The sequence below is a fragment of the Giraffa tippelskirchi genome, chromosome 1 (assembly GCF_054371585.1).
Source record: "Giraffa tippelskirchi isolate mGirTip1 chromosome 1, T2T-mGirTip1v1.2.pri, whole genome shotgun sequence".
In the NCBI taxonomy this organism is placed as follows: Eukaryota; Metazoa; Chordata; class Mammalia; order Artiodactyla; family Giraffidae; genus Giraffa; species Giraffa tippelskirchi.
The window spans coordinates 111,346,835-111,635,192 of NC_137275.1; the positions used below are offsets into that span (position 1 = coordinate 111,346,835).

The window sequence follows — 288,358 nt, forward strand, 5'->3', positions numbered from 1 at the left end:
GGACAGCCCTCAGCGGCAGAGAACGTGACCTTGGCCCCTGGCGGCCGCCGGAGTGGGCAGAGCACAGCCCAAGTTTCCCTCGCGTCCGTGTGCACGGGTGTCCCTCCCACAGCGGCAGGGCTGCTGGCCATGCCCTGCGTGCACATTCTCGGAGGGAACAGGACCCAGAGCATCAGGGTTCACGAGGCTGCCCTGCCCTGGGCCTCTCTGTCCGGAGGCCAGTGTTTAACACGGAAATGCAGCGGCATCTGGGGGTCGGGCGCCAATGAGGGGCCACCCTCCCTTACAGGTGCTGCTCTGGGTGGTCCTCTGGTGGGTCCGGCCCGGGAGCCCAGCCCTGCTCGAGCCGCTCTGAGGGCAGGAGGCTGTCTGCTCTGTCCTGTTCACTTTCAGCTAGAAAGCTTGACTGGGTTTTAAGATTTTTTACCAGCAGCTTTTGGCTATGTGTCAGAACAAAGTCAGCCCGAGTTCTCGCCTTGATCTGCCTGGTCCTTCATGTGTCTCTGAATTCTCAAAGCAGCTGAAGCCCAGAATGGGGTGTGGGGGTGTCTGGAGGGGCAGGGGCTCGGGCACCAACCGCCATCCCAGAACTGACTCGTCTGTGTGTTTGTTTCCAGTTTACCCGCACTACTTTTACAGATGATGATACCGTGTCCAGAATACAACAAAGACTACATTTTGAACTCAATGCAATCTTTAATCTGTTAATACTTGTTATATAGACCCTAAGATATTTTATTACAGAGTTTTTAATTAGTGAAAAATTCATGAATACCATAGAGAAAATATTAGGCCCTACCCAGCATCAGGCCCTAGTCCAGCATCAGGCCTTCCCTCACCATCAGACCATCCTGCAGCGCCAGCACCCCCCCCATCATCAGACCCTAGCCTAGCATCAGTCCCGCCCACAGCATCAGACCCTCCCCCGGCATCAGACCCTTGCCCCAGTAGCAGGCCCCCACCTGTCAGATGCTCCTGAGCACACTCAGGCAGCCCCAGAGCAGCACGAACAATAGCTCTTGCAGGCGGTGCATCTTTAGGAATGACCTGTGGGGCAGCAGCAGCTGGGGTCTGTTGCAGGCCCAGGAGAGGCAAAGAAGAGGCACTTGTGCCAGAAGCAGTGGTGGGTGTGGGCACGCTCCCCAGCTCTGCTTCCTCCCTGTGGGGGCTTTGCTCTCCTGCCTTCACACGTGGTCACGCGAGGGCCCCAGGGCTGTGTCCTTCCAGATTCACGGTCTCCTTGGTATCTCAAGCCCAAGTCCTGAGTCGCGTCCCAGTCTGGCGTGGCAGAGGGCTGGGAACACACAAGCACAAGGGCTAAAAGGATCGCAAGGGGACAGCCGGGCCCCAGTGGGTGGCAGGGCAGGGGCTGAGGGTGGCTGCCCACAGAGGGCCCCACAGCAGCCCTGGAAGGAGAGCAGCGATGCCTTAGCTCACTCGGGGACGTTGCCCAGCCTCAGCACTCAAGAGATGTTACCGCCAGCAGCTGTGGGGACGCAGGAAGCCTGGTGAGGGACACCACCCCACTTGTGCCGTGTGGGTGGGCACTGCTGACCATGGCCTGTTTTCATTCCAGTTCCAACTGTCCCTCCAAGGGCTGACGGGCTCCTCTTCCGAATGGCACAGATATTATCTTTATGTGGGTGAACGCATCCCTGTTGGTTTCTGTCGGCACTGTGGTCGGTCATCGTGTGTTTTTCTCTTTACAACCTGTGCTTGCTGCTCTGCCAGTTTAACTTAGGAGCAGCCCTTATTTTCTGCATTTCCTAGTTGTCAGCGCTCACTGGAGCCTTCCAGGTGGCGCTAGTGGTAAAAATCCTGCCTGCCAATGCAAGAGATAACGAGAGACGTGGGTTAGATCCCTGGGTCAAGAAGATGCCCTGGAGGAGGGCATGGCAACCCACTCCAGTATTCTTGCCTCGAGAATCCCATGGACAGAGGAGCTAGTGGGCTACAGTTCCTGGGGTCGCAAAGAGTCGGACACAACTGAAGCACTTTCGCACACACTCAGGTTTTAATTCAGTCGCTCACTCGTGTCCGACTCTTTGCCACTCCGTGGACTGCAGCACTCCAGGCTTTCCTGTCCTTCACGATGTCCTGGAGTTTGCTCAAAGTCATGTCCATCGAATCAGTGATGCCACAGAACCATCTTATTCCTGTTGCATCCACCAGAGAGGTGGCTGGAGCTCGGCAAAGTGCACGGTCCCACTGTGTGGGTGTGAACCTGCCTTCACCACTCCCTAACCGTGTGAGCATCACTGTGTCCTCCTCTGTAAATCGGGAGGTGGCAGCACCTGCTTGGGAAGGGGCACACACAGCATCTGGTATATAATCAATGCACCATCCATCTCAGCGGTGTATTTATTAATAATAGGGATAGCTTTTAATAACCTGCTCCTTTTTCTCTCTTGTCACTTAACTGTGCTAGAGACCACATCTCTTTTACTTACCCCTGTAAATCCCACACCCAGCACAAACAAGACACTCAACCAATTTCTGGCTGAAGAGGCAGGAACATACTCTGTCTTCAAGGAGATGAAGCAGAGCGCGATGGGGGGCTGATGATAACACTGCGTGATGAGGAGACCCCAGGAGGCCCTGCGTGGCTGTGGGGTGGGGTGGGGGGCATGGGCAGAACCCCTGATGAGCTCCTGGGGATGGGGGAGGTGGCAGGAAGGAGGGGGAGGGCTGTTCCTTGTAGGGTGTCTACAGATGGTACCTCAGCCCTCACTGATGAGCACTTGGGCAGTTTCCAAACACTTGTCACTGTTCTGGAGAAAACAATCATTGCCCAGCTCCTACTCAATCAGTTTTGTAGAGTATGTTTCTAGCATTGGAGTGTAAACATCTGCTTTATTCATTCCATGCTCCATTCATCCACCCATCTAGCCAGCCATCTGTTCATCCATCCATCCACTCACGAATTCCATCCACCCATCCAGCCAGCATTCTGTTCATCCATCCATCCACCCATCCACTCATTAACTCATCCAATCATCTTGGACCCGCCGAGAAGACAGACGTCTCCTCCGCTCTTGCTCCCAGGAGGACACCCAGCGTGAGTGACAGGAGCCTCGTGGGGACGACGGGGGAGACACAGAAGGGACACGCCTGCAGGCCCTCCTCCCTCTGAACGGTGAATCACCCACCTGGTCCTGACGCCTCCTTGCCGGGGAGTCCAGGCTGGCCCTTTCCCTTCTTCCCAAACAGGCGGCTGATGGAGGACTTGATGCCCTTCTTTGGGGCTTTGTGCAGAGAGGCCTGGCTGCTGGTGCTGCTGCTGGGGTTGCTCCCAGGGCCGTCCTGAGAGCCTGTTGACCTTCGGGGAGAGAAAACGGCCTTGAACCGGCGCCCTCGTGCAAACACACACCCGTCCACAAGACCTACTTACTGATAGAACCGGCCACCCAGCACCAACCGCGCCTCAACCTCACAGCAGACAGTGGAGTCTCCTTCACCAACCACACTCCACACGAGCAATGCCAGCTCCCGGCCACAGACAACCACCCTGGGAAGCTAAGATTCGCTGACTCAAGCTCTCCCCCGAGGAGGGCTTCACTCCAGACCAGCTGGTGCAGAGGGCGCTCCGACCCTCCCTCAGGGTCGCCGATCGGCAGGTGACGACGCTCCCAGAGAAGGCGAGCTCCCTCGCTCTGGGCAGTTCCCTCCGCCTCCCGCAGGGTGACCGTCCCCGGCCGCGGCAGGAGAGTGACTGTCACCGTGCAGGGCTGCTGGTCAGGTGACCACACGTGCCCTCCATCGAGTGCTGCCTGCCTCAGGACGGGAGGTCAGCAGGTGGTGGTCTGAATGAGGACAGTGTCAGTCACAGGAGGGGACAGACAGCCTCCTGAGAGGAGACCCTTGAGGAAAACGGAGGAACCCTCAAGAGCAAATCCGAGAGGCATGGGGCCGTCACCGTCAGGAACGCGCCCGGGGCTGGGCAGACCTCTAGCAAGAGCAGGAAGAAACCTCCCACGGGAGTCAATCCGTAGAGACGGACGTTTTCTAAAATCACTGAGGTCCCTGAGCTCTTCTCCCCCAGCACCTGAAGTTCACCACTAAGCATAGGCACCTAATCCAGTGGGATTCCTTTAAAATCATCCTTCCAACTCTTTCAAGACAAGAGGCGCAGGGCTCCTGAAACTGACAACGAGGCGCCCAGGCCCCTTACCTGCGGGCGTCCCTGATGTCCTCGTGGCTGGCTGCGTGCCGCGCCCCCGTGTGCAGCCGGTCCAGCCGAAGGGACTGCGGCGAGGGGGGGGTCGAGGTTTCACATCTGATGGTCGTTTTGTCATCTAGTACCTCTTCTGGTAAAGCTGGCAGCTGAGGGAGTGAGGTAAGCGTAAAACTGAGTGACAACAGACTTTGTCGAAAAAGGCAATCCACAGGCTTTACATTATAACCAGAAACTTATTTGAAAATCTATTAGCTATGCTTTCTGCCAAGTCCAAAAAAAGCCTTGTTCTAGCTTAATGCCATCTTAAAGGACTGTCTTGTTCAAGAGAAGCGGGGCGGTGGGGCAGCGAGAGCCCCCGACTGAGTGCAGAGACCCAGGACGGGAGCCTCCCTGCAGCCGGGCTCCGCCGTCCCTGGAATCCAGCGACCAGATGGCCCCACCGGGCAGGACGGCAGAGTGATGCCGGCACCGTGATCCCTGCATGGCATGAACTGCCCTGACGAGGACTGTGCTCATCGCCAGATGCTGCTCAGAAGCACCACTAGCAAGAATAAGAAAGCTCTCAGCAAACCCATCCAGACCTTTCTATTTGAAGGAGAAAAGGAAACAGATTGTACCACCACCCAAGATCAGTTTTAGTGATGACGCAGGTTACCGGAACCTATGACAACAAATGAAACAAAGAAAAGGTACCTAACCCCTCCATGCGAACACCATGTGTCTGGCTTGTATTTCTCAGTAACATATAGACTGAGGGCTCACACTGAAGTGCTTACACGCAGCTTGAGTGTAATTTGCTCACTGTGGTTTACATAAAGCACCCCTAAGTCTTCATACCCCACGTCCAAGGTAAGAGAAACCCAAGTAAGACGGTAGGTGTTGTGAGAGGCCATCAGAGGGCAGACACACTGAAACCATAATCACAGAAAACTAGCCAATCTGATTACACGGACCACAGCCTTGTCTAACTCAATGAAACTAGGCCATGCCGTGTGGGGCCACCCAAGATGGACAGGTGATGGTGGAGAGGTCTGACAGAATGTGGTCCATTGGAGAAGGGAATGGCAAACCACTTCCGTATTCTTGCCTTGAGAACCCCATGAACAGTATGAAAAGGCAAAAAGATAGGACACTGAAAGATGAACTCCCAAGGTCGGTAGCTGCCCAATATTGTACTGCGGATCAGTGGCGAAATAACTCCAGAAAGAATGAAGGGATGGAGCCAAAGCAAAAACAATACCCAGTTGTGGATGTGACTGGTGATAGAAGCAAGGTCCCATGCTACACAAAGCAATATTTCATAGGAACCTGGAATGTTAGGTCCACGAATCAAGGCAAATTGGGAGTGGTCAAACAGGAGATGGCAAGAGTGAACGTCGACATTCTAGGAATCAGCGAACTAAGATGGACTGGAATGGGTGAATTTAACTCCAATGATGACTATTATAGATAGATCACTATTATCACTATTATAATAGATGACTATTATATCTACTACTGTGGGCAGGAATCCCTTAGAAGAAATGGAGTAGCCATCATGGTCAACAAAAGAGCCCGAAATGCAGTCCTTGGATGCAATCTCAAAAATGACAGAATGATCTCTGTTCGTTTCCAAGGCAAACCATTCAATATCACGGTAATCCAAGCCTAGGCCCCAACCAGTAACGCTGAAGCAGCTGAAGTTGAACACTTCTATGAAGACCTACAAGACCTTTTAGAACTAACACCCAAAAAAGATGTCCTTTTCATTATAGGGGACTGGAATGCAAAAGTAGCAAGTCAGGAAACACCTGGAATAAGAGGCAAATTTGGCCTTGGAGTACAGAATGAAACAGGGCAAAGGCTAATAGAGTTTTGCCAAGAGAACGCACTGGGCATAGCAAACACCCTCTTCCAACAACACAAGAGAAGACTCTACACGTGGACATCACCAGATGGTCAACATCGAAATCAGACTGATTATATTCTTTGCAGCCAAAGATGGAGAAGCTCTATACAGTCAGCAAAAACAAGACCGGGAGCTGACTTTGGCTCAGATCGTGAGCTCCTTATTGCCAAATTCAGACTTCAATTGAAGAAAGTAGGCAAAACCACTAGACCATTCAGGTATGACCTAAATCAAATCCCTTATGATTATACAGTGGAAGGGAGAAATAGATTTAAGGGACTAGACCTCATAGAGTGCCAGATGGAGGTTCACGACACTGTACAGGAGACAGGGATTAAGACCATCCCCGTGGAAAAGAAATGCAAAAAAGCAAAATGGTTGTCTGAGGAGGCCTTAACAAATAGCTGTGAAAAGAAGGGAAGAGAAAAGCAAAGGAGAAAAGTAAAGATATTCCCATCTCAATGCAGAGTTCCAAAGAATAGCAAGGAGAGATAAGAAAGCCTTCCTCAGCGATCAATGCAAAGAAATAGAGGAAAACAACAGAATGGGAAAGACTAGAGATCTCTTCAAGAAAATTAGAGATACCAAGGAAACACTGCATGCAAAGATGGGCTCGATAAAGGACAGAAATGGTATGGACTTCACAGAAGCAGAAGATATTAAGAAGAGGTGGCAAGAATACACAGAAGAACTATACAAAAAAGATCTTCACGACCCAGATAATCACGATGATGTGATCACTCACCTAGAGCCAGACATCCTGGAATGTGAAGTCAAGTGGGCCTTAGAAAGCATCGGTACAAAGCTAGTGGAGGTGATGGAATTCCAGTTGAGCTATTTCAAATCCTCAAAGATGATGCTGTGAAAGTGCTGCACTTAACATGCCAGCAAATTTGGAAAACTCAGCAGTGGCCACAGGACTGAAAAGGTCAGTTTTCATTCCAATCCCAAAGAAAGGCAATGCCAAAGAATGCTCGAACTACCGCACAATTGCACTCATCTCACATGCTAGTAAAGTAATGCTCAAAATTCTCCAAGCCAGGCTTTAGCAATAAGTGAACCGTGAACTTCCAGATGTTTAAACTGGTTTTAGAAAAGGCAGAGGAACCACAGATCAAATTGCCAACGTCCACTGGATCATCGAAAGAGCAATAGAGTTCCAGAAAAACATCTCTTTCTGCTTTATTGACTATGCCAAAGCCTTTGACTGTGTGGATCACTATGAACTGTGGAAAACTCTGAAAGAGATGGGGATACCAGACTCCGTGACCTGCCTCTTGAGAAACCTGTATGCAGGTCCGGAAGCAACAATTAGAACTGGACATGCATCAACAGACTGGTTCCAAATAGGAAAAGGAGTACGTCAAGGCTGTATACTGTCACCTTGCTTATTTAACTTACATGCAGAGTACATCATGCGAAACGCTGGGCTGGAGGAAGCACAAGCTAGAATCAAGATTGCCGGGAGAAATATCAATAACCTCAGATATGCAGATGACACCACCCTTACGGCAGAAAGTGAAGAGGATCTAAAAAGCCTCTTGATGAAAGTGAAAGAGGAGAGTGAAAAAGTTGGCTTCAAGCTCAACATTCCAAAAACTAAGATCAGGGCATCTGGTCCCATCACTTCATGGCAGAAAGATGGGGAAACAGTGGAAACACTGTCAGACTTTACTTTTGGGGGCTCTAAAATCACTGCAGATGGTGATTGCAGTCATGAAATTAAAAGACGCTTACTCCTTGGAAGGAAAGTTATGACCAACCTAGATAGCATATTTAAATGCAGAGACATTACTTTGCCAACAAAGGTCCATCTATGGTTTCCCCAGTAGTCATGTATGCATGTTAAGAGTTGGACGGTGAAGAAAGCTGAGTGCCAAAGAATTGATGCTTTTGAGCTGTGGTGTTGGAGAAGACTCTTGAGAGTCCCTTGGACTGCAAGAAGATCCAACCAGTCTATCCTAAAGGCGATCAGTCCTGGGTGTTCATTGGAAGGACTGATGTTGACGCTGAAACTCCAATACTTTTGCCACCTCATGGGAAGAGTTGACTCATTGGAAAAGACCCTAATGCTGGGAAGGATTGAGGGCAGGAGGAGAAGGGGACGACAGAGGATGAGATGGCTGGATGGCATCATCGACTCGATGGACATGGGTTTGGGTGGACTCCAGGAGCTGGTCATGGACAGGGAGGCCTGGCGTGCTGCGATTCATGGGGTTGCAAAGATTCGGACACGACTGAGCGACCGAACTCAACTGAAGTCTTCACTAAGAGATACTCTTCTATCAACCTAGAGGGCTGGGTTGGGGAGGGAGATGGGAGGGAGGTTCAAAAGGGAGGGGATATATGTGTACCTATGGCTGATTTTCCCTGAGATTTGACAGAAAAGAACAAAATTCTGTAAAGAAATTATCCTTCAATTAAAAAATAAGCTAATTAAAAAAAAAAAGATGATCTCTCCTGGACTCCCAGCTTTTCCGCTGGTCCTGGGTCTGAGGACAGGAACAGTGGTGGCAACAGTGTGGGGAACAGATAAACCCCTTCAGGGTCCAGACAGGTCTCACTTATACATGTGGGCATGTGGTTCAGCCAGGGGAGGTTTTAGGAAGCATGCATGGAAAGTATTTTTATAGACAATGAGTGCGTTGTTTTAACCAACTAACCTGTGGCTTTGTAATGGGATTCTGTAAAGAATACTGATCCACTGCAGCTCCACAGGAGCTTGGTGACAACAAAGTGACTTGGTGCAAAATACAGCTGAACTCGTTTAACAGCAGCTGGATAAACTGTGCACTCTCCCCTGATCTCTAACAACAACCCTCAGACAACAGAAGGCTACAAAAGCTAGAAATTATCCACATGGAACGGAACAGGGATCAATCTCAAATTCAATTAAAAGAAGCATTTATAAAAATCAGAAAACAACAAAGAACAGAGCAGGGAAGTGACACACCTGGGTTGACTAGGACTGAATGCAGACAAACACCTGCCTCAAAGTCAGGGACCACGGCCAGGCCCTTCCCCCGGGCCTTGTCCTAAGAAAGGCCTCTGGGTCCCCAGCCTGGCACCCTCCGCCAGGATGGGAGCCCGCCCCACGGGTGCCCACGTGACTCGGATGGGCAGTACCGTGTCCTCAATTAACAGGAGGGCAAAGCAGGCCACAAAGCGGGCAAGCGGCACACCCAGGTCACCAACCTCAGGGTGACGGAGCTAATCTGCTGTGCCCGGCAGAAGGGTTCCTGGGCACTGAGCTGCCTGAACTGGAGCGCGGCTGCCCAAGTCCTGTGGGAAGGCCCCAGGAGTGCTCCATCAGCGGGCTGGGAGCAGGAGAGGGACAAGGAAGGCCAGCCCTCGGGCCACTGGACTGCAACAACAGGGGCTCATCCAAGTGACCCGAGGGGAGAGGCAGCTCCCTCCCTCCTGAGGCTCCCTCCATCAGGGATGCTGTGATGGACAGGAGGGCCTCTGGAGGAAAGCGGGATGGACGGCACCACGGTTAAGTGTCCAGGCTCTGATCAGACCAGTCTGCACCGCACCGCTGGGTATGCGAGCCTGGGCACGGTGCCCGGCCTCTCTAAGCCTCAGTGTCCATATCTGCTGAATGGGGATAACAGCAGCCTGGACCTCACCTGGGTGTCTGCGGGATTAGATGACGGGCTCAGAAAGCACTGGACACGGTGCCTGGCACACAGAGTCTCCTGCACACTGCTACCCACCGTCATTAAATTGGCTTCCCCCAAATCTAATGTCTATGGCTCTGATTCAGTCATTTCTTTTAAGAAAACACTACGTGGAAATTCCATGGTGGTCCAGAGGTGAGGACTTGGCACTTTTACTTTCACCCCGGTCTGATCTCTGGTTGGGGAACTAACATCCCATTAGCTGTGCAGCATGGCCAAAAAAATAAGTAAAGAAAATTTTAAAAGTAATAAGTAATACTATGTCTATTATAAATAAGCATGAGATGATTAGAAGGCAAACAAGTGGGAGAAAGGCAAACTGTTACAATTGTCCCAACAAATGACCTATTTCCAACAGAACCATCAGTTCAGTTCAGTTCAGTACAGTTCAGTCGCTCAGTCGTGTCTGACTCTTTGCGACCCCATGAATTGCAGCACGCCAGGCCTCCCTGTCCATCACCAACTCCCGGAGTCCACCCAAACCCATGTCCATCGAGTCAGTGATGCCATCCAGCCATCTCATCCTCTGTTGTCCCCTTCTCCTCCTGCCCCCAATCCTACCCAGCATTAGGGTCTTTTCCAATGAGTCAACTCTTCGCGTGAGGTGGCCAAAGTATTGGAGTTTCAGCTTCAAAATCAGTCCTTCCAATGAACACCCAGGATTGATCTCCTTTAGGATGGATTGATTGCATCATCAGCATATTTTAAGTGGTGGGTGAGTTTCATTACTTCCATTAAAATGTCAATTATCCACCAGTACGTAACCACATAGTGTTCATTCACTAACACGATAAGGACTCTAATACTTCACAGAGAAACAAAGGCGTGCTAAATTACTAAATAGTTTACCTTTCGACGATGCTTCCTTAACTCACTAGACTGATAGATGCATGCAAAGAAATGAAGAGAAACCAGATTTATTGCGACTTTGAAGCTAAAAATTCAAGAATCAGTACAGGCAAAGACAGTAAAGCAAAAATGACGGCAAACATGTAAGTGAGATGTAGATTTAGAGAACATGTAACTGGAAACAGAACAGTTTGTTTGACCACATTAGTTAAATAAGCTAGTCAAGATTTACTAGAGAAACACTATACATTATTCCTCAGGAAGATACAATTCTATTACAACATCATGATTTGTTAAAGCACAGCACTGTGTACAACAAAGGGCCTTAACAGTTGTCTGTTCTCAGCCAAACCTCTCTATAAGTTAGTTTCTCTTAATAAAAAAAAACATGTTATACTTTAAAATAGTAATTTAACTGACGAGGAAGTTGCCGTAATACCTATTGTAACACTGAACAAATCTAACCACCTGTTGGACATTAATGTAAAATCGTTACCTAGAATTTGATTCCAAACTTCTGAAAATAAATTCATTAAAGCAGGTACCCTATGAAAATATGTAAGAATGAAAGCTAGCCTAACAGCAGGTGGAGTCTTCACATTTTATGAACCATAGAAGATACTTTGTAAAAGAGTCTAGTAGAGACATTAAGCATGCAAAAGCTGATGAGATTTACAGTCTCAAATACAAGCACCAACACAGAAAGGATGTTGTGTCAAAAGTCCATTAATTCTACACATAAGAGGATCATTTCTTTAGGTAAGCATAATCTCAGTTATGAATTACACAGGTTCTGTAGTGTATCATCCATCTACATTATGCTTGTAACTGCACAGTGATACAATAATTCAAACTTAGTGCTATGGGGAAAAAACACCATTTAATGAGACATGAAGACAAAGCAGAAACCCGACTAAGGGGACACACGCTGTGGACCCCAGACTGCTATGACCAGAGCAAGTGGGAGGACGGGGGAGGGGAGATGGATGGGTAAACTACAGCCTCGGGGGGGTGCGGTTGTGGGAAGCTGGGGTCTGGATTGATGACAACGAAGCAGACAACAGGATGAGACAGGAAATCAAAACCAATGATGAAAGCAGACACACCGTCAGAGAACTCCAACAACAAGAAAAAACATACAGAACTGTTCTTTTACAAATACTCGGAAAGAAATCAAGCATGAAACCACAGAGAAATCGTCAAAGAATACACACTATCAACTAATTGGCCAGTGATGCAAATTATAAAACCAATGTGTCAAAAGACCACAAGATAGACTAGTTATCACTTCACATGCTGCTAAAATGATTCACAGTTAATTTAATTATATGCTGACTAACAATGCAGCTAACATGAAATGGGTGGTAACAAAAAAAGTGATAATACAAGTGCAGTTACAAAGCAGAGTGTTGTAGACATGATTTCACAGGGTAAACAGCAATGCGCTCAGGAAACCTAAGCTAAACATGGAAGAAAGCAGGAACATGCGCTTCAGAGCTGCACACTCTGTCACCAAAAGCCCTAGGTCGTCATCCCATTTTTAGACGCAGAAGAGTGAGGAAGCCCAACTTCTTCCCTGGGGCCCTGGGGCCCTGGGGCACCAGGCTTTTAACCTGGTTTCACACCCAGAGCTGGCCTGAGCGTGCAGCCAGGTCCAGCAGCAAGCAGACCAGTTTAGATTCTTGGTTTTGTTCCCACCGCATGCCCTGCAGCCTGCAGCCTGCAGCCAGGTATCCCTAGTGAAAAATGTGCTGCGCGGGTCTCACACGCCAGGAGAGCTGCCTATGGTTACTTTCACAAGGCTGTCTGCTCCGTGAGAACAGAAACTTCCCTGCACCTGCTGTGTCCAGCACAGGCCGGGCCCAGCGTTACAGAGGCAGGCTCTGGCTGAGTTCATGATGACGTGCTAAGCCAGTGGTCCAAATATCAAGACTAATTTGTTGCTGTGCGAGTATGGAATGATTAAAGACTAGGCAGTTTTTAAAAATCTTAGCAAATGTACCTGAGTTTCTTCTGGGTAAAAAGAGAAAAAACAAAAAACAAACCAACAAAAAAGAAAGCCAGTGTGCTGGGGGAGGGACGTGGCAGGGAGGAGGCAGACACATACCGGAGTCTTGATGTCCCGCTTGTCTACTTTCCGCGCCGAGCTGTGCCGCCTCCTTCGGGGCTTGGAGCGCCCACTGCTGGGCGGGCAGGAGCCGGCAAGCGAGGAGGCGGGACACAGGTTGAGGGAGCTCGAGGATTTACAACGACGAAGGTTGCCTAAGCTCCCCCTGCCCACCCTGCTCTCAGTCTCCTGGGCCCGCTGCTCCGTGTTCTCCTTCTCTTCTTCGATCAACCTAAAATAGAATAAAACCCGTCACCTGCCTTTGTCAGCAGAGGAACGTGTCTGGACAACAAATTTGGGCTTGCATTCTGTGTCACGATTAGCATATTCCAGGAACAGTTGCTCAATTAACATCTCAGCAAAAAGGTTCAACTTTCCCTCTTTTCAATATTCTCAAACTTAGAATAACTTATCCTTGAGTCTTACAAAGTGGCCACTGATCATTCTCGTTTGATTTGACTGATTTACTCTAACATTCTGACGGGGCCTGGGTGGCGCCTCTCTCCCTGTGAGGAGATAACCTGAAGTTGACAACCTTTACCTTCCCTGCTCTCCGGGCAGAGATGCACGGCAGTGCCTCAAGTCTATTCCACTGGGAATCAGGAACTCTGTACAATCAAAACAGTGAGCCATGAACAAGCTGGAGTTTCTAAACACAAGTCTCTAGACCAGATGAAGTGCTGAATTGATTTTTTTATTTTTTAGGTTGTCTATGTACAAATGCATCACTTGATGAAGTTCTCCACCAGCTTTGTGTGAGTTTCTGGACTCATGTCAATGTGCTGCATTAACCTAGAATTCACAGTTACTGCTCTTCTCCCCTAATGTCTCGCGGATGATTTTATATAGCAGTTTCAATACTCGATTATGCATATAACATGATTTTCAAAATAAAATACAAGATTCTCGCAGGTCGTCACCTCTCCAGTTTCACTTCTCCTTACACATCCTGAAAGTTTTTCACTGTTGATAACAAGTTGATGGAAAGAATTTACCATTTACCTCAAGTCAACATGTTACCTAAGGAAAAATCACTTTTACCTGACAACATGCTGTAAAAATAAACATATTAATATGTAACCGTTCCATATTTCCTGGGGGAGGGGGAAAGACAATCTTTCTGAGCTGTCTGTGCTCAAACACGGCCCACAAAGCAGTCTGTCTCAGCGTCAAACGTGCAGGCGGCACCACCTGCGTTTGCTGGTTGTGCCCTTCACCCCTGCCTTTCCCCCGGGCCCCCCGCACTCGGCTGACAGGAACGGGCACCTCGGCCTGGGCTGACGTGACAAGAACAATCTGAGCAGCAGCTCTGCCAGGTCCTGTGCAGGGTCACCGGCCTGCGGCCACTCTGAACGTGGACAAGGGACAGGAGGCAGAGCTGTGCGGGTGTGGCACCAGGCTGGCCTCGGGGCCCCCAGCCACCTGGCTGCACCCAGACCCAAGGCCCCTGCTCGCCATGAGGCGGGCCTTTGGATTCTATCCCGTTTGTAAACTGTTATAACAGCCCAGACGGTGTCTACAGAAAACATCTCACAGACACTGATGAGTTGAGAAGAACTCAAACACATGTCCTTGGACCACTGTCGTACAACAAGCCAATCTTCACACTGGATTAAGTTCAAAAGGAAAATGCAGATCTGAGTGGGAATTTGCCACCCCAAAACCCCAGCTTTTCTGTTTCAGGCGGCTTTTCACCAGAATGTGGGAGGCTCCGAGGGACACACGAGGGCGAACCTTCAGTGCTGGAGGGTGCACGGGCCGCAGGGGACACTGTCACGGCACCTCACCCACCTTGGGGCTCAGAGCTGGTGGGGGGACACCCCACAGCGCCCCCCCACAGCCCTGGCTGACTGAGCTCTATAATCAAGGGCAATCTCGGAACGGAAAATTCTTGAAGCAGACTTGAAGTCAGTTTTCTTACTATGGAACACTCAGCCTTCTCTAAGGAGAAGACAGCTCCTCAGAGAAGCCGAGTTTCTGGGGAGCTGGGCTCGGGCTCACCCACCGGATCTCTTCGTTGATGGTGTCCAGCTGCTCCTGAAGCATCACAGTCAGAGTCTCGGCATCGCCCTGCCCGCTGGGCGACAGCAGAGCGGCCGAGCTGAAGAGGGTGGCCCTGTCGCCCCCGCCGTCAGACAAGTCTGCGTCACTCTCGAACGCCTGGGCCACGTTGGCCGGCACGCTGGCTTGCTGCGCGCGCTCCCAGTCCTTTTCCTTCAGGGTCTGCACCTGGGCACGAGAGGACCACGTCTCGTCAGCGACATTCAGGGCAGCTCAAGTCTATCAGGAACTGAACACAAGTTTACATGGAAGCCCCAACTGTGGATAAACGGGCCATGCTTATGAGACACTGCCATCTCTTAAGCGAGCAGTACTGAAGAAACAGGCAGGAGGAGAATCCACTTCCTAGATGGCCTGGTGACATTCAGGTCTTAGCGTGGATGGAAGGCAATCCTATGAGGTTATTCGCAAGGGTGGGCTGATGGAGTCAGAGACAAACTCCGAAAATTAAAACAATACATCTGTGCCTCCATCAGCCAGGCTGAAGGAAAATAAGAAAAAGAAATCCTTCAGCTCCGCAGCCTCTGGGTCCACCTCAGCGGTCACCACTTGTACTAGTTCACCGAGGAGCGCCATCCTCGCAGGTCCCCAGCCCTCCGTTTTCCAGGCTGGTCTGAACACGCACAGACAGGCGCAAGCAGGGCCAGCAGGGCTGGGAGGGCCAGCCGCCCGCGGGCTGTTCTGGGGGACGGCCCCTCACACCGCAAGGCGGCTCTGTCATCACAGACGTGCGGGAGAGGGCCTGCTGGCCTCCGAGCCGCCCTCCAACTCTCACACCTCACACCCTTCTCTCTGGCACATCTCCCCCCGGCCCACTCTCACCCAGGTCCTGCCTTCTTTCCCAGACATGACCTCAAAGCAGCCAAGGGGCAGCCTCGAGGTGCTGGCTTGCTGGCTCCCTGTCCCCCGCGGCCAGCGCCCTCGCCCCTGTCTTCGTCACGACCCCTCCCCAGGGCTGGGCCACCCCCTGCACTGGCTCCAGGACCACCTGCCATCATTCCTGCTCCTCTCCAGCGAACCAGCTGCATATGGCTTCACCCCCATCAGCTCAGCCAGCACGTCCTCTCCCTTCTCTCACCTTAAAATCGCACAAAGGGAACCAGCAGATTCCTCCTCCAGGGCTCCCTGCAGCGCCCACTGCGGGTCTCTGAGAGCTCCCTGGGAGAGGCCTCTACTGTCCCCCTCCCCGCCCAGTCTCCAGCTCTTTGCAAGCAGGCGGTGTGCCCCGCTCGCAGGGCAGCTCCCGGGGAGCTCTGAGGAACCCATGTTACCAAGCCCCCTCCTCTCCTTGCCCTCCCCCCACCCCAAGCATGTCTCTCCCTGGGCACCAGGCCCCGCCCTCCCTGGGGTCAGTCCCTTGCGCCCCTTCTCAACCTTGGAATGCGGGGCACCCCACAGCTCTACCCTTGCACCCCCTATCTCTCCACGGGCACCTGCCTGGTGACTTTACCTTGTCTGTGCCTTTAAACACCATCTGTATGCCCACGACCCAAGTCCACCTTGAGCTGAGTGAGGCCTCTCCTGGATGCAGGCCGGAACACTCAGCCGCTGACCTCACAGGTCCCCTGGACACCCCATGGGCTCATCCACCTCAACAGGGCTGAGGCCCGTCTCTTAGCTCCCTGCCCTGGCAGCCCTCCTCAGCTCAGGAAACAGGCTCTGGCCTCGAGCTGCTCAGGCCTGAGCCCGGGGTCCTCCCTGATGCGGCCCTCTCTCTCCCTTATCTCCACTTGTTGACAGGACCCTTGATCTATCTCCGAGCGGCTACTTCTCTTCCTGCCTCCGGGTCTCTGTTCAAGGTCACCCTCCTGGAGTCACCTCGCTGGCCACCCTGTTCACACACGATCGTCCCCCCTCCTCAGACAACTCGGGCACTCTGGTCTCCTTTCCCTGCTCATTGCTGTCCGACAGCTGCGTGGGTTTAAAAATGGGTCCACAAATTCTTCCATCCTCTTCCCGTCAAGAGGCAGAGGGGGCAACTCCTGCTCAGCCCCTGAGCGAGGCAGGACTTCGCAGCTCACTCTCGCAAACAGAACTGAAGGTGTGCGGCTTCCGAGACCGGGGCGCAAAAGGCCCCGGGCTACATCCCGCGCTCTCGCTCTCAGAGGGTGTTCTGAGGAAAGCCAGGCCATGAAGAGGTCCACACAGCAGGGACCTGGGCCTCTCCCTACCAGCCAGGTGAGTCTGAAAGCCTGCCATCCAGCCCTGGGGGGCCTTCCCATGTCTGTGCCCTCAGGAGGCCCTGAACCAGGCCCACCTGCAACAATGCACAGAAACGGTGCTCTGTGACCTGCTCACTGGGACGTCACTAAGCTTTGCAGTGATTCCTTACGTCGCAGTGGATCAAGAATGCACACGGGTTTTAATTCACTGCTGGAGTCCTTCTTCTGACGATGTCTGGCCCCAACTAGCTGCTCACTGAATATGGAAGCTCAAACACAGACATGTATGAAAAAATTCATGCCATGAATGAGGCAAAAAGATAAAGGCACTTAAACTTCCAATGAGAATTCTTCTCACTATAAGATGATGGATATGTGTATCCAGTTACTCGTAGGACGATTTCAAAACTGTGCTAATTAGTACCATGCTGGGCCTCGCAGTAGGCCACAAGTTATCAGAATTGGTTCTTTTAAGGAAAAAAAAGCATGTCTTCAAAGTAAACTCTTAGCCAGAAAAAGGAAAATGGGAAGACATAAAGCGATCTATCAACGCTTTGTTCCAAACCCATCTCAGGACCGCAGTGTGAGGGTGCAGGTGCCTCACAAGGTGCCCACCAGGGACGGGCAGGGGGCGGGGGGGTCCTTGCCTTGGACGGCTCGTCACGCAGCGCGGCCAACTGGCCTTTCTGGGGGCACCGCAGCACCGCCCCGCTGCCGGAGGAGTCTGCCGGCCCATCCGCCACAGGGAACCTGAAGTCCAGGGCGCTGTCCAAGTGGGGTTGGCTGAAACACACGGGAGACAAGAGCGCTGTTAGAAGGAACGAGAGCTCACTCTGTCAGTCAAGCCAGAGCCTGTCAATTTGGAAAATCGGCAATTTCAGAGAAAAGGGCCCCCGGGAGGGCGCTGCCCTCCTGGCTCCAACAGGAACAGGCCGCCTGCTGCCCCGCAACCACTCAGGGCTCAGCCCACCATCTGCAAAACTCCCATATGGGGGGAAGGCAGTGCTGACGCGAGGGTGTGGAGCTGACTAGGACGGGATCAGCTGTCTGGGGCTGGGGCGTCCGTGGTCCCCTCGGAGCCCACCCTCAGGTCCTAGGGCGGGGCCTGCACCTTCTCTGCTTTCTCCTTGGCACCCGCACCTCCCCTCCGGCCCGCGCCTGCTCTGACCTCCCTCTCCCGCGTCATGTCCGTGGATCACAATCACCCGTCTACCTGGAACATTTTCTGCACCGCTCTCAGCGCTTCTAAAGGTGCCTCAGACAACCAGCAGCAGAAAGCCCTGAGACCCACAGCTCCGAGCTGAGCCGCACTGGTGTCTCCCATCAAAAGCAGAGATGAGCATGTCACCACACTCTGGGCGGAACAAGGCCCAGCACAGATGCTCAGGCCCTGAGCACTAAGACTTGGGCCTGCTGGTGCCAGGAGCTCACTCAGGAGGGGCCTGCTGAGAGGCGGTGCGGCCCCGCCTTGACTGTGAGCCGCCTGCACTGCAGGACCGCCCGGGGTCTGCTCAGTCTTGTCTCTGGGAAGAGGGTGGCGCCTTCACCTGCAGGAGTCCCTAAACCCGGGAGACAGAGCCCTCCTCCGAGGACAGGACACCCCAGACGTCTGCAGAGAGGCCAGGCCAACCACTGGCTCAGCCTGCTCGGGTTCACACGCTGCTCTGGTCGACAGTTTTGCAAGGAAAACTGTGCTGTGCTGAGATGGAAATCTGGACTCTCCCCGAGCCACACCTGTCTTCCCTCCCGGCTCCCCTCCTCCTGAGGGAACCACTCCTTTCTCTCCTCGACTTCTACCCAAGGGCCCGGGGCCAGACCACACTTGGGAATTGGGTGGGAGGTACGACACAGTCCCACCGTGGACTGCGGACACTCGAGGGTCCTCTGAAGGCCACAAAGGTCTCTGGGTGTGTCGCCCCCCCAACCATCACCTACCAGTCCCCTCGTGGAGTGCAGCCTCCATCTCTCCCTCTTCACCCAAGGCTCTTTCCTCCGGGAGAAGGTCTCAGAGACAAGGTGACCATTTCCACTGGGAGGTCCTGCCAAATACGCCGAGCCTGCCCTGACTGTGAGCCAGCTTTTCTGTCCCCACTCCCTCCCTCCTGAGCCAGCATAGTGCCCCCTACCCAGTCCACACTGCCCGCAAGCCCTGTTCCAAGGCCTCCCTGTGCTGCCAAGTCCCTGCATGAGCCCTTGAGAGCTGCCTCCTGGACACACCCCTCCCTTGCACCAGCCTTTCTGGCTCTGCCTTCGTTCAAATGATATCCCCTTACTCTAGAAGAAGGCTGGGCAGGGGCCCTGGACCGCGAGCATCCCCTAAGCACACAAACACAGAAATATGCGTGTGGGCTCCAAACTGTCTCCTAAATCGGGATTCAAGCAGCAGTCGGTTTCCTACATATGAATGAATGTCACCAGTTAAAGCACTTTAATAACCTTTGCTAAAGTTTCTCTCTTACTTGTGACCATTTTCCATGCAGAAGCCAAAGAAACATTTAAATAATAAGAATTACTGCCGCTACAACAACGAGGAAGAAAAAATCAGGATGGCTCAGTAATCTGGTCGCCTCATTCACAAGCCAGGTGATTCCTCCCACCGCAGCCAACGGCAAGTCATGTCTCAGTCTCCGTTCACGTAGAAAAGACTACAGGTCATTAACCTTCTGCGACTTTAAGGAAACATCAGTGTCACAGTCTGTCAGGTCCCTCAAATGAATACACCCATATATCAACTGGGCCGCCCCCCCACTTCCAAACCTCCGCCTGTGGTTTTGAGTTTTGTCAATACTGTGACCACCACTCTCCCTGGTACCAAGTTCGACCCTGAGGAACGATGCTTGTCCCTTCCCTCTCGCTGGCCATGAAGCTACAGGCTCCTTGAGGTGCGACCATGAGCGACACCCAGTCATACTGTCCACACTCCAGACAGGCCCTTGTCACACTCAACAGTGCTGTGGGGAGCTGTCCGGGGGAGGGCCCTACCCGTGGTGGAGAGGAGCCCCTCCCAGGATCATCTGGTCCACTTCGGCTCTCAGGGTTTCCAGGTTTTTAATCAGCTGGTCCTAGGAGAGAGCAAATGACACAGCCTGCACCGCTTGCTTTCCGGATGTAAAATGACTTGCACCAAAATGTGCATAACAGGTTACATTAGTTGTTATCTACTCTGAACATTTTAATTCTGAGGAAATGTACTCTAAGCGTCCCAGAGCAAATATAAATAAACACTCAGAACAACAGTAACCCTTATAAACCATAATGAATAAGAAGTTACATCTCAGGTGTAGAAAAGCTTCTGGAGGTATCATGGCAAGCCATGAACAACGATGAAGTCTGTAGAGAGAAGCTGGACTTGGGGCGGGGGCTCGGGTCGGGGGAACAGGACTCACTCTATTGCCCTCGCTCCTCTCACTGCTTTCAAGTGTTTCCATGGAGCTCACATTCATTCCTCTACACCCCACTTCACTTCCTCATGGGGTAAAACAAGTCAAACGGGCCAAGTTTCCGAGTCACTCGACTCTTTGTGACCCCATGGACTGCAACACCCTAGGCTTCCCTGTCCTTCACTATCTCCCAGAAGTTGCTCAACCTCACGTCCAAACTTACATCCATCGAGTCAGTGATGCCATCCAACCATCTCGTCCTCTATCGCACCTACTCCTTCTGCCTTCGATCTTTCCCAGCATCAGGGTCTTTTCCAATGAGTCAGTTCTTTACATCAGGTGGCCAAAGTATTGAAGCTTCAGCTTCAGCATCAGTCCTTCCAATGAATATTCAGGACTGATTTTCTTTAGGATTGATTGGTTTGATCTCAATGAAGTCCAGGGGACTCTCAAGGGTCTTCTCCAACACCTCAGTTCAAAAGCATCGATTCTTTGATGCTCAGTCTCCTCTACGGTCCAACTCTCACATCCATACATGACTACTGCAAAAACCATAGCTTTAACTAGGTGTTGCATTGATGGCAAAGTAATGTCTCTGCTTTTTAATATGCTCTCTAGGTTGGTCATAGCTTTGCTTCCAATGATAATTCATATTCAATTCAGTTCACTTGCTCAGTCGTGTCTGACTGTGCGACCCCACGGACTGCAGCATGTCAGGCTTCCCTGTCCATCACCAACCCCCAGAACTTGCTCAAGCTCATGTCCATTGAGTGGGTGATGCCATCCAACCATCTCATTCTCTGTCATCCACTCTCTTCCTGCCTTCAATCTTTCCCAGCATCAGGGTCTTTTCCAATATGAAAATTCATATGAAAAAACGAAATAATTACCTCAAGCAATTTTTAAATGTAATAACAAAGTTGGCAAGTCTGTGTTTTATAAAATGAGCATCAATTTCATGGTTTAGAAAGCTGTTTTAGGACCTACTGTATAAAAAAAAATGGAGAGAAGACACAAGAATGATATATTTGAGACTGGCCCTGTGTTAGAAATTGCTGAGGCTGATGGATGGGTCATGGGTATTTATTATCCTACTGCATCCATGTTTGTGCATGTTTGAAATTTTCCATCGTAAAATCTTAAAAAACAGGGTCTTTTCTGTTAAATATTGTCTGTTAAAACAGAGGCTTCTCCAGCAACACAATTCGAAAGCATCAGTTCTTCAGTGTTCAGCCTTCTTCGTGGTGCAACTGTCACATTCATACGTGACTACTGGAAAAACGACAGCTTTGACTCTATGGACCTTTGTCGGCAAAGTGATGTCTCTGCTTTTTAATATGCTGTCTAGGTTTGTCATCACTTTCCAGGGAGCAAGCATTTTTTTGAATCTCATGACTGCAGTCACCGTCTGCAGTGATGTTTTGTGCCCAAGGAAATAAAACCTGTCACAGCTTCCACAATAAGGCATCGGCATTCAAATATTTTTAAAGCAAAACAAAAGTTGACTTTGAATTGGCTTAGTCATAAACAGCATCCTGATCTCAACAGCCTCTGAGCAGCAGTTCTGAAAGTAAGGAAGTACACTCCTGATCGGGAGACACTGAGCTCTCTGCCTAAGCGGGGAGGGAGCCTCACCACGGGTCTCCTGATGGGAGTCAGAACCACTGCCCCCCGGGAGCCCGCGTATGAGGCTCTGCAGTCCAGGCCCAAGAACAAAGGTATGGTGGGGACAGTACTGACCCCTGAGGCTGGACCTGGGATTCCCCTCCATTTTCTGGATGGTCTGTATGGCCGTACGGCCAACCCTTCCAGGAAACCTCTCTCAGGACTCGCTGATGAGAGCCTCCACCATCGCCCTTTCCTGACGCGCCTCCTGCCTAGGAGCAGCCATCCTACACACACACCCTGTCTGGACCAGCAGTTTGGCACATGGCACTCCAGTGCCACGTCTGAGGCAAGCAGCTCCACACCTGGGCACCATGTCTTCAGTTTCATGGGCCCCAGGCTGGCACCCTCAGGTTTGTTTGAGGGGCAGTCGGGAGGTCCACCTGTATCCCGAACTGGCTGGTCAGAGCAACTAGCACCCTCCTTGAACGTGGGGATGCCCTGGCCCCTGCCCACCGCCTACGGGCGACCACCTCTGGCCCTGCTCCCGAGGAGGTGGGTGCCCGGATCAGCATGTGGGGCCACACACGCACCCACTCGACGGCAGAGACGGGAGCAGTGGAGAATGGCAGCACCAGCCCCCGCCCAAGCTGCGTCTCCGGCCCACACGCAGCCTCCCCGGCCCAGACCCAGCCTCCCCGTCAGCACACGCACCGGCTGCAGCTCCTTGTCCTTCTCCTCCAGTTGGGCCTCCAACTGGCGCAGCCTCTCCTCGATGTTGCCGTGTCTCTCTTCCGCCTGCTGGCCAAGAACAGCGTCAGTAACGCTCGCAACGACTCTGTCCTGACGGCACGCGGGCTGTGACCGCAGGGGCAGCAAGCGGGCCATGCTCTGGGCGGACCACTGGCCCCGGGTCCGCGGGGGGCACGCCCGCATGCCGGCTCACACAGCCTGCACAGCTTCGCGTGTGACACGTGGGTGACGGAGGGTGCTGGTGACCGGCTCATGAGAGGAGACGTGCACCCCCCGCCCCGGGCCCCACAACCTTGGCCGCTTCGCCCTGTCCTCGGACTGCCTGTGGCGAGCCAGCACAGGCAGCAGGCAGCGGCAAGCACAGGACACAGGAGGGCCTGCGTTCTACCTTCCTAAGCTGGAAGTTAAGTTCCAACAGTTTAGCCTCCTTATGGGAGAGCTTCTGGAAGACAAAAGGTCAGACTACGAGGCCGACCGGGGACAGACAGCAGAGATGCCAAGGCAGAGAAGAAACCAACCTTGAGAGGAAGATTACAGGCAGAAGGGCGCTCCCCTTGCGGCTGTTAGTGACGCTGCTCTGGGGGGTCTGCCAGCACCTCCCACCGCCAGCCTCCCGCGACCGGCCCTCAGCCGCTCACTGAGCTCCGGGCAATGCTCCCGCAGCCGCGCCAGCACAGGCCCGGCCAGCTTCTCCGTGCCCAGCCAGTGCCCACTGGCAGCGTGGGGCCACGCCTTTCCTGCCAGAAGGACAGTGTGCCTGGCTGGCTGGCTGTGGGGGCGATGCCCCAAGCGGCGTCACGTCTCCGGGACGCGGCCTCTCACCCGCCGGCTTCTGGGGACGGCGAGCTGGGAGTGGGGCCCTGGCTCTGCACGTGCCCCGCTGTGACGTCTTCAACAAATGTATGAATAAAGACTTAAAGCTGTGTTCACTGCAGAGCTATTTAAGCCATCTCTTCAACGAGAATGGGATTTTTCTAGGTCTCTATCCTGCTAGGATTTGAGTTGCTGACTGAACTCTTGAGCAGCAGTGACTCGGAGCTGAAGTGTCCCGGGGACACATAGAACACAGGACAAAACTGGAGGGAAATGAACGTAGGGATGACACAGAAGCGGGGACTATCTGACACTCAGGGAGCACTCCCATCTCAGATGGGCAGCATGACCCCTGCGTCTGCGCTCGTTTGTGGACTGAGCAGCATGGGCAGGGGCACGGAGGGACAGCACGGAACAGGAGGGAGTAAGCCTCACCAAACCACAGGAAGTACAAACTTTAATCAGACTGGAGCTCTAACCCTGCCTTTTGTCACAGTGACCCCAGTTCCCAACAGGCTGCCGTGAAGTTCCCTGCTGCTCTCTGCTCTTTCAGTAAAAACGCTAACAAGACAACAGATTCACGTTCAAGTAAAACCAAAGACTCAGGCGTGGAATTCCACAAAATGGCTACACCGAATCCCAAATAATTCAAACCTGTAAGCTGCAGTCACCTCCAATTTTTAAAAAATGGATTTCCTTCCAGTACCGCTTTTTTACCATGATGTACATCCACACTTTTGAATGCAGTATTTTAGGGGCATAAGACCTTTACACTGGGACTTGATTTCCAACGTGGGAGTTACATGAAAAGGTCTTTACCTTCCTTCCTCAGGAATTCACTACTATAAAAGCCAGACACAGTTCAGTAAAAGCCATTACCCGTCGATGCATAGAATCCTCATTTGCGATTTCATTTTCAAGTTTATCACTGAGGTCGTGCACAGAGGTGGCTTCACGCTGTGCGGTGAGGTAGCATTTCTCAAGGGTAGTGATTCTCTCCTCCATGTCCGCCTTCTGGGCCATGGCCTACACCGGGCATTGCAGAGTAGAAAAGGTAAGTCATTATCACGCAACACTCCGACACACTTAACAGTAAAACAGTTGGACTAAATCCTAAGTTTCAAATCACACATAAAGTTAGCGTCCTCAAAATTAAACTCCTAGACAGGGCCCTTTTCTCAGACTTGAGCAGAAACGTGCCTACTTCAAATGTCACATTTGCCACGACTGGCACCCATCTGTCTTAACTTCTGTCTGGTAACTCGGTTTACCAAGCTTCTTTTCTACATAATAAACCCAAACAGCAAACAAAAAGTATACTAAACTACCCTGTTACTGCAAGAATTCCAGGAGGAAAGGTATCTGGCATGAAGTCAGGACCTCAGGAGTCAGGAGTGTGGTGGGCTACAGTCCACAGGGTCACAAGGACTCGGACATGACTGAGCACGTACGCAGGCAACGCTTTTTAACCATATAAAACTCTGACTTCGTACAGAAAAAATGTATTTACAAAAATTCAAGAAGCTCAAAAGTCAACTAGTTACATAAATACGTGCATCATCCACCTAATAAGGCAGCAAGTGTACAAATCCAGGACGGCCAGGTGGCTGGTACCTTCTCGCCCAGGGCCTCGTGGTGCTCGAAGAGTGACTTCAGTGCCCTGAGCACCTCCACCTCGCTGGTCATGCCGGCTGGGGACGTGCGGAGGGACGGCATGTATCGGGAAACCAGGTACTCCAGGTGCTCCAGCAGCAGCTGCAGGTTGGGGCCAAAGGAGCACCGTCAACCTCATTCTTGAATTCAGGGCCGATAACTCCTCTCAGCCGCACGCTAAAGCCGAAACCACGCTAAGGCAAGTCGGAATCCCGCCAGTTCAGTCTAAAGTTAGAGTGGACTTCCCCAGTGGCCCAGTAGTTAAGACTCCACAGTTCGGCAGGGGACATAGGTTTTAATCCCTGGTCGGGGAACTAAGATCCCACACAAAGTGGAGCATGGACAAAAATGTAAGTTAAGAGAACTCCCCCCTCAAATGTACTAAAATTACATTAGCTCTCATCATAAATTTGAAGCAAGGTATGAGAACCCCGAACTGATCCACCTTGGTCTGCTCAGTGGGAAGATGTGAAAAATGACTTGAAAACCAGACCGAGTTTAAAGACAGCAACATGGAGCCCAGTGGTGGCCCCCGCAGGGCAAATGTCAACACGTGACAATCCCCCTACTGACCCTGGTGTTGTTCCTTTCGGCTTTCAGCTCAGCGATTTCTTCTTCTCGTTCAAGAAGCTGCTCCCTGCATACATCTAGTTCTTTAGTAAGTTCTATAAACTCCTAGAAGACAGTGAAATGAGTAAGTAACTAAATGCAAACACAAATTAAAAAGAGAGCGAGCTGCTGAAGACTGACCCTGTCAAGTCTCTCCAGGCTCCACGCAAAGGATCTCCTTGCCCCTCCAGAGAAGAGGGGGTCCCCTGACCCAAAGATCACACAGACCACCACAACTCAGACTGGCCTGCAGCCTCCACCTCGACCTGGCAGGCACGCGGCAGGGGAAAACCCGGAATCCAAGCCTGCCTTCTCAAGACCCAGGGGCGTCTGAGAAACTTTCCTAAACACAAATCCTAACAACAAAGTGGATAAAGAGATTCTTAAATGACACCCAGACAAGTGACCTAGAACCACTGGGGAGAGTGAAGAACAAAGGTAAGGTCTACAAGGCCACCAGGCTGTGGAGTGTTCCTCTGGGAAAGCTATGGCACCCCAAGGCCATCTGTTAGCCTGACTCCACTGAAGTCACCCAGTTAAACTGGTTAAAATGTTAAATTCACGTTATATGTATTTTACCACAATTTGTGTGCACACGGGGCCGTCCACCTGGTGAACTTGCTCAAAGTAAACCACACGGAGTCTTTCATTCTTCTGTTTTTCTTTGCAGAAATACAAAAATCCTGGGCTATGTATCCCCTACTACATACTAAGCATTCAGCACCCAGAACAGTGCCCAACTCTTGAAAGAGGCATATAGTAGACGTGTGAAGCTATAAGGGTGTATGTTATACACGTAAACCAGTAGGTACCAGTCATTAAAATACTGGACACACTGGTGTGTGCTTTGTAAGATGGAGACGTTAAGGGGCTTAGCATTTCTGCTTCAAGGACTGACTCTCTAGCTCGATCCACAGGCCCCAGAGACTCCTCCAGCCAGTATATCCCTTCTTTGGAAGAGGGGAGATGTTAAGGGGCTTAGCCTTTCTGCTTCAAAGACTGACTCTATAGCTCAGTCCACGTGCCCCAGTGACTTCTCCAGCCAGTGTTTCCCTTCTTGTGGGGCCCCCGCCCATCCTCCACGCAGCACCTGCACAACCTCTTACAAGGTCTACCTGCTGGGGGCCATCCTGCTCACTAAGGCCAAACGCCCTGGCCGGCAGGGCCCACAACTGTGCTAACAAAATGAAACACAAAGCCAACGCTTTGCCGGCTGAGGGTCAATGTGACGGGCCCAGCCCCCGGCTGCTCTCACCTCAGGCCACTCTGCTTCCAGGACTTGGGCCGAGGCCAAGTTCTTCCTCCTCTTGGCCTTTGCCTTGGGGTTGCAGCACTGGAAAAGCCCCCAAAGGCGGGTCTTTCTGCGACCCATCCTCGCGGATGGGGGCAGCCCCCCACTAGGGGGCAACTGCTGATTCACAATCAGATGCCTCAGCACCCGAGCTATCACCACCGATCTCACAAAACGACCACCACTATTCACACTACGACCACCCCACTCTCACACACACAGCTCTCACACTATGACCACTGCTCCCACACTATGTCCACCAGCACCGGTGTCTCAAGAAGAAATGGCACGAAGGCTCTGCCTCCAGCACGTCTCCCTGGAGCCCGGAACCTGGAACCCACTGAGTCACAAGGGGCTCCATGGTAACAGGGGGGCTGGCCTCAGGCCCACCAGCAAGGGCGCAGAGAAGGGGGAGGGGCTGCCAAAAAAACGGCAGGTGAGTGTGGGGTGCGGGAGAAGGAAGGCTGTGCACACAGCTCAGCCCCACCGTTAAACATGACCCTGCAAGGTACTGGTTCACAGTCGAACCGAACAGTAGAAACTGCTTCAGAAACCACCACCACGAGGAATGAGCACGTCTTCTGAGTGGGCTTCTGCGCCCTCCACCCCTCAAACAAGCCTCCAGTGAGGCTAGTGAAAGGGCACCCCTGAACTTAAGGGTGTCCCCGGAACCCACCTGGCTGAGGAGGACTCTCCACGCTAGCTGCCCCTCACTCTCACCCTGAGCTCGGTCCTCCCTGACTGACTCCCTCACTCGAGCTCTGCAAGGGCTTGACCAACCTCGCTCCAGGCACTTAAAATGAACCCACAGTGGGTACAGGGGTTCATTCAACCTGCTGTGAACTCGCCCTCTTCACTTCGACCCTGCGCTGCCAGATGACCCTGCCCCGTGGGGGCTGCACGGTGGAGGTTCAGGGGTGCCCCTGCCTTGAGCCGCGACAGCCAGCGGCCCCAGACCCCGCCAGGTGCTGCCCCTCCCTCTGCGCCCGAGTCCCTCACCCCCTCTACTGGCCCCACTGCCACCCTCATGGCTCCCCACTCGCCAGGGCACAGGCCACACTACTCGGGGCTCAGCCCAGACCTCTGCTGTCACTGGAGGACCTCGGTCCCTGGGGTACTTGGGGTCCTGTATCCACCCATCTCAGAAATCACAGACTCTGGGAGAGACAGAGTACAGTTTGGGGTCCCGCCCGCAGTTCACCAGGAACACATTCTCTTTTTTCGGCTTTATCTACTGGAGTTCTCTGAGATGTCTTTTTAAAACCTCAACTGTTGCTTTCAAAAAGACTGTAAAATCACTGTGCTCAACTTGAAGAATAAAATCTTCATTTTCAACCTTAAAGTGAAACTGGAAGGAAGACTAAAAGCAGTCGTTTTTTCAAACAGAAAAAGAAAACCCGCATGTGACCGTGTCACAGAACACAGGTCATGCAACCCCTCCCTCTTCAGCCTTCTCCTCCACCAGCAGCAGCCCGTCATCACAAGGCCTGCCCTGGGCCGGCAGGGGCAGGGGAAGGGGGCAGACCGGCTCCTCTGTCCCCAGGCCGCGTGGGTCATGTGCTCCACCTTCTTCCCAAGTTCAGTGGCACTGCAACAGCCCGGGCAAGCTGGGGATTCTGATCAGAAACACACCCGTGGGTACTAAGCAAGGACCCCTGGTTCTTGTTTTCCCCACTATCAAACAAAGATGATCAGTATAATCAGTGTGACTCACATGTGGCTTCAGACGATAGAAGACTCTTAGGGCTTCCCCACTTCCAGTCACAGGCGCAGCAGCTTGTAGGTCAGCCTGCTAAGAGCTAGAAAAGCCAAATACAGTTTAAAAGAGGTCCTTAGGCAGCCACAATCCAAGGTTTCAAACAAAAGGGAAGCCCAGTGAGGGATTCCACCTTTTGGCTACTGTGAATAATGCTGCTAATAAACATGGGTGTACAAGTAACTGTTTGTATCCCTGTTTTTTAAAAGCTGTGAACTCATTTTGAAGATTTTGACATTAAACTAAGTTTGAGAATACACATATCTTTTGCATTAGCTTAAGGACTAAAAACTTATTTTAGCTGAAAGTCACCCAAAGGAGAACCTAAAGAGCAATGGTACCATTTGCTTTAAAGAACTACAAAAGACATAAAAGTATCCATTGCAAATTTATTATGCATTAGGAAGCTTAACTTAAAAACCAACAGCATAGTAAAGAAAGATACGTTATCTTCGTTCATAGCAGAACAGGTTTCAAAATATATTTTCTTCTAAATGTATTCAGTCAGTACACAATCCTTTATAAAAGTTGTATACGTATTTTTTCTGTCAATACTTTCATTATATTTATAAATACAAGATTTACATAGCACCCCATCAAAAAAAATGAAAACTGCTTATGATATAGCTACATATATTTCATACCTATAAAACTTTTAAAGGAGTGCTATGTTAAAGACGGGCCCTAGTTAATGCTCCACTTACTCGTGCAGCAAAACACACATAAATCTGTCAAGTTTTCTTTGTCCATAAAACATCTTGAAAAACTAGCAAGACACTTGTGAAACTGAGCTTCTTATACCCAAATTTTAGAAAGGGATTTGCTGTGCATATTCCTATGAGATTCAAAAGGCAGATAACAGATGAAAACAAAGACTGAAAACAAATGCCTACATAAACAGTTAAGGTAGGGATGTGATGAATGAGAAACACGGAAAAGCAGGACACAGGATATGTGGGTGGGAGTGAATAGTAATAAAACATTACACGAGTCTAAACTTGGATATAAACTCCACTGGTATCCAGTTACTTTCACCTTCACTTAGGAATGTTTACATTGTTGAAAACCTTCTTCTAAGCACCCTCCAATTTCTATGTTGCCATCAGAATGCTTGATGTATGTTTTTCTTTTGTAAAATCACCATGGATTTTACCATCCATGGTAATCACGAAGACATCAGGTCTAGGAATCTGAACTGCTAGTTCTTCATGATTTAGATTTATTAAAATTTTTTCCTTCATCTGGTAAAGGTATTAAATAATACTAATCAGTACTGTTACTATTCAGAGGTGTATATGCTGAATTTCATTCTAGCCAAGAATAGGAAGCAGAGAAGGAAAGGAGAGTAAGACTAGATTTTTGCTGACCTTAGAACAAAGGCAACAGATCCCTGATACTGAGTGACTCCTGAAGCAGCCACTCATAGACCGCTATGGGATAAGTGCACAAAGTTCAGAGAAACAGGAGAGGAGAAAATACGGGATTTTTTATCCTAAATTTTGTCAGAGATGGCAGTTGTATTACAATCTTGCACCTTTTGAAAAGGACATGATGATTCCTACACTGACATTATTAAAGGAAAGCCATCATTTCTACCACAGATGACTTCTTCTATTTGAGTTTCTGAATGTGGATCCCAGATAACTTTGAGAGTTGCATATTATTTGCAGAAAAGTATAATATTTCAAATCTTAATTAGTTCTAATGTATAACGAAAGGAAAAGGAAAAGAACGGTGGAAAAGGAACAGGAGGAGGAAGGGGAGGAAGACAGAGGGATGGAGGCGGTTACTTCTCAAACTCAGCCCTGAAGGATGCCACTAGCATCTCCCCTCCAGCACCATGAAGTCTCCATGTGGTGTGGCTCCCCCATGGCTCTCAGAGACGGCAGCCACAGAATCCTTTCTGCAGAATTTATAGCTCAGTGCACTGATTCCCCGGCCCTTCGAGGGAAGAAAGCTCCCAGATGCTGCTGTCCTGCAGCAGTGGCTCAATGTCCTCATCACTGCCACGTTCTGGAGTGTTGGCCACGCTGCCACTGATACTGTTGCTGTGTTTTTGAATTCCACTGCCTTTACTGTACTCAGGGATGAATACAGCAACCAGGAAAGACATAAGAACTATACACGCCCCAAACAAAAATGGTGGGCCTGGGATGACAGCTCCCTGGTGGGTGTGGAAACAAATGAAGATGAAGAATTTGGTTAGCCTTTCAAACTAAAATTAGTACTAGATAAACCAAAAAATAACAATAAAAAAATAAAAACCACACCACAGAAAAGTGAGTTATTTTCTCATTAGCAAATGTTCATTAACTCTCACGGCAAATCCTAACAAAGCCTGGTGTCTGGAATATCATGGAGGGCAGCTAATCACTGCTTTGTGCACCACTTTCCGACAGCTTAACCAAACATGTCAGCACAGCTGGTCTCTCTAATCTTGCCCTGTGACCTGAGATCATGCAGTCTGTACACGTAAGAACATTAACTCCAGTTTTGTACAGAAATCTATATTAAACATAGATTGGAAGGAGGGAAGTAACAGCAAATAAAAGGTAGAAAAAGCACTTTAGCTCAATTTGTAGCTGGAAGTTTAGGTCATTTATCTTTTATTTGGCCTGAGTTTCACCAGAGGACAGCATTCTAACCAGAGAAATTATGTAGGTGAAAACAGAATCTGAACAAAGGCAAGAAAAATATTTTACGTAAGACATTATCACTGAAATGATCCCTCCCTAGTCCCAAGAAGCAATGAACACAACACTTACTACTCTCAAATATTTAGTAATATTATAAAAATAAGAACACTTTCCAAATTTAATGTCATAAGTTTTTGCTCTAATCAGATACAATTGTTAAAAACTAGGCTTATTACCAAATTACCTGTAGGGCAGCATTGTTAGAAATCAATTCTGGTTCCAACTCAGTCAGTTCCACATGGAACATGTAGAATATGAAGCCATACAAGGCTGGCCCCAGTCCATTACAGAGTCCTCTTATTCCAGTTATGATACCCTGGACAACTCCTAAGCCAGAACAAAGAGAAGGGAGCCAGTCTTCTCAGAAAAAGCGTCTCAAGATTGGAGACTTCAGAGCCCTTTCTTTCAAACTATAAAATACTGATTAAGCTGGACTGAGTACCCATCATACTGATATCCATTCACTGTACAAATGTTTCCTTGTCCTTTTCTATGCCCTTATAATGCTGTCCTCACTACCTGTCCTAAGATCTCTAAGGATATGAAATGACACCGATGTTTCTAAAATCCCTTTGAGGCTGAATTCCCCCTGAACAACAGATCTTCCTATAAACAGGGAACGATAAAACGAACAATTTAATATTCTCAATTTACAGGCAATTTCTACTTTTTTGCAGATTGAGATTTTCCTCTTCTACTTATTTAATGGTGCTTTTACAATAAAAATCTGTCCTTTGCCTCTTGTACCTCTGCCCAAGGGTCAGTCCACAGGGGTCCTGAATCTGTGTGCTTCCAGCACCTTCTGACAGATTCTATTCCTCACAGTCATCACTGTACTCCAAGTACACCTGTACTGAAAAATCCCAGAAGTGTCAATTTCTAGGGATCTCTGGTGTCTCATGTGGAAGGTAAAAAATTAGCTTGAATGTATGTTTCTGTAAGTCAAAAATAGTCAAATACCATTCAACCTAATATACTGTGTTCTAATAAGTTTATATGCTGACATTTAGAAACATCTGTATTAATACATGTAAGCATAAAAAAAGCCAAAGCAAATTCATGCCCTGAGAGGCAAGATAAGAGTCTCTTAGAGCCAAGGCAATGCCCATCCTTCACAGATAGCTCATGCCTTTACTTGAACCACAACATCTCCCAAGGATGCAGTCAACTAAATGACCATAACCAGGGTAACACACAGATTTGAGGTCTTCAAATGATACTGTTATATTTAAAATAGATAACCAGCATGGATCTGTTGTAAAAAAAAAAAAAAAATTAAAAAAGTAGATATGAATAAAATGGCTAATTTCCAATGTGAAAAAATAAGTGCAACCAATGAACTATATTTTCCAATCTAGTTTTTTTTTTTATTGAAACTTTTTAAAGATTTCTAAGGCAAAATTTTTTTTCTTCTAAAACTCACTATTTTCTAACTATAGTCAGGTAAACCATTAAGTGATGGAGAAGGAAAATAATTAATTTCAGCAGTAAGAAGTACCTGATACGGAATCCAGAGGCACAAGAAGGATGAAGAGTCTAGACACTTACAGTGCTACTCTACACAGTCATCTTACTTTTGCCTCTCACTCTGCATCCAATTATCAAGAACTACACAGATTGATCTGCTCTTTATCTGCTCAAAGAATCATCTTCTAAACTGAGTAAATAATGGACTTTGAGTGATTCCACATTGAAGAAACTTCAGTGATTACAGTGATTAAATAAAGAACTCACTGTTTTTCTAGCTAGTCTATCATTATTTAACAGATATTTGTTAAAATATGAGTATAGTCTAGTAAATTATGATGGTAACATAAAAGGAGAGTCAAAACTGAAGAGAGAAATTAGATAGCTGTATTTCTAAGTATTCTGACTTGCTGTGTCCAGATTTCAAAAATATGAGTATAAAATCAAAGCAGGAAGGAAAAGAGAATTTTCCTATTTGTCAAAGTAAAGAAGTATGATTGTTCAGCAGGGACCACACAGCTGTAACCTGTTTCTATGCTGATATGGAAAGAGGGTCAGAGATGCTCATGCTTCTGGCAGGTACATCTCCACTGAGGGAAAGAAACAGTGAGGGGGACAGTGACCTCACCTTGCTGATCTGACTCTGCATTCTGAGAGACGAGAGTACTGACTGCTGGGAACGTAATGCTGGACATGGCGGCCACAATCCCTGCTGCCCACATCATCCTGCAATGACAGGTCAGGCTGTGGTCAGGGGGCAGGCTAGCCCCAATGAGAGCGCTATTCAGAGTACAAGCGGCAAAAGCACAAAATGCTGTCTGTGTCTTGCACTAAGTTGTATTTATTTTTTTCTCTTTGAAAAATTTTTTTTTTTAAAAAACCTAGAAAGTTACACAGCACACTGTTAATACTAATACTGATCACTTCATGAGCTGGGAAAGTTTCGTTTCTTTATCTTACCTGTCAAAATATGTTTTTCTTCCTGGTTTCTCTACTGCCACCTTCAAATGCAAGCTCAATGAAATTCAAAAGGATTTCTTGTTTCTATAAATCCACATTTTTTCTCACCAATTTTCCACTTTTTTCTTTATACTTTTCAAAGGCTCACCTCCAAACTGCCCTTAGGCTGCTCAGTTTTCTACCCTCAATAAAGTGTTGTGTGCAACCAACAGAAAAAAATGGAGACCTGAAGTTCAGGATGACATCTTGCAGATTTCCAAGTCTGCTTCCTTTAGACCTTTGTCTCAATGAAAGGAACCTATGTTCCTTTGAACTTATGTGTGTGTTAGTATTAAGCGTGAGTGTGAGCAAAGTCCAGTGCCAATTGAGCTAAAAACCTGTTTGGCCAGACTGTCTTGGGGATGACAAGAATAACCTTACTTTTAAAAGGAAAAACACTTTAGGTTGATAGAATTAGCTGTTGAACCAAAGTTCATAGGACTGAAATTAAGGTTTCCAAGAGCAAGAAGAATCTACCACTGACCACCTAAAGCATTTCAAGTTCTAACCTGTGTCCTTCATTTCTGGTTGTAAAATAAGGACCAAGTGAAACATTTTAAATGAAGATATGAACTGTAGTATTTGGTAATAGGCACATGAGGGAACCTGCCTCACAACAAAATAGCATTCACTTTTTTTTATCTTTTCTTATTCCACAGGGCTTAATTTGACTCGCTTTCTTATTAACAGGAATCTAATTGTTAGAAGTAATAACTGTCTCTGGGTACAGAAGCTTTTGGAGCAGATCTTAGTGTTTATCTAAGATTATATTATATTATAAAGATTATGTCACTGTCCAATGTCACTCAGCTAATTATAGCAGTAAATCCTGCCATAATCAGACATATTTCCTTGTTTTCTTGTTTTGTTTTTGACTATATGTGCTGTCACCAAAAACTGACAAATGTGTTTAACAATTAGGCATGAAACTTTTTTTGGAGGGTTGGAGAAAGAGATACTTATATTTAGTTAAGTAGCATCTTACTGAAAGCTTGCTGAGGTGAAGGCAATCTGTCTGAATAATGCGGGATTATCTAGCTATACCCTTCCTCAAACTAAGTCTAAAGAGTTTTTGAAATTTTGAATACACTTTGCTAGTAAAATAAGTCCTGCTTCTTTTGCATGAACACTCAACGAATTCAAGCTCCTCTAAAAGATAAATCTGTCATGAGACTCTATCAGAGAGACTTACCATGCTTGAGATCCAAAACCGTACCAGGCTAACTGGAACATCTGGAAGCCCAAACCAAGGAGAACAGTGTTCTTATTCCCTAATGATCTCATCAAGCTAGTAAGAAAGACCGTCTGCAAAGCAAAGGGGACAATCATTAGACATCATATAAGCACAGATATTTGATGCAAGCTCTGTGGAAAAGCCCATTGGTGGTGGCCAAGAACCTCCAATTGCAGCCCACTTGACCTGAGACCTTGGGAACCACACAGTACTGATGCAGCTCTAAAAGGAGTGAAGCTTCGAGGGCTTCCCAAACTGACTTGGGCTCAGGGCCTTCAGCCTCCTCCCAAAAAATCTGTTTATGTGTTGCTTGTTGTTGTTCAGTTACTAACTCTTCGACCCCATGGACTGCAGCACGTCAGGCTGCACTCTCCTCCACTATATCCTGGAGTTTGCTCAAACTCATGTCCATTGAGTCAGTGATGCCACTGAACCATCTCATCCTCTGTTGCCCCATTCTCCTCCTGCCTTCAATGTTTTCCAGCATCCAGGTCTTTTACAATGAGTTGGCTCTTTGTTATCAGGTGGCCAGAGCATTAGAGTTTCAGCTGCACTCCTTCCAGTGAATATTCAGGGTTGATTTCCTTTAGGATTGACTGCTTTGACCTCCTTGTAGTCCAATTTGTGGGAGTTAACAGTTTCACAAAGTTGGATTGATTTAAATATGATTTTAACAAATATAAAATGTGTTAGTCACTCAGTCATGTCCGAGTCTTTGCAACCCCATGGACTATACAGCCCGCCAGCCTCCTCTATCCATGGAATTCCCTAGGCAAGGACACCGGAGTGGGTTGCTATTCCCTTCTCCAGGGAACCTTCCTAACCCAGGAATTGAACTCAGGTCTCCCACACTGCAGGCAGATTCTTTACCGTCTGAGCCACCACTCTGCTAAAAAAGTTAGGTGAGACAGACTGAAAGGGGATAAGATAAAAGATGAATCTTGGGCTAACTAACCAGAGTTAATATTAAAAAACAACAACAACAACAAAAAACATAAGCAACTTGAAAGGTTAACATAATTTACACTGACTGATACAGTTAAAAAGTAAAAGGCGTTTACCTGAATGTACTCCTATGAGGTATATCAGTTCTAGTATTTTGGGAAAACAATTTTGTGGCATTCTCATTTCTCTTCCGGACAGAGTTATCACAGAAGAGTGTTCCACGTGGCCTACCATGCTTTAAAACAACATATGGCCCCTTCATGGATCCCAGCCTTGTCGTAAAGGGGCTGGCATAACTCTATGAAGCTATGAGCCATGCCCTGCAGGGCCATCCAACATGGACGGGTCATAGTGAAGAGTTCTGACAGAACGTGATCCACTGGAGGAGGGAATGGCAAACCCCTTCAGTGTTCTTGCCTGGATAACCTCACGAGCAGTATGAAAAGGCAAAAAGATATGACACCAGAAGATGAGCCCCCCAAGTCGGAAGGAATGTAATATGCTACTGGGGAAGATCAGAGGGCAAGTATGAACAGCTGCAGAAAGGATTAAGTGGGTTGGACAAAACAGGAATGACACTTAGCTGTGTGTGTATCTGGTGATCAAAGAAAGTCTGATGCTGTAAAGAACAATACTGCATAGGAACCTGGAATGTTATGTTTATCAGTCAAGTTGGACGTGGTCAAGCACAAGATGGAAGAGTGAAAATCGACATTTTAATTATCAGTAAACTAAAATGGACAGGAATGGGTGAATTTAACTCAGATGACCATTATATCTACTACTGTGGGCAAGAATCCCTTAGAAGAAATGGAGTAGCCCTCATAGTCAACAAACGAGTCCAAGACGCAGTACTTGTGTGCAATCATAAAAACAATAAAATGATCTCAGTTCATTTTCAAGGCAAACCATTCCAACATCACAGTAACCCAAGTCTATGCCCCAACCACTAATGCTGAAGAAGCTGGAGTCAAACAGTTCTCTGAAGACTTACAAGACCTTCTAGAAGTAACACCAAAAAGATATGTCCTTTTCATTATAGGGGACTGGAATGCAAAAGTAGGAAGTCAAGAGATATCTGGAGTAACAGGCAAGTTTGGCCTTGGAGTACAAAACGAAGCAGGTCAAAGGCTAACAGACTTTAGCCAAAAGAACGCACTGGTCATAACAAACACCCTCTTCCAACAATATAAGGGATGACTCCACACATGGATTTTACCATGTCAATACCGAAATCAGATTGATTATATTCTTTGCAGCCAACGACGGAGAAGCTTTATACACTCAGCAAAAACAAGACCTAGAGCTGACTGTGGCTCAGATCATCATCTCCTTATTGTAAAATTCAGGCTTAAACTGAAGAAAGTAGGGAAAACCACTGAGCAATTCAGGTAAGATCTAAATCAAACCCCTTATGATTATACAATGAAGATGATGAATAGATTCAACAGATCGGAGAGAGTGACTACAGAACTATGGATGGAGATTTGCAACATTGTATAGGAGTCAATGACCAAAACCATCTCAAAAGAAAAAGAAATGCAAGAAGGCAAAGTGGTTGTCTGAGAAGGCTTTACAAACAGCTGAGGAAAGGAGAGAAGCGAAAGGCAAGGGAGAAAGGGAGAAAGATAGAGATATACCCAACTGAATGCAGAAAATAGCAAGGAGAGATAAGAAGTCTTTGTCTCAGTACATCAGCAAATTTGGAAAACTGAGCAGTGGCCACAGGACTAGAAAAGGTCAGTTTTCATTTCAATCCCAAAGAAGAGCAATGTCAAATAATGTTCTAACTACCATACAATTGCACTCATTTCACATGCTTGCAAGGTTATGCTTAAAATTCTTCAAGCGAGGCTTCAGCAGTCCATGTATCAAGAACTTCCAGATGTTCAAGCTGGGATCAGAAAAGGTAGAGGAATAAGAGATCAAATGGCCAATACCCGGTGAATCATAGAGAAAGCAAGGGACTTCCAGAAAAACATCTACTTCTGCTTCACTGACTATTCTAAAGCCTTTGATTGTGTGGAAAACAGCAAACTGTGGAAAATTCTTGAAGAGATGGGAATACCAGATCACCTTACCTGTCTTCCAAGAAACCTGTATGCAAGTCGAGAAGCAAAGTAAGAATCGGACGTGGAACAACTGACTGGTTCCAAATTGGGAAACGAGTACGTGAAGGCTGTATATTGTCACCTTGCTCATTTAATTTATATGCCAAGTATGTCATGAGAAATGCTGAGCTGGATGAATCACAAGCTGGAATCAAGACTTCTAGGAGAAATATCAACAACCTCAGATATGCAGATGATACCGCTCTAATGCTAGGAAACCAAAGAGGGACTAAAGAGCCTCTTGATAAGAGTGAAAAAGTTGGCCTGAAACTCAACATTAAAAAAACTAAGATCAAGCCATCCAGTCCCATCACTTCACAGCAAATAAAAGGGGAAAAAGTGGAAACAGTGAGAGATTTTATTTTCTTGGGCTCCAAAATCACTGCAGTGACTGTAGCCATGAAATTAAAACACACTTGCTCCTTGGAAGGAAAGCTATGACAACCCTAGACAGCATATTAAAAAGCAGAGACATCACTTTGCTGTCAAAGGTCCGTATAGTCAATGCTATGGTTTTTCTGTAGTCATATACGGATGTAAGTTGTGTCATAAAGAAGGCTGGGCACTGAAGAATTGATGCTTTAGAAATGTGGTGCTGGAGAAAACTCTTCAGAGTCCCTTGGACTGCAAGGAGATCAAACCAGCCAATTCTAAAGGAAATCAACCCTGAATACTCACTGGAAGGACTGATGCTGAGGATGAAGCTCCAATAGTTTGGGCACTTGATGGGAAGAGCCAACTCACTGGAAAAGATCCAGATGCTGGGAAGATTGAAGGCAAAAGGAAAAGGGGGCTGCAGAGGATGAGATGGTTAGATAGCATCACTGACTCAATGGACATGAATTTGATCAAACTCTGAGAAATAGTGGAGGACAGAGGAGCTGGCATGCTGCAGTCTATGGGGTCATAAAAAGTTGGACATGACTTAGCAACTGAACAACATAGCTATTTCAGGGAAACAGCCTCTCTGCAGTCCCATACAACATAGTGAATGTACCTAAGCGCATATCAATGAATTAACTTGAAGCACATATGCCCTGCTTTTGGTGGTCCTGTATTTAAAAAAGATGGGGAAACGTTTAATTGTTGTTGTTCAGTTGCCTAGTCATGTCAAACTCTTTGCAACCTCATGGACTGCAGCACACCAGCCTCCCTGTCCCTCACCATCTCCTAAAATTTGCCCAAGTTCATGTCCATTGCATCGGTGATGCCATCCAGCCATCTCATCCTCTAACACCCTCTTTTACTTCTGCCCTCAATCTTTCCCAGCATGAGGGGCTTTTTCCAGTGAGTCTGCTGTGCACATCAGATAACCAAATACTGGAGTTTTGAGCTTCAGCACCAGTCCTTCTGAAGAGGATTCAGGGATGATTTCCCTTAAGATTGACTGGTTTGATTTCCTTGCTGTCCAAGGGACTCTCAGGAGTCTTTTCCAGCACCACAGTTTGAAAGCATCAGTTATTTGCTGCTCTGTCTTCTTTATGGTCTAGCTCTCACAACTGTACGTGATCACTGGGAAGACCATAGCCTTGACTATACGGACCTTTTCCAGCAGGGTGATGTCTCTGCTTTTCAACACACTGTCTAGGTTTGTCACCACTTTCTTTCCAAGAAGCAAACGTCTTCTGATTTCAAGGCTGCAGTCACCATCTGCAGTGATTTTAGAGCCCAGGAAGAGGAAATCTCTACCTACTTCCACCTTTTCCCCCTCTAATTGCCATGAAGTAATTACATATAATCCTAATGTACTGACTTACCACATTTCTTCAGTTTTGTGGATAGCAAAAATTGTAATATTTACAAATTTTCACTTCTACTATTTTTCAGTATTAAAATAATATTGAAACATTCTTCTGGTTAATTTCAGAATAGTAGAGAAAGACTATGGTTGGTGGTTGTAAAAACAAATTTTTATGTGCCAAACCTATGTATTAGGGGTAACCACACATATTCTAAAAAGCACTAAAAATTTATATTAAATTCCAGAAGGAACAAGATGGTGGAGGAGTAGGTGGATGTGGCATACATCTCTCTCCATGGATACATCAGGAATATACCTTCAGACACAGAAGTACTTGCAGTACACAAGCTGAAAGCAGACAGGAGTACTTGACCAATGGAAAAGAATATATAGAACCACACAAAACTCAGTAGGATGAAGGAACTAGGGGGAAAAACAGGAGTGTCAGTAGGACCGGATCTGTCCTCGGCACGTTGGGAACTGAAGCAGGGGTCCGATCCCCACATCAGGGCAATTGGCTGGGTCAGAGGAGGCTGAGAGTGAGGCAGCTCATCTGTGGCAGCCTAAATGGAATGAGAATCTGACTGTCCTTGCTGCAGCCACATATACCCTGGACAGGGACACAGGTCCCCTGGAAGGCGCAGCAACTGGGAGTTGGAGTTTAGGGATCGTGGAACAACCCCAGGGCAAGGGCTGCTGTTGACGGCAGAGACACAGGCTGAGGGGCCGTGAGGGAGGAGTGTGTGGTGGTAAATGCCTGTGGAGGAGAGCCAGGCAGCCATGGATGCAAGGTGATACTGGTGAGTTACGCCTAGAGGGTGGAGCCATCACCACAGCCCTCTCTCCCCACACGTCAGCACTGGCACAGAACAATAGAGAGGCTGGCCCATCAAGTGCCTGATGCACTGAACTACAGAGTAGGACCCCACCCAGTGTGCTCCTTTCAGTGACTGATGCACCAAACTATAGAGTAGGACCCCACCCAGGGGGCCCCTTGATGTGCTTGATGTGTAGAACAACAGAGAAGGACCCTAGGCAAGAGAGCCCTCTAAATGCATGAATGGATGGAGCTACAGAGAAAGAATATCTAAAGAGGCCTTCGATCACCAGCTACCAGAGGCTCGAAAAAAGACTGTGATAGGGCCATAACTCCTGTGGCTGAGGCAGTCCATGTCCTTGCACATTTGGCGCTGCCAAGGTCCGCGGGACCTAAGCAGATGAGCCACCTTCACGCTCAACCCTTAACAGGCAGAGCTGCCACAGGAAAAAAAAAGTCTTGCATCTATGAACAGGGGATTGCTTTGGTTGTATCCAACTCTTTTTGACCCTGTGGACTGTGGCCTGCCAGGCTTCTCTGTCAGGGGGGTTCTCCAAGTGAGAATACTGGAGTGTATTGGCCTATACTGGTTGTCATACCCTTCTAGAGCACTATATTCCTGCTGCCCTACACACCAGCTCCCCAAGTACTTGGGAATGTCAGAACCCCTAAGACCCAAGCAGCTGTAACACCTCCACACCTGGCCCTCACAGGGGCAAACCCAAGTCCTCCAGGGCAGCTTCAGGAGCAAACCCCAGTGGAAGACCCACATGCAGCGGTGGAAATAAAACCACAATTGAAACCCAGGGGGAAGTGTGGCTAAGGCAGAAGACCTAAAACCTTCCCACCAGCTGCATAAGCTGCAGACTAAATCCACATGATCAACTAGGCAGATTCTGTGCCTATGGAATATAAAAAAGGTCACTGAGAGCTCCCACAAAAGAAAACGCACTAGTTCTGACAGCTGTGAACATTTGAGCAAGAACACACAGAAGTAGGACCAAATGAGAGTCTGAGCTGCCCCACAGCAGGTTCAGAGACCAGAGCAATGTTGAGGGCATCTTGGAGAGGTGAGGTGAACTGTGACTCCCAGTGAGGGAGAGGACGCTGACAGCAGATATTCAATGAAGACATTTATTATTCCTATACTTTGATTAGCTCTGTAGTTTCTTTTGGATTCCCCCACCCCCTTTTTTTTCCTCCCTCTATTGTAGTTGTGAATTTTATTAGCACTATGAAATCTAATTAAGCTTTTGAAATTTTCCAATCACACTTAATCACACTTTTTTATTGCTGTTATAAACCTCTGGGTCTACATTGGCCTTTTGCAGTTTTGTGGTGTTTTCTTTTTCTTCTTTTTTTCTGCTTTTTGTAATTAAAAAAAAATTTTTAAACCTATTATCTTTTCTACATTTATTCCTTTGTTTGCCTTTCCTACTGTTCTTTTCCCCTTGAACTTAATCTTTAATATATATATAAATCTTTTTTATCTACCTCTGTTTAAATTTGCATTTCTGTTCTTTACCTCACCATATTTGTTAGTTTTGTTCTCATTTCTTTATTCCCCAGGTGGTACCTTGCTTTAGTTTTGTTGTCCAGTTTGTGCTTTAGTTAGTTTTGTTCTTAACTGGTAGATATCATTTTTGGTTTCCTTTGTTCATCAGGTCAATCTATTATACTTTATTTCTACTAGCATGTTTTTGATTTTGCTTATGCGTGTATATGTATATGTGTATATTCCATTATGTTAATTAATCTTTCCTTGATTTTGTAACTGGCATTTGTGTGGGGTTCATCTTTGGTTTATCATTTTTGGTATTTGTTCTAATACCATTTAGCACCATAAAAAAAACACCTATGGAATCTCTGTTCCTGGCCAGAGATCAAGCCCTGCACCTTTGAAGTGGGAGCACTGACTCCAAGACCCTAGACTACCAGAGAACTCCTAACCCTAGGGAGCATCAAATAGTGAGAACTCCCAGAAAGGAAACCACTTGAATACAAGGACCAGCATCACCCAACCACCAGTAGCATTCTGTGCAGGACGCCTGATCCAAACAACAAACAATACAAACCCAATCATCAGCAGACAGGATTACCACCTCACTCAGCCTTGCCCATCAGAAAAAAAAAAAAAAAAAAACAGTGCAAATTTCACCCTATACTAAGCTTAAACAAACCACTGGACGAACCTTAGGATGGCAGAAACCAAACCAAAGAAAGAATTCAACCTTGAAGCCTGGGCAAAGGAGACCTCAAACACAGTAAGTTAAAAAAAACAAAATGAAAAGGCAGAGAAATACTGCACAAATGAAGGAACCAACTAGAAACACAGAAGTCCAAATAAATGAAGAGGAAATAGGCAATCTACCTGAAAAAGAATTCAGAATAATGCTAGTAAAGATGATCAAAACCCTTGAAAACAGAATGGAGAAAATGCAAGAATCAATTAACAAAGACCCAGAAGAATTAAAGAATAAACATACAAACTACACAATTACTGAAATTAAAAACACTTTAGAAGGAATCAATAGCAGAACGTCTGAAGAAGAAGGATGGATCAGTGAGCTGTAAGAGAAAATGGTGGAAATAACTTCTGAAGAGCAGAATAAAGTAAAAAGAATGAAAAGAACTGAGGATAGTCGCAGGAATTTCTGGGACAATATCAAATGCACCAATATTCAAATTATAGGAGTCCTAGAAGAAGAGAAAAATAAATAAATGGGATGAGAAAATTTTTGAAGAGACTACAGTGGAAAATTTCCCCTACATGGAAAAGGAAATAGTCAATCCAATTCAAGAGGTGCAAAGAGTTCTATACAGGATAAACAAAGGAGAAACACACATAGACACATACTAATCAAACTAAAAATGATTAAACACAAGGAAAGAATATTAAAAGCAGCAAGGGAGAAGCAACAAGTAACAAAGAAGTAAAACCCCGTATGTTTTAACAGCTGATCTTTCAGCAGAAACTCTGCAGGCCAGAAGAGAATGGCAGGATATATTTAAAGTACTAAGAAGGAAAAATCTACAACCAAGATCACTCTATCTGGCAAGGATATCATTCAAAATTGATGGAGAAATCAAAAACTTTTCAGACAAGTAAAAGTTAAGAGAATTCAGTACCACCAAACCGGTTTTACAACATGTATTCAACATATACTTACATAGTCAGGAAATGTAAGAGAAGAAAAGGATCCACAAAAACAAACCCCAAACAATTAAGAAAATGCCAATAGGAACATATATATTAACAATTACTTTAAAAGTCAATGGATTAAATACTCCAACCAAAAGACACGGACTGGCTGAATGGATATAAAAACAAGACCCAAATATATGCTGTCTACAAGAAACCCACTTCAGACCTAAAGACATATATAGACTGAAAGTGAGAGGATGGAAAAATATATTCCATGCAAATGTAAAAAAAAGAAAGCTGGAGTAGCAATCCTTGTATAAGACAAAGCAGTCCTTAAAGAATATTACAAGAGATAAGAAAAAACACTACAGATAGATTAAGGGATCAATCTAAGAGGAAGACATAACAATTGTAAATATCTATGCACCCAACATAGGAATACCTCAATACATAAGACAAACACAAACAGACAAAAAAGGAGAAACTGACAGTAACACAATAAAGTAGGAGACTTTAACACTCCACTTACACCAATGGACAGATCATCAAAACAGAAAATTAATAAGGAAACACAAGTCTTAAATGATACATTAGACGAGATGGACCTCATTGATATCTTCGGGACCTTCCATCCAAATGCAGAAGAATACACCTTCTTCTCAAGTGCACACAAAACATTCTCCAGGATAGACCACATCTTGGGTCACAAATCAAACCTCAGTATATTTAAGAAAACTGAAAGCATATCAAGTTGTCTTCTCTGACCACAATGCTATGAGACTAGATTTCAATTACATGAAAAATACTGTAAAAAACACAAACACATGGAGATTAAACAATACATTTCTAAATAAGCAACAGGTTACTAAAGAAATCAAAAGGGAAATCAAAACATTCATAGAAACAAACGACAATGAAAACATGACAACTCTAAACCATGGGATGCAGCAAAAGCAGTTCTAAGAGCAAAGTTTATAGCCATACAATCCTACCTCAAGAAACAAAAACATCGTATAGACAACCTAACGTTACACCTAATACAACCGAACATGAACAAACAAACAAAAAAATCACCCAAAAATAGCAGAAGGAAAGAAATAATAAAGATCAGAGCAGAAGTAAATGAAAAAGAAATGAAAGAAACAACAGTAATGATTAATAAAACTTAAAGCTGGTTCTTTGAGAAGATAAACAAAGTTGACAAACCTTTAGCCAGACTCATCGAGAACAGAAGAGAGAAGAATCAAATCAACAAAATTAGAAGTGAAAAAGGAGAGGTTACAACAGACAATGCAGAAATACAAAGGACTGTAAGAGACTATTATGAACAAATATATGGCAATAAAATGGATAACCTGGAAGAAATGGACAGATTCTTTGAAAAGTTCAATCTTCCAAGAATGAACCAGAAAGAAATTATGAACAACCCAATTACAAGCACTGAAATCAAAACTGTGATCAAAAATCTCCCAAAAAACAGAAGCCCAGGACCAGATGGCCTCACAGGTGAATTCCAGCAAATGTTAGAGAAGAGCTAATGCCTATCCTTCTAAAACTCTTTCAAAAAATTCCAGAAGAAGGAACACTTCCAAACTCATTCTTCGAGGCCACCATCACCCTGATACCAAAACCAGACAAAGACAACACACACAAAAAAAAACTACAGACCAATATCACTGATGAACATAGATGCAAAACTCCTGAAAAAAACTCTACCAAAGAGAATTCAAGAACACGTTAAAAAGCTCATGCACCATGATCAAGTTGGGTTTATTCCAGGGATGCAAGGATTCTTCAATATATGCAAATCAATCAATGTGATACACCATATTAACAAATTGAAAGATAAAAACCATATGATCATCTCAATAGATGTAGAAAAAGTCTTTGACAAAATTCAGCACTCATTTACGATTAAAACTCTTCTAAAAATGAGTACAGAAGGAACCTATCTCTACAATGAATGATTCTCAATGGTGAAAAACTGAAAGCATTCCCCGTAATATCAGGAACAAGAAAAGTGTGTCCACTCTCACCACTATTATTCATATTTTTTAAGCCTTAGGTACAGCAATCAGAGAAGAAAAAGGAATCAAAGAAATCCAGGTTGGAAAAGAAGAAGTAAAGCTCCCACTATTTGCAGATGACATCATAGTATACATAGGAAACCCTAAAGACACTATCAGAAAATTACTATAGCTAAATAGTGCATTTAGCAAAGTTGCAGGAAACAAAATCAATACAATAAAATCGCTTGTATTTGTATATACTAACAATGAAAAATCAGCAAGAGAAATAAAGGGATCATTCCCATTCACCATTGTAACAAAATGAATAAAATATCTAGGAATAAACCTACCTAAGGAGACAAAAGAACTGTACACAGAAAAATATAAGACACTGATGAAAGAAATCAAAGATGACATAAACAGATGGAGAGATATTCTATGTTCCTGGATAAGCCAAATCAATATTGTAAAAATGACTATACTACCAAATGCAATCTACAGATTCAATGTAATCTCTATCCAATTACCAATGGTATTTTTCACAGAACTAGAACAAAAAATTTCACAATTCATATGGAAACACAAAAGACCCTGAATAGCTAAAGCAGTCTTGAGAAAGAAAAATGGAGCTGGAGGAATCCACATTCCTGACTTCAGATTATACTACAAAGCCACAGTCATCAAGACAGTAGGGTACTGGCACCAAAACAGAAAGATAGACCAATGGAACAAGATAGAAAGCCCAGAAATAATTCCATGCACCTGTGGGTACTTTATTTTTGACAAAGGAGGCAAGAATATACAATGAGGCAAAGACAGCCTCTTCAATAAGTGGTGCTGGAAAAACTGGACAGCTACATGTAAAAGAATGAAATTAGAATCCTAATGGCATCTGGTCCCATCACTTCATGGCAAATAGATGGGGAAACAGTGGAAACAGTGGCTGACTTTATTTTTTTGGGCTCCAAAATCACTGCAGATGGTGATTGCAGCCATGAAAGACTCTTGGAAGGAAAGTTATGACCAACCTAGACATCATCTTAAAAAGCAGAGACATTACTTTGTCAACAAAGGTCTATCTAGTCAAGGCTATGGTTTTTCCAGTAGCCATGTATGGATGTGAGAGTTGGACTATAAAGAAAGCTGAGCGCAGAAGAATTGATGCTTTTGAACTGTGGTGTTGGAGAAGAGTCTTGAGAGTCCCTTGGACTGCAAGGAGATCCAACCAGTCCATCCTAAAGGAGATCAGGCCTGGGTGTTCATTGGAAGGACTGATGTTGAAACTGAAATTCCAATACTTTGGCTACCTGATACGAAGAGAGGACTCATTTGAAAAGACCCTGATGCTGGGAAAGATTGAGGCCAGGAGGAGAAGGGGACGACAGAGGATGAGATGGTTGGATGGCATCACCAACTCAATGGACATGGGCTTGGGTAGACTCCAGGAGTTGGTGATGGACAGGGAGGCCTGGCGTGCTGCGGTTCATGGGGTCGCAAAGAGTCGGACACGACTGAGCGACTGAACTGAACTAACACCATACACAAAGATAAAATCTAAATGGATTAAACACCTAAATGTAACACCAGAAACTATAAAACTCTTAGAGGAAAACATAGGCAGAACACTTGAGAACATAATCAAAGCAAGATCCTCTATGGCCCACCTCCTAGAGTAATGGAAATAAAAACAAAAGTCAACAAGTGGGACCTGACTATCTTAAAAGCTTTTGTACAGGAAAGGAAACTATATGAAAGGTGAAAAGACAAACTTCAGAATGTGAGAAAATAATAGCAAGTGAAACAACTGACAAAGGATTAATTTCCAAAATATACAAGCAGCTCATACAACTAAATACCAGAAAAACAAACAACCCAATCAAAACGTGGGGAAAATACCTAAACAGACATTTCTCCAAAGACAAACACCAATCATCAACAAACACATTAAAAGATTCTCAGTATCTATCACTCATTGTTAGAGAAATGCAAATCAAAACTACAATGAGATATCACCTCACACAGGTCAGAATGGCCATCATCAAAAAGTCTAACAATAAATGCTGGAGAGGGTGTGGAGAAAAGGGAACCCTCTTGCACTGCTGATGTTAATGTAAAGAGACATATCCACAATGGAAGACGGTAGGAGTAAAAAACTAGGAATAAAACCACCATATGACTCAGCAATCCCACTCTTGGGCATATACCTTGAGGAAACCAAAACTGAAAAAAAAAACCCATGTACTCCAATGTTCACTGCAGCACTATTTACAACAGCTAGAACATGGAAACAACCTAGACGTTCATCAACAAAGGAATGGATAAAGAAGTTATGATGCATATACATAATGAAATATTATCCAGCCATAAAAAAGCAATGTATTTGAGTCAGTTCTAATGAGATGGATGAACCTAGAGCCTATTATACAGAGTGAGGTAAGTCAGAATGAGAAAGATAAATATTGTACACTAACGCACATATATAGAATATATAAAGATGGTACCAAAGAATTTATTTAGAGGGCAGAGAAGAAGAAACAGACATAGAGAATAGACTTATGGACATAGGGAGAGGGCTGTAGAGGGTGAGATGTAGGGAGACAGTAACATGGAAACTTACATTACCATATGTAACATAGATAGCCAATGGGAATTTGCTGTATGCCTCAGGGAAATCAAACAGGGTCTCTGCATCAACTAGAGGGGTGGGATGGGGAGGGAGATGGGAGTGAGGTTTAAGAGGGAAGGAACATATGTATACCTGTGGCTGATTCATGTTGATGTTTGACAGAATACAATAAAATTCTGTAAAGCAATTATCCTTTAATTAAAAATTAATTTTTAAATATTTACATTAAATTCCTAAGTCACAACCGCCAGATTTTATTAAAAAGAGAAAAATTCTATGATCTGTATCCACATGTGGGTATGACATTGTTCATAGCTATATAACATGCTACCATGGCAGGGAAGGAGCAGTACTGATATAGGGGTGCAAGAGATCTTCATGAATATTTCCTTGCAGCTTCCTGTGAATCTGTAGTTATTTCAGATTAAAAATGTTAAAAAAAAAAAAAACCAAAAAAGTGGGGTGGATGGGTAAAATAATACTCACCTGAGCCACAACAGACAGAATTCCTACCATAGCTATGAAAGCTGCAATTTTAACAGATCCAAATCCTATGACCTGTGAAAATGAACACATTTTGCAATATAGACATTATATAAATAATAAGAAATGTTATGTTCCATTAAAGCTATAGAATAAAATCGTTGATGAAAGTTCATGAAACCTTGACATTGGAAATTTAGGCAGTGCTGAAAGTTAAACCTATTTAACCAATTAATATAGCTAAATCTGTCATAAGGAATCACTGTAAGCAGGCACAACTGAATATAACTAAGATTAACTACTAGCATAATATTTTCTATTACAGGTCTCCCTACTGTTTTCATATGCTTTCCCCCCTACAATCCACCAAGAGCTATGTAACATTATCCACTACTAGGAAAAAAAATGAAGAAAAGAAAAATTTGCTTTTTGATGCTGTCAACATAGAATATGTTCACTTGGAAAGTTAAGTGGCTCTCAACTTTGGCTGCACAATAAAATCACGTGGGCAACAGAGAAAGGGAGAGGGGAGAAAAGAGATGCTGGAACTCACTTGATATCAATTAAATCAGATTCTCTGGGCCCAGACACAGGTATGTTTTAAAAAGCTCCCATGGTTATTCCAATGAGCAGCCAAAGTTAGCTAGCAATGATTTCTAAGCCTCTTAATTTTAACAGCACCTATGAAATGCCTGAAACTTTTAAGTTTTAAACATCAAGTTTTTAAAGTTAGTTTGCCATCTATTGAAACTTTATAAAATCCAGAAAAAAACTTTAAAAATGATTGTAAATAATCTTCACACTTCATAAATGATTACCTTGCTTCAAATCACACAATTAGCTAATGAAAGAGAGCTAGAACTTCTGGTTCCCAAACCAGTGTTGCTGACATTAACACTATTCTTTTCCTCTCCAATCGAATGCAATTTAAAAAATTGGAATCTATGGTGGTGGTGGTTTAGTTGCTAAGTCATGTTGACTTTGGCAACCCCATGGACTGTAGCCCACCAGGCTCCTCTGTCCATGGGACTTCCCAGGCAAGAATACCGGAGTGGGTTGCCATTTCCTTCTCTAGGGGATCTTCCCAACTCAGGATAGAACCCACATCTCCTACACTGCAGACAGAGTCCTTACTGTTGAGCCACCAGAGAAGCCCATATATATATTTTTTAATTGAAGTACAGTTGATTTACAATGTTGTGCTAACTTGTGCTATATAGCAAAGTGACTCAGTTATACATACTATACATTCGTTCTTATATTCTTTTCCCAGGACACTGAATATACAGTGTGCTATATACACTGTGCTATACAGTAGGACTTTGTTATCCATTCATTCTATATGTAATAGTTTGTATCTAACCCCAAAAACCTAGCCCATCCCCCCTCACTCCCCCAATAAATATATTTCTAAAGCAGCTTTATTGAGGTAGAATTAAAAATACCATACAATCCACTCATTACAAGTGCACAATTCAATTCAATGGTTTTAGTATTGATACGGGTTTCCCTGGTGGCTCATATGGTAAAGAATCTGCCTGCAATGTGGGAGACCTGGGTTGGATCCCTGGGTTGGGAAGAACCCCTGGAGGAGTGCACGGCAACCCACTCCAGTATTCTTACCTGCAGAATCCCCATGGACAGAGGAGCTTGGTGGGCTACAGTCCACGGGGTACCAAAGAGTCGGACATAACTAAGCAACTAAGCACAGTACAGTATTGATACAGAGTTGGGCAATTATTACCATGATCAATTTTAGAAGATCTCATCACTCTTCAAAGAAACATGGTACCCCATTAGGAGTCCCATTCCCACAACCTACCCCACCACCTAGTCAGTCATCTACCTCCTGTCTCTCTGTATTTATTTATTCAGAGCATTTCATACAAATGGAATCATACTATACATGGTTCTGGCTTCTTTCACTCAGCATGTTTTCAAAGTTCACCCATGTTGTAGCATGTATCAGTGCTTCATTGCTTTTTGCTTAAAAAAATATCTGTACATTGCATTGTACAGATGTATTATGTTTGTTGATCCATTTCATCAGTTTATAGGCAGATAGGCTGTTTCTACTTTGCTTCTACTTTTTGGCTATATGAATAATAATTTGTGTTAAGAGTTTTTGTACAGATATGTGTTTTCAATTCTCTTGGCTATATACCTAGAAATAGTTTTGCTGGGAACCCTATGTTGGACACTTTGAGGAACCACCAGGCTCTTTTCCACAGTAGCTACCCCATTTTATATTCCCACCAGCATGTATGAGGGTTGCCATTTCTCCATATCCTAGGATGTTATTGTTGTTGTTTTATTACAGCTTTCCCAGAGGGTGTGTTTGATTTCCTTGATGGGTAATGATGTTAGCCATCTTCTCATGTGCTTATTGGCCATTTGTATATTTTCCTTGAAAAAATATGTATTCAAAATCTTTTGCCTACTTTTTTAGTTGAGTTATATGTCTTTTTATTGTTGAATAAAGTTTTAAATATATACTGGATATAAGTTCCTTATCAAATAGATGATTCATAAGTAAACACAATTTAAACTAAAAATATATGTGTGTGTTAATTATATGTGAGCTCTAAAAAGTGAGCATAAATACAGAATAACAGAATTATTCTGATTTGTTGTAACTGTTGTTGTTGATGGTGATATCTATAGGAAAAGTGGATAGAAAAGAAAATATTCCCTGTTGTTAACTATACAAGTAAAGAAAGGAGACTTTTTTTACTTTCTTCCTCTGGCTTTCCCATTTTTCCTACATTATTTTCCACATTAAATGTACATTTAATGATGCATATGTAATTTTCTACATTTAACACCTGGGCTTCCCAAGGGGCGCTAGTAGTAAAGAATCCACCGGCTAGTATGGGAGATGCAAGAGACATGGGTTTGACCCTTGGGTCAGGAAGATTCCCTGGAGTTAGGAAAAACCCCACTCCAGTATTCTTGCCTGGAAAATTCCACGGGCAGAGAGCCTGGCAGGTTACAGTCCATGGGGCCACAAAGAGTTGGACACAACTGACTGACTGAGCATGTGTGCACACACACACGTTAAACACAATATCTCACTACTTTTCCCTCTAAATCTCCAGCATCCTCCAACCATAAATGAGTAAAACAAAAAAAGAACTGCTTGAAAAAATGGCTTTACTTAAATGTGCTACCATATAAAATATTATAGTCTCACACTCTCAGGAAAACTATATGTGGCAAACTTAACAAATTTTATTTGAAATATCTCTAAAAAGAGAGGAATTTACATTGGGGGAGGCTTGATCTGACAAAGTGGAGTAAACCATTAGGAGAAAGACTTCCAGTGAAATCAGTGAAAGACCAAGGCAGGATTGCAATGAAAGGCAGTTCAGATCTCAGCAATCCCAGAGACCTGAAACAGCAGTAGCAAAAGCAAACTTTTTTTTACTGCCTTAAGTCAATTGCCTTTTGGGGGGAAATGTGAAGCATAAACTTTTAAAGGGAGAAAAATCAGAAGACAGAAAAGATTACTTTGGTCATTATTTGTGACCTACCTTGAAGTCTACAGTGGTGCTTTTTTCTTTTTGTTTTTAGTGGGGAATGTGCGTGTCAGGGGCAGGAGGGGGTGGTTTGCAACATGTGGGATTTTACTTCCCCAACCAGGGACCGAACCTACATCATCTGCATTGGAAGCATGGAATGTTAACCACTGGACTGCCAGCAAAGTCCCTATAGTGGCCTAATGTAGATGGCTAAGCAAACTGGATGTGATCAGACCCAGGGGTTAACAGTACTTCTGAAATAAATTTTACCTCTCTGCAATTTAATGAGTATTATTAAAGATTTAATAAATTCTGTTTCTCCTAATTCTTTGTGTAATTCTCATAATTCTCAAGGAAATTTTTCCCACAGTAAATATTTTATTTTAAAAAATTATTGCACTAGAGGTCTTCTGACTACTAATTATATGTCAGCACCTACATTTACAACTAGAAGTAAGTTAACGCATTTTTCCCTCTTACAGCGCTGTGTGCTTAGCCGCTCAGTCATGTCCGACTCTTTGCACTCCATGGACTGTAGCCCACCAGGCTCCTCTGTCCATGGGGATTCTCTAGGCACGAAATACTGGAGTGGGTTTCCATGCTCTCCTCAGGGGATCTTCCCAACCCAGGACCTGAACGGAGGTCTTCTGCATAGCAGGCAGATTCTTACCAGCTGAGGTACCTGGGATTTTTCCATAAAACACTTCAAAACAGATTCCAATCTCTGATTTTCTGGCATTCCTTACTCACCTGCCTGAGATAGAGAAAAAAAACTTGAATACTGTCCAGCTTCAGGAAGGTATGAAAGAAAAACAGTGATGCAAATTAGTAAAATGGTAGAATCTTTTCCAACTTTCTTCAATGACTAGAAATAAGCAGAAACAGCAACATGAAAAGCAAATAGATACTGATGTCACTGATATTCTGGGATATCAGCTTCACTGTTTTTTGATTTCTTAAGGTGGTAACAAAAGACGAATGGATTAAAAAAGGAAGTGAGCCTTAACATTAAATCTATTACCACCTCTCTAAGGACGTTACAAGTCCTAATTTCAGAGGTGCATATTTCAAATATTACAGTCTTTTCTCTTTTTTAAAAAAACACTTTTGCTCATCTTTGTTAACAATACTGGTTCACATGCTGAAACAGACCCTGAACATACTATGAACAGACTGAAAAATAAAAAAACAAAAACACACTGCTCCAGAACCTTTTAAGAAAATCTCATCTCTTTTCACTCATAATACAACTCCTCTAAAGCCACAAACATTACAGGGTTTTCACTGCACATAAATTTATTATTTAAAATGTTAATAATAAATTTGCCCACACAATTGGCAGAAAAATAAATGTGCTCCAGGCATGGGGTCAGTGACAAGATTCTCTGACTAGTAACAACTTTTTCAATATTATACTTTTGTCCAAAATCCTTACACCCTTTTCTGCACAGGATGTTAGAGCCCTACTAAACGTGCATCTCTTGTCTCTTATGGTAACTACATACTTAAGACATTTCTTACCTCTTATGGTAACTACATACTTCAGTTCAGTCACTCAGTCATGCCCGACTCTCAAGAATTATCAATTTTATATATTCTTTGGTGTACAGTTCAGCTCTGTCCCTTATTTGCAATGAAATTTTTTCTATTTTTACTAGAGAAAAAAATAAACCAGCAACTGCTAGGATGCTTGAATCTGCAGAAATGCACTTTTATTTGCATGGTTTAGAAAGATATTCAGGAAAGTAAGTGTTTTCATGTTTTTATTTACCGCAAAAGGGTCTGCTTGTTTCCAAGAAATCTGGGCTCCCCAGGAAAGAGGTCTCATTTTCTCTGGCAAAGATTCCGGAACAGCCAATAAGATGAAGCAGATGTCTAGAAGAGCTACCACTGTGGCTACTAGCACAACAAGGCTGTCTCCATAACTTGCAGAAAGGTATGCACCAATGGCTGGGCTGCTGACCAGGCTGGCTGCAAACGTGGCTGAGACCTATGGAGAAAGGACACTCTCACCCAGGGTTGCATCCAGAGCAGGTGCACACTCACATTCCTGTTTCTAACCAGGGGCCCACAGGTGCATATCTAAAACCATCCTTCTCTAACTTTAAAAAGACAAAAGGATTGTATTGCCCACAACTTTTAAGAATGAAAAGTAATTTTCTTTTAAGAATTTGCTCACAAGTTATTAACTAATTTGAATAACTTTCTAATTCTTGTAGCTTTCTAAGAGTTACTCTAGAAAGCTACAGGAATAAAAAAAATACGATTTATTTAGAAATAAAAACTGTAAAACCTTCCCCACAAATAATCCATACATACTTTAATCTTCTGTAATTAGGGAACAGGGATATAGAGAGAAAGGAACAAAACAAGTTTTTGCAGGGTTGATAACAAAATCTACAAATTACTCAGAAACTAGGCTTGATTTCATCTTCCAAAACTGTGCAGGGTTTCACCATTTCATTAGCACTAACTGGAGGTGGAAATCCCTGGCAGTCTTAGAAAAAGGTATATAACAACAACAAAAATCCAAAAACATTTGTTGAGGGAGACCTCAAATGCTTTTTCATTAGAGGAATCCCTGGGCTAGGAGTTTCTGTCATGCTGTCACCCACAACGTCCTAATACCAAAGACCACTGAGTTAACTGATCACACTTACAACTTGAATCTGTGTGAAGCTTCTTCACATTGCTTCCCTATAAGCGTGTAGAAGGCTCTCTTTATTTTGAAATGTAGTCTGAATGTTCAGAAACTTAAGTGGACAGCCTCCAAATTATAACCAGACTGAGTGTGAAAAGCACATTTATAAGCCGGTCATGTAAACTTCCAATGGATTTTAATAGGAACTACAGAAATCATTCACTATGACTAAAATTATAACTCCTGGGTAACCAATGATATTCTTCCTTCACCCATAATCCCAAAGTGACTGTAAAAATACAATGTATTGGAAATTAGTATTATACCAAAATTATAAAAGCCTAAAGTTAAAAAATTTCTGGGGGAAAAAAAGGAAGTACATAGAATTCCAATTTGAGGAATAGGAATTCCCTGGATCAATAATTATTGAGTATTTATATGTGCTAGAAAAATAGGAAAACAGAGGTCCTGCCCTTAATTACATAGCATTCCAAGTGTAAAGAACTAAAGATCACGGAGCATACAAATATCTCATTATTTGTCAAAAAGACATTTTTAATTCTGTCATCATAATTCTATTCTGTATCTGTAAGGTAGCTTGCAAGCTTTTTTTCCTTTTCTTTTTTCAGGTTTGTCATCTCAACATCTAACACATAGAGTTAAACGTAAAGGTTAGTCATTGGCCAAACCCTGAGTCCTATGACCCAGTCTGGGCAGCCTTATGGCCTGGAGGGCATACTTCAGCAGGGCGCTCCTCTAACTAACTTCTCTCAACATACCTATGAACAGTCATTATTATAACTGGCATTTTACAGATGAAGAACTGAGCTAGAAATAGGGAAACTAAGTCATGATCACTTTGGTTCCATAACTCTCTCTGAAATCCTTCCTTAAATACTACTGCTTAGCACAACAGCTTTGTGAGGGATTTTTCTGATGAAGCCAAAAGAACAAAAATCGATTAAAACTGAAGAGGAATGAGTGTTTCCTGCAATGTTGAGAAAAGCTTCCCAAGTGTGATAAATGAGGCTCCTGCACCCCTCAACTCCGCTGAACAACCTCACAAGCCCACCTTGAACATCCTGCCTTCTTTGAAGCATTCCTATCTGTTTCTCCCTCTGTCCTCCTCCACAGCACTCAGGAGATGCCCCTGTTTCAGGACATGACATGAGAAACATTCAGGGGAGGAGGAAAGAAGGAAAGAAGAAGAAAGTAGTAGCTAGAGGGCAAGTGGCTTGGAGAAGTTTCTAAACTTCTGACGTCTAAACTCAATAAACCAAAAATGACTGTAGTGTTTTGTGGAACAACAGTTACCTGGCATATATGTCCATCACTGATCCATACAATTATTCACTCAGTCAACACCGAATGACTGCTACTGTCTTCCAGGAAGTGGAATTAACAGAAAGAATAAGACTCAGGAGAGAAGTAACCTGAGTGTTTGGCATTCAGTCCCTCTCCAATCATTCAACAATCCAGCCAGGTTATCTTTCTTCTTCCATCTTCTTACTATAACATTTCAAACATAGGAGAGTTGCAAGAAGAACAAAATGTACACTAAAGGGGAGCAAAATAAGCTACCCCAAAATGTGCCACTTTGGCATGTGGACTGTTTCAAGCAGAAGGCAATCATGACCGAGGAGACTCAGGCAAAGCTTTTTACCTTTCCCATAAGAGCCTACTGCAGTCCATAGGGTCTAAGAGTCAGACATGACTGAGTAACTGAACTTAACTGACAACACCTAAAAGAACTTAGATAGGAGGCCTATACCAAGAAATACTGGTAACTACTAAAGATAACTTTTTACATTAGATACTAAAGATAAGTTTTTATATTATAAAGATAATACTCTGATAAAGATACTAAATACTAAAGATAATTTTTTATATTAGAAAGACTTACCTACATGTAATTTGATTTGCTCTCCTCATCTTCCTGTGAATTATCTTCCTTCCCTTTGAAGTCCCAGACCCCTACAGTCTTTCTCCTCAGCTCAGGATGGTATATAAGCCTCAACCGCTGACGGTCCTCGAGTCTCTCACATCTTTGTGAGACTCCCACACATATGAAATTAAATTTGTTTTTCTCTTATTAATCTGTCTTTGGTTTTAGTTGCTAAGTCGTGTCTGACTCTTGCAACCCCATGGACTGTAGCCCACCAGGATCCTCAGGATTCCCCAGGTAATAATACTGGAGTGGGTTGCCATTTTCTTCTCTAGGTTCTCCCTAACTTTTTGTCAATTTAATTATTTTGCTCACTCTTCCCTTGTGGCTCAGCTGGTAAAGAATTTGCCTGCAATGCGGGAGAACTGGGTTTGATCCCTGGGTTGGGAAGATCCCCTGGAGAAGGGAAAGGTTACCCCACTCCAGTATTCTGGCCTGGAGAAGTCAATGGACTGTATAGTCCAAGGGGTCGCAAAGAGTTAGACACAACTGAGCGACTTTCACTCCGTTAACTCAAAGAACCTAAAAGGGAAGAAGGGAAAACTTTCCCTGTTCATACCTGCATACCCTAAGAGGTTCACACATTGAACACATGCCCATAAATGCTCACCTGTCATTTTTCCCCCTTGAACCACTTAAGTATTTCTCAGAGGTGTGACACTCTGACCTAAATGGCTGCCATCATTTATAGGTCTTTCTTCTCCTACATAATCACAATGCCAATATCTTGGCATTAGAAAATTAGAAGCGACTTTCTAATTTCAATTATCCCAAAAAGGTCTCCTATAACTTTTGTTATTAACTCAACAATTACTTCCTGAATGAATGTAGTCCTTTTTCTGTAGTACTACATTCCAAAGAAGCGTCTGAGTCATACAACCTGCAATACAGTGACAATGAATTAACATAACTGAGGTTCTATCACCTCTCCAATTCTAATTAGGTGCACAGAGATCTATGATTGTAGCAACTGTTTACTGTTTATGGTTCCTCAAGAGATCAGCTAACAAGAAACAAATCAAACCAAATTTTAAAAAACTTTGCAAGTGACAACTCACATATCCTGCCGATCTTCCAACACTAAAACCAAAGGATAAATCAGTAGCATCCCTATCTTGATATTTTTAGTTTCTCACAAGTCTCCTTTTTTATTTCAACTGTTTTGGATTTTCTTTACATAATTAACACTATTTTAATAAAAGCTCACTTTCTAATAAATTTTTAGTAGAATGTTTATTATTTCTCTGGTTAAAAAACATAATCTAGTATCTTACCCATCCATAAGCAGTACTTCGCTCATGTTCCTGAGTGACATCAGCTACATAGGCAAATATCACAGAGAACGTGACTGAGAAGACTCCAGATATGGAAATCATTGCAAAATACCACCTATAAAAAGATTATTTTAAGCATTCATGAGAGAAGTAGTGTATATACACTTTTATAATCAAAACCAAAGATACCATGTAAAAGGTTATAAACCAAAAAATAAATTGTAAAAATACATGTATATTTAAAGATATAAAGGACAACTAATAAAATTATAATCAAGATGGAGGGGAGCAGAAACATACCAATATTGTCATTGCTCAAGGGGTGTCAGTACATGCAGTTTAAAATGGAAAAGTAGGAGTATGCAGTAAAGTTAGTTTTAATGGTAGCCAGAACAGAAATGAATACTTTCTAAATTTCTGAGTTTTAGCTGAGAAAAATACATATACACAAAAGCAGGAAGCATTTTAAAAATTAATACAAGACAAAAAATTTATACCATATAAATAGATGCCTAACAAAAATCTAGTTAAAATATTAGCCAACAGAATCTCATAGAACAAAAAGTCGTGTTTTAATTCTAGGATATAATGATGTTTCAATATTAGAAATCTATTAATATAATTAATCATGGTAATAGATTTAAGGAGAAAATTCAAATCATCTCCACTGATACTGCTGCTGCGTCGCTTCAGTCGTGTCCGACTCTGTGCGACCCCATAGACGGAAGCCCACCAGGCTCCGCTATCCCTGGGATTCTCCAGGCAAGAACACTGGAGTGGGTTGCCATTTCCTTCTCCAATGCATAAAAGTGAAAGTGAAGTCGCTCAGTCGTGTCTGACTCTTCGCGACCCCACGGACTGCAGCCTACCAGGCTCTTCTGTCCATGGGATTTTCCAGGCAAGAGTACTGGAGTGGGGTGCCATTGCCACTGATACTAATGGCATCAAAACTCGATATTCCCTTGATTTTAAAAAAGAAAATCTCTAAACAATATAGGAACAAGTATTTTTCAACCCAAAAGCTAGTTTGATACTCAAGGATGAAACATAAAATTTCCTTCATATACATGAGGAAGATAGGTCCATAATCATCACTTTTATTTAACAATAATAAAAGAGTTTTATTTTATGTGTTAGTCAATACAAGCAACAGAAGCAGCAGCATGAAAACTGGAAAAGAGGTAAAATCATTTTAAGATTCTAAAGAAAAAAATTGTAAGCTATTGAGAGGACATTGAAAAAACAAAAAACCTAATGCATCAGAAAAGCATGACTTGTTTTTGAACAGAAAGATTCAATACCAAAAAGTATTTTATAAAAATTTATATGGTAGGGACCAAAATGATTCATTATAGGTACCCAACACATTTAGAACATGACAAATGCTGACATAAAATTCCTATCAGATAACCAAATAAGAGTATTCACATTGAGTATCCCCCAAATCTATCAATTGCATTTAAACCCTAAATGACTGAAATGCAAAAGACCCTTCCATTCTAAACTGTGTTATTGACATAGGAATAGCATCTCAGCAACAGGAATTCTGGCCAAAAACTAAGTCACAGCTCAGGTACAAATTTCAACACATTTTTATTAACTAAATGACCTTGGTTATTACATGCTAATTATTCTCTCCCTATTTATCATGAAAAAATAAGATCAAATTAAAATTCACATTAGGATTTAGAATAGGCTACTGGTCATAATATGGTACACACTAAAGTGACTCCTGCCTCCTTTTAAAAAATTGATTTATTTTTGTCTGCACTGGGTCTTTGTTGCTGGATGCAGGCTTTCACTAGTTGTGGTGAGTGGGGGTTACTCTCTAGTTTTGGTGGGTGGGCTTCTCATTGCAGTGGCTTGTTGCGGGGCACCAGCTCTAGGGCATGCAGGCTTCAATAGTTGTGGCACACAGGCCTACTTGCCCAGTGGCATGTGGAATCTTCCTGGCCCAGGGATCGAACTCGTGTCCCGTGCATTGGCAGACAGAATTCCAACTGGACCATCAGGAAAGTTGGATTCTTGACTTTTGATGTGAACTATGTTCATGTCAGTGCCCTAGAACAGGGGTCCTCAACCCCCAGGCAGCAGACTGTGGCCTGCTAGGAACTGGGCCACCCAGTGAGAGGTGAGCAAGAGAAGCTTCACCGGCTGTTCCCCATGGCTCCTCACTGCTTGCATTAAACCGGAAACACACACCCAACCCTCACTGTCTGGGAGAAAACTGTCTTCCGTGAAACTGGTCCCTGGTGCCAAAAAGCTTGGGGATCGCTGCATGAGCTGATAAAAACAACACATCTGCAAAGTCAAATGAGCCACAACTGAGTGAGCACAGAGACTGTCTGCCCCCTGTCAGGACCCAATCATGTAACTTACCTCATGACAAAAACAACTGCCCTTAGAGACATCTTTTATTTCTATTTCTTCACCTAAGTAACTATCTTAGACTTCATTTCATGGCCTCATTTATAAAATGGGCACAATGGCAACTGCCTACTAGTTTTCAGTATTAGCAAAGAGTTCAAATGAAAATACAGGTACAAGTGCTCTGCAAAGGCTGAAAAGTGCACTGCAGATGTATTCTCCATATGTGACCCAAAACAGACAAGTCATGATAGAGGGCCTAGTCACTCACCATGGACTGATTCTCATCAGTGGAACTGGGAAGCAGGTGAAGAAGACAGTGCCAAGAAGAAAGGGCTTCCTTCCCCACACATCAGACAGTGCGCCTATGAGTGGGGCACTCAAAAAAAAGAGAAGACCCTGGAGAAGAACAGAAGCAAGGGTCAAATTTATAATGTGATCCCCCAATTACTTATAATTTTCATTTTCTAAATGAATTTCTAAATGCTCTAATTCATTTTAGTGGCTCTGAAACAGAATAATTTGTAACATTAAATATAATCTGTTTTTTAAAAAAAAATTTAACAAAATTTGTAAGCATGCTATTTGAGAAGGAAGAAAAGGATAAAAGCTTGTTTTCTGGGTGAAACTGGAAAAGTGAGGTGATATGAAATATATATACTCACAGTTGGCCCTTAATGTGAACACACACCAAAGGTATGGGAAGAAGCCAGAAACTTAACTCATTTTATAAATACATACAGCATATCTATTACCTGCAAAGCTCTGAATTAAGTGGTGAAACGAAAACACTCAGATGAATACATACCTTCTGCTCTCAAAGGGCTTGTAAGCTAATAGGGATAAACAGGATGAATGTGCAGATACTAAATGTCCCTGAAAGAAGTAGATTCTATTTGTCTGATGAATTTAGGATAGAGATAATGAAAAGTTGCACAAGAGTTGAGGCTAAAGGGAAGCAAAACACCACCACACATAAGCAAAGGAAGTAAAAAAACTCACATTTGTCAATTCCTCACAATTTGCCAATCACCCTGCTGGCTGATCACTTCCATGTGAATTTCTTTTTTGATGTCAGGGCCCTTTGAGGTGCCCACAGGCCTGCCTCTCAGACTCTGTTGGTGCCACTGCCTTCCCTTTAGACACTCTGCCTATATGCATGGCCACCACAACCTACAATATGAATAGCTGTCCAATCTTTGAGTTCTGTGTCTACAGTCAAATGGACTTTCCTACTTGGACATTTAACATGAACACTGTTCCCTATAAACTTGACCAAACACCCACACTTCCCATCTTGGCTAAGAAGCTGTCCAAAGCTTCCCCATCATTCCTTCACTCCTTAAGGTGATTTTTCAGACCATTCTCTTATAATGACTTCTCTCGGTCTATCCCCTGCTGTGATGCATTTTAGCATTTCTTGCATGGATTTAAATAAAATAATCTAACTGTTTCCCTGCCTCTGGTTCTACTTCCTTTCAATCTGTCCTCCACATAACCCCAAGAGAAACCTTGATGAGCTGCAGACTTCAGTTCTTTGATCCCTTGTTTAAAACCTCAACTGTGCAGAATTGAAATTCTTCAAGTGTCTGAACTCTGCTTTTAAATACTAAAATTAAAAACGAGTGGTGGAAAACCAAGATAGATGAGATAAGAGCAGGGAGATGTTGATAAATAATGAAACTAAGTGATGAGTACATGGGTGTTTCTTATCTTATTCTCTCCTTTTGTGTATCTGAATTTTCATAATACATTAAAAAAATTCTTCAGCACAGCATACAGATAGAACCCTCCAACATCCACTACCTAGCACACATCCTATGCTTTGGCTATATGCAATACTTCTTGGTCTTCTGAACATACTACATTCCTTTGTGCAAATGGGCATTTGCAAGGCCCTTGCTGTGCTTGTAGGCATTTTCCACACTTGGACCTGGTAAACTACTAGTCATTCTCAACTCTGGGCCAGGAGTACCTCTTCCTCTATTTTCTTAGCTACTCAAATAGAATTAATCACACTGGTTTTTGAGGGGTGCAAAACAAATAACTCCTGTCCCCACCCTGGCACATATCTCTTCTATTGTAACTATAATCCTCTATTACAATTACTTGTTATTTGTCTATCTTCTTTATTAGATTAGACATTGAGATTAAGGTCAGAGGAATGGTTTCCTTTCATCTCTGTACCCTCGGTACCTACCACACAGTCTGGTAATAAAGGCTTGCAAAGAGGACTGGTAAGCTGAATAGAACTTTTATGAGGAAATCAACTCATATTTCTAAGGCTGAGAAGAGAAAGAACAGGATTCTAACCCCCTATCAGCCACTAGTAAACCCAGAGACAATGGGTCAAGAGATGGGTAAACTGAAGCAGTCAAAGCTATGGTTTTTCCAGTAGTCATGTATGGATGTGAGAGGTGGGCTATAAAGGCTGAGCACTGAAGAACTGATGCTTTTCAACTGTGGTGTTGGAGAAGGCTCTTGAGAGTCCCTTGGACTGCAAGGAGATCAAACCAATCAATCCTAAAGGAAATCAATCCTGAACATTCAATGGAGGAACCGATGCTGAAGCTGAAGCTCCAATACTTTGGCCACCTGACAGGAAAAGCTGACTCATTAGGAAAGACCCTGATGCTGGGAAAGATTGAAGGCGGGAGGAGAAGGGGACGACAGAGGACTAGACGATTGGATGACATCACTGATTCACATGAGTTTGAGCAAGCTCGGGGAGATGGTGATGGACAGGGAAGCCTGGAGTGCTGCAGTCCATGGGACTGCAAAGAGTTGGGCAAGACTGAGCGACTGAACAACAAGGCATCAAACCCTGCAATTTATAAGACACATTGGATTTCCAGCATTTGGTCTGTTTTTGCATCAAAAGAGTTAAATGATCTCTTTAACTAAGAGCTAAACAACTGTAGAAGCAGGGCTGAAATTCACGACTTGCAACATCAGTTTTATAAATTTAGAAAAGAAAATCATTCATGTTGCTTTAAAATTTTCTAAAAATATTAAATACCTGAGTTCTCGGGTAGTATAGAACTGGTCAAGAAAAACATGAAAATAAATTTAAGAGGACAAAAGAATAGAAATAAGAATCACCACAAAAACAGTAACAAAATCTAAACACAAAGAACCCTGGAAAATTTTTTGGACAGTTCTGATTTGAGATTTCATACAGTAAGATATGGAATGCATGTCATTAAAGCAAAGGACATGAGAAGGCCAAGAATTAGAAGTTTTATTTAAAATAATGCAGTTTTTACAAAAAAAAGATACTGTTATCTAGATTCTGGATTTCAACTGTAATTTAATCTATTCATTAAATAATTATTATTTTAAAATAATGCTGAGTGACAATTGTTGTTCAGTGCTCAGTCGTGTCCGACTCTTTCTGACCCCATGGACTGCAGCCCACCAGGCTCCCCTGTTTTACACCATCTCCTAGAGTTTGCTCAAACTCATGTCCATTGAAAAGATGATGCCATCCAACTAGCTCATCCTGTCACCCCCTTCTGTCACCCCTTCTCCTCCTGACCTCAATCATTCAATCATTAAATCATTAAAAGAGTAAATAATTATTTTTTAAAAATAATTCTCAGTGACAATAGATACTGAAAATATCCTCTGGGAGAACCTACATTTATTACGATGCTTAAATATAATCTAATAAAATACTTGCCTCTTTGGAAAACTTGTCTTTCTCAAAAATCAAAGACTTTCTTCTGTTTCAGAATTACTTCTTCACCACTCAATCCAGTCCTAGATCCTATCATGCCACATTATTAGAATAGTAGATCGAGAAGGATATCTGTACCTTGATTAGGCAAGTATTGCAGCAGTCCTAAAGAGGAAGAGCACGATTTGCAAATGAGAAAATATTTAAAGATTAAAACCAGACTGGGACTTCCCTGGGGGTCAAGTGGTTAAGACACCACACTCCAAACGCAGGGGGCACAGATCTGATCCCTCGTCTGGAAACTAAGATACCACATGCCACAAAGCATGGGCAAAAAAAAAAAAAAAACCCACCAGAGTGACATCAAAATCTTAGCCTTTAGCATAAATATAGTTGGCTCTCATTATCTCATTATCTACACTGGTTATGTTCTGTAAGTTTCCCAGGAACACCGAATTAAGAGAATCTGGAACTGCTGTTGTAGAGGAAACACAAGGTTGTATTCCTACCATTCTCTGGTCACATATTTTAATTAACTGATCTATATATAACCTTGGTTTATGTATATTTACCTTTAAAGATGACTTATTTAATATGTAGATTGCTGATTTATTAACACTGAAGTCTCAGCCATCAGCACTATGACTCATGTCTGAATGAGGCTTATCTAACACAGTCTTTTCTCCGTAATGTATATCAACACCCCCCTACACTTAGAAACACCTAACAACACTTTGGCACTACACTTGAGGCCATTTTAAACAGAAAAATTGTCAACAAAAGGAACAAAAATGCAAGATACATAGCACTAAATGGACTGCAAAATGGACATGCTTATAGTATGAGACCCGAAACAAAAAAAAATGTCCTTTGTTCAATCTCAGCTGGAAACATGCAGTTGGGCAACTCAGATTCCCTCCTTATGCCATACATGAATGAATATGAAAGCACTGTATTGACTTAGAGGTTGCAAACAAATTTAGTGAGTAGGCAGATTTTGCAAATATGAAATCTGGAAGTAACAAGGGCTGAATGTACTAAGCCATGCTATCAGGGTCCAGTGACTACTGGATAAAACATGGTGTGCAGAAGTCCAGTGTGGACCAAGAATTAGTATGCCAGTTTTTGCAAATTAGCTTCCCAGTCCAGTAGATTTTTAAGGTGGCATAATTAACTGGTCAGTAATCCTAACATGGCCTTCAGTTCACTTCAATTGCTCAGTTGTGGCCGACTCTTTGTGACCCTCTGGACTGCAGCATGTCAGGCTTCTGTGTCTATCACCAACTCCCAGCGCTTGCTCAAACTCACGTCCACCGAGTCGGTGAGGCCATCCAACCATCTCATCCTCTGTCATCCCCTTCTCCTGATCGTTGCCTTCAATCTTTCGGGGCCTTTTCCAATGAGTCAGTTCTTTGCATCAGGTGGCCAAAGTATTGGAGCTTCAGCTTCAGCATCAGTCCTTCCAATGAATATTCAGGACTGATTTCCTTTAGGATTGACTGGTTTGAGCTCCTTGCAGTCCAAAGGACTCTCAAGAGTCTTCTTCTACACCACAGTTCAAAAGCATCAGCTCTTCAGCCCTCAGTATTCTTTATAGTCCAACTCTCACATCCATATATGACTACTGGAAAAACTGTAGCTTTGACTAGATGGACCTTTGTTGGCAAAGTGATGTCTCTGCTTTTCAATATGCTGTCTAGGTTAGTCATAGCTTTTCTTCCAAGGACCAAGAGTCTTTTAATTTCATGGCTGCATCCACCATCTGCAGTGATTCTGGAGCCCAAGAAAAGAGTCTCTCACTGTTTCCACTGTTTCCCCATCTATTTGCCATGAATTGATGGGACCAGATGCCATGATCTTAGTTTTTTGAATGTTGAGCTTAAGCCAGCTTTTTCGCTCTTCTCTTTCATTTTCATCAAAAGGGTCTTTAGTTCCTCTTCTCTTTCTGTCATAATGGTAGACACGGCCTTACAGGCTCTAATTTGACAAAATAGCAAATTAAAGCTTATTGTTGAATTAAATGCAATTATCTAATAAACTTTTTAAAGCATACAAAGAATGGCAATTACAACTCACTTGAAGCAAAAATACATGAATTTTATACTTTATACAGCTATTATAAAAGCACCAAGCATAAGCTTTCCTTAACATAAGCATCTGACAAATATTTGACTAAATAAATGTGTCAATATCATTAAAAAGTCTTAAAACAAAAAATTCTTTTTGTTTTGTTTTCCTTCAAATATTTTAATTAACTCTGCAACTCAGTATGAGAGAAAAATGGTACCCATGAAAAATAGGATATAGTCTTTTAACTGCTTCTGAAAACTTTCATTTTTCCATGAAAAAGTTCACATCTGATGACATCCTTTATAAGCCACAACGACGTACAACATATAGACATGGATTACCCCCAAATTATATACATTCACTTTGAGTTTTCATACAATATTTTACTAATAATGACTTTCATCTCTTTTCATTTTTTAAAAGGAGATCAAAGAGAAATTTTCACACTGATGGAATTGTTTTCATTTATGTAACTGACAAATGCAAATTTTTTCACATAAAAAATAGTCCTAAAACAAGAATCACCTTTCAAACCCAGGACACATTATACCCTACACAGTACACGGCTTTTCTTCCCAGGGTGCACAACAATCACTTTTATAGGACAAATGACAAATATGACACACTCAAGTCCAGGAAAGGTGATTTGAAAAGCATGAGGAAGGTCTAAGAACAGCTAGTAATCCTGAAACTTCAGGGAGAGACCAATATGGGCAAGAGGGCTGAAATGCTTTCTTTTGATTGAGGGAGCAAAGGAGATGGGTATAGGGAAGATTCACTGAAACAAAATTTGAATTAAAATATAAAGAAACAGACTGTTTTCACTTAATCTTAGAAGTAGTAGGGCCATTACTTCAAATTGATTCCAAGAAAAAATAACAGCACTTCTACATGTCAATCTGTTCTATGCCTTTCACACAAATGTCTTACCCTATGAGAAGGGTACTGCTAGGGTAAGTAACTAGCCTAAGGCTCAGGGCTCATAAGCAGTAGAACCAGGATTCATCTCAGGCTGAGGTGGCTCTAAGACCTGAGACTAACCCAGCCCATAATTCAAATCAATTATCACACTATTTTTCTTACTAGCATTTTAGTGTCTCTGTCCTGAAGCACACAAAGGACTAGACTTTACCTACTTGTGAATTCTCTTAAGCATGTTTCAATAAATGTATAAATTACCAGTGTGTTATAAAACAATATTTAATATTTATGAAGTCATCTCTCTCAAGTAGGTTGCTTTACAATTTTGTTTACAGATAATTAAAAGGATAGGTTTTATCCAACTTCCTGTCCAAATTAAGGAAGCAAGATTATTGTGTATGTGTGTGTATGAAAAACACTTCTGTACTTAGTAATACTGAAGAGTAGCTAAAAGGGGACTTTAAAGGTATCTTGTTTTTTATTTTTTAATTCTTAGAGACATCAGTCAACAATTTCTCTGTGTGTTTGTGCTATGCACTGGTTGATGATTTAATTCATTAAATAGCAGGATGAGACAGTTCAGCAGTAATTTCTAGGATCAGATAAACTCTTGACATGTTAAATGTCCCTGTATGAGTGTTCAGGCAAAGGATCTACACAACCATCTCCTTGATCAGACTTAACCATCCAGTCTAGACTGAGAAGAAGCACTGCATGTGAATCCCTGTGGGCAAGCCCTGGGATGGATTGCTGGGTCTTTTACTTTCCCCCTCTTTCAGCCTCTTGCTGTGATGTCAAAGCTAGACAAGAATAAAGCAGCATGCTTTAGAGGCACTTTCTTCATACTGATTGACCCAGCTATAAACCAATCCTGGACATCCAGCCCACTTAGTTTTAGTTAGTTTGGGACACTGATGAAGATATCTAGTTTCTTAATAAGTATAAAATAAGCTAAAGAAGAAAGCTTCAAGAAGTTTCAAGGTGGACACTGGGCAATCAGACCAACTCTCTTCATGAAGAATATTATTATTCACTCCATCTGTTAAATCCAGCAGTAATAACTTGACTTCATCTACTAAGTCAAACCACAGCATCTTAGCCTGGTTATACTTCCAATGAAGTGTAGCCAAAACTACTTCAGTGGTTAGTTTTATGTGTCAGTTTGGCTAGGCTATAGTACCCAGTTATTTAGTCAAACACTAGCGTGGGTGTTGCCATGAAGCTAATTTGTAGATGTGGTCTAACATCTACAATTACCTGGCTTTAAAGGGTATTTTTGCTGTTTAGTTGCTAAGTCATGTCCAACTCTTTGCGACTTCATGGACTAAAACCCGCCAGGTTCCTCTGTCCATGGGACTTCCCAGGTAAGAATACTGGAATGGGCTGCCATTTCCTTCTCCAGGGGCTCTTCCCAACCCAGGGATTGAAGCCATGTCTCCTGCATTGGCAAGCAAATTTTTCACCAACGAGCCAGCCACCAGGGAAGCCAAAGTAAAGGGTAGTAGTATCCTCACTAATATGGGAGTCTCATTTAAGTCAGTTGAAGGCCTTAATAGGGAAATCTGAGGTTTCCAGAGGAAAGAGTTCTGCCTCAGGATTGTAGCATCAACTCTGGCCAAATTTCCAGCTTGTCCTACATATTTCAGACTTGCTAGCCCCACAATCATGTGAGCCAATTCCTTAAAGTAAGCCTCTTTATATATATTCTATTGGTCTTATTTCTCTGGAGAACTCTAACATAACTTATTGCTAGTCACATAACAATGTCTGCCATATATTTTAATTTCATAAAAATAAAAATTGCTAGTGAAAAAATTTGAGTAGGACTTTGAAAACCTGAGAAGTATGATTAAGTATAAGTTTTTCCCTTTTTAACTGTTAAGATGAACAGGTACTAAATTAATAATCATTAAAATGAGAGGATTAACACAAAATAAATTTCATTATTGAAAAATTAAGAATTGAACAATCTTTATTAGAAAAATAAAGAACTTGAAGGCACTTCATAAAAGTAGCCAGCAAATAATGTAAAAATATCTAACCTCATTTGTAATCAAAGAAATACAAATAAAATTACAGTGAGACATCATGCTCAAGCTATCAAATTGGGAAAGAGCTGAAAAGTAATACTTGTACTAGAGCATGGTGAAACAGATATACATATTGCTGATCGGAGTGTGAAATGGCACAATTGCTCTAGGAGATAATGTGGTACTATATATTCAAGATTGTTTAAAATGCTCACACTTTTCTACTCACATTATAGTTTTACAACTCTACTTCTAAGGAAACAATAAAAATATATAAAGACTTATTTTAAAAATTTACTCAGAATTATCTTCAATAGTTTTCAATTAGAAATCACTTATATAGGGAAATGGATAAATAAATTATGGAATATTCATACAATGGAGTAGCATATAACCATTGCAAACAATACACATAGTTTTTACTTTGCATAGTAGTATAGAACTGAAAGAAATGACTGCAAGTGAAACTATGTAGTTATTTTAATCAATGGGAAAAACTGATTCATTCTTTGCCTTTCAGAAATTTTTGTCAGAACACTGAAAATTCTTTCACTATCACTTATAAATGTCTAGTGAAATGAAGGGATGACCTGGAGGAATGGGATGAGGAGGGAGGTGGGAGGGGGGTTCTGGAAGGGGAAAACATGTACACCCATGGTGGACCCATGTCAATGTACGGCAAAACAAACACAATATTGTAAAGTTAAAAAATAGATAAACTAATTTAAAAATAAAAAAAAGGAAAAACTAGTATTTATTTAGTACATTGTGATTTAAAGCATTAATAATTAAAATGTTCTTTGTAAAAAAAAAACATTAAGAGTCATTAAGACTAGCGGTTGTCTTCTTTGAAAGTCTTATAATATATGATGCACATATCTTCTATGAACTGGAAAACTGTCATATGCCTTTCTAGGTTTGGATAAGATTCCAACATATCACTGGATCAAAGAGGCAACACAACATACGTTTTGCTATACATGCATGAACTAACAGATGCACAGTGAAAGGTCACCAACACTTTGAAATGTCACAATGGGTTATGATGTGCCTCTGTTATTTATATAGTGTTTTGTGGACTGAGGAGTTAGCAGCTGTTTATATTTTATGCAACTACTCACAGTTAATACACATGGTAATGGAAATCTGAATTGTGTGTTGGGAGACTTGCTATTTAACTGAACTCTGGTAACTGAAATTTGTGTGTACTACAACATGCAAAGAGAGGGCTGCTTGTACTTCATGTAGTTTTAATGTCATGGGGAAATTAGTAAGGTATAATTAGTAAATGCTGATATAAGAAAAAAAAGAAACATAGTTACAGTCTCTAAGTAAGCTGGATCTTGACTTTATCAAAAGGACTAGAAAAAAGACTGGAAGAACTTTTAATTCAACAATATTTGTTGTTGTTTAGTCGCTAAGCTGTACCCAACTCTTTGGTGATCCCATGGACTGTGGCCCGCCATGCTCCTCTGCCCACGGGATTCTCCAGGCAAGAATACTGGAGTGTGTTGCCATTTCCTTCTTCAGGGGATCTTACAGACCCAGGGATCAAACCCACATCTCCTGCACTGGCAGGTGGACTCTTTACCATCTGAGCCACCAGGGAAGCTGAGTGCTAAGAACTATGCTGGGGACAGCAGCGAGGAAAGTGGACAAAAATCCACGCCTTTAAGAAACTTTCAGTCTAAAACAGGAGGAGTGAGGAGAACACAATAACAAGATAAAGATAAAGCAAAATATACAGCATGTCAAAGGAGAGAGAATGCTTTGGAGAAAAAGCAGAGAAAGAGGATTAACAGTGATGAATGAGAACTGGACACATTACTCAAGATGGGAGTCAGTGAAGCCTTCACTGAAAAAATAATATCCAGGTGAGGAGCTGAGGGTTAGGAAGTAAAGCCTATCAAAACCTGGGAAAAGCAAGCAGAAAAAAACAGTACCTGCAGAGCGCTCAGGCAGAAATAGGCTGAGGAAGTTGTGGCTGCAGCAAGGTCAGTAGGAAGTGGAACAGAGTAGAAGGATGCTGTCAAGAGAAAATGGGGTTTTGGGTTGGGTTGTTAAGAAGAGTGCCACAGGGACTTCCCATAGGTCCAGTGGTTACGAATCTGTGCCTCTAATACAGGGGACAAAGGCTCAATCCTTGGTCAGGAAACTAACACTCCACATGCTGCTTGGCACAGCGTGTGTGTGTGTGCGTGTGTGTATGTGTGTAAACATATACATATACACACATACATACACACACACACACACACACACACACACACATATAAAAGAGAGGAAGAATGCCACAAACTGGTTTATATTTTATCACGATCTCTACAAAATGGCTTCCCTGGTAGCTCAGTTGGTAAAGAATACACCTGCAATGCAGGAGACCTGGGTTTGATCCCTGGGTCAGGAAGATCCTCTGGAGGAGGGCATGGCTACCCAATCCAGTATTCATGCCTGGAGAATCCCACGGACAGAGGAGACTGGTGGGCTACAGTCCATCAGGTTGCAAAGAGTCAGTCACGACTGAGCCACTAATCACAGTACACACAGCACTGAAAGGGGGACAAGTACAGTTTTGATGATGGTTCTGTTTTGAAGTAGAATCACAGAATTTGCTAATGGATTGGGTTTGGGATATGTATGGAAGAGAAAGAAGACTAATTCCAGGAATTTTGGCATAAGCAAGAATGCCATGACAAGTAATTAATATGAGGAAGACTTGTGAGTTGGTCAGGCTGGAGGGGAAGACCAGGAACTTAGTTTTGGAGCTGTTAACTTTCAAATACTTATTATGCAAGGAAGTAGAGATGTCAATTAGGCAACTGAATATACCAAGTCTAAAGTTCCAGCCCAAGGTCTAGGAAGATACTTATTTGAGAGTTTCAAGTCTTAAGTCTGATGACATCATTAAGGGAGTAAGTACAGAAAGAAAAAAGAAAACTGTCCCTGGCTTGAGCCACTTATCTGACAGAAGTCTAGGAGATGAGGAACATAAATTACTTGTCAGAAACAGGGTTAAGAAAGAAGTTAATTTGAAAACACAATTTTTAGAAACTCAAATTACTGCATGACCCAGAAATTCTACTCCTAGCAATGTACCTATGATAAAGTGAAAACAATGTCCATATCAAAACTTGTATACAAATGTTCACAGCAGCATTGTTCACAATAATATAATTAAGAAACCAGAAACAACCCCAAACGTCCATCAACTGATAAATGGATAAACTGTGGTTTGGATACAGAGTGAAATATTGTTTGGCCGTAAAAAGAATAAAGTACTAATAAGTACTACAAGTGAACTTTGAAAACATCGTAAGAAAAGAAGTCAGTCATAAAAGACCATACTGTATATTCCATTTATGTGAAATGTCCAGAACAGACAAACCCACAGAGACAGAGAGTAGATTTGTGCTTGCTAAACACTAATGAGGTTAGGGAGGAATGAGGAGTACAGGATTTCTTTTTGGAGCAACGAAAATGTGATAAAATTGACTGTGTTGATGGCTGCACAACCCTGAGTATAATTAAAAAACATACATACACTTTAAAGGGATTACTTGCATGGTAGGTGAATTATATCTCAATAAAGCTGCTGCAATAACCAAAACCACAAACAAACAACCCCCCCCAACTGGAAAATTCACAAAACAGAACTGGTTACTCGTGTATACTTTATTGATGCTCACCCCAAATCGAAAACTTCTCTTCCATGCATTATGATAGTAAACTTACAAAGTGAAAGTTAACTGTAGAAAATCTACAAAGATGAACAAAATATATAAGGAAGAAAATTAAAAATCATCCATAAATCCACATCCTTTCAAACTTCAGGTTATTCCTTTTTAATCATCCCCCCCCCCCCGCTTACTTACATTTATTTTGGTCACAATAAAACTGAAACCATACTATATTACATTATATGGCTATACTACACATATCTATTCTAATTTTAAGGAATTTAAAAAGTTTCTACATGTTTACTATTACAAACAGTCCTTTAGCCGAATCTCTAAGTAACTCAATTTGAGAAGAACAAATTTCTAGAAATGCAATCATTTGTTAAAATATGTGGGTATTTTTTTAACTCTTAAAATACTGCCTTCCAGAAAAGCTATACCAATTTATCCTCTCATCAAAAGTGCAAGGGGACACAATTTACCACAAATTGAACTAGTTCTTGTCAGTTTAAAATTTTTTACCAATGTGCATGAAAACATATTATCTTATTTAATTTGGGACTCATTTCTTAATAGTGATAAATTTATTTTCACATTGACATCTTTTGTAAACTGCCAGCTTACATCCTTCTTTGCTCTTCTGGGATACTAGTCATTTTCCTACAGTTTTACTTTGAGAATGCTTTTATGTATTCCTCCTTCTATAAAAAATAACATTTTGTCATTTGTATTTTAAGTTTGATGATGGTGGCTTTGACTTACCAAAATTAAAACATTGATGTAAATGACTCAATCTTTTCATTTATGAATAATCCTTATTCTAAAAAACAAAGTCTTTCCCCAAACTGGTGAGAAAAATGGTCATCAAGCTTTCCTTCTAACAGATTCTGTTCTTTATTTTTCTTTGCAATATTTACTAAGTATTTAACACATGAATGTAGAATGCTAATAGTTTTACATATACTAGCTCATTGATCTTTCTCATTGCTTTCCAATGAAGGGATGATTAAATTATATGACTAAGGTAACTGTTAATAAGATGCAGAACAGAAATTTAAAGCTAAAGGAATATAAAGCCATATTGTTCCACTGTGCTCATATCCATATCAAGACATTTTAATAGAGCTATGCTTGGCTACAGGGTTCTCTCATTATATCCTCATCTGAGAAACAACAGCCAGTTACTAAAACATGTAACTCCTTAAGTTCAATAAATTGAAGTTCAATAGTTGCTGAAGTTAAATAAGTCCTGGTCCACACCCTTGAATCAACTTAAATACTTTTTGTTCTATGTTTTTTTACAATAATATTGTGGGTGTATCTAAGTGAAAGTATGATAAACATGTCACTTGGCTTTTGGACACAGACCAAGTTGGTTTTATTCTGTAGAACCAGACTAAAATAGATTTTATTAGCTCCACATGATAAAAGAAAAAGATCTACAGAGTAACTTTCAAAGAATCCACTATAATGATAAACTTATGTAGTATTTGTAATCAATGCCCTCTCATTAAGTTTTTCTTTTGATCATGTAGACAAAACTGTTCACAATCTAGTGCTTAAATAAAAACACACCAGATTCTTGATAATATTCCTCTTCTCAATGAGTATTAAAAATGTCTTATTTTACTTTATTCAAACTGTCCTGTTTTACTTATGTTATTATTGTAAGCATTCTCAAATTCTTTTTGAAAATAGGCAAAGAATAAGTAGTATTCATTACAATTAATGTTGTTCAAAGCTATGCATTCAGCAAATTCCTCTGACTGAATTTAGCAAAGTACTATGGTATAATTTTAAGTGTGCTGTTCAACACAACGTAAAATTATGTAGACTGATATTACCTAAGTTGAAAAGAACAAATTAGATGCTGCACACATATACTTTACTACAAATTGGGACTGGAACACAGCATTATATTTTAACCCCTTATTTATAAGCTTTTCTGACAAATATCGCATTAACATTTAAACAATGAATTAAGGCTAATTATGTCAAGTGGTTGAGAGCTCAGAAAGTTGTGTCTGGAACACCAGCCCTGCAATAAGACTTTACATCCAAGTAAATCTTGATGACTCCTTCAATCTCAAAGTCTATCTCAAAAAAAGACATTAATACTTGACCGATTTTTAAGACTGATTTTATTCTGTGAATAGAGGAATTAAAAGTTCACATAATTATACCCTTCATATTCTGCTCTGTACATGTTAATAAAAATAAAGTAGTGGCTTATGGATTTGGGTTGTGTTTTATTTTGACTTTGATAATTCAACTAAAAATTTGATTTACAAAATTTACAAATGGTAATAGTTTTCCAGAGTCCTATTTAAACTTCCAAAGTTAAGCTATCAAGGATTCCTGGCTTTGGTTTGTTGTGAACCAAACAAAAATTGTTCTTACCTTTACACCCTGAATGAGACCATTCATGAGGAATGTGTGTTGAGGAAATGTTTCATGTAGAACCTACAAAAAGCAAACAAACGTCAAGAAAAATTCTAAAGTAAATGAAAGGGAAAGATTTCTGCCTTTTGTTAATGGCAGACTAGGTAACTAAACACCAGAATGAAAATGTTAAGGAATAATGAAATATGGAAAATGTCTTAAAAGTATGACAAGGTAACAAGATAGTGAGGCAGAAATCTTAATAAAGAACCTAAAAAGGCATGCCCAGGATTCAGTTGCTTTTGCTACAAAAGCACAAACAATTTAAAGGATATACTGCAAAGAGTTACTTAAACTCAGTTATGAACCTGCAGCCCAGCTTCATGTTACGTACCTAGTCCAGGAAACCTCAAACCTTAAATTTGGATTATACTGATCCAGACTGGTAGCCTCTCCAGATGTTTAGAAGAAAAAAATCTCAAGTTATTTCTGAAAAGGCCATCACCCAGGCTTCACATCAACCATACATATACTTTCTCAAATATAATGACAAGGACATAATCAAAGGTAATCAGATACAAAAGTAAATAAGACACCATGAACAAGAAAACAGCAAACAATACATAACAAACACTCAAAGACCTCATGTTTTGGCATTATTTAACAGACTTTAAAATTAGCATGCTTACTGTGTTACAAGACATATAAAGTAAGCTTGAAACTTTGTAGCAGATTAAAAGAACAAAAAGAAAGTCTAGAACAGAAAAAATTAAATTAAAAACTCAATGGGTTATGTTTAACAAGATCAAACACAGTTTAAGAGAGAATAACTGAACCAAAAGGTAGGTCAAGAGAAGTTATCCAGAATGCAGCAGAGACAAATAGACAGGATATAAGAGAGAAAGTAAGAGACACAGAGGATCCAATAAGAAAGTCTAACAATTTAAACTAGTCCAGTGATAACAGTGAGGCAGAGACAATATTTTAGAAGCCAATGACTGAGAATATACTTGAATCAATGACAGACATCAGTGAAGAGATTAAAGCGACCTATCAAATTTTAAGCAGTATAAAAAGAAATCCATATTTGCAATCAGATTAAAATTATAGAGAACCTTAAAAAAATTCTTTAAAATAGAAATAACAGATTGCTTTCAAAGGAACAACAGTTAAGACTGACATTTTTGAACTGAGACAAGGAGTATGCTATTCTATCATCAGTATAGTAAGAAAAATAAAACAAATGCCAACCTAAAATTGTATACCCAGTTAAAATGTCCTTTGACACAAAGGCAAGTATCCACATTTTTTGATTTGGCAAAAACAAGTTTACTAACTTATACGACTGAGTTTACTAACTTATAGACTCCACTTATAAAAAAAATACTTCCAGGAGAAGGAAAATTATAGAGGTATAATTAAGGTTCAAGATGCAAAATAAAATAAAGATCACGGAAAATGGTATATGAATGAACAGGGATGCTACAAAACAAAAATAATGGGTCTTATAGTTTTTATTTTCAATTATACAGAAGTAAAATATTTAATTGGATTTTACATAGAGCAGTGTGTACATGACCATGTAAAATGGACAGCCTACAAAGACCTCAGTTGTATAGCATGCGGAACTCTGCTCAATGTTATATGCTTGCCTGCACGGTTAGAGAGGTTTGAGGGAGAATGGATCCACGTATATGTATGGCTGAATCTTTGCACTATTCACCTGCAACTACCACAACATTGTTAATCAGTTGGCTATATGCCAATATAAAATAAAAAGTTTGAAGTTTGAAGTAAAAAAAAAAAAAAAAACTTAGAGAATGAAATGACAACCCACTCCAGTATTCTTGCCTGCTAAATCCCATGGCAGAGCCCTGGTGGGCTATATAGTCCAAGGGGTCAAAGAGGCAAACAACTCTTTGTGACTAAACAACAAAAACAAAATAATTAATAATATTCATTTACCCCATTTATGCTAATATGCAGCACATCGTAAAGGAATGTTTAAGGAAATCAACCCTGAATATTCATTGGAAGGACTGACGCTGAAGCTGAAGCTCCAATACTTTGGCCACCTGATGCAAAAAGCCGACTCACTGGAAAAGACACTGATGCTGGGAAAGATGGAAGGCAAAAGGAGAAGAGGGAGGCAGAGAATGAGATGGCTGGATAGCATTACTAATTCAATGGAAATGAACTTGGGCAAACAATGGGAGACAGTGAGAGACAGGGAGGCCTGGCATGCTGAAGTCCATGGGGTTGCAAAGAGTTGGACATGACTTAACAACTGAACAATAACATGTTAATATTATACAAAATTAAAGATATTGATTAATAGTAGACTTTGATAAGTTTGCATGTAATGCTATAGAAACCACAAAAATAACAGGAATAGAATACTTCTAATGTAATAGAAGAAAAATCAGTCTAACTATTCAATGCAAATGAAGGCAAAAAGGAACAAAATGACAACTTAGAACTGCAGTACATAGAAAAAAATAATGAGCTAATTGAATTCACATAGACTTAATACACCAGGTAAAAGGCAAAAAAAGTGTAGCCTAAAACCAAATTTTAGACAGAATCTGAATCACAGGATTTGGAACCAAAGGATCACTTCACACATACTGGGTTGGCCAGAAAATTCCTTCAGTTTTTAAGTAAAAATAAAAGACACATTTTTCATTTTGCCAAGAACTTTATTGAATAATGTATTCACCATTTTGTTCCACTTATCTTCTGCCATTTTCCAGGCAACTTCGTAATTCAATCTTACCAAAACTTTTTATCGTTTTGAGCAAAGAACTGTCCCAGGTGACTTCTACAGTCTTTCAGGGAATTCAATTTTTTTTCCATTAAGAGAAGTTTGTATAGACTGAAATAAGTCAAAATCTAAAAGTGCAATGTCTAGTGAATACAGTGGATGAATCAGAACTTCCGAGCCAAGCTCTAACAATTTTTGCCTGGTCATCAAAGAAACGTGCATTATCCTGATGGAAGATTATGCATTTTCTGTTTTCTAATTTTGGATGCTTTTCATTGTGTGCTTTCAGTTGGTCTCAATGGGCGCAGTACTTGTTGGAATTAATTGTCTGGTTTTCCATATAGAGCCCATAATAAAGGACTTCCTACCGATCCCGCCATATACATAACATCACCTTCTTTGGTTGGAGACCAGCCTTCAGTATGGTTGGTGGTGGTTCATTTCATTTGCCCAGCAATCTTTTCCATTTCACATTATTGTACAATATTCACTTTTCATTGTCCATCACAGTTTTAAAAACTGGTACATTTTTGTTACATATAAGTAAAGAATCCTGTGTGAAAATGCAGTCAAGAAAGGGTTTTTTTTTTTTGCTTAACTTATGTGGAACCCAAACATCAAAATGACTGGCATAACCAAGCTGGTACAAATGATTTTCAATGCCTGGTTTGGATATATTTGAGTATGTTGGCTCTCTCCCACGTGGTATAACATTGACTTTGGAGTACCATCCAGCAAGAAATCTCCAGTATGAAACTTGGCAAGCCACTTTTGATACATTCAACAGTCACAGCACCTTTTCCATATACTGCTCAAGTCTTTTTTCTGCATTTCAGTTGTGTTTTTACCTTTCTTGAAATAGTAAAGCATAAAATGTCAAAAAAATGTTGCTTTTTTTCTTTCACCTTCAGTATTAAAATGGCTACAAAAAAGTTCACTAATTTTGATGCTTTTTTAAAAACTCATGCTGCTATGACAACCATCACAATACAACTTAACAAAACTTTCTAATGAAGTTAAAAGCAACTAAATGCAACTAGATAAAAATGGATAAACTGAACTTTTGCATAAACTATGATCCCATAATGTTTAACCAGAAAAAGAAAATCAAGCATATGAACATCGAGACATGTACAAGAATGTTTACAGCAGCATTGTATAAACAATGGAAAAACTAGAAACAAATATTCATAAATTGCACTGCTGCTGCTAAGTCGCTTCAGTCGTGTCCGACTCTGTGCGACCCCATAGACGGCAGCCCACCAGGCTCCCCCGTCCCTGGGATTCTTCAAGCAAGAACACTGGAGTGGGTTGCCATTTCCTTCTCTAGTGCATGAAAGAAAAAAGTGAAAGGGAAGTCGCTCAGTCGTGTCTGACTCTCAGCGACCCCATGGACTGCAGCCTACCAGGCTCCTCCGTCCATGAGATTCTCCATGCAAGAGTACTGGAGTGGGCTGCCATTGCCTTCTCCCCATAAATTGCACTAACAGTGCACAACAGAAAAAAGGAAGCCCCAGAAGACAACATGCATGTTATACATTATGCCCCTTCTTAGAAGTTCAAAAATGACCAGAATCAAATAACATGGACACATCCGTGTGTTTATATATATAATAATGTGACCTAACTCTAGAAAATAATCAAGCAAATAACAAAAAAATTCAGAATTGTAGTTATCTTTGTGGATGGATAGTAGGGAAAGAGATAGGCAAGGAGGACATAGAAATAAATTGTTATTGGGTCATGCAAGGGTTCATCGGTATTCAACACATCCTTAAAAACTATGTTGCAGCAATAAACTTTAAAAACAAAGTAAGAAGGATAAAACAAATGGGGGAATGAATGTTTAATTAAATGTTTCATTCCATGAGTGAAACAAATCTATGTATCATGAAGACAGTTATGACTAATCTATTTCTATGCACCTGAAATCCTATGAATTACAAAAACGGGGGAAGGATAGAGTGACTAGTCTCTAACTTTAGACAGTTTATCTCCACAGGTTTTTCAAAAAATGAAATTAAGATGTATCCATAGAAATGATTTCAAATTATCCCTTAATAACATAATTTTCATAGGTTACAAAAGATTTGCCATCGCAGCTAGTGGCATTTGAACTCTACTCACTGTACTGAAAAACAAACAAACAAAAAATAGAAAAGATGAAGGACAACAAATAACTCAAGTGCAAAATCAGTTTTCAGAAAAATCTTTCCTAATAACAAGTTTCATAGGGTACAGAGATACAGAAACTTCAAAGGGAATACTAATCAATATTAGAACTATTTAATGATTTGTCATATGCATCATAGAAATATGGTAAAATAGCAAAACAGTCAGTATATTTTAAAAAAATGTTTCTCTGATCCCCCGTGTGTCAAAAAACATTTTCTGACAAGAAAAATGCTTCTCTTATCCAGTCTTTTAGCCCCACTTTTTCGCTATTATACACTGTCAGACCAAGGTTGAGAACTTAACAGGTATTTTTCAAACTCCCCTTGTCTATGGGTTTCCTCAGAGTTTTTGCTAGTGGAAAAAAATAGGGTTGGGGGAGCGCTGGTGAGCACTACACCAGTAACTCCAGGACTGCCTTCATTCTGTCAAAGGGACAGTAATTCTGTTCACCTCTGCTGCCCTCAGCTTCATCCTCACCTTGCAGACCTCTGGTCTCCCCTAAAATAGTTCTATATTCAAGATGATCCAAATATGCATTCACTTATGCAGGTAATGTATTCTAGGATTAAGAAATTAACTCTTTAATTTGGCAAGACCATATCCATGTCAATCTTAAAGGAAATCAACCCTAAATATTCATTGGAAGGACTGATGGTGAAGCTTAAACTCCAATAATTTGGCCACCTGATACAAAGAGCTGACTCATTGAGAAAGACTGATGCTGGCAAAGACTGAGGGCAAGAGGAGAAGGGGGCGAAAGAAGATGAGATGGTTGGATGGTATCACCAACTCAATGGACATGAGTTTGCACAAAATTGAAGGACAGGGAAGCCTAGTGTGCTGCAGTCCATGGTGTCCCAAAGAGCTGGACACAATGAGAAACCGAACAACAACAACATATCCATGTATGAATGATAGAACATGGATTTACTGAACTGCACATTAAAATATATAGCTCTAAAGCAATTAGATACGACTGAGCAGCAGGCATGGCAGGGCAATGGAATTTCTGGCAGTATAAGAAACTGTTTCTGGGTAATAAAGCAATGATGCAGGCAGTTCCTCTAAAATTTTTCAATATGTGCTTTTTAAAACTTTTCTACTTTTTCCTATTAAAAAAAGATACTGAAATAGTAAAGTTTTATTAAAGAAATAAGCAAAACAAAACAAGTCAATAATTTCTTTTCTAGTAAGCTAAGGACTAAACCTTTGTAAAATAAAGCAGCTATAAAGAAAACAGCAAACTTTTCCAAACTTTCCAAATTCAAACATTTTTTTTCGGTATATAAATAATTATACTGCAAAAGACAGTAGCTGTTATCACAACAAACCTAATGCTAGGACTTTTCTGGTGGTCCAGGGGTTCAGAATCCACCTGCCAATGCAGGGGACCTGGGTTTGATGCCTGATCCCGGGAGATTCCACATGCTGTCAGGAAACTAAGCCTGTTAGCCACAGCTACTGACGCCTGCACGCTCTGGAGCCTGTGCTCTGCAACAGGAGATGCCACTGCAATGAAAAGCTGGGAAACTAAGCCTGCATGCTGCAGCTACTGAGCCCACATGCCACAGCTACTGACGCCTGCATGCTCTGGAGCCCACGCTCTGCAACAGGAGATGTCACTGCAATGAGAAGCTGGGAAACTAAGCCTGTGTGCCACAGGTACTGATGCCTGCATGCTCTGGAGCCCGCGCTCTGCAACAGGAGATGCCACAGCAATGAGAAGCTGGGAAACTGAGCCTGTGTGGTGCAACTACTGACGCCTGCATGCTCTGGAGCGCGTGCTCTGCAACAGGAGATGCCACTGCAATGAGAAGCTGGAAAACTGAGCCTGTGTGCCACAGCTATTGACGCCTGCATACTCTGGAGCCCGCGCTCTGCAACAGGAGATGCCACCGTAATGAGAAGCTAGCACACTGCAACTAGAAAAAACCTGCACTGCAACAAAGACTCAGCACAGCCAAAAATAATAAAAATAATTTTAATTAGTTAATTATTTAAAAGTATACTGACATTCAGGTCAAGATGGTGGAGTAGAAACACCAGCACGCAACTCCTCCTGTGAGAGCACCAAAATTGCAACTAACTAGCTGTTGAAAAACCATCGACATGAGGACACTTCAGTTCAGTTCAGTCGCTCAGTCGTGTCCGATTCTTTGCGACCCCATGAATCGAAGCACGCCGGGCCTCCCTGATCATCACCAACTCCTGGAGTATACCCAAACCCATGTCCATCGAGTCGGAGATGCCATCCAGCCATCTCAGCCTCTGTTGTCCCCTTCTCCTCCTGCCCCCAATCCTTCCCAGCATCAGGGTCTTTTCCAATGAGTCAACCCTTCGCATGAGGTGGCCAAAGTACTGGAGTTTCAGCTTCAACATCAGTCCTTCGAATGAACACTCAGGACTGATCTCCTTTAGGATGGACTGGTTGGATCTTCTTGCAGTCCAAGGGACTCTCGAGAGTCTTCTCCAACACCACAGTTCAAAAGCATCAATTCTTTGGCGCTCAGCTTTCTTCACCATCCAACTCTCACATCCATACATGACTACTGGAAAAACCACAGCCTTGACTAGATGGACCTTTGTTGGCAAAGTAATGTCTCTGCTTTTAAATATGCTATCTAGGTTGGTCATAACCTTCCTTCCAAGGAGTAAGAGTCTTTTAATTTCATGGCTGCAGTCACCATCTGTAGTGATTTTGAAGCCCCAAAACATAAAGTCTGACACTGTTTGCACTGTTTCCCCATCTATTTCCCATGAGGTGACAGGACCAGATGCCATGATCTTAGTTTTCTGAATGTTGAGCTTTAAGCCAACTTTTTCACTCTCCTCTTTCACTTTCATCAAGAGGCTCTTTATTTCTTCGCGTTCTGCCATAAGGGTGATGTCATCTGCATATCTGAGGCTTTATTGATATTTCTCCTGGCAATCTTGATTCCAGCTTGTGTTTCTTCCAGCCCAGCGTTTCTCATGATGTACTATGCATATGAGTTAAATAAGCAAGGTGACAATATACAGCCTTGACATACTCCATTTCCTATTTGGAACCAGTCTGTTGTTCCATGTCCAGTACTAACTGTTGCTTCCTGACCTGCATACAGGCTTCTCAAGAGACAGGTCAGATAGTCTGGTATTCCCATCTCTTGAAGACTTTTCCACAGTTTATTGTGATCCACACTGTCAAAGGCTTTGGCATACTCAATAAAGCAGAAATAGATGTTCTTCTGGAACTCTCTTGCTTTTTCAATGATCCAGCGGATGTTGGCAATTTGATCTCTGGTTCTTCTGCCTTTTCTAAAACCAGCTTGAACATCTGGAAGTTCATGGTTCACGTATTGTTAAAGCCTGGCTTGGAGAATTTTGAGCATTACTTTACTAGTGTCTGAGATGAGTGCAATTGTGCGGTAGTTTGAGCATTCTTTGGCATTGCCTTTCTTAGGGACTGGAATGAAAACTGACCTTTTCCAGTCCTGTGGCCACTGCTGAGTTTTCCAGATTTGCTGGCATACTGAGTGCTGTAGGATATGAAATAGCTCAACTGGAATTCCATCACCTCCACTAGCTTTGTTTGTAGTGATGCTTTCTAAGCCCACTTGACTTCACATTCCAGGATGTCTGGCTCTAGGTGAGTGATCACACCATCGTGATTATCTGGGTCGTGAAGATCTTTTTTGTACAGTTCTTCTGTGTATTCTTGTCACCTCTTCTTAATATCTTCTGCTTCTGTTAGGTCCATACCATTTCTGTCCCTTATCGAGCCCATCTTTGCATGAAATGTTCCCTTGGTATCTCTAATTTTCTTGAAGAGATCTCTAGTCTTTCCCATTCTGTTGTTTTCTTCTATTTCTTTGCATTGATTGCTGAGGAAGGCTTTCTTATCTCTCCTTGCTATTCATTGGAACTCTGCATTCAGATGGGAGTATCTTTCCTTTTCTCCTTTGCTTTTCCGCTTCTCTTCTTTTCCCAGCTATTTGTAAGGCCTTCTCAGACAGCCATTTTGCTTTTTTGCATATCTTTTCCATGGGGATGATCTTGATCCCTGTCTCCTGTACAATGTCACGAACCTCTGTCCATAGTTCATCCGGCACTCTGTCTATGAGATCTAGTCCCTTAAAGCTATTTGTCACTTCCACTGTATAATCATAAGGGATTTGATTTAGGTCATACCTGAATGGTCTGGTGGCTCTCCCTACTTTCTTTAATTTAATCTGAATTTGGCAATAAGGAGTTCATGATCTGAGCCACAGTCAGCTCCCGGTCTTGTTTTTGCTGACTGTATAGAGCTTCTCCATCTTTGGCTGCAAAGAATATAATCAATCTGATCTCGGTGGTGGCCGTCTGGTGATGTCCATGTGTAGAGTCTTCTCTTGTGTTGCTGCAAGAGGGTGTTTGCTATGACCAGTGCCTTCTCTTGGCAAAACTCTATTAGAGTTTGCCCTGCTTCATTCTGTACTCCAAGGCCAAATTTGCCTGTTACGCCAGGTGTTTCCTGACTTCCTACTTTTGCATTCCAGTCCCCTATAATGAAAAGGACATCTTTTTTGGGTGTTAGATCTAAAATATCTTGTAGGTCTTCATAGAACCGTTGAAGTTCAGCTTCTTCAGTGTTACTGGTCGGGGAATAGACTTGGATTACCGCGATACTGAATGGTTTGCCTTGGAAACGAACAGAGATCATTCTGTCATTTTTGAGATTGCATCCAAGGACTGCATTTCAGACTCTTTTGTTGACCATGATGGCTACTCCATTTCTTCTAAGGGATTCTTGCCCACAGTAGTAGATATAATGGTCATCTGAGTTAAATTCACCCACTCCAGTCCATTTTAGTTTGCTGATTCCTAGAATGTCAACGTTCACTCTTGCCATCTCCTGGAACCCATCAAAAAAAGATACTCCTGGAGGACACTGGAACCCACCAAAAAAAGATACCTCATGTCTAAAGACAAAGAAAAAGCCACAATGAGATGCCAGGAGGGGCTAAGTCATGATAAAATCAAATCCTCTACCTGTCAGGTGGGTGACCCACAAGCTGGTGACAGTAATACCAAGCAAGTTTTCCCACTGTTGTGAAGGTTCAGACCTCCACATCAGGCTTCCCAACCTGGGATCTGGCAAAGGAACTGGGAATCCCCAGGGATTCTGACTTTGAAGAACAGCAGGGATTTGATTAGAGGGCTTCCACAGGACTGGGGGAAACAGACTCTACTCCTAGAGGGCACAAACAAAACCTTGTGTGCACCAAGACCTAGGGAAAAGGAGTAGTGACCCCACTGGAGGCTGAACCAGACCTACCTGCTAGTGCTGGAGGGCCTCCTGTGGAGGCATAGGTCAGCAGTGGCTCACCGTGGGAATGGGGGCACTGGCAGCAGCAGTCCTGGAAGTGGACTCTTGGTATAAGTCCTCCTGGAGGTTGCCACTAACCTTACCAGAGAGGTGGCTAGCCTCAGGCTAAAAAACAAACAGGGAAGGAGCACAACTCCACCACCCATCAGCAGACAACTGAATTAAAGTGTTACTGAGCATGGCCCACCATAGCAAGACCCAGTTTTCCCCTACCCATCAGAAGTTTATACAAGCCTCTTAGCCAACTCCATCAGAGGGCAGACAGAGGAAGCAAGAATAACCACTATTCCACAGTTGCTAGAAGAAAAACCACATTACAGGAAGTTAATCAGCATGAAAAAGCAGAAAGTTATGTCCCAGATTAAGGGACAAGATAAAACACCAGAAAAACAACTAAATGAAGATAGGCAAGGAGGCCTGGCATGCTGCAGTCCATAGGGTCACAAAGAGTCAGACACAACTGAGCAGCTGAAGTGAACTGAATTGAATATTCCAGAGAAAGAATTCAGAATAATGATAGTGAAGATGATCCAGGATCTTGGGAAAACAATGGAGAAGATGTAGGAAGTCATTGCCAAAGACCTGGAAGAAATGAAGAACAAAAGAACAGAGATGAACAATAAACTAGAAGGAACCAATAGCCAAATAACTGAGGCAGGAAAATGGAGGACAGAATGGTCAAAATCACTGCCACAGAACAGACTACAGAAAAAAGAATGAAGAGACCTCTAGACAACAATAAACGCACCAACATTCACATTATAGGTGTCCCAAAAGGAGAAAAGAGAGAAAGGACCCAAGAAAATATTTGAAGAAATACTAGCTGAAAACTTTCTTAACATGGGAAAGGAAATTGTCAAGTCTAGGCAGCACACAGAGTCTAAGGCAGGATAAACCCAAGGAGGAAAACACTGAGATACACAGCAATCAGTATGACAAAAATTAAAAACAAAGATAAAATATTAAAAGCAACAAGGGTAAAATGACAAATAACACACAAGGGAACTTGCACAAGGTTATAAGCTAGTTTCTCATAGAAACTGTGCAAGCTAGAAGGGAATGGCACGATATATTTAAAGTGATGAAAGAACCTACAACCAAGAATACTCTACCCAGCAAGACTCTTATTCAGATTTGATGAAGAAATCAAAAGCTTTCCAGACAAGCAAAAGAATTTAGCACCACCATACCAGCTTTACAATCAATGCTAAAGGAACTTTTCTCTAGGTAGGAAACAGAAGGAAAAGACCAGCACAAAATAAACCCCAAACAATTAAGAAAATGGTAATAGGATCATGTTGTTGTTCAGTCGCCCAGTCATGTCCAACTCTTTGTAACCCCATGAACTGCAGCACACCAGGTCTCCATGGCCCTCACCATCTCCCAGAGTTTCCCCAAGTTCATGTCCATGCCTCATTGATACCATCCAGCCATCTCATCCTCTGATGCCTTCTTCTCCTTCTGTCCTCAATCTTTTCCAGTATCAAGGACTTATTTTAAATGAGTCAGCTCTTCACATCAGGTAACCAAAATACTGAAGCTTTAGCTTCAGCATCAATCCTTCCAATGAGTATTCAGGGTTGATTTCCTTTAAGACTGACTGGTTTGATCTCTTTGTTGTCCAAAGGACTCTCAGAAGTCTTCTCCAGCACCACAGCTCGAAGGCATCAGTTCTTTGACGCTCTCCCTTCTTTAAGGTCCAATTCTGACAACTCTACATGACCCCTGGGAAGACCAGAGCCTTGATCATATGCACCTTTGTAGGCAGAGTGATGTCTCAGCTTTTCAACACACTGCGTAGGTTTGTCATAGGATCAGACATATCAATAATTACCTTAAATGATAAGGGATTGAATGCACCAACCGAAAGACACAGACTGGCTGGGCAGATGAAAACATGTGCATGTATGAACCTCTATTAACACATCACTCTACTTAACTCCAAATTGTATGTTATTATTTAGTATTTTTAGGTTAATCATGTTTCCATTATGGCTTGCAATTGTAATTATCTTCTATTTTTGTCTGGCTACTGATACTAAAAACTTGATAAACATCTTCTACTATTGTGATTTTTGCTTAATACCATAATTGTATCATGACTGGTCAACAGAAAATAATAGAATTCTTTATCACTAAAACTATCACTTATTAGAAAAACCTGCAATCATTTTTTAAAATCCAGATGCATATCAGAATTATCTTGGAATTTTTTGAAAACTACAAATGCACATATGTTGCTTTTTCTCCTGCAAAGTTTCAGATGTGTTTCTAATGAGCAGACAAGCTTAAGAACAATTGGACTATATTACAATCTTTCACTTTTATCTAGCATGTTTCATTTTTTTCTATTTCACGCTCAGTGCTCCCATTTCATTTAGTTTATGCTTTCCAATTTCTCCATCTATCTTTTTTTGATGTTCTTTCTCAAGCCGTTACCAATCACAGTAGAAAAGCTTTTGTGTACACACACACACATACATATATATTAGTATGTATAATAAAATACATATATGTTTTAGAAAACTTACAAATTTTTGCCCAGTTAAAAAATTTGATATTTTGAGTACACTTGTGTGACTTAGTATGAATAGAATGCTAGACTTCTAATTAATATTCATTCAAAATTTTGATATTGTTTATATATTTTGGCATCTAGTATTACTGTTAAAAGTTTAATTTATTGTTGTGTGTGTGTGTGTGTGTTAGTTGCTCAGTCATATACAACTGTTTGTGACCCCATGGATTGTAGCCTGCCAGGTTTCTCTGTGCAGTAATTAAAAAAATAATTTTGAATGAGGCTTGAAGCTTCTAATCCAATTCTGAGAATATAAAGAAATATTATGTTGTTTAAAAAAAAAAACCAGGGGATTAACATGTGATATAGTATTAACGAAAGTACAGATTTTGTTCAAATCTTAGAAAATTTTATGTTTGTGTCCCTTATTTGTTTTCATACCTTATTCAAGACCCCACATTGTGTTTAATTGCAGTGAACAGTTCCAGCTGCATGCAACAAATTCTGGTAAATTCTCTTTTTATTTTTATTCTATCACAAATATTTTCTAGTTTTCATTGTCATGGCATCTTAGATATACCCTTCACTTAAAAGTAGACATTTAATTTCCAAATACATGGGATATTTTTAAGTATCTATTATATTAATTTCTCATTTAAATGCTTTCTTCTCTGCAATCACCCTCTATGTTTTTTCAGTCTTCTAATTTTATTGAGGTGTTCAATGGCTAAGTCAAAGATCTCTCCTAGTAAATGTCACACTAGACTTGAAAATATGTGGTTTATTTTAAAATATCTTTTGATATTGACCACTAACATAACTTCACAGTAACAAGAAAACAGTCTGTATGATTTCAATACCTTTAGACCATGAAATTTCTGCACCTGGTCTTATGTCTCTGGATATGTTCCAGTATCTCCTAATTTATAGCCTATGGGAACTTGAATACAATTTGGATCCTACCGTTATGTGAAAACTGTATAAATCTCAATTATGTCAAACTGGTTCATAATGGTTTTCAGGCCTATTATATTCTCCACTTCTCTGTGCAGTGGAGTGCTCACTCACTCAGTCGTGCCTGAATCTATGCTGCCCCGTGGACTGTAGCACACCAGGCTCCTCTGTCCATGGGATTCTCTGGGCAACATTACTGGAGTGGGTTGCCATGCCCTCCTCCAAGGGATCTTCCCAACTCAGGTATCAAACACAAGTCTCTCACATCTCCTGCATTGGCAGGAGGGTTCTTTACCACTAGTACAACCTGGGAAGCCTCTGTACATTCATTCTATTAATTTCTGAGGGTTTGATATCAAAACTCCAATGAAAAATCTTAATTCATCTACTTAAAACAAAAAATTGTAATATATAGTGGAATTATATGTAACTTTTTCCAGTATTTTCCAAGTCTCCTGTAAATGTGTTATCATATTTTATAACTTAAAAATAAAAATTAAAAAAACTAACAAAGTATATTAAATATCTCAGATAAGATCCAAGTTTTAATTTTAAATATCTTTCTATGCTAAAAATTTCAAGAAGGATACTGCCTTTATTCTTGAGAAGGAATACAATAAACAAAAAATATAATGGCATTTGCTTATCTCTTAAAAAAAATATAAAAGAAAACTTTAGAAACTTAGAACTGAATTGACACCCAGAACAATGAAGCTAATAAATATCTGTATGGATCTATGTATATTACATATGTATATATTATACACACACACATTACATTCAAACGTACACATATCTGTTTTCTACTTCCACATCAAGTATCACTGATAGAACAGAAAAAAATATGAATCTAATTTAGAGCATTTTCTGAAACACTTCTGGATGATACAGAGCAGATGGGAAAAGGCTTTATGAAGAGTTGAAATAAGAGTCACATGTTAAGGTGAAAAAGATCTTTTAGGTAAATTTTTTCAGGATTCAGGGGGACCAAAAAACAAAACTGGAGAAGGATGCCATTCATAATTCAATAGGTTAATAAAAGGTTACAAAATAAGTCCCTGGTATCTTGCTCTCACAGCTGCTGACATCTCCATCTGTCCCCAAGATAACAATCATTTAAGTATAGTTCTCTGAAGTGGGACATGTAAATGGGATACGTGCAGAACTGAATGGGGGTGGGATACAAAATTTATAGTCTTCCAGGTCACTTCTGGCTTCCAAGAGTGGCATATAACCCTATCATCACTTCAGAAACTACTTCAGTACTATAGAGGAAATCCCAGAACATCCACACTCTCAGAGCTCCTACAAGCAGTGCTTGCATGCAGCACCACAGAACAGAGATTTCCACCTGAGTTGGAGAAAAATACTCTGGCTACCAGAGGTGTCTAGACCATGGGTGGCAAACTGACAAACTAACATGCTTTTTCACTCATAACTTATTTTCCAAGCGAGCTGGGTGTCAATATGTAAATCACAGGAAATTTAACCAAACTATATATAAATTTTCTGGCATTTCATAGGAACGCATAAGGTTTCAAAACATGGGGACTGAATCGCAATGTCACCAATTGTCTAAGTAGATAGCGGCTGCAGTAGAAAGAGCATGTATTCCAACAATAATACAAACCTATTCTTACCCCACTTCTCACATTTACAACATTTGGGTAGCCCCAGAAGACATTTCTTTTCACAATCGCTGAACTACCCTCTCATTTGTAAATATAAAATACATAAAATTCATCAAAAGAATTTGAAGAAAACCACTGGAAGACACAAAAAAAGAATACAGGAAATAAAAGATAATCTACCTCATTGTCAAATAACCAAATCATAGTAGGAAACAAAAGGAAGCTTTAAAATAAGTTTACGTGTCCTCCAAAAGATTCAAGGGGATGCCACACGCATTCAATCTGTTGCAGAAGGACCAGCACCAAACAAAGCAAAGCATCAAACAAGTAAGGAAAGTCTGCATTGAAGAATTGATTATAAGGAGAGAACAAGATGGCAGAGGAGTACGTGGACGTGGAGTACATCTCTCTCCACGGATACATCAGGAATACACGTTCAGATGCAGAACTGCATGCAGAATACCAGCTGAGAGCGGACAGGAGTACCTGACCAGTGGAAAAGAATATACAGAACCACGCAAAACTCAATAGGATCATGACACTAGGGGGAAAAACAGGAGTGTTACGAGGACTCGGCAGCTGAGGGAACTGAAGTAAGAGTCCAGTCCCCACATTGGGGCAATTGTCTGAGTCAGAGGAAAAACATTTAAGGCTGAGAGTGAAACAGCTGATCTGTGGCAGCCTAAAAGGAATGAGAATCAGACAGTCCTTGCCACAGACATACATACCTTGGACAGGGATGCAGGTGCCCTAGAAGGCGCAGTGGCTGGGAGTTGGAGTTTAGGGATTGTGGCGCAATCCCAGGGTGAGGGCTGTTGTTGACCGTGCAGAGATGGATTGAGGGGATGTGAGGGAGGAGACTGTGGTGGGAAATGCCTGCAGACGAAAGCTAGGCAGCCAAGGGAGAAAGGCAATACTGCTGAGTCACGAGTAGGGAGTGGAGCCATCACCATAGCCTCTCTCTAATAGAGAGGCTGGACAATCAAACACCTTACGCACTGAACTACAAAGTAGGACCCTACCCAGGATGCTCCTTTAAGTGACTGATGGTCTGAACTACAGAGTAGGACCTCACCCAGGGCACCCCTTTAAGTGCTTGACGAACTCATCTACAGGGTAGGACCCCAGTCAGGGGGGCCCCTCTATGTGCCTGATGTGCCAAACAACAGAGAAGGACTCCAGGCAAGGGAGACCTCTAAGTGCTTGAACGGGCAGAGTTATGGAGATACATTATGCGGAATGCTGGGCTGGATGATGATGCAGAAGCTGGAATCAAGATTGCTGGGTGAAATACCAATAATCTCAGATATGCAGATGACACAACCCTTATGAAGAAAGCTAAGAGGAACTAAAGAGCCTCTTGATGAAAGTGAAAGACGACAGTGAAAAAGTTGGCCTAAGACTCAACATTCAGAAAACTAAGATCATGGCATCAAGTCCCATCTCTTCATGACAAATAGATAGGGAAACAATGGAAACAGTGAGAGACTTTCTTTTTTTGGGCTCCAAAATCACTGCAGATGGTGACTGCAGCAATGAAATTAAAAGACCCTTGCTCCTTGGAAGAAAAGCTACGCCAGCTAAACAGCATATTAAAAAGCAGAGACATTACTTTGTCAACAAAGGCCTGTCTAGTCAATGCTATGGTTTTTCCTGTATTCATATATGGATGTCAGAGTTGGAAGGACTGATGTTGAAGCTGAAACTCCAATATTTCGCCCACCTGATGCGAATAGCTGACTCATTTGAAAAGACCCTCATGTGGGGAAAGATTTAAGGCAGGAGGAGAAGGGGACGACAGAGGATGAGATGGTTGGATGGCATCACCGACTCGATGGACATGGCTTTGGGTAAACTCCGGGAGTTGGTGATGGACAGGGAGGCCTGGCATGCTGCGGTTCATGGGGTTGCAAAGAGTCGGACACGACTAAGCAACTAAACTGAACTGAACGCAATCACATTCAAAATTTCCAGCAAGTCATTTTGTGAATACTGAAGAGTTGATTACACAATTTATATGGATACAGAAAAGGCCTATAATAGCCAAGGCAATCTTTTTTAAAAAATAAATTCTTTATTATTATTTTTTACACATACATTTATCTATTCTCCCCCAGTCTCCCCACTGTTCCCAGCTATAGCCAAGGCAGTCCTGAGGAAGAAGAACCAAGTCACCTAAGTTATAGAAGATATCAAGAAATGCTAAAGAAATCAACATAGCATACTACTGACACAGGATATATACAAAAATAAAATATAAAACCCAGAAAATAAATCCGTGTGAATATAACTGTCTGATTTATGATAAAGTTGACACATGGAGTGCGGAAAGATTTTTTTTAATAAACGATGCTGGTTCAACCATACATTAATATGAACCAAAATGAATCGACCCTTATAAAATATGAAACTGGTTCATGAAAAAATCACAGACTGAGAATTGGTATGAAAGATCTGTGTGTGAAAAACAAACAAATAAATCTTGGGGGAAGAAGAAAGTTTCTTTTTTAAAATTTTTACTGGAGTATAGTTCCTTTACAATCTTGTGTTAGTTTCTACTGTACAAAAAAGTCAATTAGCTACACATGTGCCCCCTCTTTTTTGGATTTCCTCTCCATTTAGGTCACCACAGAGCATTGAGTAGAGTTCCCTGTGCTATACAGTAGGTTCTCATTAGTGGAAGAAAGTTTCCTAAACAAGATTTTAAAAAAGCAACTAAACATACGAAGAAAAAAAAAATCAGTAAACTGAACTGTGTAAAGATTATGAACTTCTGTTCATCTGAAGACACTATTAAGAGAATGAAAAAGTAATTCAAGGAGGGAAAAAAGACGTTATCAATAAATATGTGAGTGTTCAAAAATAAACAAACATTTTGCTGTTACTGTTGTTCAGTCCCTAAGTGTGTCTGACTCTGCGACCCCAAGAACTGCAGCATGCCAGGCTTCTCTGTCCTTCACTATATCATGCTGCTGCTGCTGCTAAGCTGCTTCAGTCATGTCTGACTCCGTGTGTCCCCATAGATGGCAGCCCACCAGGTTCCTCTTTCCCTGGGATTTTCCAGGCAAGAACACTGGAGTGGATTGCCATTTCCTTCCCCACTATATCATGGAGGTTGCTCAAACTGATGTCCACTGAGTTGCTGATGCTATCTAACTATCTCATCCTCTGAATGTCTAAGGTTGTTGATACTCCTCCCAGCAATCTTGATTAAAGCTTGTGTTCCATCCACTCTGGCATTTCCCATGATGTACTCTGTGTGCATATAAGTTAAATAAGCAGAATGACATTATACAGCCTTGTTCATTTCCCGATTTTGAACCAGTCAGTTGTTCTATGTCCGATTCTATCTGTTGCCTCTTGACCCACATTTAGGTTTCTCAGGAGACAGGCAAGGTCACCTGGTACTCCCACCTCTTTAAGAATTTTCCATAGTTCTTTCCCATTCTATTATTTTCTTCTATTTCTTTGCACTGTTTGTTCACTTAAGAAGGCCTTCTTTTCTCTCGTTGCTATTCTCTAGAACTCTGCATTCAGCTGGGTGTTATCCTCCCTTTCTTGTTTTTTGCTTCTCTTCTTTCTTCGGGTATCCAGTAAGCCTCCTCAGACAACAATTTTGCCTTCTTGTATTTCTTTTTCTTTGGGATGGTTTTGGTCATGGCCTCCTATACAACATTACAAATCTCCATCTACAGTTCTTCAGCACTCTGTTATCAGATCTAATCCCTTGAATCTATTCATCACCTCTACTGTATAATCATAAGGGATCTGATTTAGGTCATACTTAAATGGCAAGAGTAAACATCAACATTTTAGGAATCAGTGAACTAAAATGGACTAGAATGGGTGAATTTAATTCAGATGATCATTATATCTACTACTGTGGGCAAGAATCCCTTAGAAGAAAAAGAGCAGCCCTCATAGTCAACAAAAGATCTGAAAAGATCTGCACCAGTTCCTGGGTGCAATCTCAAAAACGACAGAATGATCTCTGTCCGATCCCAAGGAAAACCATTCAATATCACAGTACTCCAATCTATGCCCCAACCAGTAATGCCGAAGAAGTTGAAGTTGAATGCTTCATGATGATCTACAAGACCTTCTAGAACTAACACTAAAAAAAGATGTCCTCTCATCACAGGGGACTGGAAAGCAAAAGTTGGAAATCAAGAGACACCTGGATAAACAGGCAAGTTTGGCTTTGGAGTACAAAATGAAGCAGGGCAAAGGCTAACAAGAGTTTTGCCAAGAGAATGCACTAGTCATAGCTAACACCCTCTTCCAACAACACAAGAGATGACCATATATATGGACATCACCAGATGGTCAATACCAAAATCAGATTATCTTCTTTGTAGCTGAAGATGTAGAAGCTCTATACAGTCAGCAAAAACAAGACCAGGAGTTGACTGTGGCTCAGATCATGAACTCCTTATTGCCAAATTCAGACTTAAATTGAAGACCATAGGGAAAACCACTAGACCATTCAGGTATGACCTAAATCAAATCCCTTATGATTATACAGTGGAAGTGACAAACAGGTTAAAGGGATTAGATCTGGTAGACAAAGTGCCTGAAGAACTACAGACGGAGGTTTGTGACATTACACAGGAGGCAGTGATCAAGACCATCCCCAAGAAAAAGAAATGCAAAAAGGCAAAATGGTTGTCTGAGGAGGCCTTACAAATAGCCGAGAAAAGAAGAGAAGTGAAAGGCAAAGCAGAAAAGGAAAGACAAACTCATCTTTACGCAGAGTTCCAAAAACAGCAAAGAGAGATAAGAAAGCCTTCCAAAGTGATAGAAAATGCAAAGAAAGAGAGAAAAACAATAGAATGAGAAAGACTGGAGATTTCTTCAAGAAAATCAGAGATACCAAGGGAACACTTCATGCAAGAATGGGCACAATAATTGACATAAACAGCAAGGAATGAACAAAGCTATGGTTTTTCTAGTTGTCATGTATGGATGTGAGAGTTGAACCATAAAGAAAGCTGAGCACCAAAGAATTGATGCTTTTGAACTGTGGTGCTGGAGAAGACTCTTGAGAGTCCCTCGGACTGCAAGGAGATCCAACCAGTCCATCCTAAAGGAGATCAGTCCTGGGTGTTCATTGGAAGGACTGATGTTGAAGCTGAAACTCCAATACTTTGGCCACCTCATGCGAAGAGCTGACTCACTGGAAAAGACCCTGATGCTGGGAAGGATTGGGGGCAGGAGGAGAAGGGGACAACAGAGGATGAGATGGTTGGATGGCATCACTGACTCGATGGACATGGGTTTGGGTGGACTCTGGGAGTTGGTGATGGACGGGGAGGTCTGGTGTGCTGCAGTTGGTGGGGTCGCAAAGAGTCGGACACAACTGAGCGATTGAACTGAACTCAAAACAAGAAAAGAATAGACAACACAATTATTTAAAATGGATGAAATACTGAGCTGACACTTCACAAAGATAGTCACAAGACAAATATATATAAAGGACGTTAACTTCATTGATCATTAGGAAGATGGAAAATAGGGCCACACTGTACACATCAGAATCATTAACAATGAAATACCAATTGTGGGTGAAGATGTAGAGCCTGGTTTACTGGAGGGTAAATTGATTCAACAACTCTGGAAACTTTGTGCAGTATATAGCAAACTGAACAAAACTCTGCAGTTTATTCCTAGGTAGAAAGAAGTTTAACGTATACACATTCACCAACAGACATATACAGGAAATACCATAAAACCAATATGTGTAATAGGCAAACAGAGGGAACCCAAATGTCCATCAACAATAGAATTTGGATTTCTGTGGTTTGCCAAAAGGAGTCACAGGACTCAGAAACTGTTACACGCACAGTTACAATTTAACAAAATTGCTCAGAACTGAAAAATCACTGTTGTTGCCTGAAGTTGAATAGCTTAATAAGTAAGTGCTTCTCAGTTTGTTGTGTGCCTCTGGTTGAATTCCAGAGTAATGAAATGGTTGTTTGTGATTGTTTTGTCCAGCTTTATGAGGACAGAATTTGTTGACCTTCTGTTCTGTCATACCAAAGTGAAAATTCTGATGGTAAAATTCTGAAAAAAGTGAAAATTCTGGTGGCGCAGGTGGGATGAACTTCACCTCCAAGTCCCTTGACACTTGTGACAATTCAAGTATGATGAGAGTCCCAAATGGAAAAAATAGAAAGGGCAGCAAAAATATTTGAAACAATAATGGCCAAAACTTCGCAAATTTGATTAAAATATATATATATATATATACACACACACACACATATATGGGAGTGGGTTGCCAGTTCCTTCACCAGGGGATCTTTCCTATCCAGGGAATGAACCCATATTTCCTACATCCACCTGTACTGGCAGGTGGGTTCTTTACCACTAGCACCAGCTCAGTTCACTTCAGTCACTCAGTCATGTCTGACTCTTTGCGACGCCATGGAACGTAGCACACCAGGCTTGTCCATCATCAACTCCCGGAGCTTGCTCAAACTCATGTCCACCAAACTGGTGATGACATCCAACCATCTCATCCTCTGTCATCCCCTTCTCCTCCTGCCCCCTGTCTATCCCAGCATCAGGGTCTTTTCCAGTGAGTCAGTTCTTCGTATCAGGTGGCCAAAGTATTGAAGCTTCAGCTTCAGCATCAGTTCTTCCAGTGAATACTCAGGACTGATTTCCTTAGGACTGACTGGCTTGATCTCCTTGTAGTCCAAGGGACTCTCAAGAGTTTTCTCCAACACCATAGTTGAAAAGTATCAATGGACTGCTGCATCAAAATTGCTGAATCAGTGGTTTCAAAAGTACCACCTGGGAAGCCATATAAATCTACAGACTTCAGAAGCTAAACAAGTGAGAGGGTAATAGGCAGGAAGGCCAGGGGTCTCCAAACAGAGGAAATAGGCTGCAAGTGTCAGACATTTTCATCTCTCTCTTAAGCGGCAGGAGGAAACAAATTAGATATCTTTTTTCCCTTCTCTATACAAATTAAAAAGGAGGTTTCTCTCAAAATACTGTATTGCCACAATGGGTTCAGTTCAGTTCAGTCGCTCAGTCACGTCCGACTCTTTGCGACCCCATGAACCGCAGCACGCCAGGCCTCTCTGTCCATCACCAACTGCCGGACTCTACTCAAACCCACGTCCATCGACTCCGTGATGCCATACAACCATCTCATCCTCTGTTGTCCCCTTCTCCTCCTGCCCCCAATCCTACCCAGCATTAGAGTCTTTTCCAATGAGTCAACTCTTCGCATTGGGTGGCCAAAGTATTGGAGTTTCAGCTTCAACATCAGTCCTTCCAATGAACACCCAGGATTAATCTCCTTTAGGATGGATTGATTGGATCTCCTTGCAGTCCAAGGGACTCTCAAGAGTCTTCTCCAACACCACAGTTCAAAAGCATCAATTCTGCAGTGCTCAGCTTTCTTCACCATCCAACTCTCACAGCCATACATGACCACTGGAAAAACCATAGCCTTGACTAGACGGACCTTTCTTGGCAAAGTAATGTCTCTGCTTTTAAATATGCTCTCTTGGTTGGCCATAACCTTCCTTCCAAGGAGTAAGCGTCTTTTAATTTCATGGCTGCAATCACCATCAGCAGTGATTTTGGAGCCCAAAAAAATAAAGTCTGACACTGTTTCCACTGTTTCCCCATCTATTTCCCATGAAGTGATGGGACCAGATGCCATGATCTTAGTTTTCTGAACGTTGAGCTTTAAGCCAACTTTTTCACTCTCCTCTTTCACTTTCATCAAGAGGCTCTTTAGTTCTTCTTCACTTTCTGCCATAAGAGTCGTGTCATCTGCGTATCTGAGGTTATTGATATTTCTCCTGGCAATCTTGATTCCACCTTGTGTTTCTTCCAGCCCAGCATTTCTCATGATGTACTCTGCATATAAGTTAAATAAGCAGGGTGACAATATACAGCCTTGACGTCCTCCTTTTCCTATTTGGAACCAGTCTATTGTTCCATGTCCAGTTCTAACTGTTGCTTCCTGACCTGAATACAGGTTTCTCAAGAGACAGGTCAGATGTTCTGGTATTCCCATCTCTTTCAGAGTTTTCCACAGTTTATTGTGATCCACACAGTCAAAGGCTTTGGCATAGTCAATAAAGCAGAAATAGATGTTTTTCTGGAACTCTCTTGCTTTTTCGATGATCCAGCGGATGTTGGCAATTTCATCTCTGGTTCCTCTGCCTTTTCTAAAACCATCTTGAACATCTGGAAGTTCACAGTTCACGTATCGCTGAAGCCTGGCTTGGAGAATTTCGAGCATTACTTTACTAGCATGTGAGATGAGTGCAATTGTGCAGTAGTTTGAGCAGTCTTTGGCATTGCCTTTCTTTGGGATTGGAACAAAAACTGACCTTTTCCAGTCCTGTGGCCACTGCTGAGTTTTCCAAATTTGCTGGCATATCGAGTGCAGCACTTTCACAGCATCATCTTTGAGGATTTGAAATAGCTCAACTGGAATTCCATCACCTGCACTAGCTTTGTTGGTAGTGATGCTTTCTAAGGCCCACTTGACTTCACATTCCAGGATGTCTGGCTCTAGGTGAGTGGTCACACCATTGTGATTATCTGGGTCATAATGAGTTAACTATTCTCAAACCTTGAGTTAACCAATGCATTTTTCTTATGGAAATGTTTGTCTTAAGCTATGTTAATGTACTATGTATTTACCTCAAACTCTTGTCTTTAAGTCAGTTCTGCCTAATGGCTCAGAAGGGACTTGACAAATCAGTGTGTTATACTCAGACATTGTTCCCCTAATCTATGTAAACAAAACTATTTGTATGGTAATCTGCCTTTCCATAAGATTCAAGTCAATCATTTTATGGCCCTGGATGACTCCTCTGGTGCCAAGATTATCCCAAAATGCATCTTATGGATGAGGGGCCTGGTGCCATTCTGAGTTTTAAGACATTGCTTTCTTTCATTAACAGACTGCTGGTGACTATAGAACATCCAGCTGAAGACTAGCAGGGGGGTACTCTTTCTGACCCCTTCTGATGTCTATGTCAGAAGCTTCGTCTATCTCCTTTATACTTTCATAAAACTTTATTACACAAAAGCTCTGAGCGATCAAGCCTCGTCTCTGGCCCTGGATTGAATTCTTCTCTGGAGGCCAAGAATCCCGGCGTCTTTTCACGGTCCAGCAACAACCTTTCACAAGCCCCAAGTAAATAAACCAAAAAGAGAATTCCCTGGCAGTCCACTGCTTAGGGCTCTGCACTTTCATTACCATAGCCCAGGTTCAACCCCTCATCAGGGAACTAAGATCCTCCAAGCTGCAAGACATGGCTAAAAAACAAATAAAGAAACAAACAAAACACAGATCCACACCTAGACACATTACAGCAGAAACTGTTGAAGACAAAGAGAAAACCTCTAAAGCAGCACGAAAAGGAAAATGAATTACTACTTATAGTAGGGACCAACAAACTTATTGTGTAAAGGAACATAAATATAAGATAAATATTTTAGGTAAGATGGTCTGTGTTACAACTAGTCAGCTCTGCCACTGTAGAACAAAAGCTTTCACCTTCAGTGGGCACTGCTGTGGTCCAAGAAAATTTTACATTTGAATTTCATACAGTTTTCATGTGTGACCAAAAACATACTTTTTAGAAATGCAAAAAAAAGTTTTTAGTACACAGACCACATTTTATTAACAGGTAGTGGGCCAGATTAAGCCTGTGGACCATAGTTTACAGACCCCCTGCCTGACATCAAGTGAACTACAATACTTACTAACAACTCTCTTCCCATCAGATGTAATGGATGCCAGAAAGCAATATAATAATATATAAAAAGTGCTGAAAAATTATTAAAAAATCTAGAATGCACACTAAATATTTTATATACCAAATTCTAAGACAAAGAGACCCACCAACCGTTACCCTGCATTGATATTTTCATGTCAACTCTTCTTAAAATTAATTAACTTGGTAAGTTGGCAATCAGCATTTTTTAAAGCATTCACAAGTTTACAGATATAAAAGCATGCTACAGATTACAACATACAACACACAATAATAAGACAGAAATAAATGGCAAACAAAGATCATTGCATCTGATTAGCTAAGACATGGTAACTGTCAGCTATGCAAAAGAAGGTAAAGATTTAATATAATGTCATCATATTAATATACCGGGCTCCCCTGGTGGCTTTGTGGTAAAGAATCCACCTGTCAATGCAGGAGACGCAAGAGATGCAGGTTCGATCCCTGGGTCAGAAAGATCCCCTGCAGTAGGAAATGGCAACCCACTCCAGTATTCTTGCTTAGAAAATTCTGTTAGGGGAAGCACACTGACTGAAACCGCTCACCCTGGCCAGGCACCATAGTAACCATTTGCATGAGTTGTTTTAAGACAGGGGGTCCTGGTAAGGAACTCAGAACTAAGAAGCTACCACCAACCACCAAAGAGTTCAGGAAAGGTCAAAAGGTGACACCACATAGTCAACCACCTCCCAGAATCCTTCTCGCTGGCATCCATCTTGGCTGAGCAATGTGTGCACCACCAGGAAGGACTCTGAGTCAGAATGATTGGCCAAAGACAACCCGGAAACTAATCCCATCACCATATAACCCGAGACTGCGAGCCATATGGCAGAGCAGTCCTCCTGGGTTCCCTTACCCAACTGCTCTCCACCCAGGCACCCCTTCCCAATGAAAATCTTTCTCTGTCAGCATATGTGTCTCCTCAGACAATTCATTTCCAAGTGTTAGACAAGAGACCACTTCTGGGCCCTGGAAGGGGTCCCCCATCCTTCAACAATTCCATGGACAGAGGAGCCGGGTGGGCTACAGTCCACGGGGTTGTAAAGTGTCGGACACGACGGAGGGACTAAGCACACAAATATACATCATGTGTTACAGGTACTTTTAGTGAATGGTACTTATTTTAATAATTATATGACACACAAAAGGGTAGTGAGAGGGTAACAGGTAGGAAGGCTAGGGGACCCCAAGTGGAGGAAATAGACTGCAAGTGGAGGATTTTGTTTTGTTTTGTTTTGTTTCTTTCTCTATACAGAATAAAAAGTTTTCTTTCAACTATGTATTTTGTTGTAAATCTGCCTTTCTTTAAGATTCATGTCAATTGTTTTATGGCTGGGGATGCTCACTCTGTGCAAATGCTATCTCAAAATGCATGTTGTGGGAGACGGGCCTGATACAACTCTCTCAGTTTTGAGGTGATTCTTTAACAGATATATAACTCTTTGCTAAAAACTAGCACACTTTCTGCCCTCTTCTGATGCCTATGTCAGAAGCTTCCTCTATCCCTTTATACTTTAATAAAACTTTATGACACAAAAGCTTCAAGTGATCAAGCCTCATCTCTGATTCTGGATGGAGATCCTCTCCTCCAAAGGTCACGATTTGCAGTGTAGCTCACAGCTTGCAGCTGCAACCTTCCAGTAGGTTCTGGGTACTATGGTCAAAAACACCATTAGGAAATTGTCAAAATCATATAAAATGAGCCTGGAACACCTTATGAGTCCAGAAAGCAAACAGTGCCAATTTGCTTATAGTCAGAACTTCACTTCCTTTTCAAGTGCAGAGCAAATTATGCCTCAAAGTGCCTGTGTACTCTGCCAAAAATGCCTGACAAACAGCTCTATCTATCCATCCACCGCACTTCTCAAGAGAAAACACTGGTTATGCAAAGGAAGCAGAAGGGCTGGACTGTGGAGCTGATGAGATAGGCTACATGTCTGTTATATCAACATACATGTTGAGAGTAAGTAAGAAGGTATAGGAAAACTGAATGTGGCAGCGAAGTGTTTGAAGAGCATTCTTTGGATTAGCAGATCACCATACAGAGAAAACGGGGTGGTAGGAAGAAACATTGAGTCCTTGAATTTTTAGCAGGATTCCTGAAATGTGAGTTTACAAAAGGAAACACATTTTGATGAGAGGGTAGAATATCAAACAGGAATGTAAGGCAAGAGAGAAGTCATTTTTATGTATGAGCTAATAGTACTACTGGAAGGTTAAGGCCATTGTGTAAGGCCAACCTTGTGGTTTTGCTTCAGTATATTAGGGGTGGAGAGCTTTCTGATGGTGCCTAATTAACAAACTAAAGCTGTAATCTAGGACATGGCCACATGAGAGAGGCAACAAACCTCACAAAGAAAATAATAAGTAAGTTCTTGGGAATTCCTTGGTGATCCAGTGGTTCAGGATCTGCTTTCCAGTGCATGGGACGCAGATTCAATCCCTGTCGAGGAATTAAAATCCCACATGTCATGGGACAACTAAGCCCACGCACACACGTCACAACTACAGAGTCCATGTGCTCTGCAGCCCCCATGCCGCAATTAGAGATAAGGCCACACACCACAATGAAGAGCCTGTGCGCCACAACTAAGACCAGACGTAGCCAAAACAAAACAAAAAAAAATTTTTTTTTAAAGACGTAAATTGTTCTACACTACTTAAAACAGTCCTAATGAATGCTAGGATGAAGTCAGGCTGTACAAAATATGATTATGTATATACCGCTCTGTATCTCCAAACTCTGATCTCAGGACTTTTTCTTGCCCTGGAAACAGAACAGAGTGCTTGCTATCTACTAGCTACAGCAGAAGTTGGAGCAGGGGGAAGGAATACACGTGAACCATCATCCTTAAATTATACCAAGGTGGATGACAGAATCAAGATTCCAAGAACTGGAAACTGGATATTAGTAAACTCCATCATAAAGGAAGAGAATAACAAACTCCAGCTGTCATGAAACAAACCCTATATTTGCCCCTTCCTTTCTGAACAACCTAGTATTATCACTTCTCTGTCCAACCAGAAAAGGCAGAAAGTGGAGGGTGTATACCTGAGAAAATCTTTCTTTTCAAAAAAAGGACTAAACCAGTTCTCCCACATCAAAAAGAAAGAAAGAAACAAAGTTACCAAACTATGGTGTCAAGTCTAGAGGAGACAGGAAAGTAAAAGACCTTTAACTTAATTTAGCAAGACCAAAAGCTTATTACAAAGAGCCATGAAAACATGGGCTTCCTTTGCAGCTCAGCTGGCAAAGAATCCACCCACAATGTTTGATCCCTGGGTCGGGAAGATCCCCTGGAGACGAGAAAGGCTACCCACTCCAGTATTCTGGCCTGGAGAATTCCATGAATTGTATAGCCCATGGGGTTCCAAAGAATCGGACACAACTGAGCGACTTTCACTTTCACTAACTGAGCAATACTTTGTCTATGACACTGTCGAGTGACACTAGCAAAGCTGTACTCCTCACATAACTAATCATTTTAACCAGACCTTTGCAGGCAGTAAAACTGCTGAGAATCTGCAAGGAGGCAGTAGAAGAGCATTTTAGTTGTCTTCTAAAATTGCATACCAGGGTCTCACAAGGGCATAGAAACCCTAAGAAAAGTATCTGTTTTGGGCAGTAAGAAAGAAGATAGACTAGGTCACTGGGGCACATTAGCTAATCAGTTAAATTCGAAAGGGATCTGATAATCTGGCAACAGCTGCATTAGGGTGCAGGGGCGGGGGCTATGTGAGAAGGGCAGGGGCTGCATGACACCAGCTGTGTGAGGGCACAGGGGTGGCAGAGAGGAGTTACCCCAAGTCCAAGGAGCACTGGGAGTAGCTACCACACGTCCATGGTCAGGGGCAGCAGCCAAGAGGAGCTACCCCACCTCCAAGCTCAGGGGCGGTGGCAGAGAGGAGCTAACCCAAGTCCAAGGTCAGGGTGGCCCAGAGGAGCTATCCCACATCCAAGGAGCAGCTGGGAGGAGCTACCCCACGTCCAAGGTCAGGGGTGGCGGCTGAGAGGAGCTACCCCATGTCCAAGGTCAGGGGCAGCGGCAGAGAGGAGCTACCCTAGTCCAAGGTAAGGAGCAGCAGCTGCACTTTGCTGGACCAGGCTTGAAGAGATACCCCACATTCAAGGTAAAAGAAACCCAAGTAAGAGTGTAGGCGCTGAGAGATGGCATCAGAGGGCAGAAGACTGAAACCACAATCACAAACTAGCCAATCTGATCACATGGACCACAGCTTGTCTAACTCAGTGAAACTAAGCCATGCCGTGTGGGGCCACACAAGATGGAGGGGTCATGGTGGAGAGGTCTGACAGAATGTGGTCCACTGGAGAAGGGCATGGCAAACCACTTCAGTATTCTGGCCTTGAGAACCCCATGAACAGTATGAAAAGGCAAAAAGATAGGAACACTGAAAGATGAACTCCCCAGGTCCACAGATGCCCAATATGCTACTGAAGATCAGGGGAGAAATAACTCCAGAAAGAATGAAGGGAGGGAGCCAAAGTAAAAACAATACCCAGTTGTGGATATGACTGGTGATAGAAGTAAGGTCCGACGCTGTAAAGAGCAATATTGCATAGGAACCTGGAATGTTAGGTCCATGAATCAAGGCAAATTGGAAGTGGTCAAACAGGAGATGGCAAGAATGAACGTCAGCATTCTAGGAATCAGTGAACTAAGAGGGACTAGAATGGGTGAATTAAACTCAGATGACCATCATATTCATGGCTTATATGGAGTAGCCATCATAGTCAACAAAACAGTCCAAAATGCAGTACTTGGATGAAATCTCAAAAACAAAAGAATGATCTCTGTTCGTGTCCAAGGCAAACCATTCAATATCATGGTTATCCAAGTCTATGCCCCAACCACTAACGCTGAAGAAGCTGAAATTGAACGGTTCTATGAAGACCTACAAGACCTTCTAGAACTAGCACCAAAAAAAGATGTTCTTTATATGATAGTGGACTGATATGTTCAACCTGGTTTTAGAAAAGGCAGAGGAACCAGAGATGAAATTGCCAACATCCGCTGGATCATCGAAAAAGCAAGAGAGTTTCAGAAAAACATCTATTTCTGTTTTATTGACTATGCCAAAGCCTTTGCCTGTGTGGATCACAATAAACTGTAGAAAATTCTGAAAGAGAAGGGAATACCAGACCACCTGACTTGCTTCTTGAGAAACCTATAGGAAGGTCAGGAAGCAACAGTTAGAACTGGACATGGACCAACAGAATGGTTCCAAATAGGAAAAGGAGGATGTCAAGGCTGTATATTGTCACCCTGCTTATTTAACTTATATGCAGAGTACATCATGAGAAACGCTGGGCTGGAGGAAGCACAAGCTGGAATCAAGATTGCCAGGAGAAATATCAATAACCTCAGATATGCAGATGACACCACCCTTATGGCAGAAAGTGAAGAAGAACTGAAGAGCCTCTTGATGAAAGTCAAAGAGAAGAGTGAAAAAGTTGGCTTAAAGCTCAACATTCAGAAAACTAAGACCATGGCATCCAGTCCCATCACTTCTTGGCAAATAGATGAGGAAACAGTGGAAACAGTGGCTGAATTTATTTTTGGGGGCTCCAAAATCACCCCAGATGGTGACTGCAGCCATGAAATTAAAAGATGCTTACTCCCTGGAAGGAAAGTTATGACCAACCTAGACAGCATATGAAAAAGCAGAGACATTCCTTTGTCAACAAAAGTCCGTCTAGTCAAGGCTATGGTTTTTCCAGTAGTCATGTATGGATGTGAAAGTTGGAATATAAAGAAAGCTGAGCACGAAAGAATTGATGCTTTTGAACTGTGGTGTTGGAGAAGACTCTTTAGAGTCCCTTGGACTGCAAGGAGATCCACCCAGTCCATCCTAAAGGAAATCAGTCCTGGGTATTCATTGGAAGGATTGATGTTGAAGCTGAAATTCCAATATTTTGGCCACCTGATGCAAAGAGCTGACTCATTTGAAAAGACCCCAATGTTGGGAAAGACTGAAGGTAGGAAGAGAAGGGAATGACAGAGGATGAGATGGTTAAATGGTATCACTGACTCAATGGACATGAGTTTGGGTAAACTCCAGCAGTTGGTGATGGGCAGGGAGTCCTGGTGTGCTGTGTTTCATGGGGTCGCCAAGAGTCGGACGTGACTGAGCAACTGAACTGACTGACTGACTGATAATCTGGTATAGGGTCAAAATGCCTCAAGGATTTTAACTGTCTGGAATGTGGTTTTAAAATTTCTCACAGGATATCAAAAACACTAAACTATTCCACATTTCAATTTGAATTCTTACCAAATAAAGAATGGTTACAGAATAACTTCTACACTGAGAAACTCTCTGAACAACTTAAAGTATAGACAATTGGTTGCATCAGAAAAGCACTATTTTGAACTCTGAACTTTGTAACCTTAAGACACGGCGGGGTGGGGGGTGGTAAAAATCAGAAAACATGGATCAAAAATTAAATTATAACAGTCTGTTAAAAATGAATAGACTGGTGTGTCTATATTTATATTAAAACTATGTCTTAGAGAAGCAATCACTCAAGACACCTGTACCTGTAACACATACATTTGTTCAAAGAAAATGCACATTTTACACCTGTGCCCCAGGCAGCCCCAGGCACTGGGGACATAGTGAAGAACACGGCAGGCAGGATCTCATGAAACTTGAAATGGAGGCCACTTATCCCTCATTAACTAATAACCAATAACCTTCTACAGTAAAGGATTAATGAAGAAAAAGGCAATGCAATAAAAAGAATAAAACAGAGGATTAAAAACAAAGGCAGTTTAACCTTACTATTTCATCCAAGATGTAATTTTATATGTGCTAGAAGAATTAAAAACTTTAAAAAAGTGTATAGCAAAGTAATATGTAAAGGTAATAGCCACCCTCTCAAGTTCTCTATTTTCTAAACCTAATTTGGGAACAAAGTTTACCTGGATCCAAAGGGATTCTCGGGTAAGGCAAAATGGTGATTGGGAAGAGTTAACCAACAATGATTTTTATAAAACAATTTAAGACAACTGAACTCTTAAGGCCAATTTAAAAATACCTTTATTAAAACTGAGTGTTAAGTAGTTACTAGGCACTTAATGTCTGCACCCCAATCTTTTCTTCACCATCTCCCTTCCCTCTAACCACCACACCATATATCAAACCTCCAAGTTCTTGCTAAGGGATTAAATGGTCTCTGCAAAGAAATGGCTATACGTCAGCTACCAAAAATGGAAATTCTTCATTCTTTCATTCATCACTGTCACTGTTATATATAGTACTTACCAATCTCCTATTACTATGTTCTTAACTCAAAGGCTGTTACACCCATACTAAGTAAGTTAACAAAGCATTGCAATGTTTTCCTCTAGGACTTCTAAAAGATTTTCCTAACTATGCAGACTAGAGTTCATACACAAGCACTCCCAAGATTTTGGTTCAATGGAAGTGGTCCTGCTACCCAAGAATATTTAATAAGCATTTATTTTGTTGCAGGTGGCTCACAGTCTACAGTGCAAATAACACAATTAAACAGTCTTAAATTACTGTCAAGAGCTACTCTCAAACACATACCTAGATATACAGCTCATACGCTTAAGGATGTCTCTGCTCTCATAAACAAGGACCTGGTTCAGCAATACTTACAGTTAACATTGATGTTGTCAATAGGCCCCACGCAAAGAATTCAAGGAAGATGACAATAGCAGCATGGTATACACTTGGTCGGCCATAGCCTTGTAGCTAAAAAAAGAGGAAAATTATTATGAAAAACAGTAAACAGTTAAAAGAAACCCATTATCCTAAAATGGTACTTAACACACACAAACTGTATAAACTTAGGACCTTAGGACCTATGGTTAGGTCCTACCTATTTTCCAGTAGTCATGTATGGATGCGAGAGTTGGACCATAAAGAAAGCTGAGCACCAAAGAATTGATACTTTTGAACTATGGTGATGGAGAAGACTCTTGCGAGTACCTTGGACTACAAGGAGACCAAATAAGTCAATCTTAAAGGAAATCAGTCCTGAATGTTCATTGGAAGGACTGATGCTGAAGCTCCATTACTTTGATCACCTGATGTGAAGAGTTGACTCATCAGAAAAGACCCTGATGATGGGAAAGATTGAAGCCAGGAGGAGAAGGGGACAATAGAGGAAGGGATGGTTGGATGGCATCACTGACTCAATGGACATGAGTTTGAGCAAGCTCTGGGTGTTGGTGATGGACAGGGAAGACTGGCATGCTGCAGTCCGTGGGGTCGCCAGGAGTTGGACACGACTGAGCGACTGAACTGAACTGAAGGAAAGATAAAAAGGAAAGATAAAAGTTTTATTTAAGATAAAACTTCATTCTGTGGTATCTCTGATTTCTTTCATCTTCCCTTATGAAAGATATCAAGATTATAGACTTTCTACTTGGCCTGTCAATGTAAATGACTGGAACTCTGATTGAAAATTAAATGGGTCTTCAAGAGACTCAGGTTCCAGGACCTGAATATTCTGTCTGAACACACTAATTACAGGTTCCTTAGCCATTTGGCCTAAGTCTGAAGCTGCCCTTGTTACATGAGAGAGGCAGACAGGGAGTCAACACTAAAAAGCTTCAGGGGCAGCATAGATGATTTAAAATGATAGGAGCTGGGGGAGGAACAATAAGGATTAGGTCAAATCTGAAAACACACTTTGATACATAACGGTGTCAAAATCTAGCTTTATATTTCTCTTTTGTTTTAAAACTGTGCCTATTCTGCTAATTTTCTCCAGTTTATGACTTCTGGAGATAAAATCTAAAAGTCCACTGAATTAATGTTCTTTGACTCTGTGACAATGGTTATTACAAGGTCAAGTGCTTTATTAGCATTTTGTAATAACTGGAAGTGATACTTACAAAAGACTCTTCAAAATCCCCACTATTCCCATGCTTTTCATACTTCAAAAGGTAAAAGCATATCTGCATGGTTTAGTTAGAATCTAACCATGAGTAAATGATCAAATTCAGATTATGAGACATCTGTAAGACAACCGGCCTGGTCTCCTTAAAAATGTCAATGTCATAAAAGACCAAAGTAAAGGTAGGAGACTAGTACAGATTAAAGGAGACAAGTCATGACAACCAAATGGGGGATTCTGGACTGGATCCTGGATAAAAAGGAGACAAGAGGAAAAAATTTGAATATATAATATATATTAGATAATCATATGGCATTAATGTTACTGCAACTTACGGCTATCAAATGATTTTTCAAAAAAGAAGGTACATATATACTTTCTAAAGCAAATGTCACAAAATTTAATTTTGTTAATTGTTGAGTCTCAATGAAGGGAATGACTATTCATTTTACTATTCTTCTAATTTTTTATTGTTTTGAAAATTTTCAAAATTTTCAGGCCAAGAACAATTGTTATTAAAAATCCGAACTTGCAAATTTCTAGATTTTTGCAACAACTAATAAGTAGTTTTAAATGCCACTTAAATAAGACATTTGCACAACAGAAAGCATTTTACAAAATTTTTAAAACAAAAAAGGACCATTTAAGCACCAAACAATTAAAACAAAGGAAGATCTTTATTATAACACAACCTTCAAACCAGGTTTTGAAACAGGAGGGTAGAGGGCACAACCTTGAGAATAATGACATAGCCTAGGATATACAGATGGAGAAGGAAATGGCAACCCACTCCAGTATTCTTGCCTGGAGAATCCCAGGGATGGCGGAGCCTGGTGGGCTGCCGTCTATGGGGTCGCACAGAGTCGGACATGACTGAAGCGACTTAGCAGCAACAGCAGGATATACAGAACATAACCTGGTTAGAATCAACTAGGTCTCCTGAGAAACCTATGTGCGGGTCAAGAAGCAACAGTTAGAACCAGACATGTAATGACTGGTTCCAAATTGGGAAATTAGCATGACAAGACCATATATTGTCACCCTGCGTATTTAACTTACATACACACAGAGTATACCATGTGAACTGCCAGGCTGGATGAATCACAAACTGAAATCAAGACTGCAGGGAGAAATATTAACAATCTCAGATATGCAGATGACACCACTCTAACGGCAGAAGGTGAAGAGGAACTAAAGAGTTTCTTGAGGGTGAAAGACAAGAGTGTAAAAGTTGGCTTGAAAGTCAACATTAAACATACTAAGATTAGGCATCCAGTCCCATCATTTCATGGCAAACAGAAGGGGATAGAGTGGAAGCAATGACAGATTTTATTTTCTTGGGTTCCAAAGTCACTGCAGATAGTGACTGCAGCCATGAAATTAAAAGACACTTGCTTCCTGGAAAGAAAGCTATGACAAACCTAGACAGCATATTAAAGAGCAGAGACGTCACTTTGCCAACAAAGATCTGTATAGTCAAAGCTATGTTTTCCCAGTAGTCATATAAGGATGTGAGTTGGTCCATAAAGAAGGTTGAGCATCCAAGAATGGATGCTTTCTAGCTGTGATGCTAGAGAAGACTCTTGAGAGTCCCTTGGATGGCAAGGAGATCAAATCAGTCAATCCTAAAGGAAATTAACTGTGAATATTCATTGGAAGGGTTGTGGCTGAAGCTCTAATACTTTGGCCACCTGATGCAAAAAGCCAACTCACTGGAAAAGACCCCGATTCTGGGAAAGAATGAAGGCAAAAGGAGAAGGGGGCAGCAGAGGATGAGATGGTTAGATAGTATCACTGACTCAATGGACATGAATCTGAGCCAACTCCAGGAGACAGCGAAGGACAGAGGAGCCTGGCGAGCTATAGTTCATGGGGTCGCAGAGTCGGACATGACTCAGTCTGTCCCTTACTGAATTCTTTCTGTGACACAACATTAAGAATCCAAGCTTCATTAAGTCCTGAGTCCAGGTGTGGGATCTCAATTAAAAGAGACAGGGGCTCAAGTCCCATCTGAGTTGTAACTGCACCAATTACAGAGTAGCTTTCATCCTAGCTCCTTCATCTCTTGCAAGGTAGCCAGAGCAACCATTTAAATGTAAATTGATCCTCTTCTCCACCCTCCCTGGCTCCTACTGCACTGAGCCACACATCTGACACATACCACATGGTCCTACACCTTTCTATTTCCTTTGTTATCTGCTATGGTTTTCTAGAAGATGTCTAACAAACTTTATTTTTGTTTCCTGTCCACCTCCCCTAGACTGGAAATGTAAATGCCATGAAGGAAATGGATTTTTAAAATCTGTTTTGTTCAGAGATGTCCTCCAAATAGTACAACCTACAATAACAAGCCCTCAACAAAATGCAGGTGAGATGGAAGAAGGAGCTCTTTGGAAAATAATGGTTTTTCTCTGGTCTCTTAAACCACAAAATCTAGAATTTAGAAAAAAATGACCCATATTCCCCAAAGACATGGTATGGAGAGGATAAAAAGGAGAACCATATACTACATTAGTATACAGAGTAAAACAAATTTGAGCAATACTAACCAAAAGCAACATGTGGACTTTGGGTTTTGACTAACGGGAAAAATTGAGTCAATTGTGACGTAAAACTCACATTTTAAACCAAGAGAAGAAAAAATTAAACATAAAAAAAAATTTCTCTGCCCTCTGGCCTCCTCTCTCCCTACTGTGGATAGTTTATCTGCCTTATGCATCAACCAAACCTTTCCCATCAGTAGAAATTTCCCCTCATTCATAAATGGCAACATTCTCCTAACACAACACCTTAAATATAACATTCTTTCTTGATAAGGTGTCACATGGCTCTCAGATATGGATTGTGTAAGCTGTCAATAATATGTTATTTGATGTATAGCCCTCTGTCTCAAAAACACTGGCTATAACTGTGTCTTGACCTCTGAAGTGCAGTGATAGAACTGTGTATGGACCAAACGATTTTCAGAGTTTTCTGACATGCTCCTCCTGGTTAAAAACCTCAAGTTTAGCGCAAACAAAAATTTTCATTTTTTTCTTAGATCAATTAATTTTTCATCAACCCAATCATAGAAGTTTGAAAATAGAATAGGTACTAAGTGATACTCAAGACTTATACTCATCATAATAATGGTACTGAAGACTTCAAGTCCTTAAATCGTAGAGTCACAAACTAATGTATTAAATTTTAAAACAGAAGATATCTGTAATCTGTTTTAAAATCTACAGAATGAAACAAAAGCAGAAGTAATGATAAAAATAAATTTTAAAAGTAAATAGCGTATATGCATTTACCAATAATTTCCAAATTATCTAGGTTTAAATTACCCACTCCCACATTGCAAAGAATCTAGTCTCAAAACGTGGATGAATATATGTCAACAAATTGCATAACTATCCTTGTAAATCATTCATTTTATCAATCATCATGCACACAAGAATTTTTAAAAAAGCAAATAAAAACACCCCAAAACCTTTGAAAACTGCTCACACTAGGAAGCAAAGGAGGGTCACCCTATTTCTCATTTGCAGTTTCTGTGGTTTAGTGTAGTACTCTTTCCCAGGCAAGTTCTATTTATGAAGACCATTGAGATAGAAATACATGTGGCTAGAATGCTAATTAAATATAAAAACAGGCACTCAGTTTGTGGGCATATATCATTAAACAATTATGCTACGTTTAACACCTTATAAAAAAATAGACAACCCGCCTTTTGTTCAAATATTAAATGTTTATATCTGTCAGCTAAAAATTGTTTAACTTAACATCTCTTCTAAAATGCAAACACTTTCTTTCATCTCTATGCAAACTACTTTAATTGTCATTCATCCCTAGCAAATAGGAATGGGGCTTGACAGCCAGGCCTTGATCTAGTGGGAATTTTGTGTGGGTAACTGTAAGAGACAGTGACAAAAATAAATCTGCTTTCCTTCCAATTCTTCCTTAAGTTCTCCGTAGCTAGTATGCTGATGAAAAAAGCAGCACATGCTTCTTTAAATTATGAGCTAATTAGAAACAATTTACTAAACTTTTAACTAATTATTTCCAGTTGAGCATGATGTAGCAAAGCCTCTCTGGATCAGTTGAATGTCTCCCCTTTCTTTTTTCAGTCATCAGTCAGTTCAGTTCAGTCTCTCAGTCATGTCCAACTCTTTGTGACCCCATAGACTGCAGCATGCCAGGCTTCCCTGTCCTTCACCAACTCCAGGAGCTTGCTCAAACTCATGTCCATTGAGTCGGTGATGCCATCCAACCATCTCATCCTCTGTTGTCCCCTTCTCCTCCTGCCTTCAATCTTTGCCAGCATGAAGGTCTTTTCAAACGAGTCAGTTCTTCACATCAGGTGGCCAGTTACTGGAGTTGCAGCTTCAGCATCAGTCCTTCCGAAGAATATTCGGGACTGATTTCCTTTTGGATGGACTGGTTGAATCTCCTTGCAGTCCAAGGGACTCTCAAGAGTCTTCTCCAACACCACAGTTCAAAAGCATCAATTCTTTGGCACTCAGCTTTCTTTATAGTCCAGCTCTCACATCCATACATGACTACTGGAAAAACCATAGCTTTGACTAGATGGACCTTTGTCTGCAAACTCTGCTTTTTAATATGCTGTCTAGGTTGGTCACCGCTTTTCTCCCAAGGAGCAAGTGTCTTTTAACTTCATGGCTGCAGTCACCATCTGCAGTGATTCTGGAGTCCCCAGAAATAAAGTCTCTCACTGTTTCCACTGTTTCCCCATTTGCCATGAAGTGATGAAACTGGATGCCAGGATCTTAGTTTTCTGAACTTTTGAGTTTTAAGCCAACTTAAATCCCTCTCTGTTGGGGTCCTTTAATGGACCGGAACTTGGTGGTACGGAGTTGATGATAAGAAAGTAAAAGAAAGAAGGAAGGAAAGAGACTGATATTCTCCGGTTTACACAGAGTGTCGATATAACTCTAAGGCAAAGAGTTAGCACCGTCTACATAGGCTCAGGGCGCCCTCTCGAGGAGGTCTTGAAAGCCCGGGCAAGTAAGTAGACACAGCGGACCCCTGTGCTTCATAGAAGCAGCCTGAATGAGAGAGAAAGAGAGAGAGAAATGAAGAAAGACATGGAGAACAATGTTCTGATGGAACAAGGGCGTTTATCCAACATATTGTGGGCATATATATACTGTCTTACAAGATAGATTTTCTCAGTAGAGATAAGGATCAAAAATCTTACAAGTCATCCAGGAAACATGAGGCTAGAATCAATCTCAAAGAGAAGGGGTTGTAAATAGTTATTTTCCATATCAGAAGGGAAGAGAGTTGTAAATGGTTACTTTTCACAGTATGGAAAAGCTAACAAATGACATGCATAGATTCCTATTATTCCCAGGAACCGATTATGGCACCTCTCGCTCCTGCATTCAGGAGCTAATAAGGAACAAAGGATTTATGCAAGACAGAAAACAGCACAAAGGAAGCCTCCTGTTAAATGCTTCCTGACACCTCTCCATTTTGCCCCTTTATAAATCAGTATGGAACATCTTGAGATATTCTGAAGCACAGGATGAAAAGTATGTGATGTCTTTACACATTCACATCTCTCCCACAGATGATGATCCCGCCTTGACTACTCTTAACTCACAACTCCCTCCAAATCTTTCTTGACACTACACTCAAGAGTGATCATGCTAAAATATAAATCTCACCCCATTAGTCCTATGTGTGTGTGTGCTTGCTGCTCAATCGTGTCCAACTCTTTGCGACCCCACAGACTGTAACCTGCCAGGCTTCTCTGTCCATGGAATTCTCCATGCAAGAATACTGGAGTGGATTGCCATTTCCTTCTCCAGAAGAACTTCCCAACCCAGGGATCGAACCCTGGTCTCCTGTCTCACAGGCAGATTCTTTACCGTCTGAGCTACAGGGAAGTCCTATAGAAGACTTCAAAATATGAACTACAGATTCTTCCCATTCCTGTACACTAAACCTTTTAACCTCAAAGGTGATGCTGTGAAAGTGCTGCACTCGATATGCCAGCAAATTTGGAAAACTCAGCAGTAGCCACAGGACTGGAGGAGGTCAGTCTTCGTTCCAATCCCAAAGAAAGGCAATGCCAAAGAATGCTCAAACTACCGCACAATTGCACTCATCTCACATGCTGGTAAAGTAATGCTCAAAATTCTCCAAGCCAGGCTTCAGCAATACGTGAACCGTGAACTTCCAGATGTTCAAGCTGGTTTTAGAAAAGGCAGAGGAACCAGAGATCAAACTGCCAACATCCGCTGGATCATCGAAAAAGCAAGAGAGTACCAGAAAAACATCTATTTCTTCTTTATTGACTATGCCAAAGCCTTTGACTGTGTGGATCACAATAAACTGTGGAAAATTCTGAAAGAGATGGGAATACCAGACCATCTGACCTGTCTCTTGAGAAACCTGTATGCAGGTCAGGAAGCAACAGTTAGAACTGGACATGGAACAATAGACTGGTTCCAAATAGGAAAAGGAGTCCATCAAGGCTGTCTATTGTCACCCTGCTTATTTAACTTATATGCAGAGTACATCATGAGAAACACTGGGCTGGAAGAAACACAAGCTGGAATCAAGATTGCCGGGAGAAATATCAATAACCTCAGATATGCGGATGACACCACCCTTATGGCAGAAAGTGAAGAAGAACTGAAGAGCCTCTTGATGAAGGTGAAAGAGGAGAGTGAAAAAGTTGGTTTAAAGCTCAACGTTCGGAAAACTAAGATCATGGCATCTGGTCCCATCACTTCATGGGAAATAGATGGGGAAACAGTAGAAACAGTGTCAGACTTTATTTTTGGGGGCTCCAAAATCACTACTGATGGTGATTGCAGCCATGAAATTAAAAGACGCTTACTCCTTGGAAGGAAGGTTATGGCCAACCTAGATAGCATTTTTAAAAGCAGAGACATTACTTTGCCAACAAAAGTCCGTCTAGTCAAGGCTATGGTTTTTCCAGTGGTCATGTATGGATGTGAGAGTTGGACGGTGAAGAAAGCTGAGTGCCGAAGAATTGATGCTTTTGAACTGTGGTGTTGGAGAAGACTCTTGAGAGTCCGTTGGACTGCAAGGAGATCCAATCAATCCATCCTAAAAGAGATCAATCCTGGGTGTTCATTGGAAGGTCTGATGTTGAGGCTGAAACTCCAATACTTTGGGCACCTCATGCGAAGAGTTGACTCATTGGAAAAGACTCTAATGCTGGGTAGGATTGGGGGCGGGAGGAGAGGGGGATGACAAAGGATGAGATGGTTGGATGGCATCACCGACTCAATGGACATGGGTTTGGGTGGACTCCGGGAGTTGGTGATGGACAGAGAGGCCTGGCGTGCTGCAATTCATGGGGTCGCAAAGAGTCGGACACGACTGAGCGACTGAACTGAACTGAAACCTTTTAACAGTATGACTGTGCTGTCAATTCCATTAGGTTAATTTCTCCACTTCCTGAGATATGGAGGGGCTTAGCAACTTGATCTAACCAACATATGTCAGATAAAGTAACAACACAGACCTCTGATGAAGGCCTCCAGAGGCCTTCAAGACTGCAGAGAAACGCCATCTAGGCATACAAGGATGAGAGCATATGAGACTCTCCCTATGAGGCCATCTAGATCAACCAAGGTCTGATACAGGGGCAAGGCCAGCTGAGACCATCCAATTCCAATCAAGCCAGCAGATGACTGAAGAAGTATGAGTAACTCCCTCCGCCTCTCCAAAAAAGAAAAATGCAGTGAAGAACCCCACACTGAGATTAGCCAAAACTGTCAATCCAAAGAATACTTGTTTTAAGTCACTAAATTTTAGGGTCGTTCCTTATAAAAAGCAAATACTAATGGGAACTGATAAAACCACTACCCCCTTGCCCTCATGATTAAACTCAAGACTGTTCTGAGTCTCCTCTGTAGCTCCCCAATCTCACCCTTAGTCCAAACATAACTCAATGAAAAATGTGTGAGATTAAAGAATAACCTCCATCACAAACATCCTTCTATTTTAAAAAGTAGATGGAATAATCATTATATTTATTATAGACATTTGCGGTTACAAAGAGAAACAAGAATTTCTGAGATACCATTTTTTGAACACTAAGCTACAAAAAATTAGTTCACAGTAACAGTGGTGGTGGGAGCAGGGGAATGAGGGTGACATCTGGACTTAAAATATAAGCATGTGAAACAGGCTACAACATGAATGAACCTTGAGGATACTATGTTAAGTGAAATAAACCAGTCACACACACAAGAAAACAAATACCTTATGGTTCTACTTATACGAGGTATCTAGAGTAGCTGAACATAGAAACCAAAAGTAGAATGGTGGATGCCAGATGGAGTAGGGGGAAAGAGGAAATCGTTATTTACTGGGTATAGTTTACTTTGAAAGATGAAAATGTTCTCTTAACAGTGCAAATATACTTAATACTACTGAACTGTACACTTCAAACTTAACATCTTAGTTGTTTTATATTATGTATATTTTACCACAATTAAAGAAAATTTATATGTACGCATATATATGTACATATATACACGCCTGCAATGCAGGAGACCCGGGTTCGATCCCTGGGTCAGGAAGATCCCCTGGAGAAGGAAATGGCAACCCACTCCAGTACTCTTGCCTGGAAAATTCCATGGACAGAGGAGCCTGGTAGGTTATAATCCGTGGGGTTGCAAAGAGTCGGACATGACTAAGCGAGTTCACTTACACACATATATATATAGGTAGACTTAATATGTGTGTGTGTGTGTGTGTGTGTGTGTGTGTGTGTATATATATATATATATATATGCATGTGTATATTCAAAATCATGTAAGAGACCCCCAAAGAGCATTCTTTTAGAGATACCAAGGGAACATTTCTGTACTCCAAGGCAAAATTTGCCTGTTATGCCAGGTGTTTCCTGACATCCTACTTTTGCATTCCAGTCCCCTATAATGAAAAGGACATCTTTTTTGGGTGTTAGTTCTAAAAGGTCTTGTAGGTCTTCATAGAACCGTTCAAGTTCAGCTTCTTCAGCATTACTGGTCGGGGCATAGACTTGGATTGCTGTGATATTGAATGGTTTGCCTTGGAAATGAACAGAGATCATTCTATCGTTTTTGAGATTGCGCCCAAGTACTGAATTTCGGACTCTTCTGTTGACCATGATGGCTACTCCATTTCTTCTAAGGGATTCCTGCCCACACTAGTAGATATAATGGTCATCTAAGTTAAATTCACCCATTCCAGTCCATCTTAGTTCACTGATTCCTAGAATGTCGACATTCACTCTTGCCATCTCCTGTTTGACCACTTCCAATTTGCCTTGATTTATGGACCTAACATTCCAGGTTCCTATGCAAAATTGTTCTTTACAGCATCGACTTTGCTTCTATCACCAGCCACATCCACAGCTGGGTATTTTTTTGCTTTGGCTCCATCCCATCATTCTTTCTGGAGTTATTTCTCCACTGATCTCCAGTAGCATATTGGGCACCTACCGACCTGGGGAGTTCATCTTTCAGCATCCTATCTTTTTGCCTTTTCATACTGTTCAAGAAAATTAGAGATATCAAGGGAACATTTCATGCAAAGATGGGCTTGATAAAGGACAGAAATGGTATGGACCTAACAGAAGCAGAAGATATTAAGAAGAGGTGACAAGAATACACAGAAGAACTGTACAAAAAAGATCTTCACGATCCAGATAATCACGATGGTGTGATCACTCACCTAGAGCCAGACATCCTGGAATGTGAAGTCAAGTGGGCCTTAGAAAGCATCACTACGAACAAAGCTACTGGAAGTGATGGAATTCCAGTTGAGCTATTTCAAATCCTCAAAGATGATGCTGTGAAAGTGCTGCACTCGATATGTCAGCAAATCTGGAAAACTCAGCAACGGCCACAGGACTGGAAAAGGTCAGTCTTCATTCCAATCCCAAAGAATGCTCAAACTACCGCACAAGTGCACTCATCTCATACGCTAGTAACGTAACGCTCAACATTCTCCAAGCCAGGCTTCAGCAATACGTGAACTGTGAACTTCCAGATGTTCAAGCTGGTTTTAGAAAAGGCAGAGGAACCAGAGATCAAATTGCCAACATTTGCTGGATCATCAAAAAAGCAAGAGAGTTTCAGAAAAACATCTATTTCTGCTTTATTGACTATGCAAAAGCCTTTGACTGTGTGGATCACAATAAACTGTGGAAAATTCTTAAAGAAATGGGAATACCAGACCACCCGACTTGCTTCTTGAGAAACCTGTATGCAGGTCAGGAAGCAACAGTTAGAACTGGACATGGAACAACAGACTGGTTCCAAATAGGAAAAGGAGTATGTCAAGGCTGTATACTGTCATCCTGCTTATTCAACTTATATGCAGAATACATCATGAGAAACGCTGGGCTGGAAGAAACACAAGCTGGAATCAAGATTGCCAGGAGAAATATCAATAACCTCAGATATGCAGATGACACCACCCTTATGGCAGAAAGCGAAGAACTAAAGAGCCTCTTGATGAAAGTGAAAGAGGAGAGTGAAAAAGTTGGCTTAAAGCTCAACATTCAGAAAACTAAGATCATGGCATCTGGTCCCATCACCTCATGGGAAATAGATGGGGAAACAGTGCAAACAGTGTCAGATTTTATTTTCTTGGGCTCTGAAATCACTACTGATGGTGATTGCAGCCATGAAATTAAAAGACGCTTAGTCCTTAGAAGGAAGGTCATGACCAACCTAGATTGCATATGAAATGCAGAGACATTACTCTGCCAACAAAGGTCCGTCTAGTCAAGGTTATGGTTTTTCCAGTAGTCATGTATGGATGTGAGAGTTGGATGGTGAAGAAAGCTGAGCGCCGAAGAATTGATGCTTTTGAACTCTGGTGTTGGAGAAAACTCTTGAAGAGTCCCCTGGACTGCAAGAAGATCCAACCAGTCCATCCTAAAGGAGATCAGTTCTGGGTGTTCATTGGAAGGACTGATATTGAAGCTGAAACTTCAATACTTTGGCCACCTCATGCGAAGGGTTGACTCATTGGAAAAGACCCTAATGCTGGGAAGGATAGGGGGCAGGAGGAGAAGGGGATGACAGAGGCTGAGATGGCTGGATGGCATCACCGACTCGATGGACATGGGTTTGGGTGGACTCCGGGAGTTGGTGATGGACTGGGAGGACTGGCGTGCTGCCATTCATGGGGTCACAAAGAGTTGGACACGACTGAGCAACTGAACTGAACTGAACTGAAAGAAGATCTGCAAAAGCTGCTGAAACTGAAGGTAAGGAAGCCTGTGTTATTAAAGATGATGAGAGGCCCATATGGATTAAGACCTATCTCTTTGAAACATAAACCCCAAATAGAGACATCCAAGAGCAGCCAAAGGTCTAGACTTGTCTTAGAGTTTCCTTTCACACACAGGGTGCTCCAGGGTGCTTACTACAGGAGTTATTTTTTAACTTCGTGATGATTTTCCTAGCATATTCAAAGTTAGCTTGTAGTAAATGAAAGGCATGGTCCATAGCATTCTGTTTTACAGACTGTATACTACTACCCATTATAGGAAAAGAGTAAGCACTCATTTTTTTCTTTTAATGTGAGCAATTAACATTGTATTGCTTAAGAAGGAAAACAACTTCAACTCTCAGCTCTCTTAATTAAGCCTACTGTGATTCTCTCCTCAGGAGACATGCCTAGAGGTTTGACATCATTCTGGCTATACAGGAGTTTGTAAAAAAGTGAAAATGTTAGTCACCCAGTCGTCTTTGACTCTTTGTGACCCATGAGCTGCAGCCCGCCAGGCTCCTCTATCCATGGAATTCTCTAGCCAAGAATACTGCACTGGGTAGCAATTCCCTTCTGCAGGGGATGTTCCCGACCCAGGGATCAAACCTTGGTCTCCTGTACTGCAGGCAGATTCTTTACCTTCTGACCACAGGAGTTTGTAACTAGTCATCAAAACAATACACAATGCAAAACAAGTAACTTCCTGGACTTCATTCAAAGCCAGACACAGCAATCAACCAATGAATCACTGCACATATAATCCTAAAAGTTACCTAATGAGCTTAACACAAAAAGCGAAAATATCAAATACATGAAAGGCGTTATTAAGGGAATTATATACTTGGACTTAGCACTTCTCTTCTATCTTAATGCTTTATATAACAGTAGAGACTAATAAGAGAGTTAAACAGTAGAGACTAATAAGAGAGTTAATTTTTAGGTAGGTTGATAGAGTGTCCAGGGCCCTTGAGGAAGAGGAGGAGGCAACCCTTTTTTTAACATTCTTTCCTCTCAGGCCTCTGAGCTGCTGCGGCAACAATCTATTTTGCCTAAGACTAACTCTAACACCGGAGCTAATGATTACACAACAAAAGAAAGTGAAGTCACTCAGTCATGTTCCACTCTTTGTGATCCCATGGACTGTAGCCCACCAGGCTCCTCCATCCGTGGGATTCTCTCCAGGCAAGAGTACTGCAGTGGGTTGCCATTTCCTTCTCCAGGGGATCTTCCCCACCCAGGGATCGAACCCAGGTCTCCCACATTGTAGGCAGATGCTTTACTGTCTGAACCACCAGGGAAGTCGCAACAAAACAATGTATTTACTCAGAAACCTGTTTTTCTTCAAAAACCTATGCCCTTGATTATATGGATACAATATATCTCAACCAGAGACATCTTGTTCAGAGACCTGTTCTCCTTGGTTAATCTTGTTAATCTTGTTATCTCAAGATGTATGTTGAGGGAGAGGAGCCTGGTAAAACTTTCACAGCCTTGAGGCATATATAATACTCCGCTATAGCAGCCAGGGTGGGTACTCTCCTACCTCCTTCCAGTGCCTTTCCCTGAAAGCTCCTCTCTATTCTTTCACTTTAATAAAATCTCTGCCACACAAAGCTCTGAATGACCGAGGCTGCATCTTTGGTCCCAGAGTGAATTCTTCTCCTTCGGAGACCGCAAATCCAACACCATTCACCGTAAGCTATCACTAATGAGTTAATTATCTTTCCGCATTCCTTTTTATGGAATTGACATACATAAAAACATTACAACTGTTTCATGAACATACAAAAGTCATAAAACCTTAAAGTAAGGGAATATATTAATTAATATATGTTCTACTCTCCATAGGCAATCACAATGCTAGAAATGCGTCAATATTTTTACACATGTACATTATAGGTAAAAACATTCTTTTACATAAACGGTAGCAGAATATGCATCTTCTTTCTTTTTTATGGATACCTTAACCTATTTTTCCATGTCACTGTATACAAATTCTTGTTCTCTGTAATCGATACACTGTATCCCACTGTATGAAAATACCATTATTTTAACCATTCCATATTGATGGATATCAATGGAGTTTTGACTTTTTTAATGTTGTTGAAATAATAATTTTTATTTTAAAACATTTTAAAGATAAATCTAAACCTACAGAAACCAGTAGAGTCTTTGTATATCCCTTACGAGCTTCCCCAAATGTTAACATATTAAATAGTGAAAGTGAAGTCGCTCAGTCGTGTCCGACTCTTCGCGACCCCACGGACTGCAGCCCACCAGGCTCCTCCGTCCATGGGATTCTCCAGGCAAGAGTACTGGAGTGGGGTGCCATAGTATATTAAATAACTATGGTATAATTATTCAAACCTGGAAGCTAACATCATTACACTACTTTAACTAATTCACGAATCTTATTTGAATTCACTTTTTTCCCACTAATTTATTTTTCCTAGTTTAGGATCCAATCAAGGATTTCACATAGCATTTAGTTCTCAAGTTTCCTTAGACTTTTCCAACCTGAGATGATTCCTAAGATTTTTATTTTATATTTTCATGATCTTGACACTTTTAAGAAGTATTGGTATATACTTTACCAGTTATTTTGTAGAATGTCCTTCAATTTGAATTTGTCTAATGTTCTCTCATAATTAGTTTAGTGATATTCACTAAAAATGTTTATTGAGATATAATTCATATCTCATAAAATTCACCTTTCCATATATTCACAAAGTTTTAAAATCATCACCCAAAAAGAAATCCCATACCCATGAGCAGTCACTCCCCATTTTCTCCTCACTTCATCCACTGGTAACAATCTAACTTCTAAATCTGTCTCTACACATTTGCCTATTCTAGAATCATATATAAACAGAATTCACAAATGGAATCATACAACATGTGGCTTATTGTGTCTTGCTGCTCCCATTCAGCATAATATTTTCAAATTTCACCAATGTTCATTATTCAATTCTATGGCCAAATGATATTCCATTGTGTGAATATACTGCATTCTGTTTATTCCTGTATCAGTTTAATAGACATTTGAGTTCTTTCTACCTTTGGCTATTACAAATAATGCTAGTATAAACACTGATGTACAAATTTTTGTAGAACATAATTCTCTTGGCTATGCATTAAGGAGTAGAACTGCTGGGACAATTAATATTCTTTTATAGATACAAATGTACAGTATTCTAGGATAAATTCCTAAAAGTGGAATTGTAGGGCCAAAGGTTAAACACACTTTAAATTATAACCAATAAGAAACAATTATAATAAAAAAGCAATACAAACTGTGAGTGGGAAAAAAAAAAAAACACTTCAGATTACATCAGCTAATCAACAAATGTCTCTAACACACACAATGCTTCTTTAAAAAAAAAAAAAATCAAAGAAAAGACCAAAATCCCAACAGTAAGATGAGCAAAAGACAAACTGTTCATAGAATAAGGTATTATATCAAATAGCCCTTCAACAACTTCATTCATAATAAGAAAACTGCAAATTGAGCTTTATTCAGATAATTTCTCACTGTCAGATCAGGCAAATCTTCCAAAGTTTGACAATATTCCCTCATACTGCTAATGGCATGAAAAATCGTACAATCATCTAGCAAAATTACTTACATATTTATCCTTCAAAGCAACAATTCCACTTTAGAGATTTGTCCCAAAGACAAAACAAGAATAATACGAGGTATCATATAGACAAGGCTCTGGAACACTTCAATAGGGCTTTCCCCTCAAGGGACTCAGTTCATTCAGTAAAGTACTACCAGAATAGACCATAGTAAATCCATACACTAGAGTATTATACAGTGATTAAAAAAGGCTGCCTACACATTGCTTCAGAGCAATGATCAGAATATGCTGTTAAGTAAAAAATGCAAGGCACGTACAGTACTTTTTAATCTAAGAGATCAAATACTATCAATACCTATATACATACATACATTTGCTTATAATAAAAAACAAAACACAGGCGGAAGGAAGCATCCAAAGCAGTATCCAAAGAAAACCAGTTACATACATGAGGGAGAGAAATGGGGGTGACAGATGAAAGTAAGATTTCATATCTTGTTGTATATATTTGCTGTTGGAAGAAAGGATTATAGATGCTTTGAAAGTGAAAGTGCAAGTCACTCAGTCACGTCCTGCTCTTTGCGATCCCATGGAGCCCGCTAGGCTCTTCCGTTCCTGGAATTCTCCAGGCAAGAATACTGGAGTAGGTAGCCATTCCCTTCTCCAGGGGATCTTCTTGATCCAGGAATTGAACCTGGGTCTCCTGCACTGCAGGCAGATTCTTTGCCATCTGAACATAACACAAAATTAAATCCAAATGAAATAAATCGACCTGTGTATCAAGGTGTTGTTTAGTTGCTTTAAAATACAGAATTTGAATGTACATCCTAAGGATCAAAAAAATTTAAAAAAAAAACCAAAACTAAGCTGTCTTAAGGTAATCATGTTGGTACTGCTAAGTCACTTCAGTCGTGTCTGACTCTGTGCAACCCCATAGACGGCAGCCCACCAGGCTCCTCCATCCCTGGGATTCTCCAGGCAAGAACACGGGAGTGGGTTGCCATTTCCTTCTCCAATGCATGAAAGTGAAAAGTGAAAGTGAAGTTGCTCAGTCGTGTCCGACTCTTAGCGACCCAATGGACTGTAGCCTACCAGGCTCCTCCATCCATTGGATTTTCCAGGCAAGAGTACTGGAGTGGGATGTTGGTACCAGTAACACTTTTATTTTCTGAAACTTCAAATGCATCTAGTAGCACACAGTAAATAAGTTACTATGCTATTATCTCTAGGAACCAAGATTTTCATTGTAAGAGAAAAAGATACAAATGTAAAATAAAAGAAGTAAAAACTTGAAATCTTAAATTTGGCTTAAAAATATCAATATAGATTGTGGTATAATTACCTTAAAGGAAAATAGAATTCCTAATTCTATTCACTGGAAAGGTCTACAAAAAATGAGCAACCTAACAGGAGTGAACACCTCTTAGAGTACAGTTTGTGGTCTTGAAGTATCATTTCCCACTAAAAGAAAATTGAAATTTTTGGACATTAAGTTGATTAAAGGTTTTCAGTCAAAAAATGTACACGATCTTGGAACATATTTTGCCAAAAGCAAAGATGCTATAGACAACTATGGTCATATCAAAAGGATTCAGGAACCAATCTAAAAGGACCCCCAGTGGGGAAAGAAGAGCAATATCTGTATGAATTGAAATGTAAGATCTTTGGTGGATGTTGGAAAACTAAGCTATTATTCTGAAAACTGGTAAATGTGGGAAAAAATGAGAGAGAAGCATGTATTCCCCTTTTCTACATCTCAGGATAACCAAATACTGATAAGCTAAAGTTCTTTTTAAGAATTTTGACAATGAATGAAAAAGAAATGATTAACTTATTATCATCACACTTTGTAAGCTCGATGAAATACTAAATCCAGGCAATAACTATTAATGGCCTTAAAGTCATTACGTCCCTTCATTAATCACAGCCTTGTCATGGCAATGAGGCTCATGTCATGCAAGGCCACACAATATGGACGGGTCATAGTGGCGAGTTCTGACAAAACGTGGTTCACTGGAGGAGGGAATGGCAAACCATTCCAGCATTTTTGCCATGAGAACCTCATGAACAATATAAGGCAAAAAGATATGACACAGGATGATGAGCCCGCCAGGTCAGATTGTGTCCAATATACTACTGGGAAAGAGTGGAAGACAATTACAAATAGCTCCAAAAAGAATGAAGCGGCTGGGCCAAAGCAGAAATAATGCTCAGCTGCGATGGTGGCTGGTGGTGAAAGTAAACTGATGCTGTAAAGAACAATACTGCATGGTGTGGGGAAAGAGCAAATTAGCCAAGATGGTGTGGTCAGGCTCTCTCGCCCCAGGCTCTCTCACATGTTTATCACCCCATGTTCTGTAAACAATGACTCTGCACAATTATGAACATCTGAGATCACTTACAGCACTGCACATGTGCATCACGAGGTACTTGCTTGGTCACGGGCTACTCTGCGTGGGACATCAGTACAAACTTCACTTGGAAAAGCCCTAAGGGTTGTGTGCGGTTATGTGGTGCTCTGTCTCATGCTATGGCTGCTGCAACAGCCAGGAGAGAATAAATGCATCTGCAGTTCCCATGGACCCTAGCATTTTCTTCCAGCCTCTTAGCTCACACCTTGCCTACCATGGGTTCAGTGAACAATGCGGACAGTACGAACAGGATGAGCAAGACAAGTGGCACTGTGAGCAGGATCAGCAGTACACAAAGGAACCTGGAATATTAGGTTAGTCAACAAGAGTCCGAAATACAGTACTTGGGTGCAATCTCAAAAATAACAGAATGGTCTCAGTTCATTTCCAAGGCAAACCATTCAACATCACAGTAATCTAAGTCTATGCTCCAACCAAGGACGCTGAAGAAGTTAAAACTGAATGGTTCTATGAAGACCTATAAGACCTAGAACTAACACTGAAGAAGATGTCCTTTTCATCATAAGGGATTGAAATGCAAAAGTAGGAAGTCAAGAGATACACAGAATTATAGGCAAGTTTGGCCTTGGAGTACAAAATGAAGAAGGGCAGAGGCTAACAGACTTTTGTCAACAGAACACACTGGTCATAACAAACACCTCTTCCAACAACACAAGATACAACCCTACAAATGGACACCACCAGATGGTCAATACCGAAACCAGACTAATTATATTCTTTGCAGCCAAAGATGGAGAGGCTCTATACAGTCAGTAAAAACAAGGCCTGGAACTGACTGTGGCTCAGATCTTAAATTGAAGAAAGTAGGGAAAAACAGTAGGCCATTCAGGTACAACCTAAATCAAATTCCTTATGATTATACATGGAAGTGATGAATAACGGGATTAGCTCTGGTGAACAGGGTGCATTAAGAACTATGGACAGACTCATAACACTGTACAGGAGTCACTGACCAAAACATCCCAAAGAAAGAGAAATGCAAGAAGGCAAAGTGGTTATCTGAGGAGGCTTTACAAATAGCTGAGGAAAGAAGAGAAGTAAAAAAGCAAGGGAGAAAGGGAAAGACATACCCAACTGAATACCGAGTTCCAGAGAACACCAAGGAGAGATAACAAGGACTTCTCACAAGAACAGTGCAAAGAATAGAGGAAAATGATAGAACAGGAAAGACTAGATATCTCTTCAAGAACACTAGAGATACCAAGGGAATAGTTCATGCAAGGATGGGTATGATAAAGGCTAGAAATGGTAAGGACCTAACAGAAGCAGAAGAGATTAAAAAGAGATGGCAAGAATACACAGAAGAACTATACAAATAAGGTCTTAATGACCCAGATAACCATGAAGGTGTGGTCATTCATCTAGAGCCTGACATCCTGGAGTACGAAGTGAAGTGGGCCTAAGGATGCATTACTACAAACAAGGCTAGGGCTAGTAGAGGTATTGGAATTCCAGCTGAACTACTTCAAATACTACAAGATGATGCTGTTAAAAGTGTTACGCTCAATGTCAGCAAATGTGGAAAACTCACCAGTAGCCACTGGAAAAGGTCAGTTTTCATTCCAATGCGAAAGAATGTACAAACTACCATACGGATGCACTTATTTTGAATGCTAGTTAGGTTATGTTCAAAATCTTCCAAGCTAGGCTTCAGCAATAGATGAACCAAGAATTTTCAGGTGTACAAGTTGAGTTTAGAAAAGGCAGAGTAACCAGAAATCAAATTGCCAACATTCACTGGATCACAGAGAAAGCAAAGAAATTCCAGAAAATCATCTACATCTGCTTCATTGACTATGCTAAAGTTTTGACTGTGTGGATCACAATAAACTGTGGAAAATTCTTAAAGAGATGGAATATCAGACCACATTACATGTCTCCTGAGAAATCTGTATGCAGGTGAAGAAGCAACAGTTAGAACCTTACATGGAACAACAGACTGGCTTGAAATTAGGAAAAGAGTACTACAAGGTTGTTTATTGTCACCCTGTTTATTTAACTTATATGAGGAGCACATCATGAGAAATGCTGAGTCAAGTGAATGGTGAATCAAGATTGCTGGGAGAAATATCAATAACCTCAGAAACGCAGATGATACCACTGTGATGGCAGGAAGTGAAGGGCCTCCTGATGAGGGTGAAAGCGGAGAGTGGAAAAAGCTGGCCTAAACCTCAATATTCAAAAAACTAACGTCATGGCATCCAGTCCCATCACTTCATGGCAAATAGACAGGGAAAAAGTAAAAACAGTGATAGTTTTTATCTTTATTTCCTTGGGCTCCAAAATCACTGCACATGGTTACTGCAGCCATGAAGTTAAAAGACGTTTGCTTCTTGGAAGGAAAGCTACAACAAACCTAGACAGAGTATTAAAAACCAGATATATCACTTTGCCTACAACGACCAGTACAGTCAAAGCTATGGTTTTCTCAGTAGTCATGTATGAATGTTAAGTGTTGGACCATAAAGAAGGCTGAGTGCTAAAGAATTGATGATTTCAAATTGTGGTGCTAGAGAAGAATCTTGAGAGTCCCTTGCACTGCAAGGAGATCAAACCAGACACTCCTAAAGGAAATCAACCTTGAATATTCACTGGAAGGAGTGATGCTGAAGCTGAAGGTCTAATACATTGAGCACCCAATGGAAAGAGCCAATTCATTGGAAAAGACCCCTGATGCTGGGAAAGATCGAAGGCAGCAGGAGAAGGGAACAGCAGAGGATGAGTCAGCATCACTGACTCAACGGACCTGAGTCTGAGCAAACTCCGGAAGATAATGAAGGACAGGGAGGCCTGGCATGCTGCACTCCATGGGGTTGCCAAGTGTCGGACATGACTGAGCAACTGAACAACATCAACAGAGTCATTTGGTGAAAGTGAATCAAGTATCTCACAGGGGAAGAAACAGACTAATACCTGACACCTGACCATTCATAACATCACTAAGAAAGTCAAAGATTATTTCTCCCATGATGTGATAGAAAAAGAAATAATACCACTTATAAATTATTCTTTCCAAAATCAAATAAATCAAACAAAAGCTTGGAAGCAATTCAGGTGATATTTAAAGACCTGTTTACACAAAATTTAGGTGAAAAAGAGATAATGTTTCAGGAACAAGATGGCAGAGGAGTAGGGGGGCATGGAGTACATCTCTCTCCACAGATACATCAGGAATACGTCTTCGACACAGAAGTGCATGCAGAACACCAGCGGAGAGGGGACAGGAGTACCTGACCAGCAGAAAAGAATTATATAGAAGTATGCAAAACTCGGTAGAATAAATGAACTAGGGGGAAAAACAGGAGTGTTAGTAGGACTGGACCTGCCTTTGGCGGGTGGGGGAACTGAAGCAGGGATCTGAACACCACATCAGGGTAACTGTCTGAGTCAGAGGAGAAACATTTAAGGCTGAAAGTGAAAACTTGATCTGTGGCAGCCTAAATGGAATGAGAATCAGACAGTCCTTGCCACAGCCATACATATCCTGGACAGGGACGCAGGTGCCCTAAAAGGCACAGCAGCTTGGGGCTGGAGTTTAGGGATTGTGGAGCAATCCCAAGGCGAGGGCTGCTGTTGACTGTGCAAAGATGGATAGAGGGGATGTGAGGGAGGAGACTGTGGTGGGACATACCTGCAGAGGAAAACCAGGCAGCCATGGAAGCAAGGTGATAATGCTGAGTCACGCATTAGGCGTGAAGCCATCACCACAGCCTCTCTCTCCTCAAACACCAGCATTGGCAGCTGAACAACATAGAGGCTGGCCCATCAGCTGCCTGATGGGGCGAACCACAGAGTAGGACCCCACCCAGCACGCCCGTTAAGTACCTGACACGTCAATCTACTGAGTAGGACTCCATCCAGGGGGACCCCTCTATGCGCCTGACATGACAAAAAACAGAGAAGGATTCCCAGCAAAGGAGCCCTCTAATTACCTGAACGGGCAGGGCTGCAGAGAAAGACTAGCCAAAGAGGCCTTCTGATCACCAGAGGCTCGAAAAAAGACTCTGATAGAGCCATAACTCCGGAGGCAGAGGCAGTCCTTGTCCAAGCACACTTGGCGTGGCCAGGGTCCCCGTGACCCAAGCAGCTACACCACCTTCATGCTCAACCTTCACTGGGCCAGAGCTACCACAGGCAAAAATACTCTGACATCTATGCAAGCGAGGTCACTTCAGTTGTGTCCAACTCTTTGCAACCCTGTGAACTATGGCCTGCCGGGCTTCCCTGTCAGGGGGGTTCTCCAGGCTAGAATACTGGAGTGTACATGCCAAAACTGGTTGCCATACCCTTCTAGAGCACTATTATTTCCTGCTGCCCTAGCTGCCAACTCCCCTGAGTGCTGCCAGAACCCCGGCAACCCAAGCACCTGCACCACCTTCACACCTGGTCCTCACTGGGGCAGACCCAAGTCCTCCAGGGCAGCCTCAGGAGCAAACTCCAATGGACGACCCACATGCAGAGGTGGAAATAAAACCACAATTGAAATCCAGGTGCACTGTGGCTAAGAAAGAAGACCTAAAACCTTCCCACCAGCTGTACAAGCTACAGATAGTCCACATGATCAACTAGGCAGATTCTGTGTCTGTGTTATAAAAGGACATTGAGAGCTCCCACAGAAGCAAACACACTAGTTCTGATAGCTGTGGACATTGTTGGCAAGAACACACAGGGGCGCAGAGCCAGATTAGAATCTGAGCTGCCCTCACAGCAGGTCCAGAGATCAGCACAGGGTATCCTAGGGAGGTGAGGTGGACATGACTCCCAGCAAGCAAAAGGACTCTGACAGTAGTGACTCTAGAAATATATTTATTATTATGTTTTGACTTATTCCATAGTTTCTTTTGAATTTTTCTTCTCTTTTTTCTTTTTTCTCCCTGTTGTTGATTTTATTGGCACGATGAAATCTAATTAAGTGCTTGAGTTTGTTGTTAAATTACACTTTTTAGTGTTGTTATAAACCTCTGCCTCTACATTGGGCTTTTGTACCTCTATGGAGTTTTCGTTTTTCTTTTTTATTTTCTTTTCTCTTTTTTAAATTTAAATTTTTAACTTTTTAAAACCCATTATTATTTTTTTTCTACACTTATTCCTTTGTTTGCTTTTCCTACTGATCTCCTCTTGCAGTTACTCTTTAATGTATATAAATATTCTTAATCTACTTCTATTTAACCTTGCATGTCTATTCTTTCGTTTCTTTCTTTCCTTTTCCCTGAACATATTTGTTAGTTTTGTTTTCATTGCTTTATTCCCGACCTGACAGCTTGTTTTAGTTTTGTTTTCCAGTTTGTGCTTAGTTAGTTTTATTCTTAACCAGTAGATAAAATTTTTGGTTTTGTTTACTGGGTCAGTTTATTGTACTTTATTTTTGTTGCACTGTTTTGATTTTGCTTTTGAATGTATATGTTTCTATTCCATTATTTTAATTTTTATTTCCCTGATTTGTAACTGCCATCTGTCTGGGGTTCATCTTTGGTTTTTCATCTTTGGGCATTTCTTTTAATCTCACTTAATGCCATAACAAACAACTTGTGGAATCTTCATTCCTGACCAACGATCAAGCCCTGAGTCTTCGGAGTGGGAGCAGTGATTGCAAGACCCTAGACTACCAGAGAACTAATTCTAGGGAGTATCAAATAGTGAGAACTCAAACAAAGGAAACCACTTGAATACAAGACTTGGCATCACCCAACCACCATATAGGACGCCTCATCCAAAAAACAAACAAAACAAAAATACAAACCAAATAATCAGCAGACAGGATTACCACCTCACTCAGCCTTGTCCATCAGAGGAAAAACAAGACGAAAGAAAACAAAACAAACAAAAAACTCAGCACAAATCTCACACGACATGAAGCTTACACAACCCAATGGACCAAACTTAGGAGGGCGGAAATCAAAAGGAAGAAAGAATCCAACCTTGAAGCCTGGAAAAAGGAGAACTCAAACACAGTAAGTTTAAAAAAAAAAAAATAATGGAAAGGCAGAGAAATACTGCACAAATGAAAGAACAAACTAGAAACACAGAAGTTCAAATAAACGAAGAGGAAATAGGCAAGCTACCTGAAAAAGAATTCAGAATAATGATAGTAAAGATGATCAAAAACCTTGAAAATAGAATGCAGAAAATGTTACAATCATTTAACAAAGACCTAGAATAATTAAAGAATAAACATACAGAGACAACACAATTACTGAAATTAAAAATACACTAGAAGAAATCAATACCAGAATATCTGAAGCAGAACATAAAATGGTGGAAGTAACTTCTGAAGAGCAGAATAAAGTAAAAAAAAAGGAAAGAACTGAGGATAGTCTCAGAGACCTCTGGGACCATATCAAACACACCAACATTCGAAAAGAGGGGTCCCAGAAGAAGAGAAAAGAAAGGGTATGAGAAAATTTTTGAAGGGATTATAGTTGAAATTTTCCCCAACATGGAAAAGGAAATAGTCAATCAAATCCAAGAGGCACAAGGAGTCCCATACAGGATAAACCCAAGGAGAAACACGCCAAGACACATACTAATCAAACTAACAAAGATTAAACACAAAGAAAGAATATTAAAAGCAGCAAGGAAAATGCAACAAGTAACATACAAGGTAAATCCTATATGTTTAACAGCTGATCTTTCAGCAGAAACTGCAGGCCAGAAGGGAATGGTAAGATATATTTAAAGTACTGAAATTCCCTTTTAAATATACCACCAAGATTACTCTTCCCAGCAAGGATCTCATTCAAAATTCACAGAGAAATCAAAAGCTTTGCACACAAGCAAAAGTTAAGAGAATTCAGTACCACCAAACCAGCTTTAAAACAAATATTAAAGGGACTTATATAATCAAAAAATATAAGAGAAGAAAATGATTTACAAAATCAAATCCAAACAATTAATAAAATGGTAATGGGAATATATATATATGAATAACTACCTTAAATGTAAATGAATTAAATGCTCCAACCAAAAGAATCAGACTGGCTGAATGGATACAAAAACAAGACCCATATATATGCTGTCTACAAGAAACCCACTTCAGACCTAAAGACACATATAGACTGAAAGTGAGAGGATGGAAAAATATATTCCATGCAATTGGAAAGCAAAAGAAAGCTGGAGTAGCAATCCTCATATCAGACAAAATAGATCTTAAAATAAAGACTATTACAAGAGATTAGGAACACTACATAATGAACAAAGGATCAATACAAGAGGAATACGTAACAACATAGGAGCACCTCAACATGTTAGACAAACAATAAGAGACATAAAAGGAGAAACTGACAGTAACAATAATAGTAGGAGACTTTAACACCCCACTCATACCAATGGACTGGACAGATCATCAAAACAGAAAATTAGTAAGGAACCACAAGTCTTAAATGATACATTAGATGAGATGGATCTCATTGATATCTTCAGGACATTCCATCCAAATATAGAATACACATTCTTCTCAAGTGCACATGGAATATTCTCCAGGATAGACCACATCTTGGGTCACAAATCAAACATCAATAAGTTTAAGAAAACTGAAATCATATCAAGCATCTTTTCTGACTACAATGCTAAGAGACTAGATATCAATTACAAGAAAAAAACTGTAAAAAACACAAACCCATGGAGATCAAACAATATGTTTCTAAATAACCAACAGGTTAATAAAGAAATCAAAAGGGAAATAAAAAAATTTCTAGAAATAAATGACAACAAAAACACGACAACTCAAAACCTATAGGATGCAGCAAAAGTAGTTCTTAGAGGAAAGTTTACAGCAATACAATCCTACCTAAAGAAACAAGAAAAACATCAAAGAGACAACCTAACTTTACACCTAAAACAACTGGAGAAAGAACCACACCTCTCCCGCCCCCCGCCCCGCAATAATGGCAGAAGGAAACAAATCCTAAACATCAGAGCAGAAATAATTGAAAAAGAAATGAAAGAAACAATAGTAAAGATTAATAAAACTTAAAGCTGGTTCTTTGAGAAGATAAACAAAATTGACAAACCTTCAGCCAGACTCATCAAGAAAAAAAGAGAGAATAATCAACAAAATCAGAAATGAAAAAGGAGAGGTTACAACAGACAATGCAGAAATACAAAGGACTCTAAGAGACTATTATGAACAACCACATGGCAATAAAATGGACAACCTGGAAGAAATGGACAGATTCTTAGAAAAGTTCAATCTTCCAAGACTGAACCAGGAAGAAATGGAAATTATAAACGAAGAAATTACAAGCACTGAAATCAAAACTGTGACGAAAAATCTCCCAAAAAACAAATGCCCAGGACCAGAATCACAGGAGAATTCTATCAAACATTTAGAAAAGAGCTAATGCCTATCCTTCTAAAATTCTTTCAAAAGATTGCAGAGGAAGGAACATTTCCAAACTCATTCTACGAGGCCACCATCACCCTGATACCAAAACCAGACAAAGACAACACACAAATAAGAAAACTACCAGCCAGTATCACTGATAAACATAGAAACAAAAATCCTCAAAAGAATTTTAGAAAACAGAATTCAACAACACATCAAAAAGCTTATACACCATGATGAAGTTGGGTTTATTCCAGAGATGCAAGGATTCTTCAATATACACAAATCAATCAATGTGATGCACCATATTTACAAACTGAAAGATAAAAACCATAAGATAATTTCAATAGGTGCAGAAAAAGCCTTTGACAAAATTCAGCACCCATTTATGATTAAAACTCTTGAAACAATAGGCACAGAAGAACTTACCTCAACATAGTAAAGGCCATACATGATGAGCCTACAGCAAACATTATTCTCAATGGTCAAAAACTGAAAGCATTCCCCCTAAGATCAGGAATAAGACAAGGGTGTCCACTTTTACCACTATTATTCAACATAGTTTTGGAAGTCCTAGCTACAGCAACCAGAGAAGAAAAAAATTAAAAGGAATCCAGATTGGAAAAGAAGTTCTCACTGTGTGCACATGACAGATAGTATACACAGAAAACATTAAACATACTATTAGAAAATTAGTAGATCTAAACAGTGAATTTAGCAAAGTCACAGGAAACAAAATCAATACAGAGAAATCACTTGCATTTCTATATACTAACAATGATAAATCAGAAAGAGAAATTAAAGAGTCAATCACATTCACCACTGTAACAAAAAGAATAAAATATCTCGAGATAAAGTTAGCGGAAGAGACAAAAGAATTGTACAAAGAAAATTATAAGACACTGATGAACGAAATCAAAGATGACAAAAGCAGATGGACAGATATTCCATGTTCCTGAGTAGAAAGAATCGATATTGTGAACATGATACTATCAAACACAACCTACAGATTCAATATGAATCCCATCCAATTACCAACGGCATTTTACACAGAACTAGAACAAAAAATTTCACAATTCATATGGAAACACAAAAGACCTTGAATAGCCAAAGCAGAAGAAAGAATGGAGCGTAGCAATCCACATTCCTGACTTCAGATTATACTACAAAGCTACAGTCACTAAGACAGTATGGTACTGGCACAAAAGCAGAAATAGAGACCAATGGAACAAGCTAGAAAGCCCAGAAATAAACCCATGCACCTATGGGTACCTTATTTTTGACAAAGGAGGCAAGAATATACAATGAGGCAAAGACAGCCTCTTCAATAAATGGCACTGGGAAAACTGGACAGCTACATGTAAAAGATTGAAATTAGAACACTTCCTAACACCATACACAAAGATAAATGCAAAATGGATTAAAGACCTAAATGTAAGACCAGAAACTATAAAACTTTTAAAGGAAAACAAAGGCAGAACACTTGATGACATAAATCAAAGTAAGATCCTCTATGATTTACCTCCTAGAGTAATGGAAATAAAAACAAAAGGAAACAAGTGGGACCTGATTAAACTTAAAACTTTTTGTACAGCTAAGGAAGTTATAAGCAAGGTGAAAAGACAACCCTCAGAATGGGAGAAAATAATAGCAAGTGAAACAGCTGACAAAGGATCAATTTCCAAAATATACAAGCAGCTCATACAACTCAATACCAGAAAAGCAAACAACCCAATCAAAAAGTGGGAAAAGACCTACACAGACATTTCTGCAAAGAAGACATACAGATGACTAACAAATACATGAAAAGATGCTCAACATTGCTCATTATTAGAGAAATGCAAATTGAAACTACAATGAGGTACCACCTCACACTGGTCAGAATGCCCATCATCAAAAAGTCTACCAACAATAAATGCTGGAGAGGGTGTGGAGAAAAGGGAACACTCTTGCACTGTTGGTGGGAATGTAAATTGATACAGCCACTATGGAAGACAGTATGGGGATTCCTTAAAAGACTAGGAATAAAACCACCATATGACCCAGCAATCCCACTCCTAGGCATATACCCTGAGGAAACCAAAACTGAAAGAGACACATGTATCCCATTGTTCACTGCAGCATTATTTACAATAGCTACAACATGGAAGCAACCTAGATGTCCATCAACAGATGAGTGGATAAAGAAGTTGTGGTACATATATACAATGGAATATTATTCAGTCATGAAAAGAATGCATTTGAGTCAGTTCTAATGAAGTGGATGAACCTAGAGCCTATCATACAGAGTGAAGTAAGTCAGAAAGAGAAAGATAAATATCGTATACTAATACAAATATACGGAATTTAGAAAAATGGTACTGAAGAATTTATTTATAGGGCAGTAATGGAGAAACAGACATAGAGGATAGATTTATGAATTCGGGGAGAGGGGAGGAGAGGGTAGGATGTATGGAAAGAATAACATGGAAACCTACATTACTATATGTAAAAATTTGCTGTATGGCTCAGGGAACTCAAACAGGGGCTCTGTATCAACCTAGAGGGGTGGGATGAAGAGGGAGATGGGAGGGAGGCTCAAAAGGGAGGGGGTATATGTATACCTGTGGCTGATTCATATTAAGGATTGACAGAAAACAACAAAATTCTGTAAAGCAATTATCCTTCAACTAAAAAATTAAATAAATTTATAGCTAAAAGAAAAAAGATAGTGTTTCATCTAGAATAAGATGATGAACACATGGGTATATTCATAACAAAATAGTAAAAAACACCAAAAATTTATTGTTACCAAAAATTTAAAAAACAACTTGCTACATCAACAGTGCTTGAGAATACCTGTCTCCTCATATTCTAATATTACAAATAAGTTTCACATTTTTGTTAGACTTTTTAAAAATGATCATCTCATTCTATTTTGGATTTCCCTGATTACAAATCAAATTGAGCTTCTTTCCTATGGTTATTAGGTATTTGTATTTTTTTCTATGAATTGTTCACCTTTTGTACTTTTCATTAAAAGTGAAATATATCATATTTATTTACAGGACCCCTTTATGATCAATCTAAACAGTTTCCCTGGTGGCTCAGACAGTAAAGATTCTGCCTGCAATGCGGGAAACCAGAGTTTGATCCCTGCGTTGGGAAGAGCCCCTGGAGGAGGAAATAGCAACCCACTCCGCTATCATTGCCTGGAAAATTTCATGGATAGTGGAGCCTGGCAGGCTACAGTACACAGGGTCACAAAGAGTTGGACATCACTGAGCAACTTCACTCACAATCAATATCAAAGATATTTATTTTGTGCAACATTAAGTCAATCCCCCTCATCCACTGGCAACCACACCCTTTAAAAAAGGCACAAACAGAGAAATCAACAATTAATTGGAGACTTCAATATCCACTTCCAATAATGGATAGAACAATTAGACCAGATCGACAAATAAACAGAAGATTTCACCAACACTAATAGTGTAATACTGTACACTAACTAGACATGAGAGATGTTGAGTATCCTACCCTACTACAGCAGAATACACATTCTTCTCACGTGCACATGAAAAGACTATAAAACAAGTCTCAATAAATTTTAAAGAATTAAAAATCACACAAAGTATATTCTCGACCACAATGAAATGAAACCAGAAGTCAGTAACATACAAAAATTTGGAAAATTCATAAACGTGAATATTAATCAATGTTCGCCTTAAAATGATGATGGGTCAAAGAAGAACTCACAAGGCAAGTTACCAAACTATCAGATGCTGCTGCTGCTGCTGCTGCTAAGTCGCTTCAGTCGTGTCTGACTCTGTGCGACCCCATAGACGGCAGCCCACCAGGCTCCTCCGTCCCTGGGATTCTCCAGGCAAGAATACTGGAGTGGGTTGCCATTTCCTTCTCCAGTAAACTATCAGATGAAAGTAAAGGAAAACATAACATATCAAACCTTCTTGAGTGCAGCTAAAGTAGTATTTAGAGGCAAACTTATAGCTGTAAATGCCTGATAACAGAAGATTTGAAGTCAATAATCTAACCTTTCACTGTAAGAAACTCGAAAAGAGCAAACACAAAGCAAAAAAAAAAAAAAAAAAAGGAAAGAAAGAATAGATTACAGAAGAAGTAAATGCAATATAGAGAAGCAACAAAGCCCAAAGTTGATATTTATGAAAATATCAAAATATTGACAAATCTTGAGCAAAACTAACAAGAAAAATAGAGGGAAGACTTAAATTGCTAAAATCAGAAATGAAAGAAATGTCACAAGGGATTATTCAGTACTCAGGCCAACAAATTGGATAAACTAGTTGAAAGGGATAAATCCCTAGAAACACAAAATCTACTAAGGCTGAATCAAGAACAGAATATAAAAACAGACCTAGAACTAGTAAGACTGAATCAGCAATCAAAAACCTCCTGACAAAGAAAAGCCCTGAATCTGATGGCTTCACTTTAAACCAAACATTTAAAGAACACCAATCCCTCTCTAACTCTTCTCACAACTGAACACATTTTATGAAGCCTCTCTATGATGACAGCATTAGCTGTATAAAGTCAGACAAACATACTTCAAGAAAAGACAACTAGAGACTAGTTTTCCTATGTTGTTGATGCATAGTTCTTAACAATAGTTCTTAGCAAACCAAATGCAGCAGCATACTAAAAGAGCTATATACCACGACCAAGTGAGATTTATTCCTGGAATGTAAAAACGGTTCATATATGAAAAGCAACCGATGAAATACACCACATCAAAACGAAGGGGGAAAAAACCCACATGCTCAACCTCAAATGATGCAGAAAAAGCGTTCAACAAAATTAACACCTTTCTATGGTTAAAAAAAAAAAAAATTCCAAAAAACAAGCATTTAAGGAAACTATCTCAATATAATAAAGGGCACATATGCAAAATTCATACCTAACACCAAAATAGTCAAAGGTGGAAAAAATTGAAAAAACTTTTTATCCAAGATCAGGAAGATGCCCACTTCCACAGTTTATATTCAGCACAGCAGTGGAAGTTCTAGCCAGAGTAATTAGGGAAGAAAAAAAAAATCCAAACTGGAAAGGAAGGAGCAAAATTATTTCTATTTAGGATGTCGTGATTATATATGGAAATCTCAAGGAACCTTGAATAGCCAAAAGAAATCTAGAAAAATTAGAACAAACCTGTAGTTCTCACATTTCCTGATTTGAAAACATATTACTGGGTTGGCTAAAAAATTCCTTTGGCTTTTAAGTTAAAAAATAAAAGACATATTTTTAATTTTCACCAAGAACTTTACTGAATAATGTATTCACCATTTTGTTCCAATATCTTTGCCATTTTTCAGGCAACTTCAAAATTCCATCATCCAAAGCTTTTATCTTTTTGAGCAAAGAACTGCTCCAGGTGCTTTCTACAGTCTTCCAGGGAATTGAAACATTTTCCATTAAGAGAATTTTATAAATACTGAAATAAAGGGAATTCTGGAAGTACAATGTCTGGCTAATATAGCAGGTAAATCAGAACTTCCCAGCCAAGATGTAACAGCTTCTGCCTGGTCATCAAGGAAACATGCAGTCTTGCGTTATCATGATGGAAGAGTATGTGTTTTCTGTCGACTAATTCCAGATGCTTTTTGGTCAAGTATTGCTTTTAGTTTGTCTAACTGGGAGCAGTACTTATTGGAAATAATCGATTGGTTTTCTAGAAGGAGCTCATAATAGAAGACTCCCTCCAATCCCACCATACACACAACGTCACCTTCTTTGGATGAAAATCAGCCTTGGTGGTTCATTTTGCTTGCCCCATAATCTCTTCACTTCTACATTATTGTACACATTGTATTTGTTTTAAAAATAGAATGTTTTCATTATGTTTAAGTAGAGAATCATGTGCAGAAATATAGTCAAGGTTTTTTTGGCTTAATTTAGGTGGAACTCAAACATCAAAGTGATTAACATAACCAAGCTGGTACGAATGGTTTTCAACACTTGATTTGGATATTTCGAGTGTGTCAGCTATCTCCTGCATGACATAACATTGACTGTTCTCGATTAATGTCTTGATTTAATTGCTATCAACTTCAACTGGTTTACCTGTGGAGCACTGTCCAGCAGGAAATCTCCAGCACAAAACTTTGGAAACTACTTTTGACATATTCAGTCAGTCACAGCACCCTCGCCATATACTGCACATATTTTTTTTTCTTTTTTTGCATTTCAGTTGCATTTTTACCTTTCTTGAAATAATAAAGCATAATATGCCCAAAATGTTGTTTTTTTCCATCTCCAATATTAAAATGGCTACACAAAAATTCACCAATTTTGGTTTCTTATTAAATGCACGCTGATATAACAGCTGTCACAATAAAATCTAACAAACTTGTTCTAAATGAACTTAAAGACAACTAAGTACTACTAGATCCATCTTATGGAAAAACCAGAATGAACTTTTTTGCCAACCCTATACAAAAATAATCAAAACAGTGTGGTACTGGGATAAAGACAGACATATAGACCAAATTAGTATAAGAGAATCCAGAAATAAACACTTGTACAATGGTCAAATAATTTGCAACAAGGGTGCTAAGACCATTCAATGGAGAAAGAGCAGTTTCTTCAATGAACAGTGCTAGGGAAGTGGGATCTTCACTTCACATGTGCAAGAATGAAGGAGACCTTTTTACTTTACATCATGTACAGAAAGGACTTCCCTGGTGGCTCAGCTGGTAAAGAATCTACCCACAGTGCAGAATATCAGGGTTCAATCCCTGGGTTGGGAAGATTCCCCTGGAGAAGGGAAAGGTCACCCACTCCAGTATTCTGGCCTGGAGAATTCCAAAGATTCGGACACGACTGAGTGACTTTCACTTTCACTTTTTCATGTGTAGAAAACAAACTAAAATTGGATCAATGCCTTGACCATAAGAGCTAAAACTATCAAATTTAGATGACAACACAAAAGCTTCATGACACTGGACTTGGCAATGATTTCTTGGATAGTAACATCAAAAGAAAAAGCAAAAAAAGAAAAAAATAGATACACTGAACTTGATCAAAACACAAACCTCTCCGCTGCTCTGTGACAAACTGGAGGGACAGGATGGGGAGCAAGGTGGGAAGTGGGGGGTTCAGGAGGGAGGGGACATACGTGTGTCTATGGCCAATTCATGTATGGCAAAAAACCATCACAATGCTGTAAAATAATTATTGTCCAATTAAAATTTTTTTAAGAAGCAATATAAGAAATCCATATGCTGACAGCCTCATCTACAACTCTAAATAAAAATAACTATGCTAAAAAAAACGGAGAAAAAAAAAATACAAACTTCCACAGAAGGAGAAAAGAAAGAACTTACTTGAAGACAATAGCTGAAAATTTCCTTAACTGGGGAAAGGAAACAGACATCCCCAACAGTCCAGGAATCACAGACATCTGAGACATGGTCAACCCAAAAAGGACCACACCAAGATAAGTAGTAATTAAAATGGCAAAAATAAAGAGAGAATACTGAAAGCTACAAGTTAAGTACAAGTGAACTACCATAAGGCTATCAGCTGACTATGCAGATGAGAAGGGAGTGGCACAACATTTAAAATGATGAAAGGAAAAAGACCTACAAAGAATTTCATTCAGATTTGACGGAGAGATCAAAAGTTTTACAGACAAGCAAAAGCTTGTTCAGCACCACCAAATCAACTTTATAAGAATGTTAAAAGGGACTTCTCTAAGTGAGGAAACAAAGGCCACAACTAGAAACAAGAAAATGTAAAAGGAAAAATCTCATCTGTAAAGACAAACACACAACAGCTAATAAATAAGCCATGTATAAAGCCAGTAGGGATAATTAGCAAAATTAGCTAGCAATAATTAGCAAAATCGTCTCTATCTACAATAAGCAGTTAAGGGATATAGAAAACAAAAAGATGTAAAATAGAATGTCAAAAACAGTAAGTGTAGGGTAGCAGGAGTAAAAATGCAGGGTTGTTAAGATGCATTTGGACTTAAGAGATCAGCAACTTAAATACAGAAAGAAAGCATTAGTCACTCAGTCGTTCCGACTCTACAACTCCAGGGACTGTAGCCCGCCAGGCTCCTCTGACCATGGGATTCTCCAGGCAAGAATACTGAAGTGGGTGGTCATTCTGTTCTCCAGGGGATCTTCTCACTGTGTTGCAGGTCAGTTTTACCTCAAAAACAAAGAAACAAACTCAAAGAAAAAGAGATCCAATCTGTGGTTACCAAAGATTGAGGGGAGGGATTGCATGAAGGAGGTCAAAAGGTATGAATTTCCAGTTATAAGTACTAGGAATATAATGTACAATATGATACATATAATGAACAGCACTGTATGTTATATATGAAAGTTAAGATAGTAAGTCCTAAGAGTTCTCATCACAAAAAATAAGTTTTTTCTTTAATTTTGTATCCACGAGATGACGGATGCTCATTAAGTTAACTGTGATAACCACTTCATGATACATATATATATGTATAAGTCAAATCATTATGCTGTACACCTTAAACTTACAGATGCTGTATGTCAATTATATCTCAATAAAACTAGAAGAAAACATTTTGAAGCAAAATTAAAACTTGTGCTCTATAAAATGAAAATGGAATGGAAGTAAATATTTGCAAAACTCATCTCAGGTAAGGCAGCAGTACTCAGCCTTTCTGGCATCAGGGACCAGACAATTTTTCCATTGGGGGGGGGGCGGGGGCGGGGGGGGGTTGATCTTGGGATGATTCAAGCACCATTACATTTATTGTGTACTTTATTGCTGTTAATATTACATCAGCTCCATCCCAGATCCATCAGGCATTATTAGATCCCAGAAGGTTGGGGATCCCTAAAATAAGAATATATAAAGAGCTCTTAGAGTTCACTAATAAAATGACAACCCAATTTAAAAATGGGCAAAAGAAGACAAACAAGTGGTCAATAAGCACATGAAAAGATGTTCAACTCGTTAGCCATCAGGGAAATGCAAATCAAAACCACAGTGAAATACCTCTTCGCACCCAGTTTAGGGGCATTACTGTGTAAGGATGTGTTACTTGAGCAGTTAGCCATCTTGAAACCACAACGGGTTGATCCTAAAGACCAGAAGTCAACATACCGAGAAAAGCAAAGTCTATGAATGTAATAAGCATTTGAGGTACACCAAGGGATGAAGTCAAACTGCTAAGCTAAGCACACTGTTCCTGGACTTATGTACAATAATAAATCCCTTTATCAAATACATTATTGCATCATGCACAGTTAACCTGTTAAAAATGAAAATATTTGAGTTTGAACCAAGTGTAACTATGTAAACTATTGTCTCTATTATACCTCTAAACAAATATGTTCTAATTAAAAGCTGGTACTCCACAGTTGGAAATTACTGCCGTAAGATTTGGTCAGCCATCTCTGCATCACTATAAAAACATATGTGAAAAGTATGTCTCACTATGAGCCTTCAATATTTTAATAATTTTTACATATGCTTTTTGCCTATATCATTTATACCTACCTGGTTAGTAAAATACCCTATCAAAAATAAATTTTTTATTAGAAAGCTTTTAAAATACAAACACAAGAAGAAGAACACAAATGGTTTTAAAAAACAAATAAATGACTATTACCTAAAAGTGTGCTTTTCTTTCTCCTACCTAATAATATTGGAATGCAAGTTGGAAAAGCAGTTTTACTGCCTATTTCTTCAGTAGAAATAACTTCCACAGAAAATAAAAATTTTCTCAGTCCTACATTAAATAGCTGAGTAAATGACACAGCTATTATGTTGGTAAGATCAAGAATTCATAAAATATTTATAAAATAACTTTTTTCTCATTCAAGTTTTCAAACTTAATTTACCAACTGCCACCCAACTTAAAGCAAACCAAGATCCCAAGAACTGCTTTTGTAAATATTCTACCTCTATCAGGATTCTTTTTTTTTAAAATTTGAAAATATTTAGTTTTAACTGGAGGATAATTGCTTTACAATGTTGTGTTGGCTTCTGCTGTATAATGTGTACCAGTTATTAAATATACATATATCTCCTCCCTCTTGAGCCTCCCTCCCACCCACCTCCACCAGCATTCTTTAACAATAAAAAAAATATTCAACTCCAGGGTGTTCCCTGGCAGTCCAGTATTTGGCATTTTTATTGCCCCAGTCCAGGACCTGGCACTTTTATTGCCCTTAGTCAGTTTGGGGAACTAAGATCCCATAAGCCAAGTGGCACAGCCAAAAGAAAAACATCAATCACTCCAAGAGATCAATTCATTCAACACATATTTGTTGAGTTCTGCTATATGTCGACAAGATACTTAGAATAATAGTAGCAATAGAAGAAACTATTCCTGCTCCCATTTCATGTAATGTACAATTTAAAATGGAAATAAACACTCTTAAGGACAGGAACACAGGTCAGGGACAGTCTACTACAAAAGGTCCTGAGACATAAAACAGGCAAAAATTATCCTTTTACAGCAACAGATACCCTGATAAAAGCACATTACTATCATTTTATCCTAACTATAATCTTTTGAGATAGGAATTATTATTATCCCCATTTTATAGATGACAAAACTCAGATGCACAGAATTTAAGTACTTTCCCAATTCACATGATTAGTAAGTGCCAAAGCTGGTATTACATCTGGAGAGTCACATACCTCCAGAGTATGTGCTACTAACCATTTGTATTACTTACACTGCCTTTCTTTCTCCACAAATAGAATCAGGACATACATATAGCAGGTAGCCTGGACTACAACAACTTCAGTTAAGGGGTAACAGAAGTCAAAGGTCAGTTTCTCAGGCAAAGTAAAGCACAGGCCTTTACTTATTCACCCATTTCTTTCCCAGCACTAAGAAGTCTGCCCTAGACAGTGTGTACCTAGGTGAAGGATTATTTTCACCAACCCCTTCAACTGCTTTCCCAACATGACCTGAAAAGTTCAGATGAATGAGGACATCTGACTTTTGTCAATCAGGTTATCTGCTGCCAACTGGAAAAAAGATAAGGTTGTCCCACGCATAACTCCAAACTCAAAGATCACCGTATATCAGAACTTGTCAATATAGAAGCCAGAAGGAGGCTATCATACATACCAACTGAATAAAACTGAGAGGCCACAAAGAAATTCCTGTATCTATGTTCAATTGATTGTTGTCAAAAAACAGTGCCAAATCCATTCAATGAGCAAAGAACAGTCTCTCCAACTAACTGTGCTAAGACAATTCAATTTCCACATATAAAGAATGAAGGTGGAACCCTACCTCACACCACATACAAAAATTAACTCAAAACAGATCAATGACCTAAGCTAAAACCATAAAACTCCTAGAAGAAAACAGAGGTAAATCTTGGATTTAGGAATGGATTCTTAGACAGGACTCCAAAATGACAAGCAACAAAAGAAACAACAGATATTGGACTTTATCAAAATTACAAACTTTTAAAATGAACCAAAGACCTATGGAGAGAAATAAATTAGTAGTTTGAGATTAGCAGGAAAGAAAAAAAAGACCTAAACATAAGATCTAAAACTCTTAGAAGACAACACAGAGGAAAAGCTTCATGATATTAGATTTGACAATGATTTTTTTGGATATGGTACCAAAAAACACATGAGACAAAAGTAAAAACAGATAAACTGGACTTTATAAAAATTTAAAACTTGTGCATCAATGGACAAAGTCAACACAGTGAAAGACAACCTATAGAGAAAACATTTTTCAAGTGTGTATCTAATAGAGTTAATCCAAATAACCCAATTTAAAAGGAGGCAAAGGACTTGAATATACATTTCTCCAAAGAAAATATACAAATGGCCAACAAACATATGAGAAGATGCTTGAGACTTCCCTGGTGGTCCAGTGGTTGGGACCTCACCTTCCGACACAGAAGGGCAGGTTTGATCCATGGTCAGGGAGCTAGATTCCACATGCCTTGTGGTCAAAACATAAAACAGAAGCAATATTGTAACAAATTCAATAAAGACTGTAAAAATGGTCCACACCACAGAAAAAAATCTAAAAAAAAGAAAAGAAACACGCTATAATATAAAAAACAAACAAACAAACAAAACACATGTCCAACATGCTAATCATTAGGAAACTGCAAAATCAAAATGAGGTATCACCTCACACAAATCAGGATGGCCACTATCTGAAATAAAAATATGTTCACAATAGCCAAAAAACAGAAGCAACGTCATGTTCATCAACAGATAAATGGAAGAACAAAACTGTGGCACATACAGAAAGTGGAATTACTCAGTCTTAAAGGAAGGAACGGAGAAGGCAATGGCACCCCACTCCAGTACTCTTGCCTGGAAAATCCCATGGATGGAGGAGCCTGGTAGGCTGCAGTCCATGGGGTCGCTAAGAGTCGGACGCGACTGAGCGACTTCACTTTCACTTTTCCCTTTCATGCACTGGAGAAGGCAGTGGCAACCCACTCCAGTATTCCTGCCTGGAGAATCCCAGGGACAGCAGAGCCCGGTGGGCTGCCGTCTATGGGGTCGCCCAGAGTCGGACACGACTCTAGCGACTTAGCAGCAGCAGCAGTAAAGGAAGGAAATCCTTACACATGCCATACATGCCTTCAACAATCTTAAAGACAGCATGTCTTGAGGGCATTATACTAAGTGAAATAAACCAGTCATAAAATGACAATGTATATGATTCCACTTATGAAGTATCTAGTCAATACTTTGAAACTTAAGGCAGAATGGTGGTTACCAGGAGCTATGATAAATGGGAAGGTGCTATTTAACAGATACAGAGTTTCAGTTTTAGAAGATGAAAAAGTTCTGGAGATTGGTTGCACTACAATGTGAATATACTTAACACTATTGAATTGTACAGTTAAAAATAATTAAACTTTATAGTTTTAACTGTACCATCAAAATAACTGAATTGTAAATTTTGTCACATATATCACAATTAAAATTTTTTTAAATGAATTGTGTTTGTATATTGGCAAAAAACAATTGTGAACTTTAAATTTCTTAATAATTTACATTTATAGTATGTTTGGGCTTCCCTGGTGTCTCAGCTAGTAAAGAATCCGCCTGCAATGTGGGAGACCTGGGTTTGATCCCTGGGTTGGGAAGATCCCCTGGAAACGGGACCAGCTACCCACTGCAGTAGCTAGGAAATTCCACAGACTGTATAGTCCATGGGGTCACAAAAAGTCGGACATGATTGAGTGACTTGCACTTCACTTTCATAGTATGTTTACATCACATGTAAGGTATGAGTGTGACAAGTGACACAAAAGAACTGTTAAAAATTATAAAGCATGGCTGAGAAATTAAAGATACAAAATAAATGGAGAGATACCTTGTTTATAGATCTATACTTTTTCAACTCTTTCTAACCTGATCTTCTGGATCGCCACAATCCCAATGAAAATATCAGCCGACTTTTTTGTAGAAACTGACAAGCTGGTTTTATAATTCTAAAATGCAAAGGACTCAGAATAGCAGCCATGAAATTAAAAGACACTTGCTCCTTGGAAGAAAAGCTATGACAAATCTCGACAGCATATTAAAAAGCAGAGACATCACTTTGTTGACATAGGGCCATATAGTCAAAGCTACGGTTTTTCCAGCAGTCATGTACGAATGTGAGAGTTGGACCATCAAGAAGGCCGAGCCCCAAAGAATTGATACTTTCCAACTGTGGTGCTGTAGAAGACTTTGACAGACTCTTGGACAGCAAGGAGACCAAACTAGTCAATCCTAAAGGAAATCAACCCTGAATATTTACTGGAAGGACTGATGCTGAACCTCCAATACTTTGACTACATGATTCAAAGAGCCTGAACATTAGAAAAGACCTTGATGCTGGGAAATATTGAGGGCAGGAGGACAAGGAGGCAACAGAGGATGAGATAGTTAGATGGCATCATCAACTCAATGGACATGAGTTTGAGCAAACTTTGGGAGACAGTGAAGGACAGACAAGCCTGGCATGCTGCAGTCCATGGGGTCGCAAGAGTGGGACACGACAACAAAATAGCCAAAATCATTTTAAAACAGAAGAACAAGGATGTAGGACAAACTCGACTTGTTTCAAATCTTATTATGAATCTCCAGTAATAAAGATGGAATGGTATTGATGTAAAGATAAACAGATCAATGAAACAAAATAGAGAATCCAGAACAGACAGACACATACATGGGAAAACTGAATTTTGACAAAGGTACAAAGGCAATTCAGTGAATAAGTCCTTTCAACAGATGATGCAACAATTCATTGCCATATACAAAAAAAGAAATCCCATCCATACTTTGCAACATATAAAAATTAACTCAAAATGGGTCATAAAACTAACTGTAAAATCTAAAAAGATTCTAAAAATATAAAAGGAAATAATTGTGATATTGAGTTAGGATTTCTTAGATACGAAACCAAAAACAATCCTTAAAAGAACATACTGATAAAATTAAAACTTTATCAAAATTAAAACTTCTGCTCAGAATATTTGCAAACATATATCTGATAAAAGACTTGTAACCCAAATAAATAAATAAATATTATCTTATATCTCAGTTATAAGATAATAACACAAAAACAACAAATAAAAAGGCAAAAGAGGTGAATAGACACTTCACCAAGAGGATATACAGATGGCAAGTAAGCTTATGGAAAGATGCTGAACAAAATTAGCTACAGAGAGATGCAAAATAAAAACAAGTAAGACACTACTACAGATCTAACAGAAGAGCAAAAATTGACTGACCAAGGGTTGATAAGGATGCAAATGAACTCTCACAGGGCTGGTGGCAATAGAAAATTTTAAATTAAAATTTTAAAATTAAAAAACAGTTTGGCAGTTCCTTAAAATGTTAAACAATACACCTACCATATGTTCTAGCCACTCTACTCCTAAGTATGATATTTACTTAAAAGAAAATAAGGTATAGTTCATACAAAGATTGGTTGATGACTGCTCATTGCAGTTTTATCTGTAACTGCCCAAAACTGGTGATAAACCAAGGGATGAATGAAAAACCAAACTGTGATATATCCATACAATTGAACATGTTGTTGTTGTTCAGTCACACAGTTGTGTCCAACTCTTTGTGACCCCATGGACTGCAGCACGCCAGGCTGCCCTGTCCTTCACCATCTCCCAGAGCGTGCTCAAACTCATGTCCATTGAGTCAGTGATGCCATCCAACCATCTCGTCCTCTGTCGCCCCTTTCTCATCCTGCCTACAATCTTTCCCAGTGTCAGGGTCTTTTCTAATGAGTCGGCTCTTCACATCAGGTGGCCAAAGTACTGGAGCTTCAGCTTCAGCATCAGTCCTTCTAACGAATATTCAGGACTGATTTCCTTTAGGACCGACTGATTTCATCTCCTTGCAGTTCGAGGGACTCTCAAGAGCCTTCCCCAACACCACAGATCTAAAGCATCAATTCTTCAGTGTTCAGCCTTCTTTATGGTCCGACTCTCATATCCCTACATGACAGTGGAAAAATACATATACTCCTGTTAAGCGGAGAAGGTTGTACACTTTTATCATTACTACTGAATGTTTTCCTCAATAGTCTAGTTCATATAATACAGAAATATAGGAATAAGACATGAAATTACTGCTATTTGAAAAACTTGTGACTATCCAGAAGACATCAGAAAATTAATGTATTTTAAAGGTAAAAATTACCAATGTAGCAATAAAAAAAAAAAGACTAAAGATCCAATAGTAATTAAAAAGAGCCTAAGAGGCTGTTAGGAACAACTTTATGCCAATTAATCTGAAATTTTAAATGAAATGGACAAGTTCCTAGCAAAATACAACTTACTAAAACTGACAGAAAAAAATAAAAAAATCAAACAGAAAATCTGAATTGTTCTAAAACTACGTTAGTCCAAAAAAGTAAAGAACTACAAAGTTCTAACTGTATTATCCATCTTACACAAACTCTTCAGAGAATAAAACAGAACTCTCCAATTTGTTTTATAAGGTCAACCAAAACATCATATAATAGCAACAATTTAATTTCACTGATAATCATAATTGCTGGTTTAAACTTGACTGATTTACTTCTCTAATACATTTTCTGATGATTGCCTAAATATTTAAATTAAAAGATACACAGCTGTAGTCCCTGTCCTCAAAGATTTAATCTGGTAAGACAAACAGAGGAAAAGGATGCTCAAATACCCAAAGAAGCAAATTCTGAAAAATCCTGCCTTTACCAGGCCTAAGAACAATAAAACAACAACTATAATTCTGTGTTCTGATAAAGACTGGGCTTAATAACAGAAAGCTGTCTAGACATCTGCATAATTCTAAATATGAAGTATAAATGTCTGCTATGAAAGCATGATGCAGTTACTCATAAATTGCAACAGATCAACTATTCACGAATGCTTTTAATCTTTTTTCTGCTATCATCTATTTAGCAGAGTTTGGTTGCACCAGTGTCCCAGTACTGTTTTATTACTGAAATGACATACTGATTGTTAAGAACTGAAAGTTAATTTTAAAATAAATTTCCCCTAAAATATCCCTAGGACCTCTTTCACTTTTTTTTTTTTTTTTGTCTGTACCACTCAGCATGTGGGATACAGGATCCTAGTTCCCTGATTAAGCATCAAACCAGTGCCCCCTACAATGGAAGCGAGGAGTCTTAACCACTGGACCACCAGGGAAGTCCCCTCTTTAATTTTTTACAAACAAAACATATCTAGTGATTTCAGCCTTTTTTTGTTTTGTTTTGGTAACAAACTGCTCTTTGATATTATTTCCATTTTGCCCATATGACATTCTTGTTCTTGTAAATCAAAATTAGCCTTTACAGGGGCCTCTCTGAAACAATCTGAGGAAAATCAACTAAATAGACATCAAATGTAACCAGAATGGCACTGATCCTGAGAAGCCATCCATCAGGGATCCTATCTGGTATCCTAGTACTGGCTTTTTTTTTTTTTTTTTAAGTTTAATTAGAGGATAATTGCTTTATAATATTGTGCTGGTACATCAACACGAATCAGCCACAGGCATACATATGTTCCCTCCCTCTCATCTCCTACCCCTCTAGGTTGTCACAGAGCACTGGGTTGAGCTCCCTGTGTCACATAGCGAATTCCCACTGGCTATCTATTTTACATATGGTGATGTAAGTGTTTCCATGTCTCTCTCTCAATTCATCCCACCCTCTCCTTCCCCCACTGTGTTCACCAGTCTTTTCTCTATGTCTGCATCTCCACTGCTGCTCTGCAAATAGGTTCATCAGTACCATCTTTCTAGATTCCATACACATGTGTTAATATACAATATTTCTTTCTCTTTCTGACTTACTTCACTCTGCACAATAGGCTCTAGGTTCATTCACCTCATTAGGACGGACTCAAATGTGTTCTTTTTTATAGCTGAGTAATATTCCATCATACATATGTATAATTTCTATATCCATTCATCTGTCAGTGGGCATAAAGGTTGCTTCTATGTAGTTCATGAACACTGTGAAATACCTAGTATGCTAAATTCAGCTGTATTTTCTTTGCAGAAAATCTTTAATTCTCATTAGATGCTCAAAGGTAAATAACTCCAAAAGGAATTTCCCTTTACCTGGTAATAGGAAATATGCTTTCAATGATAATGCAAATAATTCTGACACCATGTTTCAAGGTGTTACATACACACACAACTAGGGAGAGACAGAGCAAAGAAAGGACACTAAAAAAAGAACTTATTTTCTACACACACCTCCCTTTTCTAGAATGCGCTGATCTCTTAGAATAAACACACGATTTCCTTCTATTATTCAGGTCAATACATCTATTTGCCAACCAAATCCCTGGACATGGGCAGTCTTGCTTGTGATTATTAGTAGCATCTAAGAACCTGAAACAATGAATACACTATTATAGAATCAAGGTATAAGGAAATTCCAACACATCAAGATGAACCAATTCTTGTTGTTTAGTTACTAAACAACTGGGGAGTGGGAGGTGGAGGCAAAGAATGTAGCACCTGTTAGCAACACTAGAAAGAAACTACAAGCAGGAAAGACACATGATTTGCGGGTACTGGCATATGACATGAGCATATTAAAGGCATTCACTTCTTTCCCAGGCCACACATATTACAAAACGTGCCACTGGATGAACTCTGTTACCTGCCCATTCTACTGATCTCACTAAACAGAGCAAGCACCAAAACGCATTGTCAGTATTCACTGCAATTTATCAACACTGACTAGATGCACCCTCAGAGACAAGGAAAGACTGGACAGGAATCTATTCCTAATTAGCATCAAGACTCCTATCAGGGAATCAACTGTCTCAGTTTCATTGAATACACATCTCTCAAAAGTTTCTGCTCTAAGCACATAAACTTAGCAATTAAAATTTTTAGGTTGGAGTCTAGTTCCTATATAGATTATTAGTACATGGGAGAGAATTGAATGCTTTTTATCAGTCAGGGATCACTTATACATTCTGACCAATCATTTATGTCCGAAATATTGAGAAAGGTTGTATAACTTGCCGTAAGTTATATAGGTAATAAAAGGTCGAAAGGGAAATTCCAAGCATGCTCACCTAATCATTATGCTATAATGTGTCAACTTGTCAGGTTATTTTTTTATACAATAAGCCATGGAAAGCCAATGAAAATATTTAAGAATAGCAATAATGATCATATTTACATTCTTGATTCCACTGATCAATAAGGTGGAGAGCAACCAGATGGTAAAGCAACAGTATCAAAGCCAAAATCTAGCTCAAAAATGCTGAGGAACTGAACCACAGGAATGCAGAAAGGATAAAAAAACAAAACAAAAAACTAAAATCTTTACCTGGTAAACCTAGATAGACTTATTAATGTATTAGATGAAAATATGGAAAAGGATGAAGGAGGCTACCTCCAAGGTTAGTACCTTGGCCAATGGTCAGTAATTATGGTCTACTGATTCAAAGACAGGAGGAGGAGCTGGCAATTTGGTCTCCTTTAAGTGGCAGGAAGACAAGTCTAATTTTTATGTAATCAAAAACAAAACGAGAAAACCCAATTCTATAGAATTTCCCTCCTCCTACCAAAAAACCTTTCCACTTTCCAGAAATATTATCTTTGAAATGAGGAACCCTTAAGGGTTTTTGGTTTTCCAAAAATAAAAAGTCATTTGGGCAGGAGGGGGTCTTCAACATCATTTAGCATTCTTTAAAAGCAAATTAAATCCGAAGCCGATTGCATATAATTTAATTTTCTTAAAGTTTCTATTTTTCTTTGGAAAAAAGTCTCGTTGGCATTAGTTTGTATTCATTGTACCATTTCTGTTTCCTGTCTAAAAGAGACTCCAAAAAAGATCTTTAAGAAATGACACTCTATGCTTAAGAGTTCCACCGTCAGACATCTAAACGCCACGGACATAGTCTGTTCTGCCGAACCCAGTCTGAATCTCACGTGAAACTGTTCAAGAAATTGGCCTGAATAAACTCCTCAGTCGGGCCCTGGGATCGGCAGCTCCCTCTGAAATCCTGCTCACCAAACGCTGCAGAGACAGCCTAAAGAACCAAGAAGGAACAGGAAGGAGCTGCCCAGCCTCCACGCCACCTTCCGGGTTCAGGGTCCAGGGCCCAAGGCAGGTTCTGAATGCTCTCCGCACATCTTCTAAGTTGGCTCAAGCCAGAAATGCACCATGAAAGCAGTACCGGCTGTCACGTGTATGGAGAACTCTGAAAAAATCAAATTACTTATATTCACAATCCCACATCGGGCGTCTTCTGAAACAACCAAGTCGCCTAAATTTTAATCTAGCGGCGAGCAACGCTAGGAAAGCCTAGCAGTGATGAAGTCGGCTGGCTGAGTCGGAAAAGGAAAGGCTTTCCGAGAGCCAGAGCCCCTGCGCCGAGCCGACGGTCAATGTTTCATCCCCAGGGGAACCAGATCCCAGTCCCGCACCGGGCGTCCCTGCACTCCGGCCACAACACGGCCCAACCTCCCCTGACTCCGGGTTTCGGGCTGAGCAACGCGTCCGGCCTCCAAGCCCACGCTCACCGAGTTGCCGCCCGCGGCCCGCGAACCCGCGCGCTTCTCTGGCATGGCTCCTGCCTCCGCCTCTGACGCTGCTTTCTCCTCCGGAGGTTCCGCGTTCATGCTGCGGTCATGACTCCGTCGGCTCCGGGCGCCCCGGAATTACAGCTAAGCTGCAAAAGCGGCGGCGGGGCCCGCGCTCTCATGGACTCTGCGGCCCAAAACGGCCGGCAGCTCAAGCGGCAGGCCAGCGGCGAGGCCGTGGGTTGTGAGGGATGCTGAGGCAGCAAGAGCGCGACTGCAGCGGCCGCAAGCCACAACCGCCGAACCGAACAAAACTCAGGTAGCTGCCCACCTCTTCATCCGCGGGCCTGGGCAGTCAGAAGGCCGAGCGCCCGCCCCGCCCCGCCTCGCCCCCGCTTCCCCACGAGCTGCCACGGGGAAGTAGGCCTCGCCCCGGATCTCAGCTCCCGCCAGAAGCTCGGCGCCAGCGCCCGAAGCCTCAGCGGCGGCCGCCCACCTCAGGCCCCGCCTCCACGTTTCCGGAGCCTCCTTGGCTTCCGGATTCCGCTGCGCGCCAGAAATGCGTCATCTTCTAAGGCCTCCAACCTTATTTTCTTTTTCCTGAGCGGATGTGGACAAGTGAGAATGTCAGGTGCATTATTGTTAGTGACTGCACTTTTGGCCTTGGTTTGGAAGCCAAACCGCCGAGCTAATTTTTTCTGATGCCCCCAACAGTTATATGGATGGGCACGTTCTCAGTTCAGTTCAATCGCTGAGTCGTGTCCGACTCTGCGACTGCTATGGACAGTACAGCCAGGCTTCCCTGTCCATCACCAACTCCTAGAGCTTGCTCAAGCTTACGTCCATACAGTCAGTGATGCTATCCAACCATCTTATCCTCTGTCGCCCCTTTCTCCAGCTTTCAAACTTTCCCAGCATCAGGGTCTTTTGCAATGAGTCAGTTCTTCTCATTAGGTGGCCAAAGTATTGGGGCTTCAGCATCAGTCCTTCCAATGAATATTTAGGACTGATTTCCCTTAGGATTCTCTGATCGTTCTAATATGGAAATATGTCCCGATTCTGAAATCCTGAAATGGGAACTATAACTACCATAGTTTGTTCCTATTCAGAATCTGAAGCTGACAAGAGCTTACCTGGGCTGTGGGATTCATGGGAGGACATACAGGTCCCTGTTCCAGTTCAGAGCTACTTGATGGTACCAACACGTTGAACATGAACTGATTACTTTGGTGGCCAAACGCATGGCTTTCTTTGTCCACTGATGCCAAATAGAAAATACAGAGACAGAGTTTGGAGGAAATAGAAAAATGGCTTTGATGCTCAGCCAGTGGAGAGGGGAACACAGTAGGCTCATACCTCAAGAACTGTGCCCTCGCTCCATGAGCGCTATGGAGTCTTATATAAGATCAGGGCTTGCAGTCAGGAGTCGGTGATGAGGAACAAAGGTGTAAGGAGCTTGCTTTCTTCCAAAATCAGTCATAGACTGGTGTCAGTAACCCAGTAATCAAGTCTGACAATTTGTGGCTCTGTGGCCTTCTTTCTGATATATAAAAAAGAAGAACTACAAGGGGAAGAGTGTACTATAAAGATGAGCACCAGATACAGTTTGTATTTAGCATACAAAGGATAATAGGTGCAAAATGTAGCTCCTGCAGAGTTAGGGGGCAGAAAAGCTAACTTACTTACAGGCATGCAGAGTTAGGATGAGTTAAAGGAAGATAAGTAAGAATGTTCAGGCTGCTCACTGTTCTCTTTATCTTCATTATTCTCAGGAGAGGAAACAAAAAACTTATTTCTTCTTTTTTTTCACTGAAACAATTACTCAAAGTCTCAGATCCTCTTTGGATAAAATGCTGATGGACAGACCAGGTAACACTAATGGTTGTGATTCCATAAATGCTATTGTTATGATTACTGGCTGGAAAGGACCTTGTGAGATATTACATCCTACTTTGCAGATGCCAACCCAAGTTTCGAAAGCAAAGTGGCTTGGCTAGTTAAAGAGCTAATGTAACAGACAAAATCTCCACAAATTTGGGGTACAAATATAGTAAGAATATTTTTTATTAGATATTTGAGTGGTGAAATGAAAGTATCTCCTGAATATCAGTAAACAACAAATGTCACAGCCATCAGTGATTTCTGGCATCCAAATGTGAATGAGGGCTCCCCAAACTGCGATCCAGTGGATGCTGCCACCCCCCCACACACACAGTGATTGCTGAGGAGCTGGGGGAATGCAAGAAACAAAGTGAACAAGGAAACAGGATTGACCCCAGATAGCTGAGGTGCACTGGAAAGGAATGAATTCAGTAAGCCCAGAAGCTTGCCTCTTCCAATACATAGAATGCTAAATTCCTTGATACCTAATCTTGGATGTTCAGACTGCTTGCTCCCTTTGTTGCAAACTTGTATACAGCCTGACTTTCCGTCCTGTCTCATTTGAGCAGTTTTCTCAGAGTTACTGAGGTGCTATGTCCCAGTTTCAGAGTCCTAAACATTTCCACCAATTAAAATAACACTCTACTTTCAGGTTGTGAAAATATGTTTTAGTCGACAGCATTCAATGCCTCCTTTAACGAAGATAAACACTTTGACTCTGAAGAACTTATGTCTTTCTCCTTATTACTGAGCCACCAGGGAAGCCAAGTCAATGGATACACTATAGCAAATCAAACAAAAATCTTTAGGATTGTAGAAAACATATTTGAAACACTAACAATATAAGATGTAAATCAATAGTAAAAAGATTTTTGTTTGAGCTGACATCTAAGAGATTAGGTTTTCCTCAAAACCCTGCCAGGTAGATTACGTTTGTCACCATTGGGGGAAATTCCTCTAAGCCAACAGTTTTAGATCGCTGATAAAGAACTTTAAGAAGGGCTTTGTAGGAGATTACGGAGTCAGGGTGACCCCCAGGAAGCTTTGTAACTTATATGAGCTCCATTGGTCATCTGTTAACTTTGGATGGCCGCCAGACGGCACTTTCCACCTGCCCACTGTCCAAGCAGTGCCCCAGGTAGTCGCTGGTACTCCAGGACATCCAGATTAGTTTCCATACATAGAATCCTGGCTTCTAATAGCACAGACCCTTCCCCCATGGGCAAGATTTTGCACAAACAGACAGGGACAGAGTAGGGTATTTGTGGCACAACCACTCAGAAAAAAGAAAGGAGGAAAAAAACTTACATTCCAGGGAGATCTAGTGGAAGACCCACTACTGCCCCTGCCATACGTTCCCCTGACTCCACAAGCCCCAGCACAGCCAGCTCCAGACTCATTGCCAGATAGTCCACCCCTCCGTGTCCCCTGCACCACGTCATGAGCAAGACTCCAGCCCCGAGCCAGTAGGGAAGGGTTCTGCTCAGCCAAACAATATAACCAGCTGGCTGCAGCCCATCAGATGCCTCTGCAAGAAACTCAAGGTCCTCAACAAGTGAACAAGGATGGCTCAGTCCAGCCTGGTCACTCCATCCTCCACTACCAGCCCTTCAGCACTACTCATCTCCTAAACTGAAAACAGCGTAACCTAGTATACTCTGATAAACCATAGGCTATGACTAACCTCCTAGAGTCCATTTTCCACACCCAGCAGCCTATGTGGAACGACAGTCGTCAGCTCCTTACGTCTCTCTTCACCACTGAGGAAAGGCGATGCATCTCGACAGAAGCCCAAAAATGGCTCCACGGACAAGCCCCCACAGAGGTCTTAAATATGGAAGAATGGGCACCAGAAGCAATGCCGGAGACGAGACCTAATTGGAATTTCAAACCAGAGAAGGACAAGAAACCCTGAGTTGCTACCGTGATGCCCTTCTACATGGACTTTGAGTGGGAGCCAAAAAACCCAGCAATATGTCCAAAATTATAACAATACTCCAAAAAGTGGATGAGACCCTCAATGATTTCTGTGAAAGACTATGTGAAGGGTTCCAGACATACACCCCGTTCGACCCTGAGCCAGCTGAGAATCAATGGATGATTAACGCTGCCTTTGTGGCTAAATCCTGTGCAGACATCCAATGAAAGCTTCAAAAGCTGGAAGGCTTCACTGGGATGAATGCCACACAGCTCCTGGAGGTAGCAAGTAAAGTCTTTGTGAACCAAGACCGTGAAGCCCAACGAGAAACAGATGAAAGAATAAAACAGAAAGCAGCCTGGCTAGCAGCAGCACTGAGGAGCTCAGCTCCAGTGAGACAGACTGTTCCTGCATGGAAAGGGGAAACTAAGACGTGACCACCTCTACACTATGGCTAGTGGCAGCTGGCTAGCAGCAGCTCTGAGGAGCTCAGATCCAGTGAGACAGACCGTTCCTGCATGGAAAGGGGAAATTAAGAAGTGACCACCACTATGCTATGACTAGTGGGCCCATTGCAAAGAAACTGGACACTGGAGAGATGAGTGCCCCCATCACAGAGGGACATCTAAAGAGTCGAAGAGGTTCGGTCAACCCAACAAAGAAATCTCACTGTCCAAAACCTTATCAATCTGGCCGGAGCGGAATCAGACGAGGGAAGACAGGGCTTCCTGATCCTGGGCCCCAGGGAGGCCATGGTCATGATGAGAGTAGAGGGCCAATCAATGACTTTTATGGAGGATACTGGAGCTGAACACTCCATGGTAACCACAACTGTGGCTCCTCTCACAGGCCGACCAACAACTATTGTTGGGGCCACAGGGGACATGGCAGCCCACTCATTTTGCAAGGCCCGTTCATGTCACCTAGGGAGCCATCTGGTGACTCCTGAATTTCTGTACTTACTGGAATGCCCCATTACCTGCTGGGTAGAGACTTACTGACAAAACTGGGGACACAAATCACCTTTGCCCCTGGAAAGCCTGCGAGCCTCACCCTGGGGAGCCAATCGGCTCTGATGATGGCCATGCCCATGCCCAGGGAAGGTGAATGGCTTCTCTATTCCTCAGGGAGGGAACAAATAAATCCCCCCAGGCTGCTGAATAATTCCCTGATGTCTGGGCAGAGAACGGACCCCCAGGTTTGGCCAAAAACCATGCCCCCATTGTAGTGGACCTGAGGCCAGGAGCCACTCCTGTTGGGCAGAAACAATATCCAGTACCATGGGAGGCATGCCTGGGAATTCCGGATCACATCCAGCGCCTACGAGATGCTGAGATCCTAATAAAATGTGTCTCCCTGGAACACTCCACTCTTACCAGTCAAAAAGTCTGGAGGGAACGATTACTGCCCTGTCCAGGACCTCTGTGCTATCAACAGTTCAGTGATCACCATCCATCCAGCGGTCCCAAATCCCTATACTCTCCTGAGTCTCTTACCTGCTCAGGCAAGCTGGTTCACCTGCCTTGATCTCAAGGACGCATTCTTCTGCCTCCAGCTGCCCTTGTTTGCCTTTGAATGGGAAGATCCACACCCTGGGAGAAAGATACAGCTGACTTGGACTTGACTGCCACAAGGCTTCAAAAACTCATCTACCCTGTTTGGTGAAGCCCTGTCTGCGGACCTTGCTGCCTCTCCCGTAGAAACTTTAAACTGCACCCGACTCCAGTATGTGGATAACCTGTTGCTAGCCAGTCCCACCCAAGGGGACTGCTGGAGGCACCAGAGCCCTGTTGGCTCTAGTCTCTACCACAGGGTACAAGGTGTCATGGAAAAAGGCTCAGATCGGCAGACCGGAGGGCAAGTACTTGGGGTTTGTCATCTCAAAAGGGCATCGGGTGCTTGGACGTGAGAGGAAGCAAGCCATCTGTTCAATACATCAGCGGAACACCAAGAAAAAAGTCCGTGAGTTGCTTGGGGCTGCCAGATTCTGCCGAATCTGGATACCAGGTTTCTCTGAAATTGCCAAGCCTTTGTTTAAAGCCACAGCAGGGTCTGATAAGGACCCCATAGAGTGGAGACCTCAACAGGGAAAGGCCTTCGAGGAGATAGAGACTCTTGACCAGCGCCCCAGCATTAGGGCTGCCAGATGTGACATAGGACTTTAACCTCTTTGTACATGAGAAAAAGTCACACTGCACTGGGGGTCCTCACACAAACAACTGGGCCATGGCAGCGCACAGTCACATTCCTGTCCAAACAACTGGATCCAGTGGCTGTGGGATGGCTGCCATGCTTCCAGGCATTAGCTGCCACTGTGGTTTTGGTCAGAAAAGCAGATAAGCTTACTCTAGGACAAAATATAAATGTAAAGGTTCCCCATGCTGTTACTGCCCTGATGAACAGCCAGGGGCATAAGTGGCTGACCAACTCCAGGATGACTTACTATCAAGGACTGCTTTGCGAAAACCCACAGGTCCAACTCGAGACTGTGTGGACACTGAACCCTACCACCATTTTACCTATGAAAGTGGGGTCATACCTATGAAGAGGTCATAGATGAAATTTACTTGAGCAGGCTGGACTTGACAGACATTCCCCTCCAGAACCCAGAACTGGAACTGTTCACTGATGGAAGGAGTTTCATCCAAGATGGGCAGTGCAAAGCAGGCTATGCCATAACAACAACTGATTAGATAGTGAAGGCTGAGGCCTTGCCACAAGTGTAGTCAGTACAATGGGCTGAGCTATGGGCACTCACCCAGGCACTAAGGCATGCCAAAGGGAAATGAGTCAATATCTATACAGATTCATGGTATGTCTTTGCTACTTTACAGGTTCATGGAGCCATTTATAAAGAAAGGGGACTATTGACAGCAGGGGGAAAGGAGATTAAAAACAAAAAAGAAATTCTTCAGCTGTTTGAAGCAGTCTGGAAGCCTTCCCAAATGGCAATCATCCATTGTAAAGGCCATCAGCGAGGAACTGATCCAGTCAGCAAAGAAAGTTGGTTGGCTGACCAGGCAGTCAAGGAGGCGGCAACCCAACTGAGCCCCTCAGTGGACCCCAGGTCAACCTTTAAGGTCCTCTTGACACCAAAATTGCCTCCATCCTCAGGGTATACCAAGGAAGAAGATCAGTGGACTCTAAATGAGGGAAGAATGAAAGAAAAGGAGGGGTGGTGGAAGCTCCCAAAGACTCTTTGTCCCCAGCAATATAGCAGTCCAGCTGGTAAAACATCATCATGACACAACTCATTTAGGAAAAACTGCCTGGAGAGTTTACTGAGCTGCTGCTGTTTCATTCCTAAGCTTCCAACCCTATGTGTCAGATCAGTGCTGGCTGTGTGACTTGTGTGCAAAGCAACACCAGCCAAGGGCCAAGACCCAACCCACGGGTGCAGACAGTTGGGACACTGCTCTTTGAAGGTCTAGAAGTGGACTTGATTGAACTCAAGCCCTATAGGGGCTACAAGTTTTTACTTGTGGTAGTCTGCACCTACTCGGGATAGGCTGAAGCCTACCCACACGCACTGAACAGGCACGAGAAGTGGCCAAGGCCCTACGAAGAGACATAACCCCGAGATATGGGCTGCCTCTCTCCCTAGGGTCTGACAATGGGCCAGCTTTTATGTCTGAGATAATCCAAACTTTATCCAGGACACTGGGAATCAAATGGAAGCTTCACATCGCTTACAGGCCACAGAGCTCAGGGAAAGTTGAATGCATAAATTGGACCCTCAAGACTACATTAGCCAAACTCTGTCAGGAGACCCGTTTATCTTGGGTCGACATGTTATCCCTAGCCTTACTCAGAGTCTGATGCACCCCAAGGCCCTCAGGCTATTCTCCCTTTGAGATCTTATATGAGAGAACACCCCCAGTGATAGGAAAACTCAAGGGAGACCCCCAGCAACTAGCTGATCTGGAGATGTCCTGACACGTCCAGGCCCTGGGAAAAGTCTTCCACCATATCTCCAGAGAAACCTTAGAAAGGACACCCATTCCTTTGGGCAATCGGGTTCATCCTTGTCAGCCAGGATATGAAATATGGGTTAAGGACTGGAAAAAGGAACCACTTCAGCCAGTCTGAACCGGCCCTCACATGGTCGTCCTGGCAACCCCTACTGCTGATAAAGTTACAGGTGTCGTCCCTTGGATCCACCACACCAGAGTCAAGAAGACAGCAGCTTCCTGTGATGAGGACACCTGGAAAACATTTCGGGACCCCCAAAACCCCCTCAAGGTCTGGTTCCAAAAAGAACAGCCCTCACCCACAAAGGATGCTGAGCCGTGCTCTAGTCACTGACTAGTCAATGCACAGCAGAAGCTTGAGGGTCTGGCTATCAAAATATCAATGGATATTTGTCAACCCTGACCTGTATCCCTGATTGGTACTATTGCTGTGCTCTTCACTACAGGACTAGCTTCAGTCACACCCTAAGACTGGGGATTGAGTCAGAAGCTGCAGTTAGCTGTCTGTTATCTTGCCATAGTGGGAAGCTTCATTCTTTTTAGATGTCTTTTATGATTGATTCTCCCTAATAACTAAATTGCTCCACAGGATAGCTGACCCCTCCTTCACAATAGGCTCAGTTGCTATAGCCGTGACAATCCAAAGATGGGGAGAAAACCTTTTGCTAGTGTTCAGTTATCTGTTGCGTGCAGGCTGCTTTGCAGCCTTTTGGTGTCCCTTGCTGTAACAGATGGTGCCATTCCTTACCCATCATGCACCTGTCAACATTAGAGTCAACCCTTGTAAAATTGCTTACTTAACCATCAGCTAGAACAATGTATAGATAGCCAACCCTATAGGCCAATCACCTACTGCCTTCTTAACCATGTGATATATATCCAGGACCCTGGGTGCCAAAAATGTTTTCAAGTTATGCCCTCCACTGCTGCTACCTTTTCCCCACCAGAGGATCCAAACTCGTGCCCATTCAGAGGCTCTGACACCATGGCATTGCCATCATGCCCCTGTGCCTCCATGTACCCCCAAATGCCACACAGATTGTTACAACCCAGAACAGGTGTCTGTCTGACAAATAAATGGAAAAACCTACTAGACATGGACAATAAAGCAGACAAACGAAATCAGGGACCAACTTTGCCCTAAAAAATCAGGCTCTGACTATTGGCATTATGACCCAGGTTACAGACTTAACTCCCTTTTAGACCCTTGTCTGTACCAGTTTCTCAATGCAACTCATTGCCTTCTTAATGACACCAACCCCCAGCTGGCCAGGGATTGCTGGTTTTGCTTATCCTTAGGAGCTCCATGGTACTTAGCTACACCAGAACCACCATACAACAGCCATGGGAACTCCTACAGATCCACACTTACAAGGGCCAGACTTAAGGACAATTGAGTTAACTCAAAAGGCTCCAGAATGGTTTACAAATGATGGAGGAACTGAAAGTGAAGTCACTCAGTCGTGTCCGACTCTTTGCGACCCCATGGACTGTAGCCTACCAGGCTCCTCCATCCACAGGATTTCCCAGGCAAGAATACTGGAGTGAGTTGCCATTTCCTTCTCCAGGGGATCCTCCTGACCCAGGGATTGAACCCTGGCCTCCCACATGGTAGACAGATGCTTTACTGTCTGAGGCACCAGGGAAGTCCAAACCTGTAGATAATTTAGCCAGGGACCAATGTAATAAAATTTTAAAAGGTGAGTGGCCCATTCATCCTCCCACAAACACAATATGGTGCCACCCCCATCAAGGCCTTTTCTTTCTTTGTGGGACAGATGCTTACTTATGTCTACCAGTCAAATGGATGGACCTTAGCATTCCTCACTCCCCAGATGAATATTGTTCCTAACAACCAGACTCTCATCATACCTTTGGCAGCACATATGTGGTCAAAAAGAGCCATCCAGTTTATATCCTTACTAGTTGGTCTGGGAATTATGGCTGGGATAGGTATGGGAATAGGAGGAATTGCTTCATCAACCACCTTTTACCATACACTATCCAAGGACTTCACAGATGACATTGAGAGAGTAACCAAATCTTTAGTGGCCTTACAGGACCAACTAGACTCCCTGGCTGAGGTGGTTTTACAGAATAGGAGAGGGCTAGACCTACTGACAGCTGAAAAGGGAGGGCTCTGCCTCTTCTTAAACAAAGAATGCTGCTTTTATATAAACCAATCAGAAATAGTCAGGGACATGGCCCAACAGCTAAGGGGATGAATCACAAAAAGGAGAGAGAAACTAGCTAGTTCCTGGGTTAATTGGAACAATATCTGGAGCCAGGCATCGTGGCTTCTCCCTTTAACAGGTCCTCTCTTCATGTTCTTGACAGCACTCTTGTTTGGCTCTTGTATTCTCAAAGCAATTACCTGGTTCATAACCTCTCAGACTGAATCCGTCAAGTTACAAATAGTAATAGCTTAATATAGCTCCCTAAATGATGCGGAGCTCTGAATGTCCTACCAAAACATGAGATGATGCTTTCTACAAGTGGTAGAAGCATCAAGAGTGGGGAACGAAGAGGAAAGTTAAAATTTTACATCACCTTCTGCTCCTTCTGCCTCTTTAACTCAGCTTGCTCCTTACAAAGTCTGGGTCACATAGGTCACATAGTCTCAGAAAGTGGGGATTTACAATACTAGGAACTGGAGCTTATCTCACTCACCCTTGTTCTGCTCTTTGCAATTGCCCAGCCCCTGCAAACCTGCTTCATCATGCCTGTCCGTGTAAAGGTCAGGCATCCCCCTCCCCACCTTGACCACTGTTCCCACACGCGGGAAACCCCTTAGTTTCAACCAGCCTGTTAGCAGCTAGTATTGCCCACTATAGTAGGTCTATAAAGACTCTGTGACCCCTTTGTTCAGGGCTCAGAGCTGGGAGTGTTAACTCCTCTGGGCCTGCCTGTGTAATAAACCTGAGATCTCCAACTCTCTGATTGCAGTGTTTGGTTTCTCAATTACTGGTTTCTGCAACATTTCGAGTAAATAACACCTGTCTTCGAGGAATGTTCTAGGAATGTTCATCAAGTCACAGCACAGACATTCGAGAGTTAATTGCAAGATGTTTCACTCATACCCTTTAAAAAAAGTCACAGGAAATGATGTCAACCTTGCTAAATATTAGAGAAATCCAAATCAAAACTACAATGAAATATCACCTCACACCAGTCAGAATGGCCATTCTCAAATACTCTACAAAGAACTAAGGCTGGAGAGGATGTGGAAAAATAAGAACCCTCCTCCATCAATGCTGGAATGTCAATTGGGAACAGCCGCTATGGAGACAGTGTGCGTGCATGCTAAGTCACTTCAGTCATGCCTCTTTTCAACCCTGTGGACAGTAACCTGCCAGGCCCCTCTGTCCATGGGATTCTCCAGGCAAGAATACTGGAGTGGGTTGCCATGCCCTCCTCCAAGGGGATCTTCCCCACCCAGGGATCGAAGCCACGTCTCATATTTCCTGTGTTGGCAAACAGGTTCTTTACCACTAGTGCCACCTGGGAAGCCCATGGAGACAGTGTGGAAGTTCCTTAAACAATGAAACTGGGAACAAAATTAAAATACTTCTGTTGACTTAAAAATATTCACAACCTAAAAGTTGAGATTGATGTTTTATTTGGTGGGAATTTTTAGCCCAGGAGACACTATCTCAAGTTAACCCTGAGAGAAGTGCTCCCAGGAGGTGAAGGGAGGAGCCAGGTTACATAGAACTTTGTAACAAAGGACAGGTAGTCTGAATATAAAATGATTATTGTTAAAGAAAACCAGATATCCTGAGTCAAGGAATTGAGTGTTTTTCTTATGCAGACAGGCCCAGAGGAGTTAACACTCTGAGCCCTGAAACAAAGGGATTACAGAATTTATAGACAGATTATAGTGGGCAACACTAGTTGTTTCTAGGCTGGTTTAAACTAAGGGGTTTCGTGCATCCAGGAACAGCAGTCAAGATAGGGAAGGGATGCCTGACCTTTACATCGACAGGACAGGCATAATGAAGCAGGTTTGTAGGGGCCGGGCAATTGCAAAAGAGCAGGACAAGGGTGAGTGAGATAACCGCTAGTTCCTAGTATTGTAAGCCCCCACTTTCTGGCTATGTGACCTATGTGATCCGGACTTTGCAAGGAACAAGCTGAGTTAAAGAGGCAGAAGGAGCAGAAGGTTATGTAAAATTTTACTTTTCCTCATCAGGTTCAGGAACATGGAGGCCTCCCAGGTTCCCAGTTCCTGTGCCCCAGTGACTGTGAGCTCCTCCTCCAGGGCGTATGGCCAACCCCCACACTAATTCCCCTCGACACCCATGGCCCTGGCCAAGCCTAATCCCTCCATCAGGCCCTGACAAAGCTCCCTGCCCCCTCGGTGCATCTCACATCCCACCCCCAACATGGTCTTTCTGAAACCTAAACAAGACCATGCCCCTCTCCTCCCTGTGATTCCCCTCACCTGATGAAGCCAGGCCTTCATCCCTTCCAGGGGACTCTAAGGGCCTCATTCTCTCCAGACTCCACCTGTGTGGCCGCTGTCTGTGCCTGTCTATATGGGCCTGTGGTGATCTCCTAAAATGAGGATTATTTTATACAAAAAGAATGGGGTGAATGGTGGCCCCCAAAGATGTGTCCCCTCAGAACACGGGAACAGGGCCATATCTGAGAAAAGGGTCTTTGTAGATGTAGTTAAGGATCTGAAGGTAGGGTTATCTAGGGTTAGGGTGACCTTCAATCCAACCGACAGAGTCCTTATAAGAGACGAAAGAGGACACAGAGAAGCCTCTTAAAGGTGGAGGCAGAGATAGGAGGAAGGGGGCCACAAGCCCAGGAACCCCTTGAGCTGGAAAAGGCAGGAAGGATCCTATGGAGGGACCTCAGCCCCGCGCCACCTTGATCTCAGGTGTCTGGTCTCCAGGAGTGGGGGAGGATGAACTCCTGTTGCTTTAACCCACCCAGCTTGTGATCATTTGTTAGAGAAGCCACAGAGCAGTCACACAGACTCTGCTCTGTAGGATCCTAGAAGTGTGGGTCTCACTAAAGGCAGATGGAGGCTGGATTACAGAACCCTTAGAGTCAGCACTGGGGCCTAAGAAATGCTAAAGCAGTAGCTGGACGTCAGAATGATGAGGGGTCAAGTCTGAGGCCTGTCCCTAGCGGTACTGGCTGCACACGCCTCCCCAGGTTCTTACACTGGTACATGTGGTGTAACATCTCAGTCCTGAGGACATTTAATATCACTGTTCACATTGCTACTTAAGAAGCCACCAGTTACACAGGTGAAAACCCAACTGGGACACTTGCTACAAGGATGAGCAATTCTGAAGATGGTTAGGGGTGGGGTCTTAGTCACGTGCAGCCAGCAGCCCCCTCACCCCACCCACTCCCCTCCCAAGGAGGGTCCTCAGTGGGAAACTGGGAGACCCTATGGAAGCATCTCTAAGTAAACGCTGGCTGACCCCCAGGCTAGCTGCTCCCGAACCTCATCGACCCTTCCCAGGTAAAACACTGGAATATGTGCAAAGACTTCATAGGCTGGAGTAAAGTGTTTGGAGCCACTCCAGCAACAGCACGCTTGCTGAGTTGGCCCCTGTAGGTCAGGCAGGATGGTCCTGGCCTGGGTGATCTTCTGGAAGCTTTCCACTTTCTTAAGTTACCCCTCCTATCCTGCTCCAACTGCCTGTTTTCTTGTTTCCTCACTTATGCCTAGGAAGACTTCCAACAGCAGGTACAGGCGACACAGTCTCTTCCTTAGCAAGTGGCAGCCTACCACCTCCTGAAGAAGGTCCAGCAGAGCCCCACGCAGCCTGGATCCTCTGAAACGCCATGGCCCCTCACTCTCTCACCAGGCCAGTCCTGTAACTTCCGGGCAGAGGAGACAGCATCAACTACAGCTGCAGGCCCTCTTGCTGCCTTGAGGGGGTTTATATAGACCTCAACCCCAGGCACACATGCAAAGGGCGGGCCAGCCAGGTCAGCCAATCGTTGTCCATCTGGGCTTGTGGTTTCAGAAAATGGGCCTCATTGTGCTGGCCAAGGTTCCAGGAGCACCTGTGGGTCCTGAGGGTGAGGATGGATATGGGGCTGCAGCTCTGACTTGTTTTCTAATCATTTTATCTGGCCCACAAGCGGGAGAGAATTTCAGGAAGGCTTTCTTCTAATGAAAGGGACCCAGGGGTCAGCGAGAGGAGGGGTGGGGGTGGAAACAGGCTCAGTGCCCACGTGCTATGGAAGCCTCTGGAAAACCTGCTGGAAGGAGGCCGCACACAGTGAAGCCCAGGGTCACAGACCTGTCCAGAAGCTGCAGTTTGTTACCTCAGGTCCTGCTCTGAGGGGCTCAAGGTCAGATCTGTCCAACCGAGGCATTGAGGGTGCTCTGCAATGAGGGCTTTGTGGACAGTTCCTGGGTGCTGAGCCCTGTGGGATATCTGCCCAGGTGAGCCCCATATCCTGGGAGGTGCCTTCCCTTAGGAATCCCGTGCTCCTGGGAGGGGCAAGTGAACAAGTATTCTCTCTGTGCAGCCATCACAGAGTAGCTTAGTGACTGTCACGTGGGCAGTGCTGGGATGAGATGAGAACAAGGACATGCTGTGAGGTGGTCCCCTGAAACCCCCCTGGCCCATCAGAGTGAAGAGGTTGGTAGGTGGGTACTGCTTGCTGTGCTGGTATGGGAGGCCACGTCCCCTGAAACCCCCCAGGCCCATCCAGAGTGAAGAGGCAGGTAGGTGGGTACCGGTTGCAGTGCTGGGATGAGATGAGAACAAGGACATGCTGTGGGGTGGTCCCCTGAAACCTCCCTGGCCCATCAGAGTGAAGAGGTCGGTAGGTGGGTACTGCTTGCTGTGCTGGTGTGGGAGGCCTCATGGGTACGTCTTGTTTCTTCCCCCTGACACCACAGAGGCCTCCCCCAGACACAGAAGACAGCCTGCCCAGGGACAGTGGGAGCTCCTGGTGACCAGGCACGGGATGTGAGAGGCAAGGACCAGGCCGAGGGGCCCCTTCTGCTCTGAGCTGGGAGTGGGCAACAAGTGCTGAGTGTGATCCAGGAAAGCGGCCCTGCGATGGGAGACTTGTTGAGGCCGTCTCAGCATGAGTTGGAAAAAAATTTCCAGACATAGAGTGTTTCAGAAGAGAGTGAGTTTTTATTAAGAACAAAGAGCAGAGATTAAGTGGGCACTGTGAGCACAGCGGGCCAACCTGCTGACAGACTAGGGAAAATCGACAGCTTTCGTGGGTTAAGAACCAATTTTTATAGCTTCAAGACAAAGAAAATTCCTGCTGGAAGGTTGATGTTAGGTGATTGGATGGGGCACCATGGGATGTTGACTGGAATGAGCATCTTTGCTTGGCGGGGGGTCAGGAAACTTGTTAGTGATGATCAAGGGCTTTTGGGAACAGTTGCAAAGGGGCTTAGTCAGCTTCACAGGTGACCTTGGTTCTGGGCTCCACTACTGTGGCCTTGGAGCTGAACTCACTCAATAAGAATGACATTGCTTCAGAGTAAAAGTTCCATCGACTTGTTCCATCAAGTTTTCTTTGTAGGAGAGATCCAGTGATCCTAGGTCTGTTTGGAAAATGCTTGGATACTGCAGGGATACATACCAAGTGTGAACCTGGATCCTGCACCTTGTTGGCAAAATTTGCATTTTCTCTCTGTTGTCCCTAAAAGGGTGCAGGCTGGCAGCACCCCTGAAAAACACTATCTTTTTTTGCCTTTCATTCATCAAAGGAACATATATTTCACAACATTCTGTTTGCTGAGAGTAACAGACTGCTTGGAAATTCTTGCTTGGAGGTCATTTTTAAGTAAAAGACCCTGTGTTACCTTAGGGAAGGCCCCCCACAGTCACAAAGAAAAACAAACAAACAACAAAATGGGGTAAAAGCATCTGTTCCATGAAAGTCTCTGTAGGGGGGATCCAGTGATCCTAAGTCTGTCTGGAAAATTCTTGGATAGTGCTTCAACACATACTGAGTGTGAACCTGGATACTGGACCTTGTTGGCAAAATTAGCATTCTCTCTCTGTTGGCCATAGTAGGTTTGGGCTTAGCAGCTGCTTGAAAATCAGTCCAATGGCTGATGTCCCACTTATGACAGCAATAGCTTTGGTCAAAACCCTGGGATTTCTGAAGCAAGCAGGTGGCTTGCAACTCCTTGCAGCAAAATAATTTCCATTGGAATGTCAGCTAAAATAGGTAAAAACAGTATGGCACTCAGCTCAATCAGACACACTCCTGCAGCCTTTCTCCTTGTGGGTATTCCCAGCATGAGGTAGTAATCTGTTCACAAGGCTCTGAAAGTGCAGGGAAACATATTTGCTGTGACTCTGAAAATTAGGGCCTCTGTGGAAATGTGGCGTTCTCACATCTTAGAATCTAGACAGTTGCTGAAAGATGGATGCCTGAAAAGCACTCTTCTTATTGCCATTCATTCAGTGAAGGAGCATAGGTTTCCCAGCATTCTGTTTTCTGAGAGTAACCCATTACTTGCAAATCCTTGCTTGGAGGTCATTTTTAAGTAAAAATTTCCCCTTACCTTTGTTATAGTAGGGAAGGTCCCCACACTCACAGAGAAAAGCAAACATCAAAATGTCAGTTCCATCAAGTTTTCTCTGTAGGAGGGACCAGTGATCCTGGGTCTGTCTCAAAAATTCTTAGATACTGCAGGGACACATATTGAGTGTGAACCTCGATATTGGACCTTGTTGACAAAACTAGCTTTTACTCTCTGTTGGCCATAGTAGTCTGGGACTTAGCAGCTGCTTGAAAATAAGTCCAGTTGCTTTTTTCCCACTTATGACAGCAATAACTCTGGTCAAAACAATGGGATTTCTGAAGCAAGCAGGCAGTTTGCAGCTCCTTGTGGCGAGATCATTTCCACTGAAATGTCAACTAAACTAATGTCAATATTAGGATCCAGTGATCCTAAGATTGTCTGGAAAATTCTTGGATACTGCAGGGACACATACTGAGTGTGAACCTGGTTATTGGATCTTGTTGACCAAATTAGCATTTTGTCTCTGTTGGCCCTGAAAGGGTGCAGGCTGGCAGCTGCCTGATAATACACCCAAACGAAATTTTTGTACTTATGACATCAATAGGTTTGTTCACACCTTTCTGATTTCTAACACAAGCAGGTGGCTTGCAACTCCTTTCTGCAGGATCATTTCCATTGGAGTATCAAGTAATCTAGGTAACAACAACTCGAGCTTGGTTGGTACTCAGGGTTCCTCTTGACTTGCGGTAGGGCTTCCTGTCGAGTTCCCTTGGGGCAACTTGTCTCTAGCAGGGATGTGCATGGCAGCTCCTATCTTGTTGCAATGATGGGTGGCTGCTCACTAGTTTTGGCAAGGGACTACTCGCTACTTGTGGTCTGGGTCAACTCTGTAGTTGTGGGCATTTCACTTCTCTCTAGTGGTGGTGTGCAAGCTCTTCTCTCCTTGTGGTGCGAGGTTCATCTGTATTAGCAGAAGAGGGGCACCTCTCTCTGTGTGATGTCCAGTGGGCTCCTCTCAAGTTGTAGTGGAGGGCTCCTCTCGAGGGGCAATGCTGTGTCCTCTCTGGTTGGGGTGTGAGAGTCTCCATGGGGGAGGCCCTCTCTACTTTTGGCTCTATAGGTTCCTCACTAATATTAGTGGGATTGCTGCTCTCTAGTTGTGAGGGCTTCAACTAGACTTCCTTTAGGGAGCTTGTCTCCATTGGAGGCAGAAGGTCTTCTCTCTAGGTGTGATATCCTAGGGGACACATCTCTAGTTGCGTCTGGGGAATCCGCTTTAGTTTTGGCCAGGGAGCCACTCCGTCATTTGGCCCAGTGATCTCTTTCTTGTTACAGCCTAGGGATCCTGTGAAATTGAAGTGGGGAACTTGGGGTGCCTCTTGAGTTGCAGCCTGTGACTTGGGGTTCCTTTAGAGTTGTGGTGGAGACTCCTCTGGAGCTGCAGTGGGGGAGATCCTCTCTAGTAGCAATGTGCAAGCTGGTCCCTGTCTGAGTGCAAAGTGTGGGAGGCTACTCTAGTTGCAGCATTGGCTCCATGCTAATTGCAGTGGGCATCCGCTCTTCATTTGCTGTGGGTTGGCTCATCTCTAGTTGTCATTTGCACCCACCTCTCTCATTGTGGCAGGGGAAGTCCTCTTTAATTGTAGTAGTTAGGCTCCTCTCTAAATGCGGTAGAGTGTTCTTCTAATTCAAATTGGGAGTTGGGTGACTCCTCTATGGTTGTAATGAGAAGGGGCGCTTTTTCTGGTTGTGATGTTCAGGAAGCTCCTGGCTATTAGTGGCAGGGCGGGCCTCCTACTTAGTTGTGGTATGAGGCTTCCTCTCTTGTGGCAGTAGAATGCTCCTCTCAAATTGTGGTGGGGTAAGCTCCTCTTTGGAATCCTCTGGAGTTGCATCAAAGGGCTAGTGTCTCTACTTGAGTTGCGATGGGAAACTTGGGGCTCCTCTTGTGTTACTGCAGGTGAATCGGGCCTCATGTCGTGTTGAGGCAGTGAAGTCGAGGCACTTCTTGAGTTGTGGTGGGAAACTTGGGGTTCTCTCAAGTTGTAACAGGAGTCAGGCCTCCTCTCTAGAAGAGGCGGGTAACTTGGGGTTTCTCTCAAGTTGCGTCGGCGATCACAGAGTTCCTCTCGAGTTGCAGCTGGGGAGTCGGGCATCCTCTCGAGTTGCAGAGGGGAACTCAGGTTTCCTCTTGAGTCACAGCAGGGACTCAGAGGTACTCTTGAGTTGCAGTGAGAAATCAGTGTTCCTCTCGAGTTGCAGCGTGGGACTTAGGGTTCCACTGGAGCCGTGGCAGTGAAATTGGGGTTCCTCTTGTCTTGGAGGTTACTCAGGGTTCTTCTCAACTTGCATTGGGGCCTCCTCTCGAGTTCTCTTGGCACGACTCATCTCTAGCAGGGATGTGCAGGGTGGCTCCTGTCTTGCTGCAATGTCAGGTGGCTACTTGCTAGCTTTGACATCGTACTTCTCTATCATTGTGGTCGGGGTCAACTCTGTAGTTGTGATGGTTTCAATTCTCTCTAGTTGTGGTGTCCAAGCTCCTCTCTACTTCCAGTGTGAGATTCATCTCTTTTAGCAGCAGAGGGGCTCCTATCTATGTGTCATGTCCAACAGGCTCCTCTCAAGTTGTGGTGGTGGGTTCCTCTCCAGGTGTGGGGCTGTGTCCTCTCTGGTTGTGGTGTGGGTGTCTCCACAGGGGAGGTCCTCTCTACTTTTGGCAGTAGGGGTTCCTCACTAATATTAATGGGATTGCTGCTCTAGGTGTGAGGGACTCCACTCGACTTACCTCATGGAGCTCATCTCCATTGGAGGCACAAGGTCTTCTCTCTAGGTGTGATATCCTGGGGGACAACACTCTAGTTTATCTAGGGGAATCTGCTTCAGTTTTGGCTGGGGAGTCCCTCCGTCACATTGGCCAGAGGTGCCTTTTATTCTTACAGCCTAGGGCTCCTGTCAAATTGCAGCGGGGACCTCGGGGTACCTCTTAAGTTGCAGCAGGTGACTCAGGGTTCCTTTAGACTTATGGTGGAACCTCCTCTCAAGCTACAGTGGGGCAGATCCTCCCTAGTAGTGATGTACAGGCTGGCCCCTGTCTAGTTGCAACATGCCGGAGGCTACTCTCTAGTTGCGGCATGAGGCTCCACTCTAGGTGCAGTGAGGGTCCATTCTTTATTTGTGGTGGGATGGCTACTCTCTAATTGTTGTTTGCAGACTCCTCTCTAGTTGTGGCGGGGGACTGCTTTTAGTTGTGGTAGTGTGATGGTGTGGCTCCTCTCTAGTAGCACTGTTCAGGTTGGCTTCTGTTTAGTTGTGATGCATGGCTGGCTAAACAACCTGTGGCAAGGTGCTCCTCTCTAGTTGGTGTGGGGGGTCATCTCTTACTTGTGTGGGATGAGCTCCTCTATAGTTGTGGTGTGCAGTCTCCTCTCAAGTTGTGTTAAGGATCTCTTCTGTATTTATGGTGTTTGGGGGGCACTTCTAGAGCTGCAGTGAAATGTTTCTCTTGAATTGTGGAGGGGATTTCCTCTCTTGTAGCAATGTGCACAGGCACTCTTTCCAGGTGTGATATTTGCGAGCCTGCTCTCTAATTTTGGCATGGCCCCTCCTCTTTAGTTGTGGAAGGAGGCTTCTGTGTAATTGCTTTGTGTGGGAATGCTCCTCTCAAGTGGCAGTGTTCAAGGGGCTGCTCTCTAGTTGTGGCATGAGGGTCTACTCTCTAGCTGTGCTGAGGTTACTCTTCTCTGGTGGTGGTAGGGGGATCTACTCGCCTGGCACAGTTGGTGCATCTCTATTTGCAGTGGAGTGAACCCTCTCTAGGTGCAATGTCCAGGGTCTCCTCTTCAGTTGTGGTGGGAGGACACTCTCCAGTATTGTCATGTGGGCTCCTCTCTCATTGTGGCCATGGGCTTCTCTTGAGTTGTGGCATAAGCCTCTTCTCAAGTTCAGAAAGGGACTTGTGGCTCCTCTCTAGTTGCCATGGTGCCTCCTCTGGGGGGATCTCTGTGGGGAGGGTGTTCTCTCTACTTGTGGCATTGGGGTCTCCTCACTAGTTTTCATGGCTCCACTTTAGTTGTGAGAGTCTCATCTCATGTTACTTCAGGGTCCTCATCTCTATTTGTGGCAGAGTCTTCTCTCTAGGCGCGATGTGCCAGAGGGCACCTCTCTAGTTTTGGTAGGGGAATCCTCTCCAGTTCTTTTGGGTGGCTTCTCTGCTTTTCACTGGGGGCTCTTTCCTTGTGACAGCATAGGGCACCTGTCGAGTTGTGGTTGGGGACTCGGGGTTCCTCTCTAGTTGGGGCAGGTGATTTAGTGTTCCTTTAAAGTTTTGGTGGGGCCTCCTCTCGAGCTGCATGGGGCAGCTCCTCTCTAGTAGAGATTAGCAGGGTGGTTCCTGCCTAGTTGTGATGTGTGGTAGGCCTTGTATAGTTATGGCTTGAGACTCCACTCTTGTTGCAGTTGGGTCAACTGACATTTCTGTTTCAGCTCCTCTCTAGTTTTGGATGCAGACTTCTCTCTAGTTGTGGCGGGGGGCGGGGGGGGGGGGCTCCTCTTTAGTTGTGATATGGACCTTCCTCTCTTGTTGTGGAGGAGTGCTCCTCTTGAATTGTGGTGGGGTAGGCTCCTCTTGGGAATCTTCTGGAGTTGCATCAGGGGGCTTTGGTTCATCTCGAGTTGCGATGGGGAACCAGGGCTTCCACTGAAGTTGCTGCAGGGAATCAGGCCTCCTCTTCAGCTGAGGCAGGGAACTTGGGGTTCCTAATTAGTTGCAGCATGGAACTCGTGTTTCCTCTTGAATTGCAACAGGGGAGTCAGGCCTCCTCTCGAGTTGTGAGGGGGAACTCGAGGTTCCTCTTGAGTTATGGTGGAAAACTTGGGGCTCCTCTCAAGTTGCAACAGTAGACTCAGAGCTCCTCTCGAGTTTTTGCAGCGGGAACTCAGTGTTCCTCTTGTGTTACAGTGCAGGACTCAGTGTTCCACTCGAGCTGTGGCAGGGAAATCGGGATTCCTCTCATGTTGGGGTGGTACTCAGTGTTCTTCTTGACTTGCGGTGGGGCCTCCTCTTGAGTTGTATTGGCGTGACTCATCTCTAGCAGGGATGTTCAGGGTGGCTTCTGTGTTGTTGCAATGTGTGGGTGGCTACTTGCACTAGTTTTGGCATGGGACTTCTCTCTAGTTAGGGTTGGGGTCAACTCTGTAGTTGCGGTGGGTTCGATTCTCTCCAGTTGTCGTGTGCAATCTCCTCTCTAGTTGTGGTGTGAGGTTCGTCTCTATTAGCAGCAGAGGGGCTCCTCTCAATGTGTGATGTCCAGCTGGCTCCTCTTGAGTTGTGGTGAAGAGCTCCTCTCAAGTTTCGTGGCTGTGTCCTCTCTGGTTGGGGTGTGGGTGGCTCCATGGGAGATGTCCTCTCTACTTTTGGCACTAGGGGATCCTCACTAATATTAGTGGGATTGCTTCTGTTGAGTTGTGAGGGACTCCACGCGACTTACTTTAGGGAGCTTGTCTCTATTTGTGGCTGAAGTGTGTCTCTCTAGGTGTAATATTCTGGGGGACTCCTATCTAGTTGTGCTGGGGGAATACACTTCAGTTTCAGCTGGGAGCCTCCGTCATTTGGGCCTGTTGCCCCTTTTCTTGTTGCAGCCTAGGGCTCCTGTCAAATTGCAGCGGGAACCCAGAGTGCCTCTTGAGTTGCAGCAGGTGACTTGGAGTTCCTTTAGAGTTGTGATGGAGCCTCCTTTCGAGCGGCAGTGGGGCAGATAATCTCTAGTAGCGATGTGCTGGCTGGCCCCTGTCTAAGTGCAATGTGTGGGAGGGTACTCTCTAGTTGTGGCATGGGGCTCCACTCTAGTTGCAGTGAGGGTCCACTCTTTATTTGTGGTGGGTTGGCTCCTCTCTAGCTGTCATTTGCAGACTCCTTTCTAGTTTTGGCAGGGAGGCTCCTTCTTGTTGTGGTGGCTATGCTCCTCTCTAGTTGCAATAGAATGTTCTTCTCAAATTGTGATTGGGATGACTCCTCTCTGGTTGTGATGAGAAGGGATGCTTTTTCTGGTTGCAATGTGCAGGAGGCTACACTCTCATTGTGGCAGTGGGAGTCCTCTTTAGTTGTAGCATGGTGGGCTCCTCTCTACTCGTGACAGGGGTCTTCTGTCTAATTGTGATGTGTGGGTATGCTCCTCTCTAATGGCTATGTTCAGGGGGTGTGTAGCTCTTACTGCAGTAGGGGTCTCCTCTCTAGCTGAAGTGCTGGCCTCCTCTTTCGTTATGATCCGTGTGGGAATTCCACTCTAGTTTTGTTGTCCATGTGTACTTTTCTCTAATTATGATGTGTGGGGTGGGCTCCTATCTACCTGTAGCAGGTGTGTCCACTCTAGTTGTGGCAGTGGTTCTCCACTCTAAATGTGATGTACAGGAGGGGTTGGGCACCTCTCTAGTTACAGCCTTCTGCTCCTCACTATTTGTGCCTGAGGGTCAACTATCTAGTTGTGGCATGCATTCAACTCTAATTTTGGCGTTTGGGCTTCTCTCAAGTTGTGTTGTGCTGGACTGCTCCTCCCTAGTTGTGCTGTGCCTGGGGAAGTCCTCTCTAGTTGTGGAGTGGGAACTCCTGTCTTGTTGCATCATGTTATGTGGCTCTTCTCTAGGTGCAGTTTTCTGGCTCATCTCTAATTGTGGTTTGAAGGGCTATTCTCTAGGAGTGGTGTGGAGCCTCCTCTCTCAATGTGGAGTATGAGATTGCTCCACTCTAGGGGCAAGGTGCAGGGCCTCCTTTCTTTATGCGGTGTCTGGGTACTCCTCTCATGTTGAGGTGTGTGGGTTCCTCTCTAGTTGTGGTGGGGGACCCCTCTTGAGTTGCATCGGGGGACTTGGTGCTCCTCTTGAGTTGAGGTGGGGCCTCCACTCGAGTTTTGGTGGGGTGGCTCCTCTCTAGTAGCAATGTGCAGGGTGGCTTCTGTTTAGTTGTGATGTGTGGGTGGCTAAACTCCCTGTGGCATGGGGGTACTCTCTAGTTGATGTGGTGGGTCAATTCTTAGTTGTGTCGGTGGGCTCCTCTCTAGTTGTGGTGTGCAGCCTCCTCTCAAGTTTTGTTAGGGGGGCTTTTTTCTAGTTACGGTGTGTGAGGGGCACCTCTAGTGTTGCAGTGCACTGTTCCTCTTGAATTGTTGAGGGAGTTTCTTCTCTGGTAGCGATGTGCACAGGCACTCTTTTCAGGTGTGATATTTGCGAGCCTACTCTCTAATTTTGGCACGGACCCTCCTCTTTAGCTGTGGCATGGGGCAGCTCCTCTGTAGTAGAGATTAGCAGGCTGGCTCCTGTGTAGTTGTGATGTGCGGTAGGCTAATACATTTTTATTGCATGGGGCTCCACTCTAGTTGCAGTGGGGCAAACTGACAATTTTTTTTTCTGCTCCCCACACGCCATTGCATGAGCTCGCACATCCTCGCACGCCCTCCCACACCCTTGCACATCTTCTAATGCCCTCACATGTCCTTGCAAACTCCTGCATGTTCTTTCATGACCCTGCACACACTTGCACGTCCTTGCATGGCATCGCACCCCATTGCACGTCCTTACATGAACTCAAACAGCTTTGCACATCCTGGCACACCCCCACACATTCTCACAAGTCCTCACATGCCCTCACAAACTCCAGCACACCCTCATATGCCCTCAGACACCCTCAGACGAATTTGCATGCCCTCACATGCCCTCACATGCCCTCGCATGAACTGGCACACCATTGCACGTCCTCATACAACCTTTCACACCCTTGCACGTCCTCACATGAACTCACATGCCCTTGCACATCCTCGAACGCTCTCGCATGCTCTTGTACAGCCTCGCACGTCCTTGCATATCCTCACATGCTCTCAAATGCCCTTGCACACCCTCGAATGCTCTCACATGGCCTCACAAGCCCTTGCACGACCTCACATGTCTTTGCAGGCCCTCGCATGTTCTCTCATCCGCTCACATACCCTCGCATGCCCTCACATATCCTCACACACTGTTGCACATCTCGTTCAGGATCGCACGTCCTCACATACCCTCGCATGCCCTCCCACACTCTCGCACATCCTCTCACATCCTCACACACCCTCACATGGTCTCATACACCCTCGTATGCTCTTGCACGCTCTTGCAAGCCTTTGCACTCTCTTGCATGCTCTCACACATTCTCGCACGCCCTCAAATGCCCTCGTATGCTTGTGCAAGCCCTCATATGCCATCACATGTTGTCGCCCCTCGTTGCATGCTCTCATGCCCTCGCTCGCCTTCCCACCTCCTTGCATGCCCTGACAAGGTATTGCACAGCATCAGACGACCTGACATGCTCTTGCATGCTCTCATACGTCCTCACATTTCTTGAATGTACTCACATGCACTTGCAAGCCTTCTCATGCCCTTGCACACCCTAGCACAACCTCGCCCACACTGGCACATTCTTGCACACCCTCACATGTCCACGCATGCTCTCACATGTCCTTGCACACCATTGCACGCCCTCACATGCTCTTGCACATCTTCACATGCCCTCGCACAACCTCACATGCTTTTGCATGCCCTAGCATGCCCTCTCACGCAATCGCATATTCTTGCATATCCTTGCATGTCCTTGCATGATCTCACATGTCCTTGCATGCTCTTGCACACCCTCACACGGTCTGGCACATCCTCGCATGAAATCACGCATGCTCACACGCCCATGCACGCTCTTCCATGCCCTTGAATGCCCTCACACGTCCTCGCATGCTCTTACACATCCTCACATGATCTCACACACCCCTGCACACCCTTGCCCATTCTCACATACTATCATATAGCCTCGCATGCCCTCGCATGCTCTTGCACACCCTCACATGCTCTTGCATGCCCTCACACAAACTTGCACATCCTTGTATGCTCTCACACGTCCTTCCAGGCTTTCACACATTCACACACCTTCCCACCTCCTTGCATGCCCTGACAAGGTATTGCACACCCTTGCACGACCTGACATACTCTCATGCTCTCGCATGTCCTTAGATGCAATTGCACACCCTAGTATGTCCTCACAAGCCCTCACACACTCTCGTGCACCCTTGACTGCCCTCCTACACCCTCCCACATCCTCACACGCCCTCACACACTCTTGCATGCCCTTGCACACCCTCGCAAGTCCTCGCATATCCTCACATGCTCTTGCATGCACTCGCACATGGTCGCCTGCTCTCTCATGTCCTTGCACACTCCTGCACATTTTCACACATCCTCGCACACTCTTGCACGTTCTTACATGTCCTCGCACGCCCTCGCCCATCTTTGCCTGCTCTTGCATGTCCTCGCACACTCTCACACTCCCTCGTATGGGCTCTCATGTCTTCACATGCCCTTGCACGTCCTCGCATGCTCTCACAGACTCTTGCACATCCTCACACACCCTCATACGGACTAGCATGCCCTCACACACCCTCATATGCCCTCGCATGCTCTCACACATCCTTGAACACCCTCACAAACCCTCACACACTCTCATACATCCTAGAACACTCTCAAAAGCCCTCGCACTCACTCGTCTGCTCTTGCCCGCCATCACATGGCCTCGCACAGCCTCACATGTCCTCATACACCCTCGCAAACTCTTGCATGCCTTCTCATGCCCTCACAGGGCCTCACTCACTCCTGGACTCTTGTATGGCCTCACATGTCCTCACACGCCCCCGCAGGTTCTTGCACGCTCTCTCACTTCCTTGCACACTCTTGCATGCCCTTGCCTGCTCTTTCATGACCCTGCCTGCCCTTGCATGTGCTCGCATACCCTTGCACACTGTCACACAGCCTCGCATGCACTTGCATATCCTCACACTCTGGCACGTCATCACACACCACTGCACACTCTTGCATGTCCTCCCATGCCTTTACACACTCTCGCATGAATTCACATGCTCTTTATGCTCTCACACGTGCTCACCCACTCTCGCACATTCTTGCACACACTTGCATGCCCTCGCATGGGGTTGCACATCCTCATACTTCCTTGCATGCCCTTGCAAGCCCTCGCATGCCCTTGAACATCCTGGCATGTTCTCACATGTCCTTGCACACTCTTGCATACCCTTGCATGGCCTTGCACATCCTCTCATACCCTCAGATGCTCTTGAAAGCTCTCACACTCACACATGTATCTCGCACAGCCACATACCTCCTCACACACACTTGCACACCCTAGCACGTCCTCCCACCACCTAACATGTCCTTAAATGCCCTTGCACACTCCTTCATGCCCTCGCACTCTCTCACACATTGTCAAACGCTCTTGCATGTCCTTGCACACTCTCACACACCCTCGCATAACCTTGCACTCACTCCCATGCCCTTGCACGTCCTCATATGCCCTCGAATGCTTTCACATGCACACACACACACTGGCACAGCCACACACCTCCTTGCATGCCCTTGCAGGCACTTGCACACCCTAGCACCTTTCCCCATGCCCTAGCACATCCTTAAATGACCCCACACACACATGCACACCCTTGCACTCTCTTGCACATTGTCAAACGCTCTCACACATCCTCACACACACTTGTATGACCTCGCATGCTATTGCATAGCATTGCACACCCTCACATGTTCTCATACACTCTTTCACATTTCCCCATGCACTCACACACCCTTGCACACTGTCACACGGCCTTACACTCCCTCGCACATCCTTGCACCCTCTCGCAAGTCCTCACACATTCTCACATGCTCTCACAAGCTCTCCCATGCCCTCATCCACTCTCACATGTCCTCACAGGCCGTTGCACACTTTTGCACATCCTCACACACACTCACAAGCCCTCACATGCCCACATATGCCCTAGCACACCCTCACCCATGCTTGCAGATCCTCACACACTCTCACACATCCTTGCACACCCTCACATGCCCGTGCACACCCTAGAATGCCCTTGCCCACGCTCACATATTCTTGCACGCCATCACATGCCCTCACATGCCCGCACACGCCCTAGCATGCTCTCACACATTCTCGCACGTCCTCGCATGCTCTCACTCAGCCTCGCATGCACTCAAACGTCCTTGCATGATCTCGCAAGTCCCACATGCCACCTCACATCCTCGCATGGAGTCACACACCCTCGCACGTCCTCCTATGCTCTCGCACATCATGGCATGCTCTTGCATGTCCTTGCACGCCCTCACAGATTCTCGCATGCCCTCGCACACTCTCCCACGGCCTCGCACGCATTTGCACATCCTTGTACACCCTCACACATCCCTGCAAGCCCTCACGCACTCTCGCACAGACTCGCATGCTCTTGCACACCCTCTCACGTGCTTGCCTGCTCTTGCACGGCCTTGCACATCCTCGCACACACTCGCATGCCCTCTAACGCCCTCATATGGCATCACAAACCCTTGCATGCCCTCCAACATCCTCGCATGTTTTTGCATGCCCTCCTACGCCCTTGCACAGCCTTGCATGTCCTCGCACACTCTCGTTTGCCCTCAAATGCTCTTGCACGCACTCACACACTCTCACACAGCCACAAACATACTCCCAAGCCCTCACACGACCACCCATGCCCTCACACACCCTTGCAGGTCCTACCACACTCTCGCCCATGCTCACACATCCTGGCATGCACTCACATGACCTTAAATGGCCTCACATGCCCTCACACACTCCTGCATGCCCTCTCAAGAGCTCACACGCCCTCACACACTCTTGAACATCCTTGCACACTGTCACACACCCTCACATGACCTCATGCACCCTTGCACACCCTCCACGACCTCACATGTTCTCGCGCATCATCACATGCCCTGCCATGCCCTCACATGCACTTGAATGCCCTAGCATGCCTTCACATCTGCTCACACATCCTTGCACCCTCTTGCATGCCCTTGCATGCTCTCATATTCCCTCACACACCCTGGCACACCTCACACGACCTTGCATGCTCTCGCATGTCATCACACACCCTGCAATGCCCTTACATGCACTCGCACACCCTAGCACACACTTGCATGCCCTCGTATCCCCTCACACCCTCTCGCATATGCTCACATGCCCTCACATGCTCTTACATGGCCTCACACTCCCTTGCACGTCTTCGCACACACGTGCATGCCCTCACATAGCCTCACACACACGTGCACATCTTTGCATGGCCTCTCATGTCCTCACATGCCCTCGTCTCCCCTTGCATGTCCTTGCACCTTCTCTTACATGCTCACATGCCCTCACGCACTCTCACATGGCCTCACTCTCCCTCGAATGTCCTCACATACCCTCACAATTCCTTGCACGCCCTCATACGCTCTTGCATGCCCTCGCATTCCCTTGCACATACTCACATACTCTCACACCCACTTGCACTGTCTCACATGCCCTCCCACACCCTCTCACACTCTCACAGGCCCTCACATGCCCTTGCACACCCTCTCACACCCTTGCACATCCTCACACACTCTCACATGACCTCACACGTCCTTGCACTCCCTAACATGCCCTCGCATGCCCTCGCCTCCTCTTGCACACCATCGCATAGTTTCACACACTCTTGGTCGACCTTGCACATACTCACACGCTCTCACACACCCTCGGAAACCCTCACATGCCTTCACATGCCCTCTCAGGCTCTCACAGGGCCTCGCATACTCTCACACTCTCTCTATGTCCTTGCATGTCCTCCCATGCCCTTGCACATCTTCACACACTCTCGCACGTCCTCACACATTGTCTCACGCTCTTGCCTGCTTTCACACACCGTTGCACGGCCTCGTACACCTCCGCACACTCTCACACATCCTTGCATGCCCTCTCATGCTATTGCATGCCCTTGCATGCTCTCACACATCCTTGTACTCTCTCACGTCCATGCAGGCTCTCACACACCTTCGCACACCCTCAGACACCCTTGCACACACTCGCATGGCCACACATGCCCTTCCATGTCCTCACATATTCTCGCATGCCCTCACACACTCTTGCCCAATCTCGCATGCCCTTGCACATCCTTGTATGCTCCTGCACGTCCTTACATATCCTCGAATGACCTCGCCTGCCCTTGCACACCATAACATACTCTTGCACATCCTCGCATGCTCTCTCACACCCTTGTATACTCTTACAATCCCTCACACACCCTTGCACACTGTTACACTCCCTACCACTACCTCACACACTGTTACACTCCTTGCACATCTTTGCAGTCTTACATTTCCTCATTCACCCTTACACTACCTCACACACTCTTATACTCCACTGCACACCCTCACACACTTACACTCCCTTGCTCACTCTTACACTCCTTGCACGTTCTTATACTTCCTCCCATGTTCTTACAATCCCTGAAATGACCACTAGTTCCAGGTGACTTCCAACCTACCCTGCACCTGGGATCTCTCTTAAACTCCCTGGAACACCCTCTGACACTCTTACATTCCACTTCACACCCTAGCATACTCTTACACTCCCTCACACACCCTCACACACTCTCACACTCCCTCACATACTCTTACACTCCCTCACACACCCTTGCACACTATTACATTCCCTCACGTGCTCTGACACCCCCCCACACACCCTCATACTCTCTTTCACTCCGTCATCCACCCTTGCACACTTTTACACTCCCTCGTACACTCATACTCCATTGCACATCCTTGCACACTCTTACACTCTTTCGCACACTCTTACACTCCCTTGCATGCCCTCATGCACTCTGACTCTCCCTCACACACCCTCACATAATCTTACACTCCCGTGCACACTCCTACATTCCCTTTCACACCCACACACACTCCCTCACAAACCTACACCTGTGGTCACATGTACATAGTCTCAGGGTTAACCACTCTCAGACCATATACATGTTGTCACAAGTTAACAGTCTCCTTGATTACCCCACCTACCAGACTGTGTACCCGAAGTCACATTTCCAGTTTCCAGGGTAATCCCCACACTCAGACCCTACACATTGTGTCACTTGTCCACAGTCTTCAAGGTGAACCCCTCCCAGACCCTACACCTGAAGTCACATGTCCACAGTCTCCACGGTGACCTCATATCACCTACCCTGTACCTGGGGTCATGGTGACCCTCCTTCCAGAACCTGTACCTGGGGGTCACATGTCCATAGTCACTAGGGTGACCCCCTTTCCAAACACTGTACCTGGGGTCACACGTACACAGTCTCCATGGTGACTCCCTCTCCCAGACCCTATTTATTTCCTATTTATGAACCTCTCACCCCTTAACAGTCCTTAGTGGTGGTGGTTTAGTCACTAAATTATGTCCGACTCTTGTGACCCCACGGACTGTAGCCAGCAAGGTTCCTCTATCCATGGGATTCTCCAGGCAAGAATACTGGAGTGAGTTGCCATTTCCTTCTCCAGGAAATCTTCTCAACCCAGGAATAGAACCTGGGTCTCCTGCATTGCAGGTAGATTCTTTACCAACTGAGCTATGGGGGAAGCTTTTGAACTATGAGGGAATGCCCAGACCCTGTGTCTGGGGTCTCACTTCGACAATATCCAGGGTGTCCCTCCTGCCCATAACCTGCACCTGGTGACATATGTTCAGTCAGCAGGGTGACCCCTCTCCCAAATCCTGCACTTGGGGTCACATGTCCACAGTCTAGGGTGACACCCTCCCAGAAACTGTACCTGGAGCCACACATCCACAGTCTCCAGGGTGACCCCCTTCCAAGACCCTGCACCTGGGGTCTCATGTCCACAGTCTCCAGGGTGATCCAGCTCCCAGATAATGTACCTGGGGTCTGATGTCATAGTCTTCAGGGTGAGCCACCTCCCTGTCCCTGGGATCCTATGTCCACAATCTCCAGGGTGACTCTGGACCGGGGTCACATGTCTACAGTCTAAAGTGTGACCCCACCTCCTATACCCTATATGTGGAGTCACACATCCACAATCTCTAAGGTGACACCCTCCCAGACCCTGCACCTGGAATCACACATCCAGTTTTCAGGGTTAGCCCTCTCCCAGACCCTATGCTTTGGGTCAAACATCCATATTACCCATGTTGACCCCACTTCCCAGATGCTGTACCTGGGGTCACATGTCCACAGTCTCCAGGGTGACCCTGACCCCAAGATCCAGTACCTGGGGTCACATATCTACAGTGTTCATGGTGACCTCCTCCCAGACCCTGCAGCTGGGGTAAGACATCCACAGTCTCTACAGAGGTCCCCTTCCAGACCCTGCACATGGGATCACATGTCCACAGGACATAGGGTGACCCCATCACTCAGACCCTGTACCTGCTGTCACATGTCCACTGTCCCCAGGGTGACAGCACCCCCCAGACCCTGTATCTAAAGTCAAAGGTGCACCATCTCCAGGGTGACAAACATCCCAGACACTGAAACTGGGTCACACATGCACAGTTTCCAGGGTGACGACAGCCCACATCCAAGCACCTGGTGTACATGTCCACAGTCTCCATGCTGACACCCCTCTTCAGACACTATACCAGGTGTCACATGGCCACAGTCTCCCTGGTGAACACCTTTGCAGACCCTGTACATGGGATCACATGTCCACATTCTGCAGGGTGAACCTCCTCCAAGACCCTGAACCTGGGGTCACATATCCACAGTTGCCAAGGTGAACTCACTTCAAGACCCTGCACCTGGGGTCACACACCCAGAATCTCAAGGGTGACCCCACCTCCCAGATCCTTGCCCTGGGTTCACACATCCACAGGCTCCATGTTGACTGCTTTGAAGTACCTGCACCTGCAATCACATGTCAAAATTCTCCCTGTTGACACTGCTCACACCCCACACCTGGGTTCACATGTTCACAGTCTCCAGGGTGACTACACCTTACCAAAACTTGTACCTGTTTTCACATATCCTCAGTCTCTTTTATGACCCCTCTCCAGCCCCAGCACCTGGGTCACAAGTCCACATTCATCAGGGTGACACCCTCCCAGAGCCTGTATGTGTGGTCACACATCCACAGTCTCCTTAGTGCGACCCCTCCCCAGACCTGGGACCTTGGGTCACATGTCCACTGTCCCCAGGGTGACCCCACCTCCCAGATCCTGCACCTGGGGTCACCCGTAAACAGTCCCCAGGATGAGACCACCTCCAGACTATGTACCTGGGGTCACATGACCACAGTGCCCAATATGACATCTCTTCCCAATCCCTGCACCTAGGGTCACCCATCCACAGTCTCCAGGGTGAACCCCTCCCAGACCATATACCTGGAGTAACATGTCCACAATCCCCAGAGTGACACTACTTCCCAGATCCTGCACCTGAGTTCCCATGTCCACAAGATTCAGGGTGACCCTCTCCCACACCCTGGACCAGGGTCACATGTCTACAGTCTGAAATGTGACGCCACCTCCCAGAAACTGCACGTGGGTTCACACATAAACAGTCTCCAGGGTAACCCCCTCTTGACCCTGTACCTGGGGTCAAATTTCTGTAGTATCCAGGGTGACTCCCTCCCAGACGTTATACATGGGATCACACATCCACAGTCTTTAGTATGAGCCCACATCCAGACTCTGTACCTGAGATCTCATGACCACGGTGTCCTGGGTGACACCACCTCCCAGTTCCTGCACTAGGGTAACACGTCCAGAGTCTCCAGGGTAACCCCTTCCCAGACCATTCACCTGATGTAACATGTCCACAATCCCCAGACTGACCCCACATCCCAGATCCTGCATCTAGGATCACACATCCACAGTATGCAGGGATAGCCCCCTCCCCAGAACCTGCACTTTGGGTCACATGTCCATAGTGCTCAGAGTGACCCCACCACCCAGACCCAGTAACCAGAAACACCTGCACACAATCTGCATGGTAACCCCACCTCCCAGACCCTATACCTGGAATTTCATGTCCGCAGTCTCCATGATGAACCCTCCCAGACCATGCACCTGGGATCACACACCCAGAGTTTCCAGGGTGACCCCCTTCTCCCCTGCACCGGGGGTCATATGACCACAGTCTCCATGTTGACACCCCACATCAGATCCTTTACCTGGTGTCACATGGCCACAGTTTCCCTGGTGAACCCCTTCATAGACCCTATTCATAGGGTCACAACCTGGAGAAGGAAATGGCAACCCACTCCAGTATTCTTGCCTGGAGAATCCCCTGGACAGAGGAGCCTGGTGGACTACAGGCCATGGGGTCACAAAGAGTTAGACACGAATGAAGTGACTTGGCATGCATGCATAGAGTCACATGTCCATAGTCTCCAGGGTGAACACTCTCCCAGACCCTGAACCTGGGTTCACATGTCCACAGTCTCCACGGTGACCCTACCTCCCAGACACTTCACCTGGCTTTACACATCCACAGGCTCCAGGGTCAGCCTCTACCCCAGACATTGCATTTTGGGTCACACATCCACTTTCTCCAGGGAGAAAACACCTCACAGAACCTGCACCTGGGGTTATATGTCCACAGTCTCTACAGAGAGCCCTCTCCCCAGACCGTGCACCTGGTGTTAGAGATGTCCATAGTCCAGGGTGACCCCTACTCCCAGACCTTTCACCTGGGGTCACACATCCACAGGCTAAAGGGTGAACCCTTTGAAATACAAGCACCTGGGGTCAAATGTCCACAGTCTCCTTGGTGACTCCTAGCCCAGACCCTGTACCTGGGGTCACATTTCCAGTTTCCAGGGTAACCGCCTCTACCAGACTCTACACCTGGGGTCACATGTCCATATTCTCCATGGTGACCCCACCTCACCAGAACTTTGGTCACATGTACACAGTCTCCAGGGTGACACCCCCAGACCCTGTACCTGTGGACACAGTCCACAGACTTCAGGGTGACGCTACCACACCAGTCCGAGCACCTGGGACGACACAGCCACAGTTTCCATTGTGAGCTCCCCTCCCAGACCATACCCTGGTGTTACATGTCCACAGTTTCCAGGGTGACACCCTCCCAGATCCTGTATCTGAGGTCACATGTCTTCAGTCCCCAGGGTGACCTCTCCCAGGCACTGTATTTGGGGTCACATATCCACAGTCTCCACTGTGTGCATTCTCCCAGACCCAGTACCTGGTGACACATGTCCATAGTCTCTGGGGTGATGTCATTTCCCAGACCTTGTACCTGGGTCACATGTCCACAGTCTCAAGTGTGAACCCCCACCCAGACCCTGTACCTGGGGTTAAATATCTGCCATCTCCAGAGGACACCCACCAAACCCTGTACCTGAGGTCACACTTACAAAATATCTAGGATGACATCCCCGCCCAGATCCTGCACCTGGTGTCACCTGTGCACAGTCTCCAGTGTGACCGCCCTCCCAGATCCTGTACCTAGGGTCAAATATCTGCAGTTTCCAGGCTGACACCCTCCCTGACCCTGTACCTGGGAACACACATCCATGTCTCCCAGGGTGAGCCCCCTCCATGACCCAGCACCTGGGGTCACAGGTCCAGATCCTTCAGGGTGACCCCTCCTCCCAGACCCTGTCCCTGGTGTCATATGTCCACACTCATCAGTGTGACTTCCCTCCCAGACCATGTACCTGGGGTCACACGTCCAGTCTCCAAGGTGACCCCTCTCACACACCCTGTGCCCGGAGTCACATGTGAGTAGTCTCCAGGGTGACACCCTTCCCAGACCCTGTACCTGGGGTCACATATCCAGTCTCCAGGGTGACGACTCCCTAACACTGCACCTGGATTCACATATCCAAAGTCTTCTATGTGACCCTATCCAGACCCTACACCTGGGTTCACATATCCAAAGTCTCCTATGTGACCCCATCCAGACCCTGCACCTCAGTTCACAGGTCCACAGTATCCAGGGTGACACATCTCCCAGACCTGGCACCTGGGGTCATATGTCCACGGTCTCCATTGTGACACCCTCCTGTCAGACCCTGCACCTGGTGTCCACATGTCCACAGTCTCCAGGGTGGCAGTCTTCCCCAGATTGTATACTTGGGGTCATATGTCCACATTTTCCAGGGTTACCCAACCTCACTGACCCTGGTCTGGGGTATCAGGACCACAGTCTTCAGGTGACCTAACCTTACCTACCCTGCCCCTGGGTTCTGACGACCACGGTCTCCAGGGTAAACCCCTCCCAGGACCTGCACCTGAGATAACATATTCACAGTCTCCAGGGTGACCCCATCTCACTGACCATGTATCTGGAGTCATATGTCCACAATTTCCTGGTTGAGATCCTCCCCATAACCTGCACCTAGGGTCATATGTCCACAGTCTCCAGGCTTACCCCACCCCCTAGACCCTGCACCTGGGGTGGTATGTCTACAAGCTCCAAGGTGTCCCCCTCCGAGACCTTGGACCTGGGATCACATGTCCACAGTCACCAGGGTGACCCCACCTCCTCAACCCTGTACCTGGGGTCAAATGTCCACAGTTTCCAGGGTGATCCCAGCTCTCAGACTCTGCACCTGGGTTCTCACATCTACAGTCTCAAGGTGACACCTCTCCCAAACCTACACCTGTGGTCACAAGTACATAATGTCCAGGGTTACCCCCTTCCAGACTATCTACATATTGTTATAAGTCCACGGTCTCCACGGTCAGCCTCTTCCTCAGACACTACACTTTGAGTCACACGTCCATAATCTCCTAATGAACCTACCTCCTAGAACCTGTACTGGGAGACATGTGTACAGTCTCCAGGGAGACCCCACCTCAGAGATCCTACATCTGGGGTCACATGTCCAAAGTCTCCAGTGTGATCCCACCTCCTAGACCCTGCACCTGGGGTCACCTGTCCAAAGTCTCCAGTGTGACCCCACCTCCTAGACACTGCACCTGGGGTCACATGTCCACAATATCCAGGGTGAACCCTCTCGACCCTGGACCTGGGGTCACATTTCCAGTGTCTAGGGTGACACCCCTCCACAGACACTGTACCTGGGCTCACACGTCCAGTCTCCAGGGTGACTCCACCCCCCATATTGAACTAGGAGTACATATCTACAGTCCAGGGTAACCCCAAAGCCTAAACCTGTAGTCACACATCCATAGTCTCCATGGTGCCTCCCTTCTAGACCATGCATTCAGGATCACAAGACGACTATTTCCAGGGTGACCCCCACCCAACCCTGTACCTGGGGACATATTTCACAGTCCCTAGGGTGACACTTCTCCCCAGACCCTGTACTGGGGGTCATACAGGCACAGCCTCCGGGATGACCCCACCCCCCAGACCCTGCCCCTGTGGAAACATGTCCACAATCGGCAGGATAACCCCACTTCCTAGACCCTATACCTGGAGTCGCACATCCACAGTTTCTATGGTGACCCCCTCCTAAAGCATGCATCTTGGATTATGTGTCCACAGTCTCCAGGGAGAGCACCCTTCCCTAAATCTGCACTTTGAATCACACATCCACAGTCCTCGGGGTGACCCCACCTCCCAGATGAATGAAAGGCATAAAAACAGAGTGCTTTTCAGACATCTCTCTATCAGCAACTGTCTAGATTCTAAGATGTGAGAACTCCAGGTTTGCAAGAGGCCCTGATTTCCAGAGTCATAGCCAGTATATCTCCCTGCACTTTCGGAGCCTCGTGAACCCATTCCTAGCTCATATTGGGTCTCCCCCTGAGGAAACAGGCTTGGGAAATTGTGTAAGAGTGCTGAGTGCCATACTGTTGTTACCTTAATTAGTTGACATTCTAATGGAAATGATCCTGCAGCAAGGAGTTGCAAGCTGCCTGCTTGCACCAGAAATAGAACAAGTTTGACCAAATCTATTGATGTCATAACTAGGAAAACATCATTTGAATGGATAATCAGGCAGCTGCCAGCCCACACCCTTTTAGCACCAACAGAGAGAAAACGCTAATTTTGCCAACAAGGTTCAATAACCAGGTTCACACTCAGTATGTGTCCCTGCAATATCCAGGAATTTTCCAAACAGACCTAGAATCACTGGATCTCCCCTACAGAGAAAACATGATGGAACTTTTACTCTGAAGCAGGGTGAATCTTGTTGAGGTGAGTCTTTCCCCAAGGCCACAGCTGAGAGGCCTCACACCAAGGCCACAGAAGTGGAGCCCAAAACCAAGGTCACCTATAAAACTGACGAAGCCCCTTTGCATCTGTTGCCAAAAGCCCCTGATCATCACTAACAAGCTTCCTGACCCCCCACCAAGCAAAGATGCCCATTCCAGTAAACACCCTATGGTGCCCCATCCAATCACCTAACATCAACCTTCCAGCAGGAATTTTCTTTGTCTTGAAGCTATAAAAATTGGTTCTTAACCCACGAAAGCTGTCGACTTTCCCTAGTCTGTCAGCAGGTTGGCCCGCTGTGCTCACAGTGCCCACTTTATCTCTGCTCTTTGTTCTTAATAAAAACTCACTCCCTTCTGAAACGCTCTATGTCTTGAAATTCTTTTCCAAGTCGCACTCAGATGGCCTCAACAAGTCTCCCACCGCAGGGCCGCTTTCCTGGATCACACTCAGCACTTGTTGTCCACTCCCAGCTCAGAGCAGAAGGGCCCCCTCGGCCTGGTCCTTCCCTCTCACATCCCGTGCCTGGTCATCAGGAGAGCTTCCACTGTCCCTGGGCAGGCTGTCTTCTGTGTCTGGGGGAGGCCTCTGTGGCGTCAGGGGGAAGAAAAAAGACGTACCCATGAGGCCTCCCACACCAGCACAGCAAGCAGTACCCACCTACCAACCTCTTCACTCTGATGGGCCAGGGGGGTTTCAGGGGACCACCCCACAGCATGTCCTTGTTCTCATCTCATCCCAGCACTGCCCACGTGACAGTCACTAAGCTACTCTGTGATGGCTGCACAGAAAGAATACTTGTTCACTCGCCCCTCCCAGGAGCACGGGGTTCTTATGGGCAGGCACCTCCCAGGATATGGGGCTCACCTGGGCAGATATCCCACAGGGCTCAGCACCCAGGAACTGTCCACAAAGCCCTCATTGCAGAGCACCCCGAGCCCCTCTGTTGGACATATCTGACCTTGAGCTCCTCATAACAGGACCTGAGGTAACAAACTGCAGCTTCTGGACAGGTCTGTGACCCTGGATTTCACTGTGTGTGGCCTCCTTCCAGCAGGTTTTCAGAGGCTTCCATAGCACCTGGGCACTGAGCCTGTTTCCAACCCCACCCCTCCTCTCGCTGACCCCTGGGTCCCTCTCATTAGAAGAAAGCCTTCCTAAAATTCTCTCCCACTTGTGGGCCAGATAAAATGATTAGAAAACAAGTCAGAGCTGCAGCCCCATATCCATCCTCACCCTCAGGACCCACAGGTGCTCCTGGAACCTTGGCTAGCACAATGAGGCCCATTTTCTGAAACCACAAGCCCAGATGGACAATGATTGGCTAACCTGGCTGGCTGTGGGTGTTGAAGGGACTTAGTGTGGGGGTTGGCCATACGCCCTGGAGGAGGAGCTCACAGTCACTGGGGCACAGTAACTGGGAACCTGGGAGGCCTCTGTGTTCCTGACCTGAAGAGGAAACATTCATTTTTTACATCACCTCTTGCTCCTTCTGCCTCTGTAACTCAGCTTGCTCCTTGCAAAGTCTAGATCATGTAGGTCACACAGGCTCAGAAAGTGGGGACTTTACAATACTTGGAGCTGGAGCTTACCTCCCTCACCCTTGTCCTGGCCTCTGCAAACCTGCTTAATCATGCCTGGCCATGATAATGCAGAGCCCCCCTCCCTGACATGCCCCCCATCCCAGGGGATTCCCCGCTCTGCTGGAGCACCTGGCTGTGGGTGGCCACTGATAGCACTCTAGTCTCCTCAGGACCCGCTGGGGCTTCAGCTTCGGGACAGTGTGAGGTTCAGTTCAGGCTGACAGGAGATGGGTCACCGTAGGACCCACGTGGTTTTGGCTTTGCGACATTGTGAGGCTCAGTTCAGGCTGATGGAATCTGGTCTCCTCAGGACCTGCTGGGGGTTCAGCTTTGGGACAGTGTGAGGTTCAGTTCAGGCTGATGGAATCTGGTCTCCTCAGGACCCACTTGGGCTTCAGTTTTTGGGCATTGTGGGGTTCATTTGAGGCTGAAAGGACTCTGGTCTCCTCAGGACCCGCTGGGGCTTCAGCTCTGGGACATTGTGGGGTTCAGGCGAGTCTGACAGATGTCTGGTTTCCTCAAGACTTGCAAGGAGGTGGTGCTGTTGAAGGAAAAGGTGAGGCAAATTGGGAAGAAGCTTTCCATGTGTGGCTGTTGCTGAAAGTCTGTCTTAAGAGGACCCAGGACTGTTAGGGCTTGATGTGGAAAGTTGTGGGATTTTAGTCAGTTTTTATCTGTGGTATAATATGGTGTCCCGTATTGTTCCTTGGTGTGTGGTTTCCATTTTTCCCAGCACGGTTTATTGAGGGGGACTGTCCTTTCTTGCATGTATGTTCTTAGCTCCTTTCTTGTAAATTAATTACCATGTACCTGTAGGTTTACTTCTGAGCTCTCTTGTCCCTGTGCCTATTTCTGTGCCAGTTCCACACGTCTTGTGGTGACTTTAGGTGCATACTCTAGATTGAAGTCAGGGATAGACATGCTGCCAGCCTGTTCTGCTTTCTCAGTGTCCCTTTGGTTCCTTTGTGGCTCCACACAGATGTGAAGATTGCTTTTGTTTCTGTGAAAAATGTCATTGAAATGTTGGCAGTGATTGCATGAATGTGTACATTGCTTTGGTTAGAATGGATATTTTAATGGTATTTTCACCCATAAGCATGGGATATCTTTTTACCTGTGTCCGTTCAGTTTCTTTGATCATTGTCTTGTAGTTTTTAGCTTGCAGGTCTTTCAAGTCCTTGGTTAGATTTCTAGTTTTTTTGGGGGGGATGCAATTGTAAAAGGTATTATTTTCTTAATTTCTCTTTCTAATAGTTCATTATTAGTGTAGAGAATCACAAATGACCTTGGAGTTCTACTGACTTTCTTTCTTTTTTCTTGGCCCTGCAGCTTGGCATGTTGGATCTTAGTTCCCTGATGAAGGATAAAACCTGTACCCCCTGCAGTGGAAGTGCAAAGTCTTAACCACTGGGCTGCCAGGGAAGTCCATGAATTCACTTTTTAGTTCTGACAGTTGCTTTGGTGTAGTGTTATGTGGAAAACTAGAATTAAGACATCTCATAGTTTCAGTTCCATCTGGGTCATCCACAGCACCCAAGGCATGGTGTCTACTAATATAGTCTTCCTACGGTGACTTTTAATACCATGTGGACTAGTACAAGTCAATTAGCATCACTACTTTAGTTGAATTTGGTTTGGTTAAGTCTTGGCCTCTATTGCAATGTTTGATGTCATCTCTGATTTTCTGGCACGTGACTTACATGGTTGTATTGAAAAGTAATTTACTTTCTAGTAAAATTTCAAATGCTTCAACTTTAAATAGTAGTACAAAGTTTTCTACATTCACACCAAATACTGCAAAGTGTTTTACCCAAAACAGGGTCACTTTTCCGGAGAACCAGCCCATAACCCCAAAATGGGGGATAATTATGTTTTCCACATTACAATCCTATCCATAGGACCACTTCAAGTTTCATCAGCTGCCCAAGCTTTGTGCAAATATCTTTCTCCATTCTAATGCAGTTTTCTTTTCCTGGAGCCATCACTGGGGCTTTCCCTCATATTAAAAACCTTCATGGATTTAAAGTGACAAGATGACTATGATCTGGGCGGCTTTTTCTGTTTGATTTCTTTCACTGAGGATGTTTTCAGTGCTTTTCCATGTTGTAACATGTCATTTTTTCATTGTGCTTACAAACATATAACAGTTATCATTTGATTCATTTTAAGTATGCACTTCTATAGCATTAACTGCACTCACATTGTTGTAAAAATTTCCCCACCATTCATCTCCAGAATCTTTTCCTTTTCCTGAAGTAACACTGTAACCATTTAACACTCACCACCCTCAATCCCTGGCCATCTTATTCTACTTGGAATTTGTCTTATATGGATATCTCATATTAGTGGGATCACAGAACATTTTTCCTTTTGTGTTGGGCTTGTTTCACTTCACATAATGACTTGAAGTTTCATCCACATTATAGCATGTGTGAGAGTTATCTTGTTTTTAAAGGTTGAATCATATTCCATTGTGTTTATACTACATTGTGCTTACCCAGTCATCTATTGAACACTTGTGTTGCTTCCACCTTTTGGATACTGTGAATAATGCTGCTATGAATATGGGGTTCGAATATCTGTTCCAGTTCTTGGTTTTAAATATTTTGGGTGTATAACCTGGACCAGAATTGATGGATTCTATGTTAATTCTGTGTTTCAGTTTTTGAGACGCCCCCTACGGTTTTCTGCAGCTGTGGCACTATTTTACTACGTTCCTTTATATTGCAGAGTAATGCATCTTATGGATTTATCTACCCCATTTGCTCTTCCATTCACCTGTTGGTGGACATTTTCATTGTTTTTAACTTGGGCTCTCAAGAACACTGCTGCTGGGAATATTGGTGTACAAGTTTATATTTGAACACCTGTTTTAAATTCTTTGGATGTATATCTAGGAGTGGAATTGCCAAAATATATGGTAATTCAGTTCAGTCACTCAGTCATGTCCGACTCTTTGTGACCCCATGGACTGCAGCACACCAGGCTTCCCTATCTGTCACCAACTCCTGGAGCTTGCTCAAACTCATGTCCATCAAGTTGATGATGCCATCCAACCATCTCATCCTCTATTATCCCCTTCTGCTCCTGCCTTCAGTCTTACCCAGCATCAGGGTCTTTTCCAACAAATCAGTTCTTCACATCAGGTGGCCAAAGTATTGCAGTTTCAGCTTCAACATCAGTCCTTCCAATCAATATTCAGGGCTGATTTCCCTTAGGATTGACTGGTTGGGTCTCCTTGCAGTCCAAGGGATTCTCAAGAGTCTGCTCCAACACCACAGTTCAAAAGCATCACTTCTTAGGCACTCAGTTTTCTTTGTAGTCCAGCTCTAACATCCATACATGACTACTGAAAAAAAAACCATAGCTTTGAGTACATGGACCTTTGTTGGAAATGTCTCTGCTTCTTAATATGCTGTCTTGGTTGGTCATAACTTTTCTTCCAAGGAGCAAGCGTCTTTTAATTTCATGGCTGCAGTCACCATCTGCAGTGATTTTGGAGCCCCCCAAAATAAGTCTGTCACTGTTTCCATTGTTTCCCCATCTATTTGCCGTGAAGTGATGGGACTGAATGCCATGATCTTAGTTTTCTGAATGTTGAGCTTTAAGCCAACTTTTTCACTCTCTTCTTTCACTTGCATCAAGAGGCTTTTTAGTTCTTCTTCACTTTCTGCCATAAGGGTGATGTCATCTGCGTATCTGAGATTATTGCTATTTCTTCCGGCAATCTTGATTCCAGCTTGTGCTTCATCCAGCCCGGCATTTCGCATGATGTATTCTGCATATAAGTTAAATAAGCAGGGTGACAATATACAGCCTTGCCGTACTCCTTTCCTGATTTGGAACCAGTCTGTTGTTCCATGTCCAGTTCTAACTGTTGCTTCTTGACCCGCACACAGATTTCTAAGGAGGCAGGTAAGTTGTTGTGGTATTCCCATCTCTTTAAGAATTTTCGACAGTTTGTGGTGATCCGTGCAGTCAAAGACTTTAGCATAGTCAATGAAGCAGAAGTAGATGTTTTTCTGGATGTTTTTCTTTCTTGCTTTTTCAATGATCCAACAGATGTTGGCAATTTGATCTCTGGTTCCTCTGTCTTTTCTAAATCCAGCTTGAACATCTGGAAGTTCATGGTTCATGTACTGTTGAAACCTGGGTTGGAGAATTTTGAACATTACTTTGCTAACGTGTGAGATGAGTGCAACTGTGAGGTAGTTGGAACATTCTTTGGCATTGCCTTTCTTTGGGATTGGAATGAAAACTGACCTTTTCCAGTCCTGTGGCCACTGCTGAGTGATATGATAATGACATTTTTATGTTTTTGAGAAAATGCTGGTTTTGTATACATTGATCATACCATTTTACATCTCCACAAGTAAAGTTTGTGTTGCAATTTCTGTACATTTTCACCAACATTTGTCATTTGTCTTTATTGTTGATTTCCCCCACGTCCATCCTGAGTGCCTTATTAAGGAGGAAGTCATAATGCAGGACCCACATTTGAGGAGAGGGGAGTTAGCTTCACACACTTAATGGACAGCTGAATGTCTGTATCAATTATTTAGAATTTTTTATATTTTTATTCAACACTACTTATAAAACCTATGGGTTTTTTTTTTTGTTTTTTGTTTTTTTTTTACCAGTTTGGACACCTGAAAATCATTTTAAACTTTTGGGAGCTTCCCTGGTGGCTCAGCCTGTAAAAGCATCTGCTTGCAATGCAGGAGACCTAGGTTTGATCCCTGGGTGGGGAAGATCCCCTGGAGAAGGAAATGGCAATGCACTCCAGTACTCTTTCCTGGAAAACTTCATGGATGGAGGAGCCTCATAGGCTACAGTCCATGGGGTCGCAAAGAGTTGGACACGACTGAGCGACTTCACTTTCACTTTCACAAGAATTTTTGGAGCCACCTTTCTGGTCCTGTAGAGACTACATTTGTAAGACAAGGACAGTTCTATTTTTCCTTTTCTCACTCTCTCTCTTTTTTTTGAAAGGATTGGGTGGCTACCTCAGTGAAGTTAGAAACTGAAGAACTGACATACCCATGCTGGAATGCTTCACCCTTCTGCTATCCTAGGGTAGAAAGTCTCTTGGGGAAGGCCCAGAGGTAACATCCAGGCTCCCAGAAATCAATCTGGACTGAGGAGAAAACAGGCTAAGATAACAGAAAAACAGAGAAGACCCGACTGAGAGGCTTCACTTTCACTTTCTTTTGGCTATAATCCAGCCAATTAGACTGCTTAGTTCATTCTTGCTTTGGCTATTGAGAGCTTTTCCCATGTTCTCCTGCTTTTATTTTACATAATTCAGCTTTCATGGTGTTTTTTGGTTCTTCTTTCTCATATTTTAAGATTATGCTGCTTTACATATTTACTATCTCAGTCCTAGTATCAGCCACATATTTAAAGAGTCCTTGTTCCTTTTTATTAGAGAATGTTAATAAAAATTTGCATGTGGGAACTTAATAATCTCAGCAGACAATGCATGGAAATACATATGCATGTATCCCAGACTATGCATATACATGGTTATGAAGATTTTCTCATGGAGCTATATGTTTCTGTATTAGGCTAAAGATAGTTTATAATGATGTCTCCAACCTGATCTATAACCTTCTCACTTTGTCTGTAACTTCCCACTTCAGTGATAAGAAACCTGGCTTCCACTACTTGTCATTTATCAAATTCAGTGCTTGCTCCATTCGATGACTGATATGGTAGTTTCAGTCCTATTAGCTACAAACCCCTGTGGAAAGAACTTACAGAGCCCATTGTTTATGTATGGTACATTTTGCCTTTGGCCTGCAGATTCCATTCATTTCCGCAGTGAACTTAGGTCAGATAATTTTGTCCTAACACTAAGAGTGGCCTTTTAAAAAATTTCTTCTTCTTTTTTAATCTCTTGGCTGTGCTGTGGCATGTGGGATTTTAGGTCCCTGGCCGGGAATTGAACCCACCTCTCCTGCATTGGCAATGTGGAGTCTTAACCTGGGAAGTCTGAAGCTTTTCATATATTTCTCAATCTGCTAGATTCTTTATTAAATTCTGCTTTCCAGTCTTTGACACTCCCATACCATAAATAAATAAATGTGAATAGGTAATAATTTACTTGTTGGGTTCTGAAAACAAAAATCTATGTGCTTAGACAAATGTATAGTGGCAGGTATTCATCACTAAAATACCATGTGAAATATTTCAGCCACATATTTCATAAACTGTTTATCATGTCTGTTTTACCTTTTCTAGAATGTCTTATAAGGTCATACAGTGTGTAACACTTGAGGCTGCATTCCTTCACTTAGTAATTAAGTGTTAGATTTATGCTTTTTTTTTTTTATACATGGGTTGGTTGTTCATTCCTTTATATCTCTGAGTACTATTGTATTGCATTACATGAGAGGAAAAATAATTTTCCCTCTACCCTCAATGTCCTTCACTGAGATGCTCATAGTGAAAGGGAGATGGACTGGAGAAAAACAATTGGAAGTTTAATATATGCCATGCATACCTCCTGTATAGTTGAAAGATACCTGGGAAAACTGAGTCACTTCCTGAAATGGTCCAAGACTTTTCCTTAAATGCTATCATCAGCTAAGAATGAAAGAAGGAGGTTAGGGAATGGAAGAAGCCATTTAAGGGACATTATTAGGTGAAGCACAGTAAACAAAGGTATGGTGGTTATGCAGATTAACATCCAGGTCCATTCCATAGATCTTCTTGATATTTAGTCAAGTCAAGTCATTCTTGATATTTAGTCATCCTCCATTTCCTGGTCCAGAGAGGGACACATCCTTACAGATGGAGATATCCCTAATAAGTGTAAATCTACCTCATAAAATGGCATTTCAAAATGGTTTTCAAAGATTCTCCTGGTGCTGTTGTTTTTTAAAATTAATCAGTCTAAAATAATCCTTTTGTCAAATAGGCATATTTTGGGTGTTCTGTTTTGTGCTCCCCTTGAAATGTCTGTGCCCTAATTTACTTATGAATGCACATCTATGGAAGGATATCCTGATATTTTTAAGTTTTTAATTATTATGAATTATGAACAGAGCTCTCGTGCATTACTTGATGCTAGTTTTTATTTCAGTTTTCCAAAGCAGTTGTCTAAATACAAGAGGTGCACTTCTGGGATCCTAAGGTGAGACTCTTTAGATTTGGAGAAAAGTGCCAAACTGTCTTCCAAAGTTGACTGTACGTGCATTCCACCAGCATCTTGAGTATACTCTTGTATGCTTATTTACAATCTCTTTATCTTCTTTGGCCAGGTGTGTGTTTCAATCTTCACCAAATTTGGATACTGTGGATACAGTCTTGAATAGTTGAACTTTTCTAAGAATCTGTCCATTTCTTCCATTTATCGATTTTATTGACTTATAGTTGTTCATAATAGTCTATTATAATCCTTTGTATTTCTGCATTGTTTATTGTGACCACTACCCAGGTGCAGGTTCTGGGAGGTGGGTTCACCATGGAGACTGTGGATGTGTGACTCCAATAGAGGGTCTAGGAGATGGGGTCACCCTTGAGACTGTGGATGTGTGACCCCGGGTACAGTACTAGAAGGTGGGGTCAACCTGGAAACTGTGGATGTGTGAGCTTAGGTGTAGAGTCTGGGAGGTGGGGTCACCTGGGAGTGTGGACTTGTGAAGCCAGGTACAGGGTCTTGAGGGTGGGATCACCCTGGAGACTGAACTTGTGATCACTGATACAGGATGTGGGGAGGGGTGTCACCTTTGAGATTGTGGATGTGTGACCCCAGGTACAGGTCTGGAGGGGGGGGTCACCCTGGAGACTGTGGACATGTGATCCCAGGTACTGGGCCTGGGGAAGGGTTTCACTATGGAGACTGGATGTATGACCCCAGGAAAAGGATCTGGAGTGTGGGGTAGCTCTTTCGACTGTGGACGTGTGTCTGCAGGTACAGGGTCTGGGAGGGGGTAACCCTGAAGACTGTGGAAATTTGACCTCAGGTAGAGGCACTGTGAGGGGTTGTCACCCCAGAGACTGAGGACGTGTGACTCCAGGTTCAGAGTCTGGGAGGGGTGTCACCCTGGAGACAGTGGACATGACAGTGGACATGAGACCCTGGGTACAGGATCTGGATGGTGGGGTCACCCTGGAGACTGTGGATGTGTGAACCCACAAACAGGGTCTTGAGTGTAGGGTCACCCTGGAGACTGTGGACATGTGATCCCAGTTGCAAGGTGTAGGGAGCGGGTTCACCATGAAGATGGTGGATGTGTGACCCCAGGTTCTGGTCTGGAGGGTGTAGTCACCCTGGAAACTGTGGATATTGAAAGGTTGTTGCTGGACCATGAAAAGACGGCCAGGATTCTTGGCCTCTGGAGGAGAAGAATTCAATCCGGGGCCAGAGACGAGGCTTGATCGCTCAGAGCTTTTGTGTGATAGAGTTTTATTTAAGTATAAAGGAGATAGAGAAACTTCTGACATAGGCATCAGAAGGGGGCAGAAAGAGCACCCCCTGCTAGTCTTCAGCTGGATGTTATATAGTCACCAGCAGTTTGTTAATGTAAGAAAGGAATGTCTTAAAACTCAGAATGGCACCAGGTCCCTCATCCATAAGATGCATTTTGGCATAATCTTGGCACTAGACAGAGTTATCCTGGGCCATAAAACGATTGACTTGAATCTTGTAGAAAGGCAGATTATCATACAAATAGTTTCCTTTACATAGATTAGGGAAAGAGTATAACTTACTGGTTTGTCAAGTCAGTTCTGAGCCATTAGGCGGAACAGACTTGAAGACAGAGTTTGGGGTAAATGCATAGTACATTAACATAGCTTAAGACAAACATTTCCATAAGAAGAATGCATTGGTTAATTCAAGGTTTGAGAATAGTTAACTTCAGGTTAAACCAGGTGTCATTATGGCAGCACAGTATTTTAAGAGAAACCTCATTTAAATTTGTGTAGAGAAAGGAAAAAATATTGCTAGTTTGTTTCCTCCTGCCGCTTCAGAGAGATAAAAATGTCTGACACTTGCAGCCTATTTCCTCCGTTTGGAGACCCCTGGCCTTCCTGCCTGTCACCCTCTCATTCACCTGTCACCCTCTCAACATATGACCCCAGGTACAGGGTCTGGAGTGTGGGGTCACCCTGGAGACTGTGAACATGTGTCTCCAGTACAGGTTCTGGGAAGGATGTTAACCTGGAGACTGAAAGTTTGACCCCTGGTGTAGGCACAGGGAGAGGTCGTCACCCAGGGGACCATGGACATGTGACCCCAGTTTCGGGGTCTGGAAGGGTGTCACCCTGGAAAGTGTGGATGTGTGACCCCAGGTTCAGGGTCTGGGGAGGAGAGTCACCCTAGAGACTGTGGATATGTGAACCCGTGGACAGGGACTGGGGTGGTCACCCTGGAGAATGTGGATATGTGACCCCAGGGGAATGGTCGGGAGGAGGTCACCCTGGAGACTGTGGAATTGTGGGCCCAGTTGCAGGGCTTGGGAAGGGGTCACTCTGGAGACTGTGGAAGTGTGACCCTCGGTACAGGGTCTGGGAACTGGGGTCATCCTAGAGATGTGGACATGTGACTCCAGACACAAGATATTTCAGGTGGAGTCACCTTGGAAACTGTGGACGAGTGACCCTAGGTGCAGGGTCTGGGGTAAGATCACTCTGGAGACTGTGGACGAGTGACAAACGTGCAGAGTTAGGGGATGGGGTCACCTTGGAGACTGTGGACATGTGACCCCAGGTGCACTGTCTGGGAGGGACATCATCCTGGTGACTGGACATGTGACTGTAGATACATGGTCTGAATGGAGTCACCCTAGACACTTGGATATCTGACCCCAGGTACAGGGTCTGGGATGGGAACAACCCAGGAGACTCGGGACATGTGCTCCCAGGTACAGTGTATGAGGGGCTCACTCTGGAGACAGCAGGCCTTTAACCACAGGTAAAGGGTCTTCAAGGGGGGTCACCCTGGAGAATGTGGATGTGTGAGCCCAGGTGCAGTGTGTGAAATGGAGTTCACGCTGGAGACTGTGGACATGTGAATCCAGCTGCAGGGTAGGGGAGGGCGGTCATCCTGGAGACTGTGGATGTGTGAAAACAAGTACAGGGTCTGGCAGGGGGGATCACCCTGGAAAATCACCCCAGGTACAGATTATGAGAGGTGGGGTCACACTGGAAACTGAGGACATATGATCCCAATTACAGAGTCTGGGACGGGGGTTACACTAGAGCTTGTGGACCTGTGACCACAGGTTCAGTGTCTGGGAGGTGACATCACACAGGAGACTGTGGACATGTGACCCCAGGTGTAGGGTCTGGGAGGGAGTCACCCTGGAGACTGGACATGTGACTCCAGGTACAGGGTCTTGAGGGTGGGGAAACCCTGGAGACTGTAGACATGTGACCCCAGGTACAGGATTTTGGATGAGTCACTCTGGAGACTGTGGATATGTGACACCAGGTACAGGGTCTGGAAGTTGGGGTCACCCTGGTGACTGTGTCCATGTGACACCAGGTACAGCGTCTGAGGAAGGTTGACATCCTGGCCACCATGAACATGTAACCCCAGGTACAGAGTCTGAGATATGGAGACTGAGGCCAAGTAAACCGAAGTGCAAAGTTTGGTGAGGTGGGGTCACACTGGAGACTGTGGATGTGTAACCCCAGCTGCAGGGTCTGGGAGGGATGTCACCCTGGAATCTATGGACGTGTGACCCCAGGTGGAAGAGGGGAGTCACATTGGAGACTGTGGCCATGTGACCCCAGGTGAGGAGCCTGAGACATGGGGTCACACTGGAGACTGTGGATGTGTGATGCCAGGTACAAGAAATGGAAGGGGTGTTAACCTGGAGACTGTGGACGTATGAGACCAGGTGAATGAAGTGGGAGGGGTTACACCCTGGTGAACGTGGACGCATGACCCCCGCTTCAGAGTCTGTGAAGGGTGTCACTCTGGAGAATGTGGAAATCTGATCCTGGGGTTCCTCTCGAGTTGCAGCGGGGAACATGGGGTTCCTCTCGAGTTGTGGCAGAAAACTTGGGATTCTTCTTGAGTTGTATCAGGGGACTCAAAGCTCCCCTCTAGTTGTGGCGGAAACTCAGTGTTCCTCTCCAATTGAAGCGTGGGACTCAGGGTTCCACTCGAGGTGTGGCAGGGAACTTGGGTTCCTCTAGAGTTTGGGGGTTACTCAGGGTTCTTCTCGACTTGTGGTGGGGCCTTCTCTCAACTTTCCTTGGGGCAATTCATCTCTATCAGGGATGTGCAGAGTGGGTCCTTGTTGCAGTGTGTGGGTGGCTACTCTCACTAGTTTTGGCATGGGATTTCTCTAGTTGTGGCTGGGGTCAACACTATAGTTGTGGTGGATTCGATTCTCTCCAGTTGTGATGTGCAAGCTCCTCTCTAGTTGTAGCGTGAGGTTCATCTCTATTAGCAGCAGAGGGGCTCCTCTCAATGTGTGATGTCCATCGGGTTCCTCTCGTATAGTGGTGGAGGGCTCCTCTCGAGTTGCAGGGCTATGTCCTCTCTGGTTGGGGTGTGGGTGGCTCCATGGGGGAAGTCCTCTATTTTTGGCAATAGAAGTTCCTCACTAACATTAGTGGGATTGCTTCTCTCTAGTTGTGAAGGATGCCACTCAACTTACTTCAGGGAGCTCATCTCTATTTGTGGCAGAGGAGCTTCTCTCTAGGTGTGATGTCCTGGCGGAATCCACTAGAGTTTTTCTGGGGAAATCCGCTTCAGTTTTATCCAAGGAGCCCCGCTATCATTATGAACAGAGTCCCCCTTTCTTGTTATTGCCTAGGGCTCCTGTCAAATTGCAGCAAGGAACTCAGGGTGCCTCTTGAGTGACAGCAAGTGACTCAGGGTTCCTTTAGAGTTGTGGTGGAGCCTCCTCTTGAGCTGCAGTGGGGCAGATCCTCTCTAGTAGCACTGTACAGGCTGGTCCCTGTATACCTCCATTGTGTGGGAGGCTACTCTCTAGTTGAGGCATGGGGCTCCACTCTAGTTGCAGTGGGGGTCCACTCTTTATTTGTGTTGGGTCGGCTCCTCTCTACTTGTCATTTGCAGACTCCTCTCTATTTGTGTCGGGGGGCTCCTCTTTAGTTGTTGTAGTCGGGCTCCTCTCTAGTTGTGGTAGAGTGCTCTTCTCAAACTCTGATGGGGGTGGCTACTGTCTGGTTGTGATGTGAAGGGGCACTTTTTCTAGTTTTAATGTGCAGGAGGCTACTCTCCAGTCGTGGCAATGAGAGGCCTCTTTAAGTGTAGCATGGTGGGCTCCACTATACTTGTGGAAGGAGGCTTCTGTCTAATTGTGATGTGTGGGTATGCTCCTCTCTAATGGTGATATTCAGGGGGGATTTTCTCTAATTGTGGCAGGGGTGTCCTCTCTAGCTGTACTGTTGGCCTCCTCTTTTGTTTTGATATGTGTGGGAATTCCACTCTAGTTGTGATGTGCATGGGCACTTTTTTCTAATTGTGATGTGTGGGGTGCACTCATATCTACCTGTGGGAGGGGTGTCCACTCTAGTTGTGGCAGTGGTTCTCCACTCTAAATGTGATGTAAGGGAGGGCGGGGCACCTCTCTAGTTTTGGTGGTGTGCTCCTCTAGTTGCGCCTGACGGTCAACTATCTAGTTGTGGCAGGTATTCAACTCTCTAGTTTTGGGGATTGGACTTCTCTCTAGTTGTGATGTGCTGGGATGCTCCTCCCTAAGTGTGCTGTCCCTGGGGAAATCCTCTTTAGCTGTGGAGTGGGAACTCCTGTCTTGTTGCATTAAGCTGTGCAGCTCTTCCCTAGGTGCAGTTTTCTGGCTCATCTCTATTTGTGTTTTGAGGGGCTACTCTCTAGTAGTGGTGTAGATCCTCCCCTCTAGATGTGGTGTACGAGATTGCTCTTCTCTAGGGGTGGGGTGCAGGGCCTCCTTTCTTCATGCAGTGTCCAGGTACTCCTCTCTTGTTGCAGTGTGTGGATTCCTCCCTAGTTGTGGTGGGGGACTCCTCTTGAGTTTCATCGGAGGACTTGGTATTCCTCTTAAGGTGAGGTGGGGCCTCCACTCGAGTTTTGGTGGGGTGGCTCCTCACTAGTGGCTTCTGTTTAGTTGCCATGTGTAGGTGGCTAAATTCCTTGCGGCATGGGGCTCCTCTCTAGCTGGTGTGGGGGGTCGACTCTTAGTTGTGTTGGTTTGGCTTCTCTCTAGTTGTGGTGTGCAGTCTCCTCTCAAGTTGTGTTAGGGATCTCTTCTGTATTTATGGTGTTCGGGGGGCACCTCTAGAGCTGCAGTGGAATGTTCCTCTCAAATTGGGAAGGGGGTTTCCTCTCTGGTAGTGATGTGCACAGGCTCTCTTTCCAGGTGTGATATTTGCAAGCCTGCTCTCTAATTTTGGCACAACCCGTCCTCTTTAGTTGTGGCATGGAAGCCCCCTCTCTAGCTGTGGAAGGAGGCTTCTGTGTAATTGCGATGTGTGGGGATGCTCCTCTCAAATGGCGATGTTGGAGGGGCTGCTCTCTAGTTGCGGCATGGGGTCTACTCTCTAGGTGTGGCGAGGTTACTCCTCTCTGATGGTGGTAGGGGGATGTATTTGACTTGCAGCAGGGGATCGTCTCTATTTGCGGTGGAGCGAACCCTCTCAAGGTGCAATGCCCATGGTCTCCTCTTCAGTTGTGGTGAGGGGGACACACTCCAGTTTTGGCGGGTCGGGTCCTCTCTCATTGTGTCCATGGGCTTCTCTTGAGCTGCGGCATAGGCCTCTCAAGTTCAGGGGGGGACTCAGGGCTTCTCTCTAGTTGGGGTGATGACTCCTCTGAGGGTTCTGTGTCGGGAGTTTGTTCTCTCTACTTGTGGCATTGGGGGTTCCTCACTAGTTTTCACGGGGTTCCTCTGCTCTAGTGACAGGCTCGCCTCAAGTTACTTCAGGGGCTTCATCTCTCTTTGCAGCAGAGGGGCTCCTCCCTAGGTGCAATGTGCCAGAGGGCTCCTATCTAATTTTGGCAGGGGAGTCCCCTCCAGTTTTGGTGGGGGGACTCCTAGCTTTGTCGCTGGGGGCTCCTTCCTTGTGATGGCATAGGGCTCCTCTCGAGATGCAGTGGGGGATTCGGGGTTCCTCTCAAGTTGGGACAGGTGACTTGGGGTCCCTTTAGAGTTGTGGTCAGGCCTCCCCTTGAGCTACGTGGGGCAGCTCCTCTCTAGTAGCGATTAGCAGGCTGCCCCCTGTCTACTTGTGATGTGCAGTAGGCTACTGTATAGTTACAGCTTGGGACTCTACTCTAGTTGCAGTGGGGTCAACTGACGTTTTTGTTTCCACTCTTCTCTCGTTGTGGTTTTCAGACTCCTCTCTAGTTGTGGCAGGCGAGGCCTCCTCTTTAGTTGTGGTATGGAGCTACCTCTCTTGTTGTGGTAGAGCTTTCCTCTCGAATTGTGGTGGTGGGGCTCCCCTTGGGAAACCTCTCGAGTTGCATCAGTGTTTGGGGCTCATCTCGATTTGCAACGGGGAACTTGGTATTCTTCTCGAGTCGCAGCAGGAGAATCGGGCCTCTTCTCAAGTTGAGGTGGGTAACTCAGGGTTCCTCTGGAGTTTCAGTGGGAAACTCAGGTATCCTCTTGAATTGTAATGGAGAAACTCAGGGTTCATCTCGAGTTGCAACAGGGGAGTCAGGTCTCCTCTTAAGTTGTGAGGGGGAACTCAGGGTTCCTCTCTAGTTGCAACAGGGGGCTTGGGTTTCCACTCGAGTTGCAGCTGGTAACACTGGGTAGCTCTCAAGTTGCAGCATGAATCTTGGGGTTCTTTTCGAGTTACAGCAGGGTACTCAGAGCTCCTCTCGACTTGTGGCAAAAACTCAGGGTTCCTCTTGAGTTTCAGTGCAGGACTCAGGGTTCCACTCAAGCCGTGTTGGGGAACTCAGTTTTCTTCTCAACTCTGGGGGCTACCCATGGTTCCTCTTGTGTTGTGATGGGGCCTCCTCTCGTGATGTCTTGGGCGACTGGTCTCTAGCAGGGATGTGCAGGTTGGCTTCTCTTTTGTTACAGTGTGCAGGTGACTACTCACTAGTTTTGGCATGGAACTTCTCTCTAGTTAGGGTCGGGGTCACTCTGTAGTTGTGGTGGGTTCGATTCTCTTTAATTGTGGTCTGCAAGCTCCTGTCTAGTTGTATTGTGAGATTCATCTCTATTAGCAGCAGAGGAGCTCCTCTCTGTGTGATGTCCAGCAGGCTCCTCTCGAATTGTAGTGGAGGGCTCCTCTCGAGCTGCGGGGCTGTGCCCTCTCTGGTTGGGATGTGGGTGGCTCCATGGGAAAAGTCCTCTCTACTTTTGGTGCTAGAGGTTCCTAACTAATATTAGTGGTCTTGCTTCTCTCTAGTTGTGAGGGACTCCACTTGATTTAATTCAGGGAGCTTGTTTCTATTTGTCCCAGAGGTACTTCTCTCTAGTTGTGATGTCCTGGGGAACTCCACTCTATTTCTTCTGGGGGAATCCACTACAGTTTTGCCAGGGGAGCTCCTCTGTCATTTGGCTAGGTTATCCTTTCTTGTTACAGCACAATGTTCCTGTTGGATTGCAGTGGGGAACTCAGCATTTCTCTTGAGTTTCAGCAGGGAACTCGGGGTTCCTTTAAGTTGTGGTGGAGCCTCCTCTTGAGTTGCACTGGGGCAGATCCTCTAGAAGTGATGTTCAGGGTGGCTCCTGTCTTGTTGCAATTTGTGGGACTCTACTCTCTAGTAGCAGCATGGGGCTCCACTCCAGCTGCAGTTGGGATCCACTCTTTATTTATCATGGGTCAGCTCCTCTCTAGTTGTCGTTTGCATACTCCTCTCTAGTTTTGGCAGGGGGCTCCTCCTCTCTAGTTGTGGCAGGGGAAAGTCCTCCTTAGTTGTGTAGCTGGGCTCCTCTCTAGTTGAAGTAAAGAGCTCTTCTCAAATTGTGATGGGTGTGGCTCCTCTCAGGTTGTGATGTGAAGGGGACTTTTTCTAGTTTCAATGTGCAGGAGGCTGCTCTCTAGTTGTGGCAGTGGGTGTTTTATTTAGTTGTCACATGGTGAACTCCTCTCTACTCGTGGCAAGGGGCTTCTGTCTAATTGTGATATGTGGGTATGCTCCTCTCTAATGGTGATGTTCGGGGGGCTTATCTCAAGTTGCGGCAGGGGTCTCCACTTTAGTTGCAGTGTTGGCCTTCTCTTTCATTTTGATCCGTGTGGGAGTTCCACTCTAGTTTTGATGTGCATGGGCACTTTTCTCTAATTGTGATGTGTTGGGCACAGTCATATCTATCTGTGCAAGGGTTATTCACTCTAGTTATGGCAGTGGTGCTCCACTCTTGTTGCGATTTAAGGCACGGTGGCACCTCTGTAGTTGCAGCAATATGCTCCTTACTGCTGCTGCTGCTGTTGCTAAGTCGCTTCAGTCATGTCCGACTCTGTGCAACCCCAGAGACGGCCACCCACCAGGCTCCCCCGTCCCTGGGATTCTCCAAGCAAGAGTACTGGAATGGGTTGCCATTTCCTTCTCCAAGGCATGAAAGTGAAAAGTGAAAGTGAAGTCGCTCCGCCGTGTCCGACTCCTAGCGACCCCATGGACTGCAGCCTACCAGGCTCCTCCATCCATGGGATTTTCCAGGCAAGAGGACTGGAGTGGGTTGCCATTGCCTTCTCTGATGCTCCTTACTAGTTATGCTTGAATGTCAGCTATCTAGTTGTGGCGTGTATTCAGCTATCTAGTTTTGGCATTTGGGCATCTCGCTAGTTGCGGTGTGCTGGGGTGCTCCTCCCTAGTAGTATTCTTCCTGGGGTAGTCCCCTCTAGTTGTGGAGTGGGAACTCCTGTCTTGTTGCATTATGCTGTGCTGCTCTCCTCTAGGTGCAGTTTTCTGGCTCATCTCTATTTGTGGTTTGAGTGGCTACTCTCTAGTATTGGAGTGGATCCTCCTCTCTAGATGTGGTGTGCGGGACTGCTTCTCTCTAGTGGCAGGGTGTGGGGTCTCCTTTCTTCAGGCGGTGTCCAGTTTGGCTCCTCTCTTGTTGCAGTGTTGGTCTCCTCCCTAGTTATGGTGGGGGACTCCAGTCGAGTTGCGTTGGGGGATTTGTTGTTCCTCTCGAGTTGAGGTGGGGCCTCCACTCGAGTTTGGGGGGGTGGCTCCTCTCTAGTAGCAGTGTGCATGGTTGCTTCTGTTTAGTTTTGATGTGTGGGTGCCTAAACTCCCTGCAGCATGGGGTTCCTCTCTAGTTGGTGTGGGGGTCAACACTTAGTTGTGTTGGGTGGGCTCCTCTCTAGTTGTGGTGTGCAGGCTCCTCTTGAGTTGTGTTAAGGGAGGTTTTCCCTAGTTGTAGTGTTTGGGGGACACCTCTAGAGTTGTGGTGGGGTGTTCCTCTGGAATTGTGGTGGGGGTTTGCTCTCTGGGAGTGATGTGCACAGGCACTCTTTCCAGGTGCAATATCCGTGAGCCTACTCTCGAATTTTGGCATGGCCCGTCCTCTTTAGTTGTGGCGTGTGTGCCTCCTCTCTTGTTTTGGCAGGAGACTTCTGTCTAATTGGTTGTGCTGGAATTCTCAAGTGTCGATGTTCAGGGAGCTGCTCTCTATTTGTGGCGTGTGGTCTACTTGCTAGTTTTGGCTAGTTTGTCCTTTCTGACATTTGTAGGCACATCTACTTGACTTGCAGGAGTGAGTTTGTCTCTTTTTGCTGTGGAGGTGACCCTCTCTAGGTGTAATGTCAGAGGTCTCCTCTCTAGCTGTAGTAGGGGTGATACTCTCCAGTTTTGGTGGGTGGGCTTTTCTCTTGCTACGGCCATGGGCTTCGCTTGAGTTGTGGCATAGGCCTTCTCTCAAAATCAGGAGGGGTTTTGGGGCTCCTCTCTTATTGCAGGGTGCCTCATCTGGGGGTTCTCTGTGGGGTGGGTGTTTGCTCTACTTGTTTGGGGGCTCCTAACTACTTTTCAGGGGGTTGCTCCACTCTAGTTGTGACGGGCTTCTCTTTAGTTACTTCAGTGGCTTCATCACTGTGTGCAGCACAGGGCAAAGAGGGCTCCTCTCTAGTTTTGGCAGGGAAATCCTCTCCAGTTTTGGTGGGGGGGCTCCTAGCTTTGTCGCTGGAGGCTCCTTCCTTGTGATGGCAAAGGATTCCAGTTGAGTTGCGGTGGAGGACTTGGTGTTCCTCTCGAGTTGTGACAGGTGACTTGGGGTTCCTTTAGAGTTGTGAAGGGGCCTCCTCTCGAGCTGCATGGGGCAGCTCCTCTCTAGTAGCAATTAGCAGGCTGGCTCCTGTCTAGTTGTAATGTGTGGTATGCTACTGTATAGTTACGGCATAGGGTTCCACTCTAGTTGCAGTGGGGGTCAACTGACATTTTTGTTTCTGCTCCCCTCTAGTTGTGGTTTGCAAACTCGTCTACAGTTGTGGTGGTGGTGGTGGGGCTCCTCTTTAGTTGCGGTATGGGGATTCCTCTCTAGATGTGGTAACATACTTCTCTCGGACTGTGGTGAGAGTGCCTCTTCTCTGCTTGTGATGTGAAAGGGCACTTTTTCCAGTTGTGAGTTGAAGGAATATACTCTCTAATTGTAGCAAGGGACGTCCTCTTTTGTTGTGGTGTGTTGGCCTCTTCTCTACTCATAGCAGGGGGCTTATGTTTAGCTATTATGTGTTGGTGTGCTTCTCTCCAGTGGCAATGATCAGTGGGGCTAATGTCTAGCTCCTGTGGGTTTCTCCCTTCTAGTTGTGGTGTGGGGCTCCTCTCTTATTACAATCTGAGTGAAAGATCCTCTCTAGTTGAGGGGGCCTTTTCTCTAGTTGTGTGCAGGTTCCTCTCTAGTTGTGGAGGGGTGCTCCTTTCTAGTTGTGACAGGGGGCTCTGAGCTAGCTGCAGGGTGCACGAGGCTCTCAACTTGTGGCTGGGGCTCCTCTCCAGCTGTAGCATGAATCACCTCTTGAGTTGCTGCAGGGGGCACCTCTAGAGTTTTGGTGGGGGGCTCATCTGAAATTGGAGATGGAAATGGCAACCAACTCCAATACTCATGCCTGGAAAATCCCATGGATGGAGGAACCTGGTAGGCTACAGTTCATGAGGTTGCAAAGAGTCAGACACTACTGAGCGACTTCACTTTCACTGTATAGTTATGGCATGTGGCTGCACTTTAGTTGCCGTGGGGGTCAATGATGTATTTGTTTCAGTTTCTCAGTAGTTTTGGTTTTCAGACTCCTCTCTAGTTGTGGTGGTGGTGGTGGGGGGTGCTCCTTTTTAGTTGTGGTATGGGGGTTCCTGTCTAGTAGTGGTAGAGTGCTCCTCTCGAATTGAGGTGGGGGTAGCTCCTCTCTGTGTGTGATGTGAAGAGGCACTTTTTCCAGTTGTGATGTGAAGCAGCATACTCTCTAGTTGAGACAGGGGACACCCTCTTTAGCTGTGGTATGTTGAGCTCCTCTATACTCAAGGCAGAGGGCTTACATTTAATTGTGATGTGTGAGTGTGCCCCTCTCTAGTGCAATGTTCAGCGGGGCTAATGTGTCCTTACAGTGGGGTTCTCTCCTCTAGTTGTGGTTTGGGGCTCCTCTCTTATTATGATGTGAGTGGGAGCTCCTCTCTAGTTGTGGGGACCTTATCTCTAGTTGTGGTGTGCAGGTTCCTCTCTAGTTTTGGAGGGGTGCTCTTTTCTAGTTGTGGCAGGGGACTCTAAGCTAGTTGCAGGGTACAGCCGGCTCTCAATTTGTGGCTGAGACTCCTCTCTAGGTGTAGTGGAGACACCTCTCGATTTGCTGTAGGTGGCTCCTCTCGAGTTTTTGTGGGTGACTCATCTATAATTGTGGTGGGGGACTCCTCTCTAGCTGTGGTGTAGTGCTTCCTTTCTACTAGTGGTGTGCTTGTGAGCTCCTCTTAGGTCAGTGGGCAGCTCCTCTCTAAGTTCGGTGGTGGACTTCTCTATAGATGTAAAATGGTGGCCTGTGTCTTGTTGCAGTGCACATGCTCCACTCTGATTGAGGTGAGGTGATCTTCTTTAGGTGTGACGTCTGAGGGGACTCCTCTCATTGCGATGTGCAGGGGGTCTCCTCTCTAGTTGTGATGTGAGGCTTGTCTCTCTTTGCAGTGAATGGGCTCCTCTGTAGATGTGATGTCCACAGGGCTCTTCTCCTGTTGTGGACGGCAGCTTCTCTCGAGTTGGGTCAAAGGTCTCCTCTAGAGTTTTTGCAGGGTACTTGGAACTCCTCTTGAGATGTGGTTGTGCCTCCTCTAGCATTTGGCATGTGGGGGGCTACATGGCATGGGGTCTTCTCTACTTTGTGGGCTATGGGTTCCTCACTAATTTTGGTTGGGTTGACCCCCTCTAGTTGTGACAGATGGTCAACTCTCTAGTTGTGGTGAGGGAGCTCCTCTCCATTTGCGTTGGGCTGGGCTTTTCCTCAATAGTTACAGTGTGTATGGGGGTCTTCTCCACATGAGGAATGCAGGCTCCTCTGGAGTTTCAGCGGGAGGCTTGTCTATTGTTGTTAAGGCGGGCTCCTCTCTAAGTTGAATTCCAGGTGCTCCTGTTTAATTGTGGGGGGCTTCTCTCTAGCTGTGTTGTGCAGGCTCCTCTCTAGTGGTAGCAGGGTGCAACTTTCTTATTTTGGCAAAGAACTCAAAGCTAATTGTGTTGTTTATGGGGCTCTCTAGTTGTGGTGGGGGCATCTCTGTATTTGCAGTCGTGGGCTCCTCTTTATTTGTCTCAGAAGACACATATCATTTTGCTGTCGGGGCTTGGGGCTCCTCTAAAAGGAGGCAGAGGATCCTGTCAAGATGAAGCAGGGTGCTCCTGTGGAGTTCCTGTGGGGGGCTCCTCTCTAATTGTGGTTGGGGACTCCTCTCTACCTGTGGAATGGGGGTTTCTTTCTAGCTGTGGTGTGCTGGTGAGCTCCTCTCGAGTATCAATGTGGGCTCCTCTCTAGTTGTGGTGGGTGATTATCTCTAGCTGTGGTGTGGCTGCTCTCTTCTATCTGTGGTGTGCCGGTGGGCTACTCTCTAGATTCAGTGTGCAGGTTCCTTTCTAGTTATGGTGAGGGGCTCTTTAGTTGCAATATCTGAGGGGAATCCTCTCTCATTGCAATATGCAAAGGCCTCCTTTCTTGTGGTGGGGTAGCTCATCGGTATTTGCCACAGTATGACTCCACTCTAGGTATGATGTGTGGAGACATCATCTTGCATTGTGTCCAGTGGCTTTTCCCGAGTGTTGGTGGAATTCTTTTTTTGAGTTGTGGCAGTGTACTCAGGGCTCCTCTCGAGTTGCAGTAGTCCCTCCTGTTAGGTTGTGATGGGGGGCTCTGCAGGCATCTCCACTCTTCTTTTGACATCAGGTGTTCCTCACAAATTTTAGCATGGTTACTCCTCTCTACTTGTGAGGGCTTCCTCTCTTGTGGCGGCATGGTGCTCCTCTCTAGTTGTGCTGAGGTCTTATCTCAATTTGCCATGAGAGCTCCTCCTGAGTTGAGGAAGTGGATTCAGAATTCCTCTCGAGTTCTGGTGGTGCCTCTTCTCGAGTTGCACCAGGGGGCTTGGGGTCCTTTTGTGTTGCGTCAGGGAACTCGGGGTTCCTCTTGGGTTGCAGCAGTGGACCTGGGGCTCCTGTTGAGTTGTGGCAGGTACTTGGAGTTCCTCTGGATTACAATGCACAACTCAGATTTACTCTCGCGTTGCCATGAAAGGCTCCTCTTGATTTGAGGCAGGGGACTCAGAGCTTCTCTCATGTTGTGGTGATGCTTCCTCTAGAGTTGTGGTGTGTTGTCTCTGTGGAGTGGGGAGTCCTCTCTACTTTCGGCACTGGGGTCTCCTCACTAGTTTTTCATGGGATTGCTACTCTCTAATTTTGAGTAGCTCCTCTCGAGTTACTTCATGGGCTCATCTCTATTTGCGACTGAGTGACCCCTAAAAGGTGCTATGTCCTGGGGGCTGCTCTCTAGTTGTGGTGAGGGCATCCTCTCCAGCTCTGGTATGAGAGTGCCTCTAACTTTGTTGCTGGGGGCTCCACTCATGATGCAGAATAGGGCTCCTCTTGAATTGAGGTGGATTCTCTCGGTTCCTCTTGAGTTGTGGTCGGGGTCTTGGGAATCCTCTCGAGTTGCATCAGGGGGCTAGGATCTAGTCTCAAATTGCGATGGGAAACTCAAGTTTCCTCTTGAGTTGCAGGAAGGGAGTCGGCCTTCCTCTCGAGTTGAGGTAAAGAACTCAGTGTTCCTCTGGAGTTGCAACAGGGGACTATGGTCCACTAGAATTGTGGCTGAAAACTCGGGGTTCCTCTCCAGTTGCAGCAGAAAACTTGGGTTTCCTATCAAGTTGCAACAGGGGACTTGGGGCTCCACTCGAGTTGCAGCTGGGAAGTCGGGGTACCTCTTGAGTCGCAGCAGGGGATTTAGAACTCCTCTCGAGTTGCAGTGGGATCTCACTGTGTTCCTCTCCAGTTGCAGCACGGAACTCAGGGTTCCACTCAAGCCATGGGGGGCGGGGGGCGGATCTCAGGATTCCTCTCGAGTTGCAGCACGAGAATCAGTGTTCCACTCGAGCTGTGGCAGGGAATTCAGGGTTCCTCTCCATTTGGGGTGTACTTAGAATTCCTCTCAAGTTGCAATGGGGCCTTCTCTCGAGTTGTGCTGGTGTGACTCATCTCTAGCAGGGATGTTCAGGGGGGCTCCTGTCTTGTTGCAATGTGTGGATGGCTATTCAGTAGTTTTAGCATGGGTCTTTTCTCTAGTTTGGGTCAGATTCAATTCTGTAGCTGTGGTGGTTTCAATTCTCTCTGTTGTGGTGTGCAAACACCTCTCTAGTTGTGGTTGGGGACTCCTCTCTACCTGTGTCATGGGTGTTTCTTTCTAGTTGTGGTGTGCTGGCAGGCTCCTCTGTAGTGGTGAGGGATTATCTTTAACAGTTGTGTGGCTTCTCCTTTCTAGTTGTGGTGTGTTTATGGGCTAATCTCTAGTTGTGGTGTGTGGGCTTCTTCTGGTTATGGTGAGGGGGTCATTAGCTGCAATACCTGTGGGGAGTCCTCTCTCATTGTAATGTGCAGGGACCTCCTTTGTGGTTGTGGTGGTGGAGCTCATCTATATTTGCTGAAGAGTGCCTCCTTTCTACTTATGATATCTATGAGCATCCTCTCGCATTGTGGCCAGTGGCTTCTCTCAAGTAGCTCAGAGTTCTTTTCTTGAGTTGTGGCGGTGTACTCAGGGCCCTTCTCAAGTTGTGGCGAGAACACCGTGTTCCTCTCCAGTTGCAGTACGGAACTCAGGGTTCCACTCGAGCCATGGGGGGGATCTCGGGATTCCTCTCAAGTTGAGGGGTATGCAGGGTTCCTCTCTAGTTGTGGTGTGGCTTCCTCTTGAGTTACGGTGGGGCTTCCTCTCGAATTGCCTTGGGGTGGCTCATCTCTAGCAGGGATGTGCAGGGTGGCTCTTGTCTTGTTACAATGTGCAGGTGGCTAGTCACTAGTTTTGACATTTGTCTTTTCTCTAGTTGTTTTCAGAGTAAACTCTGTAGTTGTGGCGTGTTCGATTCTCTCTAGTTGTGGTGTGCAAGCTCCTCTTTAGTTGTGTTGTGAGGTTCATCTCTATTAGCAGCAGAGGGGCTACTCTCTATGTATGAGGCCTAGTAGGCTCTTCTTGAGTTGTGGTGGAGGGCTCCTCTCAAGTTTGGGGGCTGTGTCCTCTCTGGTTAGGGTGTGGGAATTTCCAGTGGGGTTGCTTCTCTCTAGTTGCGAGGGACTCCACTCAACTTACTTCAGGGAGCTCGTCTGTATGTGTGGCAGAGGGACTTCTCTCTAGGTGTGATATTCTGGGGTGTCCACTCTGCTAGTGCCAGGGGAACCCACTTCACTAATTCCCAGGATGTTCCTATGTCATTTTGCCAGGGTCTCCTGCCTTATTACAGCACAGGGCTCCAGTAGAATTGCAGCAGGGAACTCGGGGCTCCATTTGAGTTGCAGCAGGTGACTCAGGGTTCCTTTAGAGTTTTACTGGAGCCTTCTCCCTAGCTGCAGTGGGAGAGATCTTCTCTAGTAGTGACGTGCAGGCTGGCTGCTGTCTAGCGGGAATATGTGGGCCGCTACTCTCTAGGTGTGGCATGGGGCTCCACTCTAGTTGCTGTGGGTTTCCACTCTTCATTTGTGGTGGGTCGGCTACTCTCTAGTTTTCATTTGCAGACTCCTCTCTAGTTGTGGCAGGGGGCTCCTCTCTAGTTGTAGTTGGGCTCCTCTCTAGTTGCGATTGTGTGCTCTTCTCAAATTGTGATGGGGGCGGCTCCTCTCTGGTGTGATGGGAAGGGACACTTTTTCTAGTTGAGATGTGCAGGAGGCTACTCTCAAGTTGCAGCAGTGGGAGTCCTCTTTTGTTGTAGCGTGGTGGGCTCCTCTCTACTCGTGGCAGGGTCTTCTGTCTAACTGAGATGTGTGGGTATGCTCCTCTCTAATGGCGATGTTCAGGGGGGCTTATATCTAACTGCAGCAGGGGTAGCCTCTCTAGTTGCAGTGTTGGCCTCCTCTTTCATTATGATCTGTGTGGGAGTTCCACTCTAGTTGTGATGTGTATAGGCACTTTTCTCTAATTGTGATGTGTGTGGCGGATTCCTATCTACCTATGGCAGAGGTGTCCACTCCAGTTGTGTCAGTGGTTCTAGATTCTAGATGTGATGTTTGGGGGGGGCACCTCTCTAGTGTTGGTGGTGCTCCTCAATAGTTGCACTTGAGGATCAACTATCTAGTTGTGGCATGTATTCAACTTTCTATTTTGGCAGTTGGGCTTCTCTCTAGTTGTGATGTGCCGGAGTGCTCCTCCCTAGATGTGCGGTGCCTCTCTATTTGTGGAGTTGTAACTCCTGTCTTGTTGCTTTATGCTGTGTGTTTCTTCTCTAGGTGCAGTTTGCTGGCTCATCTCTGTGATTTGAGGGACTACTCTCTAGTAGTGGTGTGGAGCCTCCTCTCTAGATGTGATGTGCAAAATTGCTCCTCTCTAGTTGCAGGGTTCAGGTCCTCCTTTCCACATGTGGTGTCTGGGTGGAGTCCTCTCTTGTTGTATTGTGTGGGCTCCTCTCTAGTTGTGGTGGGGGACTTCTGTGGAGTTGCATCAGGGGCCTTGATGTTCCTCTTGAGGTGAGGTGGGGCCTCCATTCCAGTGGTGGTGGGGTGGCCCTCTCTAGTAGCAATGTTCAGGGTGGTTTCTGTTTAGTTGCAATCTGTGGGTGGCTACATGACCTGTGGCATGGGGATCCTCTCTAGGTGGTGTGGGGTGTCAACTCTTAATTATGTCAGGTGAGCTCCTCTCTAGTTGTGGTGTGCAGATTTCTCTCTAGTTGTGGAGGGTTGATCCTTTCTAGTTGTGGCAGTGGGTTCTAAGTTCGTTGCAGGGTGCATGAGGTTCCCAACTTGTGGCTGCAACTCCTCTCTAGCTGTAGGGAGAGGCATCTCTCGAGTTGCAGTAGGGGGCACCTCTCGAGATTTTGTGCAGTGTTCATCTGTAATTATGGTGGGGGACTTCTCTATAGCTGTGGTGTGGGGCTGCCTTTCTAGTTGTGGTGTGCTGGTGATCTCCTCTTAAGCTTCAGTGGGTGGCTCTCTGATGCTGAGGCTTTTCCTCAATAGTTGCAGTGTGTATGTGGCTCTTCTCCACATGAGGAATGCAGGCTCTTCTGGAGTTGTGGCAGAAGACTTGTATATTGTTGTGCCAGAGGCTCCTCTTTAAGTGAATTTCCAGGGGCTCCTGTCTAGTTGCAGGGGGCTTCTCTCTAGTTGTGATGTTCAGGCTCCTCTCTAGTGGTGGCAGGGTGCAACTTTCTTATTGTGGCAAAGGACTCCAAGCTAGTTGTGGTATTATCAGGGCTGTCGAATTGTGGTGGGGGGCCTCTTTGTACTTGTGGTGGTGGACTCCTCTTGATTTGTCTCCGGAGGCACATATCAATTTGCTGTGGGGGCTTGGGCTCCTCTAAAAGGAGGCAGTGAATCCTGTTGCGATGAAGCAGGTGGCTCCTCTCAAGTTTGATTGGCGGGCTCCTCTCTAGTTGTGATTGGGGACTCCTCTCTACCTGTGGCATGGGGATTTCTTTCTAGTCACGGTGTTCTGGTGAGCTCCTCTAAAGTATCAGTAGGGGCTCCACTCTTGTTGTGGTGGGGGATTTTCTCCAGCTGTGATGTGGCTGCTCCTTTGTAGTTGTGGTGTGCTGGTGGGATACTCTCTAGTTCTGGTGTGTGGGCTCCTTTCTAGTTATGGTGCAGGTCTCTTTAGTTGCAACATCTGAGGGGAGTCCTCTCTCATTGCAATGTGCAGGGACCTTCTTTCTTGTTGTGGCTGGGGGGCTCATCTATAATTGCCACAGAGTGACTCATCTCTAGGTACTCTATCTGGGCACATCCTCTCGTATTGTGGTCTGTGACTTCTTTCGAGTATCAGTGGTGTCCTCCTCTTGAGTTGTGACAGTGGACATGTCTCCTCTTGAGTTGCAGTTGTCACTGCTCTTTTATTCTGATGGGTGGCTGTGCAGGGTGGTCCTCTCTTCTTTTGGCACTAGATTTTCCTCACAAATTTTTGTATGGTTGCTCGTCTCTATTTATGAGGGCCTCTTCACAAGTTACTTCAGGGGGCTCCTCTCTATCTTCGGCAGAGGCGTTCCTATCTATGTGTGATGTCTTGGTGGACTTACCTCTACTTGTGGTGATGGAAACTTCCACAGTTTAGCTGGGGGAGGGGGGATCCTCTGTCACTGGGGCCAGTGGCTTCTCTCATGTTTCAGCAAAGGACTCGGTGGTTTATCTCTAGTTGCCTTGGGCAGTGGTGTTTCTCAGTCACTGTGCTATGTGGGGGACTCTTCTCCAGATGTGGTGTGCAGGCTCCTCTCTACATGTGGTGAGCTGTACTTGTCTAATTGTTCCATGGGAGCTCCTCTCTGGATGTGATGTCCGGAGGGCTCCTCTCTCATTGAGGATGGTGGCTTTTCTCGAGTTGCATTGTAGAGCTCCTCTAGGGTTTCCACAGGGTATTTGGGTCTCCTTTTGAGTTGCGGGTGTGCCTCCTCTCACGTTTGTCGTGTGGGGGACTCCACAGTGAGGGAGTCTTCTCTACTTTTAGCACTAGGGGATCCTCACAAACTTTGGTGTGGTTGACCCTCTCTATTGTGATAGTTGGTCAAGTCTCTAGTTGGGTTGAGGGAGAATCTGGCTAGTTGCATTGGGTGAGGCTTTTCCACAACAGCTGTGGGGTGAATGGGGCTCTTCTTCACCTGAGGAATGCACTCTCCTCTGGAGATGTGGCAGGAGATGTGGAGATGTGGCTTGTGTATTGTTGTGCCAGTGGGCTCTTCTCGTTGAATTCCAGTGGCTCCTGTCTAGTTGTGCGGGTCTTCTCTCTAGTTTTGGTGTGCAGGCTCCTCTGTAGTTGTGGCAGGGTTCAAGTTTCTTGTCATGGCAGGGCCAAGCTAGTTGCAGTGTTCACGGGGCTCTCATGTTGTGGTGGTTGCATCTTTGTACTTGCGGTGGTTGGCTCCTCTCTAATAGCCTCAGCAGGCACATAACAATTTGTTGTGGAGCCTCGGGGCTTCTCTAAAATTAGGCAGCGGATCCTGTCGAGATGAAGCAAGTGGCTCCTCTCAAGTTTCAGTAGCGGGCTCTTCTCTAGTTGTGGTTGGCAACTCCTCTCTACCTGTTACTTGGGGGTCTCTTTATAGTTGTGGTGTGCTGGTGAGCTCCTCTTGAGTATCAGTGGGGTTTCCTCTTTAGTTGTGGTGGGGCAATATCTCTAGCTGCTGTGTGGCTGCTCCTTTCTAGTTCTGATGTGCTGGTGGGCTGCTCTCTAGTTGTGTGCTGGATCCTTTCTAGTTATGGTGAGGGGCTCTTGAGTTGCAATATCTTCAGTGAGTCCTCTCCCATTGCAATGTTCAGGGGCTCCTTTCTTTTTTGGTGGGGGGAGGTTTCATCTATATTTGCTGCAGAGTGACTCCTTCTAGGTATGATTTCTGGGGTATCCTCTTCCATTGTGGCTGGTGGCTTCTCTCGAGTACCGGTAGAGTCTTCCTCTTGAGTTGTGGCAGTGGACTTGGGGCTCCTCGATTTGCATTGGGACCATCTCTTAGGTTGTGATGGGGGGCTCTGCAAGGGTGTTCTCTCTTCTTTGGGCACTACGTGTTCCTCAAAATTGTAGCATGATTGATCCTCTCTACTTGTGAGGAGCAAGTTAACTTGAGTTACTTCGGTGGGCTCGTCTTTATTTGCATCAGAGGGGCTCCTCTCTATGTATGATGTCGTGGTGGATTCCTCTCTACTTGTGGCTGAGGAAATGTTTCCAGTTTTGGTGGGTAGTCATTGTGGCCAGTGGCTCTGCTCATGTTGCAGTACGGGACTCGGTGGTTCCTCTATAGTTGCGTTGGGCAGTGTTGTTCCTTAATCATTGCAGGATGTGAAGCCTCTTGTTCAGATGTGGTATGCAGGCTCCTCTCTCATTGTGGCACCTGGTCAACACACTAGTTGTGGCCAGGGGCTCTCTCTAGTTGCGCTGTACTAGGGGTTTCTAACTATTTGTGGTGTGGTAGCTCCTTTGAGTTGTTACAGTTGTTACTCTATTAGCTATTGGCAAGGGGCTGCTCTCTAGTTGTGGTGGGGTTTCCAATCTAGTTTTATCCAGAAGGCTCTTCTCTTGTTACAGTCGGGTAACTCTCTATTTGAAGTGGGTGGTCAAGCCTCTACTTGTGGTGGAGGTCTCCTCTCTAATTGTATTGGACAGAGGTTTTCAGTAATAGTTGCAATGTGTGGTGGAGCTTTTCTCCAGATGTGGTGTGTGTGCTCCTCTCTAATTGTGGCAAGCTGCACGTCTCTAATTGAGCGTGATCCTCTCTTGTAGTGATGTGTGCCTAAGTTCCTCTCTTGTGGTGGCATGGTGCTCCTCCCTAGTTGTGCTGAGGTCTTATCTGGATTTGCCGTGATAGCTCCTCTTGTGAGGCAGGGGACTCAGAGCTCCCCTCCAGTACTTTTGGTGGTGGGGTGGCTCCTCTCTAGATCTCCTTTGCAAACTCCCCTCTATTTGTGGCACTGGGGTTTCTCTTTAGTTATGGTAGTCGGGCTCCTCTCTAATTGCAGTAGAGTGCTCTTCTCAAAATGTTCTGGGAGTGGCTCCTCTATGTTTGTGATGTGAAGGGGGTCTTTTCCTAGTAGCAATATGCAGGAGGCTACTGTCTAGTTGTGGCAGTGGGAGGTCTCTTTAGTTGTGGCATGGTGGGTTCCACTCTACTCATGGCAGAGGATTTCTGTCTAATTGTGATGTGTGGGTATGTTCCTCTCTAGTGGCGATGTTCAGGGGGGTTTATCTCTCAGTTTGTATGGGGCTCTCTCCACATGAGGAATGCAGGACCCTCTGGAGTTGTGGTGGGAGGCTTGTGTATTGTTGTGCCGGCGGGCTCCTCTCTAAGTTGAATTCCAGGGGCTCCTGTCTAGTTGTGGGGGACTTCTCTCTAATTGTGATGTGCAGGCTCCACGCTAGTTGTGGCAGGGTGCAAGTTTCTTGTTGTGGCAGGGATTCCATGCTAGTTTCAGTCTTCACGGGAATCTCCAGTTGTGTTGTGGGTATCTCTGTACTTAAGGTGGTGGCCTCCTCTCTATTTATCTCAGGAGGCACATATCAATTTGCTGTGTGGGGTTTGGGCTCCTCTAAAAAGAGGAAACAGATCCTGTCGAGATGAAGCAGGAGGCTCCTCTCAAATTTCAGTGGGGGTCTCTAGTTGTGGCTGAGGATTCCTCTCTACATGTGGCATGGGTGTTTCTTTCTAGTTGCAGTGTACTGGTGAGCTCCTCTCCAGTATCAGTGGGGGCTCCTCTCTAGCTGTCATGGGCAATTATCTCTGGCTATGGTGTGCCTGCTCCTTTCCAGTTGTGGCTTGCTGGTGGGTTACTCTTTAGTTTCAATGTGTGGTCTCTTTTCTAGTTATGGTGAGGGGCTCTTTAGTTGCAATATCTGTGGGGAGTTCTCTCTCATTGCAATGTGCAGGGGCATCCTTTCCTGTTGTGGTGATGGGACTCATCTTTATTTGTCACAGAGTGACTTCTCTCTACGTATAACGTCTGGGGGCCTCCTCTTGCATTGTGGCTGGTGGCTTCTCTTGAGAAGTGGTGGTGTCCTCCTCTTGACTTGTGGCAGTGGCCTCAGGACTCCTCTCGAGTTGCAATGGACCCTCCTCTAAGGTTGTGATGGGGGGATCTGAAGGGGGTCCTTCCTTCTTTTGGCACTAGATGTTCCTACAGATTTTAGCGTGGTTGTTCCTCTCTACTTGTGAGGCCCTCTTCAATTTACTTCAGGGGGTGTGTCTCCATAGGTGGCAGAGGCGCTCCTTTCTATGTGTGATATCTTATGAACTCCTCTCTGCTTGTGATGGGGGAAACCTCTCCAGTTTTGGTGAGGGGCTCCTCAGTCATTCTGGCCATTGGCTCCTCTTGTGTTGTAGCAAAGGACATAGTGGTTCCTCTCTAGCTGCATTGTGCAATGGTATTCCTCAATTATTGGGGTTTGTGGGGGACTCTTTTCCAGATGTGGATTTCAAGCTCCTCTCATGCTGTGGCACGTGGCCAACACACTAGTTGTGGTCAGGGGCTCTCACTAGTTGCACTGTAGTAGGGGTTTCTCTCTAGTTGTGGTGTGGTAGCTCCTTCAAGTTGTTGCAGTCGTTACCCCATTTGCTGAAGGCAAGGACCTACTCTGTAGTTGTGGTGGGGTTTGCCATCTTGTTTTATCCAAAAGGCTCTTCTCTATTTGCAGTGGGGGTCAACACTCTTGTTGTGGTGGGTGGTCAAGTCTCTAGTTGTGGTGGTGGTCTCCTCTCTAGTTCCATTGTGCAGGGGATTTCCTCCATAGTTGCAATGTGTGGTGGGGCTCTTCTCCAGGTGTGGTGTGTGGGCTCCTCTCTAGTTATGGCAAGGTGAACTTCTCTAATTGTGCTGTGGGTGCTCCTCTCTTGTAGTGATGTGTGCCTGGGCTCCTCTCTTGTTGTGACATGGTGCTACTCTTTAGTTGTGCTGAGGTCTTATTCTCGATTTACTGTGAGAGCTTCTCTTGAGTTGAAGAAGGGCACTCAGAACTCCACTCGAGTTCTGGTGGTGCCACCTCTCGAGTTGCAACAGGGTACATGGGTACCTTTTGAGTTGCAGCAGGGAACTTGGGTTTTTTCTCGAGTTCCATCAGTGGACTTGGGGCTCCTCTTGATTTGTGGCGGGTACTCAGTGTTCCTCTCTTGTACAGTGCGGAACTAGGAGTTCCTCTTGAATTGCCATGGAAGGCTCCTCTTCAGGTGAGACAGGGGACACAAAGGTCCTCTCGAGTTGTGGAGATACAGCCTCTCGTGTTTTGGTTGGTGGTCTCTGTGGGGTGGGGCATCATCTCTAATTTTGGCACTGGGCAATCTTCACCAGTTTTTCTCAGGATTGCTCCTCTATAATTTTGAAGGTATCCTCTCAAGCTACTTCAGTGGGCTCATCTCTATTTGTGACAGAGTGGCTCCTTTTAAGGTGCGATGTCCTGGGGGCACCTCTCTAGTTGTGGTGAGGGCATCCTCTCCAGCTCAGAGGTGGGGAAGTGCCTCTGTCTTTGTTGCTGGGGGCTCTCATTGTGATGAGGAATAGGACTTCTCTTGAATTTAGGTGGATTCTCATGGTTCCTCTCGAGTTGCAACAGGGATTCGAGCCTCCTCTAGAGTTGCAGCGGGGAACTCGGGGTTCCTTTAGAGTTGCAGCAGGAGACTCAGATCTCCTCTCGAGTCACAGCATGAACTCAGTGTTCTTCTCGTGTTGCACCACAAGACTCAGGGTTCAACACAAGCTGTGATGGGGAACTTGGTGTTCCTCTCGAGTTGGGGGCATACTAAGGATTTCTCTCAACTTGCAGTGGGGCCTCCCCTTGAGTTGTCTTGGGCTGACTCATCTCTAGTAGGGATGTTCAGGGTGGCTCATGACTTGTTGCAATGTCGGTTGGCTACTCACTAGTTTTGGCCTGGGACTTCTCTGTCGTTATGGTTGGGGTTAACTCTGTAGTTGTGGTGGTTTTGACTTCCTCTAGTTGTGGTGTGCAAGCTCCTCTCTCTTTGTGGTGTGAGGTTCATCTCTATTAGCAGCAGAGGGACTTGTCTCTCTCTGTGATGTCCAGCGAACTCCTATTGAGTTGCAGGGCTGTGTTCTCTCTGGTTGGGGTGTGGGTGGCTCCACGGGGGAGGTCCTCTCTACTTTTGGTGCTAGGGGTTCCTCGTTAAAATTAGTGGGATTGCTGCTCTCTAGTTGTGAGGGACTCCACTCGACTTACTTCATGGAGCTCGTCTCTATTTGGGGCAGAAGGGTCTTCTCTCTAAGTCCTGTGGCACTCCTCTCTAGTTTTGCTGGGGGAATCCACTCAGTTTTGGCTGGGGAGCCCCTCTGTCATTTTGGCCAGTGGCTCCTTTTCTTGTTAAGTTAAGCGCTCCTGTCAAGTTGCAGCAGGGAAATCCTGGTGCCTCCTGAGTTACAACAGGTGACTCAGCCTTCCTTGAAAGTTGTGGTGGATCCTCCAGTCGAGCTTCAGTGGGCCAGATCCTCTCTAGCAGCGATGTGCAGGCTGGTCTCTGTCTAGCTGCAATGTGCAGGAGGCTACTGTTTAGTTGCATCATGGGGCTTTACTCTAGTTGCAGTGGGGGTGCACACTATTTGTGGTGGGTCGGCTCCTCTCTAGTTGTCATTTGCAGACTCCTCTCTAGCTGTGGCAGGGGAAGCTCCTCTCTAGTTGTGGTAGAGTGCTCTTCTCAAATTGTGATGAGGTGGCTCCTGATTGTGATGTGAAGAGACCCTTTATCTTCTTGTGATTTTCAGGAGGCTACTCTATAGTTGTGGCAGAAGGAGTCCTTTTTAGTTGCAGCATGGTGGGCTCCTCTCTACTCATGGCAGGGGGCTTCTGTCTAATTGTGATGTGTAGGTATGCTCCTCTCCAATGGCTATATTCGGGGGGTGGGGGGGTAGCTCTAACTGCAGTATGGGTCTCCTCTCTAGTTGTGGTCTTGGCCTCCTCTTTCATTATGATCCGTGTGGGAGTTCCACTCTAGTTTTGATGTACATGTGCACTTTTCTCTAATTGTGATGTGTGGGGCAGATTCCTATCTACCTGTGGCAGGGGTGTCCACTCTAGTTGTGGCAGTGGTTCTACACTCTAGATGCAATGTATGGGATGGGGGCTCTGCTCTAGTTGCAGTTGTGTGCTCTTCACTAATTGTACCTGAGGATCAAACTATCTAGCTGCGGCATGTATTCAGCTCTCTAGTTTTGGCAGTTGGGGTCAAAGTTGTGATGCGCCGGGGTGCACCTCTCTAGTTGTGCTGTGCCTGGGGAAGTCCTCTCTAGTTGTGGAGTGGGAACTCCTATCTTGTTGCATTATGCTGTGAGGCTCTTCTCTCGGTGCAGTTTGCTTGCTCATTTCTATTTGTGGCTTGAGGGGCAACTCTTTCGTAGTATTTGAAGCCTCCTCTCTAGACGTGGTGTATGAGACTGCTCCTCTCTAGAGGCGGGGTGTGGGGCCTCATTTCTTCATGTGGTGTCTGGGTGGGCTCTTCTCTAGTTGCAGTGTGTGGGCTCCTCTCTAGTTGTGGTGAGGGACTCCTCACCAACTCGAAGTTGCGTCATGGGACTTGGTGTTCCCCTCAAGTTGAGGTGGTGCCTCCACTCAAGCCGTGGTGGGATGGCTCCTCTCTAGTAGCAATGTGCAGGGTAGCTTCTGTTTAGTTGCAATGTGTTGGTGGCTAAACTACATGCAGCATGGGGTTCCTCTCTAGTTGGTATGGGGGGTCAACTGTTAGTTGTGTTGGTGGGCTCCTCTCTAGTGTTGTGCAATCTCCTCTTGAGTTGTGTTAGTGAGGCTCTTCTCTAGTTATGGTGTGCAGAGGTCACCTCTAGAGTTGTGGTTGAGTGTTCCTCTCAAAATGTGGAGAGGATTTACTCTCTGGTAGCGATGTGCACAGGCACTCTTTTCAGGTGTGATATCCGTGAGCCTACTCTCTAATTACCACATGGCCTCTCCTCTTTAGTTTTGGCATGGGAGCCTCCTCTCTAATTTTGAAAGGAGGCTTCTGTCTAATCACGATGTGCAGGAATGCTCCTCTCAATTGTCGATGTTCAGGGGGCTCCTCTCTAGTTGCATGTGACATCTACTCTCTAGTTGTGTCGAGGTTATTCCTCTCTGTCGGTGGTAGGGAATTCTACTCGACTTGTAGCAGAGGCTCGTCTCTATTTGTGGTGGAGGGGGGCTTCTCTAGGTACGATGTCCTGGGTCTTCTCTCCAGTTGTTGTGGTGGGACAATCTCCAGTTTGGGCAGTGGGTTCCTCTCTCATTGTGGCCATAGTTTTCTTTTGAGTTTTAGAATAAGTCTTCCCTCAAGTTCAGGTAGGGACTCGGGGCTCCTCTCTAATTGCAGTGGTGCCACCTCTGGATGTTCTCTGTGGGGAGGGTGTTCTCTCTACTTGTGGCATTGAGGTCTCCTTTCTAGTTTTCATGGGGTTGCTCCACTCTAGTGGTGAGAGGTTCATCTCGAGTTATGTCAGGGTCCACGTCTCTATTTGTGGCAGAGGGCCACCTCTCTAATTTTGGCAGTGGAATCATTTCCAGTTTTGGAGGGGGGCTTCTCTGTTTGTCACCAGGGGCTCCTTCTTTGTGACGATATACGGCTCCTATAGAGTTACAGTGGAGGACTCAGGGTTCCTCTTGAGTTGGGACAGGTGATTTGGGGTTCCTTTATAGTTGTGATTGGGCCAAGCTGCATAGGGCAACTCCTCTCTAGTAGCGATTAGCAGCTGGCTCCTGTCTCATTGTTATGTGTGGTACGCTACTGTATATTTACGCATTGGGCTCCACTCTAGTTGCAGTGGGGTCAACTGACGTTTTGTTTCAGCTCCTCTCTAGTTGTGGTTTGCAGACTCCTCTCTAGTTGTGGCGGGGTAGGGAGGGGGTCTACTCTTTAGAAGTGGTATGGGGTTTCCTCTCCTGTTGTGGTAGAGTGCTCCTCTCAAATTGTGGTGGGTTTGGCTCCTCTTGGAAAGCCTCTCGAGTTGCATCAGGGGCCTTGGTGCTCTTCTTGAGTTGCTCTGGGTAACTCGAAATTTCTCTTGATTTGCAGCAGAGGAGAAAGGCCTCCTCTCGAGTTGTAGTGGGGATCTCGGGGTTTATCTTGAGTTGCAGTGGGAAACTTGGGGTCCATCTTGAGTTGCAGCAGGGGACTCGTCTGGAGTTGTGGCAGGGTGCTTGTCTACTGTTGTGCCTGCAGGCTCCTTTCTAAGTCAATTTCCAGAGGCTCCTGGCTAGTTGTGGGTAACTTCTCTCTAGTTGCGATATGCACACTCCTCTCTAATTGTGGCAGGGTGAAACTTATTGTTGTGGCAGGGGACTCCAAGCTAACTATGGTGTTCACGGGGCTCTCGAGTTGTGGTGAGAGCATCTCTGTACTTGAGGTTGTGGGCTCCTCTTTATTTGTCTCAGGAAGCACATATCAATATGCTGTGGGAGGTCCCACACGGGGGACTCCTCTAAAAGGAGGCAGTGGATCCTGTCGAGATGAATCAGGGGATTCCTCTCGAGTTTCAGTGAGGGGCTCCCCTCTAGTTGTGGTGGGTTTTCCAATCTAGTTTTATCCAGAAGTCTCCTCTGTATTTGCAGTGGGGTTCAACTCTCTAGTTGTGGTGGGTGGTCAAGTCTCTAGTTGTGGTGGGAGTCTCCTCTCTATTGGCAACGGGCAGGGGTTTTCCTCAATATTTGCAATGTGCAGTGGGGTTCTTCTCCAGATGTGTGTGGGCTCCTCCCTAGATGTGGCGAGCTGCACTTCTCTAATTGTGCTGTGGGTGCTCCTCTCTTGTAGTGATATGACCTGGGCCCCTCTCTCATGATAGCCTGGTGCTCCTCTCTAGTTGTGCTTAGGACTTATCTCGATTTGCTGTGAGGGCTCCTCTTGACTTGGGGTCCTTTCAAATTGTGACAGGGAACTTGGGGTTCTTCAAGAGTTGCAGCAGTGGACTCAGGGCTCCACTTGAGTTGTAGAGGGTACTTGGTGTTCTGCTCGAGTACAGAGGAACTAGGAGTTCCCCTCCAGTTGCCATGGAAAGCCCCTCTTTAGTTGAGTCACGAGACTCAGCTCCTCTCCAGTTGTGGTGATGCCTTCTCCCGAGTTGTGGTGGGTTGTCTCCATGGGGTGGGGCGTCCTCTCTACTTCTGGCACTGAGTCTCCTCATTAGTTTTTTATGGGATTGCTCCTCTCTAATTTTGCGGAACTCCTCTTGAGATACTTCAGTGGGCTCATCTCTATTTGTGGCCGAGTGACTCCTTTTTAGGTGTGATGTCCTGGGGACCCCACTCTCGTTGTGGTAAGGGGATCCTCTCTGTCTGGTGGGGGAGTTCCTCTGTCTTTGTTTCCTGGGGCTGTCCTCATGATGGGGAATAGTGCTTCTCTTTAGCTGAGCTGGATTTTCATGGTTGCTCTTGAGTTGCAGTGAAGGTCTTGGGAATCTTCTCAAAGTGCATCAGGGGGCGTGGGGCTCATCTTGAGTTCCAGTGGGAACACGGGGTTCCTCTCAAGTAGCAGCAGGGGAGTCGAGACTCCTCTTGAGTTGAGGCGGGGAACTCGGGGTTCCTCTCGAGTTGCACCGAAGAACTTGAAGTTCCTCTTGAGGTGCAGCACGGGACTCAGGGTGCCCCTTGCGCTGTGGCAAGGAACTCGTGGTTCCTCTTGAGTTGGAGGTTACTCATCTATATTTACCGCATAGTGACTCCTCTCTAGGTATGATGTCTGTGTGCATACCTTCACATTGTCACCGGTGGCTTCTCTTAAGCGGCAGAGTCCTCCTCCTGAGTTGTGGTTGTGGACTTGGGGCTCCTCTCGGTTTTCAGTGGTCCCTCCTCTTAGGTTGTGATGGGGGGCTCTGAAGAGGGTTCCTCTCTTGGCACTAGGTATTCCTCACAATTTTTATTGTGGTTGCTCCTCTCAACTTATGAGGGCCCCTTCTCGAGCTAATTCAGGGTGCTCCTCTCTATTTGCTACAGAGGGGATTCTCTCTATGTGTGATGTCTTGGTGGACACTTCTCTACTTGTGGCGGGGAAAACCTCGCTAGTTTTGGTGGGCGTTTCCTCTGTCATTGTGGCCAGTGGTTCCTCTCCTGTTGCAACAAAAGACTTGGTTGTTCCTCTCTAGTTGCATTAGGAAGTGGTGTTCTTCAATCTTTGTGGTATGCAGGGGACTCTTGTTCAGATTTGGGATGCCTGCTCCTCTCTCATTGTGGAGCATGTTCAACACACTAGTTGTGGACTAGGGCTCTCTCTAGTTGCGTTGTACTAGGGGATTTCTCTCTGTGGTGTGGTGGCTCCTTTGAGTTGTTGCAGTTATTACTCTGTTTGCTGTGGGCAAGGGGATACTCTCCAGTTGTGGTGGGGTTTCCAATCTAGTTTTATCCAGAAGGTTCCTCTCTAGTTGAAGTGGGTGTCCACTGTCTAGTTGTGGTGGTGAGTCTCCTCTCTAGTTGCATTGGGCAGGGGTTTTCCTCAATAGTTGCAATGTGAGGTGGGGCTGTTCTCCAAATGTGGTATGTGGGCTCTTCTCAAGTTGTGGCAAGCTGCACATCTCTAATTGTGCTGTGGGTGCTCCTCTATTGTAGTAATGTGTGCCTGAGTTCCTCTCTTGTAGTGGCGTGGTGATTCTCTAGTTTTGCTGATGTCTTGTCTCAGTATACCATGAGAGCTCCTCTTGAGTTGAGGCAGGAGACTCAGAGCTCTTCTCATGTTCTGGTCTTGCCTTCTGTCTAAATGCAGCAGGGTGCTTGGGGTCCTTTTGAGTTATGGCAGGTTAACTCAAGGTTCCTCTCCGGTTGCACCTGGGGGAGTTGGGCCTCCTCTTGGGTTGAGGCAGGCAACTCAGGGTTCCTCTCAAGTGGCAACAGGGGACCAGGGGATCCAGTCGAGTTGCGGCTGGGAACACGGGTTCCTTCTCAAGTTGCAGAGAGAAACTTGGGGTCCTTCTCCAGTTGCAGCAGAGTACTCGTAACTCTTTTTGAGTTGCGGTGGAAACTCAGTGTTCCTCTCGAGTTGAAGCGTGGGTCTCAGGGTTCCACTCAAGCTGTGGTGGGGAACTTGGGGTTCCTCTCTATTGGAGGTTACTCAGGGTTCCTCTCGAGTTGCAGGGGAGTCTCCTCACAAGTTGTCTTGCGTCGACTCTTCTCTAGCAGGGATGTGTAGTATGGCTCCTCTCTTGCTGAAATTTCCCAGTGGCTACTCACTTGTTTGGGCATGGGTCTTTACTCTAGTTGTGGTTGGGGTCAACTCTGTAGTTGTGGTGGGTTTGATTCTCTCTAATTGTGATGTGCAAGCTCCTCTCTAGTTGTGGTTAAGGATTATCTTTAGCTGTGGTGTGACTGCTCTTTTCTAGTTGTGGTGTGCTAGTGGCCTACCCTCTAGTTGTGGTGTGCAGGCTCCTTTCTAGTTATAGTGAGGGGCTCTTCAGCTGCAACATCTGAGGGTAGTCCACTCTCATTGCAATGTGAAGGGGCCTCCTTTCTTGTTGTGGTCGGGGGACTCATCTATATTTCCCGCAGAGTGACTCCTCTCTAGGTATGATGTCTGGGGGCATACTCTCACCTTGTGGCCAGTGGCTTCTCTCAAATAGCAGTGGAGTCCTCTTCAGTTGTGGTTGTGGACTCGGGGCTCCTCTAGAGTTGCAGTGGTCTCTCTTCTTAGGTGGTGATGGGTGGCTGTGAAGGGGGTTCCTCTCTTCTTTTGACACTCGGTGTTCCTCACAAATTTTTACATGGATGCTCCTCTGCTTGTGAGAACCTCCTCTCGACTTACTTCATGGGGCTCGTCTCTATGTGCAGCAGAGGGGCTCCACTCTATGTGTGATGTCTTGCTGGTCACCTCTCTACGTGTGGCAAGGGAAACCTCTTCAGTTTTGATGGGGGCTCCTCTGTCACTGGGGCCAGTGGCTCCTCTCGTGTTGCAGCAAAGCACTCAGTGGTTCCTCTCTAGTTACGTTGGGCAGTGGTGTTCCTCAATCATTACGGTATGTGGGTAAGTCATCTCCAAATGCAGTTTGCATGCTTCTCTCTTGTTGTGGTGCATGGTCAACACACAAGTTGTGGCCAGGGGCTCTCTCTAGTTGCACTGTACTGGGGGTTTCCCTTTAGTTGTGATCTGGTGGCTCCTTCAAGTTGTTGCAGTCATTACTGTAGTTGCTGTGTGCAAGGGGCAGATCTCTAGTTGTGGTGGGGTTTCCAGTCTAGTTTTATCCATAAGGCTCCTCTCTAGTTGCAGTGGGGTTCAACTCTTGAATTGTGGTAGGTGGTCAAATTTCTAACTGTGGTGGGGGTCTCCTCTCTAGGTGCATTGGGTAGGGCTTTTCCTCAGTAGCTGAAATGTGCTGTGGAGCTCTTCTCCAGATGTGATGTGTGGGCTCCTCTCTAGTAGTGGGGAGCTCTACTGAACTAATTGTGCCATGGGTGCTCCTCTCTCGTAGTGATGTGTGCCTGGGCTCCTCTCTTGTGGTGGCGTGGTGCTCCTCTCTAGTTGTCCTGAGGTCTTATCTCAATTTGCTGAGCAAGCTCCTCTTGAGTTGAGGCAGGGGACTCAGAGCTCCTCTTGAGTTCTGGTGGTGCCTCCTCTCAAGTTGCAGCAGGTGTCTTGGGATCCTTTCAAGTTGTGGTGGGGAACTCGGGGTCCCTCTCGAGTTGCAACAGAGGACTTGGGGCTCCTTTCAATTTGTGGCAGATACTTGGTGTTCCTCTCAAGTATAGCACACAACTCTGAGTTCCTCTCAAGTTGCTGTGGAAGGCTCTTCTTAAGTTGAGGCAGTGGACCCAGAGCTCCTCTCAAACTGCGGTGATGCCTCCTTTTCAATACTGGTGGGTTGTCTCCGTGAGGTGGGGCATCCTCTTTAATTTTGGCACTGGGATCTCCTCACTAGTTTGTCGCAGGATTGCTCTGCTCTAATTTTGAGGCACTCCTCTCGAGTTTACCTCATCTTGAGTTGAGGTAGGAAACTCGGGGTTCCTCTTGAGTTGTGACAGGAATCTTAGGGAACCACTCGGGTTGCCTCAGGCGAGTCAGGCCTCCTTTCGAGTTGTGAGGGGCACCTCAGGATTTCTCTCAAGTTGCTGCATGGGAATAGGGCCTCATCTTGAGTTGAGGCGGGAAACTCAGGGTTCCTCTCGAGTTTCAAGAGGGAAGTTAGGCCTCGTCTCGTGTTGAGGCATGGACCTCTGCTTTCCCCTTGAGTGGTAAAAAGGGTGTCCATCCTACTGTCGAGTTGAGGTGAGGAACTCAGGGTTTTCTCGAGTTGTAACAGAGGAGCCAGACCGCCCGTCATGTTGTGAGGGGAAACGCGGGGTTCCATTTGAGTCACAGCAGAGGAAACAGGCCTTATCTTGAGTTGAGGGGGAACTCGGTGTCCTTTCTACCTGTGGCGGGAAACTCGAGGTTCCTTTCTAGTTGTGATGGGTATCTCAGGGTTCCTCTCGAGTTGCAATGGGGATCTCAGGGAACCGCTCGGGTTGCCTCAGAGAAGTCAGGCATCCTTTTGAGTTGCAAGGGGAACCGCGGGATTCCTCTCGAGTCGATGCTCGGGAATACGGCCTCATCTCAAGTTGAGGCGGGAAAGTCAGGGATCCTCTCCAGTTGCGACAGGGATCCTGGGTTCTTCTCGAGTTGCAACAGGGGAGTTAGGCCTCGTCTCCTGTTGAGGCATGGAACTCCACTTTCCTCACGAGTGGTAAAAGGTGTGTCAGGCCTCCTATCAAGTTGAGGCGGGGAACTTGGGATTTTTCTCAAGTTGCAACAGGGGAGTCAGACCTCCCTTCTTGTTGTGAGGAGAAACTCGGGGTTCCATTCAAATCACTGCAGGGGAATCGGGCCACATCTCGAACTGAGGTGGAGAACACACGGTTTTCTAGAGTTTTGGCGGGAAACTCGGAGTTTCTCTTGAGTTGTGATGGGGAACTTGGGTATCCTCTGGAGTTGCAATAGGTGAGACAGGCCTACTCTTGAGGTGCGAGGGGAAAGTCGGGATTCCTCTCGAGTCGAAGCAGGGGAATCAAGCCTTATCTTGAGTTGAGGTGGAACTTGGTGTCCTTTCAACTTGTGGCGGGAAACTCGGGCTTCCTCTTGTGTTGGGATGGGGATCTGGGGATACCTCTTGAGTGGCAAGAGGGGAGTCAGGACTCCTCTCGAGTTGAGGTGAGGAAGTTGTGTTTCTTCTCGAGTTGCAGCATGGGAGTCAGGCCTCCTCTCGAATTGCAGGAGAAACTTGGGGTTCTTCTCTAGTTGTTCCTGGAAACTTGGGGTTTCCTTCAGAGTTGCCACAGGGGACTGAGAGCTGCTCTCAAAGTGCAGCGAGAAATCAGTGTTCCTCTGGATTTGCAGCACGGAATGCAGGATTGCACTGGAGTCGTGGCCGGGAAGTTGGTGTTCTCCTCAATCATGGTTGGTCTTCTGGGTTCTTGGAGACTTGGGGTGGGGCCACCTGTCGAGTTCTCATGGGGCAACTCGTCTCTAGCAAGGATGTGCAGGATGGCTCATGTCTTGTTGCAATGACGGGTGGCTGCTCAGTAGTTTTGACAAGGGACTACTCTATCATTGTGGTCGAGGTCCACTCTGTAGTTGTGGGGGCTTTGATTCTCTCTAGTGGTGGTGTGAAAGCTCCTCTTTCCTTGTGGTGTGAGGCTCATCTGTATTAGCAGAAGAGGGGCTCCCCTCTACATGTGATGTCCAGTGGGTTCCTCTCAAGTTGTGGTGGAGGGCTTCTCTTGAGGGGCGAGGCTGTGTCCTCTCAGGTTGGGGTGTGCGTGTCTCCACATGGGAGGTCCTCTCTGCTTTTGGCACTATGGATTCCTCAACTCTATTCATGGGATTGCTGCTCTCTAGTTGTGAGGGCCTCCACTCGACTTCTTTCAGGGAGCTTGTCTCCACTGGAGGCAGAAGGATTTCTCTCTAGGTGTGATATCCTGGGGGACACCTCTCGAGTTGTGCCTGGGGAATCCACTTCAGTTTTGGCTGGAAAGCCCCTCTGTCATTTGTTGCAGTGGCCCCTTTTCTTGTGCCAGCCTAGGGATCCTGTGAAATTGCAGTGGGGAACTCGGGGTGCCTCTTGAGTTGCAGCATGTGACTCGGGGTTCCTTTAAAGGTGTGGTGGAGACTCCTCTTGAGCTACAGTGGGGGTGATCCTCTCTAGTAGTGATGTGCAAGCTGGTCCCCGTTTGAGTGAAATGTATGGGAAGCTACTTTCTTGATGTGGCATGGGCTCCACTCCAATTGCAGTGGGGGTGCACTCTTTATTTGCTGTGGGTCGGCTGATCTCAAATTGGGAGTTGAGTGACTCCTCTATGGGTGTAATGAGAAGGGGTGCTTTTTCTAGTTGTGAAGTGCAGGAAGCTACTGGTTATTTGTGGCACGGTGGACCTCCTGCTTAGTTGCGATATGAGGCTTCCTCTCTGGTTGCATTAGAGGGCTCTTCTCCAATTGGGGTGGTGTAGGCTCTTCTTGGGAGACCTCTGCAGTTGCATCAGGGTCTTGGGGCTCGTGTTGAATAGAGATAGGGAACTCGGGGTTACTCTTGAGTCAGTTCAGGGGAATCGGGCCACAATTCGAATTGAGAAGGGGAACTCAGGGTTCATCTCGAGTTGTGGCGGGAAACTTGGGGTTTCTCTTAAGTTGCGACAGGGAACTCGGGGATCCTCTGGAGTTGCAATAGGCGAGACAGGCCTTCTCTTGAGGTGCGAGGGGGAAGTCGGGGTTCCTCTCGAGTTGAAGCAGGGGAATCGGCCCTCATCTTGAGATGAGGTGTGGACCACGGGGTTCTTCTTGAGTTGTGGTGGGAAATTCGGGGTTCCTCTTGAGTTGTGACGGGAATCTCGGAGAACCTCTTGAGATGCCAAAAGGGAGTCAAATCTTCTTTCAAGTAGCGAAGGGGAAGTGGCGCCACTCTAGAGTCACTGCAGGGGAATTGGGCATCATCTCACATTGGAGGGGGGGGATCTCGTGGTTTTTCTCAAGTTGTGGCAGGAAGCTCGGGGTACCTCTCGAATTACGACGGGGACCTTAGGGAACCTCTCATGCTGCCTCAGGGGAGCCAGGCCTCCTTTCAAGTTGTGAGGGAGAACTCGGGATTGCCCTCAAATCGCTGCAGGGGAATCCGGCCTCACTTTGAGTTGAGGTGGGAAACTCGGGGTTCCTCTCAAATCACGACAGGTATCTGGGGGTTCCTCTCGAGTTGCGATGGGAATGTCAGTGAACCGCTCGCAATGTCTCAGGAGAGTCAGTCTTCCTTTTGAGTTTCAAGGGGAACCTGGGGATTCCTCTCCAGTTGCTACAGGGGAATAGGGCCTCATCTTTAGTTGAGGCGGGAAACTCGGGGTTCCTCTCCAATTGCAACAGGGATCTCAGGGTTCCTCTCGAGTTGCAACAGGGAAGTCAGGCCTCATCTCGTGTTGAGGTATGGAACTCTGCTTTCCTCTGGAGTTGTGAAAGAAGTGTCAGACCTCCTGTCGAGGTGAGGTGGGAACTTGGGCTTTTTCTAGAGGTGCAACAGGGGAGTCCAACCTCCGTTCGTGTTGTGAGGAAAAACTCAGGGTTCCATTCTAGTCAGTGCAGGGGAATCAGGCCTTATCTCAAGTTGAGTGGGAACTCGGTGTCCTATCGACTTGCGGCATGAACCTTGGTGTTCCTCTCATATTTCAATAGCTGAGACAGGCCTCCTCTTGAGGTGCGAGGAGAAAGTCGGGATTCCTCTTGAGTCAAAGCAGGGGAATCGGCTCTCATCTCGAAATGAGGTGGGGAACACAGGACACTTCTCAAGTTGTGGCTGGAAATTCGGGGTTCCTCTAGAGTTGTGATGGGTATTTCAGGGAACCACTTGAGTTGCATAAAGGGAGTCAGCTCCTTTCGAGTTTCAAGAGGGAACTTGGGATTGCTCTCGAGGCACTGAAGGAGAAAAGGGCCTCATCTTGTGTTGAGTGGGAAATCTCGTGGTTTTTCTCAAGTTGCTACGGGAAGCTTTGGGATCCTCTCAAGTTTCGACGGGGACCTCAGGGAACCTCAGGGAACCTCTCGTGTTGCCTCAGGGAAGTCAAGTCTCCTTTCGAGTTGTGAGGCAGAGTGCGGGTTTGCTCTCGAGTCACTGCAGGTTAATTGGGCCTCATTTTGCATTGAAGTGGGAATCTCGTGGTGTTTCTTGAGTTGTGGCTGGAAGCTTTGGGTTCCTCTCTAATTGCGACATGGACTTCAGGGAACCTCTCATGTTGCCTCAGGGAAGTCAGGCCCCCTTTTAAGTTGCGGGGGGCACCTTGGGACTCCTCTAGAGTTGCTGCATGGGAATAGGGCCTCATCACGAATTGAGGCGGGAAACTCAGGGTTCCACTCCAGTTGCGACAGAGATCTCGGGGTTCCTATCGAGTTTCAAGACGGGTGTCAGGCCTCATCTCGTGTTGAGGCATGGAACTCCGCTTTCCTCTCGAGTTGTAAAAGGGGTGTCAGATCTCCTGTCGAGTTCAGGAGGGTAACTTGTGCTTTTTCTAGAAGTGCAACAGGGGAGTCAGACCTCCCTTCAGGTTGTGAGGGGATACTCGGGGTTCCATTGGAGTCAGTGCAGGGGAATCAGGCCTTATCTCGAGTTGAGGGGAAATTCGTTATCTTTTCGACTTGCAGCAAGAAATACGGGGTTTGTCTCGAGTTTCAATAGGTGAGACAGGCCTCCACTTGAGGTGCGGGGGGAAAGTCAAGATTCCTCTCGAGTGGAAGCAGGGGAATCAGCTCTCATCTCGAGATGAGGTTGGGAACACAGGACCCTTCTTGAGATGTGGCGGGAAACTCGGGGTTCCTCTCGAGTTGTGACGGTATCTCGGGGAACCTCTCGAGTTTCATAAGGGGAATCAAGCCTCTTTTCGAGTTTTGAGAGGTAACTCAGGATTGCTCTCGAGACAATGAAGGAGAAATGGGCCTCATACCGCGTTGAGTGGGGAATCGCGTGGTTTTTCTCGAGTTGCGGCAGGAAGCTTGGGGTTCCTCTCGAGTTGCGACAGGGTCCTCTGGGAACCTCTCATGTTGCCTCAGGGAAGTCAAGCCTCCTTTCGAGTTGCAAGGAGGAGCGTGGGATTGCTCTCAAATCACTGCAGTGCAATGGGGCATCATTTTGCATTGAGGGGAGAATCTTGTGGTGTTTCTCAAGTTGCGCTGGGCAGATTTGGGTTCCTCTCGAGTTGCAACGGGGACCTCAGGGAACCTCACATGTTTCTCCAGGAAGTCAGGTCTCCTTTCAAGTTGTGAGGAGCAACTCGGGATTCCTCTCGAGTCGCTGCAGGGGAATAGGGTATCATCTCAAGTTGAGACAGGAAACTCAGGGTTCCTCTCCAGCTGTGACAGGGATCTTGGGGTTCCTACTGAATTTCATCAGGGGAGTCAGGGCTTGTCTCATGTTGAGGCATGGAACACTGCTTTCCTCTCAAGTTGTAAAAGTGGTGTCAGGCCTCCTGTCGAGTACAGGCAGAGAACTTGTGCTTTTTCTAGCAGTGCAACAGGGGAGTAGACCTCCCTTACTGTTGTGAGGGGATACTCGGGGTTCCATTTGAGTCTGTGCAGGGGAATCAAGCCTTATCTCGAGTTGAGTGGGAACTTCGTGTCATTTCGACTTGCGGCCAGAACCATGAGGTTCCTCTCGAGTTTCAATAGGTGAGACAGGCCTCCTCTTGAGGTGCAAGGGGAAAGTCAGGATTTCTCTCAAGTTGAAGCAGGGGAATCGGGCCTCATCTCACATTGAGGGGGAAATCTCGTGGTGTTTTTCGAGTTGTGGTGGGAAGCTTTGGGTTCCTCTCAAGTTGCGATGGGGACCTCAGAGGACCTCTCATGTTGCCTCAGGGAAGTCAGGCCTCTTTTCAAGTTGCAAGGGACACCTCGGGATTCCTCTCGAGTTGCTGCAGGGTAATATGTCCTCATCTCGAGTTGAGGCGGGAAACTCATGGTTCCTCTCCAGTTGCGACAGGGATCTCAGGGTTCCTATCGAGTTTTAAGAGGGGGTCAGGCCTCGTGTTGTGTTGAGGCATGGATCTCCAGTTTCCTCTCGCGTTGTAAAAAGGGTGTCAGGCCCCCTGCCGAGTTCAGGCTGGGAACTTTGGCTTTTTCTAGAGGTGCAACATGAAAGTCAGATCGCTGTTCGTGTTGTGAGGGGATACTCTGTGTTCCAATTGAGTTGGTGCATGGGAATCAGGCCTTATCTTGAGGGGGAACTTGGTGTCCTTTCCACTTGCAGCAGGAACCACGGGGCTCCTCTTGAGTTTCCACAGGTGAGACAAGCCTTCTCTTATGGTGTAAGGGGAAAGTCAGGATCCCTCTTGAGTTGAAGCAGGGGAATTGGCTCTCATCTCGAGATGAGGTGGGGAACACGAGGCTCTTCTTGAGTTGCGGCGGGAAACTTGGGGTTTCTCTCAAGTTGCGACAGGTGTTTCGGGGAACATCTTGAGTTGCATAAAGAGAGTGAAGCCTCCTTTCGAGTTTCGAGAGGGAACTCGGGATTGCTCTTGAAGCCTTGCAGGGGACAAGGGCCTCATCTCACATTGAAGGGGGAATCTCGTGGTTTTTCTCGAGTGGTGGAGGGAAGATTGGGGTTCCTCTCAAGTTGCCACGGGGATCTCAGGTAACCTCTTGTGTTTATTCAGGGAAGTCAAGTCTCCTTTTGAATTGTGAGGGGAAGTGCGGATTGCTCTTGAGTCACTACAGGGAATCAGGCCTCATATCGCATTGAGGCGGGAATCTTGTGGGGTTTCTCGAGTTGTGGCAGGAAGCTTTTCCTCTCGAGTTGCAATGGGGACCTCAGGGAACCTCTCATGTTGCCTCAGGAAAGTCAGGCCTCCTTCTGAGTTGCGAGTGGCACCTCAGGATTCCTCTAAAGTTGCTGCAGGGGAATAGGGTCTCATCTCTAGTTGAGGCTGGTAACTCAGTGTTCCTCTCCAGTTGCTATATGGATCTCAGGATTCCTAGCGAGTGCAAGAGGGGAGTCAGGCCTCATCTTGAGTTGAGGCATGGAACTTCGCTTTCCTCTCGAGTTGTGACATGGTTGTCAGGCCTCATGTCGAGTTCAGATGGCAAACTGGGCTTTTTCTAGAGATGCAACAGGGGAGTCAGACCTCCCCTCTTGTTGTGAGGGGATACTCGTGGTTTCATTCAAGTCAATGCAGGGGACTCAGGCCTTATCTCGAGTTGAGGGGGAACTCAGTGTCCTTTCGGCTTGCCGCAGGAAATGTGGGGTTCCTCTTGAGTTTCAATAAGTGAGACAGGCCTCCTCTTGAGGTGCAAGGGGAAAGTCGGGATTCCTCTTGAGTCGAAGTACGCGACTAGACCCTCATCTGGAGATGAGGTGGGGAACACGGGGCTCTTCTCGAGTTGTGGCAGAAAACTCGGGGTTCCTCTAGAGGTGTGATGGGTATCTCGGGGAACCTCTTGAGTTGCATAAAGGAGTCAAGCCTCCTTTCGAGTTTCAAGTGGGAACTCGGGATTGCTCTTGCAGCACTGCAGGGTAAAAGGGCCTCATCTCGCGTTGAGGGGGGGAATCTCATGGTTTTTCTCGAGTTGCGGTGGGAAGCTTGGAGTTCCTCTAGAGTTGTGACAGGGACCTCAGGGAACCTCTCGTGTTGCCTCAGGGAAGTCAAGCCTCCTTTCGAACTGTGAGGGGGAGCGCGGGATTGCTCTCAAGTCACTGCAGGGAATCGGGCCTCATCTCGAGTTGAGGCAGGAAACTCAGGGCACCTCTCCAGTTGCCACAGGGATCTCGGCGTTCCTATCGAGTTTGAAGAGGTGAGTCAGGCCTAGTCTCGTGTTGAGGCATGGAACTCAGCTTTCCTCTCGAGTTGTAACAGCATTGTCAGGCTTCTTGTTGAGTTGAGAAGCGTCTCAAAGAGCAGGATAAAACTGAAGCTACTTAGCACACATGCATGCACTCTGATAGCATTCATCTCTGTAATATATCCAGGAATGTAGTACTGTTGTAAAATTTTCCCAGAAATGGTCAGTTTTAATTGCTTCCATTTGGAATATCTCACCATGACACCACTCACTCCACAGTTTAGGGAACCTATGTGGGGTTGCTGCCAACTGCTAAGAATATATATTCTAATTATACATTCTGGAACTTGGAAAATAACCATAGAATGAGTTCAGGAACTCCCTGGATTCACTATGAGGTGAATCTAAACTAAAGTTCTGTTGATAAGTTGACCCCCATAAGGTTCTACTGTGACTGGATGACCACAGTGACAATTCGGGTCTCTTGGAATCAATGTCATTTCACAACCAGTGTTCAGTTCAGTTCAGTCTATCAGTTGTGTCCAACTCTTTGCGACCCCATGGACTGCAGCACTTCAGGCTTCTCTGTCCATCAACAATTCCCAGAGCTTACTCAAACTCATGTCTATCGAGTCAGTGACGCCATCCAACCAACTCATCCTAGGTTGTCCCCTTCTCCAACCTTCAGACTTTCCCAGCATCAGGGTCTTTTCCAATGAGGCAGTTTTTCACACCAGATGACCAAAGTACTGGAGTTTCAGCTTCAGCTCAGTTGTTCTAATGCATAGTCAGGGCTGATTTCCTTTAGGATGGACTGGTGAGCTTTCCTTGCAGTCCAAGGGACTCTCAAGAGTCTTCTCCAACACCACAGTTCAAAAGCATCAATTATTCGGCTCTCAACTCTCTTTATAGTCCAACTGTCATATCCATACATGACTACAGGGAAAACCATAGCTTTGACAAGACGGACTTTAGTTGGCCCATACATGACTACAGGGAAAACCATAGCTTTGACAAGACGGACTTTAGTTGGCAAAGTAATGTCTTAGCTTGCTGTCTAGGTTGGTGATAGCTTTTCTTCCAAGGAGCAAGCGTCTTTTAATTTCAAGGCTGCAGTCACCATCTGCAGTGATTTTGGAGCCCCCAAAATAAAGTGCCCAGTAGTTTCAGAAAATTATAATTATTTCCTTTTCCCAAGTGCATTTACCTTGATAAAATCTTTGAGTCCCTCTTGGGAGGGTGGGATAAATACTACAAATAAAAATTCTGGCTATTGTTGCAAGTCCTTCTTTAGAGGACCCAAACTCTCCTTCATTGAAAGGTTTCTGGGGCTGTAAACTGGCTCAATTCTAGGAAGTAATGAGGAGCCATGGCTATCTATTTTAATAATTTTAGTTTGATTTTGGTCAACTTAAGTCGATTTAGGTCAGTAGGTGCCCAATATGCTACTGGAGATCAGTGGAGAAATAACTCCAGAAAGAATGAAGAGAAGAAGCCAAACCAAAGCAACACTCAGTTATGGAAATGACTGGTGATGGAAGCAAGGTCCAATGCTGTAAAGAGCAATATTTCATAGGAACCTGAAATGTTAGGTCCATGAATCAAGGCACATTAGAAGTGGTCAAACAGCAGATGGCAAGAGTGAACACTGACATTTTATGAATCAGCAAACTAAAATGGGCTGGAATGGGTGAATTTAACTGAGATGACCATTATATATACTACTGTGGGCACGAACCCCTTGAAGAAATGGAGTAGCCATCATGGTCAACAAAAGAATCCAAAATGCAGTACTTGGATGCAATTTCAAAAATGACAGAATGATCTCTGTTCATTTCCAAGGCAAACCATTCAATATCATGGTAATCCAAGTCTATGCCCAGCCAGTAATGCTGAAGAAGCTGAAGTTGAATGGTTCTATGAAGACCTACAAGACTTTCTAGAACTAACACCCCTCAAAAATGTTTCATTATAGGGGACTGGAATGCAGAGTAGGAAGTCAAGTGATACCTGGAGTAACAGGCAAATTTGGCCTTGGAGTACAGAAAGCAGGGCAAAGGCTAATAGAGTTTTGCCAAGAGAATGCACAGGTCATAGCAAACACCCTCTTCCAACAACATATGAGAGGACTCTACACATGGACATCACCACATGGTCAGTACAAAAATCAGATTGATTATATTCTTTGCAGTAAAGATGGAGAAGCTCTATACAGTCAGCAAAAATAAGACCGAGAGCTGACTGTGGCTCAGATTATGAACTCCTTATTGCCAAATTCAGACTTAAATTGAAGAAAGTAGGGAAAACCACTAGACCATTCAGCTATGACCTAGATATGACCTAAATCAAATCCCTTACGATTATACAGTGAAAGTGAGAAATAGATTTAAGGGACTAGATCTGATAGACAGAGTGCCTGAAGACCTATGGACAAAGGTTCATGAAATTGTACAGGAGGCAATGATCAAGATCATCCCCAAGAAAAAAAAATGCAAAAAAAGCAAAATGGCTGTCTGAAGAGCTCTTAAAAATAGCTGTGAAAAGAAGAGAAGCGAAAAGCAAAGGAGAGAAGGAAAGATATATCCATTTGAATGCAGAGTTCCAAGAAATAGCAAGGAGAGATAAGAAAACCTTCCTCAGTGATCAGTGCAAATAAATAGAGGAAAACAGTATCATAGGAAAGACTAGAAATCTCTCGAAGAAAATGTGAGATACCAAGGGAACATTTTATGCAAAGATGGGCACAATAAAGGACAGAAATGGTATGGACCTAACAGAAGCAGACGATATTAAGAAAAGATGGCCCGAATACACAGAAAAACTACACAAAAAATGTATTTATCACCCAGATAATCAGGATGATGTGATCACTCGACTAGAGCCAGATATCCTGGAATGTGAAATCAAGTGGGCCTTAGGAAGCATCAGTACGAACAAAGCTAGTGGAGGTGATGGAATTCCAGTTGAGCCATTTCAAATCCTAAAAGATGATGCTGTGAAAGTGCTTCACTCATTATGCAAACATATATGGAAAACTCCTCAGTGGCCACAGGGCTAGAAAAGGTCAGTTTTCATCCCAATCCCAAAGAAAGGCAATGTCAAAGAATGCTCAAACCACCGCACAATTTCACTCATCTCACATGCTAGTGAAGTAATGCTCAAAATTCTCCAAGCCATGCTTCAGCAATACGTGAACCGTGAACTTCCAGATGTTCAAGCTGGTTTTAGAAAAGCCAGAGGAACCAGAAATCAAAATGCCAACATCTGTTGGATCATCGAAAAAGCAAGAGAGTTCCAGAAAAACATCTATTTCTGCTTTGTTGCCTATGACAAAGACTTTGACCGTGCAGATCACAATAAACTGTGGAATATTCTGAAATAGATGGGTATACCAGACCACCTGACCTGCCTCTTGAGATATCTGTATGCAGGTCAGGAAGCAACAGTTAGAACTGGACATGCAACAACAGACTGGTTCCAAATAGGAAAAGGAGTACGTCAAGGCTCCTCCTTTATATATATTATCACCCTGCTTATTTAACTTATATGCAGAGTACATCATGAGAAACACTGGGCTGTAAGAAGCACAAGCTGGAATTAAGATTGCCAGGAGAAATATCAATAACCTTAGATACACAGATGACACCACCCTATGGCAGAAAGTGAAGAAGAACTAAAGAGCCTCTTGATGAAAGTGAAAGAAGAGAGTGAAAAAGTTGGCTTAAAGCTCAACATTCAGAAAACTAAGATCATGGTGTCTGATTCCACCACTTCATGGCAAATAGATGCGGAAACAGTGGAAACAGTGGCTGACTTTAATTTTTTTGGCTCCAAAATTACTGCAGATGGTGACTGCAGCCATGAAATTAAAAGAGACTTACTCTTGGAAGAAAATTATGACCAACCTAGACAGCATATTAAAAAGCAGAGACATTACTTTGCCAACAAAGGCCCGTCTAGTCAAGTCTATGGTTTTTTCAGTAGTCATGTATGAATGTGAGAGTTGGATCATAAAGAAAACTGAGCACTGAAGAATTGATGCTTTTGAACTGTGGTGTTGGAGAAAACTCTTGAGAGTCCCTTGGACTGCAAGGAGATCCAACCAGTCCATCCTAAAGGAAATGAGTCTTGAATTTTCATTGGAAGGACCGATGCTGAATCTGAAACTCCAATACTTTGGCCACCTGATGCGAAGAGCTGACTCATTTGAAAAGACCCTGATGCTGGAAAAGACTGAAGGTTGGAGGAAAAGGGGATGACAGAGATGGTTGAATGGCATCACCGACTCAATGGACTTGAGTTTGAGTTAATCTGAGACTTGGTGAGGGCCAGGGAAGCCTGGCATGCTGCAGTCCATGGGGTCACAAAGAGTGAGACATGACTGAGCAACTGCAATGAAGTGATAATCCTGATAAATACTAATGCCAAGAAGTATGGGCTTTGCAGGTGGCGCTAGTAGTAAAGAACTTGTCTGCCAATGCAGGGGACATAAGAGACACAGGATCAATTCTTGCATTGAGAAGATCCTCTGGAGGAGGGTATGGCAGCCCACTCTAGTATTTTTGCCCGGAGAATTCCATGGACAGAGGAGCCTGGTGGGCTACACTCCATAGGTTGCAAACAGAAGGATATGACTGAAGTGACTTAGCAAGCATGAGTGCAGTCTCTGTATGATGTGAAGAAATAAAATATGGGTTTAGTGTCCATGCTGTGGATAAAAAAAAAAAGTAAAAGCAAAAAAATGTACCCTATTAAACAGCATATAGTGACATAAGGAATTTTCTCCATCATCTGCGCTCTCAGAATTAAATGCTGGGTTTAGTTTCCTGGGTTTAGTTTGCTGCACATGTATAGATGAAGCAGAGTTTCATCTATTTCACAGTTTTAATCTGAAGTTAGTTGCCATTGACTCCATGGAAAGAGGATTGGAATATGTGAGGTATTGTTTTACTCTACATGAGTTGTATTTTCTCAAGCTAGTCAGATCACTTATAATTATAATGGGAACCTATCCTTTTTGCACTATATGGAGACAGAAAATGACAATATACGTTTAATATTAAGATTACATGTGTAGATATCTCTGTGGGTATGCAAATAAATCCAATATTTGCATATTGAAGTCTTAGGCCCTAGGAGATCAGAATGTAGCTGCTTTGGAGATATTCCTTGAGGAGGCAATTAACTGAAAGTGATGCCTTTAGGGCAGATCTTATCTAATATAATTGTTGACCATGTAAGAAGAGATTATGGAGAAGAGAATGGCATCCCACTCCAGTATTCTTGCCTGGAGAATCCCTTGGGCAGAGGAGCTTGTTGGGCTACAGTCCATGTGGTCACAAAGTATTGGACACAACTGGGAGACTAAGCAAGCAAGAAGAGATTAGGGCACTGAAATTCAGAGAAAAAACTAGTGTGAAGACAGAGGGTAAAGGCTGCCATCTACAAATGAAGAAGAGAGGCGTCAGAAAACAATCAACCCTGCTGTTACATTGATTTAGGATGTCTAGACTCCAGAATAGTGAGAAAATAAATTTCTTTTTAAAAATATTTATTGAAGTATAGTTGATTTACAACGTTCTGTTAGTTTCAGCTATACAGCAAAATGAATCTATTATACTAATACATATATCCACACTTTTTATTTTTACATTATTTTCCCATATAGGCCATTACAGAGTATTGAGTAGAGTTCCCTGTGCTATATAGTAGGTCCTTATTAATTATATACTTTATGTAGTAGCGTATATATGTCAATCCCAATCTCCCCTTACTCCCTAGTAACCATAAGTTTGTTTTCTACATCTGCAACTCTGTTTTGTAGATAAGTTCATTTGGGCCCTTTTTGTAGATTCACTTTTAAGCAATATCATATTTGCAAATAATAAATGCAGGAGAGAGTGTGGAAAAAGGGAACCCTGCAACACTGTTGGTGGGAATGTAAGTTGGCGCAGCTACTTACAGTGCAGTATGGAGATTCCTTAAAAAAATAAAAATAGAACTACCATATGATTCAGCAATGCCATTATGGGCATATACATGGAGAAAGCCATATTTGAAAAGATACATGCACTGCAGTGTTCATTGCAGCAATATTTACAATAGCCAGGATGTGGAAGAAGCCTCAGTGCCCACCAACAGAGGAATGGATAAAGAAGATATGGTAAATGTATGCAATGGTATATTACTCAGCCATAAAAAAGAATGAGATCATGCCATTTGCAGCAACATAGATAGACTCAGAGATTGTCATACTAAGTAACGTAAGCCAGACAAGGAAATTTCTATTTTTTCAGCAACCAGTCTATGGTACTTTGTTATATCAGCTCCAACAAACTAATACAACCAGTATTTATATATGTGTATATGTGTGTGTGTGTGTGTGTGTGTACATATGTATGTGCTTATCTGTAGATACATATATGTATATGTATATATATATATAAAGTCTCCACATGGTGGTGGTGGTTTAGTTGCTAAGTTGTATTCAACTCTTGTGACCCCATGGACTGTAGCCTGCCAAGCTCCTCTGTCCATAGGATTTCTAGGTAAGAATACTGGAGTGGATTGCTATTTCTTTCTGCAGGGGATCTTCCCGACCCAGGAATCAAACCTGGGTCTCCTGCATTGTAGGCAGATTCTCTACTGACTGAGCTATGAGGGAAGCTGATAATAAAATATATATTATATACCCATGTGATGTGGAGATAGATGCATATAGATGCCACAGTTTCCTGCATGTGCAAACACTGCATATGTGGTGGGTTAACTATAATCTTTATTTTAAGTATCTAAGAATAATAGGTAGACACTAATGAACTAAAAGGAAATATTTTAATTAAAACTTTTTGATTTGAAAACGATAAACATCAGTCTGAATTTATTTCCATTTAATGTTTAGTGTGAAAAATACACTTTGTTGATAAACCAGTTTTTCCCAAACTCCTTCTTCATTGCCTCTTTGACATCTTTGTTACTCAAACTATAGATGATGGTATTCAGCATGGGAATTATGATGGTGTAAAATATGGACACAATCATGTCATGATCCAAGGCATAGCTGGAACTAGGTCTCACGTACATGAAGAGAACTGTACCATGAAAAGTGGACACTCCTGTTAGGTGAGAGCCACATGTAGAAAAGACTTTTCTTCTCCCTTCAGCAGAATGCATCCTCAGAATGGCCAACAGAATGAAACCATAGGAGGTCAGAGCAATCAACATGGTGGATATCTCAATAGAGCCTGCCAAATAGAAAACTAGAAGCTGGTTCTTGCACATCTCAGAGCAAGAAATAGCAAGGAGGGGAGGGATGTCACAGAAGACATGTCTAATTTCATTGAATGCACAGAAGGATAGGGTAACAGTAGCCACTATGTGTAAAGTAGCATGCAAGATACCAACAATATAGCAGGAAATTATAAGTGGCACATAGACTCTGGGTGACATTTTAACTAAATACAGAAGAGGGTTGTAGATGGCTACATAGTGATTATAGGCCATTGTGGCCAAGATGAAGTATTCTCTGGTCCCACAAGTAAGAAAGAGAAACATCTGTGTGGCATATCCAAGAAAGGAAATGGTTTTATTCTCGGATAGGAAATTGATCATCATTTTGGGGATGATAACGGAAGAACAGCAGGCATCTAAGAATGATAATGCTATCAGAAAATAGTACATGGGGTTGTGGAGCTGGGAATCCATAACGACTAAGAAAACCAACCCCAAATTTCCTATCATTGTAAAAAGACAGATTGCTAGAAATAGTAAAAATAGAAAGATTTGCACCTCAAAATAATCTGTAAAACCCATCAGTATAAACATGGTGACCTCAATCCTATCTTTTATCTGAATTCTGTATAAATCAAAATTTGATGGTGATCCTGACATCTCAGTTTTCAGTTCCAAAAGCAATATGTGGCAAAAATAGAGTCCACCAATTACATCCTCATGTCTGTTTCTTAGAAATGCTTTCCAGCGAGGGAACAGTCCAATGATTAAAAGTTGAGTCCAAGTGGATGCATTACTCTGTAAAAATAAATTAATTGCTGTTGGTTAAATTTTCATGTTAAAAATAGTGCCAGTTTACATGGTTTAACTTCCAATTTATTTTCTGTTGAATTTATGACTGCTCACTTTCATATGATGTCATCTTAAAATTCCCCACAAAGACAAATTAATATAGGAGTTTTTAATCCCAACATTATTATAGTAGAAAATTCATATCTGAGTGCTAATCCCAGATTTTCTACAGCATGCCTGAAATTTACAATTTGTAAAATATGAGCAAGTACATTTACATCAGAAGATAGTATTGAATTTAAATGTTAAAAACCAATGTGAAAATTACTTAACTTTATCATGTTCCCAGGTTACTGGGAAATAGGATTATTGTAATTATTGTGATATCACTTAGTCATGTCCAACTCTTTGCAACCCCATGGACTGCAGCCTGCCAGGCTCCTCTGTCTAGGCAAGAAGACTGGAGTGCGTAGTAGCCATTCCTTCAGGGAATCTTCCCGACCCAGTGGTCGAACCTGGATTTCCTGCATTGCAGGCAGATTCTTTATAATCTGAGTCACCAGGGAAGCCTAAGCAGATCCACTTGTACCAGAAGTGAAGTTCGAATCCACAAGAATATAAATCCATTGGATCTTGAGTTCAATGCCTTAACCACTTGGGCATTCTGGTACTTGAATTTTCTGTAATTACTATAAGATACAGTCATCCCTAGGTGGGGGGCATGTAGATCCAGAATCCCCCTTCCCAATACCAAAATGAAAGATGCTCAAGTTCTTTATATAAAATGGGGAGATGTTTACAATATAAGCAACACACCTCTTCTCACATACTTGAATCCATCTATAGATTAGTTATAAAACTTAATATAATGTAAATGTTGTCTAAAAGGTTGTAAATATAATTTAAATGCTTTTAAAATAATTGTTGATGTGCTGCAAATTTGTTTACTTTTTGAACTCTGCAAATTATTATTTTCTCAATACTTTGGACCTACAGTTGATTGAATCCAGGGAAGTAGAGCCCTTGGATATAAATAGCACTGACTGTAAATATCTCCTGATGACAGATAATAAAACTTTTTAGAAAAGGTATTGCTAAAAGAAGCACATGACTAGGTAAACCACAATGTACTGTTTTATTATGGCTCTATTTCCCTGTGCTGTCAGACTGTTGCTTATTCAGTGGAGTAGGAAGAAAGCAAAGTGCATAACAAACAAGCAAAATGTTAAAAGGTCATCAGTATCTGTACCTAAAGTCTTCAGCATTTAAATCAACATTTATTTAAAAGAGTGAAAAATCTGCTGTGGGTGGGACTGAGCTGAATTCAATGACCTACCAATGGCTTATATTACTAACATGAAATGCACTATATCGTTGTTATAATGAGACAAGCATACATCAAATAGAGAATAAGCAAATCAGCTTAAAATCACTTTTAGAAGGAAAACAGAGTCTCATGTCTTCATTTTCCCACATAGTTCCTCCTTTCCCGTGAAAATTTTTCTTAATACGTAGAATAAATAAATTTTCAATTGTGGAGTTGCCAAATCAAAACGGAAAATCTTACTTAATTCTTAGAGAAATGTATATGGTATAAATTTAATATATAATTAAATGTTTATCTCTTTGTTAATTCAAAGAACTCATATCTTACTCTTGAAAGAACATATACACACACAAATGTATTATAAAATTTCCAGTTTAGTTTGAATGGTTATATTAATAAAATATCTTATAACACCTTCAAGTTTATTAACATTAAAGGTATTCAGTTCAGTTCAGTTCAGTCGCTCAGTCGTGTCCGACTCTTCGCGACCCCATGAATTGCAGCACGCCAGGCCTCTCTGTCCATCACCAACTCCCGGAGTCTACTCAAACCCATGTCCATCAAGTCGGTGATGCCATCCAGCCATCTCATCCTCCGTCGTCCCCTTCTCCTCCCGCCCCCAATCCTACCCAGCATTAGGGTCTTTTCCAATGAGTCAGCTCTTTGCATGAGGTGGCCAAAGTATTGGAGTTTCAGCTTCAACATCAGTCCTTCCAATAAACACCCAGGATTGATCTCCTTTAGGATGGATTGATTGGATCTCCTTGCAGTCCAAGGGACTCTCAAGAGTCTTCTCCAACATCACAGTTCAAAAACATCAATTCTTCGGCGCTCAGCTTTTTTCACCGTCCAACTCTCACATCCATACATGACCAGTGGAAAAACCATAGCCTTGACTAGATGGACTTTTGTTGGCAAAGTAATGTCTCTGCTTTTAAACATGCTATCTAGGTTGGCCATAACCTTCCTTCCAAGGAGTAAGCGTCTTTTAATTTCATGGCTGCAATCACCATCAGCAGTGATTTTGGAGCCCCCCAAAATAACGTCTGACACTGTTTGCACTGTTTCCCCATCTATTTCCCATGAAGTGATGGGACCAGATGCCATGATCTTAGTTTTCTGAACGTTGAGCTTTAACCCAACTTTTTCACCCTCCTCTTTCACTTTCATCAAGAGGCTCTTTAGTTCTTCTTCACTTTCTGCCATAAGGGTGGTGTCATCCGCATATCTGAGGTTATTGATATTTCTCCCGGCAATCTTGATTCCAGCTTGTGTTTCTTCCAGCCCAGCGTTTCTCATGATGTACTCTGCATATAAGTTAAATAAGCAGGGTGACAATATACAGCCTTGACGTCCTCCTTTTCCTATTTGGAACCAGTCTGTTGTTTCATGTCCAGTTCTAACTGTTGTTTCCTGACCTGCATACAGGTTTCTCAAGAGACAGGTCAAATGGTCTGGTATTCCCATCTTTTTCAGAATTTTCCACAGTTTATCATGATCCACACAATCAAAGGCTTTGGCATAGTCAATAAAGCAGAAATAGATGTTTTTCTGGAACCCTCTTGCTTTTTCGATGATCCAGCGGGTATTGGCAATTTGAACTCTGGTCCTCTGCCTTTTCTAAAACCAGCTTGAACATCTGGAAGTTCACGGTTCACGTATTGCTGAAGCCCAGCTTGGAGAATTTTGAGCATTACTTTACTAGCATGTGAGATGAGTGCAAGTGTGCGGTAGTTTGATCACTCTTTCGCATCGCCTTTCTTTGGGATTGGAACGAAAACTGACTTTTCCAGTCCGGTATACTAAATGTATTATTTGAGTATCAAAAATATAGTCATTTTTAAAATCCTTTATTATCAATATTTCTCCTTCAAGAATCCATATATTACACACAAAAATATTGATTGAGAAGAGTCAGTTTCAAAATAGGAATTAGGCAGATAAGAAATACAGTAAAAATAAAAAATATGCAGGCAAATTTTGAAAAATACCTCAAGAGATGGTCTAATAAAGAAATTCTTTAATAAATACGTGATCACTAACCTTTACAAGGGAAACTTTAGCTTTATTTTGATTCTAATTTTTATTTAACTGATGTGTTTGAGACAGAAAAGTTGTGGAAGTTAAAAAATATGGTATTTAATTCTAGAACCTTAATATTACAGTCTCAGATTTAGCCCCTAATGTGATTTAGCAAAAGCAACTTAATCCTTCAAATGAAAGAATAAAATTGATCAAAATTTTGGTGCATATTTTGTTTGACTACATAAACATAGTATGACAACAGAGTTTTTATTTATGAGATGCATTAAAATGTTTGTTAAAGTATTAATTATATGTGAAGGATTTATACATATTAAATATGACTATAATTTGTTTCAAATTTTTCTTAACTTGAAGGGGCAATTATAAATAAATAGGGAGCTAGGAAATCAAAGTTTTGTCAAAGCATTGGATAATGAATGGACTCCAAACCAAAATCTCAGTAGCTCTTGTTTTAGTTAAGCTTATGTGTTACATGACACTCAATATAAATTAAAATATCATTCTCATGAAATTAAACTAACTGAATTCCAATATTTAATACTATCAACCATCTTAAAAATTCTCTTCTATTGCATTCTGATGTGGGGCATATCAATAAAATAATAGTATGTTTACTTACATATCCTGATAATTTTGTCCTTTACAACTTTGTCATACACGTTTATATCTCTGATCTATTTTTTTTTACTCCATTTCTTTTCTTTTTTAAAAAATTTATTTATTCTTTAATTGAAGGATAATTGCTTTGCAGAATTTTGTTGTTTTCTGTCAAACTTCAACATGAATCAGCCATAGGTACAAAAGGTGGATTATGAATGAAGGCATATGCTGTTCTTAGTCATGCTTCATTAGAGCAATTACCTATTTCAATGTAGAGAAATGAGGAATGGTAGACAAAAAGTGTTTCCCAGGTGGTGCCAGTGGTAAAGAATCCATCTGCCAATGCAAGAGATGTGGGTTTGATCCCTGGATCGTGAAGATAGCCTGGAGAGGGAAAGGGCAATCCAATCCATTACTCTTGCCTGGAAAATTCCATGGACAGAGGAGCCTAATGGGCCAGTCCATGGGGTGGCAAAGAGTCAGACATGACTTAGCACACACAGACAAAAAGTATGGGGTCATTTACTTCATCCAGGGTGCTCTTCAAACAGGCGATTCTGTCCACTAATTAAGGAGATTAGAACTAATTGTTTTTGCATCCAGCTTGATTCCACTTTGAGAGAAAGAGTCTAAGAAGATGGGTCCCAGATTTTTGACAAAGTATCATCATTCTGAAAAGCTAAATCAAATGAGCTCCTCAACTCTCAAACAGGTGGAAAACACAATAATAGACACTCATGATATGAATAATATTATAAACACTGAGTTGGAGAAAAACAAAGCTGTGTTAACAGCTACCACAAATCATACGATGGCTACAAGAGGTTATAGATGGTACATACAATATTCTGTGCAATCTACATAGCAACCTGCAACAAAATAAATGAGAATTCTTTTATAGATTAGACAATTGAAGACCAGCTAGACCTATGAACTGAGTAAGTTCACATAGTGAATTGCTAGAGGCACCAATGCTGAAGTACAAATTTCTCTGTTGCCAGACCCCATGCTATTACCATCAACATATCACAATCTAATTGTAACATGCCACAATTCCTGGAATTGCTATGCCCTAGAAATACATTAACATTCTTATGTGCTTGAATCTTTTTTTTTAAATCAAGCTTAAGTAGACTATGAAAATAAAATGAAAGAAAAATCTTGCTGTAGCTTCAAGATCAATCAGCTAACTGGTGAAATAAATTTAAAACTAATTTATATCCCTCCATGAGAAAAAATAATGATCTTCAAATGATGTATACTCAACAGCTGGTTAATAAATAATTTTCTTTCCATTTAATAATTTTCCTAAAGTTTAAATATAACCATTTATTTATACCCTTATTCTGACTGATGTCTTCCATCTAGGAAACTAAAACAATTTCCTAATTTATAGCTACATTGGGCTAAAAATTTAGGGAGCCTTTCTTATTTCCCCTACTATGTTCTCATAAATTTCCTCACTCAATGCTTAATTCAATTCTGAATTAACTAGAAAAATTTATCTAAGAGTTAAATATTAAGGCATAGAATCTAGTATGAGGTTCAAGGTTATCGCTTCTGAAATATTTTGTAATCAATTAAAATCCTTTAATATTACCTGTGAAAATGAACTGTACACTCAGTCAAAATATGCTGTGAGTATTAAGCATTTGGACTCTTATACCAGATTCTCTGGCTCTTGAAATCTTTAGGGATATCTCAAGGACGAAAAACACTAATTCTCTTCCGGGATAGAAAAGTAACAAGATTTTTTTTTTCCTCTTCTTAGTGATGAAGAAAAATGTTTGATTCTGGAGCAATGAACAACAAAGTTGAAATGATATGTGAATGCACTCTGGCCTCTGTTGTAAGATGATCTCTCAGCGGAAGAAAAATATGCACAGAATTGGAATGACATCTAATGATATAGGACATGGAACAAGCTCTGACGTTTAACAGCTGTGTCATTGGGTTGATGATTTAATTACTCTGAAATCCAGTTTCCTCTACTTGGGAATATAACGTGATACTACTCTCAAAATTTTGTAAATGTTTACATAATGAAATAATATGAAAGTACCTATTATAGACTTCATTATCATTAAGTAAAGATTACCGTATATATTTAAATTTTAAAGTGCTACACTACAAAGGGGAAAAGGGGTAAAGAGATAAATCCACTGGCAGTTTGTAGAGGAGATATAATAATAAACAAATAAGATTATTGAGAGGAGGGATTATAAAGTATACAAAAACAATATTTTATGTAGTAAAATCAACTTGAATATAATTAGGAACTTTTAAACAATAAAGAAGTAACTTTCATTTCTGGTTGTGACATACAGGGTCACAGCAAGCCATTCTTCCTACTGAAAACACTAGACAAATTTGGATAAAGAATTACAAAACTCCTATTTTGAAGGAAACAGATAGCTATGGAAAAAAGTAAAAAGTCAATGACAACATCAAAATGAAGGCTCATTAAGTCAGAGAGAGACAGTCCACCTGATCATTCACAATTGGGTGACTGATCATCTTTTACAAACAATGCTGAAAGATGCAAAACTGCATAAAATCATACTTACGCATGTTTATTGATTCAAAGAGTCATTGAAGGTGCCCAGTTCTTCTCCACAGGTTTGGGCACTTGCATTCTCATGAGTGTAAAAAGTGTATCTTCCCAAGAGATTGTTTGGGGAAATGTCTTGGACTGTTTCGTGTACTAAATCTACACGATATACATTTTTCATTCCTTTTTCTTGAATGCAATTGAGTTTTCGCCCCTATTTTTAAATGATGATTTTCCTCCCTTTTCTGTGAGCTGTTGCTTCAACTATTTGGTCCATTTTTCTACTTTTGTTTTATTTTGACTTCCTGATATTTAGGTGGAGGTTATTAATAAAAGCAAATAACATTTTAGGTGAGGTATTATATTTTGTCATCTTTATCAAAGCATTTTAATTTTTAATGTAAGATTGTATCAAGTAGAATTATTTATTTTTGTGTAGATTTTTTGGTTTTTGTGTTCTGCATTCTAATTTTGAGTCAATCGAGAAAAACTTTCTTTACTTTAATGGTATAGAAATATTTATTTATAACTCTTTCGTTATTTCACTTTTGAAATATGTAAATGTGCGAACCCTTAAGATTTTCCTACTGTATTATAATGTATTAACTAAAGTCCATATTTCTTTCTCAAAGTTTTCTCGGTAGTCCAATAGCAGGTTTTTTCTTAATGCTCTTATTTTGCTAATTTGGTATGCTATTTTTATTATAGGATAAATTTTAATTTCTATTAGAGTTTTTCTCAATATAATTAATGTATCCATGTGTTTTCCCAGGACACTGCGTAGAAAATTATCAGTTTATTTTTAACTATTAAATCTCTGTACAGTTAAATTTTATTCATTGTTCATTAACAAGTTGAATATCTTCCCTTTTTTAAACAATTGTTTCCCTCTGTTTTCTGTGAAGTGTTCCTTAAACTATTTGTATCATTTTCTAATCTCATTTTAGATTTTTCCTTGATAATTAAAAAATAAATATCTATCTGGGATATGACATAATTTTTTCCAAAATTTTACCCATACTAGTTTAACTTTAACTTTGGTGCATGTTCATTTCCACCAAGTAGAATTATCTACTTTTATGTAATTAATTTTTTTCAGGTTTTGTGCCCTGAATTCTAATTTTCAGCCAAAGTTAAACTTTTCTTGCTTCAAGATTATACAAATTTTAATTTAGAATGCTTTCATTGTTTCACTCACTTACTACACTATGTAAACCTATGCCTCATTTAAAGCTTTCCTATTTTAAAGCTACCATGCTGTTCCAATAACATTAATTTAAAAGTCTATTTTGCAAATGTGTTACGGTATTTTGCTATCGGATGATGAATTTGTGTCTCTTTTCTGAATTTGATTTTCTATGGCATCAGAAAATTTCTCTATTCATTCATAATACCACGTTGTGCTAATTATGAGACTTTAGAGCACAGTTGATCTTTGGATGTGCACCTGCCGTAGCTCAGTTCTGGCTGGCTTCTCACATCACCCACTCCTCACTCACCTTCTGTGGTGTCTTGCACATGATCCCTGATACTCTGTTATTGCCTTCATAGTCACTCTCTGTTATAACACTACCATCAGAGTTCCCTCTCATAGAGATATTTTCTGTTTGTAATCATAAAACATTAGTACCCATTGTTTACTAACAAGTAACATGATTGGATCCAAACCAACATTTTTGAAACAGTCTAGATGTTGGGAATAATTATTTTTCCCAGACTTGAAGCCAAGAAGACACAGACTGTGTTGCTGGCATCTTTCCACACTATCTCAGTTGGAAAATTCAAGTTATTTTATCCTATACAAAGTTTTGGAATTATTTTCTCTCACAACTGCATTCACACTAGAAATTTGAAACTGAGAAAATAAAACCTCTATTATTAGTGCTAAATTTTTTTTTTTATTCCAGGAATAATAATACAACATCTATCTCTTAGGTTTCCCTGGTGCCTGGGAAAGAATCAATAACATATAAGATTAAAATAGTATTTATCATCTGGGCAATTGCATGTTGCAGAACCCTAAATATCAATTAAGAATATAATATAGGAGGATATAAGAAAAACATGTTCAGGAAATTGTGCTGCAAGCTCAGTGTTAATAGAACGAGGCACACAGTAGAGTGTTCATGATAGTGTTTGAACTGGGTGTGTGTCAGTTTTAGATGGTCTGCAGTTATGCTGCTCAGCACCCTATTCAATTCTAAGAAATAAGAAATGTGCTGTGCACTCTAGTCCATGAAGAGGCTGAAGAGAAAGTATTCTGGGTGGAGTGAGAACTAACAGGGAAAAATAAAACAAACCATAGAGTGCCAAGTGATACTTTTAATTGGAAATGTAACGTAACTGCTCTAAGAGATCTCCTAGGGTAGAGAAACTTTATTGACGAGCCCTTTATTTTGGAAAGGATGGAATATTTTAAAAGTAAGTTGAATGTCTGACTAAATTGTGATTTCGCTTAAACTAATATCATTATTTATATCCTCTACAGTGAGAAAAAATCAGTGTCATCTTATATAAGAATGGTAAATATGAACTCTTTTATATTCTTGTAAGCTTTAGTTTATAACTTTTATTTTAAAATTTAATACTTGATATATAATAGCAAGAATGTTATGTTAAAGGAACTTCCATGTATTTCTGACTAGGTCAAATAAAGTTTACAGTTAAAAAAATTTACTAATAATGTTGAATTATTTTGAAATGCTCAAGACTTGAATAACTGATATATATATTTTTAAATTAGTTTATTTTCTATTTTTTAACTTTACAATATTGTATTTATTTTGCCATACATTGACATGAATCCAGCAGACGAATGGATAAGGAAGCTGTGGTACATATACACAATGGAATATTACTCAGCCATTACAAATAATACATTCAAATCAGTTCTAATGAGGTGGATGAAACTGGAGCCTATTATACAGAGTGAAGTAAGCCAGAAAGAAAAACATCAATATAGTATACTAACACATATATATGGTATTTAGTCAATTGGTAAAGATAACCCTATATGTGAGACATCAAAAGAGACACAGATAAATAGAACAGTATTAACTGATATATTTTATACAATGTGGGGAGATAAACTTGGTTTTGAGCAAAGATATTTCAATGGACATTCTTAAATTAATTAGAATCCTGCTGATACTTTAAGAAGAGATTATACTAATATAAAACAAAGACTGATGCTGAAGCTGAAGCTCCAATACTTTAGCCACCAGATGCGAAGAACCGACTTATTAGAAAAGACCCTGAAGCTGGGAAAGACTGAAGGCAGGAGGAGAAGGGGACCACAGAGGATGAGGTGGTTGGATGGCATCATTGACTCAATGGACATGAGTTTGAGCAAGCTCCAGGAATTGGTGATGGGCAGGGAAGCCTGGCATGCTGCAGTCCATGGGGTCGCAAAGAGTCGGACATGACTGAGCGACTGAACTGAAATAAATATAAAGCAATCTAGTTCATACAGTTGCAACTTCTGGGGAATTCAAGGAACATCTATTTTTAAGAAAAAATAAATGCTTTTAAGTTTAAAATAATGAAATAATTTTTAGTTCAATACTGTTTTTAAATTACTTACATGATTTAACCTGCTAATTAATATTAAATATATAGACCTAACTGAAGTAGGTAGGGTAGAGATGGTGGTATGAGCAATAACAAACTGATATGGAATATTATCATACATCTTTTTAATCATTTCAGTTTTTCTGAATAATGGAGACTTGAGTTCAAAATAGCAATATTAAAGCATTAATATTTATTTCCCTTGATAATAAGCACTTAAACATTTACAAGAAAGAGGTATAGTGCAGACAACTTAGAGACAGCACACAGAGTAGTCGCTTTTTCTAATTTGCTCACTGTTGAGAATAACATGCAAAACTTTGTCTTACCATGAATCTTATTCATGGTATATGCTGATGATTTAACTATCACAATGCTGGACTTGTACAATTAGAAATTATAATTTATTTAGCACTGAAGAAAAGAAATGTTGGGGATGGAGGAGTGAAAGCAAATGCTAAATCTTCTTTTTCTATAGAGAAAACACAAACAGAGAAGAGAACAAAAAGAAATATACCGGAATAAAATCTAACTAATTTGAAGGAATTTCTTCCCTTGGGCTTTGCTGATGTTCACCGTCTCCAGTGGCTTCTATTTGGGTTGTTTTTAGTCAGGTATATCATTATTTTGATGGGCAACAGCACCATAATTCTAATAACAAAAGTGGGTCTTGACACCTACATTCCCATGTATTCTTTCCCTGGCAATTCTTTCCTTTTGGAAATAGCTATGGATCTGTTACCCTTCACAATGCTCATGAATCCTGGAAGTCAAAGAGAACATCTTTTTTTTTTTCTTAGTTTAATCATGTAAACCTTTGAGCCCTAGTTTCTTCATCTATAATATCAATATAACATGACATTAACACAATTCAATAACATGCTGTTGCAAGTAGCTTACTAACACAAGAGTAGCACAAAGTAAATTGTGTTTTCCAATTTCCTAGATATTATTTAAAGCTACAGTTTACTAATCATCTTTCTTTTAAAATTTTTATATTTTCCAAGTATATCTCAATACAGGAGAACTTTGAATGTCTGTAGGTCTCACTAATTACTCACTAAACGATACTTGCTCACTTACCTACCAGCAAAAATATATGTATTCTCTGGTTTTGATATTTTGGGGAACTGTGTATTAGCCATATTTTAAATAATTTGTAGCTTTCAGTTTTAATTTTCATGTGCTGCATCTTAGATATATTATTAGCTTGATAATTTTTAAATGAAAGTGACCCCTGGCACATCATAAGATATTTGAGAATAGATATACCAAGCAGAGTTTCAGAAATCATATCATCAATGTAGTTCCTTCAAGTTTGTCATTATTAATTAAATAACCAATAAGTCAACAACACTGTCAAACATAAGCTGCATCCTTGCAAAAGATAAATAAAAGTTCCTGCTTTATAATGCCTAATGGCTATGTTGCTTATTTTAGTAGATAAAGGCAGTCAGAATGGTCTCAAATAAAGTGCACACACAAGAAGTAAGAGCTATCATTGCAGAATATGGAAGGAAAAGCATGCTTCATTCTTGAGAAAGTTCCAATGGAAGAGTTGGGAAATTCCTGAAAAATGCATTACAGAATTTGGTGGTGCCTTACCACTGAGAAAGTGGTACGCAAATATTTCTGCTTCAGAATTTCGCTTTTTTAATATAAGTAAAATGGATAGATTTTGCTCTGCACACAGATTCAAAATGAAAGTGCATAATTCTTAAGCATATCACTTTTATATAAAGTTAAACCTTGAATTGCAACTTATGCTTTTATATTTAGAATTTAGCATACATAGTCTCCATTACGGAGAAGGCAATGGCAACCCACTCCAGTACTCTTGCCTGGAAAATCCCATGGACGGAGGAGCCTGGTAGGCTGCAGTCCATGGGGTCTCGAAGAGTCGGACGTGACTGAGTGACTTCACTTTCACTTTCCACTTTCATGCACTGGAGAAGGCAATGGCAACCCACTCCAGTATTCTTGCCTGGAGAATCCCAGGGACGGGGAAGCCTGGTGGGCTGCTGTCTATGGGGTTGCCCAGAGTCGGACACGACTGAAGCGACTTAGCAGTAACAGCAGTTTCCATTAGACTTCAGCTGTGTTGAGTCCAGGATATAAAACACTAGACGTTAATAGAGAATAGAAATCTTATGTACTATTAATGATTCCTCTAAATCCCTTTAATTTATAGAATTACAAAAAAAAAGATAAATGTCTAATTGTACTATTTTCACAGATGGAACCTCAAAAATATCTAGCAAATGTGAATCTCACTTCAATGATGGAATTTGTTCTTTTGGGATTTTCTGACGTTCCCAATCTCCAAATGTTTCTTTTTGTGATGTTTCTGTTTACCTCTGTAATAACTCTGGTTGGAAAGGGCATCATTATTCTCATAAGCAGGACAGACCAGACTCTCCAGACTCCCATGTACATTTTCCTCAGTAATTTTTCCTTCTTGGAAATCTGTTATGTGTCTGCCACTCTTCCTAGAATGCTCATAAACCTTTGGACTCAGAAAACACATGTTTCTTTCCTTGCTTGTGCAACACAGATGAGTTTTGTCATTATATTTGGAAACACAGAGTGCCTGCTTCTTACAGTGACGGCCTATGACCGCTGCATGCTACATGGCCATTTGTAGCCCCCTGCACTATCCTCTGGTCATGAACCACAAGGTCCATGTGGCTGCCTGCTGGGTCACTGGAGTTCCAACTGAGGTAGGGCAGACGGGCCAGATTTTCTCTCTGTCCTTTTGTAGATCCAACCAAATCAATCACTACTTCTGTGACATCCCCCTAGTACTGAAGCTGACCTGTGGGGACACTTTTCTGGACGAGATGTTGGTCTTTACAGTTGCTGTGCTTTTTGTCATGGTCCCTTTTCTGCTGATTCTTGGCTCCTACAGTAGAATCACCTCCACCATCCTGAAGTTGCCATCGGCAACAGGAAGAGCAAAGGCTTTCTCCACCTGCTCATCTCATGTCATGGTTGTGACTTTATTCTGTGGATCTTCAACCGTTACATATTTATGACCTAAATCCAAAAATTCTGGAAGAATTTGTCTGGAAGAACAGACAAATTTCTCTCACTTTTCTATACCACTATCACCCAGATGTTTAACCCCCTGATATACACGCTGAGAAATAAGGATGTCTTGACAGCCTTGAGAAAACTGCTACCTTCATGTAAAGCATTGGCTGCTTGATTTAAACTCATTTTCTGTTTTCCTATTTAATTTTACCATTGTATAATCAGAAATAGTTTGCTTTTTCCACATGATTAATAGGATATATTACATTCATTCATTCCTGGCCTTATTGTTTTATACCGGATTTTTTAATATCAGGATTATATTATGGTATCTTACTGATAAGAAACTATGTATTTAGGCAATATTGTAATCAGTCTACAAATTTACTGGTGATTTGCAATATTATGAGAAAGTATAGTATCACTTACCTACCTTTTCCCCTAAAACCATAGATATTTTTGTACTTTTCCTGTTCATATAACTATCATGAACTTTTTTTTCCCTTTTCATGATGTCTTTAGATAATACAGATGGTAAAAGTTTGGAGAACAGTTGTTAAATATCTATGTTTTTTTTTACTTTAGACATTTTACCTTTCAATGACTTCAATTTGATCCTTCTGTAAAGATTAAATATAAAACTGCACAATGACCCTTACATTTTTGTAGTGTGGCAATAAATTTTTACCCTCTGCTTCTCTCTGAATTCTTCTCTCAAGATATGTTTTGTTTATGTAGCCAAATCATGCTACTAGCATCTTGATAATTTGTTCACTTAATTTTTACTAATGCAAAAAATATGAAAGCATGTTTGCTGTTCAGAGATATAAGATGTATGGGATTCGATCATTTTCTGCCCATATAGTGTTATCCATTCTCTAAGATCTCTTGCTTTTTTAAAAAATTCTTTTTGTGAAGTACACAATTGAAATTAAAATAAAAATACTTGGGATATTTAGTACATTATTTTCCCAAGTTTTCCTGGTTGTAAAGGATTATACTTGATAAGACAGAATCACTATATTAAACTAAAAAAAATTACTATTAAAAAGATCTTGTATTTCTTCAAATGGAAAGAGTCAAACTACAGACAGTGCACTGGATCATTTTCAGTCAAACTGATTGGGAAATGATGCAATCTGAGGAAGGTTTTTTTTTCTTTTGTATTTTCTTTTTAAATCTGTCTTTCTCTTATTATACTATGTGTTTAAATTATTTTTCATAAGACCATAATTCATCTATCAGCTAGTTCTCTTCTTTGAGCAGGTATCATGTCATCAAAAAAGACATCTAAAAGGCACACAAAGATTACAGTGATCATTTCAGAGGAGATAATGTGCAGATGACAGCAACAGATGACAACTATGGCTATTACAAATTACCCATTGAGAGGACTAAAGGAAGTAAAATATAAAAGTTGGTTTTGTAGCCATTTTGAAGTCCTCTGTTTCAATATTCTGTTGCTGCACAACAAATTATATCCAAAATTCATGGTTTAGAATAATATCATTTGATTGTATCCCATACACTGTCCAGTACTGAGGCAGGGATCAGCTGCATGGTTGTTCTCTTCCGTATAGCATTGACCGTCATCACTAAAGAGAATTCATATGGTGACTGATTCGGTTTTCATGTCTAAAAAGCTTCACATAACTATATCGTGTAGTTACAATGATGCATTACAGAGAAAAAATTCCAGTTTTCACTTAAATTTCATACTCTAGGGGAACAGACTGTTACTAGATAAATAATAAAGTAATTTAGCATAAAAGCATAAAATAAATCCTACAGTAAAATGATCCACATTGAACTTGTAATATTAGAATGGTGTTTGACTTAGGTTGGATGGCATCACTGACTCGATGGACATGGGTTTGGGTAGACTCCGGGAGTTGGTGATGGACAGAGAGCCCTGGCGTGCTGCAATTCATGGGGTCGCAAAGAGTCGGACACGACTGAGCGACTGAACTGAACTGAACTAACTTAAGTTTGGGAAATAAGAAGTTAAAGAATGCTTTCAGTAAGGGATAACACTAAAGTAATTTTTTTTTTTTTAATCTCAACAATAGGGCTAACAAACACAATTAAATTAAAAATGTTGAAACATGTTTTTCTGTAATTTGAGCCAAGGAAAGGGATTTTTCTCTCTTACAGTTTTTTTTTTCCAACATTTTACTAGAGATACTAGCCTATACAGTGTAAAAAAAAAAAAGAGAGAGAGAAAGAGAATAAAATGTATATGTGAACATTGTAAAGTGTTAGTCGCTCAGTCATGTCTGACTCTTTGCTACCCAGTGGACTGTATCCTGCCAGGCTCCTCTGTCCATGGAATTCTCCAGGCAAGAATACTGGAGTGGGTAGCCATTTCCTTCCCCAGGGGATCTTCCCAACCCAGAAGATCAAGCCTGGTTCTCCCACATTGCAGGCAGATTCTTTACCATCTGAGCCACCAGGGTTTTATTAACCTAATTGTTGGAAGAGGTTATATATGAATATGTGGAAAATATTTAATAATCTATAATGAAGTTATCAGACATAATAAATGAATTCAATATGTGTCCTGGATACAGAGTCAGAAAACACAAATCAATTTATTTCCATATGTGCGTGCATGCTAAGTCACTTCAGTCGTGTCCAACTCTCTACGACCCTATATACTGTAGCCTGCCTGGCTCCTCTGTCCATGGAATTCTACAGGCAAGAATACTGGAGAGGGTTGTCATGCCCACCTCCAGGGGATCCTCCTGATCTAGGGATGGAACCCGCATCTCTTATGTCTCCTACATTGGCAGGCAGATTCATTACCACTAGTGCCACCTGTGAAGCCCTTATTCCCACATCGGAAAGCAAAAATAAGTAGACATTGAAAATCCTATTTAAATAGGAACAAAGATATGAAAATTTAGAAAGCAATGGAAATGAAAACCCTGCAGGAAGTTTATTTAGTAAACTAGAAAATAATTTGAGAGAAATTTAAGATAAGGAACTAAATGGATTGCTATAACATTTTTATGTACTGGAAAACTCAATATGTAAAAGATGTCAGTTTTCCCTGATATAATTCAATACAATGATATAGAAATTCCATAAAGTAGGGTAAAATTCCTTTGGTGTATGGGTGGGTGAAGTGGTGTACAGGGGAGTGTGTGTGTGTGACTTAGGCTGATTTTAAATTGTGTATATAAAGACAACCAATTATTACCAAGGCACTCCTGAAGAAAAGTTAAGTGAGAGGATTTACTTCACTGGACAGCATGCCTTACTATAATAGTGCAGAATTCAGACAGTGATTGATAAAGACATCAGTGATATGTGATAGAGAGCCCCACCAGTATCTCCTTCATATACATACACTTAAAAAAAAAAAGATGAAACTAGAAGCAACCAGGGGAAAATACATATCATAATAATGGGACAGATTTTTTGATGCAGATTTCAATTTGGAAACTATTTAGGACAGAAGAACAGATTACATCTTTAAAGAACTGGATAAAACAAGTATCAAACTAGAATGATTTTTCTAATAAAATTATCCCACAAAACAGAAAGTGAACTTTAAAATAACAACATCTACATACAAACTAAAGGGAAAAAATATATTACAAACATATTTGTATATGGGAATGTAAAAGGAAGTTCTTCAAGTAGAAGAAAATAATACAGATCAAAATAATTTGGATCAACACAAAGAATGAACAGATCACAAAATGGAAAATAAGATGACAAAAATGAACATTTTTCATATTTTAAAATGTCCATCAAATAATAAAAAACAGTTGAAAACAAAAAAAGAAGTATCATGGTATTTATAAGTTAAAGAATAAATGTGGTACATATATATGAATAATAGTCATAAGAAAGAAATAATGCCATTTGCAGTGACATGGATGGACCTAGAGAATTTTAAACTGAGTGAAGTGACAGAGAAAGAAAAGTATCACATCATAGCATTTATATATGGGATCTATACAATTGGTACAAATGAATCTCTTTACAAAGCAGAAATAGAATCACACATGTTGCAAACAAATTTAAAGTTACCAAGAGGGAAAGGTGGAAGGGGAGGGGTAAACTGAGGGATTGGGATTGAAATATACAAACTAACTTGTCTAAATAGATAGCTAGTAAGAACCTGTTGTATAAGACAGGAACCTTACTCAATACTCTGTAATAATCTATATGGGAATAGAATTTTAAAAAGAGTCAAAGTATGTGTACGTATCACTGATTCACTTTGCTGTATGGTGGAAGCTAAATAACATTGTAAATCAACTGCATTCCAATAAAAATTAATTAAAAAAGAGTAAGTGTAAGACAATAATACAAAACAAAAGATAAGATTGTAAAAATAGGAATATTTTCAGGATCTTAACATTTTGCATTTAAGTATATAATTTATTTAATGGTAGATTGTATTAGGCAGATATTTATTTTGCAAACTCTACAGTTACAGCTAAAAATTAATAAAGAGCATTGTATAAAAAAGTGGTTCAGTTCAGTCACGTCCGACTCTTTGCGACCCCATGACTGAAGCACGCCAGGCCTCCGTGTTCATTACCAACACCCAGAGTTTACTGAAACTAATGTCCATTTAGTCAGTGATGTCATCCAACCAGCTTGTCCTCTGTCGTCCCTTTCTCCTCTCACCTTCAATCTTTCCCAGCCTCAGGGTCTTTTCAAATGAGTCAGTTCTTTGCATCAAGTGGCCAAAATATTAGAGTTTCAGCTTCAACATTAGTCCTTCCAATGAATATTCAGGACTGATCTTCTTTAGGATGGATTAGTTGGATCTCCTTGCAGTCCAAGGGACCCTCAAGAGCCTTCTTCAATATCACAGTTCAAAAACATCAATTCTTCAGTGCTCAGCTTTCTTTATAGTCCAGCTCTCACACCCATACATGACTACTGGAAAAACCATAGCTTTGACTAGAGGGACTTTTGTTGGCAAAGTAATGTCTCTGCTTTTTAATGTGTTGTCTAAGTGATACATAAATACTAAAAGTATATTAAAATCACAAAAAGTAAGAAGAAGAAAAATCAATGAAAATATATATGTATGAGAAAATATTGTATAAGAGAAATAAAACATAAACAGCAAGGCAGTAAATTTAAATATAGTCATATTTATAAAACCGCTATTAAAATGTACAGCAATTCAATCAATGTGCAGCATGGTATTGATGTTGTTCAGTGACTAAGTCTTGTCTGACTCTGCAGCCCCATAAACTGCAGCACGTCAGGCTTCCCTGTCCTTCACTATCGCCTGGAGTTTGTTCAAACTCATGTCCATTGAGTCAGTGATGCCATCTCATCCTCCATCGTTGTCCCCTTCTCCTTTTGCCAATAAGCTGGCTCTTTGCATGAGGTGACCAAAGTATTGAAGCTTCAGTTTCAGCACCAATCCTCCCAGTGAATATTCAGGGTTGATTTCCTTTAGGATTAACCAGTTTGATTTCCTTCCTGTTCAAGGGACCCTCAAAAGTCTTCTCCAACACTACAGTTTGAAAGCAGCAATTCTTCGGCACTCAGCCTTCTTTATATTCTAACTCTCATATCTATACGTGACTACTGGAAAAACCGTAGCTTTAACTATACAGACCTTTGTCAGCAAAGTGATGTCTCTGCTTTTTAATATCCACTCTAGGTTTGTCATAGCTTTTCTTCCAAGAAACAAACGCCTTTTGATTTCATGGCTGCTCACCGTCCACACTGATTTTGGTGCCCAAGGAAATAATATAGAGCATGGTGACTATAGTTAAATAATTTTGCATATTTGAAATTTGCTAAGAGAAATTTTTAAAAATTCACATCACAAGAAAAAAATGCATAACTTTGTGTGGTGATTGATGGATGTTAACATTAGACATTGTGATGACCATTTAAAATATATTTATGTTGTACATCAGAAGTTAATATAATGCTATAAGTCAAGTATATCTCAACCAGTCACTGAATTTTAAAGGTCGTGCTTTATGTTATGTAAATTATGCCTCAGTTCAGTTCAGTTCAGTCGTTCAGTCGTGTCTGACTCTTTGCAACCCCATGAATAGCAGCACGCCAGGCCTCCCTGTCCATCACCAACTCCCGGAGTTTACCCAAACTCATGTCCATCAAGTCGGTGATGCCATCCAGCCACCTCATCCTCTGTCGTCCCCTTCTCCTGCTGCCCACAATCCTTCCCAGCATCAGGGTCGTTTCCAATGAGTCAGCTCTTCGCAAAGGTGGCCAAAGTATTGGAGTTTCAGCTTCAACATCAGTCCTTCCAATGAACACCCAGGACTGATCTCCTTTAGGATGGACTGGTTGGATCTCCTTGCTGTCCAACGGACTCTCAAGAGTCTTCTCCAACACCACAGTTCAAAAGCATCAATTCTTCGGCGCTCAGTTTTCTTCACAGTCCAACTCTCACATCCATGCATGACCACTGGAAAAACCATAGCCTTGACTAGACAGACCTTTGTTGCAAAATAATGTCTCTGCTTTTTAATATGCTATCTAGGTTGGTCATAACTTTCCTTCCAAGGAGTAGGAGTCTTTTAATTTCATGGCTGCAATCACCATCTGCAGTGATTTCGGAAATTATGCCTCAACATTATTGCTAATTTAAGCATCAAAGCCTAATGAAAATAATAATGACATTTTGTTGTTAGGCTCAAATATATCTATTAAACAAGTTAATATGCATAAATATGTACCATACATACTTATTCCTTTATGTGTCATGCTAAGTCATCAGTCTAAAGGTATACATGTTGTAGCATGCTATAACACCCTCTTTTTTTAGTGACCAAAAGTGAGGACTATGGCAGTGTGGCTTTATGCTCTTCAAATACACCTGTTTTATTGGCATATAGTGAACATCATTCCCTAACCTTCACAGAACTACATTGGACCAGGTGATTACTTTCTACAGTGACATATGGGTAGAAGTGATGTGTTTATTATGTGTAGAGGCTCTGAATAGTGTATCTGTTTCCTTATGTTCTGTCTGTCTGAAGTCTCACGTTTCTGCATGCTGAAGATCCAGTAGGAAACTACAAAGAAGAAGTAGGAACAGTGGGACTCTTAGATGGAAACACCAGAGTTTTTTCATCACTGACTGCAAACTTGTACTGTAATACGATTGCAAGATGTTTCTCTATTTTGTTACACTGATATATTTGAGGTATTGTCTTAGAGTGTAGATTTGTTTTCAGGTGATGATGATGTTGAATTGAAGAGAGAAACATTCAATTCACTATCCTAACGATAGATTTAAGGATTAGATCAATTTACTCACATGGGTGATGGGTGACAGGCATTCAGTTTGTTCCATCCTGTAAGTAAAACTTAGTTGAAACAAATCATCAGTGTAATTCTCATTTGTAAATAAACATGACACTAAATGACATGGATAAAACATCAATCCTAAAAAAGAGTACATAAGTCCAATTTATGAGGAACATGCTGTAATAAAGGGAAGCAAATTTAAAATACAAAAAAGAAACGCAATTTTATTTTTTTTAATTTTTTAATATTTTTTCTTTCTTTTTAAATTTTTAATGTTTTTTTAAAATTTTAAATTAGTTTATTTATCTATTTTTTAACTTTACAATATTGTATTTGTTTTGCCATACATTGACATGAATCCACCATGGGTGTACATGTTTTCCCCTTCCAGAACCCCCTTCCCACCTCCCTTCCCATCCCATCCCTCTGGGTCATCCCAGTGCACCAGCCCTGAGCACCCTGTATCATGCATCAAATCTGGACTGGCGATTTGTGTCACATATGATAATTTGCATGCTCCAATGCCATTCTCCCATTTCATCCCGCCCTCTCCCTCTCCCATAGAGTCCATAATACTGTTCCATTTATCTGTGTCTCTTTTTATGTCTTGCATACAGGGTTATCTTTACCGATTAACTAAATACCATATATATGAGTTAGTATACTGTATCGGTGTTTTTCTTTCTGGCTTACTTCACTCTGTATAATAGGCTCCAGTTTCATCCACCTCATTAGAACTGATTCAAATATATTCTTTTTAATGGCTGCGTAATATTCCATTGTGTATATGTACCACAGCTTCCTTATCCATTCGTCTGCTGATGGGCATCTAGGTTGCTTCCATGTCCTGGCTATTATAAACAGTGCTGCAATGAACATTGGGGTACATGTGTCTCTTTCAAGTCTGCTTTCCTCGGTGTGTATGCCCAGCAGTGGGATTGCTGGGTCATATGGCAGTTCGGTTTCTAGTTTTTTGAGGAATCTCCACACTGCTCTCCATAGTGGTTGTACTAGTTCGCATTCCCACCAACAGTGTAAGAGGGTTCCCTTTTCTCCACACCCTCTCCAGCATTTATTGCTTGTAGTCTTTTGGATAGCAGCCATTCTGACTGGCGTGAAATGGTATCTCATTGTGGTTTTGATTTGCCTTTCTCTGATAATGAGTGATGTTGAGCCTCTTTTCATGTGTTTGTTAGCCATCTGTATGTCTTCTTTGGAGAAGTGTCTGTTTAGTTCTTTGGCCCACGTTTTGATTGGGTCGTTTATTTTTCTGGAATTGAGCTGCAGGAGTTGCTTGTATATTTTTGAGATTGATTGTTTGTCCGTTGCTTCGTTTGCTGGTATTTTCTCCCATTCTGAAGGCTGTCGCTTCACCTTGCTTATAGTTTCCTTTGTTGTGCAAAAGCTTTTAAGTTTAATTAGGTCCCATTTGTTTATTTTTGCTTTTATTTCCAATATTCTGGGAGGTGGGTCATAGAGAATCCTGCTGTGGTTTATATCGGAGAGTGTTTTGCCTATGTTTTCCTGTAGGAGTTTTATAGTTTCTGGTCTTAGGTCACGTTTAGATCTTTAATCCATTTTGAGTTTATTTTTGTGTATGGTGTTAGAAAGTGTTCTAGTTTCATTCTTTTGCAAGTGGTTGACCAGTTTTCCCAGCACCACTTGTTAAAGAGATTGTCTTTTCTCCATTGTATATTCTTGCCTCCTTTGTCAAAGATAAGGTTTCCATAGGTGCATGGAAGAAACACAATTTAAGAAACACGAATAGTGTTTCAAATTGTCAAAGAATCTCTAAACAGAAAGAAAAAATGTGCTTATGAGCAGAAGTGGATATTGGCCTTATAACCTCATTCCTGATAATTTTACCTACATACCTGCCTGGAAGTAGCTGAAATAGAAAAAGCATTTTGACAGGAGAAGTTTGTTTTTTTCCCTGTCTTAAATAATTGTGTTTAAATGTTTGTTTAAAAAAGAAAATGTATTAATTTGAGGATAATTGCTTTACAATGTTGTTTTGGTTCTGCCATACAACAAAGTAAATCAGTCATAGGTGTACATATATCCCCTCTGTCTTTAACCTCCCTTCCACACCCCCTCATCCTCCTCTCCCCAGTGTTGTCACAGAGCATCAGGTTGAGCTCCCTGTTTTACGTATTTAGAAACTTCCCACTAGCTATCTGCTTTACATGTGGTGGTGTGTATGTCTCAATGTTAATCTTTCAGTTTGTCCCACCCTCTCCTTCCCTTGCTGTGTCCACAAGTCTGTTCTCTATGTCTGTGTCTATATTCCTGCCTTGCAAATAGGTTTATCAGTATCATTTTTCTCAAGCGCACACACACACACACACACACACACACATGCATATATATATATTTATGCACACGTGTGTTAATATAGGATACCTGTCTTTCTCTTTCTGACTTACTTCAGTCTGCATAACAGGCTCTTGGCTATTTTTAAGGTGCCTTTTGTTTTGAATCTACTAGATACCTACACTGATGACCAACTAGATATCCTAACATGAATAACTACCCAGATTTTTGTCAGCAGATACAACATGCTTTAATTTCCACAAAAGTTAATCTAGGAACAGTGTTCCACTTCTGAAAAGGGATCTAATCCTCCCCGCAGTGTACTGGAAAGAACAACCATATCACATTTGTGTATTAGTAAGTGACACACTTTTCTAAAGATGTGAAAGATGAGATCTGAATGAATTATGGGAATAAAATTAAGGAAGGCAAACTTACAGCAATTGCTAATGGTCTGAAATGCAATAAACTGAAAGCTTTATCTTTTTTTTTTCCAGAAAGTACTATTGATACTAGATAATTGTCATTTTTCCACTATTGATACTATATAATTAAGTGTCATTCCCCCCCCCCCTCCAGAGGGGAACCTTTATGCCAAGAAGGAGCTTCAGAGGACAAATCATCTACAGAAAAAGTAGTATTAAAACGTAAACCCAGATGATCACTGAACAGAAGCAGTCTTCTAGAAATTAAACTGACACTCAAGAGAAAATGTCCCCCAGAGTGAGCATGACTACTTCCTACATAAGAGCAGCTGATATTTGAAGAATACTTCAGAATGACAGTAACTTCCTGATTCAAAAGTATTGTAGAAATTTACAGGGTCAAAACATCTATATTCTTATAGATAACTTCATGTAAATCCAGAAGGTAAGATGTTAGATGGTTTTATTTAAAAGTAGTTCTGAATTTGAGGTTTAAGATAAAAGGGATAAAACAGAAAAATATGAAATTCTGAGATCTTTATCTGAAAATTAGTTAACAACTTAAATTAACCAATGTATTTCTTAACTTTTTAAATGATAGAATAAAGTTATAAATAAGTGAAATAGCAATAATAATAATAGTATTTATAATAAAACTTTCACTTAAGGTAATTTTGAAAACTAATTCTAGTGGAAATAGAGAAATATGAGAGAACATTTGTTGACTCAGTTTTTTTTATCAAAGAATTAATACAAAAATGATAGTTTGTGGAGCTGGAAGATGGGAACAGACATAGTAGATTTAATTAAATATGAAAACACAGAGAATAAACATTAATAAAGTGTTATGAAAATTGTCACACAGTGTTGACTGCCTGATATATGATTACATGAACTTGAAGTGAAACAAGATAACAGGCCTCTGTGTGTGTGTGTGTGTCAGTCCCACTCATATGCTTTTGCCATTTGCATTCCTAAAATAAATAATCATAGGGTTTAAATAAAGTTACATTTATCAGATAAAATTACAAAGGAATTATATAGGAGTTATTTTATTTGATTGTAAGAGAAGTAGATGACAATGGATCAGAGAATCACATAGGTTAAGAACAGACTATATTAAAATATCATGAAAGTGAAAATCACTCAGTCATATCTGACTCTTTGTGACTGCATGGACAGTTCATAGAATTTTCCAGGCCGGAATACTAGAGTGGGTCGCCTTTCCCTTCTCTAGGGGATCTTCCCAACCCAGGAATCAAACCAGGGTCTCCTGCATTGCAGGTGGATTCTTTACTAACTGAGCTATCAGGGAACTCCAAATATCATGAAGAATGGGTCATATTTATGGATTGAGTTAAAGGTTAATTGGTATTTGTAATGCAGTGTACAATGGGTATTAACAGGGAATGTTATTGGACCCCATGATGTAACTAATGCTTTCCATGTGTAGCATAACTGATGGGTGAGGTACACAGTAGAGAACGATACCATTACACGTATCTGTTCCCCCAGTAACAAAGAATGAGTTTAATAAAGTCAGTCTCATTGGAGTAGAAATGGGAGGGCTTAAAATGTTTTGAATAAGAATTAAGCAAATGTTTTAAGTGAAAAGCTTTGAATTGAAAGGAAATGGAATAAGTCAATAGGTACAGAAAAAGAAATTGATGAACCCAAAGAAAAAAAATAGCAAGGCTGTGTCATATATAATTTCACTTTTAAAAGGAGTGAAATAATTTAATACTATTCCTGTACAATAGTTCAGTTTCAGTTCAGTCGCTCAGTCGTGTCCGACTCTCTGCGACCCCATGAATTGCAGCACGCCAGGCCTCTCTGTCCATCACCAACTCCCGGAGTCCACCCAAACCCATGTTCATCGAGTCGGTGATGCCATCCAACCATCTCATCCTCTGTCGTCCCCTTCTCCTCCCGCCCCCAATCCTACCCAGCATTAGGGTCTTTTCCAATGAGTCAACCCTTCGCATGAGGTGGCCAAAGTATTGGAGCTTCAGCTTCAACATCAGACCTTCCAATTAACACCCAGGATTGATCTCTTTTAGGATGGATTGATTGGATCTCCTTGCAGTCCAAGAAACTCTCAAGAGTCTTCTCCAACACCACAGTTCAAAAGCATCAATTCTGCGGCGCTCAGCTTTCTTCACCGTCCAACTCTCACATCCATACATGACCACTGGAAAAACCATAGCCTTGACTAGATGGACTTTTGTTGGCAAAGTAATGTCTCTGCTTTTAAACATGCTATCTAGGTTGGCCATAACCTTCCTTCCAAGGAGTAAGCGTCTTTTAATTTCATGGCTGCAGTCACCATCAGCAGTGAATCTGGAGCCCAAAAAAGTAAAGTCTGACACTGTTTCCACTGTTTCCCCATCTATTTCCCATGGAGTGATGGGACCAGATGCCATGATCTTAGTTTTCTGAACGTTGAGCTTTAAGCCAACTTTTTCACTCTCCTCCTTCACCTTCATCAAGAGGCTCTTTAGTTCTTCTTCACTTTCTGCCATAAGGGTGGTGTCATCCGCATATCTGAGGTTATTGATATTTCTCCCAGCAATCTTGATTCCAGCTTGTGTTTCTTCCAGCCCAGTGTTTCTCATGATGTACTCTGCATATAAGTTAAATAAGCAGGGTGACAATATACAGCCTTGACGTACTCCTTTTCCTATTTGGAACCAGTCTGTTGTTCCATGTCCAGTTCTAACTGTTGCTTCCTGACCTGCATACAGGTTTCTCAAGAGACAGGTCAGATGGTCTGGTATTCCCATCTCTTTCAGAATTTTCCACAGTTTATTGTGATCCACACAGTCAAAGGCTTTGGCATAGTCAATAAAGCAGAAATAGATGTTTTTCTGGAACTCTCTTGCTTTTTCGATGATCCAGCGGATATTGGCAATTTGATCTCTGGTTCCTCTGCCTTTTCTAAAACCAGCTTGAACATCTGGAAGTTCACGGTTCACGTATTGCTGAAGCCTGGCTTGGAGAATTTTGAGCATTACTTTACTAGCATGTGAGATGAGTGCAATTGTGCGGTAGTTTTAGCATTCTTTGGCATTGCCTTTCTTTGGGATTGGAACGAAGACTGACCTCTTCCAGTCCTGTGGCCACTGCTGAGTTTTCCAAATTTGCTGGCATATCGAGTGCAGCCCTTTCACAGCATCACCTTTGAGGATTTGAAATAGCTCAACTGGAATTCCATCACGTCCACTAGCTTGGTTCATAGTGATGCTTTCTAAGGCCCACTTGACTTCACATTCCAGGATGTCTGGCTCTAGGTGAGTGATCACACCATCGTGATTATCTGTGTCGTGAAGATCTTTTTTGTACAATAAGCTCTAAATAAAAACGCATACATCATATTGTTTCTGGTATCATTACTGCTGCTGCTCAGTCACTTCCATCATGTCTGACTCTTTGTGATCTCATGGACCATAGCCCGCCAGGCTCCTTGTCCATGGAATTCTCTAGGCAAGAATGCTGGAGTGGGTTGCCATCCCCTCCTCCAAGGGATCTTCCTTGCCCATGGATCAAATCCACATCTCCAGTATCTCTTGCATTTCAGGCAAATTCTTTTACTGCTGAGATACCAGGGAAGCCCTCTCGTATCACTACATCCAAGTATAAGAAAATGAAGATTTTACTTCTCTAATTGATTTTAACTGCACATCAGTTCATTGCTGAGGTTTCAAATCTCATTTCTTAGAAACTGAGCAAGGCAAAGGCAGCAATACTTGCATGGATTATGTAAAGTTCATGAATCTTATTCAGTTAACAGAAGGGAAATGTTGCTCAAAAGCATTAATAAATTAACCATCTTGAATTTACCATATCTGCAGATGGAGTACAAATTAAGAACAGAAAAATCCAATATCACTACAATGATGGAGTTTATCCTCTTGGGGTTTTCTGATATTCCCAATTTCCAATGGATTCTTTTTGGGATATTTTTAGTCCTCTATCCGACCATCTGGATGTGCAATAGTGTCACTGTACTGATAACAAGAATTGACCCTACTCTCCAGACCCCCATGTGCTTTTTCCTCAACCACTTTTCCCTTTTAGAAATCTGTTATGTAACTGTCACTATCCCAAGAATGCTCATGGACCCCCGGAACCAGAAAGGGCACATTTCTTTCATTGCCTGTGCTACACAAATGTGTTTGGTCCTTCTGTTTGGAGGTTTAGAGTGTCTCCTCCTGGCTGTGATGGCCTATGACCATTACGTGGCCATTTGTAACCCTCTTCACTATGGTCTGATCATGAACCCCCAGGTCTGTGTCCAGCTGGTCACTGCCTCCTGGGTCAGTGGAGTTCCTGTTGTAATTGGGCAAACATGGCAGGTTTTCTCTCTGCCCTTTTGTGGGTCTACCATAATTAATCATTTTTTCTGTGACCTCCCCCCAGTCTTCAAGCTTGCTTGTGGGGACACATTTGTGAACGAGATAGCAGTCTATGTAGTTGCAGTGGTATTCATCATGGTTCCATTTCTGTTGATTGTTGTCTCCTATGGCAAAATCATCTCCAACATTCTGAAACTGCCATCCGCCAGAGGGAGGGCTAAAGCCTTCTCTACCTGCTCGTCTCACCTCACAGTTGTGGTCTTATTCTACGGCACAGCCTCTACCACCTATTTACAGCCCAAACCAAATCAATCTGAAGAAACTGGGAAGCTGATCTCTCTTTTCTACACAGTTTTGATCCCAACGTTGAATCCCATTATATATATTCTGAGGAACAAAGATATCACTGTAGCACTGAGAAAAGTACTAAGTAAATTATCAACTTGACTCGAAGGCTTGAAATGACAAAAGCAATTTGTTTCTATGTTTCTCATGTAAATACATCAGAGAATATCATCTAGTATTATTTCTGTGTTCCTATAAAATGATAGTTAATATCATCACTGCCATCTCACATTATGTAAAAGGACCCTAGTTTCAAAGAGTTAAGGGTTTCTGGGTTATCAAAGCACACATTATCTCCTTGGCAATGATCTATTCTGAAGACCTATCTTTCCTCTCACTAGGAAAGAGTGAGTTAAGAGATTTCCTGATCAATAAAATGATAGCTAACTGCGATATAACTAATGATCATGGTCATACCCTGTAAGAAATTTGCTTGAAACTTCCCATTCCTTCAGGCGTATTCATTGTCCTTTTCTATACTTAGGATTGGATTTAGACGATGAGAAAATAATAACCGCATCCAAGTTGGTGGGAGTAGGGGAATCTGAGTGTTTTCTAACAATTTTCCCTTCTTTCTCTGTTTTGCAACTGTCCATATCCCTTTCAGAGTACAAACCATGAAAGAATCCTTCGTTACCTCAATGCTGACTGTTCTCTAGTGACACCACTTCCTCCGGCTTGTAGCTTCATGTTTTGCTTTTGAAGTATCTCCTTAGTATTAGGAATATTAGGAATTTAAACTATAAACTGCATTGGGTTGAATGTTGATCCCTCTAAATATATGTCAGGTTACAACCTGCAAACCTGAACTTATTAGGAAAATAAAAGCCTTTGCAGATGTAATTCAGTTAAGGACTTTGAAATAAGATTATCTTAATTTAAGGGAAGGGCACTATATCCTATGATGAATGTTCTTAGTTCTTATAAGGGGGGAAGAGAGATTACGTTAAAAATAGAGACTCAGCGACACAGAAGAATATCACGTGAAGGTGGAGGAAGCAACCGGGAGTGACACAACCATGACGCAAAGCAGGTCAAGAACCACCGAAAGCTGAAATAGGCAAGGAGTGACTATCCCTTTAGAGTCTGTGGAAGAAAACCCTGTCAACACTGTGAAATGGGACACTGGCTTTTAAAGATGTGAGAAACTCAATATCTGTTCCTTAAACCACTCAAGTTGTGATAATTTGTTGCAATAGATCTAGGAAAATAATACACTGTGTAAGCAGTCTTTTTATTATGGTGTTTTTATTCTAATCATCCGGAATAAATTCTGTATCTTTTGGGAACAGTGATTTAAAAAAATATGTAGAATTTTTTTTTTTTTTACTTTAAAACCTATACCAATGAAGCCTCATAAAAATATTTGCCCAAGAATGATGGTTAATTGTGTTTGTTCAAGGATGTTTATTAAAAGCTTTTTTAATACTGTAAAAGACAACATTAGCAAAGCAAAGGTAAGCTGTTCTCATTTGGAACATATTATTCATAGGTGTCCATTTACCATGTAATGCTGCACAGTCTCTCAAGACAATGTTTTAGAGCCACACCAGTGAGGAAATCCCAAGCTTTTCAGACATGTAGGTAAGTACACAAATACATGTATAAAACAAAACTCTATTTTGTAAAACAAAGGGAGACAGCTTCCATATATTCATATATCATTTCACATGTGCATCTTTCTAGTTGGTATGTATATATGCCAGCAATATCTGGATGTGTATCAGAAGAGAGAATGGCCTTCTTTACAGTGACAGGAGTTCAGATAATGTCTGACTTATTTATTTATTTATACTTTTTTGTAGTATGGATTTATTACAAAGAGAGTAATATGCACATCACAAAAATAATAAATTTTGTTCAGAAAATAAAAACTACATATGGAAGAAAATTACTGCATTTCTTCTTTTCTTATTGCCTCCCAACATTTTAGCTAATAGAGAAATTTCAATATCAGCCAAATAATATTTGATGTTTGAAAGAAATAGCATATTTTTTATGAACTAAACAGAGCCAGAATATATAATGTTTAGTCATGTCTTTAAGGCAATGGCACCCCACTCCAGTACTGTTGCCTGGAAAATCCCATGGATGAAGGAGCCTGGTAGGCTGCAGTCCATGGGGTCGCTAAGAGTCGGACACGACTGAGCGACTTCACATTCACTTTTCACTTTCATGCATTGGAGAAGGAACTGGCAACCCACTCCAGTGTTCTTGCCTGGAGATCCTAGGGACAGGGGAGCCTGGTGGGCTGCCATCTATGGGGTCGCACAGAGTCGGACACGACTGAAGCAACTTAGCAGCAGCAGCAGCAGCATGTCTTTAAAAAAGGACTAAAATGGCTTTAATAATAGTTACAAACAGAGATAAATTTAAGATTATGAAATGGATATATATGTACATAGGCACTTTTACATATGTATAATATATAGTTTATATAATGCTAAGTTGCTAAGTCACTTCAGTCGTGTCCGACTCTGTGCGACCCCATAGACGGCAGCCCACCAGGCTCCGCCGTCCCTAGGATTCTCCAGGCAAGATTTTATATACTATAAACATATATATTTCAATATTCATTGGAAGGACTGATGCTGAAGCTGAAGCTCCAATACTTTGGTCACCTGATGCAAGCAGCCGACTCATTAGAAAAGACCCTGATGCTGGGAAAGATTGAGGGCAGAAGGAGAAGAGGGCAACAGAAGATGAGATGGTTGAATGGTATCACGGATGCAATGGACATGAACTTGGGCAAAATCTGGAAGATGGTGAGGGACAGGGTGGCCTGGAGTGCTGCAGTCCATAGGGTTGCGAAGAGTCGGACATGACTGGAAGACTGAAAAACAACAACAAATACATATATTTATATATAGCTACACTATGTAAAATAAAATTACTATATAAAATAAAAATAAAAATTACTGATTTCACTTTTTTCACAGAGAGAACATCAAGCACACACACACACACACACACACAACCAAGAAGCACATCTCACTTCAGTGATAACACTGGTTCTTTTTGATTTTTCTGTCCAAATGTCTGAGTGTTTCTCTTTGTAATATTTTCCTTTTTTATGTGATTATACTGGTGAGAAGCAACAACAATATTCTTATAATCAGGGTTGACCAGACTCTCAAATTCCCATGTATTTCTTCCTCAGTAACTTTTCCTTCCTGGAAATCTAGAATATTCATAAACCTTCACAGTCAGAAAATATATATTTTTTGCCTGCACTACAAAGATATATTTTATTTGTTTTCTTGGGAACACAGAATATTTGGTCTTGACAGTTATGACCCATGACTGCTATGTGGCCAACTATAACTTTCACAACTTCCTCTAGTTATAAACCAGGAGCTCTGTATTCAGCTGATGATGCTTGGCTCCTGGATCAGTGGTGTTACAGTCAGGATAAGGCAAACATGCCAGATTTTCCCTCTGTCATTTTTTGGATCTAACTACAAGCTGGCCTGTGGCAATGTTTTTCTGAATGAGATGTCAGTCTCTGTAGTTGTACCATTAGTGTATCCTTTGTCATGATCCCTTTTCAGCTGATACTTAGCTCCTACAGTAAAATCACTTCTCCATCCTATGTTGCCATCAGCAACGGGATGAGCCAAAGTTTTCTCCACCTGCTCACCTCACATCACAGTGTGTGCACTAAGTTGCTTTGGTTGTGTCCGACTCTCTGCAACCCTATGGACTGTGGCCCACCGGGCTCCTGTGTCCATGGGACTCTCCAGGCAAGAACACTGGAATGGGCTGCTGTGCCCTTCTCCAGGGGATCTTCCCTACACAGGGATCGAACCTGTGTCTCTTACGTCTCCTGCATTGGCAGATAGGTTTTTTACTATTAGTGCCACCTGGGAAGCCCCATAGTTGAGCCTTTGTTTTGTGGACCTAGAACCATTACCTATTTATGACATGATTCCAGAAATTTTACAGGAAAGATTTTTCTCCTTTCTATACAACATCACCCTGACATTTAATCCCATGATATATACTCTGAGGAATAAGGATGTCACGACAGCCTTGAGAAAATGACTGCCTTAATGTTTAACATCTTATCCACTGCTTTGAGCTAGTGATCTTTTTCCCCAGTTAGTTCTGCTCTTGTCTTAATCAGACATTATTTGAAATTTTGCTTCCTGTATTAATATAAATTGATTATCCTTATGAACTTGCCATTTTATGCTTGACTTTCTGACATCAGGATTACCTCCCTAGTGTTTGTATTTATAAGAAATTAATTCCTTTGCCGATCTCATATTTAATGGACTAGTCTCTGTCAGCAAAAATTCACTGCTTGTTTGAATTGTTGTTGTTGTTCAGTTGGTAAGTCATGTCCGACTCTGTGTCTTCATGGACCATAGCATGCCAGGCTCCTCAGTCCTCCACTATGTCTCAGAATTTGCTCAGATTCAGAGTTCATTGAGTCAGTGACACTATTAATATGCAACCATCTCATCCTTTGCTGTCTCCTCCATTTTGCCTTCATCTTTACTAGCATCAAGGTCTTTTACATTGAGTTGGCTCTCTGCATCAGGTGGCCAAAGTACTAAAACAATATAGTATATTTTATCTATCAATTGGCCTCTCAGTATTTTTATCCAAAATTCATAATGTATATTCTAGTTTGTCTCCCTCTGTATTGTTATAACTTACTTAAAAACAAAAGATTTCCGCTATCAAAGATTACTGCATATGGAAAGCTTTAGAGAATACTTGTTAAATGACTATAGAGTATGGGCACACTTGAATAAGCAAAAGTTCATACTGCAGAAACTGTAGAAAAGATGGCCTTTTAATAAATTATATCAATTTAATTATATATAATTGTGCAAAAAAAAAAGAGCTTGACCCTCACTTCACAAAATTTATTTTAAAATGTAATCTCAGATAATTTGTAAACTCAAGTAAAATGCATAACAATGAGTCTTTTCCAAGATAATGTTTATTAACTTCATGACTTTGGTGCGAGAAAAGTGTTTTTGATAAAATTATTAGTCACAATGTAAACATTAATCTGTTGCACTTCCTGGACTAAGAAATACTGCTATTCAGAGTGAAATTTTTCAACATAAAATGCTTAAATATACTATAATTAAAGGAGTTCTCTAAATCAAAAGCATCAAAAATTCAGGAGAAAAATTGACAACAGACTTAAAGATGCATTTCACAAGACAGAAAAATCCAAATGCCCAGAAAAAAGAAGAAAATAACTCATTAGCAACCAGTAAATGCAAATTAAACCAGATTAAAACCAAATGAAATCTATGACACATTCATTACAAGGATGAAATAAACAAGACTAACCCTATCACATACGTAAAGAATGTGGAGTAATGAAAGCTCTCACCTGATGCTGGTGTATGAATTATACAGCATATTACCACACAGCCTGCCTTCATCAAGAAAATTTTACCCTTAAGCATGTACCAGAAGAAATGTATGCATATGTGTCTCAAGGGACGCATCTGAGAATGCTCATTTTGCATCATTCATATTGTCAAATCTTTATCAAACTAGAATTGACTGTAATTGTGGTAATTACACACAGAGGAAAACCAAGGAGTTATAGAAATGAATAAAATGCAATTACATAGGGAATGGATTAAGCATTTTTAAGCAAACCAAATCATAATCATACTGTACCTATCTTTTTTGTTAAGGTAAAAAGCAGTATTTAGAACACCATTTATCATATGTATATACATAATTCCCTCTATTTCTTAAATTTTATTTAATGAGCATATTCTATCATGGAAAAAAGCATAATACTCTTTCTTACTTTTTAGCTATGCTTCTATTTTTTTCTGAAACTAGTAATTAAGCAACAAAAATATGATTCAAGACTGGTGATGCTACAGAATTGCTTTGAAAAATAAATCAACGTCTTTATAAAAGGACATACTTGTGCTTCCCTTCCTCCTCCCCCGGCGGCAGCGGCGGCGGCGAGGCGGACGCTGGGGGCCGGCCGGCGGCGCAGCTGCAGCGCGGAGCCTGCGGGCCGCCGGGGCAGCTCGAGCGCGCGCTCGCCCAGCCCGGGGCTGAGCCGCGGCGCTTGGCGGAGGCCGAGGGGGCGCGGGAGCGCGGGGGGCCGCATGCGTGCATGGATCCGGGCGCCGCGCTGCACAGGCGGCCCGCGGGCGGCGGCGGGTTGGGCGCGGGCTCCCCGGCTCTGTCGGGCGGCCAGGCCCGCCGGCGCAAGCAGCCCCCCAGGCCGGCCGACTTCAAGCTGCAGGTCATCATCATCGGCTCCCGCGGCGTGGGCAAGACCAGCCTGATGGAGCGCTTCACCGACGACACTTTCTGCGAGGCCTGCAAGTCCACCGTAGGTGTTGACTTTAAGATCAAAACCGTAGAGCTAAGAGGAAAGAAAATTAGGCTACAAATCTGGTCGACCTCAGCCCTGTCTGTCCGCCGTGTGTATGTCGCTTCCATCGCGTTCATTGCTGCCGCGCCGGCGGCTCCATCGTCACCTAGCGCTTCCGTGTTAGTGCCGTGTCTCATCCCCACCCGCGCCCCCGTGCGGGGCGCCCGCCGGCCGTGTCAGGGACACGGCAGGTCAGGAGAGATTCAACAGCATTACCTCAGCTTATTACAGAAGTGCCAAGGGGATCATATTAGTCTACGACATCACTAAGAAGGAGACATTCGATGATTTGCCAAAATGGATGAAGATGATTGATAAGTACGCTTCAGAAGACGCAGAGCTTCTCTTAGTCGGAAATAAGTTGGACTGTGAAACTGACAGAGAGATCAGCAGACGGCAGGGTGAAAAGTTTGCATAGCAGATAGCCGGGATGCGGTTCTGTGAAGCGAGCGCCAAGGATAACTTCAACGTAGACGAGATGTTCCTGAAGCTTGTCGATGACATCCTGAAAAAGATGCCCCTGGACATGCTCAGGAACGAGCTGTCCAACAGCATCCTCTCGTTACAACCCGAGCCCGAGATCCCCCCAGAGCTGCCCCCACCCAGACCACACGTGCGATGCTGTTGACCCGCCGCTTTGGAGGCGAAGTGGGCGCAATTCCTGGACAGGGGGAAGGTCGCATTCTGCACTACAATCATTTTGACAATTTCCTCTCGCACTTTGTAATCCACGTCAGAGCTATACACTAACTTGTAAATATGCAGATATGCAATCCTGGGTAAGTTTGGGTTATAAATGACATGTTTCCCTCCAAATTATTATATTTCATTCATCATCCCAGTGCCTAGTGTGTGTACACTGGGGAACATCGTACTTCTGATATGAAGAACAGGAGAAATGAGAGCTATAATGTTTCTGGAAATACATAATGTAGTTGTCCTTGTTAACTATATTATGAGGATGGAGATATTCTGATAAGAAGAAAGAATGTGGTGCTTTGCTTACTGTTCTAAAGAAAATTTATAAAACTAAAGACTTTGGGGGGAGAAAAGCGACCTTGAATGCTTTTTCTTTATTTACATTTCTCCCAGCTGTAGCATCTTTAAAGTATTGGAGTGTTTCCCACAAAGCGAGCTCCATGCTTGCTTAAAGGTCTTGAAGGTTATTTATTCACATTAATGGTAGAACATGACTAGTTAGAATGTAGGACTTGAATTGGTCCTGAGGCCTCGGAATCTCTCTGGTTTCCTGATGAACGCACTCTACTTTTAAGAACTACAAAGATTCAATAAAAGAAATGTTTTTGAAACTATAGAAGATTTTAAAAGAACGCTGCTGTCCTACACAAATCCTGTTTAAAGGAATTTTAAAGAGATGCATTTTACTATATCAAAGAACCTACACGTATTTGCCTAAACATTCTATATACCTTTGTAATGATAAAACCTCTCCCCTTGACAGTGAAGCTTATTCCTATTAAGCCTAGACTGTGTTCTTTTTTTTTTCCTGGTCTGATAATGAATTTGTGAACTCTTATCTTTGGTATATCTTTTATTAAACTGCACTGTTTGTTTAGTCAAGGTAAATAAGTCATTATGTATTTGAATAACTTGGCGTGTCTTGAGTGTTGTGATATGAGAAGCATTGTGGTCCTTCTACACTAATGAAGTGCAAATAAAATTTTGTATTTATGAATGAAAAAAAAAAAAAGGACATACTTAAAGCCAAGTTTAATTTTCCAACCTCTAAAACAATTAAAAACAAATAACTTTCGTTTGTGTTTAAGAAGCACTGGGTCACAATAAACCAGTCTATTTTCAAGCACTAGAAATTTTTGATAAATTATAGAACATATTTTAAAGATATCATATAACTGTGGGACAAAAAAGAATAGATGACAATATCGAAATCAAGGCTCATTAAGTCATAAAATATTCACACTTTTTCAAGCACAAATATGTTGCAATATCATGCTACTGCATATCTTAGTATGTGTGCATGATTACTGATTAATTCAAAGAGTGAGCACAGTTGTGATATTGGTCAATTGGATATTCCTCTCCACACATACACAATGCATAAGAAAATGTCTTAGAATTTTTAACACTGTATCATTGTTCAGATTACGATTTACTTATTATTATTTTTTTTTTTACAAATGAAGCTTTTGTCTGTATGTTGAAGGAATAATTTTTTTCTGTGAATTGTTAATTCATTTGTTTTACCCATTTTTAAAATTTAGACTTTAGACTTTTCCTCTGTATTAAAGAAGGAGCCAAGATCACTTTATTTGAAATCAGTTGTAACCATTTTTTCCATTATATTATTTATATTTGATACTTATGGGGCTTACTACTTTTCAGCATCTAGAATCATTTATTTTTACACAGTTTTTTGTTTGTTTGTTTGTTTTTGTGTGTGTGTCCTGCCTTCTAAATTTTAATCAGTTAAACTTTCCTTATTCCAAAATTATAAAACCTATTTCTTAGAATACTGTCATTATTTCACTCTAAAATATACAAAATTGTGTACCATTTAGGGTTTATCCTGCTGTGGGATAGTTATCAAAAATACATATACTGTTTTTTTTCCCTCTAAGGCTGTCCAGTTGCCTGAATCACAGTTATTTTAAATGCCCACGCTTTGCCAATTTGGTAGGCTATTTTTAGTCAATGACAAATTTTCATGTATATTTGAGCCTTTTCTGGAATTTCTATTCTATTTCATCAGAAGGCTTCTTTATTTACACATGATACTGTGCTGTGCTGTGCTCAGTTGCTCAGCGGTGTCAGACTCTTTGCCACTCCATGGACGATAGCCTGCCAGGCTCCTCTGTCCCTGGGATTTCCCAGGCAAGAATGCTGGAATGGATTACCATTTCCCACTCCCAGGGATCTTCCTGACCCAAGAATCAAACCTGCGTCCCTGGCCTTCCTGCTTTGGTAGGCAGATTCTTTCCCACTGAGCCACCTGAGAAGCCCATGCATAATACTGCACTCTGCGAATGAATCACGAGGTCTTGTAACTCCTTTCCAGCATGAACTATTTCTTGGATGAGCCCCTGCAGGAGCTCAGGTCTGGCTATCCTCTTGTAACAGAACGTTTGACAGGAGGATTTCTGTGTGCTGTTTTCTGTCTCTCATAAATCCTCTGTTCCTTATCAGTTCCTGGCAACTGGAATGAGTGGAACGGCATGCTGCTCCCAGGACTGAGGTCATAGGATGAAACACATGCATGGATTTCCTTCAGTAAACATTCTCCTATGACAAAACTGCTTAGTCACGACCCTCTTTCTTGAGATGTGGATTGTCGTCTGACCTCATGACCATTGTTAATTCCTTGTTCCCTTGATAACGGTTGCTGTACGTTTGGTTTTCTGATCTTTATCCTTGTCGAAAGAAATTCCTTGTACAACAGCCTGTATATACTAACAGAAAGATCATTAAAAGCACCCTTGCTCCACCAGAGGCTTGGGTCCCCATGTCTTTCTTTCTTTCTCTCTCTTTCTCCCTCCCTCTGGCTAATTCTCTGGAGTGTGGAAACCCGCCGAGCTCACTGTCTTGCCCGGGTTTTCAAGACCTCCTTGAGAGGACGCCTTGTGCCTTCGTGAGCAGTACAAGACCTGTTCTAGGGTTTTATTGATTCTCTGCGTAAACCAGGGAATATTAGCTTCTTTCTCTCTTTCACTTTCTTATCATTGACTCCGGACCACCAGGTTCTGGTCCATTAAAGGACCGCAACAGCCTCTCACTCCCTTTCTGTCCTTTATCACATCCGGTCCCCATGAGAAACCTGTCTCACCACCCGCTACTCACGGGCCTTCCATGATCTTTGCCATGAGGCTCCTGATACTTTTTAATTAACCTTCCAAATCACTCCCAGTGTCACATTACTACATGTGTTCCCTCTCTTGTAAATATTTTCTCTTCATAATCATAAAGTTTAAGAAATCACTATTTACTAAATGATAGGAACCAATATCCATTTTTTTCGGTCATGAGAAACTGGCTCTAAGCCAAGATTTTTAAACAATCTTTATGTTGGAGAAATTTCTCCACATTTGAAATGTATAATTCACAAACTTTTTGCTTAGCATCTTTCCCATGATCTCAGCTGGACTTATTCCAGGGTCTCATTTTATTGTAACTAGAGTCTGAAAGTATTCACACCTTGAACATGTAAAATAAATTTGGGAAAAATTGGTGGTAGGCTGCAAAAGAGAGGAAAATTTTCCTCCTACTACGATTAACCTTGGATTAAATTTTTAAATTTTGATATATGTTTAATGCATTCATCAGCTAAATCTCAGGTTTCTGAAGAAATCAATAACACACTAAT

At 43.2% G+C, this 288,358-nt stretch overlaps 3 protein-coding genes, 1 long non-coding RNA gene and 3 pseudogenes across 9 annotated transcripts; 3 read left to right on the forward strand and 4 right to left on the reverse strand.

The window, feature by feature from the left end:
- Window positions 1-676: 676 nt before the first annotated feature.
- Window positions 677-28,827, reverse strand: LOC145506003 (liprin-alpha-1-like). 4 transcript variants are annotated; one of them, XM_081489573.1, is made up of 12 exons: window positions 28,743-28,827; window positions 25,702-25,803; window positions 25,090-25,230; window positions 24,355-24,501; window positions 22,624-22,707; window positions 19,907-19,986; window positions 17,572-17,707; window positions 14,707-14,930; window positions 12,702-12,933; window positions 4,172-4,323; window positions 3,150-3,319; window positions 677-1,822 (listed from the first exon to the last, which is right to left on the reverse strand). In XM_081489573.1, exons 3-12 carry the CDS (start codon window positions 25,189-25,191, stop codon window positions 1,767-1,769), a joined length of 1,383 nt encoding a protein of 460 aa, XP_081345699.1. In that variant the 5' UTR covers window positions 25,192-25,230; window positions 25,702-25,803; window positions 28,743-28,827; the 3' UTR covers window positions 677-1,766. The 4 variants fall into 4 exon arrangements, with proteins under 4 accessions (XP_081345699.1, XP_081345688.1, XP_081345677.1 ...); XM_081489562.1 differs by having other exon boundaries at window positions 22,624-22,710; XM_081489551.1 differs by lacking the exon at window positions 28,743-28,827 and adding an exon at window positions 26,993-28,644.
- A 1,747-nt stretch (window positions 28,828-30,574) lies between these two features.
- On the reverse strand, window positions 30,575-155,718 carry LOC145506013 (solute carrier family 71 member 2-like; annotated as a pseudogene). The gene is made up of 12 exons (XR_014053451.1): window positions 155,220-155,718; window positions 108,377-108,472; window positions 75,583-75,645; window positions 61,077-61,204; window positions 58,439-58,553; window positions 54,350-54,568; window positions 53,329-53,443; window positions 49,061-49,132; window positions 35,139-35,251; window positions 33,576-33,673; window positions 31,665-31,807; window positions 30,575-30,948 (listed from the first exon to the last, which is right to left on the reverse strand). The product of XR_014053451.1 is annotated as a solute carrier family 71 member 2-like (transcript).
- On the reverse strand, window positions 88,883-93,986 carry LOC145506899 (uncharacterized). The gene is made up of 2 exons (XR_014054430.1): window positions 93,911-93,986; window positions 88,883-92,842 (listed from the first exon to the last, which is right to left on the reverse strand). It is a non-coding gene; the product is annotated as an uncharacterized LOC145506899 (long non-coding RNA).
- A 92,966-nt stretch (window positions 155,719-248,684) lies between the features above and the next one.
- Window positions 248,685-249,677, reverse strand: LOC145539094 (olfactory receptor 5T1-like). Its single transcript, XM_081572538.1, has one exon. It carries the CDS (start codon window positions 249,675-249,677, stop codon window positions 248,685-248,687), a length of 993 nt encoding a protein of 330 aa, XP_081428664.1.
- A 12,507-nt stretch (window positions 249,678-262,184) lies between these two features.
- On the forward strand, window positions 262,185-263,111 carry LOC145539145 (olfactory receptor 10AG1-like; annotated as a pseudogene).
- A 13,710-nt stretch (window positions 263,112-276,821) lies between these two features.
- On the forward strand, window positions 276,822-277,745 carry LOC145521445 (olfactory receptor 10AG1-like). The gene has a single exon (XM_081530054.1). The coding sequence runs from the start codon at window positions 276,837-276,839 to the stop codon at window positions 277,743-277,745; it is 909 nt and encodes a 302-aa protein (XP_081386180.1). The 5' UTR covers window positions 276,822-276,836.
- A 5,918-nt stretch (window positions 277,746-283,663) lies between these two features.
- Window positions 283,664-285,844, forward strand: LOC145506775 (ras-related protein Rab-12-like; annotated as a pseudogene). The gene is made up of 2 exons (XR_014054321.1): window positions 283,664-284,042; window positions 284,200-285,844. The product of XR_014054321.1 is annotated as a ras-related protein Rab-12-like (transcript).
- Window positions 285,845-288,358: the final 2,514 nt, after the last annotated feature.

Coding starts and splice junctions, on each gene's coding strand:
- LOC145539094 (XM_081572538.1), bottom strand. CDS start 249,677: ATGTCAGGATCACCATCAAATTTTGATTTATACAGAATTCAGATAAAA.
- LOC145506003 (XM_081489542.1), bottom strand. CDS start 27,109: ATGGGTCGCAGAAAGACCCGCCTTTGGGGGCTTTTCCAGTGCTGCAAC. Junction 17,708..19,906: donor GGGGCTCCTCTCCACCACGG/GTAGGGCCCTCC, acceptor CGTGTGTTTCAG/CCAACCCCACTTGGACAGCG. Junction 4,324..12,701: donor AGCGGGACATCAAGACTCCG/GTATGTGTCTGC, acceptor TCACTCCCTCAG/CTGCCAGCTTTACCAGAAGA.
- LOC145521445 (XM_081530054.1), top strand. CDS start 276,837: ATGATGGAGTTTATCCTCTTGGGGTTTTCTGATATTCCCAATTTCCAA.